This window comes from Bos grunniens, chromosome 13 (assembly GCF_055505025.1).
Source record: "Bos grunniens cultivar Pamir isolate PY7600 chromosome 13, Bosgru_T2T1.0, whole genome shotgun sequence".
NCBI classification, from domain to species: Eukaryota; Metazoa; Chordata; class Mammalia; order Artiodactyla; family Bovidae; genus Bos; species Bos grunniens.
The window spans coordinates 25917456-26200594 of record NC_141177.1 but is presented as its reverse complement, the minus strand read 5'-3'; the positions used below and the strand labels follow the sequence as shown (position 1 = coordinate 26200594).

At 46.7% G+C, this 283139-nt stretch overlaps 10 protein-coding genes and 2 long non-coding RNA genes across 104 annotated transcripts; 8 read left to right on the top strand and 4 right to left on the bottom strand.

The window, feature by feature from the left end:
* The first annotated feature begins 21103 nt into the window (after positions 1 to 21103).
* PRELID3B (PRELI domain containing 3B) lies at positions 21104 to 30910 on the top strand. Of its 3 annotated transcripts, none has more exons than XR_015139255.1 (7): positions 21104 to 21246; positions 25251 to 25419; positions 26536 to 26625; positions 27177 to 27247; positions 27360 to 27462; positions 28249 to 28376; positions 28946 to 30910. XR_015139255.1 is itself a non-coding variant. In XM_086332759.1 (7 exons), the coding sequence occupies exons 3-7, from the start codon at positions 25282 to 25284 to the stop codon at positions 29063 to 29065; spliced, it is 522 nt and encodes a 173-aa protein (XP_086188885.1). In that variant the 5' UTR covers positions 21104 to 21246; positions 25021 to 25144; positions 25251 to 25281; the 3' UTR covers positions 29066 to 30910. The 3 variants fall into 3 exon arrangements, 2 of the variants coding, with proteins under 2 accessions (XP_086188885.1, XP_086188884.1); XM_086332759.1 differs by lacking the exon at positions 28249 to 28376 and adding an exon at positions 25021 to 25144; XM_086332758.1 differs by lacking the exon at positions 28249 to 28376.
* Positions 30911 to 31506: 596 nt separating this feature from the next.
* Positions 31507 to 35029, top strand: ATP5F1E (ATP synthase F1 subunit epsilon). Its single transcript, XM_086332760.1, has 3 exons — positions 31507 to 31628; positions 33329 to 33455; positions 34872 to 35029. The coding sequence occupies exons 1-2, from the start codon at positions 31597 to 31599 to the stop codon at positions 33450 to 33452; spliced, it is 156 nt and encodes a 51-aa protein (XP_086188886.1). The 5' UTR covers positions 31507 to 31596; the 3' UTR covers positions 33453 to 33455; positions 34872 to 35029.
* Positions 35030 to 38661: 3632 nt separating this feature from the next.
* Positions 38662 to 44311, bottom strand: TUBB1 (tubulin beta 1 class VI). Of its 2 annotated transcripts, XM_086332756.1 has the most exons (4): positions 44155 to 44311; positions 41232 to 41340; positions 40477 to 40587; positions 38662 to 40340 (listed from the first exon to the last, which is right to left on the bottom strand). In XM_086332756.1, exons 1-4 carry the CDS (start codon positions 44209 to 44211, stop codon positions 39265 to 39267), a joined length of 1353 nt encoding a protein of 450 aa, XP_086188882.1. In that variant the 5' UTR covers positions 44212 to 44311; the 3' UTR covers positions 38662 to 39264. The 2 variants fall into 2 exon arrangements, with proteins under 2 accessions (XP_086188882.1, XP_086188881.1); XM_086332755.1 differs by lacking the exon at positions 44155 to 44311 and having other exon boundaries at positions 39125 to 40340; positions 41232 to 43536.
* A 10537-nt stretch (positions 44312 to 54848) lies between these two features.
* Positions 54849 to 64357, top strand: CTSZ (cathepsin Z). Of its 5 annotated transcripts, none has more exons than XM_086332750.1 (6): positions 54849 to 55065; positions 55522 to 55685; positions 59771 to 59950; positions 61679 to 61829; positions 62426 to 62588; positions 63803 to 64357. In XM_086332750.1, the coding sequence occupies exons 1-6, from the start codon at positions 54920 to 54922 to the stop codon at positions 63911 to 63913; spliced, it is 915 nt and encodes a 304-aa protein (XP_086188876.1). In that variant the 5' UTR covers positions 54849 to 54919; the 3' UTR covers positions 63914 to 64357. The 5 variants fall into 5 exon arrangements, with proteins under 5 accessions (XP_086188876.1, XP_086188877.1, XP_086188878.1 ...); XM_086332751.1 differs by having other exon boundaries at positions 62814 to 64357; XM_086332752.1 differs by lacking the exon at positions 59771 to 59950.
* A 1-nt stretch (position 64358) lies between these two features.
* NELFCD (negative elongation factor complex member C/D) lies at positions 64359 to 75154 on the bottom strand. 4 transcript variants are annotated; one of them, XM_086332745.1, is made up of 15 exons: positions 75042 to 75154; positions 71801 to 71913; positions 71468 to 71577; positions 69989 to 70098; positions 69500 to 69607; positions 68853 to 69005; positions 68514 to 68644; positions 67721 to 67886; positions 67301 to 67435; positions 66755 to 66894; positions 65991 to 66105; positions 65572 to 65667; positions 65358 to 65498; positions 64974 to 65118; positions 64359 to 64885 (listed from the first exon to the last, which is right to left on the bottom strand). In XM_086332745.1, the coding sequence occupies exons 1-15, from the start codon at positions 75126 to 75128 to the stop codon at positions 64851 to 64853; spliced, it is 1785 nt and encodes a 594-aa protein (XP_086188871.1). In that variant the 5' UTR covers positions 75129 to 75154; the 3' UTR covers positions 64359 to 64850. The 4 variants fall into 4 exon arrangements, with proteins under 4 accessions (XP_086188871.1, XP_086188872.1, XP_086188874.1 ...); XM_086332746.1 differs by having other exon boundaries at positions 64974 to 65103; XM_086332748.1 differs by lacking the exon at positions 71468 to 71577.
* A 25702-nt stretch (positions 75155 to 100856) lies between these two features.
* On the top strand, positions 100857 to 108414 carry LOC147360539 (uncharacterized). Its single transcript, XR_015139254.1, has 3 exons — positions 100857 to 101004; positions 101461 to 101542; positions 108279 to 108414. It is a non-coding gene; the product is annotated as an uncharacterized LOC147360539 (long non-coding RNA).
* A 1186-nt stretch (positions 108415 to 109600) lies between these two features.
* Positions 109601 to 113679, top strand: LOC147360538 (uncharacterized). The gene is made up of 2 exons (XR_015139253.1): positions 109601 to 109736; positions 113642 to 113679. It is a non-coding gene; the product is annotated as an uncharacterized LOC147360538 (long non-coding RNA).
* A 26285-nt stretch (positions 113680 to 139964) lies between these two features.
* On the bottom strand, positions 139965 to 207352 carry GNAS (GNAS complex locus). 39 transcript variants are annotated; one of them, XM_086332699.1, is made up of 15 exons: positions 192137 to 194120; positions 191791 to 191872; positions 186343 to 186410; positions 154580 to 154652; positions 151554 to 151598; positions 147101 to 147155; positions 146895 to 147014; positions 145034 to 145131; positions 141875 to 141929; positions 141670 to 141743; positions 141491 to 141549; positions 141262 to 141382; positions 140975 to 141105; positions 140692 to 140759; positions 139965 to 140467 (listed from the first exon to the last, which is right to left on the bottom strand). In XM_086332699.1, exons 1-15 carry the CDS (start codon positions 194103 to 194105, stop codon positions 140321 to 140323), a joined length of 3165 nt encoding a protein of 1054 aa, XP_086188825.1. In that variant the 5' UTR covers positions 194106 to 194120; the 3' UTR covers positions 139965 to 140320. The 39 variants fall into 39 exon arrangements, 32 of the variants coding, with proteins under 32 accessions (XP_086188825.1, XP_086188824.1, XP_086188846.1 ...); XM_086332698.1 differs by having other exon boundaries at positions 147101 to 147159; positions 151555 to 151598; XM_086332720.1 differs by lacking the exons at positions 186343 to 186410; positions 191791 to 191872; positions 192137 to 194120 and adding exons at positions 206228 to 206922; positions 207161 to 207352.
* On the bottom strand, positions 145036 to 207352 carry LOC147360536 (neuroendocrine secretory protein 55). Its single transcript, XM_086332732.1, has 6 exons — positions 206228 to 207352; positions 154580 to 154652; positions 151554 to 151598; positions 147101 to 147155; positions 146895 to 147014; positions 145036 to 145131 (listed from the first exon to the last, which is right to left on the bottom strand). The coding sequence occupies exon 1, from the start codon at positions 206993 to 206995 to the stop codon at positions 206270 to 206272; it is 726 nt and encodes a 241-aa protein (XP_086188858.1). The 5' UTR covers positions 206996 to 207352; the 3' UTR covers positions 145036 to 145131; positions 146895 to 147014; positions 147101 to 147155; positions 151554 to 151598; positions 154580 to 154652; positions 206228 to 206269.
* On the top strand, positions 161053 to 176798 carry LOC147360537 (uncharacterized). 2 transcript variants are annotated; one of them, XM_086332744.1, is made up of 3 exons: positions 161053 to 161446; positions 173265 to 173404; positions 175437 to 176798. In XM_086332744.1, the coding sequence occupies exons 1-3, from the start codon at positions 161053 to 161055 to the stop codon at positions 175557 to 175559; spliced, it is 657 nt and encodes a 218-aa protein (XP_086188870.1). In that variant the 3' UTR covers positions 175560 to 176798. The 2 variants fall into 2 exon arrangements, with proteins under 2 accessions (XP_086188870.1, XP_086188869.1); XM_086332743.1 differs by lacking the exons at positions 173265 to 173404; positions 175437 to 176798 and adding an exon at positions 163184 to 169108.
* LOC147360534 (uncharacterized) lies at positions 194448 to 226253 on the top strand. 42 transcript variants are annotated; one of them, XR_015139223.1, is made up of 12 exons: positions 196632 to 196892; positions 198461 to 198645; positions 204855 to 204978; positions 205264 to 205339; positions 208687 to 208820; positions 211382 to 211557; positions 223258 to 223355; positions 223500 to 223649; positions 223931 to 224087; positions 224180 to 224375; positions 224933 to 225099; positions 225939 to 226253. XR_015139223.1 is itself a non-coding variant. In XM_086332736.1 (5 exons), the coding sequence occupies exons 2-5, from the start codon at positions 198575 to 198577 to the stop codon at positions 223570 to 223572; spliced, it is 474 nt and encodes a 157-aa protein (XP_086188862.1). In that variant the 5' UTR covers positions 196632 to 196892; positions 198461 to 198574; the 3' UTR covers positions 223573 to 223701. The 42 variants fall into 42 exon arrangements, 6 of the variants coding, with proteins under 6 accessions (XP_086188861.1, XP_086188862.1, XP_086188863.1 ...); XR_015139226.1 differs by having other exon boundaries at positions 211374 to 211557; positions 223556 to 223649; positions 224180 to 224252; XR_015139224.1 differs by having other exon boundaries at positions 211374 to 211557; positions 223556 to 223649.
* A 39668-nt stretch (positions 226254 to 265921) lies between these two features.
* Positions 265922 to 276651, top strand: LOC147360533 (uncharacterized). 3 transcript variants are annotated; one of them, XM_086335169.1, is made up of 6 exons: positions 265923 to 266136; positions 271469 to 271617; positions 274134 to 274306; positions 275299 to 275331; positions 276112 to 276144; positions 276417 to 276651. In XM_086335169.1, exons 3-6 carry the CDS (start codon positions 274170 to 274172, stop codon positions 276631 to 276633), a joined length of 420 nt encoding a protein of 139 aa, XP_086191295.1. In that variant the 5' UTR covers positions 265923 to 266136; positions 271469 to 271617; positions 274134 to 274169; the 3' UTR covers positions 276634 to 276651. The 3 variants fall into 3 exon arrangements, with proteins under 3 accessions (XP_086191297.1, XP_086191295.1, XP_086191296.1); XM_086335171.1 differs by lacking the exon at positions 275299 to 275331 and having other exon boundaries at positions 265922 to 266136; XM_086335170.1 differs by lacking the exons at positions 265923 to 266136; positions 271469 to 271617 and having other exon boundaries at positions 272295 to 274306.
* Positions 276652 to 283139: the final 6488 nt, after the last annotated feature.

Genomic DNA, 283139 nt, shown 5'->3' with positions numbered 1-283139 from the left:
CTGTCTGAGGCCTTGCGACCCCATGGACCCTATAGCCTGTCAGACTCCTCTGTCCATGGGATTCTCCAGGCAAGAATACTGGAGGGGGTTGCCATGCCCTCCTCCAGGGGATCATCCCAACCCAAGGATCGAACCTGGGTCTCCTGCATTGTAGGCGGACTCCTTACCATCTGAGCCACCCGGGAAGCTTATAGGTAGATACCAAGTAAGCAGCCTGGACTATTCAAGTCTGGGTGTCTTATGTAACCCTAAAACAGACTCAGGTTCTTTCCTCTTTGGGGTTAACTTCAGCAATTAAGGCTTGTCATCCACACTCACTGATAACCCCATCCTGAATTCTCTCTCTTAAGGACCCAACAGAGGCATGCTATTTGTCCTAAAGCAGAAGCCAGTCATTCCACCCAAGCAGGTGACCCCAGGGGAAGGGGGAGTGAGAACAGAGTCAGGTATCTCTCTCTTCAAGACTCTCCAATCACCTTCACTTGTACAGAACACAGTAAGTTCACTCCAACTCTTTTTGTTAAGTTTCTGAATACTTACAGCATTTCTGAATCTACTTTGATGGGTAACTTTTGCTTGTCTGGAGGTCAAGCACAAATTACTTTCACGAAGCCACAAAACCTTGCATCGTCCATTTAGTTGTTGTTGTTGTTTTTCTTTTCCCCCATAGAATCATTTTGATTCACAGTGAATTTTCACTATTTTTAAAGCCCGGCTTCGGGCCTGACGTCAGGATTCCTGACCCGCGTTCATCCCCCGCGGTGCCAGAGCCCTTTTCATCCTCGCCCTCCTCCACACTCCCCCTACTCTCGGTGACTCACGCTGCCATCACGCAGCATCACTCAGCGCCCACGCGGACGCGGGGCCTTGCTCCGTCCCGCGCAGAGCTGCGCGCCTGTCTCCCGTCTCCTGGGAGGTTAGGATCTGCTCAAGCAATTTCAGAGGCCGTGCAGGGAGAGGAAGATAAAGCAGCCAAGCAACACTTCAGATAAATTACCCACCGAAAAGAAAACACTGTGAAATTACAGAAGGCGTCAGTGTTTGCGGTTGGGGAGTTAGGATGGCTGTGAGAGGAATATAGAAATGAGTATTCTCATCTTGCAAGGACGCCGCAGGGGAGGATGGGGGCAGAAAACAGGACAGGTTTAGGCTTCCGGTTTCCAACTTCCTTCTCAGTCTCTCCTCTTTTCCCAGTCCCCAGTTTGGGGCCGGGGGTTGGGCTATAGCATTTGAGGGTCATACTTCCAGTTGGATTTTCTGTGTGGCTTTGTTTATCCTGCTGGAAGGAAAACCTAGATTCTGCATCTGTTTTGAGGGAGTCAGATGCAGTACGTAAGATAATATGTACTTATGCATATTGTAGGCAATCATTCTAAAGGGATCTTCCTCCATTTGGGCCATTTAGTGTAGAAGGGAAGTCTGATCACATTGTTTTACCTTGGAAAAACTGTCAGCTTCTGACCTCCATCTGAAAATGGGCTTGAGAGTCTGTGCTCAGTTCACTCATTCTAACAGTTCATCTCCACATTAGGATAGTTTCTGCAAAATAATATCAACCACTAGTTTTCTGTCCACCCCACAGTACACACAAAAAAACATTTTCTCCTTTTTATGCCACCCACTGTTAGTGTTCTGTAAATGACCTGGGTGGAGATTAAACAGCTGTATACGTATGTAAAATAATACATATGTAAAAACACTTAAAAGCACTTTACTCTTTGTAAGTTTATACCTCAACCAAAAATTAAGTAAAATCACCCATTTTTTCCCCTCTCTGCACAGCAGCCGTTTTCTTTCTCAATGTTAGTAATTCTATTGCTAAAATAATATTTTCAAATAATTAAAAAAGAATTTTTAAAATCCACCAGTATCTCCTGACTATAATAGAAATGTTTGTTTTTCAGTATCTGCTGTCATTTTGGACCTATAGTTGTGACTGGGAAATAGATGTTATTTTGTATTCTGTTTTTGTTTCCTCTGTAATATTACATCAAATATTTTCCTGTCTTTCATGACCCTCATAATTTTCCATTTTAATGGCTGCAAACTCTTCTGCTAAGTGATTACAACATCATTTGCTTATCCACTTCTCTTGTTTTGGACATCTAGGTGACTCCAGATTATTCATTAAAACAAATTACCCTCCTGTAAACACATGCATGCATGCATGCATACATCCTCCCAATGGATGGAATATTAAGTGAAGCCCCTGTTCTTTTCAGAGGGTGCAAAAACGGAATGCAAATGTGAAATCCCCTCTAAGGAACCCTGAGTGTGGTCTGCACCTTGAAGCCAGAACTGCTAATTAATTACAGTGTGGTCGTGTCTGTTGAGAACTGCAGCATGGGGCAAAACTATCCCTGAACTCAGCTCCAGCTGGACACGGAATGGCCAATTGGGTATACTTGGTCCACCCCAGTGTGGACAGCACGAGTCAGCGCCCTGTAACTACTCAAGCCTGGCGGCTAAATGAATTAATGCATTTATCTGACCTCACTATCCCAACAAGCTTGTTGAGATAGGCATCATTACTCAACAGATAAGATAAGGAAACTGAGTCTCTTGGACAGAGGTACAAATTGTCACAAGAACACAGGGCTTTTAGCTGACGCGCACGATTGCATCGCTCAAACCCTTGGAAGAAATGGAGCATCAGAGAGAAATTAAACAGCTTTCCCAGGGTCACTCAGCCTTCAAGTATTAGAATCAGAAATCAGACCTAGAATTTCCAGCTCAAAATTCTGCATTCTCTTCTGATACTATGCTTTTTCTCAGATGTGGGATCATGGAGTTAGAAGGTAGAAGCATTTTTATTATTCTATTTTTAATATTGCAAATATTCCTTTTTAATATTGCAAATATTCCTTTTATTTCTGTTCAAAAGTATCACCTGTAACATATACAGTTTTCAGTATACTAGCAATAGGTATCATCTTTTTAAATATTTTTGCTAATATAATCTGTTTAAATAGCACCTATTGTACATTATTTAACATTTAATTCACATGGAAGCCCAGCACTTTTTCATATATCTGTTCTTCTGTACATTGTCTCCCTATGAACTTTGTCTTTTTGTTTATTGGACTCATCATTTCACTGATGTGTATTGAAGTGGCTTCTTTAGGTATTAACCCTTTGTCATATTTGTCTCCTACATTTTTTCCCAAATAGTTGTTTCCTTTTTTATTTGGTTGATTTTTATTTTATAAAAGTGGTCTAGCAGACTTTGTTGGTGGTCCAGTGATTGGGACTTTGCGCTTCCACTGCAGAGGGCATAGGTTCAATCTCTGGTTAGAGAGAATTATCATTCTTAGGAAATTTATTATTTTCCAGAACAGATTGCTCTATCTTCCATCATATCCCTTTATGTGCTGTGCAGTGCTAAGTCACTTCAGTCGTGTCTGACTCTTTGCGACCCTTTGGACTGTAGCCCACCAGACTCCTCTGTCCATGGGATTTTTCAGGCAAGAATACTGGAGTGGATTGCCATTTCCTCCTCCAGGGGATCTTCCTGACCCAAGGATTGAACCCACGTCTCCTGAACCCACGTCTCCTGTGTTGCAAGTGGATTCTTTACCCATTGAGCCATCAGGGAAACCCTTATCTCCCTTTATACTTTCCAGTACATTCTTTATTATTTTCATACATCTATCCCTTATTAAATGTATCCCTGAGTAATAGACTTGTAATTAATTTTCTTTTTATAATTTATTTCTTGTTATAATTAAAGAGATGTTAATGCTACTACACAAGAATATTATTGACTTTACACATTTCTTCTATATCTGGCAACTTTTTGCAGATTTATTTACATTTCTAGTCACCTGAAATTGAATATTTTGTTTTTATGGGCCCAATATGTATTATTCTTATGTTTTAATTTTATTGAAGAGAATAAAACAATATTAAACCAAGGCAGCACCTTAATTTAATTCTGCTTTTAAAGAACTATCTCTAGGATTGTCCATTGATTTAACATGGTGGCTCAGCTGGTAAAGACTCTGCCTGCAATGCAGGAGACCTTAGTTCGATCCCTGGGTTGGGAAGATCCTCTGGAGAAGGCAAAGGCTACCCACTCCAGTATTCTGGCCTGGAGAATTCCATGGACTGTATAGTCCGTGGGGTTGCAAAGAGTCGAACACGATTGGAAGACTTTCACTTCACTTCACTTGATTTAAAAAAAAAAAAAAAAGTTTCATAATATGTTTAGTCCTTTTAAGAAAATATGTGCTTGGAATGTGTATTGGATTTTTTCAGGTTATTTTTTAACTTCTATGGAAATGACCATATGTGAATTTTCATTTAACTCACTGATGTCTTCGATTTTGCAATTGAACCATCCTTGAATTCCAGGAGTACATTTTACTTTCTAATGCAATCCCCTTTTAAAGGGCTTTGTTTTTGACTTCCTCATCTATATTTATGACATTGGCTATTTGTTTGGAGTGCTTATCCTTATCAGTATTGTACTAAGTATTTCTAGTCAAGAGCACACTTAGTAACATAGTGTTATCTATTTTCTAAACATTTTAAAAATTCAGTCATATTCAGAGACTTTTTTATGAAATTGTAATTCTTCTTTGATGACTTCTGTGGTTTTCTCTTCTCTTATCAATCTGTAGAGGTTATCTTGCATCAACTTTAGAAATTTTTATTGTATATGGAATTTCTTTGAAAACTACAAATACAGTAGCATACTTTCAATATTTATTTCTTATGGTTTTTATTTCAATAGTTTCTTTTTCCTTTCTAATTTCTACTTTTCAGAGATTTTTCCATTTTTCTTAATTAGAGTTATCAGAATTTTTTTTTTAGAATTTTTTTTTTATATTATTAGACTTTCAAGGAATCAGCTCTTGTATCTGTTCACTCTGTCTTTTGCTTTCCAATTTATGACTTTATCTTTCATTTCTTTCATTGTGTGTTTTCTTCTCTGAGATATTAAGCTGAATAATTTATTTGCTTTATCTTTTTAATTTTAAAAGATAAACATTTAAAACAATAAAACATTTAAAACTATTATTGATGTTTTCTCTAAGCACTGATCTTGGTATGCAGGATATTATCACTATATTTTCTAAATTGTCTTTTATTGAGTTCTTGATTTCCCATTGTCCCAGTTGTTCTTTAAGAGATTATTTTAAAATATCAAAGTAATTTACGATTTTATTTTTTTTTTATTCTTAGGGCTTCTGATTTTAAGTTTTAGTTGTATTTTGGTTAGAATGTAGCCTATAAAACCTCTGGTGAATTTTATTCATTTAATTTTATGTAAACCACCAAGAGGTAAGATTGATAAGTATTCTTTGAGTAATTCTTTAAAGAATTATATCTTATTTATATATGACAGAATTTTGCTTACTTATTATAGTTTTGGTTATAAGGAATTTAATTCTTCCCTATAACTGAATTTTTGTTTCTACATGAAATTCTTACACTTCTTGCTTTGTGTGTTTTGTTGCTATGTTAGTTGGTGCATATGAATTCATAATAATTATACCTTTAAGTATGTACTATGTTTATCTCTGTATAACCACCCACTTATTTCACTTAATATATCTTATCTTAAATTATTTGAAATTATTATTCCAAGCTTTACTGTACTTATTATCATTGCTATATCTTTGCAGACACTTTTAATTTTAGGTTGTCTGCATTATTTTTTATATGTATGCTATTTGTGACAGGACAATGCCAAACTATTTTTTAGAATTCCTTCTGAGCATCTTTGCCTTTTAGTGAGGGTTCCACTTGATGTTTTTCTTTTTCTTTTAGTTTCATTCTTTTTCCTTCTAGAAAAGTTTTTAAACCTTTAATTGAATTTGATTCATCTGAGTGATCATTTTCATAGCTAATATTTTTCTTTGTTTTAAGTCACTTTATAAACATTTTGAAGGAACTGAAGGAGAGAAAATCCCTAGTGTTCCTTATATCATCATTTCAAAAGAGCACAGCATTGACTAATGAAATGTAGACATCTCCAAGTTTCCAAACTCCCCACCACCGCAAGTAGCTCTCTTTTTGTACTGAGTTGTGCTTTCTTAAATTCTATAATTGCTCATTTGTCTTCAAATGCTGATTCTTATTTCTTATGTTTTGATTTTGAGATGTATTATTCTGGTCTGATGGTTTTAGCTATCATCTTCAAATTTTAAATATGTCATTCGAGTTCCTTTCTGTACTAAAAATACTGTATATAAACCTCATTTTACTTTCTTCTTAACTCTTCTACACAACAGTTTTCTTTTTTTGTTTTTAAATTTCAGTATAAACCATAAAATTTTATTGTTTCATGAAAAACTTTGAGAAAAAAATGTCTCAAAAGCCAATTCCTTCTTTTTTAATGAATGCTTTATGAAATATTCTTTCTTTAGTGGTCACTATTATTCTTGTTCCAATTATAGTAATATTGTTCACATGGACCATTAAAATACCACCTCCATTTTTTCCTAGTACCTTCCCACCTATTCTTATGGAAAATTTGTCCTGAGTAAATGATAAACATAATTTAAACTCTTCTCCTTATGGCACTAATTTTTTTAAATCTTCCACTTACCTGTAACAACTATAATAAATAGCAATATTAAATTAGCTCTTTTTAAAACCCAGTTTTGTAACTGGTGGTTTTGACGCATTATTTATCTAATAGTTATGTACGTATGTGATAGAAAAATTGAGGGACACAGAGGGACACAGAGGAAATAGAGTGTAACCAGGATAAAGACCATAAGATTAACAAATAAGCATCTGTATTAATATTAGAATTTCCAGCATTGGTGCACCCCCTACTGACTGAAGTTCAAATAATTAATTTTAAAATATCACTTAGTGCATGTCATAAAAAAAAATCAATAGTTACTTAGGAGGAGTTTATCAATTTTCTTCCTAAGAAACTTTGCGGTATCTTTACTGTTGGTAGAGTAACACCACGACTCAATAACATGGAATTCAAAGTCACTCATCATCTGAAAGAAATTTATTTATAAATTAACAGACATTTCAGATCAGATCAGATCAGATCAGTCGCTCGGTCGTGTCCGACTCTTTGCGACCCCATGAATTGCAGCACACCAGGCCTCCCTGTCCATCACCAACTCCCGCAGTTCACTCAGACTCACGTCCATCGAGTCAGTGATACCATCCAGCCATCTCATCCTCTGTCGTCCCCTTCTCCTCTTGCCCCTAATCCCTCCCAACATCAGAGTCTTTTCCAATGAGTCAACTCTTCGCATGAGGTGGCCAAAGTACTAGAGTTTCAGCTCTAGCATCTTTCCTTCCAAAGAAATCCCAGGGCTGATCTCTTTCAGAATGAACTTGTTGGATCTCCTTGCAGTCCAAGGGACTCTCAAGAGTCTTCTCTAACACCACAGTTCAAAGGCATCAATTCTTTGGCTCTCAGCCTTCCTTCCCCACGGGGAGAGCAGAGAAAGTCAATTGTCTCAATCTACCTTCAGCTTCTCAACTGGGACTCTTCACAGTCCAACTCTCACATCCATACATGACCACAGGAAAAACCATAGCCTTGAATAAACGAACCTTTGTTGGCAAAGTAATGTCTCTGCTTTTGAATATGCTATCTAGGTTGGTCATAACTTTCCTTCCAAGGAGTAACTGTCTTTTAATTTCATGGCTGCAATCACCATCTGCAGTGATTTTGGAGCCCCCCAAAAATAAAGTCTGACACGGTTTCCACTGTTTCCCCGTCTATTTCCCATGAAGTGATGGGACTGGATGCCATGATCTTCGTTTTCTGAATGTTGAGCTTTAAGCCAGCTTTTTCACTCTCCATTTTCACTTTCATCAAGAGGCTTTTTAGTTCTTCTTCACTTCTGCCATAAGGGTGGTGTTATCTGCATATCTGAGGTTATTGATATTTCTTCCGGCAATCTTGATTCCAGCTTGTGTTTCTTCCAGTCCAGCGTTTCTCATGATGTACTCTGCATATAAATTAAATAAACAGGGTGACAATATACAGCCTTGACGTACTCCTTTTCCTATTTGGAACCAGTCTGTTGTTCCATGTCCAGTTCTAACTGTTGCTTCCTGACCTGCATACAAATTTCTCAAGAGGCAGGTCAGGTGGTCTGGTATTCCCATCTCTTTCAGAATTTTCCACAGTTTATTGTGATCCACACAGTCAAAGGCTTTGGTATAGTCAATAAAGCAGAAATAGATGTTTTTCTGGAACTCTCTTGCTTTTTCCATGATCCAGCGGATGGTGGCAATGTGATCTCTGGTTCCTCTGCCTTTTTAAAACCAGCTTGAACATCAGGAAGTTCGCGGTTCACATATTGCTGAAGCCTGGCTTGGAGAATTTTGAGCATTACTTTACTAGCATGTGAGATGAGTGCAATTGTGCAGTAGTTTAAGCATTCTTTGGCATTGCCTTTCTTTGGGATTGGAATGAAAACTGACCTTTTCCAGTCCTGTGGCCACTGCTGAGTTTTCCAAATTTGCTGGCATATTGAGTGCGGCACTTTCACAGCATCATCTTTCAGGATTTGGAATAGCTCAACTGGAATTCTGTCACCTCCACTAGCTTTGTTCGTAGTGATGCTTTCATTTATTAAGCACCTAATAGGAACTTGGGAGGACAGAAAGATGACTAACATAAAAAAAGAAAAAACGCTGGAAAGAAAAGGATGACCGACAGGGAATCCCTACATCTTAAGTTCTCGCAGGTAAGAGAATACTGGAATGAGTAGTCATTTCCTTCTCCAGGGGAATCTTCCTGAACCAGGGACTGAACTCAGGTCTTCTGCATTATAGGCAGATTCTTTACCACCTGAGCCACCAGGGAAACCCATGAGAGAGATAGGCAACTGCATAAGAGCTTCTGAACGTCACCCCTTCCTACCCCTCCACATGCCCCATGTGCGCCAGGACAGAGCCCATGACAGTCTCAAATTAACCATGCACTGAATTTTCACACACCCCTGACACCTCTTTTTTCTCCCTAGAATTCCACCCCTTCTCCTTCTTCCCTCCCCTTGAAAAGCTTGTGTTCTTTCCCAATCCAACCACGGAATAATTGCATGAACATTTAAGTTTTTCCAAATTTACATTATCACAAATAATTCTGTGATCTAGATAGATCTTTGTGCAGTCTTGGAATACTTCATCACAGTAGGTTCCTGCATTAGGAATCACGAAGAACAAAGAAGAACGTTTAAGTCTCTGAAGAGATGTTGCCAAATTGCTCTCCAGAGAGACTGTACCAATTTATACATTCAACAGAAGCAGATAAAAGTGCCTGCTTTGCTTCACACTCATTCACTTTCGTGCATTGGAGAAGGAACTGGCAACCCACTCCAGTGTTCTTGCCTGGGGAATCCCAGGGACGGGGGCGCCTGGTGGGCTGCCGTCTATGGGGTCGCACAGAGTCAGACACGACTGAAGCAACGCAGCAGCAGCAGCAGCAGCATCACCTCTGAATAAGAGCTATATTTTCATCATTGTTCATTTCATAGGCAAAAATAATAATAATAATAAAATTGTATACTGTCTTGGTTGCTATTTCTTCGATCACCAGTACAGTTGAGCATTTCTTCACATCTCGTCACTATTTTATTTTTCTACCAAGTGTCTGTTTGTGGTGTTTTTATTTTCCAAAAGATTTTAGTGGAGCTTTAATAGTTTATGTGAGTTTTTTGCATATTAAGAAAATTAATACTTAACCCACCATATTTGTAGTAAATATTTCCATACAATATTTTCCTTTCAGTTTTGTTTTTGATGATTTCTACTTTTATGAGTCTGTGCTGTTTGTACAGTTGAATAATTAGATTTTTAACATTTATCTCTTTAGTTAATTAAGAACTGATTTAGGTGTGTAGCCTGAGATAATATAACTTATTTTTCTGAATACTTAATTAACTGTCCCAGCACCATTTATGTACTAAGCTGTCCTTTCCCCTTGGGTTTGAAATGCTGATTTTAATCAAATGTTAGTACTTGCCAGCAGTCCAGTGGTTAGGACTCCATGCTTCTACTGCAAGAGGCACGGGTTCAATCCCTGGATCTCTGGTCAAGGAATTAAGATCTCACGTGCCACAGAGTTCAGCAAAAAAAAAAAAAAATCAAATGTTAAAATATCATATATACTAAGGTTAATTTCAAAGCTCTCCATTACTTCCCACCCATTTTTGCCCAGTATCATACTGTTTTGGCTTCTGTAACTAGATAAGATGTTGTACATCAAATTTTCCTGTTTGTATTTTCAAAATTTTCTTGGCAATTTTCAACTCTTTCTTCTTCCAAATGAGCATTAGAATCACTCTGTCAGGTTTCAAAAGCTTCCTGTTGGGCTTTTGATTGGAATTTCATTAAACTAATTTTGGGAGAATTGACTGTATCAAAACATTCAATCTTCCTGCCCAGAAGCATGGTAGCTCTTCCTCTATGCAAGTTTCCTATTATATTATTCTGAAAAACTTCATGATTCTCTCTGTATACATCCTATACATCTCATTAGGATTTCTTCCTAGGTATTTCATATTTGGTGTTATTTTGAATGGAAATTATTCCTTATACGTAATCATTACTGGTATAAAAGAAAGCTATTAATTTTTCTATTTTTTTTGATTAGTTATAAGTTAAATGTAAACAATTCCATATTAGCTTTTCAAATAAATCACAGTTACCTAAAGTACAATTTTAGGGGACCTACAACCAATTCTATGTGCTGATTGACACTGGTAAAAATGTAAACATCTGTATGTATTTGTACTGAGCACCAGGTCGGCTGATGGGAATAACTAAAGCTATATGAGGATCTTGCCTTATTCAGAGTTAGTCAATAAAGAAATGAGAAATCACTGAAATGACTTCTTACAGCAGGCTTTTTCTGCATTATTCTTTAGTGAACAGACACGTCAGGAAAGGAAGAAGCCTGGACATGCCGATATGGTCTTACTCGAGTGCATTCCAAAGATTCTCAACACAGGGGCTCTGGTGCCTCTGTGTCCCCGTCTGTTAGGTGTCTGATGCATCTGGAAGGAAGATCTATGTAAATGTAAGATTCCATCATGATTTATCAGTCTGCAGGCACTCATAAACATTTTAATCTTAACGTCAAGACACAATCTGTAAAAGGGCATGTTTTCTGCTGGAGTTGATGGTTCCTTCCTGCACCCCACCCAGCCCTTCAGAAACTGAGTTTCCCCTCTTCCCTGGTGGTTACAGTATGTGCATTTCTCAGACATTTCTTGATGAAAACTGGAAGTGGATGGAGTTGAGTAGGTTTTGGTGCAGTTTGACATTAAACTACCTCACAGCACACGAGTAAAGTAATTCACAGGGGCCAGCTGATTATTTTCTAATCAATCATTTGGGCACTTTTTCTGAGTGGGCTGGCACTGACTTAATAAGGACACATGGCTCAGCATTTTTCACCAACAGCTGTTCTCAAAAGACAGCAGATTGGGCTCCAGGCACATGCTTCCCTCCAGGCCTGCTTTGAGCACTGCCCCTGCTCCTCCCTGCTCCAGCCTCCAAGATCATGCTCCCGCAACTAACCCATCCTAGAGCACTGGGGAGCACTGCTCAGACTCAGGCACCTGCTGGTTCTCTCCCAGTTCCCTTGTGTTCTTTCTAGCTTTTTGCCTTCATTCTGTGCCTTGCAAGTTCCAAATTCTTGTAATTACCCAACTTCATAAAGCTGTCAACACTGTTACTGACATCCATTAATACAAGGGGCTTCCCTGGTGGCTCAGAGAGTAAAGCGTCTGGCTGCAATGTGGGAGACCCAAGTTCAATTCCCCAGGAAGGAAATGGCAACCCACTCCAGTACTCTTGCCTGGAAAATTCCAAGGACAGGGGAGACATTAATACATGAGGCATAGTGTCACCAAGGCAAGGGCTTGGCTTGCTTTCCATTAATTCTTCTATTCATTCAACCAATGCTTATTCAGCAGCTACTGTGTGCCTAGCACTGTGGGTAGGCACTGGGGACTTGGCTGTCAACAAGACAGACCACCTCTCTGGACTGTTCCATCTGTCCAAGTGGGTCCCTTGGAACTAAGAAGATCAAAACCCTGGTTCTTATAGGCTGCCAAGTCCCTCTGAGCCTAAATGCTGAGGTCTGGTTTGCCTCATAATCTAGAATACTATGAGTTTATCCTCCATAGAAAGATCTCTTGGCAAATTTCCCACATCATGCCGGAGCATCCAGATGTGAATAGACCCATTTTCTCAGTGGAGAAGCTCACATGAAGATAGGAAGGATACACTGTTTTGCTTTGTTTGGGAGGAGGCATGAGAACACAGTGTGGGAAAGGAAGCTGACATCTCGGTGCACTGTCTCTTCCTAGAGGTTTTCCAACCTGATGCCGGGGGCAGCAGGCTGAGCCCACACACTGCCAGGGAGGATGACCACCCAGTATCCTGGTTTCCATCTTGGCTGCCAATAATCCAACTTTGTTTTCCTTTCACTAACCAATTGAATCACCTAGTTTAGGGATCGTGTCAACATGAAAGCAACTGACTCCCACAGGTACCGGTTAGTATTCCTGATTCAGGGCCTTGGAAAAGAATCATCAAATAACTCCTCCTGGACCCATATTCCAGAACCTTCTACCCACATGCTGTGAAGCACCTCAGTGTGGCCCACAGTATCATGTGGTCCTTCTGTACTAGGGAGTTGAGTCTTGATGATAAAGTTATGTATTTTTTTTTTTTTTTCAAAAGACCCAGGGACTTCCCTAGAGGTCCAGTGGTTAAGAATCCAACTTGCAATGCAGGGGATGCAGGTTCAATCCCTGGTCAGGGAACAAAGATCCACATGCTATAGAGCGACTGAGCCTGCACACCACAACTAGAGAGTCCGTGTGAGACAACAAAAGATGCCACATGACATGAGGAAGATCTCATATGCCACAACTAGGACCCAACACAGTCAAATAAATAAATCTTGAAAAAAAGATCCACATCAGTCATTTCAAGATGTTTCATGACAATCCACTGACTTTCCTCCCATACTTCTGTGCTTGTTTTTCACACAATTTCTTGAGCATACATAAGATGTCACCTTTCTGCAGAAGGGACCTCTCAGGAAGACCATAAGAGCTGGCTCTACCCAAAATTCTGTGAATAGAATCCAGCCAATATTTATTGGACTTCCACTTATGTTCAGAACATTATAACACACCCACCTCCTCACCAAATGAACAGCAGTCACCAAGCAGGTCAGATTCTGGGATTTCACACCATCCAGCTCTGGGTGGCTGATCTTGCCACCTCCAACCTGGGAAACAAAGCAAGTACGTTGCACAAGTTCTGTGTTGAGTCGCCCCCTTGCCCTGCCCCCTTGGTCCCCACAACACAATCCGGTGAGAGGACAAGGCTGGCCAGTGGAAGGCACGTGTGATGGAAAAGGCACTGCCAACTCTTTTCTGGCTGTAAAGCAGGGAAAAGTCCCTACCTCCTTTCTTTACAAGATGTCACACTGACCAATGAGAGGATGTATGGGATGGCTCTAGCTGCCTTGGAGAAAGGCAAGGTATTTATTCAACCTAGAATTCTGCCCAAACACTCGTTACTGAATGGGTTGGACCCCAAAGGGTTGAAAGAGGTGCCAGCTTGATCCTTTGAAACTGTAGTCAGCTGGATCTCTTTCAGGAAGAGTATCGTGGCAGTAATTGCTTGTTCCCTCGGTGTTCATGCTGTCAACCACTGAAATGTTAGATCCAAAAGGTCATCCAGATAAAGTCAAGAGAGAATAGGCCACACAAAAAGAAGCTCTCTGAATCCCGGGGCCAGTATGTGGCTGCATTTGTAATTCCGTTTCCAAGGTCCCCTGTGGATGAGGAAAGGGAGTCCTGAACAAGGACCCTCTGCTTCTGACTTGCTTGGTCCATATGCCTCCAGCAAAGGTGAAGTGAAGTGTTAGTCGTTCAGTGGTATCCAACTCTGTAGCCTGCCAGGCTCCTCTGTCCATGGAATTCTCTAGGCAAGGGTACTAGAGTGGATCGCCATTCCCTTCCCAATCCAAGGATCGAACCCAGGTCTTCCACACTGCAGGGGAGTTCTTTACTGTCTGAGCCACCAGGGAAGCCCACCAGCAAAGAGGAAGAACTAATTTGCCTCCAGCAAAATGGAAGAGACTGCCAAGTTCGACAGCCAGCAAAGAAAACGCTCAGTCCTCTTTTTATTTTTTTAAATTGAGGTATAGCTGACCCCTTTTTTGTAAATCTAGTGACTCTTCTCACTAAGAGGTTGGATCTCAGTGCAGACTGTCACCCCCCACTCTTTAAAAGAATTTATTTATTTATTTTTGGCTGCACTGGATCTTCATTGCTTCTCACAGGCTTTCTCTAGTTGTAGCAAGCGTGGGCTACTCTCTGGTTGCAGTGCTCAGGTTTCTCATTGCAGTGGCTTCTCTTGCTGCAGAGTTTGGGCTCTAGGGCACACAGGCTCAGTAGCTATGGTGCACGGCCTTAGTTGCTCTGCAGCATTTGAGATCTTCCTGAAGCAGGGATCGAACCTGTGTCCCCTGTACTGGCAGGCAGGTTCTTAACCACTGGACCACCAGGAAAGTCCCACCCCCATCTCTTGATGGCACAGAGCTGAGTTATGTTGGCCATGGTCTTGCCATGTTGACCGTGATCCCCAAACAGCAGGTCATGGTCTGGGTGACTTCAAATAAAAATGTCCTTTATAAGAGACAAGAAAAATGGATAACACAGACCCTACCTACATGGAGGTAGACACTGCTATGAAACTTCTCTGGTCTTCAGACACTTGGCAATCAGTCAGGGCACCTCCTTCCACCTCTCCATCTCCTGATATGGTCGCAGGAACCAAAGTCCATTAAATGACCATGAAAGAAAGGTTGTTACAACTGTTTATCTCAGAGACATATATGATGGTGACATTTTTATTATCACAGGAAGGATTTCTGGCCAGGTCTATATGTCTTTGTGTGAGTGTAAGGGAGTCTTTTCAGAGTTAAAGCTTTCAGCATAGAAAGGGAATGAAGCTAATTTCGACATGGACTGCCCAGTTATGGGAAGATGGCTCATAAGACAAATTGATTTAGCTTGAAGAAATTATCCTTAATTTCTCAGGATGAGGAATTACTGGAATAGTCGAAGTCCTCCCAGGAGAAGGGATTCATTTCTTACGATAGGAACTTAGGGATAACTTGGTTAGGTACTTAGGTAAACAGAGAGTGGTGGCCAGGGGGAGGGAGAATCATATAGATAGGAAGCTCTGGACCCAAAATCTGCAATTACTAATGGGAGCAAAATTGAATTGGACTCAAGATACTTGTTGAATGAAAAGTAATGACAGATTCCTGAGATGAGGAAATGCCCTTTGTAGAGTCAAGCAGGTGGTCTCTGGGGTCTCCACAGGCCTCTGGGTCCCTCCCACTTTCTGGCCTCTCCTTCCTGGCCAGTGAAATCCCCAGGGAGCAGAGGCCATGGGATGGTGAAGTCCTGGGCTTGTTGTGCAGGTTGCTTCTCTCCCGCTTATTCCCTGGCCACACAGACCCTTCCTCTCCATTTGTAAAGGTGGTGGAAAGGTAAGAGTATGGCCTAGACATGCCTCAAACCCCTTCCCTTCCTTCCATCTCTGCTCCTACTCTTTCTCACCCAAACTATTGAATGCTTCTGCATTTTCCTCCTAAACCATCTCCCTGAGTGACCCCGAGAAGTCTCAGCTCTTGAGGTTTAAGGAAGCCCTCATTCTCAGCATCCATCTGGTATCCAGTCAACCCACTGAGTCCACTTACAGTCAACACCAATGCTTCATAGTAAAGAATGAACAGCAAAAAAGTGTGGCTAGGACTTCATCCTGGAAAATGAGACAGACACACACAGGCACATGTATACATATGCATATATGAAGTGATACATATATATTTAACACATGTTTATATATTGTATGAGACACATACATGCATGATTTAGGTTAAAATTGTAACTCTGTGCAAATTCTTCTACATAAGATGAATCAAGGGCTGGTTTTTGTCATCATTTTCCCCACCAAACTGGAAAAAGTGCTACACAATATGTTTGAATTTCACAGCCCAATTACAGGGATGAAGATGTTTGCAGAAATATTCAAAGACTTGATTAGTTTTCCCATGGGTCCCTCCTACTCCTTAGCTATTCAAAGCATTGCCTTATGACACACTTTTACTTTAGGAACCATCTCTCATCAATTTTCTCTTCTCAGTTGTGAGCTGCCTTGATTCTACAGGAAGTCATCTACCAGTGGGTTCACCTGTGATGGAGGAGGTCTTGAGGGTCACCTGCACAAACCTGATAAAATCCTGCATCTTTCCTCAGAATTGCCACTTTACTGTCCAGCCATGAGTGGTGTGCCTTCAGCCATGGACAAGTACTGAGAGACTAAGCAGAAGACAGCTGGGCTCAACAGAGTCTAGGCTAGTGTTTTCAGAGGGTGCTAAGTTTCTAAGTGTTTGGCTCAGGAGCAAATACGTTCATGTTTGGATGATTCTTGCTACCCAGTATGGCCACTTTAAAGTAAGGACTTGAAAAATGAAAAGCTGGACAAGGAGGCCCTCTCGTCCCTCTAACACAGAGGTTGCTATGGTCTGAATGTTTGTGTCCCATTCCTCCACCCCCCCCAAAAAAATTCATGTTGAAACCCCAATGTGCTGACATTAGAAGGTGGAGCCTTTAGGAGGTCCCCAAATGAATGAGATTGATACAAAAGAGGCACGAGAGAGCACCCTTGCCCCCGTATACGCCAAGAGGCTGCAACAAGAACTCAGCAACCCAACCTTGCAGGCATCCTGATCTTAGACTTCCATGGCGCCTCCAGAGCTGCAAGAAATACATTTCTGTGGTTTATAAGCCAAGCAGCCTATGGTATTTTGTTATATCAGCCTGAACTAATATACACCACCTTGTACTTTACATTGCAGTTGTGGACACATACACACACACACACACACACACACACACACACACACACACCGTGATCTTAAGGTCTATATTAAATGCCAACAGCACAGAAGAAGAAACAAAGCATTGGGCAGTGCAGAGGAGAGGCAGACGGGGTGTGGACGGGGCGCATTTGCAGCATCAAGACGGGAGCAAGACTCTTTAAAGCAAATAAGGGGAAAGTGCTTTCTGGGCAGAGAACACCGAGTACAGAGTTCAAGGGTGTGGCCTGTGTGGCCTATTGAGGGACAGCTAGTAATCGCTATGGGGCTCAAGCAACCTGGCGGCTGGAAGGACACAGATGGATGGAGTCCAAGGAAGTAGACTAAGAGTCTGTTAGACGCAGCTCAGCAGGACACTACTGACACTTACACTGGCACTTTTTAGACTTGGGGAGGGTGGTGCTGTCTCTGTCCTGTGTCCTGCAGGGTGTTAGCAGCATCCCAGATGCCAGGAGCACCCCCCTCCCTCACTGTAACAACCAAAAAGGTCTCCAGACATTGTTACGTGTCTCCTGGAGAAAATCACCGCTGACCATGAACCGCTGCTGTAGCATCAGCTCCATGAGTGTGGGGAGGACCTAGAATAGGTGACCTGTGGTTATTCATTGAATAAAAAAATGAAAGGAGCACAGGCAAAAGGTTGGGAAGAAAATGTCTGAATGCAGAGAAATTAAGAGTATTAATGAGATTATCATGGCACTAGTGCTAAAGAACCTGCCTGCCAATGCAGGAGATACATAGAGACGCAGGTTCAGTCTCTGGGTCAGGAAGATCCCCTGGAGGAAGGCATGGCAATCCAATCCAGTACTCTTGCCTGGAAAATCCCATAACCAGAGGAGCCTGGCAGGCTACAGTCCATGGGTCACAAAGAGTCAGACACGACTGAAGGGACTTAGCACAGCACGTATGCAATGAGATGACAAGACATTTTCAAGAGGAGGGGACACAAGTTGAAGAAGCTCTCAGTAAATTCAGAGACAGACATCACGGCTGAGAGGGTCAGAGGTCAAGGTGGGTTTGGAGTTTGAAGAGAACGGGTGAGAGTTGAAGAGCAGTTAAGAAGTTAGGGGGACTTCCCTGCCTTCCAGTAGTGGGGACTTCGCCATCCAGCACAGGGGGTGTAGGTTTGATCACTGGTTGGGGAGCTAAGATCCCATGTGCCTCTGGGCCATACAACTAATATGTAAAACAGAAACAATGTTGTAACAAGGTCCACATCAAAAAAAAAATCTTTTATAAAAAAGCAGCTTGGAAACTGACCCCAATGTGAGACACACCCACTCCTGGACTCTGTGAAAGATGGTGGGGAGCCCACAGACTTACTGTTTGGCTTTAATAGTTATGTGTTACGTGAAAACCAGGAGAAAAAAGAAAACAATTTTCTAGTGATGGTAGTTACATAAAGTTTCATTTAAAGTGTATTTGTAAGAATGCTGATATAAGAAACTTAATAATGGAACAGATGGTACGAAGACAGGGCACGTTGTGAAGATGGCATGAGAATGACTGAAGTCTGGGAATAAAAGGCGCTGGTGCCCAGCTGAAGTTGAGGCACGTGACTCCACCCACTTTTCCTGCGAGGTCTGTCTCTGAGCCCTACCTACAAAAGAACGAAGCGGGCTCTGCTGCCACCGGGGCTGGCTGCCGGCTGCCTCACTTCCCAGCCCCTGATCTGAGCCCAGGATGACAAGGCTCCACCCACCATCTCACAAGAAGAGCTATCTTCACAACCACGGGCCGCTGTTCTGAACACCTAAGCCCTGCACCCCCGCTTTAAATGCCCTCTACTTTTTAAAAAAATTATTGAAATATAACTGATTTACAATGTTGTGTTAGTTTCTGGCATACAGCAAGGATTCAGCTGTACCTATATTCTTTTTCAGATTTTTTTTCCATTATAGTTTATTATAAGAGGTTGACTATAGTTCCTGTGCTATACGAAAGCACCTTGTTGTTGATCTTCTAGCTATTTTCTGACTTGTGTTTTGGCTCAGCCAGGTGTGAAGCTTCTGGTTGGAAGGAATCCACCACCCCACCCCGGGCACAGGGAAGGGCACGAGGCTCTGGGCATTGTCACTCCAGTAATTAAGTGCCATAAGAGCAAGTCACCTACTGAACCTCCAATCAAATTAATGACCTACTAATGACTTCCCTGTTTCTGTGAGAGGCACGGTAAGTGACACAAGGCTTTCTTGTTGTTCAGTCATCGTGACGTGTCCAACTCTTTGCGACCCCATGGACTGCAGTACACCAGGCTCCTCTGTCCACTGTCTCCCAGAGTTGGGTCAAATTCATCATGTCCATTGAGTCGGTTTCCTCTGTGTGTTTCTGAGCGAGTCTCCAGCAGATAACCTATGTAAAGGTCCAGCTCTCCAAGTCCAAGTCCAAGGCAGTGTTACTTCCACACAGAAGAGACACTTGGACCTAGACTTCTAGTCTTCCTTTCACACTCCCACCCCCATCACTCCAGCTTTAGTGAGTAAAATCGATAGACTGATAGAGGGATAGGAGGGTAGGCATCATTTAATTTTCACGACTCAAGGGGTAGAATAACCTTCTCTAAAATAAACAGAATAGGGATCCTGGATGGTGAACAGCTTCAGGGATCTCCAGGAATAGCAGAGACAGACTGTTCTGTGCTGATGGGTCCCAAACCAGTATTTTAAACACCCAGCGACATTAACTTTGCATCTTAATGGAGGCTGAGGCACTCTGAGCAGCCAATAAAGTGTTACCTCACCAAGACTTCCCTCTAAGTACTGTAGGTTTTGTTTTTAAAGTCCTGGGTACCACAAATTACACTTAGCAACTACCCAACCATATTATTTCCTTCCTGTCTAATGCAATTTTTCTGTTTCTTTATATAAAGGACCTCGGCTATTTTAAAAAATTATCCTCACTCCTAAATTAACCTGACTTTTGTTTTCAGCAATCGAATGAGCTAAGAACAAGAATGAGGCAGTGTTTCTAGCTTCTAAGAAACTAGATGTAAAAAATTTCCTACAGAGCCATCATTTAAAACGGCAAATTGTTCTGTTAAGGGGTACAGGTTGTGGAGTGTGGTGGGGACCAGGAAGAAAGGACAAGCCACTGAAGGAGGCTCCTCTATGGATGAAACCGCATGGCATTCCTTCCCACCAGCTCACATCTTACTCAATCATTTATACAACAATGATTATGTAAGTGCAGTGGGATTGCTGGACAAGTCAGGCAAGGCCCTCCCCATTAGGAGCTCACAGTCTAGTGGAAGCCAAACAGGTAAACTAGACGATTCCAGTAATTCATTCATTCCACGAAGAATTTTCATTTTTTAATAAATAACCATTGAGTCTTTACCAAGAATCATTATTGAGCAAGACAGGCAAGATCCTTGCCCTCAAGGGCTTATGTTTGCGTGGAAGTTAAACAAACGATGATCTCAAAGAGTGAGAAGTGCTAAGAAAAATACAACAGGCTATGTAACAGAGGATCTAAGGCTAGAGGAACTGCCAAGCTGATGGAGGGCGATGAAGTATAAGGGCTCTCTGGGCGGGGGAATGGGATGACACTTGAGCTGAGATCCATCCTTTAAGCCAGGGCCAGGAGGCTTTCCATCTCTTCCATGAGCACTCGAGCTTCCTAATCTCCTAACCTAACACCCTCCTTCCACTGGACACTAAATGTGCTGCCTGATGTTAGCGTCTCCGGGTCTACCTTGCGTATCTGCTCCCCGCCCAGGGGCAAAATCTCCGGAAGGCAGGTGAAATGGGATAGGAGATAGGAGGAAGCTCTTAGTATGTCACCATGAACATTTGCTCAAACACACAGGCGCAGTCGGCGTAAGCGGCCGGACTGAACCAGTCAACAGGCCTCAGAACCCCAGGCAAGCACGGGCTGGGATGGGAAGAGGTGAGGCGACCTGCCTGTGAGCCGAAGAACCGGCTGGGCCGGGCCCAACTCTGCCCTGACGACAGCGCTCCTGCCTACGCCCTCGAGGGGGCGGGCCGTAAGCCCTGTGCCGCGCCTGCGCAGTACAACGCCCGCGCCTGCGGCCCCGAGCGCGGCCCTCGAACTGCGCCGGCGCGGTGCGACAGGCGCTAAGGGGCGGGGCTCCGTTGCGCCGCGCGCAAGGCTGGGGCAAAACCCGGGCCGGGATAGGGCGTGGGGCAGCGCGTCGGGACGTCCCTCGCGTCGGGCCCGACGGCGCGTGCGCACTGGATGGCCGGCTGGGCGGCTGAGGGGCGGGGCGGGGGCAAGAGTGGCCTCTTTGCCTCATTTGTGCCCTAACGCCGCCCGGACACCGTGCTGGCCGCCGACACCATGAAGATCTGGACTTCGGAGCACGTCTTTGAGTAAGTTTGGGGGTAGGAGCAGGTCGGCGGGGGTCACGGGGCAACTGGGGGTAGGAGGGTAGGTTGGGCCCGGAGTCGCGGCGAGGCCCCGGCGCACTTCAAGAAGCTTCTGGGCGTCGGGCCTAGTGTGGGGAGCTGGGCCCGAGCGCCTCGGAGCCCGGGGCGTGGGGTCCAAGGTCACGACCCTGGGGACACCCCAGAAATGGGCTCCCAGGGGACACGGCCGGACGGGAGGGGACTGGGGATGGGGCCCTTGCGGCCTTCCTCTGGGGGACGCCCCCTCGGGTGGCAGGGGCGGCGCCGAACACGAGGTCCTTGACAGCCCCGTAGGCCCGAGGATCCTGGAGAAAGGCGTGGACTGTCGAGATTCTGGTCGCCCCGCCACCTTCAGGTAGAGTTTCTTAACCTCGGAATGTGAATTGAGGGTGAGCTCAGGCGACCAGGAAGTGGAACTTTTTCCAGCAGCTTCGTGCCTTGAGGAATTGCAATTTATGGCCTTGGAATTGGAGTCCAAGGTACAGCCCTGACTCTGACAAGCTGTGTGACCTTGGGTTACCCATTTCCGTCGTCTGAGACATGGAAGATGACGGTGTTGTCAGGGCCTGACAGCACTGAGATGTCTCTGAGGCCATGTTCATTAACATCTCCTGGTTAGGGGGAAATGTTTACTAAGGAAAAAGGTCTTAAACCAGTTGGATGTTGAGAATTAAATTATTTGCTGCTTCCATGATTCATTGTGCAGAAGAACCATGCCTTGAATCCCCTGTATCGTTTTTGCCTGAACAAATTGTTGATCGATTATCTCATCACTGTTTATTGACTAATAATTTTTCCTCTCACCGGTTTGAAATGCTGCCTTCATCCTAAAACACTGCTGTGATTTATATTTTAATCCATTTCTGAGCTGTCTGCCCTATTTGACTGATCTTGCTATTGTTGCCACACTGTTTTAATTTTTATAGCTTTGGTAGTATGTTTTAGTGTAACCATTTGGTTTAAAAACAAAACGACTTTTCTGAAGGCAGTGTTAAAACATGTTGTAGACTGTTTACATTCTTATCAAATCAGACACATGCAGGAGTTCGCTGGATCCTAGAAAGCAGAGAATGTTAGAATCAGAGGGAAAGTTTCTTTTCTCCCTAATGTTTACTATTTTTTAGGGGGGAGACCCTGAATTTGTAGTCTTTTTAATATTCTTTAACCAGGTCACATTCTTCTACTCTGTTTGAACCATTAGAATCATGGGTGGTTTCTTCTTTGCAGTTTTCTTCTGGGTTTAAATGCTTAAGTTTTTTCCACTGTGTCTTATAACTTTCTTCCTTAACACTCTTCTCCCTAGGTTGTTCCCCACCCCTCCTCTTCACTCATTCTGCCCTTTTCTTTAATGTTTCCCTCTCTTTTTCCCCTTCAGTGTAAATGCTCAGTGAAATTCTGCTATTGGCCTTCTTGCATTTCATCAGAGATTCTTAATTTTTCTCTTGTTGCAGACTTCTCTGAAATTTGATGAAGGCTCTGAGACTCTGCTCCCAGAACATAGACATACTCACATAAATGCTCTGTATGTTCTGGGAGAAGCCCTGATTCTCCCCAGATAATCTGACTTCTTGATCAAGGTCCCAGCTGATACATACACATTTCCAGCAGCCAAATCTGTACCTAGGGCTCCAGCCTCTCTTGACCTTCAAATCCTTATTTTCAGGTTTCAGCAGCGTGTCTCTGCTCCAGTGTTCTGCGGGCTTTTCAAACTCAGCATCCCTGAAAATGAAGTTGTTTATCTCCGCTCTCAAATTTTACACTTTTCCTATGTTTCCCATCTTAAGGATGTTACTAACCAACATCTAAGTCATCTTAGATGACTTTCTGTGTCTTTCCCATCTTTGAGTTGCCAGACTTCCTTCTGAGGCCTAGCATGTAGTTGGTATCTAGTTGAAGTCATTCATTGATTCTTACACCAAATATGAAAGCCCACTAGGCACCAGGCGCTGTTCTTTGGATCGATTCCACTTTGGTAAATAATCAAGACATCATTGCTGCCTCAGTGAACAGTGTTCCCACATTTTATAGGTGAAACAATTGGACAGTTCACCAGGCCAGCACCAGTTCCACTTATTGACTGCCCTTTGGCACAATCTTTGAATGTCTTGCAGTGTGAAGTCTTTTCACATGATTACATTAATTCAGTTAAAATGAATTTCTGGAAGATTGTTTATTGTCATATATATCCTTTGTGATTTTTGAGCTAGACGTGTTTTATAAAGCTAAGTCAACATCAGTGTTTTCAGGTTGGCCCAGAGAGGAGAGAAGTACTGAATTACAAATAACATACAACCATCCTGAAACCTTGCAGTTGCTAATTTTTTTAGAGGAGGTGAGGAAGAGAATAAGTTCCAGGAAGCCAGCTATCCAGAGTCTCTGACTAGATGGAGACAGGGATGGGCTCACTCATCTGATTCTCATTTTAGTTAGTTGCCTTGGTAACAGTCAGAGTGCTTGTCCCCTATCACTTCTTTTTGTGGGGATTGTTTAGATTTGTGAAATAGATTCGCTTGTATACCTGCACTTAATGCTGAATAAGGCTTGAGATTAAAAATACAATGGGATTCATTTCTGAATAGCAAAAATGAAAGCTTTAAGAGTAATGGTGGAATGGGAGGGAGGTTCAAGAGAGAGGAGCAGGTATACCTATGGCTGATGTATGGCAGAAACCAGCACAATATTGTAAAGCAATTATCCTTCAATTAAAAGTAAATTAAAAAAAAAAAAAGGTTTTGGTTGTCCAGGGTTTTGCGAAGCGAGTGGGGTTGAGATTTTTCTTCTGTCCACAAAAAGTTATTAGGCTTAGTTCTCTGAAAAGTTAAAATAGATTAGTACCTACTTGTTTTGCTTTTAGAAAAATAAAAAGCCGTGCTGTGTCGTTTATCAGTAAGTGAAGTTTGAAACACCATCTCCAGATCTTGTCTTTCTTTCAGTGAAGATGTAGAATCAGTCACTTTTAATGCTCATTGTAATTAGTCAGAGGCTCACTTGAAAGGGGTATCTTTTGTATAAGTATATTGTTCAGGTAAACTGTGAAGAGAACAAATGCACATTATGTTGTAAATCACCCAAGTACACGTGTTTTTCCAGTAATATAAAGATGCTGCAAGTTCCATGATGCTGTTGCCATCTTAATCCTTCATAAGCAAAGGCTGATGAAGAGAGACTATTAGAAAATGGCACATTGCTGCTGCTGCTGCTGCTAAGTTGCTTCAGTCGTGTCCGACTCTGTGCAACCCCATAGACAGCAGCCCACCAGGCTCCCCCGTCCCTGGGATTCTCCAGGCAAGAACACTGGAGTGGGTTGCCAGTTCTTTCTCCAATGCATGAAAGTGAAAAGTGAAAGTGAAGTCACTCAGTCGTGTCGGACTCTTAACGACCCCATGGACTGTAGCCCAACAGGCTCCTCCATCCATGGGATTTCCAGGCAAGAGTACTGGAGTGGGGTGCCATTGCCTTCTCCAAAATGGCACATTAGGAGTATCTTAAAAAAAAAAAACAGTATATTGAGTGACCTTTTCAAAACAGATGTCAGAACCACTCCTTGGAGGAAAGTAAAGAATAAAAAGATTGGCTGGAGGGGTCACAATTATTTATTACATTATTAGAGGCAAGTACATGTTTAATATGAATCAGTGATTCTTAGAAACAAAATTTATGTGTGAGAGGATACTGGTGAGTGGAAAATATGACTCAGGAAACTACTGGAGTGTTCTATAGGTTATTTTAACCTTGCAGGCATCAGCTGTGACACATAGCCTGTGTACTGAAAAAAAGACTGAAATCTGTACACGTCCATAATGTAGACTGAGTCCCCTGAAATCATCTTCCGGTCAACATTTCAGAAAATAATCTTCCCTAGGTAAATTAAGTAAACTTTAAGTGTAAAGAATAATTTGATGAGTTATATAAATGGTTTAATTTATATGCATGTTGTTAAAGGTTTGATTTTTGATTCGTGTCTGCAGCCATCCATGGGAAACCGTTACAACAGCTGCAATGCAGAAATACCCAAATCCTATGAATCCGAGTGTGGTTGGAGTTGATGTACTGGACAGACACATAGATCCCTCTGGAAAGTTGCACAGCCATAGACTTCTCAGCACAGAGTGGGGACTGCCTTCCATTGTGAAGTCTGTAAGTGTGCCTTTGTTCCTGAAGCAGTGTGACTGCTGGAGAGAAGTTTTCTAGATCACATTATAATTTCAAATAGGTGGTGGGAGCCAATTTGGAATGTCATTTTTGCATCAGTTCAAATTGTATTATAATAAACTTGAGTTATGAGTGTATAATGAATTAGAAATATTATTACAGTCTTCATGAAGTCACCTGATAAAACCTTCTGAAGGAAGCCAGCTAATGCTCTGTGATCTGAAAGTTTTATTCTGCTTTTCCTACCTTGCCAACAGCTTGAGCTATGGCAGCTGGGATTTGGTGCTGGTGGTTAGTGGGCAGCTGCTGGGGTCATTGGTGCTGCGACGTTAAGTGAGGCATAATCTCAGTTTGCCGTGGCCAGGTTTGTTCCAAGATCTGGTGCTTCTGCCTATACATTGGAAAATGTAAATCTGTGCTCTTTCAAGGGAGCAGGTTTTAGGGATCCAGTCTATCATGATGGGAGAGAATCCTAGTATAAGTGGACCAAGTTATCTGTAGAAACCCTCTTCATAGAAGGTGGGCCCATGCAGAAAACGGAAGTACATGTTTTTCACCAGGAATGTGCTAACTGCTTCCTTTGTTCTAACTGCTGCACTAGATGATGAGGACAAAGAAGTGAGCAGGGTTGGGATGGGCTTGGGGTCAGCGTGGGAGTGCCCCTGCATGTGCTGTGTTACCTTCATTGTGAAGTGGCTGGTCTTCTGCCTGGAGAGCAGAGCCACCGCATCCTCCCCCTTGGACTGCACCAGGGAAGCCCTGACAGACACTCTGAAGCTCTCCTTTCTCTCCATCTATGTTTCCCGAATGTCAGGCTCACTGCTCCACAGCAACCTTGGCAGTTTCCGCATCCTGCCTTGTCTTGCGTACGTTTTCAGCTGGCTGGTGGCTAAATTGTCTCTGCGGAAGGTTTTTGTGTCTAGGAGTCTCATCTTCTCCCTTAAGTGGTCCTCCTTTCTGATCTTTGTCTCATTCCTTGTGTTTTTTATGAAAACACATTTTTGGTTCAAAATACTAACACATCTTTACCTACAAATAAAACATTGATAACACTAGTTAAGAAATCCTCCTCTGATCACTAATTCCAAATGTTTTACTTAGATTATTGGTGCGGCAAGAACCAAAACATATGTGCAAGAACATTCTGTAGTGGATCCTGTAGAGAAAACAATGGAACTTAAATCTACAAATGTAAGTAACTACCTGGCTTAGTTTTTTCTTCTTTTGTGGTGGTGGTGGTGGTTTAGTCACTAAGTCGTGTCCAACTCTTGCGACCCCATGGACCGTAGCCTGCCGGCTCCTCTGTCCATGGGATTCTCCAGGCAAGAATACTGGAGTGGGTTGCCACTCCCTCCTCCGTTCCCTCTTGTAGTTGATACACAAGTGGACGTACACTCTTCAGCCTGGTCTAAGAAATTCCTACTCAGATGCTGGACCGTCTCTGCCTGTTTGCAGCCTCAGTGCTCTAATGAGCCTGCCTGTTACTTCTAGGAGATAGCATTCAATAAAATGAATTTGGAATCACTGTATATTATTACTATTATGGTGCTTTTGTCAAATTTATTACTTTTTTAATAAAAAGTAAGCAATGAATATTGAAAAGTTCTATTTACATAGTAATATCAAAGTGGTTTATATGCTATTTTGCATATTTACCCAGCAGGATTTTGGTTTGTGAGTTAATTTAGGAAATGTTTTTAATCTTGATTCCCGACATTATTTGACTTTTTTTAATTCTGTAGATTTCATTTACAAATATGGTTTCAGTAGATGAGAGACTTATATACAAACCACATCCTCAAGACCCAGAAAAGTAAGTGAAAAGTATTTTAACAAGCTTATTTTACAATATATTTTTATTTTTCTTAAGTATGAAAAATGAAAATTAGGTCATCCTGAAGCTGTGCCAATGTGTTTTGTTCTAGAACTATTTTGACTCAAGAAGCCATAATTACTGTGAAAGGAGTCAGTCTCGGCAGTTACCTTGAAGGGCTGATGGCAAGTACGATATCATCAAATGCTAATAAAGTAAGTAAGGCTGCTCTCACTTAACGTGGGGGGGTGGGGTGCAGGCTTGTGGGATCTTAGTTCCCCAGGTCCGCTGCAGTGGAAGCACAGAGTCTTAACCGCTGGGTCACCTGGGAAGTCCCTCCCGCTTGCTGTTCTTCCTGGGTCATTTCTTAGAAGAGCTGTCCTTGTGAGCTGAGCCACTGCAACATGACGCCATGTGGGCTGTTACTGGGTCTAGTGTGTCTGAGTTCACATTCCACCTGTAATTTCCACCTGTAACTCTGACCAGCCTTTCATCTTGGGCAGTTAACTAAGTGAGCCTTTCTCTACCTCAGTTTCCTATCTGTGAAGTGAAGATTAATTAGCCACCTTACAGGGTTGGGTATGAAGAGTAAATGAGGTATCATGGGAAATCTGGCTGGGGGCCCAGCATTTGGGGGCAGGGGAAGGCGAAGATGTGTGTCACTGTTGAAAGCATAGATTCTCAGCCTGTTTCTCATTATCATCTCCCTTCACCCCCAGATCCACTGTAGATATTTTCTCCTAACTATCCCCACCCTGAGAAATTATTTAATGCCAAACATTATGTCTACAGATTCAGAGATATATGGGTCTGCGTCTGTGCTTTATATATTAAAAGAATGAGATTTTTCCCTACTACCCCCCAACTAATTTTTGCCCCATTGAAAATGTATGATTTAAAATAAAGTAAGTTTAGAGAAAGAGATGCCTAATGCACTGTTTTATAACGTGTAATATCATTCAGCAGTCAAAAGATATTCATAGATGCCTTCTCTATGTCAGGCAGAGTGCTAGGCTAGACTGGGGAGACAGCGGGGAGCAAAACAAACGTGGTGCCTGCCCTCGTGGAACTAAGAGGAAGGCGACATTAATCATACAACACGGCATTAGGAAAGGAAAAGTACAGAAAGGTACGAGAGTGCTTCATGAGTGCTGAGTAAGTGGTGTTGCTGCTGAGTTCTGAGCGAGGGGTGGGTAGGCCGTGAGGGGTCTGCTAGGGAGTGGTCCAGGTGGATCAGCTGCACATGCAAAGGCCCCAAGGCCAGAAGCAGTCAGTGCTCCTCTTTCTGTCCCTCAGGGAAGTACACAGAGTCCCACGAGAGAGGGGTTGGAGAGCAAGTTAGACCAGAGCCTCGGACAGCATTTTGGTGTAAAATATGGACATAAAAAGAGAAATGGAGTTTGACCTCACCATCAGAAGGGGGACCATTCTAATCATAAAGTAAAACATGACTATCATTTAATTGTAGATTCTTTTTAGAACATCTTTTGCAAACAAAAACCAGTTTTAGATCAAGCCAGTTTCTCAAAGCATTTGATATTTGGTAAATAACGTTAAAGAAGAAAATACAAAGAGAAAAACTGTCCTAGTGAGGTTTAGTTACGCTTGTTCCACCCATTGTGACTTCCTGATGTGCTATTCATGCATGCCTTTGCCCTCACTTGGTTATCAGTAAACATACTGGATTTTTTTTTTAAGGGCCGAGAAGCAATGGAGTGGGTAATACATAAATTAAATGCTGAAATTGAGGAACTGACAGCTTCAGCAAGAGGAAGCATACGGACACCAATGGCGGCAGCGGCATTTGTGGAGAAATGATAATGGAGGTTGATAGATGGCACCCAGTTCCCCAGCTCTCTACAAGCTGGCAGTATATTTATTTGTTATTTAAAAAATACAACTCTATTTTAGGTAGAATTTTTTTTTTAAATAAGCTGAAGAAAAGCTATGTGACTTGATCAAACAGAGGTGCAGGGTTTCTAAATAAAAGGGATCAGCTGAAATTAGTATTGTCTGAAATGACTGATTTTGAGGATTCCAGTATTTATGCAAAATTTTAAGCTTTTTGAAAAGTATGCTTGGAAATTGGTATTGGCTGAGGAAACCTCCTTAAGGTAGAATTTTAAAGCTTTTCATGCATTGGAACTCTTACCTGGCTTTGGACCAACCCCAGAACCAAGCAGAGCCCCTTCTGCGTACGCAAGACTGCCCTGCTGCAGTAAACTTGGAGAGCTTCCATGAGGGAACTCACTGTTAAAGGAGGAACTATCGTTTTAAAAAGACATTAATTGTATGAAATAATTTGCTATAAACCACCATTAAAAATCACAATGCTTTAATTTCATACTCAACATTTTTTGGAGTAAAAATTATCACGAAAGTAATAAATGACTCCAACAAAAGTACATTTTATTGTGTTATAAAGGGTACTGTACTGATTTGCCAAAGTTTTGTAACTTAGTAAAGGTATTACCTTCCTTGGATTTGTACTTTATGATTTAGTATGCTGTATCGTGGGCTGGTTATGTTAACTGAAGAAATAAAGTCATTACCAGAATTTTGCAGCACTCTTAAACTTAAACAGAAGAACAGCTGTTCACATCTTTTAGCATTTCACATTTGCTTAACTTAAATTGCCATGTGTCAAAATCACGGTTCTGTAATTGCTAAAGCATGATATGTCAGGTTATTTGAATATAATTACTTTGTGAAGTAATTATGACCACAAAACATCTTTGTTACATGAAGAGCTGTACATCATTTGAAATTACTCAAATGATGTCTTGATCTGAAGCATAAATCCCAGGGACTTCATGTTTTTAATAACATTGTGTCACTGCGGGGGATGGGGGTGGTGGAGAAGAAAAAAATAATAGGGTGGGAAAAAAAGGCATTGGCCTAAAGCACCCTGTGAGCTGTTTTGCAGCTTTTATTTATAGGAAATCCTTGCTTTGGATGAACAGTCCAATATGTGTATTTTGTAACAGGCAATTAATTATCAACCACTAAGTAAGAATATCTATGATCCTTGGAATTGTTGCATACAGAGTACTGTTATTAAAAGGTGATGAGCTCTTGCCTTTATTTCACAGTACTTAATGTATAAACTTCTAGTCAGTTTTCCTACAAAAGAAACCAGTTAATACAGGTATATAAACCACAAAAATCATATACCAATTTAAAAATCGGTGTTTTTCTACTTAAAGTACTGTTTAGCTTGAGGCTTCTTAGGACATTTGTAAAAGCACATTAAAGCCAATAAGGTTTTTTATTATTTTTATAACATTTTTTACAATTAGAATAGCATTTCAACTAAACAAAACATTGCTAAATATTGATATTTAATAAATTACCCTGTATAATTTCTGGAAATTATACTTGTTCTGGAAAGTGTCAGAATAGCCTAATGATAAAAAGATTTCTAAACAATGTTATCCTGACTTTTTTATTCTAATAATCTATAAATTTTCATTTTCCAGTGTAGTTACTTTTAGTAAAGTAGCTGGTAGTTAATGGCTTTTACCTGTTAAGCATTTGAGAGGACTGAAATACTGGTTTTCATGGGTTAGAATTAAGGCTCTCAGACTATGTAGCATATTTTTTAATATTAAAGGTGGATCTTAATTAAAAAACTTCCTGTTAATAAAAACTTCCTTTTAACTATGATGTTTTTCCTGATTATAATTTCTTTCTAATAACTGCAAGGAGTAAAAGTGTTTTATCCTTGGAAGAATTCGCCTAATGCCACGTGCTGGAGCCGGCTCAGCGCCCAAGATTTAGATTCTAGGTTGGATGCGCAGCGCTTCGGCCCTCCCTTCCTCCGATGTCCGGTCTGCTCCCCTGGCCGGGCTCTGCTGCCTGGTCTGGTTACCCACCCTGGGCTGGCCTGAAACCCCGGAACTGTCGAGGGTCGGCTTGCCATGGTTAATTGTTAACTCGGGACGGTAGTGCTGGCGCGTCGTCAAGGTCCAGACCCGGCCGTCGGGTCCCGGGGCGGGAAAGGGGTGGCGCGCCCAGAACACGGGCCTCGACGCGGTTCAAAGTCCCGCGCTACCAGAGCCAGGTGGTCACGCCTCCCCTCTAGCCCCGGCAAGGCTACTACGGAAACCCGCGAGGCACACCTGCACTGGCAACCACGGCACGGGTCGCGCGCCCCTATTGGCTCACGGCGCGGGGAGCATTCTGCGACGAGGCGGTGAGGCCGTCCGGGAAGGCGGGGCGGGACTGGCAGCCTCGGAGCCCCGCCCCTTCCGCTTCTCAGACCTGACCTTCCGGCAGCCGGGCCGCGCGCCGAGCCGACATTGACAGGTCTTCGCGATTCGGCCCGACGCGCCCCCTCTCGCGACATCATGGTGGCGTACTGGCGACAGGCTGGACTCAGGTAGGGCCAGGCCTCGGGAAAGGCGGACCTCTGGGGCACGGGGAGGTACGGGGCGGCCCGGGGTCGGAGGTCACGCCGGGCGCTTCGCGGATGGGGGTCGGCACGGCGAGTGAGGTCCCAAGATGGCGGCCTGCAGACGCTGGGCCAGGGTCACGGCCGCCGGGGCCCGAGCACCTGCCGGCACCTGCCGGGTGTCACCGAGCACCTGCGTGCTCCCAGGAGCGCCCTCGACAAGTGCCATGTCTTCTCAAGGACGGCGCTTCTCACCCGCGCGGCCTTTGGCCTTTGAATTGGACTCAGTTGAGGTTCTGAAAGTAACAGAGCTCGAGAGAGCGGAGGGATTCTCTGGGTGTAACCACGGTCACTGTAGCTGTTTCTTTCTAGCTTCATTAAAAATTAACTCCTGTTGTCAGGTTTATTGGTAAAACGGGTGAAAGCCCTTGACAAGGTGTAAAGAGCTCTGCCCCAGGTGAGTGGTGGCTCCTGGGAAGCCAGAATATGGAACACACTGGAGGCCACGGCTTCTGGTGAGATGGAGAAACCGTGGATCTAGGTGTCACACCTGGTTTCTTTGCCCGTACACCCGATTGAGCTGCTCACCTGGCTCAGGTTAACACACCTTGTTACTTGACTAGATTAAGTAGCACCTCCTAATGGTGACCTGTGGGTATATGACTGGGCAACCCAAGAGTTTGCTGATTTTCAAGGTCGAGGTAGAGTTCTGTAGGATTGGAGGCATGATGGTCCCCCTCAGAGGCAGCACCTACCACGTGATAGGTGGGGCAGACCTGCTCACCTCACTTGGTCTTTCATCCTCCCAGCCACCAGTGGGACAAATATTGTTATCCTTCTGCTTTGTGCTGTTGTTTTTACAGGTGAGCAAATTAGACAAAAAGATGCAAAGGTCACCAATTCCTAGGAATGGAAGCAAGAATCTGAACTCCTATCTCTAGTCCCCCAAAAAACAAACCTGAAAATATGAGAAAATAGTCAGCAGCAAACTCCCCTTCCTGTTTTCAAAGAGTGTTAAAAGTGAGCTTACATCTCCTGGAAAATAAGGTGTTGATGGGAGTCCCACGTAGCAAACAGGAAGCAGGCTGTCAGATATTTTGCTCGAATTGATGATGTTCTCTAAGGGCTTCTCAGTTTAACTTAGAAACTTTGATTGGGAAGTTATTTTCAATGGCAGACCTGTGAATCAGAATCCAGTATTCTGAGGAAAACCTTTAAATAATCAGAAGTAGAGCTCTTTTCATTCAAAATAGGTGTGTTTTTTTCCTCTTTTAATTATGTATGCTTTATCTTGTAAGAATAATAAAAGACAAAATGTTGAAATCAAATGGGAAAAAGTACAGTCATGTTATACCCTTTGTTAACATTTAGGACTGTGCTGTGGGTTTTTCCCTCTAATAAATCTATGCATCTTTTAGTTCAAATTCATATGTATTGAAGAGAAAACAGTGCAAAGAAAAATAAAAAATCTCCCATTCTAATACCAATGAAGGCTTTGATACATTTCTTTCTGGTCTTATTTCTCTTTGTATATATTCCTTTTGCGTCATTCATTTATTTTAAAGTTCAGTTCTACAATAATGTACAATGAAACCAAAAGTATAGGCAGGAAAACAAAAGCACAGTCACACAACCAGTCTGGCTGGATCATTGATTATTAGCTTTCTTGCTCTCTCATTTCCTCCCAGCTACATCCGATACTCCCAGATCTGTGCAAAAGCAGTCAGAGATGCACTGAAGACTGAATTCAAAGCAAACGCCATGAAGACTTCTGGCAGCACCATAAAAATTGTGAAAGTGAAAAAGGAATAATCTGTAAGTTACTGATACATTTAGAAAAAGAGTTGCACCGTAAGTTTTTAGAACGCTTTAAAAAATCGAATTTCAGCTCTCAAAAATAGCTGTCCATATTTGGTCAGTTGGTACATTTAGAGTTAGTGGGATGATAATTTGAGGCACACAGGTTGTAGAAGTCCCATGGTTTAATCAAAGAATGTCACTGGGAGGCCCTGACAAGCAGAAGTAATTGCCACATTGATTTTTAGTTCATTTAGCGAAGCTTAGGTAAAGAGCCATCGGCCATCTTATTTTAATTAAACCTGTTTCATTTGTCTACACAAAATCAAATATTTGGAGGATAAACTCCCAACTTTATAATTGTTATTGGAGTTATGTAACTACTTCAGAAGCTTGAAAAATTACTCTTCTTTAAGAGTTTATTTTCCCCACATCTGCTAGTGTTCTCAAGCATAAGGGCTGCCAGTACAGGCAAGGGTCCTGATTTCTTATCAAGCATTAAAATCATCAAGACCCTGCAGTGAATACTGTTTTGCTAAATTTATTATGCTTTCAGAGTTTGGTTCATTTCACCTCTGATGTTGGCATTGCAAAGTAAGACAGTTTCGTACAGTTGATAAGTTCAAACTACTAAAGTGATTTGATCTCTAAACCACTTTTTTTGACATTATTATTTCAAAGATAAAGTGAGGCAAATTACCAGAGGGATGTTTTTCAGATTTAATTTTCTTGTTTTGCTTTAAAAAAAAATTTTCAGCAGTAGCCAGGAAATGTGATAAATATTAATCCTTTGGCAGCTTGTGGTTATGAGCAGTTTTACTTATTGGAACTGTCTCCCCTAAGCATTCTTCATTTTCATTTTAAATTAGTAAATATTTTATTACAAGTCTGGAGATGCAGTGTTTTGAATTGAGCCCTGTTTCTGTTGGGGCTCTCTGTCTAATCTCATCATTCTGAGGGATGAGACCTTTAGGTTGGGTTGTTTTTGTTTTAACAGTGAGCTAACTGAGAAAAATCACCCCACTTCTGCCTGCAGCATGGCTGATCCAAACCCTGCTTCGATTGCCCTCAACCTTGCGATGTCCTTGGGGCCAGGAAGTAGGGTTTGGCTCCAGTAAACAGCACAGTGACCACTGTCTATACCTTGTACAGGGAATGAGTCCCCACTGCCTCAACGTCTTCTAAAGACAGAGTGTTTCTTAACTGTGGGGAGAGTGTTTGGCTTTATTTAGCAAGGAAGTGCCTCTTTGGCTAGGGCCTCTCAGGTGAACCCACACTTTTTACATCTGAGAGCCAAGGTTTATCACCAGCCAAGTGAACTGAAGCCGTAATCGTATTATACAGCTCGTTGTAAGGAAGTTATTTCCCCTGTTTGTGTTGGATTTTTAAGAAAACAAAAGGACCAGCAACTTGGATTTTCTCTTTTCCTTCTAGACCCTGAGTACAGCCTGAATGCTGCATGTTCAAGGTGAAGCTGTGGGCACATATTATAGCAGATTGGAAACCATCTCCCTTCATGGAAAAAAAACAAAATAATACCTGTCTTGTTCATAGATTGACAATGCCAGTGAATTAAAGTACAGTTCACTCTAGCTGTTGGTTTTTGATTTCTGTCAGACTTCTTCTTTATGGGAGCCATCTGCACGGCTGCAGGAATATGATAAAAGGAGAACAGAAACTTCTGTCCATCCAGTGGTTAGCACTCCAAGCTGCAGGGGGCATGGGTTCAATCCCTGGTTGGGGAACAAAGATCCCACAGCCGCCAAAAAAAAAAAAACCCAAAAAGTTAAAGGAAGAAGAGATGTCATATCTAGTGACCAAAGGGATCCAGGAGACATTTTGAAAATGTCTCAAAATAGTGCTCTTTTTCATGACATAAATTGACAGAATTGGGCTCTGTTATCAAAGCTGTCTTACTCCTTATCTTCAAATTGCAGACACCATGTCAGAGCTAGTGGCCAGGGGTGGGGGAGGGGAAGTGGGTTGTCTGCTGGCCTCATCCTCCTTTGCAGGCACCTGTCGTATCCACGTGGTGCCACTTAGCCAGTAGACTAAGTGAGAATGATTATTAAAACATAGATTAGGAAACAAAATACTAAATTGTGGTATTCATTTCTTATCATGCACTTAAAACCTATAGAGGAGTACTTTTAATGTTGAAATTATCAAGCACAAAATATCTTTTACTTTGTCTTATAAACGAACTTTTATATCCTGGGAGTGTTTCTCATAGGAAACTAGACAAAACCACTCATTAACTTGCTTACAGAGTTGATGGCTGAGCTGACATGAAAATCTAAGGCTCTGGACTGCAGGTCTCAGGCGTGCTTATGACAGCCGTCCAGTGTACTTTTTGGGGTAATTCATTTACCCTTTAAATACTTAGAGATAAGAATTTTTGCAAGTGCAGTGTTTCTCTTTCTTTGAAACTTGAAAGCACTTGGCTAAATAAAATCCCACTGCAGAGTTAGAACTGCTTGATTGTTAACCACTTCTGGAGGATGGAGAAATACAGCTGGACAGGAAATTTTGAAACACTTCAGCTTCTGCCCCAGGAACGGCTCTCACCTTGATACTTAAGCTCACTATATAATTTATCAGGGCCACTCAGCCACGCTGAGGACGAGCCCAAGAGAACGTTTTTGTTCTTGGCTTCTGGAGAGGACTTCCTGCCCCAGACTCTTGACCTGTATGTAAGTTTTATCTCATTCTCGGCACAGGGCGTGCAAAGAGGAGCGGGGGTGCTGAACAGAAGCAGCTTAGGAGCCCCTTGAGCCCTGTGCCTGAGGCTTTTGTCCTGAGCTTTTGAAGTCAGGGCCCCTCAGTTGTCATGCTTCAGTCCCCACAATTAAGGTACCAGGAGGCATCTTTCATTACTGGGACAGAAACAAATGACTCACAAGGCCATGGGGCCTCTGATACCAGACGAATAAAGTAACTGATAGGCAAAGGGCTGAATCATTTCCAGCCAAGTTAATTGGAGATAAGTCATTTTATTCAGGAGGCAGATGGAATAATTAGAGTCGAGACTTAGGGACAGGCCTTGTGATAAGGAAAGGATTAAAGTTAACTGAGTAAAGGACAGATTCACTGCTCAGTAGAGATTCTGTGCGGTTCTTTCTCCATGATTAAAAAAATCCTGAACTGTACCATGAGGCCTTGCGTCACGCCCCACTGGGTAGCTGGCAGGACCACTGTGTCCAGAATACCAGGGGGCCTGGTCAGATCAAGTTGTGGGTATTTCACTAACCACCTGCGTGACTTGTGAGGGATTCAGTCTCCTCATTCAAACAAGGTTCTTGTGTGTGAAGTGAAGGAATCAAACATGCTCTAAAATCCTGAGTCTACCATCTCGGTCTTGGAGAGACCAATGTTGCTGTAACCACTGTACAGCTAAAGGAAGAGGCCTTTCAAAATTGGGACAGATTTCTTTTGGTTTTAGTGTGTGTTGCTTTTTTTTTTTTTTTAATCTATATCTACTTAGCTCAGCTGATAAAGAAACTGCCTGCAGTGCAGGAGACCCCAGTTCAATTCCTGGGATGAGAAGATCCCCTGGAGAATAGATAGGCTACTGCACTGCAGTATTCTTAGACTTCCCTGGTGGCTCAGCTGGTAAAGAATCTGCCTGCAATAGGAGAGACCTGGGCTTGATCCCTGGGTTGGGAAGATCCCCTGGAGAAGGGAACAGCTACCCACTCCAGTATTCTGGCCTGGAAAATTCCATAGACATGGGGTCGCAAAGAGTCAGAAGTGAAAGTGAGCAACTTTCACTTCACCAGACAAGAGTAGGATAGTGGGATGCATTTTGAAATATTTTTAACTACTCAACATTAATAAGTCTGGGCAGTTAGGCTCCCAGAAAAGGAATTTACTTAGTCTGAAATAAAGCAATTTAGCCATTTAAAATTGAATTTCTTTGTACTTTAATGATTACTATTGAGCAAACAATCTTTACAGTAATATAAATCAGCAGGGTTTTTGTTGGTGTTTTTTAAACTTTAGATCTGTATCCTTTTCTGCATCTATTTAATTGCCTTTTTAGATTTGAGAAAGTGAAAAAAGTGCCAGAGGAAGCATGCGTATAAATTCTTATGTAATCACAGGTTATGTTTCTTTTTAGCATCTAAAGAAGTTATGAACTCTAAGTAATTCAGGTGCAGTTTCTTATTAAATCTGCTTTCGGTTTTAGTGCTTTTTGAACCACAAGTAGAAAGTGTTTAAAACTTTATTTTTTTTAATTCTGTAGATAAAAGGCATGTCACAATACAAACATCGAGAGAATTTTTCTCTTGGTGCATATTTTGGTTATTTCCTCGTGATACGCACGTGAAGAGAGTGAAGTTTCTCAAAATGAGCTACTATCACCCACCCACTGGCTGCCCTATTACTGCAGGTTACAAAGCAAATAGGAGATGAAAACCCAGTTGCCTGCAAGTAGATAGTTCCTCCCATCACTGGCTGCCCATGGATCCAATTGGATAACTCTGTGGTAATTCTAGAAAGCCATTAAAACCTTTCGTGGATGGGATGGCAGTGCAATATGTCAGAAATAGGTAAACTGTAATTAAGAAGTTATGGATGATTTGATTACGCTCTTGTGTATTTGGTCCGTTGTAATGTGAACAGATTAAAATTGTGTAATGGCTAAAGCTGTGTCATCATGCAAACATTTATGGCAACTTCTGCAAATTAATTTGAACTGTAAAAGTTCCCTAATGAGACAGTGTCCTCCATAACCTCGAAGGACACTACAGCCACCGCTGCTTAATTCCTCCATTTCAGTGGTCGCTGGGCCTGCATGTGCCCTTTCTAAAGAGCAGGGTGGCTGCAAAGCCCCTTCAGGAGGGTTTCTGCATTCAAGTGAAAAGGGCATTTCAAAATAGCCTTTACAAGAAGAACCAAAGATGATGAATGAATTCCCAGAATCAAACATTAATAAGAAACTTTAAAGTATCTACATATATGTTAAGAGCTAGTTATACAGGGCACTTCCCTGGTGGACCAGTGGTTAAGACTCTGAGCTCTCAGTGCAAGGCATGCAGGTTCAGTTCCTGGACTGGGAACTAAAGAGCGCACATGCTGCACAGCACAGCCAATTTAAAAATATTTTTAAAAGGTGGCTATTCAGACATAAAGATCAGAAGACTGGAGTTGTCATTTTGTGGGGCTTTTTGCCTGGGTATTTTTTCGGGAAGGACTCCCACTTTCCTTTCCTCCCTTTTCCTTTTTGCAGTTGGTACGCTGAAGTGTACACACAATCTCCACAATTTACTAGTGGTCACTGACTCCTGTTTTCCTGTGTGGCTCCCAAACATCAAGCAGTCACCTGACTTTCCTGGAGGTCAGCAGATGTGAACAAGTGGGCAGCAGGCCATGCATTGAGAGAGAACCTACAGTGAGAGCCTTAACAGTCCCAAGATCCCAACAAGTACAGATCCCCAGGCACTTACCAGGGTAGCTGATGCCTATATAACTTAACCTCGCCTGCAGGGGTTCCCCCACCCCATCCACACAGTCCATCTCCACACATAGCAAACAGCCAAATCAAATCTTTAAACAAAGGGAGCACTTTACAGTTAATTCACCTGCCTATTAAAAAGAATAAAATCAAGCTTGTGCATAGAATACCACACTCTTCAAGACCCTAGTGCCTGTCAGTACTTCCCCCCCACCCCCCCTCCGAAATCCCCCATCAAAGCTAAGGCTGAGTGGCTGCAGGTGGGTCTCTGTGTCGCAGTACAGAATCGGCCTGCCTTCCCAGGGGTGACTTGCTCATCCTAATAGAAAGCGCTCCGGAAGAGCCAGCCTCAGGCAGGGCCTCTCGCAGTTAATGTTCCTTATCTGCCGGTTCCACTTCTGCTTCCCCCCCGATCTCCTCCTCTTCCACATCTGCTCTGGCATCTTGAAACTGTTGGTATTCGGACACCAAATCCTGGATGTTACTCTCAGCTTCAGTAAACTCGTTGATGTCCATCCCCTCACCGGTGTACCAGTGCACGAAGGCCTTCCTCTTGAACATGGCCGAGAAATGCTCGGAAATCCTGCCGAACAGCTCCTGGATGGCTGTGTTGTTGCCGATGAAGGTGGCCGCCATGCTCAGCCCCCGGGGCGGGATGTCGCACACGGCCACCTTGACGTTGTTGGGGATCCACTCCACGAAGCAGCTGCTGTTCCTGGTCTGCACGTTGAGCAGCTGCTCGTCCACCTCCTTCGTGGACATCCGGCCCCGGAAGATGCAGGCCACGGTGAGGTAGCGGCCGCGGCGGGGGTCGCAGGCAGCCATGGTGTTGCGGGCGTCAAACATCTGCTGGGTGAGCTCGGCCACGGTCAGCGCGCGGTACTGCTGGCTGCCCTGGGCCGTGAGCGGCGCGAAGCCGGGCATGAAGAAGTGCAGGCGCGGGAAGGGCACCATGTTCACGGCCAGCTTACGCAGGTCAGCATTGAGCTGGCCCGGGAAGCGCAGAGAGGTAGTGATGCCGCTCATGGTGAGGGACACCAGGTGGTTGAGGTCCCCGTAGGTGGGCGTGCTGAGCCGCAGCGTGCGGAAGCAGATGTCGTAGAGCGCCTCGTTGTCGATGCAGAAGCAGGCGTCAGAGTTGAGCACAAGCTGGTGCAGCGCCAGCACGGCATTGTAGGGCTCCACCACAGTGTCCGACACCTTTGGTGAGGGCATCACGCTGAACGAGTTCAGGATGCGGTCGGGGTACTCCTCGCGGATCTTGCCCAGCAGCAGTGTGCCCATCCCTGACCCCGTGCCCCCACCCAGCGAATGCACTAGCTGGAAGCCCTGCAGGCAGTCGCAGCCCTCGGCCTCGGTGCGCACTGCGTCCAGCACTCTGTCCACCAGCTCGGCGCCCTCTGTGTAGTAGCCCTTCGCCCAGTTGTTACCGGCCCCAGAGTTACCTGTGGGCACAGGGGACTCGGTCACACCCCTCTCCACCCCCACCCCCCCAGGACCGGGCATGGGGGCTGGGGAGGATGCACACCTCCAGGAGGCACTCTTGCTCTCTCCCCGGTGGAACCTTCCAGAAAAACCTACCGTGGACAAAGCTGTCCGGTTGGAAGAGGGCCCCCACTCGGCTGGATCGGATGCTGTCCATGGTCCCGGGTTCCAGATCCACCAAGACTGCTCGGGGCACATACTTCTTACCTGCATAGAAAGATATGAAGTTAGCAAACTTATAACTTATTTTTCTGAAGGTTCATGTTTCATCAAAATAGAACCTGGGTGAGGGGGAAAAGGCCTTCTAGAAAGTGTCTTGGGTAGATAGACTGGCAGTGATAGCTTAGACCCCGACAACAATCACAGAAATCTGTAAAAAGCTTCAGAAATCACTTCTTCCACCATTGTCGATTTTGTTTGTTCTCTTGCCAGTGATGAGGATTTTGTTCCTATTGGAACTGACTCTACTTTGTATTTAAAAACCAGAAAGGGAAAGTTCTCTGGCTGTGCAGTGGTTAGGACTCTGCAGTCTCACTGCCCAGGGCCCAGGTTCAATCCCTGGACCGGAAACTGAGATCCCACAAGCCACACAGCATGGCAAAAAATAATAATAATAATAATAATTAAAAAATAAAAACCAGAAAAGGAAGATAAGGGAAAAAATAAAATAATAAAAACCAGAAAGGAAGGTCAGGGTCTAAACAGTCTGTGTTGGCAGCGTGGCCCTCCAGTGACCAGAGACAGCCTTGCCCGGGCTACCCTTTGTAGCTCTCAGAACATCACCCGCAGGCCCTCCTTTCTCTGCTGTGTCCCCGGGGCTGGTGACCGAGGCCAACAGTGCGGCGTCCTACCATGGGCCTCATTGTAGTACACGCTGATCCTCTCCAGCTGCAGAGCGCTGTCCCCGCAGTAGCTCCCGGCCCAGTCTATCCCATGCTCCTCTCCAATCACCTCCCAGAACTGAAAGCAGAAGGAGAGAAGGTCAGTGTGCAGAGGGATCCTGCTGAAGGCCACGTTGGAGCCGGCAGATTGAGCAGAAAGACAGGAAGCAAGGGCTCTGGGTCCGCTTTCCTCCCTGAGATTTATCACTGGGGCCCTTTTCCCACCTGCTCGCCCCTTCCTAAATTTATGCTTTGTCCCTGCTGCTAGCCATGAAGATGAAGACTGCATTTTATATCCACCTGAACTGCTTCAATACAACACATAAAATGTCAAATTGGATTTCGTTTTTGTGAAATTCAGGCCCTTGTATACATTAATGCTGTTCTTTTAGAATTTCACATCAGACAGTGTATCTCTACACTTGCATCCTTACAATGCATCCAGATAGCAGAGTATAGATCCCATTAAGTGAAAATAAACTGAATTCTTATCTGACTGCACAATAACATCTCATTCCACTTTGTGGATTTATTTTCATGCAGTTTTTCCCAAAAGCCCATCACGAGGACACCTATGCATGCTTTTAAACAGCGCGCATTTTGGATGATCAGATATGACCTCAATTCAAAATTATGCATAGCCATTTTCTGGTAACTATTTGAAACATATTATACCTTCAGTCACATACACATATTATTTATATAGATATGTGCCAGGCTTTTATGGATACAGTTACTGAAATGGCCCCTTTTCATTACCCTGGAGAAGCACAAATATACATGAAAATGTATTCGTTTATGTTCAATCCCCAAGGCTGTTTTTCTAACCACATTTATGAATGATAGCTCTGCTTGGCCTTGATCTTATTAATATAAGACTCTGTTTTATAGTAAATTATCAGCAGAAAAAAAAGAAAGTTCTCTGAAACCACAAATTAAATGTCTTGTTTATACTTATGGATGATTCACATTGCTGTATGGCAGAAACCAACACAACACTGTAAAGCAATTATCCTCCAATTAAAAGTTTTTTTAAATACCAAAAAATAAAATCAGGAGTGAGACTAAAAAAAAAAATGGCTTAAAAGTTCTTATGGCCCCAAATAATAAGTTTTTGCTGGGTCTTTAACCATTAGGCAGCACATTTCTGGACCCAGAGCTGAGACCCTGCCTAGACCCTTCACTCCCTGCCTGGATCCTATCTTCACCTTATCTTCCAAATTCAGAGCAGTAAGGGCCCATGCCTCCCTTCTCTGTGTGTTTTAATTTTGAACGTCTTATCACTCCATCAAGGAAGGATGACATCTTCCTTGTAAGCGGTCATTTTCTTTGCCCCGGGTTTTAAACACCTGTATTAAAAGACTTTCATTTTTTCCATAGCTGCGTTAGTTACAGTAGCCAAAATTTGGAAACAATCCAGCTGCCCATGGACAGATGACTGAATAAACAAATGTGATCTATCTATACAGCTGGATTGTTATTCAGCCTTAAAAAGGAAGGAAATTCTGACATGTGCTACAACAGGGATGGACCCTGAGGACACTATGCTATGTGAAACAGGCCACTCACAAAAGGCCAAATACTGTTATATGTTCATGAAATTCATAGAGACAGAAAGTAGAATAGCAGGTGCCAGGAGCAGGGGAGAGGAATGGGGAGGCAGTGTTTAATGGTGTGCACCAAGTTTCAGTTTTGCAAGAAAAAAGGATTTTAAATTCAGTTTATCAAGAAAAGCATTTTGGAGATTGGAGACATGACAGTGTGAATGTACTTAACACTACTGAAGTAGATACTTAAACATGGTTACAGATGGTAAATTTTACATCATCTTATCACATATAAACTTTCAAGTTGTAATGCAATAAAGTTTTTAATGTAATTCATACTAGTAGAAGTAATTTCAAAATAGTAAAGAGAATAATCAGACAGCTGTTTCATAGTAGAACCGATCACTTTAAAATTAGAGTTGAAGAGGGCTGCCCTGGCGGTCCAGTGGTTAAGAATCCACCTTGAAATGCAAGGAACACCGACTCGATCCCTAGTCTGAGAGGATCCCACATCCCATGGAGCAACTAAGCCTGTGAGCCGCAACTACTGAAGCCCAGGCTCCCAAGAGCCCATCCTCTGAAACGAGAGAAGCCACTGCAATGAGAAGCTTCCCCCATCCAGCCCTACTGCAATGAAGAGTGGCCACTGCTGGACACAACTAGAGAAAACCCATGTGCAGCAGCAAAGACCCACCACAGCCAAAAATAAATAAATAAATCTTTAAAAAAATAAATTTTTAAAACTTAGACTTGGAGGTATTGGGCTCTGGTATCTGTTTTTTAGCATTGGTCAATAGAACCAAGTACTTTTTAGAAAAATGTGATGGAGGAGGAGAAAAACTTATATCACAAAGGATATATTTTAATTATTTCTGCTGCTGAACCCCCAAAATTTTAGGTTTACCACTTTGATTTTTGGTTGCATTCAAAATAAAATAGTAGTTGATCTTTTTAAACTGGAACATAAATACAGGAGGGGAGGGAAAGCTATCTTAGTGATACAGTGGAAAAATTTTCCCAAGAAATTTTGGAAAACTATTTTGAGACAAAATTACTGGTTTTAGATATGAACGCAGAGGTGATCAAAGTAAAAATGATTGACAGGTGTTTTATACACACAGAACTGTCCACAGAATTAACAGGAGTTAGATTTACCCTTTAAGCCTTTTCCTATGCCTTCAGTCTCTTTAACCACTAAAGGCGTCATTTGACATCAGTAAGTCAGACACTGGACAAGTGCATGGATCTGCTGGGCTCAGGTCCTCCCTGCTACCTTAGAGGCTTTTCTGAGCTGGCTATGCTATGGATCATGGACAGGCCAACACTAGTAACTGGACATTCCTTACCTTGGCTCCAATCTGGTTGCCACACTGGCCAATCTGGATGTGTACAATCTCACGCATCCTTGCTCTGCACCCAAGGATCAGACCTGCCTGGAGCGAGTCCCCAGTCTGGGAGAGCTGCTGGTCACCGCCACAAGCCTTACACAACTCTGGTCATCGCAGTGACAGGACCCACTGACCAGGCTGCCTCCCGCAGTGACCCAAGGGTGTGTCCAGCCTGGAGGCCCAGCCCCTGCCCCTCTCTGCTCTGTCATCCTTGTGAAGGGGGAGTTCTTCCTCTCCCAGCACGGAATATTGCCCGATCATTTCCTAGAGTTCAAGACCAAAGGCTGCTGTTGTGTGCGCTGCCTACAAGACTGGCACCAGGCCTCGGCATTGCATGGTAGACTCTGGGCACCAGCACTGGCTCTGGGCCCCCAGTTGGTCAGACTCCTAGCTCACTGGGGCGACCAGGACCACCTCCAGAGACCTTTCCCACCCAAGCCAGTTGTATAATTAGAAATCCATTTGTCTAAATGCATCGCATGACAGATGAGTCCACAAATTCCAGAGTATGAAGTGGCTTCACTACAGCCATACATACAACCAATTAGACATCGCCCCATCCTCCCTCTAGACTTGCCATGGCTCCCTCGTCTTCAGCTGTGCTTTTTCTAAAAGCCACTGATGGTGCTGAGGTGGAACATAGATGGACAGTTCTTATTTTTATGTTGCATATTCTAATGTTAATAGAAAAAAAAAACTTGCTAAGTCATTCAGTCGTGTCCAATTCTTTGCAACGCTATGGACTGTAGGCCACCAGGATCCTCTGTCCATGACGATTCTCCAGGCAAGAATACTGGAGTGGGTTGCCATGCCCTTCTCCAGGGGATTTTCCCGACCCAGGGATCGAACCTAGTCTCTTATGTCTCCCAAGGTTCTTTACCACTAGCGCCACCTGGGAAGCCCAATAGTAGAATGATAATAAGAGAAAGTTTGCTTTTTCAGCTTGGCCAAATTTGTATGGGTGACATGTTCTTGGGAGTTTGGGAAACCAGAATGGAGACATAAGATCTAAACTCTCCAGCTTGCCATCAAGGCCTTTGCTAACCTGGCTCCAGGCTTCCATCTCAGCATCCCCTCGAGACTTTGGTCTTGCATGGTCAGGGTTCTGGAATATTCCCTCCTCCACACTGGGCCGTGGGGTTTTCAGCCCACGACTGCTGTCTCCCAGCACATTGTTCATACTGGCGGTCACTCGCCCCTCCCTGACATGACAAGGCCCCCTTTAACATAAAAGCCTGTGACTGCCCCACCCACCTTTCTGCCCAGGACACAGCCTGGCTGTGCCTTTGCACCGCCCCCCCAACTCTGCTCTGTTGCCCCTTTGCTCTCGTCATGGGGGTCTCAGTGACTTTGATTCCTTTACCAAACGATGAAGTCCCTCAGACCCAGAGTCCCAGCCACGTTTCCCTGACACCCAGTGAGGGCCAGCCACACAGGAGATGCTCAGCCCCATGTTCCCAGCAAACGAGGCTCACCACCAGCCCCCTGCCTATCACCTCTCACCCTGCAAGCCCCAGCCTGACCATCAGCTCCTAAACCACATGCCTTCCTACACATTGGGAAACCCCAATGTGAGGTCAGTGACATGAGCAGGGAAGTTATCCCCAGTGGACTTTCTGGGAAAAATAGTCTCCTGTCCTCCCAGGAGGAGTTCAACCACAGAGCGAAGAGCTGAGGCAAATGCTGGGAGGGAAACCCACAGGTAGGGAAGAAGGACTTTGTCCCATGGTGCCCGCCGCAGGCCCACTCCTGTCTGTTGTCCGGTGATCTCACACATCACGTGCAGACTAAAAGCTCCATGACCCTCGGTCAGGTCCTGGACCAGGGAAGAGTTGCTGTAAGGGACACGAAGGAGACACCTGTGGACGTTTGAGCACAGACTGTGTAGATAGGATAATAACATTGCAGCCACCTTCTATTTCCTGAACTTGATCTTGGCCTGGGGACTACGCACATGCAAGCCCTTATTTTCAGTAGACACTTTGAGGTATTCAAGGTCACCACGCAACTTTCTCTGAAACAGCAGGGCAACAATGACTGAGTAACACTTGGAGAGAGAGGTTAAGCAAACTGGGACGTGTTAAGAGTTAGTGAATCTTTCCAAACTTAGAAATGAGGACTCTTGAGACATGTCTCTTAGTTTGGAAAGTTCTTCCTGCTCCAAGTTGAATGACCACTTCATTCACACCTGCGTCTGCTCCAGACTTGGCTGCCCCCAAGGTAGAGAGGAGACAGTGTAAATCCAAGAGAAGAAATATGCATGTGCTTAGCAGTATTTTTCACAAAGTAAAAAATATACAGCAGGGAGGGATAAATTCAGAAGTTGAGTCTTCCTTTTTTTTTTTTTTTGGCTGTGCTGTGTCTTAGTTGCCGCGTATGAGATTTATTTCCCTGAGCAGAGAGTGAACTCAGGTCCCCCAGCACTGGGAGAGTGGAGTCTTAGCCACTGGACCACCAGGAAGGTCCCAGGGGGTTGGGATTAACAGATAAACACTACTATATATAAAATAAACAACCAAAAGGACCTACTGCACAGCACAGGGGACTCTACCCAATAGTTTGTAATAAACTTTATGGGAAAATAATCTGAAAAAGAATAGATATTTATTAAAAAAATAAAGAATCACTGTGCTAAACACCTGAAACTAACAGAATATAGTTAAATATATATTAAGAAATATATACACACACACACACAGAATGAGCCTTTCAGCTCCCATGGAGGTCACCCCACTCCCCTTTACTCCTTCCTCTTCCCTCGGTGCTGCCACCTGCCCTCCCCATCCTCCCCCGGCCTGGCAGGCCCCTGCGTCTCTGAGGCTGGAGCAGGAGACAGACCCTGGGGGGTCAGGGACACCCCCCATTCCGGTGGCCCCAGAGCTTTGGTGGCAGTTTCCAACGCTCAGCCTTGTTTGCTCATCACTTATATTCCTGCCTTATCTCCCCAACAGCCTGAGAGTTGCTGCATCGCTTCACCTTCGAGTCCCCAAAGTGCCTCAGTCAATGTTTGCTGAGTGCAGACCAACAGCTGGGCGAGGGTGAGCAGCCCCACTCAGAAGGGCAAGCTTCCCCACAGCCAATAATGTGTTTATTCAGCAGTGTGTTCTAACGGGCGGGGTGGGACTCTCTCTTCCTTCCCTAGGAGGTGATCCAGGCTGACCGTGTGAATGGTTCCGGGGAACAGGGACGGTACGTGGAGTCAGCACAGACCTACTTTGGAAAGTTACAGGAGGCGGAGGGGGGCAGAGCTGCTGGGAGGGTCTGGGGGTGTCCTCCACCTGCGTTTTCACTCTATGTCGGAGGAATGCAGTCCAGCAAGCTGGGCGCCCCCAGCCTCCACCCTGGAGCACCCTCCTTGGGTCACCTGAGTTTGTCAGAATTCCAGATGAGTGCTTAAAAGGTTTTTCTGTTAATGGTGGCAAAAAGGGGGAAGAAGAGGAACCCTGTTTGCTCTGATTCCGGTGGGGCCAGCGGTGTTTACTCAGCCTGGGCGGCATGAGCTGTCAGGGGTGGGGGCTAGTTGGGGGGGGGCGGATGCCAGGCAGGGAGGCTGGGATTGGGGGCCTACCTCCCTCAAACCTGGAAAGCCCAATAGTGGTCCCAAGGCCTAAGTCTGCGGTAAGAACTGAGCAGCCCTCAACCATTGCACAGGCAGTGTTTTTCGAGTCAGCTTCACATGATGGAAGGCAGCGATGCAACTGACTGTGTAGACGCCACTGTCTCCTGGGCCTGCGTCCTGAGTGCCTACTGTGTGTCTGGCCTGAGCTGCTGAGGGCGCAGGAGTTAGCATGTTGGGGAGCACCAAGAGGCAGGACACGCAGTGGGGCTGACACCAGCCCGTCTCTGCCCCTTTGTCCTTATTTATGAAGGTACCTGCTCCCCTGGGGAACACGCAGCCCTCTGGCTGCCGGGTCATCGAGAGCCAGTGAGGCGGTGGAGACACAGTGGCTTTCTCAGGCCCCTGGGAGTGCCCCCTTCCTGACTCACAGGTGAACAGGCCCCCCTGGGTGACCAAAGGTCTGCACTTCTGCCAGGCAGAAGGTGATCCCTTGCCCTGAAGCACAGCAAGGGATTTAAAGCGACCATCCGTGATGAGTGACAAAGCCATCTTCTCCCCCAAGAAGGGCTGTGACAAAGGCAGGTGACAGTGATAGGCCCTGAACTGAGCTCCGGGGGGCAGAGGGCAGGCGTCCCCTGCACGCCGGGGGCGACCCCACACACCCGAGGACCCTGGAGATGATTAAGCACCCTCAGGCCAGCCCTTCGTTGTGAGGAACAGCCCTCGACAAGATGCTGTGGCAGAAAGCCCCTTCCTGGATGACACTCGGGTCTATTATGGGAACAGGACCAAGATGATAAGGAAAACCAGTGTCATCAAGAAACCCCACATCAGCTGCTCCCAGACTTCCTGCAGAGGTGACTCCAGTGGTCAGACTGAGCTCTTCGCATCCTCCACTTGGCAAACGAACTTCAAGTAGGAGAAAAACAAAGTTCTCAGAGAATTCATTGATTTCATCCGCCCTGAGCTTCCACTTCTGAGCACATCAAAGTTCCTTGCATAACTTAGAGAAGACTGGTGAATTACAATGTTTGCTTCTGATTCACAGGCAGAAAAATTTCCAAATGTCTTAGTAAGAAAATGACATCTGAGGGGCCATTAGGAGTGACTCAGCGGATGTGGGCAGATCATCAGATGAACTGAGTTCCACTTGCTTGTACTCTCTTCCTCGTGCATTCTCCTACTGTAAAAGAAAGTTCTGGGAGAATGAATAAGTAACTGCAAGAAGAGAAAAAGTAACCAAGAAACTAGTTACTGTTTTTCTTTAAGCCAGGCTGCCCAGCTCCACGGAAGAGTTTGAGACCTTCTCTCCCTTGGGTGCCCCACGCCAATGGCTCCCCATCCCTCTCCAGCCTCAAGTCCAAAATGGGGATGACATGCCATCTCTTAGGTACATTGAGAATCAGCGTCCTGGGCTGTGGCACCTCTTATTTGCAGGAGGAAACACACACACGCTTCCCGTGAGCCATCATGATTCTGAGGTGTACGGAAACATTAACCTTCTCGTTCATATCTCTCCCATCTCCCAAGGTGTGCAGCTCCTGACAAGCCATGTTCAGTGGCAGAAAGAGAGATAAGCACAACACGGATGAAATCAAACAAAAATATATATTTCCTCAAGCCCAGTGTTTGTCCAAGCAACCTCTGCTGTACAAGCCTCAGAAATCTATTTGTTTAGCCAACAAATGTTGGCTGAATACTCTTTGAGGAACTCAGAAGAGCTTGAAGGACCTCAGAAATGTGGGAAATGTGGTTCCTGCTCTCCAGGGAGGAGAGACTCACGTGCCAAACCTCCCTTCCGTGCCCTTTACCAAGTGCTCTGCCACCACCTCTCTTGCTGCACCCACCTCCAGTCAAAGGTCCGTAGAGTCAAAGCTGTGGTTTTCCAGTAGTCATGTACGGATATCACAGTTGAACCATAAAGAAGGCTGAGTGCCAAAGAGTTGATGCTTTCAAGTTGTGGTGCTGGAGAAGACTCTTCAGAGTCCCTTGGACAGAAAGGAGATCAAACCAGTCAGCCCTAAAGGAAATCAACCCTGAATATTCGTTGGAAGGACTGATGCTGAAGCTCCAATACTTTGGCTACCTGATGCGAAGGGCCAACTCATTGGAAAAACCCCGGATGCTGGAAAAGATTGAGGGCAGGAGGGGAAGGGGGGTGTGGACAGAGGATGAGATGGTCAGAAGGCATCACCGACTCAATGGACGTGAATCTGAGCAAGTTCCTGGAGATAGTGAAGGACAGAGGAGCCTGGTGTGCTGCAGTCCATGGGGTCACAAAGAGTCGGACACAACTTAGTGACTGAACAAGTCAGGGGATGATTCTTTCATTTGGCGGAAGAGACTGAAGCTCAGAGAGGGACCTGACTGGTTGACACGTGTTCCAGGATGACACGGCAGAACCAGAGATGGTTCTAAAAAGATGATTCCGGGTGTGGAGAGGCAGGTCGGCCAGACAGCCTTTAGCCAGGCCTCCTCCTCACCTCTGGTCCATAACTGGGTCCTGCCAGCGCTGCCACCCATCTCAGCATCTCTCCAGCAGAATCAGTGACCCACCAGCAGCAGCAGCAGCTCTCCTGCCCACAACCGCAATAGCCTCTAACTGACCACCACCCCCCAGCCTTCCATCCTACCATCCTTCCTCCCAGAGGGAGCTCATAGAGCATAAAGACCTCACCACTGCTCCCCAGGAAACCAGCAGCCACCAGGGTAAAACCACCCCTCTCACCGCAGCTGATATATTGTTCCGATTGATGGGGAAACCCCTGGGGTGGGTGGGGAGCAGGGAGGGAGCCAAAGGAGGCGGAGACACAGGCCTGACCCAGGGAGGGAGGGACAAGGGAGGGCTGGGTGGGACCTGGTGGCGGAGGAGGAGCCTTGCACTTGAGGACAGTGGCCTTTGGGAAGCAGGAAGCTGGCCTTAGATCCCAGAGCAGGGCAGCTGAGAGGTGCGTTTACACCCAGGGACCTTGCCCAGCTCCTTCTTCTCCAGCCATCTCTGAGGCCACTTGGTCACACCTACCCAGAGTGTCCGCCTTTCAAGGTCCTTGCACATGCTTGAAAAGTCCAGCACTTTCCATCAGCTGCGTCCTCATCAGTCAACCCCAACTCGCAGGATGGCTAAGAGAACCACCCTGGAGCAAACTCCCAGAGGCCCCGTCTCTGGATCCAGCTCTTTCTACTTGGACACTCTTCCTGTTTCCACATGGCCCCTTACTAGAATGTTCACTCCTGGCAGGTGGGGACTGACACTCCTGTGTCCCCAGGGCTGGGACAATGACGTGGCGCATCCTAGGTTCTCAGCATGCTTGCCAACTTCCCTTCTGGGTCCCAGAAGACTGGATCCAGTGAACGAGGCAGGCCACGCTCCAAGGGCTCCTGGGCAGGCTCCTGGGTGGGCCTGATGGGACCTGCCGAGTGGACGGTGGGAGGCATGCTCTGAAGGTGAGACTGACAGGCCAGTCTCACAAATGTGACCCCCAGGAGGCGAGTCCCCTCCCAAGCCAGCCTGTGTGACCAGCAGAGGGTGTGGTGGCAATGGCTTTTGGGGACCACATTCACAGCACAGGGTCAACGTGAACATCTAACCGAGTGACTGTGTGGACAGAGGAGCAGCTGCCGAGGGACCCATGTTGCCCACGAGCCAGACATGCCTCCCAGCACGCCAGCACCCATCACAATAAAGGCAGTATCCAAAACCTGGCTCAGCCCAGGGAGGTGAGAGAATAGGAAGTGTCTTCCATCTGCCGGTGGAGGGCAGGCAGCGTGGCATGAGCCAAGAAGGAGGAGAGGGCTCGGAGGCAAGTCCACAGTAAATGAAAACTCACCTGTGTTCTCCTTGTGCAACTGGGGAGGCTGGGTCGGCCCCAGCCTGGCTGTAAAGTGTGAGAGATTTCTTTATCAGGACGAGGGGACAAGTCAGTCTTATTTTTAGAAATGAATAGGCTTTTGTGTCATGGCCTTGCATCACGTGTTTGCCAGGAAACTTTATGGGGCAATAAAAAAGAAGAACATCCCAGATTCAAACCTGCCACCCATGAACCTCAGTCTGAGTATAAGTCTCTCGTCCTCGCTGGAGCCTCAGTCTCCCCACCTGTAAAATGGGTGACGGCATTGGATTCCCACCTCACAGGCTTGTGCCAAGGATCAAAGGAGAGAAGACTTGCCCAGACAGGAGTTGTCTAGGCTGACTTTGTATCTGCCTTCGGGCACGGCTGAGCGGCAGGGAGGAATCAGTTACTCAGTTACAGGCCGGCTCCCTGAGCCTCTGTCCCAGGCAGATAAGACGAGTCATTATCCACAAAACACCCTCCCGGACATGCAGAGCAGTGGCAGCGTCAGGAAGAGACAGAGCTTTCATATCCGCAGGGTCCCCAAACCTGCAACTCAGGTGTACCTGCTCTGCGGAGAGAGGAGCAGGTGGGCGGGGCAGCCAGTCCAGCAGCTCCTTCCTCTCCGCAGTCCCAGGAGGTTTTGCATTTCATCCGTGCACCTTCAGAGAGCTCCTGGAGTCAAACGCCCTCCGCTCACAGCAGTGGCCAGAGCTAGGGCCCCTCCCTCAACAGACCGCAGCCCTGAGGGACTCCCAAAGTGATGCAGCCAGCTGTCCGCAGAGCTGGGAGCCAGGCAGACGTATATCTGTGGACCAGAGCCAACTTCAGGTGGAAGAAACGGCCCAGAGGCTTGACTCCACGTGGCGTACGCACCACAGGTGCTGAAGAGGCAGAGCGGGTCACAAGAGAACTCACTTGCTTCTTCTTGCCTTGAAAGTTGTGGTTTCAAATATCTGGCCTCCCTCCCCACTCCACCTGCTAGATTTTCCCATCATCCTCTGAGTCTGCATAGCTTCCAGGGCAGGGAAACCCTGGTACACCACCACCAGTCAGCCTGAGAATGTCACTGTCCCTCCCTTTAACCTGCCTTCTCCAGGGCCCAATGCATGGCCACTGCCCCACTCTGCCCCTTCCGCAGACCCTGGCCTATGGAGGTTGTGTCATCAGGCAGGCCCAGCTCCAGAATGTGCAGCTCAAAATGAAAATGGGGGGCCTTGACAGACCAGCATCTCACCAAGTGCTCAGGGCCCTGCTGAAGTCGGGCGTCACACGCCCACGACACTGGCCCTGACCATCATAATACCAACGCACGTGCACCTCCTACGAGAAGCCCAGGACACCTTCCGAGCATCCAGGTCCCCCAACACTGCAGGAACGGAAGAGCTTATAACCTGGCACATCTCCACCCAGCATCAGGGATGCACTCCAGACCTCATAGCACCCCCCTGAGGGGGGGCCGAGGGGCCATCTGCGCCCCGCGTTGCAGCTCTTGGGCCCTGACCATCTGGGCACTCGGGTGGTCCCCACAATATTCATCACCCTACAATAGGGGGACCACTGTGGTCATTCTTCAGCAACTATGAGCTTTTATGATTTTTTTTAATGTTTATTTATTTATTTTTGACTGTGCTGGGTCTTCGTGTCAGCTCAGGCTTTTCTCCAGTTGTGGCGAGCGGGGCCTACTCTCCAGCACGTGAGCTTCTTCTCACTTCTTCTCTTGTTGAGGAGCACGGGCTCTGGAGCACAGGCTCAGTAGTTGCCGCTCATGGGCTTAGTTGCCCCATGGCATGCAGGATCTTCCTAGGTCAGGGATCAAACCCAGGTCTTCCGCATTGTCAGGCAGATTCTTTAACACTGCACTACCTGAGAAGCTCATATTTTTCTTTAAAGGAGACCCAAAACCCACCTCTTAGGAAGACCCTACCTGGATGGTGGACGTCACCGGGGTCACCCAGGGACAACCCTGCTGGCTTGTTTCCTCCTATGGATGGAGGACCCATTGGCTGGTTCACCTTGGCTCTGGAGGAGAGAGGTGAGAGATGGGGAAACCCCGGCTGGAAACTCCCTTCCCACACCTGCTGCACCTGGGGAAAGGGAAAGGCTTTGGGACCAGGCCCAGGACACAGGCTGGGGCAAGCACCAAGGAACCAGCTTTCCAAGAAGATAAAGGACACCTCAGTGTATCGATAGAGGCCGTGTCTACATGTCACCTCAGAGACAGCCTCTTGGGAACTGGGACCAAGCCCTACTGGGATTCCATGGGCACCTCAGGGCTGCCAAGGGCAGCCACAGAAATGGCTGGAGGTCCGAAAGGCAGCTACTGTGATTTCTGTGTGCAGGCTTGGTGCCAGCAGAGCAAAAGACAGGGACCAGGGGGAGGTGTCCATGTGGTAAGAGCAGGGTCCCCACATCAGAGCACCCTATACCAACACTGGACCCTAGGACAAAAAGCCTGAACCCTTTTCTCCCAAGACCAGGGAGGCCATTCTGCGGCCAGCTCAGGTGACCACCAGTCACGAGGAGCCGGAGGAGGAGGGAACTCTTGAGTTATGAAACCCAGGCCCCTGGGGTCGCACTTCTGCTTTCGGTTGTTTGAAAACGAAATGCTTTGTTAGCAGAAACCTCCCCAGGCAGCTTTGGAAGTTGGCAGGGAGAAAGAAGATTCAGGCTCCAAGTGAGATTTTCCTTGAGGGGCCTTTTCTAGAAGGATTCAGTCTTCCTTCTCTATGTTGGGGCAACGTCTCTCCAGAAAGAGTCTCGGCCTCAGGGAAAGCTAGGGTGCTCAGGTGCTCGGTCATATCTGACTCTTTTGCAACCCCTGGGACTGTAGCCTGCCAAGCTCCTTTGTCAATGGGATTCTCCAGGGAAGAATACTGGAGTGGGTTGCCATGCCCTCCTCCATCAGGAAGCTAGAATAGGGTGCAGTTCTTCAGAGAGACCCCTGCCCATCATCCCTGGAGGCTGGACCCAGGCGGGATGCGGGGATCCGGGGCATCTCTCCGGACCAAAGGGTCCCAAGACGCCAAGGCTGGGGGTGGGGGGCCCTAAGAATGAATGAGGTCTGACAGATCAGAGGCAAGAGGCAAGTGGCGGGGTCGGGGCGGGGTCCGCCGAGGCCTGGCGCGTGACCCGAGTCCGGACGGGCCGGGCAGCCGGGCGGGGCGGGGCCGGGTCACCGGGGGCAGCAGCGCGCCCCGCCCCGGGGGAGTGTCCCGCCGGGCGCAGACACCTTAAGGGCCTGCGGGCCGGGGAGGAAGCCTGCGGAGGGGTGACCGGCGCGAGATCTGAGTTAGAATTCAAGTCGGGGTCTGATCGCACCGGCGAGGGAGCCATGGCGTCGTCCGGGCCGCTGGTGCCTCCGCTGCTGCTGCTGCTCGTGCTGCTGGCGGGCGCGGCGCGGGCCGGCCTCCACTTCCGCCCGGGCCGCGGCTGCTACCGGCCTCTGCGGGGAGACCGGCTCACCCAACTGGGGCGCAGGTCGGGGCGGCTGGGGTTGGGGGGGTCTGCCCATCTCCCGGGGCTGTGCGCGCTCTGCTGCCTGGGGAACCCTGCCGCCTCCTTGGGGTGCCAGCAACCAGGGCGCCCTGCTTCCCTTGACCTCTGCGGGTCAGGGCCAGCCCCTAGGCTTTGGAAGCGCCCGCTTTCACTTGTGTGGGGTTGGACGGGCCTCACCCGTGCTGGAAGCAAGCCAACCTCGCCGACTTGCATTTGGGGCGTTGCTGGCCGGAGCAGTCTGGTTCCTGCATTGGGGGTGGGGGTGGGGGGGTGCCCTGCCAGCTGAGTCTGAGAGGGCGGGGATCTCCCGGGGAGAGATGGGTCGCCCCCATTCCCTCTCACCCTCCCACTGGGGAAGATGTTTGGGCCCCCCCACCCCAACCCTGGGAAAGGGGAGAGGTGCCCAGTGCTGATTCTGTTGATGGTGTCTGTTCCTAGGACGTACCCCCGGCCTCATGAGTACCTGTCCCCGTCGGATCTCCCCAAGAGCTGGGACTGGCGCAATGTGAATGGGGTCAACTACGCCAGTGTCACCAGAAACCAGCACATCCCCCAGTACTGTGGCTCCTGCTGGGCGCATGGCAGCACCAGTGCCATGGCGGGTAGGTCAAGGGCCAGCGAGGCCCGTCCAGCTGCCTTCCTGTCAGCATGAGTGGCTGCAGCCCAGGGTCGCGGGGATTCAACCTGGGATGGGGAGGGGGGTGTCTGTGTCAGGCCTTGGGGAGCCGATCTGGGGCCTTGTGCGTGCCCAGCGGTCACAGAACTGAAGCCCAGTGACAAACGGCTCCAGGACCCTTATTTGTCTCAAAGCTTGTGACCTGAGCCACTGGGGCCCAAACCACAGACTCGCCCAACCCCCTGCTGGAGTTGGGCCTGTGAACGTGAAGCTGCTTTTCAGGGTAGTTAATATTTGAAATGAATGCTTGTTCTGGGCTGGGGCTATTGAGAAAGGCCAGCTTTCTTCTCGTCTGGACCTTAGCCACCTGGCCACAGTGAGGGCCGGAAGGCTTGAGGCCTGGAGGAAGGGGACATCAGAGGTTCACATCACTTGAGCAGGCTGCTGGGCCTGCCTGGGAGGGTGGGTTGCAGACTTCACCCCAGCCTGGGTCTTCTGGCAACCCAGGGGTTCCACACTGAAATCTATGAAACTCCTCCCCTGAGGCACTGTGCTAAGCAGACCGACCACAGTGTGGGTGCTGCCGCTGGCCAACATTCCGCGTATCATTGAAGTTCCTGACTGCCCTGTGATTGCTCCCACTTTGTAGATGAGGAAACCAAGGCTCCTGGCTGAGTGGTCAGGAGACTAGGCCTTTGTGTGAGTGTGAGTGACAGCCGGGACCTGAGCCCAGAAGCTGGGCTGCCTTGAGGGTGAGGAGTGGGGTGGAGGGGGTGGGATCTGGACCCCAGGGTCCACCACTGTAGCAGGAGCACCTGGTAGGTCTCCGCGGTGGCCCTGCCCCATCTCTCCTGGGGGCTGGGTGGTACTTCTGACCCTTCAGGAAGGAGGAGGGAAGGGGCTGGTAGGCTGAGCCCCATTTTTAGCTGGGGAGGCCCCTGCTGACTGGAATGGAGATGGACAGGGCCCCTGGAGAATGTGGAGCCAGAGGCTTAACCAAGGAGCCACTGGGAGACGTCTGGGCTGGGCAAGCAGGCAGGGTGTGGGCGGCCTTGAGCTCAAAGCTCATGGCAAAGGCCTGGCAAGAATGGCGCTCACTGGCCTAGAGGAACTGAGAGGGCCTTTGGGGGGGCCTTAGGGTGCGGTAGGGGAAGCTGAAAAGGTCACCAGGGGCCCTGCGGCCGGGGGAGGGGCCTGGCAGAAGCCTGAGGGATCTCAGGAGGGAGTCACAAGCCAAGGTTTGCATCTGTAAAGGAACACAGTGCCTGGAAGGTCTGTCTGGTCCATTGACCTTTCCCTGTTCGGAAGTCAACCCTCCACTGACTGGAGTGGATCCTCCTGGGCAGACAAACAATGGCTTCCCCCTCCCGACCCTTCGAATGTCCTCCCTAGCAGCAGACATCCTCTTCCTCTTTCGCTGAGAAAACAGAAGCCCCCGAAAGGGGACTTCCAGGGTGCCGGCCCAGCTGCTGCCTACCACAGCTGGTCATAGTTCTCCTGCCCTCCCATCCCTGGGTGTCTAGCATCTGAGCCCCTGGCCAAGGCCACCCCTGCCAATGCCCACCCCTGCCCATCGCTGAACCCCACTCCTCCTCCAGCTGCCACCCCATTTCTGGGCTCTCAGAGGTGCCTGCAGCCCCCACTTCCTCTCTTACCTCCTCAAACACCTCCAGCCGCACCTCCAGCTCCTTGCCAAGGTCTCCAGCATGGGGCTGCCATGGTCAGGCCAGGTGGTCACCGCCCGGCCTCGCCCTGCATGATTGTGCTTGATCTGTGACCCCCCCACCCCAATGCTTTCCTGGCTTTCAGTCACGGTGGGCCCCTGATCTCTGCCTCTCTGGCCCCTTCAGACCCTCTTATGGGCTCCTCATCCTCCCAACTTAACTTCTGAACGTTGGGTTCCCAGGACCCTACAGCTGGACTTGGCCTTCACTTCCACCTGATGCTCTCCGTCTCGCTTGGACGCCTGACACCTCAAACCTCACTTGCTCCTCCTTTCCACCACCACCCTCACCCCCAAACCAGTTCTTCCCCGACCTCCTGATCGCTCCAGGAGAACACCTTCCTTCCCTCACTCTGGCTGAAGCCCAGAAGCACATCGGCCACCTGTTTTTCACCTTCAGACAATCAGGCCATAGGGCTGGGCTCTCCCTTCAAGGTATATCGAGGATTCTGCTGGAACTGGGCCCTGGCCTTGCTGTTGGAGCTGCCTGACCGGTCCACCTGCTGCTCCCCTGCCGCCCCGCCTCAGGCCTCAAATAGCTCTGACCCAGGCTGTCCTGGGCCCCTTTCTGTCCTGCTTGAAACTGTTTTAAGACTTCAGGCAGATTAGCCAAAACCCTGACTTGCCTGCAGACCCTATGTTAGCTGACTCCTTATTTGGTGTTGGGACCCAGCTTGGATGTCAAGAGCTGAAGAACGGGAGGGTGCCCTCAGGCCCGGCCCTTGCCCCCTCCCATGGGTGCCCCCCACTGTCCGTAGGTACCCCCCCCCTCCCCTCTTTTCCTGGCAGCACTGCATCTACTGCTGCCGTGGCCCATCTCCCCGACCACATGGAGCTCACAGGGTGGGAGCTTTGTTTTGCTCACTAAACAGGGCCTGGCGCACATTAGGTGACGAGCTGGCCGTGGATGAGCGGGGCAGGTGAGGGGCGGAAAGGGGAAGTGCCAGGTGTAACCCTCCGGGGGTGGGTCAGGTGCAAACTGGTTGGGAAACAGCAGTGGGGGTGAAGGAGGCCCTCATCCCACCTCCAGGCCTTGCCCAGCGTGCAGCCAGGATGGAGAACCTCCACGTTCATGGCAAGGGGGCTTCCAGGGTGAGGCTGCAATCAGTAAAACCTCGGTGAGTTCATTTAGGTAGCTGGTATTTACTGAGCAGGCTTCCCAGGTGATGCAGTGGTAAAGAACCCCCCTGCCAGTGCAGCAGGCACAAGGGACGTAGGTTCGATCCCTGGGTCAGGAAGATCCCCTGGAGTAGGAAATGGCAACCCACTCCAGTATTCTTGCCTGGAGAATCCTGTAGACAGAGGAGCCTGGCAGGCTACAGTCCACGGGGTCGCAGAGTCGGACACGACTAAATGCATTTATTTACTGAGCACCAACGATGTGCCAGGCAGCTTAGGAGCTACGCTATGCCAGCACTGCGGGAAGGAGATGGTCCAGTAACAACGGGGCTAAGGGGTAGGGCTAATGGGCGAAATGATGTCAGCTGGAGGGTCAGCAAGGCTGGGGAGGGATCGTGAGGGTTGAGAGCAGACGGCTATGGGAGGCTGCTGAGAAGGGGCTTGGGGAGACCTGTCGGGGGGAGGGGTTGGCCACGAGAGGCTCTGTAGAGGTGTGTCTGCAGTAGGGCCCTGGGGGAGCGTGGTCCCGGCACTGGGGAAAGAGCTGGGGCACTGCTGGTGACTGGCTGTGGATTCCAAAAGGCCGAGGGCAGGTCACAGGGGCGGATGTAGAGCCCTGTGGGCCCAGAGCCTGGGAGGTGACCCCAGGGATGTAGGGGGGCATGGGACTGTGGGAGGGAAGGAAGGAAGCACCTGGAGGGGGCTGCTGGGGGGTGGAGGACCTGGCTGCTTGCTCACTGTAATCAGGGAAAGAACAGGCTTGGTGAGTTCCTACTTGGAGGTGGGATCTCAAGATGTGGGCCAGCATGGATGGTTGTGGGATCATCACCTCAGGAGGTGGCAAGTGAGGTGGCCGGCCAGGGTAGGACTGGCTGTAGGGTCCCCAGGACCCTGCATGTGCAGGGAAAGGGGCGTGGCCACCCTCAGCTGCCTGTGGGGTGTGTGGGCCTAGGCGCGTGGGGAATGAGAAGGGTCACCCCACCGGCCCCTGGTCTGGACTCTCCAGTGCCCTAGAGGCGGCTGGTCACTAGCAGCCTTCAGGCAGGACTCCCCTGGAGCTGTCCTGGTAGTTGGCAGTAGGGGCCAGCATCAGTGCTGAGAGGGGCATGAGGAGAGAGCAGAGGCCCCACGGGAGGAGGGGAGCGCCCTGCGGAGCGGGATGCAGGGCCCCCCCCCAGAACAGCATGAAAGGAGGCGGGTGCCGACCCATGTGGCTGCTGCCCCTGCAGACCGGATCAACATCAAGAGGAAGGGGGCGTGGCCGTCCACACTGCTGTCGGTGCAGCACGTGATCGACTGCGGCGACGCGGGCTCTTGTGAGGGGGGCAATGACCTACCGGTGTGGGAGTATGCCCACCGGCACGGCATCCCCGACGAGACCTGCAACAACTACCAGGCCAAGGACCAAGGTAGGCACTGCTCGCCCCCTGCCCCCAGACACACGCATACGGGCACACGCACGCCTCCCTCTTCCCAGGGCAGGTGTGGTCCGGAGCCCAGGCCCACACACTTCTCAGGTCCTGTGGCCGGCCCCGGGGGAGGATGGGACAGAGCCCCCTGGGTGGGGCTGGGGATCAGGAAATGGGGGCCTGGCGTCCTTGTTGAGAAAGGACTTGGGGCAGGGTTCTCCATCCTGCGCGCACTGTGGCCAGGCCGGGCCCTGGTGTTTGCATCTGGCATTTTAGTGGTGTCATGGCCTTTGTAAGGGGAACTTGGGTCCAGGGAAGAGTGTTTTCCAGGAGCCGGGTGGGGAGAGCCGGCAGGCAGCAGGAGGGCCTGGCCTGAGAGTCACGACCCTGGGCTGAGGGCACTGTATGGACCAGTGGGCACAAGCTGGCCTGCTTGTGCCTCCAGCCCCTGGAGCTGGCACGTTCCTTTCAACCTGCTCCCCTTCAAAACCAAAGGAGAGAAATAGTCCAAACCCCAGACCCACAGTGGGTAGTTTTAAGTCTCCTGTCTGGGCTCCCTCGTAACCAGAGCACAGAGCTGGGGCCAACTCAAAAGGCCTTCTGAGACAGGAAAGGGGAGGATGACTTTTCTGCTGCCCCCAACCCCATCTATAAAACGTGTGCTCCTGCTCCTGAGCCTTCTGAAGGCGCCATCCCACGCCCACGGGTGCCTCCGCCTTGCCTCCTGGCCATACTCCCAGCCAGAAAGCATCCCCCCAGACTGGTTGAGTGAGTCTTGTTGAAGTGGTAGATGCCACAGGGGTCAGAGGATCAGAGAGAGGTGCCCAGGGTGAAAAGGAGAAGGGGGGCCCCTGAGGGCTCAGAATTGGGGACCCAGGTGGTCTTGGGGCCCCGCTCTGTCCAGAACTGGTCATGTCCGTCCTCAGCCAGGCCCTCGAGCCCACCTAGAACAATAGGGCCAGATGGAATTCACCGGCCCCTGGTTGTTTGCAGTAAGTGGTCTGGTCTTTGTGTTAGCAAATGTGGCCACAGATCCACCATGTTTCAGGGTGTCCTGGGCATTTGGTGTCCAAGGGGTGAATTAAACCAACAGCTTAATCCTCAAAGAGTTTACTGTCCTGGGGGGAGGAATCTGGACAGATATGAAAATTATGGCAGAAATAGGTAACATGAAAGCAGTAAAGAGTGGGGGTGCAGGCTCAAGGCAGGATGGACCAGGTGAGAACACACGAGACAGTATGGAGTCTTCCAGATCTAACAGCTGCACTTTGTTTTGAACCCTAATTCAAAATGCTTACTTTCCCCCCAGATGTGTTGACCTATTCACTAGCCAACAATATAATCTTATTAAAAGGCTGCTCCCCTTGGAAATCAAAGGAAATTACTAAAAATTATTAAAAATTAAGAATTTAATTACTCTCTATTCTCAGCTATAGAGTATTATGCAAAGGCCTTTCTTCTGGCTTTCAGGAAAAGTCGAGCTTTTGAGCGCCTACTTTGTGCTAATTAGTGTTGTCTTTTTGCTGAGAGCTGGGGAAGGAATGGTTACCGTGACTCCTGTAGCTGAAGGAAGAGGGTAATTAAACACCTGAGCGCAAGGTGATTTCTGTTATTAGCTAGTGGATGGCGCACTCAGCTAGAAAAGTGAAGACTGGGGTCTGGGTGCGCTGCTTTGTTCGCGTCTTAACGAGGAGAAGGTCTCACGCTGCCTCTCCGTGCGGTCCCCAGAGTGTGACAAGTTTAACCAGTGTGGGACGTGCACTGAATTCAAAGAGTGCCATGTCATCAAGAACTACACCCTCTGGAAGGTCGGTGACTACGGCTCCCTTTCGGGGAGGGAGAAGATGATGGCAGAAATCTACACCAACGGCCCCATCAGGTATGAAGCTGAGACCCCTGCCCTAGGTGGGCACGCAGGCTTCAGGTCGAGGGGACCCAGGTCATTATCACCCCTTTTCTTCTGGCCAACTTGACCCGCAAGGCTAGAAACAGCTGCCACATGAGTTTTCTCAAAATTAAGCTCAGGGCTTTCCCAGTGGCTCAATGGTAACGAGCCTGCCTGCCAATGTAGGAGACACGGGTTTGATCCTTGGGCTGGGAGGATCCCCTGGAGAAGGAAATGGCAACCCATTCCAGTGTTCTTGCCTGGAAAATCCCATGGACAGAGGAGCCTGGCAGCCTACAGTCCACGGGGTCACAAAAGAGCCTGACACAACTTAGCAGCTAATCAAAAGTAAAGCTCAACAGTCTATGTGCCCCTGGTAGGATTATTGGGAAGGAGGCACACGTGTGTGGGAAGGTCCCAGGGCGCAGCCCATGCTGCGGGGCTGCCAGTACAGCAACCATAGCGGGGACGCCAGGTGAGTAACAGCAGAAGTTTGGACAGAACCATCAGGTGTGAGTTATGTGATTTGTTCCTAACCGTGGTGAACAGTGGCCGCTGAAAGTGTGCGTTCTCTCCCTGCTTGCTCTCAGCTGTGGCATAATGGCAACCGAAAAGATGTCTAACTACACTGGTGGCATCTACTCCGAATACAACGACCAGGCCTTCATAAACCACATCGTCTCCGTGGCCGGGTGGGGTGTCAGCGATGGCATGGAGTACTGGATTGTCCGGAACTCGTGGGGAGAACCATGGGTAAGACACATCTACTGGGACAGCTCTCACATGGATGGTCTGGGGGGGTTTGTAGCTGAGAACTGCAGCCCTGAGCAGTGGGGCTTCAGGCTCCAGATGTGGGGCTGGGGGGATTCTGTCCTGCGTGGTGGGGGCAGGAGGCTTGTCTTGGGCATCTCAATGTGTTCAGCAGCCTCTTTGCCCCTACCCATTTGATGCCAGATGCTCCTTCTCCCTATTTCCCAGCTGTGACAACCACAACATCCCCAGACATCTCATGGCGGTGGGGAAGACCCTGGCTGAGGAGCCCTACTTTAAAAGTTTCCATTTAGCTTGCTTTATTCCTTTACAACCATCTCATTCTTTCTCTTGTCATATTTTCTGGTCTCCTAAGTAACAACCGGGGTTTCCTCAAAAATACTTTAAAAAAAAAATTAATTTTGGCTGTGCTGGGTCTCTGTTGCTGCACGGGGTTTCTCTAGTTGCAGTGAGCAGGGGGTGCTCTTCACTGCAGTGACTTTTCTTTTGGAACCGGGTTCTAGGCACTTGGGCTTCAGAGTAGTGGCGCGTGGGCTCCGTAGTTGTAGCTCCCAGGCTCTAGAGCTGACTCAGTAGTCGTGGCACACAGGCCTAGTTGCTTTTCAGCGTGTGCAATCTTCCCAGACCAGGGATCGAACCTGCATCCTCTTCATTGGCAGGGGATCCGCTCTACCACCAGGGAAGTTCAAAACACTATTTGATTTGGGTTAAAAACCCAGGGGAGTTACAGCAACTACCAGAATTTTGATTTCTGAAACCTCGTATTAACGATTACAGCTTCAGACACTAATTCATTATGATGAAATCCAGGGAAGATGATTTATGTCAAAGTGATGAAACGTCAGTATTTTTTATTCAATGACTATAAATGGGGGTGTTAATAGGTAGTCCAGACATCTGGTTCACAAGAGTCAATATTTTAGCTACATTAATTAGCTCTTGGTATACAGACCCATGTACCCACTGTGTTAAGGATTAACCAAGTTTAAATATTTCACGAAAGCGCTATCTGAACGGGGTCCTAGGAAAGGGGAGAGGCAGCTGAGCGGGTGGCTTGGACACTGCAGGTGCCCTGAGCACGAGGTGAATTGAACAGGGAGGAGAGAGTCTGTGTGCTCTGAGAGCAGATAGGGGAGGTAGGAGATGCAAGGTGTGCGGGGGTCCCCAGTCCTCACGCACAGTCCCACTCCTCACAGGGCGAGCACGGCTGGATGCGGATCGTGACCAGCACCTACAAAGGTGGGGAGGGCGCCCGTTACAACCTGGCCATCGAGGAGAGCTGCACGTTTGGGGACCCCATTGTTTAAGGCAGAGCAGCTCTTACAGAAAGGATCTCGAGAGCCGGAACCAGAGGGGATCCCATTGTCACAGGCACCGGGGTGGCGCTGCCGTGGTTTGAAGGAACTGGGGGTTGACGTTCACGTGACAGCCAGTGATGGCCCTGAGCACCGAGGACAGGCACGGTGGAAATGCCACACAGGCTGACATGGGGGCGAGCCGGGGAGCCGCCGGCTCCGCGCCTGCACTGGATGGCTTCCTGCCGCGAGAGCAGCCGGGAGAAGCGGGATCCGAGGGGCAGTGAACGATGTGACCTCCGTAGCAGATGACTTGGCAGCTGTGGTCTGGGAGGAAAAACAGCTCGCACTCACCACCAGTTCCTTTGTCACCTTGAAACCAATGGGGCGCACAGGGGGGAGATGGTAATTTCGAGTTGCCCAAGTGATGAATAAAATGCACACTTCACACCAGAACTGAATCTGAATGCTTTATTTACACATAAGAACAACATGATATCGGGATCCACGCCTTCCCACCACAGAAAAGCTTTTATATGTTCTGGGAAAATAAAAGTAATCACAATAATATGAACTAACCAATCAAATCGTGTGCAAAAACAAAAGTCAACTTTGAAAACAGTTCATCTGAGTGTCTCAGTCTCTGAATTCTACCAGGGCTGACGGCTGGCTACATCCTAAGGGGTCTTGGGAGCCCAGTCCACTACCAGGAGAAGTGACTACTGTAGACGGGATCCAGGGGGCAGTCCTGGACTTACAAGGAGAGGGCCCACTCCCAAGTTTTCCCCTTACACTGCTAACATTTTCCTTTACACAGAAATCCTTCACCTCCTCCCATCAGAGCCCATTTCCCAGACGCTGACGGGGCCTCTTCAACAACGGCTTCTGCAAAGGGTTATTCCACAGGGGTCTCCCGGAGGGGCCGGCTCTACTCTGGGGATGCTCTGAGTCAGTTCACCAGGATGAAGTTAGACTTGCAGTGAGCTGTAAGAACAGAAGGGACCTGGGTTAGAAACAAGAGGGAAATGACGACATGAAAACTGCAGCCCAGAGATGCTCACGCCAGCCTTACCTATGAACTCCGTCACGGGGTCATGTTCACCTTCGGTTTTAATGGTGCCAGCAATGCTATCGTTTTCCAGGATGGGGAGGAAAAGCTGCACGAAGTCAGAGGTGTAGGGGGGCGCGATGACATCCAGCACCTGTGGGAGCACAGCCTGTGAGCTGGTCAGAGGGCAGCAGCGTGGAGGGACCCCACCCGTCCCCACGCCCACCCCTTCTTCCTGGAGGCCATCCCAACTCCAACATGAAGACGGGCAGGGCTCATAAAGGTCTAACAGCTCCTGCAGATAGGAGGTGCCTGACAGACCAGTATCCACATCACTGTCATCACCGTGACTATTGCTGGGTGCAAGGTGACAACATCAAGCCCAAAGGGCACTGCCAGGGCACTGACCTCGGTCACAAAGTGGCGAATGAGGGAAATGTCAGTGTCCAGCTTCTCCAGACACTTGCGGATGTAACTGACCACGGGAAGCACGTAGCCCCGGCTCAGCAGGTGCACCATCCTGTCCAGGAGGGTCTTCTTCAACTCAAGCTGCGGGTGTGGGGTGACAAGTTTGAGAAGGGCCATCTCCCCACTGCCCAGCTCACCCTAGGCCACCACTCACCTGCTCCATCACGTCCAGCTGCGAGTGCTCTGTCTCGAAGAGCTTCACCAGCAGCTGCAAGACCTGGGGATGCAGGAGCTGATGGCAAGTGCTGATCTAGAGAGGCCAGAGGGAGCCACCCTGAGCCACATGGCTGCGGCTCCGGGCTCCCCATAGGCCTCAGGGAAGCGCCACCAAACACAACTCGTGGCGGAAAACAGTGGTTCCTGGGGCCAGTCAACTTCTGTCCCGTTCCTCATCCTCTCAGGAACACTTGATAGAAACTGAGAAGTCTACAGAGTCAACGAAACTAATTCCTTAAACGGAAACTCCTCATTTGGAGTAGAAATAACTAGCTTTGAAAAGACTGTCCTCTGAAGGCAGGGAAGACACGTGGGAGGGGAGGACGCAGAGCTCTTCGAGCGCCTCGCAGCCCCTACCTCATCCAGCAGCGCCAGGTGCACTGGCGTGTGGTCAGTCTGCAGCTGGAAGTACCTCGGCTCCGACACAGTCCAGTCCACCCACTTCAGCACCCCCATGGCCACCACTGGAAACCTACGGGGAAACAAGGCAGAATGCAAACACCGAAACCAAACACCTCAGTCTAGCCTATCACTTCACTCTTCGACATGCTCTGCGAGGGAGACGCCATAAGTGCAAACAGGCTGATGAGAGTGGGGCACCAGAACCCGAAACCCACGCTCTACTGACTTTAGACCAACGTCGCTGGTTTAGAAGAAGAAAGCCATTAACGCAGCACTCTGAGAGCTTGGTGGACTGGGCTGAAGCAAGCTCTTAGTCTCTAGTACAAATTAACAGACAAAAATTCACATGCCTAAGAGGACAGCTGTGCGTAAGCTTTCCTAGTGAGTGCTCACACAACTGGCATAACACACATCTATCCAGGCAAAATTCTGTTGGTCTAACTTTTACTTTGAATAGACCCTCTTCTTCAAAGCAATTTTTTAATTCTGGTTGGTCTTCCTTCTTCTTAGTCTAATTTGTGAACAGATTTCTGGCAGGTAAATATCTGAAAATTACTCATACTGCTAAAACAAAATTCTCTCTATATATTTACAGAAGAGAAAACAAATTAAATGAATAAGTACCTCTGAATCTTTTGTGATATATTTTGAGCTGTTAATATGAAAATTCAAACCAGCTCCTCCCCAGATAATTACATCTAGAACCTTCATCTGCTCACCGGATGCACTGATAAAGGGTGCTCAGCTCAGCCACGAGCTCCGACGCCCCCTTGTTCTCGTTGCAACACAGGTTGTGAACAGTCTCAACAGCTTTTGACGTGGACTTCAGCTCGTCTTTATTGATGCTGACACGCTTGTTCTGAAAACACAGCAAGCTGGTGAATCCTGATGGCATCCGTGTCCTTGAAGTCGGGGTAACCCAGCCTCCACCCTTCCCTCTGCAAACCCCTGTTTCTGAAGTCAAGTGTCCCTGTCACACAGCGAACACACACTGCAGACCAGGGGGACCTGTGTCTGTCAGTGTCCTAGGGAATCAGTTTCATTTCTTTAGTCACACTTCAGATTACAGTTTGAATTAGGATCATAGATGCGATGCACATTTCCTTAAGACACTGAGCACGTTGGCTATTTTATGCAGAAACACCAGAAAAGACATTTCAGACAGTAGTTGGGCCTGTGACTCTACAGCCAAAATTCACACATAACACCAAACAGAGGTGGTTCATGTCTCCCTAAAGCCCGTGCGCTCTCAGCATAGACACTACCTTCTTCCAGGTCTCCACCACGCTCGCTGCATATGCCAAAATGTGGATATACTTGTGCTTGTGGTCCTGGTTGATCCTGGCCCCGGGTTTAAAGAGTGACTGCATGAACAGGTCCAGGAAGGCGGGTACCCGGATCTGAAAAGAAACACAACTCAGTGAAAACGAAAGCAGGAACGAGATGGGGGTGAGTCCACACACGCCCACGCAGGAGTGCCAGCTCAGGTCCTTCGCTGAGAGTGCTCCAGGGGGCTTGAGGACTGAGGACGTGATAAGCACCAGGCAAAGGACAGGAACATCTCAACAGGCACGTGCACTCCCTAACTTGAAAGAACTAAGAGGAGCACCAACGTTCCAAAAGAATATACTTCCAGTTGGCATTGAGGGTGTCCCACCTTATGGTTAAAATGAAAGGCCACTCACGAGTTCAACAGGGGGCGGGTCCATGCTCGTAAACATCTTGAACAGGACTGTGATGTCGGCCGGGTTCAGGGCTCCCTTGGACAGCATGGCCCCAAGGGCCTGGCACGCCCGGGGGTAGGAGGCAGCTGTGCCCAGTGCCAGTGTGATTTGACTGGCGTCGTGGCCTCTTGATGAAACAATATCACATATCCCGTCATCGATAAGGTGGCTCCCTGCCCGGCCCTCTCCTACCTTCTCTCCCTCCCGCCTTTCACATTTATGCTTTGAATTGTTGGAATCTCTTTGTTTTTTCATATTTCTCTCGTCCACTGGTATTTTTTTACCTACTGACCCATGAAAACATTTGGAGCTAACTGGGAAAAAAGGATCCAGTGCAGCTTACGGGCTTCCTAAAAGGAACCATGCACTTTTCAGTATCTTAAGACTCCATGAGTAGAAAATAAAGCTAATTAGTAAAAATAAACTTTTATTAGCTAATAAAGCTAATCATTCTGTTCTGTAAAAGATGGACCACAACCTAACAAGCGGACCACTGAAGAACTGTTTCAAGACTACTGTCATCTGCTACTGATGAGTCCCAATATATTGGGAATAAATAAATTCATAAATACAGTGAATTAAACTGTAAGTAAATCCTTTACAAAATATTCATCAAAGCAAAACTTTAGAACGCAAGCTCTTTCCCAGCTCTACGGGTAAGAGGAAGTTATATCAAAACAGGAGGACCTAGGGTTTTCAGTTGTGGAAACAGGGCAATGGTGTGGGGTGAGAGAGCAGAGACACCACCTCTCACCTCTCCTGGGCGAAGCGCTGAACCTCTTGTGCAATCCTGCGCACAGCCGAGCCCCCCTGCTCCTCCTGAGCCAGCACAGACATCAGGGCCTGTGCGAACAGGTACGTGTGCTCCCCGTGGCACACCATCTTCTGCAGAATGGAGAGAAGAGCGTGTTTGGGCTTTGTGACCACAGCAACAGCAAAGGCAGATGGGAGTCAGATGCCAACAGTTCAGCACCTTCTGGGGAGGTGACCTCTGACCCAGACATTCTCCAGAGTAAAGAGCATTTTGCTTTTGAAAACACATGACCCCAAATGGCCTACTTCTAATCTGAGCCACATAAAGTAAAGAACTTACTGCAAACTCGGGGAGATTTTTTTCAAGGTTTTCTTCTCCTCCATCCAAAATGGTAGCTAGAGAAGTACGGAGCACTCTAGAAAACACCTCCAGCTGCTGGCAGGCTGTGGACACACTGGTGATCTCCCCTTGGTATCCTGCGTCAGAAATAAGCTACAACACGGAAATAAGAAGCCAAACACATGAGCCATGGTCACAGGTCCACAGGAAGGTGGATGATGGCGGGCTCTGGGGTGAGAAGGGACGTGCACTGGTTTTGCATTTCCAACTTTTACTCGGGTGCCCACTCCACCACTAACTAGGCTGGTAGCCCCAGCCAACTCTCCACCCCCAACCCGTGACACTTAATCTGTGAGACAGAGGAGACTGACCCGACATTCGTAAAGGCTCCTCTCAGAACACATTGGGCTCTGTAACACATTCCTGCCAAACCCTAAAACACAGTCCATGTCGACCCCAAAATATACACATTCTGTGCTTTTCTTTCTCAACATTTAACAAGACTTACTAAAGTGAAACGATGAAGATCTTTACCAAAAAAGCACATAGGACCTTTTCAGAGGGAACAGACCACCAACCAACCAACTCAAAGTAACCCTCATTCATAAGTACCTTTATCTTTTCTCTGACTCCAGGATCCTTCCTACCTTAACAGTGAAGTTAAGCATCAAACAGTCTGGGTGGGCTTCAGCCAGCTTGTAAAAAAGGTCTCTCCAGGTGGTGTGTGCAATCATTTGTTCAAGCCAAGCAGGGGTCTGATAACAAACAAACAGCAAGGTAAGAGGCCTGGCTCTAGCTTAAGTGAAGATTACATTGTGCCAACAATCACAGAGGAGTCCCTGGGCTCCTGGCTTCAGCTGTGGTATCCTGTGCAGGAGGAAGCAGGCCCAGGGCTGGTGAGGTCATATGGGGCTGAGTGGTAGAGCCAGGGGATGCCCTCCCACCTCCACCCCAACTTTAGACGCTCCAGCCTCTCGCGCCCCAAGCAGGGGCATTTAGCAGGCGATTCAGAAGCTGGGCCTCCCAGCCTGACTGCAGCCCCCAGCTCTCTCATGACTGGCAATGCCAGGTGCCGGTGGGCATGTGGAGCCAGCAACGTGCGCCAGGAGCCGGGGTAGAGGGGGGACGTTCCTCACCTCTCCTTCTTCAGTAAAGATAGAGTCTGCTTTGCGGGGGTCGAAATGTTTGATCAGTAAACTCTTCAGGTGATTTTCCACAGTCTCCTGAACCTGCACTGGCTCAACACCTGGAAGAGAATGAAAGCAACGAGATAGAGAATGGCTACTTCTCAGTTCATGTTACTTCAGAGAAAGTAGATCAAAAGTCCATGTGCAAATCATATATTACAAAACTGCTTCTAACCATTTAGGATTTGGAGTTTCTTATTAAAATTAATATTACATGTATTTAACATATTGGCAAGACCCCAAAAGGAGACCAGGGCGAAACAGACACAGGTGCTCGTTTACGTGTAAAGCACGGTGACGTCTTCTGAGGTTGCAGGGAACAAGGACAGATTGCCAAAATAGGGAGGATGACAGAAGAACAGCCCCCACCACAGAACAGATGCCGGCCAAGAGGCCAGAACCATGACAGCAGCAAATCGACTTGCTTCTGGGCAGCACTTACCCCACAATATCATCCCTACTCAAAGGAGCCGATTTCCAGTAAGGCCCTACTTTGATCGTATTAGCTAAAAGCCATAATCATACCTGGTCCTCAATTACCCATCATCCACTGCTCGCTGTAACAGACTTCTTAAAAATGGTACACTGAACATACACCCTCTAATTCTCCAACATGGCAGGAAACAGCTCAATGAGAATTACATTCGCAAGCTCTCTGTAAACCTCAATTATTCAATCAAGCAAATGAAAATGGGTAAGAAGTTCAATTCTTACTTAGAGAAGTCTTTATTTATTTATTTATTTGTTGCACCGAATCTTAGTTGTAGCACATGACATCTTTTGTTGAGGCATGTGGGATCTAGTTCCTGGACCAAGGATTGAACCCAGGTCCTCTGCACTGGGAGCGTGGAATCTTAGCCACTGGACCACCAGGGAAGTCCCTCTTACTTACAGAAGTCTTAAAACCAGAAAAACAAACAAAAGCTTTCCCATTTATCAGCATTATAATGATCCATATTTGCAGCAACATGGATGGGCCTAGAGACTTGTCTACTGAGTGAACTAAGTCAGAGAAAGACAAGTATCATATGATATAGCTTATATGAGGAATCAAAAAATAAATGATACAAATGAACTTATTTACAAAGCAGACTCACAGACTTGAGAGAATGGGAAGGGCGGGAGAAGGGACAGTTAGGGAGTTTGGGATCAACATGTACACACTGTTATATTTAAAATGGATAACCAACAAGGACCTACTGTACAGCACAGGGAACTCTGCTCAATATTATGTAACAACCTAAATGGGAAAAAATTTGAAAAAGAAAAGATACATGTATAGGTATAAGTAAATCTGCTGTACACCTGAAAACAAGAGAACATTGTTAATCAACTATACTCCAATATAAAATAAAGTTAAAAAAAAACTGATCCAATTGGAAAGATGGGGGTGGGGAACAGGCAGGCCCTAGGCCCCCCACAAAGCACCTGTCTGGATGAGCCACTCGGCCAGCAGGTTGACGGTCTGTGCCACAGCCGTGTAGTTCTCTGACAAGAGCTGGATAACGTTTTCTGGAGATCCTCCTGCCTGAAAATACCTAGAAAAGTGACAGACAAGCTGTGGCACTCGAATGGACGCAGAGGGCATGCGGACAGACAGCAACAGCGAGGAGGGAGGAGGAAGATGGGTTGTTCATGCTTTTAAAGTGGGGGCCCCTGGAAGCCCTCCACTCATGCATCATGTCCCTCTGACTTTACATGTCATCTCTGGGTCTCTTATGCAGCTTTCTCCTCCCAACGCAGCCAGACTTTCTCATGTACCTCTTCAGAGTGTTAAAGATGGAGGGCTCCATTATGTAATCCCGGGTAGAAAACTTATGTAAGCACTCCTGCTGGACCTCGGCGTCATCTTCTCCCTCTCCATAGTCATCCTCCTGTGGTTGGCAGAAAGAGCCAGTTTACTTTTTCATTACCACAGACACCCTGAAATTTCACCTTAAGCCCATGTAACGCTATCCACGTCAAGCATTCCACATTTATCATTTCATTTAACTTTCAAGTAACAAGTGACCAAGAGAACGGAATTGAGAATCATAACCAAGTGGGCCTGCAGCATGACTCCACGCTTGCGTAACGTGTACGGGGGTCACAGAAGTTACTGCATCTCATGAGGACACCTTATCCAGTACCTGTTTCTCTTTTCCTGAACAAAGGTAAGAGCAGTGCCCTTGCCCACTGGGCTGCTGTGAGATCCCACGAGCTGATTTCTGGAAAAGCCATGCCTAGTACCTGACATTCAGTAAGAATTCAGCATATTTCAGCTACGATTACTGTCTCCACTATTACTCTCTCTTATGTGCCACGGAAAGCTTCCCAGCAAAGACTGATGAAGCGGTTCTGGAAGATACAACATCCATCTGCTGTTTGGACTCTAGTCCCCATTCTGCACAGAAGTTATTTTAGGCCATTCACTGAATCTAAGGGCAAAGCAGGATGAGGATGTGGAGGCGATGGACTCAATGACCCCAAGGTCTGTCCAGCTTTAACACTGTTATACCAACAAGCAGATGCTCTTTGAACATTCACTCTGTACTGAGCACTGTACTTGTCACTAGGAAAATTATTGTAGTTTACAAACTAGTAGGAGAGACCAACCTCAGTGCAACTGACCCTTACACATTGCGGTAAGAGATGGGCCAGGGATCATTAAACTGGCTGGCTTTCTCTCCCTCCTCCACAGTCATGGTTAGACTGAACGTGAAATGAACATCTAGTCCACCCTCCATCGTGGGAGCCTAGTGGGGCCAGATCAGGATCGTGCTTCAAGTTCCCCAAAGTAAGCGTCCCCTCACTTTGGGGAGGCTTCCACCAGACAACTAAGCACACAGGCCTCCTTTCAGGTCCTGGAAAACTGAGCCCACCTTTGCACCCCTGCACCCTGGCTTCTATGTCTTCTTATGCCCCACCTGCCTCTTTCAAGGGAGAACTGTGTTTTAGGGTTTGGCAGGAACGTGTTACAGAGCCCAATGTGTTCTCAGAGAAGCCTTTACAAATGTCTGGTCAGTCTCCTCTGTCTCACAGATTAAGTGTCACGGGTTGGGGGTGGGGAGTTGGCTGGGGCTACCAGCCTAGTTAGTGGTAAAGTGGGCATCTGAGTAAAAGTTTGAGACCCAAACCAGTGCATGTCCCTTCTCACCCCAGACCCCGCCGTCAGCCCCTGTCTGTGGGGTCTAGGCTTGGCTCTGCTATTCAAAACAGCATGAGCCCTCAGTTTATAAAATGAGGGCACTGACTAGACAGCCCTCAGACATGCCCCAGGTGTATCACTATGATTGGAAGCCTTAATGTGACAAATACTAGGGCATTTTGAACAAATGCTTGAACCACCCACCACTGAACTGACTGATACCCTACGTGTCTCTCTTCTGGATCACCTTGGTGGTCCAGCATCTGCTAGAGTGGTAATGGAGACAAAAGATGTAGGTGAGATCCCCTTCCTTCATGTATTACTTTTCTGACTATGGGCAGGACCAGGTCCTCCTGTCTCACTTTCTTCATTTACAAAATGAGCAGAGTAATACCCAACTCAGTATTTTGTCCGTGGAATGAGAAAATGCATGAAATCATCTGACCAGCCCAGATTTTAGGTTAGCTAAATCTGACTCTATCCTTCCACTCTAAGCCTCCAACACCATGGAATGAGCCAACACTCAAATCTTGGAGTGTCACTCCCTGCTCCAACTCTTGAACAAGTCATGCTTTTCAGCAGCTCTCAAAGGCCCTTTAGAACCCACTGCTTCCACCAGACATCTAAGCACACAGGCCTCCTTTCAGGTCCTGGAAAACAGTGCCCACCTTTGCACCCCTGCACCCTGGCTTCGATGTCTTCCTGTGCCCCACCTGCCTCTTTCAAGGGAGAACATGCCGCTGCAGGCTTTTTTCCTTTAAAACATAACTTCGATTGTCCCACACACATCTAACCTTGACTCCTGTTCAAAAGGTAGGTTCCACCCTAGAAACTAACACAACACTAAAAAAACTAGACCCCCTGCATTAAAAGTCACTTCAGTTGTGTCTGACTCTTTGTGACCCCATGGACTGTAGTCCCCAGGCTCCTCTGTCCATGGGATTACCCAAGCAAGAATACTGGACTGGGCAGCCATACCCCTCCAGGGGATCTTCTAGACCCAGGGATCCAATCTGCATCTCCTGCACTGAAGGCAGATTCTTTACCGCTGACCCACCATGGAGGCAACTATACTCCAATAAATGTTAAATAAACAGATAAACAAAAGGCAGGTTCCTCGCCTCCTGCCCTCTAAACCAACTGCTTTCCAGTCCCCAAGGGAGAAGCCTGAGAAGCTGGGATTCAAACATCACTTCGGCAGGGTCTTCGGATCAGAATCAGGTTGGGGTCCCCTGGCCGAGCGAGAGCGCCCAGTTTGGGACCTGCAGCCCTGACTTCAGAAGAGAAGCTTGTGACCGCCCCCTCACCATCCACAGCAAACTTTTGAAGGTCAAGGATGGACAATCCTTTTGTCATTACTTAGGCCAAGGACTGACTGAATCAGCCAGAACGCCAAGAGTGTGGTTTACAAACAGTAAAGCACGTGTGAGAAAGTCCAAAGTTGCACTTTTCCCCACTCCTGATGCTGAGTTGGATTTTTTTTTTTTTTTAAAGTATGACTACTTTTTAAACTGTCTGAGCCCCATCCTTCTCTTTGGAGCTTGTGTTCGCCCCGCCCAGGGGGCTAAGAATTCCCCGGACCCGCCTCCGAGGCCGCCCCACGGTGGTCGGAGGGTCAGCTCGGGTGACGACTGGGGGGCGGCGCCCGTGCCTGTCCCTGCGGGGACCAGGTCATCGCCCCACGCCCCCGCCCCCAGAGGCGGCGCGGTGGGTCCCCGTGGCGGCAACAAGAGGGGCGGGCTCGAGGCAGGGGCGAAGCGCGCGGCGGGAGGGGGCGGGGCGGGCTGTGCTTGGATCACGCGGCGGGGGCAGGGGCGGCCAGCCAGCGTCGGGGACCAACATTCCTCGTCGGGGGTGCCCGGTGCCCCCCCTCACCTGGCCGCCTTCCGCCTCGTCGCCCCACTCGGCCGCGTTCCCGAAGTAGTCCTCGTCCATGATGGCGCCCGGCGCGGCCCCCGCCATCCTCTCTCGCGAGCGCGCGCGAGAACACTGAGCATGCGCACGGTGAACCGGCGAGCGCACGCGCGGCCCCGAGGCCCCGCCCCCTGCGGACGCGCGCCTCGTCCCCAGGCGGGAAGCTCAGGATCCCGGCGGAGAGGCGGGGCCAGGTGGAGGGGCGTGGTCGGAGCGAAGGGGCGGGGTGCAGAGGGCGACCTATGCGTTGCAGAGGGAACCGCTGGAGTTGATCCCCCAAAGCAACCTGGCTGGGCCCCAGGGATGTTGGCTCTAGATAGGTAGAAGTTTCAAACTAGACTCACACAGGGCCTGGTTTCTGGTCCCATGTCTTTCTCACCAGGACTTTTGGTCCTCTGAGCATCACTTTCTTCACGTGACTCCTGGGCTCAAGAGAAGGGCAACAATGGTTTATGATATCACTTATATGTGGAATCTAAAATAATGATACAAATGGACTTACAAGGCAGATATAGACTCGCAGACATAAAAACCAAACATGGGGAAAGGGAGGGAACAAATCAGGAGTTTGGGATTAACATATACACATTGAGTTCAGTTCAGTTCAGTCGCTCGGTCATGTCCAACTCTGCAACCCCATGGACTGCAGCACACCAGGCTTCCCCGTACATCACCAACTCCTGGAGTTTGCTCAAACTCACGTCCATCGAGTCGGTGATGCTATCCAACCATCTCATCCTCCGTCATCCCCTCCTCCTCCCGCCTTCAATCTTTCCCAGCATCAGGGTCTTTTCCCATGAGTGAAGCTGAAGAGCCTTTGGAAAACGATCTGATTAGTTTGCTGCAAGTCACACACCCACAGCAGAGTGGTGGGTATCAGGGTCTTTTCCAATGAGTCAGCTCTTCGCATCAGTTGGCCAACGTATTGGAGCCTCAGCTTCAGCATCAGTCTTTCCAATGAATATTCAGGACTGATTTCCTTTAGGTTGGACTGGTTGGATCTCCTTCATGTCCAAGGGACTCTCAAAAGTCTTCTCCAACACCACAGTTCAAAAGTATCACTTCTTTGGCACTCAGCTTTCTTTATAGTCCAACTCTCACATCCATATATGACTACTGGAAAACCCATAGCCTTGACTAGATGGACCTTTGTTGGCAAAGTAATATCTCTGCTTTTTAATAAACTGTCTAGGTTGGTCATAGCTTTTCTTTCAAGGAGAAAGCATCTTTTAATTTCATGGCTGAAGTCACCATCTGCAGTGATTTTGGAGCCCCCCAAAATAAAGTCTGTCACTGTTTCCATTGTTTCCCCATCTATTTGCCGTGAAGTGATGAAATCAGATGCCATGATCCTAGTTTTCTGAATGTTGAGCTTTAAGCCAACTTTTTCACTCTCCTCTTTCACTTTTATCAAGAGGCTCTTTAGTTCTTCACTTTCTGTCATAAGGGTAGTGTCATCTGAATATCTGAGGTTATTGATGTTTCTTCCAGTAATCTTGATTCCAGCTTGTGCTTCCTCCAGCCCACCATTTCTCATGATGTACTCTGCATATAAGTTAAATAAGCAGGGTGACAATATACAGCCTTGACGTACGCCTTCCCCTGTTTGGAACCAGTCTGTTGTTCCATGTCCAGTTCTAACTGTTGCTTCCTGACCTGCATACAGATTTCCCAAGAGGCAAGTCAGGTGGTCTGGTATTCCCATCTCTTTCAGAATTTTCCATGATTTGTTGTGATCCACCCAGTCAAAGTCTTTGGCATAGGCAATAAAGCAGAAATAGATGTTTTTCTGGAATTCTCTTGCTTTTTCAATGATCCAGCAGATGTTGGCAATTTGGTCTCTGGTTCCTCTGCCTTTTCTAAAACCAGCTTGAACATCTGGAAGTTCACGGTTCACATATTGTTGAAGCCGGGCTTGGAGAATTTTGAGCATTACTTTGCTAGCATGTGAGATGAGTGAAATTGTGCGGTAGTTTGAACATTCTTTGGCATTGCCTTTCTTTGGGATTGGAATGAAAATAGACATTTTCCAGTCCTGTGGCCACTGCTGAGTCTTCCAAATTTGCTGGCATATTGAGTGCAGCACTTTCACAGCATCATCTTTTAGGATTTGAAATAGCTCAACTGGAATTCCATCACCTCCACTAGCTTTGTTCATAGTGATGCTTCCTAAGGCCCACTTGACTTCACGTTCCAGGATGTCTGGCTCTAGGTGAGTGATCACACCATTGTGATTATCTGGGTCGTGAAGACCTTTTTTGTATAGTTCTTCTGTGTATTCTTGCCACTTCTTCTTAATATCTTCTGCTTCTGTTAGGTCCATACCATTTCTGTCCTTTATTGAGCCCATCTTTGCATGAAATGTTCCCTTGATATCTCTAATTTTCTTGAAGAGATCTGTAGTCTTTTCCATTCTATTGTTTTCCTCTATTTCTTTGCACTGATCGCTGAGGAAGTCTTATCTCTCCTTGCTATTCTTTGGAACTCTGCATTCAAATTACACATTACACATTACTATATATAAAATATATAGCTCCAATATGAAGCTCCAATACTTTGGCTACCTGATGCAAAGAACTGACTCATTAGAAAAGACCCTGATGCTGGGAAAGATTGAGGGCAAAAGGAGAAGGGGGTGACAGAAGATGAGATGTTGGATGGCATCACCGACTTGATGGACGTGAGTTTGAGCAAGCTCCAGGAGTTGGTGATGGACAGGGAAGCCTGGCATGCTGCAGTCCATGAGGTCACAAAGAGTCGGACATGACTTAATTGCCGAACAATAACGATATATAAAAAATAGGTAAACGACAAGGACCTACTATATAGCACAGGGTTAAGTCCTGAGGACGCGGCAGCTTTGGAAATGGCCAAGGAGCCTGCCCAGGAGGATGCTGCTGAGACCTGCAGCCTTGTGCCAGGCATGGAGGACCACAGAGGTAGGGAGTCCAGGGTTTGTACAGGTTTTGCAGGGGACCCTCACGAGCCCAATACTGAGTTCAGATTGGGTCGTGCTGATTGGAGGTGCAGTCGGAACACTCATGCCTGGATGTCTTGCAGGCATCCAGAGCTGGGAGTGTGCAGTTCTTGATTCAGTGACTCAGCTCCAGCTTCTATTCACAAGATTAAAGCATATCAAGTTAACGAGTGTCCCTGCGGTTGGCTTGTTTCAGGGATTATTTTCATTTGCTTTCTGAAAATGTCACAAAGAATAGATGGCTGTTAAACTCCCACTACTTCTCCTGTTGTATTTTTTTTTAATAGTACCTGAGTTGAAAGCAGGCAAATTAATGTATGTATAACTAATTGCTTCTATGGAATCAGGGATTATTTAACTTACCTCTCTCTCAACCAAAAGATTACTTACTATTAAGCAGATTAACAAACAAGCCCTAATGAAAGCATTGCATTCAGACTATAAGTAGTGATGATTTAGAAAAATTGAGTCTGTAGGTTTTACCTCCTAAGATATTGTTGACCCGTTGTTTTTGAAAAGCCTCGTCTAAAATGTCCAAATTAGTTTACATTACTGAAAATAAGGGCTCTAAAGTCTTTTAAGAGATTTTCCTATTTCAGAAAAATTCTGGTGGAGAATGAGAATGTGGTTTCACTTAATCTATTAAAGAAATATTTACTGAGTGCCTACTCAGTGTCATGGACTGTGATGTAGCTATAATTGTGGAAACAGTTCATCTAATGCTAATGGTGGAAAAGAGAAAAGAAATGTCATTTCTGATGATAGAAGAAGTGTGGAGAGGAGAGGGCTTGACCTCATAGAGGTCAAGGGAAGCCTTTCTAGGGCAATGATGTCTAATCTGAGACTTCAGACTTGAACCTGGAGGACAAAGAGAGTAGGGCACAGTAGAGAAAATACAAGATGACAGTAAAAGAAAATGATCGAAGAGCAGAGATGAAATGGGAAGAGAGAGCCAGAGAAATACTGAGATCTAGGCAGGAGCCAGATGACCTAAAAACTTACAAGTGGCTTGGACTTTATCCCTGGGTCATGGGTAGCCATCAAAAGTGTCTAAACACAGGAGTGGCATGATCAAAGGTAGGGTCTTCAGAAGGTTCTTCTAGCCCCATAGAGAAAGGGCTTAAAGGGAGCAAAGTAGAGGCTGGGTATCAGTTAGGAGGTTGTGGATGAAATGTCCAGGTGAGGCTTGATGGCCATGGGGATGAAGTGAGTACACTTAGGAGAGGCTTAGGAAGCTGGACAGGTAGAGAGTGAATGGTCTTATCCAGTATATTAAACACCCCAATATTTAAGTTCTTCATATTCTGGTCATGCTTCAGCCCTCTCCTCTGTCTTCTCTTTTTTTAATGTGAGTTTTTATATTAATTATTAATTTGGCCATGTCAGTTCTTAGATGTGGTATGCTGGATCTTCCTTATGACACGCAGGATCTTTTGTTGCGGTGCACAGTCTCTAATTGTGCTGCACAGGCCTAGTTGTGCCACACAACTAGGCCTGTGGGATCTTAGTTCTCCAACTAGGGATCAAACTCTCATCCCCTGCATTGCGAGGCAGGTTCTTAACCACTGGACCACCAGGGAAGTCCCCTCTCTGTCTTCCCGTCTTCTTCATGCCACTGACCTACACCTGCCAATGGCAACCCTCCTTTCCCACCCAAAGAACACTTCTGAGACTTTATTGGTTTGATCTGTTGACAATAATTGGCACGGGCGGCTCTGACCTTGAAATGCTGTCTTTCCTCGGCTCTGGCGGCCCCTCGCTTTCCTGGTTTTCCTCCTCCTCCCCAGCCACTCTGTCTCAGACTTCCTCCCCTGGGGTCCCTCTACTAGTTCTCTAGGCACCATGGAGCCTCAGGACCCAGGCCTGGACTCTTTCCTTCCCCACTTTCCCCAAGGAGATCTTTTCCACCCCCAATCTTTGAAGCCATCTCTGCTGGGAACTCTCAAATTTGTACCTGCAGCCCTTGTGTCTTCGCTCATCTCAACTCATGTATCTACCCAACCAACTGCCCCCTGACTTCACCATTAGGCTTCCCCATGGGTACCTCAGCATCTCCATGAGCACCCCAAACCTGGTGCTTTTGCCTCCATCCCCTCTCAAGAAATGGAGCCACCAGCTCCAGTTACCAACCCTAAACACCTACAAGTCATCCTTAACTTCTTTCCCCTCCTCCATCCAATCCAAAGGTAAATCCTCTATCAGTCCCACTTTATTACTTTTTATTTGCTTGTTTATTTATGTTTGGCTGTGCTGGGTCTCTGTTGCTGTAAGGGCTTTCTTTGGTTTCAGCAAGCAGGGGCTACTCTTTGTTGTGGTATATGGGCTTCTCCTTGAGGTGGGTTCTCTTGTTGCAGAGCATGGGCTCTAGACAAGTGGGCTTCAATAGTGGTAGCACATAGGCTCAATGGTTGTGGACAAAGGGCTTAGTTGCTCCGCAGCACATGGGATCTTGGCAGACCAGGGATCAAACCCGTCTCCCCTGCATTGGCAGGAGGATTCTTAACCACTGCACCACCAGGGAAAGTCCCTCATTCCCACTTTAAAAATGCACTTCACATCTCTCGCTTCTGTCCATCTCCTCTGCCACCCACTGTCTAGGTTTCCACTCTCACCGAGATACTACAGGAGCCTCACTTAGTCTATTCTCCAAACATCCACAATGTTCTTCTTTTTAACTTTGCTGAATCACTTTACCATAAAGAAAAGAATCCAAAGATTGCAAGATGTTCATTTTTTCTTATAATTTGTGCCCTATGATGCAATTAAAATGAACAAATACTTACTGAACTTCTAGATGCAAGGTTACACACCACAGAGGAAGCAAGGTGACCAAGGTGACTATGACGCATGCCATCAAGAAGCTGAAAATCTACTAAGGAGAGAGATTATTTAAATATGAAGATAAAACTGACATTTTTTTGTGACAGAAGTGCTGATAAAGTTTTCTTGAAATTCAAAACAGGAATATTTTATTTATTTTTTTCTATGCTCATTTTTTTTTATTACAATTTTTTTTCATTTTGTATTGGAGTATAGTTGATTTAGGGCTTCCCTGATGACTCAGACAATAAAGAATCCACCTGCAATGCAGGAGACCTGGGTTCAATCCTTGGGTCAGGAAGATCCTCTGGAGGAGGAAATAGCAACCCTCTCCAGTATTCTTTCTTGCCTGGAGAATCCTATAAACAGAGGAGCCTGTCCACGGGGTCACAAAGAATCAGACACAACTGAGCAACTAACACACACACATACACCAAAGTTCAGGTAAGAACAGTATGAAAATCAGACTTTTTTTTTTTTTTTTTTTTTGCCTGAGAAGGCTTCTGTGCCCAAAAGCAACAAGGGGAATATGGTTCATGACTAACTTCTCATCAGAAACAATGGAGACCAAAGGCACCAGAATGACATACTCGAAATGCTGAAACAAAACACATTATCAAATAAGAATTCCCTGTTTAGCAAATATAAAGCATGAAGGTGAAATGAATACATTCTCAGATAAACAAAGACTGAGAGAATTTGTTGCTAGCAGACCTGCCTTATGAGAAATACTATAGGAAGTTCTTCAAGCGGAAATTGATGCTAGACCATAACTTGAATTCACAAGAAGAATGGAAGAAAACCAGGAATGGCAAATATAAAGGGTTCTTTAAATAGATTCCATTTCTTCTCTTGCCTTTAAAAAAATATATGATTGGACAAAGCACTATTTGTAACACTGTATGGCTGGGTTTGCAATAGCACAAAAGATAGAGGTTGAGACATAGTGAAGCAAAGTTTCCAGATTTTGCTGAAATGAAGTTAATATTATTTTGAAGCAGATTGTGCTAAATTAAGATGCAGGTTATAATCCCTCAGAGCAATCACTAAAAAAATAACTTTTAAAAAGTAGAAAAGAATGAAGTGATAAAGTAGTTCATGAAAACACATTTAATGTAAAATAAGGCAGTAAAGGAGAAGAAAAGAGACAAAAGACAAATAGAAAACAAAGAGCAAAATAATAGGCATAAATCCAATCATATCAGGAATGTCATTAAATGTGCAAAGACTAAAAACCTCTAAAGACAGAGACTGTGAGACTGAATGAAAAAGCAAGACTGTACCATGTGCTGTTTTTAACAGAAACACTCTGATTCAAAGACACAAGTAGGTTGAAGGTAAAAGGATAGAAAAAAGGTATACCAGGCAAACAGTAACCAAAGAGAGCTGGAGTTTTTTCTATCAGTATCAGATGAAGAGACTTTAAGTCTTACAGATAAATCATAATGATAAATGAGTCAATACAAGAGTTAGGTGTAACAATTATAAATATATATGTATGTGTCAACTTCTATCGGTTAACCCAAAGTAAATGAAGGAAAGACTGACTGAATTGAAAGGAAAAATAGAAAATTCAACAACAATCATTGGAAAATTTAGTATCTCACTCTTGACAATTGGTGGACAAGAGGACCAAAAAAAAAAAAAAAAAAGTCAGCAAGGGTAGCATTGTAAAGTGCAGCAACATCAAAGAATTAAAAATAGAATTAGCATATGATCCAGAAATTCCACTTCTGAGTATATATCTCAAAGAACTAAAAGAGATATTTGTACGCTCATGTTTGTAGCAACACGATTCACAATAGTGAAGAATAGAAGTGGATGCAGCCCGAGTGTCCACTGATGGATGACTGAATAAGCAAAACGTGGTCTATACAACAATGGGATATTACTCAGCCTTCACAAGGAAGGAGGTCTGATCACCTGCTATAACATAGATGAAACTTGAGGACGTTATGGCAGATTCTTTACCATCTGAGCTACCAGCGAAGCACTTACATGAACTAAGCCAGTCACAAAAAGACAAACAATAATTCCGCTTATAGGAGATAGCTAAAGTAATTGACAAATAGATGACAAAGGTCTGTCTAGTCAAAGCTATGGTTTTTCCAGTAGTCATGCATGGATGTGAGAGTTGTACCCTAAAGAAACATGAATGCCAAAGAATTGATGCTTTTGAACTGTGGAGTTGGAGAAGACTTTTGAGAGTCCCTTGGACTGCAAGGAGATCCAACCAGTCCATCCTAAAGGAAATCAGCCCTGAATATTCATTGGAAAGACTAATGCTGAAGCTGAGGCTCCAATACGTTGGCCACCTGATGCGAAGAGTTGACTCATTGGAAAAGACCCTGATGCTGGGAAAGATTGAGGGCAGGAGGAGAAGGGGATGACAGAGGATGAGATGGTTGGATGGCATCACCGACTCGATGGACATGAATTTGAGCAAACTCCAGAAGTTGGTGATGGACAGGGAAGCCTGGTGTGCTGCAGTCTATGGGGTTGCAGAGTCAGACACAACTGAGTGACTGAACTGAACTGAATCAAATCCTTTTCTGTTTTAGAAAATAAAGTTGGAAAGTTTTATTAATAAACATGCAATAAATATTGGAAAACAGCCATAGTTATTAATTTACATCTTGTCTATGGCTGCTTTCACAAACAACAGCAAATTTGAATAGTTGCAACAGACACTGTGTAGCCCACAAAGCTGAAAAGATATACAATGGTCATTGATAGAAAATACTTGACAACCCCTGGTCTAAAGCATAATTCATGAATTTTCACTGCTGAGGTCCTGAGAGCTGCTCTGGATGGACCTCTCTAAAGTCAGCTTGTCCACTTCTTGTCAACTTTGTGACCTCAGTAGTATTCCAATAACCCTCTTTTCCTTACTCCCTTTCTTGGCTTTGTTCAGCCAGAGTAGATTTCATATGGCACTTAAGGAGCCTTAACTAACACAGCAACCCTACGGATGTGTGTTATATAGCTTAACATTGCCGTAGGTTGAGTGGTGGTCCCTGAAAACCTAGGTCCATGTCGTAATCCCCAGAATCTGTGAATGTGACCTTATTTGCAAAAGAGGTCTTGCAGATACAACTAAGTTAAGGATCTTAACTTAATCCAGGAGATCATCCTGCATTAGCTGGGTGGGCCATAAATCCAATGACAAGTTTCCTTATCCACAGAGAAGAAGGCAGGGTGAAGACAGAAACAGAGATGGAGAGATTTGTTGGTAGACACAGCTGAGGAATACTGGAACCAGGCAAAGATGGAAGAGGAAAAAAAATCCCCTAGAGTCTTCAAAGGAGGCACAGGACCGCCCCTACCTTGATTTTGGACTTTTGTCCTTTAGAACTATGAGAGGACAAATTTCTCTTAAGTCCCTAGGTTGTGGTCGTTTGTTACAGAAGTCATAGGAAACTAACACAACATCCACCAGCCATTTTTTAATGTTCTAAGGATGAGATCTGGTCTCCTTAAATGTTGATAAGGCTTTTCCTGGGCCTGACCACTGACTAGCATTTTTTTTTTTAATCACTACCTTTTGATTTTAAATATAATTTATTCTTTAGTTTCCCAGCAAAATTGAATGGAAGACTTCCCTGGTGGTCCAATGGTTAAGAATCTGCATGTCAGTTAAGGGGACCCAGGTTCAATCCCTGGCTCAGGAAGAGTCCACACAGTGTGGAACAACTAGGCTTGTTTACCGCAACCATTGAGTCTACTGTAAAGCCTGGGAGCTATAACTAACTACTGAGGCCCGGGTGGCCTAGAGCGCATGCTCCGCAACAAGAGGAGCCACCACAGTGAGAAGCCCATGCACCACAACTAAAGAGTAGCCCCTCTCGCTGTGGCTAGAGAAAGCCCATGAGCAGCCAAAGGTTCATTCATTCATTCATTTTTAAAAATTGAATGGGAGGTACAGAGATTTCCCATTTCTCCTGGCTTCACCCGTGTGTAGACTCCCCCAATATCAATATCCTCCATTAACTGCTAAGTCTGCTGCTAAGTCACTTTAGTCATGTCCGACTCTGTGCGACCCCATAGACGGCAGCCCACCAGGCTCCCCCGTCCCTGGGATTCTCCAGGCAAGAACACTGGAGTGGGTTGCCATTTCCTTCTCCAATGCATGAAAGTGAAAAGTGAAAGTGAAGTCGCTCAGTCGTGTCTGACTCTTAGTGACCCCATGGAGTGCAGCTCCTCCATCCATGGGATTTTCCAGGCAAGAGTACTGGAGTGGGGTGCCATCGCCTTCTCCGATCCTCCATTAAAGTGGCACTTTATTAAAATTGATAATTCCATCCTGACACATCCTCATCATCTAAAGTCCATAATTCACCGTAGGCTGACCCTTGCTGTTGTATACTTTAGCGGTTTGAACAAATTTATACTTACATACCCACCTTTTCAATATTATGCACAGTAGTTTCACTGCCCTAAAAGTCATTTGTGCTTTTCTTACTTCTCTCTTCAGCTCCCTTTAGCCCTGATAGCTTCTGACCTTTATACTGTCTCCATGGGTTTGTGCGTGCTAAGTCACTTCAGTCGTGACCAACTCTTTGTGACCCTATGGACTGTCACAGAAGCCCACCAGGCTTCTCTGTCCATGGGATTCTCCAGGCAAGAATACTGGAGTAAGTTGCCATGCCCTCCTCTTAGTGTTTCCACAGTCTTATCCTTTTCCAGGATGTCATATATTTGGAATCATACAATACTTAGCCTTTTCAGACTGGCATCTTACACTTAGTAATATGCATTTAAATCTCTTCCATGTTTTTTCATGGCTAGATAGCTCATTTCTTTTTAGTACTGAATACATTCTGTTGTTGAAATATACTCCAGATTATTTATCCATGTGTCTACTGAAGGACATCTCGGTTGCTTCCAAGTTTTGGCAATTATTGATAAGGTTGCTTAAACAACTGTATGCAGGTTTTTGTGTATACATAAGTTTTCAACCTTTTTGGGTAAATAATAAGTAGTTTGATTGCTGACCCTGGAAATGGCAGCCCACTCCAGTATTCTTTCCTGGAAAACCCCATGGATGGAGGGGCCTGGCAGATTACAGTCCATGGGGTCACAAAGAGCTGGACACAACTCAGTAACTCTAACACTTGATTGCTGAAATGTATGGTAAGTGTATGTTTAGTTTTGTAAGAAACCACCAAACTCTCTTCTAAAGAAGCTGTATCATTTAATATCCCCCTCAGCAGTTAATGGGGCTTCCCATGTGGCTCAGTGGTAAAGAATCTGCCTGCTAATAAGGCAGGAGATGAGGGTTCAATCTCTGGGTCAGGAAGATCACCTGGAGAAGGAAATGGCCACCCGCTCCAGTATTCCTGCCTGGGAAATCCCATGGACAGAGGAGCTTGATGGGCTACAGTCCATGGGGTCACAAAGAGTCAGACAGGACTTAGCAACTCAGCATGCAGCAGTTAATGACAGTTTCTGTTGCTCCACATCCTCGCCGATAGTCGGCGATACCCGTGCGTGGAGCTGTGGCCTTTCTAACAGGCGTGTAGTGGGACCGCCTTTTGGTCTTAGTCTACATTTCTCTAATGACATACAATATGGAGCATCTTTCATATGTTGATTTGCCATCTTTACATTTCCTTTACTGGGAAGTTTGTTAAAGTCATTGTCCCAATTTATAACTGGGCTTTTTGCTTGTTTGTTTTCTTATTGTTGAGTTTTAAGAGTTCCTTCCATATTTTGGATAAGAGTCCTTATCAGATATGTCTTTTACAAAGATTTTCTACCAATCTGTGGCATGTCTTTTTATTCTCTTGACACCATCTATTGCAGAGCAGAAATCTTCATTTTAATAAAGTCCAGCTTATCGATGATTTCTTTCACATCACTGAACTCAACGTCATTTGGATTTTTTTTTTCTTTGCCACACTGTGCAGTATGTGGGATCTCAGTTCCCAGACAAAGGACTGAATTAGTATCCCCTGCATTGAGAGCACGAAATCCTAACCACTGGACCCACGAGGAAATCCCTGGACTTTCTCTTATGTTATCTTCTAGGAATTTTATAGTTTTGTGTTTTAAATCAAAGTCTATGACCCATTTTGGGTTAATTTTTGTGAAGGGTATAAAGGCTGTGTCTAGATTGGTTTTTTTTGTTTTTTTTTTTTGCATGTGGATGTCCAGTTGTTTCAGTACCAACCACTTGTTACAGGCATTCTCTTTTCTCCATTATATTGCTCTTCATCCTTTGTTAAAAATCAGGTGACACATTTATGTGGGTGTATTTCTGCTCTGTCTATTCATTTCCATCACCTTGTTTGTCTATTCTTTTGCCAATATCACACTGCATGATTATCATAGCTTTATTGTAAGTCTTAAAGTCGGCTAATGTCAGTCTTCTGACTTATTTATCTCCCTTAATATTGAGTTGCCTCTTCTGGGTCTTTTCTCTCTTTACATGAACTCTGGAGTCAGTTTGTCAGTATCTACAAACGGAATTATTGGGATTTTGATTGAAATCGCGATGAATCTTTCAAACAAGTTGGAGAGAATTGATATCTTGACCTTATTCAATCTTCCAATCCATAAAATGGAATATCTCTCCATATTTAATTCTTTGATTTTGATCATCATAGTCTTTAGTTTTCCTTATATAGATCTTGTACATATTTTTTTGTTGTTTGTTTTATACCAAAGCACATCTCTTTTTTTGGTCTTAATGCAAATGGTACTGTGTTTTTAATTTCTAAATCCATTCATTCATTGCTGGTATACAGGAAAGCAATTGCCTTTTGAACACTGAATTCTGCAATATTGCTATAATCACTTTTTATTAATAGTTTCAGGAGTTTTTTGTCGATTCTTTTGTAGACAATCATGTCATCTGCAAATAGTGACAGTTATTTTCTTTCCTTCACAATCTGTATACCTTTTTATTTTATATTTGTGTGTGATTACCTTAGCTAGGACTTGCGGATGTTGAAAAACAGAGGAGTTATCTTTGCCTAGAATCTGACCTTAGTGCTGTGCTCAATTGCTCAGTCATGTCCAACTCTTTGTGACTGGACTACAGCCCACCAGGCTCCTCTGTCCATGCAATTTTCCAGGCAAGAATACTGGAGTAGGTTGCCATTTCCTACTCCTGGGGATCTTCCCCACAGGGATCGAACCCACATCTCTTGTGTCTCCTGCATTTGCTGGCAGATTCTTTACCACTGTGCCACCTGGTTAGCCCTGATCTTAGCGAGAAAGTTTCAAGTTTCTCACCGTTAAGTATGATATTAGCTGTAGAGGGTTTTTTTTTTTTTTTTTGGTAGATATTCTTTGCCAAATTGAGGAAGCTTAATTTCTATTCTTAATTTACTGAAAGTTTTAATCATGGATGGGTTTTGGATTTTATCACCTGCTATCTCTGCATCTGTTGATATGGTCACATGACTTTTCTTTTTTAGCTTGTTGATGATGTTGTTTTTTCAGTCCGACTCTTTTTGACCCCCGTGGACTGCAGCACACTAGGCGTCCCTGTCCTTCACCACTGATACAGTGGAGTACATCCATTTTTGAATGTTGAACCAAAATTTGCAGACGTGGCATAATCTCACATGGTCATGATTCAGAATTCTCTTTATACATTGTTAGGTTTGATGTCTTAATGTTCTGTTGGTGACTTTTGCATCTATATTTATGGGAGATATAGATCTGTAGTTCTCTTTTTATTCTTTTGGCCATGTGGCATGCAGGGTCTTTGTTGCTGAACAGGGATTGAACTCATGTTCCCTGAAGTGGAAGCATAGAGTCTTAATCACTGAACCACCAGGGAAGTCCCTAGATGATTCATTTTAGATCTTTCTTCTCTTCAAATATATCTAGTCAATGCTGTAAGTTTTTCTCTAAGCTCTGCATTCATTTCATCCCACAAATTTTGAAAAGTTGTATTTCATTTAGGCCAAAATTAAAATTTTTTCTCTTAAGATTTTTTTCTTAGGTCCTAGTGTTATTTACCATCTGAACTACCAGGGTTGGGAAGATTCCCTGAAGGAGGCAATGGCAACCCATTCTAGTATTCTTGCCTGGGAAATCCCAGGGACAGAGGAGCCTGTTGGGCTATGGTCCATAGGATGCCAAATAGTTGAACATGACTGAAGCGACTTAGCACTAGCACTAACGTTCTCTTTATCTCTGGTAACCTTCCTTACTCTGAAGTCTGCCTTGTCTGAAATAAATATAGCTGCCCCCATTTTGTTAATTAGCATTAGCAGGCTATAGCTTTCTCTATTGATCTACTTTTTTAAAATATTTACTTGGCCATGTTAGGTCTTAGAGCATGCAGGATCCAGTTCCCTGAGTAAGGATCAGACCCAGGCCCCCTGCATTAGGAGCATGGAGTCTTAACCAACCATCAGAGAAGTCCCTCTAGCTACTTACTTTTAATCTATATGTCTTTATGTTTAAAATGGGCTTCTTGCAGACAACATGGAGGTAAGTAATTTTTTAATCCACTGTGACTAGTTCTTTCAATTGGCATAGTTAGACCATTGCTATTTAATGTGACTATTGATACTGTTGCATTAATTAAGGTCAATTGGATTAACCATTTGGATTCATTAGATCAATAAAAAATAAGAAAAATAAAAGTTTGGATTTTTCACCTTTACTTATTTATTCTCCAGTGCTGTTCCTTTCTATATGTCTGTCCAAGTTTCTGACCTATATTACTTTTCTTCTCTCTAAAGAACTCTTAACATTTCTTATGAGGCAGGTCTACTGGATCTACAAATATCTTCAATTTTTGTTTTTCTGAGAAAGTCTTCACTTCTCCTTCACTTCTGAAGGATCATTTCTGAGGGTACAGAATTCTAGGTGCGTGTTTCTTTTTCTCTAAACACACATATTTTATTCCACTCTCTTCTTGCTTGCATGGTTTCTGAGAAGAAGATGAATGGAAATCTTTGATCTTCTATAGATAATGTGGTTTCATTCCTCTGGCTTCTTTCCGATTTTTTTTTTTTTAATCTTTTTTTTGCCCTCAGCTTATGGGGTCTTATTTCCCCAACCAGAGACTGAACTCTGGCCCCAGGAGTGAAAGCGCCAAGCCCTAACTTCTGGACCACAGGGAATTCCCTTTTTCTTTATTTTTATTTTCTTAAGTTTCAATATGATATACCCAGGGTCGTCATGTTGTTGTTTGTATTGTGTTTGGTGGTCTCTGAGCTTCCTGGACCTGTGCTTTTTTGTCTCATATTAACTTGGGGAAATTGTCATCATCATTTTCTAAAGCATCTCTTCTGTTTCTTTCCTCTCCTTCTGGCTTTCCCATCAATGACTTTCCCAAAATGACCTTTCAAAGGTGTCTCACAGTTCATAGATACTCTGTTCTTTTTTTTTTTTTTTAAGTGTTTTTTCTTTGCTTGTCAGTTTTGGAAGTTTCTATTGTCATAACCCCAGGTTCAGAGAGTCTCTCCTCAGCTGTGTCCAGTGTACTAATGATTCCATCAAAAGCATTCTCCCTTTCTGTTGTGGGGTGTTTTTTTTTTTAATAATCGCCATCATTTCTCTTTTACTCTTTGAGTGTCCATCTCTCTGCTTATGCTATTCTTTTGTTCTTGCATGCTGTTTACTTTTTTCATTAAAGCCTTTAGCCTATTTTAAAATTTTAATATTTTTAAAAATTGAAATATAGTTCATTTACAATGTTGTTAGTTTCTACTGTACAGCAAAGTGATTCAGTTGTGCATATATATATGTTTTTAAATATCCTTTTTCTTTATGGTTTCTCACAGGATATTGGATATAGTTCTCTATGCTATATACTGTGTGTTAGTCCCTCAGTCATGTCTGACTCTTTGCAAGCCCATGAACTGTAGTCCCTCAGGGTCCTCCGTCTATGGGATTCTCCAGGTATACCTATATAGTAGGATTCTCCAAGGATACCTATATAGTAGCACCCTACTATAGGTACTATACATATATATACCCATATAGGTATATATATTACTATAGGTACTACAGGTATATACACTATATAGTAGGACCCTACTCGGAGAAGGCAGTGGCACCCCACTCCAGTACTCTTGCCTGGAAAATCCCATAGACGGAGGAGCCTGGTAGGCTGCAGTCCATGGGGTCACTAAGAGTCGGACACGACTGAGCGACTTCACTTTCATTTTTTACTTTCATGCATTGGAGAAGGAAATGGCAACCCACTCCAGTGTTCTTGCCTGGAGAATCCCAGGGACACGGGAGCCTGGTGGGCTGCCGTCCATGGGGTCGCACAGAGTCGAACATGACTAAAGCGACTCAGCAGCAGCAGCAGCAGGACCCTACTATGCTATATAGTAGGACCCTGTTGTTTATCTAGTCCATATATAATAGCTTATATCTGCTAATCCCAACCCTCCCCAACCCCCTCCCTGTTGGCAACCACAGATCTGTTCTCTATGCCCATGATTCTAATTCATAGACAGTTCATTTGCGTCATATTTTAGATTCCGCGTGTAAGTAATATCATATGGTATTTGTATTTGTCTTTCTGGCTTAGTACAATAATCTCTAGGTGCATCCGTGTTGCTGCAAATGACATTATTTAGTTCTTTTTTAATGAAAGCTCTTAGCAGATTAAAAAAAGAAAAAGAAAAAAACCTCCTGATATGATAATTCCAACCTCCCTGCCATCTCTCTGGTTCTGATGTCTACTCTGTTTCCTTAAATTGCATTTTTTACCTTTTAGTATGCCTTTTCATTTTTTGTTGAAAGCCAGCTTTCCAGGAACTTCCCTGTGGTTCAGTGGTTAAGACTCTACACTTTCAGTACATTGGGGTGTGTGTGGGTGTTTGATGCCTAGTCTGTGGGTTTGATTCCTGGTTCTTGAGCTAAGATCCCATGCTGCCTGGTGTGGTTAAAAAAAAAAAGTAAGTCAACTTTCAACATGCAGTCCTGGGTAAGGGACTTGCACTTCCTTCAGTAATGCTGAAGTATGACGTAGGTGTAAAGGAAGGATTCTCCAGTCCTAGGTCTGGTCTTGGTCTTTGGTGAGCCTCTGTCCCTGGTTTAAGAGCTCTACCACTGCCTCCAGCGCCACCCCCAACCCCGCCAGCTCTTAGGTGGGCTGGGAGGTCTGGAGGGGGCTGGAGTTGAGTATTTCCGCCCCCCGCCCCCTGCAGGCTACGCCTGGTAAAAGCCTAGAAAGTTGGGCTCTGCTAAAGTAGTTTCTCCTGAGGGCATGCCTTGTTAAGTACGGAATGCTCTGAAATATTTAAACCTGGCTACTTGCCTCCAGATGTTCAAGCTGGTTTTAGAAAAGGCAGAGGAACCAGAGATCAAATTGCCAACATCCGCTGGATCATTGAAAAAGCAACAGAGTTCCAGAAAAACATCGATTTCTGCTTTATTGACTGTGCCAAAGCCTTTGACTGTGTGGATCACAATAAACTGTGGAAAATTCTGAAAGAGATGGGAATACTAGACCACCTGACCTGCCTCTTGAGAAACCTATATGCAGGTCAGGAAGCAACAGTTAGAACTGGACATGTAAAAACAGGCTGGTTCCAAAAAGGAAAAGGAGTACATCAAGGCTATATATTGTCACCCTGCTTATTTAACTTATATGCAGAGTACATCATGAGAAACGCTGGGCTGGAAGAAGCACAAGCTGGACTCAAGATCGCCTGGAGAAATATCAATAACCTCAGATATGCAGATGACACCACCCTTATGGCAGAAAGTGAAGAGGAACTCAAAAGCCTCTTGATGAAAGTGAAAGAGGAGAGTGAAACAGTTGGCTTAAAGCTCAACATTCAGAAAACGAAGATCATGGCATCTGGTCCCATCACTTCATGGCAAATAGATGGAGAAAGAGTGGAAACAGTGTCAGACTTTATGTTGGGGGGCTCCAAAATCACTGCAGATGGTGATTGCAGCCATGAAATTAAAAGACAGTTACTCCTTGGAAGGAAAGTTATGACCAACCTAGATAGCATATTCAAAAGCAGAGACATTACTTTGCCAACAAAGGTCCGTCTAGTCAAGGCTATGGTTTTTCCTGTGGTCATGTATGGATGTGAGAGTTGGACTGTGAAGAAGGCTGAGTGCTGAAGAATTGATGCTTTTGAACTGTGGTGTTGGAGAAGACTCTTGAGAGTCCCTTGGACTGCAAGGAGATCCAAAAAGTCCATTCTGAAGGAAATCAGTCCTGGGTGTTCTTTGGAAGGAATGATGCTAAAGCTGAAACTCCAGTACTTTGGCCACCTCATGCGAAGAGTTGTCTCATTGGAAAAGACTCTGATGCTGGGAGGTATTGGGAACAGGAGGAGAAGGGGACGACAGAGAATGAGATGGCTGGATGGCATCACTGACTCGATGGACATCAGTCTGAGTGAACTCCGGGAGTTGGCGATGGACAGGGAGGCCTGGCGTGCTGCGATTCATGGAGTCACAAAGAGTTGGACATGACTGAGCAACTGAACTAAACTGAACTCACCTCCACCTGCGAGTGGAAGGCGGAGGAACTTTTCTCTGGTGGTCACTGTGAGGACCCCCTTGTGAAGCTCCTGGAGGCAAAACCAGGAAAGTTTGGGTGTTCTCATATCACTGGGTCTTCCTGAAGTCTTTAACTCTCAGAATTGTCTATACTGAGCCTCCAGCAATCTGTCCAAAAAAGTTGAGATTTTTCCGAACTTGACTTTACTTGCCTAGGTGCTGGTTTCCGTGGAGGTTTCAGCTCGAGTTATGTTGTGATTCTGTCAGCCTGTGTGTCTTTCTAAACTGGGAGCCAAGACTGGTTGATTTTTCAGTTTGTTCAGTTTTTTACTTGTTCAGGATGGAGTGGTGACTTCTAAGCTCTTACATGCCAGACAGGAAACCAGGAATCCCATATTTTTTCTTCAAAAAATTACTTTGGCACTTATAGTTCCTTTGCCTTTACCAAAAAAGTTTTAGAGTCAGCATATATATTCCTACAAAAATCATTCTAGGATTTTGCTTGGTATTTTATAGAATTTATAGATCAATTGTGGTGGAATTACATCTTAATAATATTGAGTCTTCCAACCCATGAAGGCAAAAAAATATCTCTTTGTTTACTTAGGTCTTATTTCTTTCATCAGTGTTTGGTATTTTTCAGCATGCAGGTCTTACACATATTTTGTTAGATTTCATGATTTTTTTGTGTGTCCTTGTAAATGGTACTTTTAAAATCTCCATTTTGTAATTGTTCATTGCTAGTGTCTAGAAATTTAATTGATTACATTGACCTTGTAATATTGTGGCCTTGCCAAATGCATTTATTAGTTCTAGAAAGTTTTTAAAAATAGAATCTTTATATTTTCCACATAGACAATCATGTAATCTGTAACTCAGTTTTATTTTTTATCACCAACCTACATGATCTTTATTTCTTGCTCTTACCTTATTCCACTGGCTGGGGCCTCCAAAATGATGTTGAATAGAGGTGATGAGAGTGAACATTTTTGCATGGTTTTTATTTTTAGGAGAGAAGCGTTAAATCTTTCACAGTTAAATATAACATTACCTGTTGGTTTTCTGTAATTGCCTTCAGTGGTTTAAGGAAATTCATTCTATTCCTAGTTTGTGGAAAGCTTTTTTTATGACAAATTAATGTTGGATTCTGTTAAATGTTTTAAACAGTTTTTTTTCACTTGCACTGAGATGTTCATATGGATTTTCTTCCTTGCTTTATTGAATTCCATATTAAATTAATCCATCTTTGAGTATGGAACCAACTTTGCATTCCCTGGGTAATCTAATCTCCTTTTCTTTTTCAGGATACATTATTCTTTTTATCTATTGATGGATTCAATTTGGTAATGTTTTGTTTACAACTTTTGTATTCGTGTTCATGAGGGATATGGTCTGAAGGTTATTTTTTCTTGTAATATTTATCTCAGGTTTTGACAGTAAGTAGGGCCCTCAGAAATAGTTAGAAAGCAATTTCTTCTCTTCCATCTTCTGAGAGGTTTTGTGAGAACGTATATTATTTCTCTCTTAAATGGTAGAATTCACCTCTGAATACATTTGGGCCTGGACTTCTGGTTTGGTTTGATTTAGGGTTTTGAGGGGAAGGTTTTAAACTACAATGCAATTTCTAGGTTATATATTGGACCATCTAGACCACCTGCTTCCTCTTTAGTGAGCTGAGGAAGTTTATATCTTTCAAAGAATCTGTCCATTTTATCTAATTATCAAATTTGTAGGTATAATGTTTAAAATACTTCCTTATCCTTTTAATGTCTAAGATCGATAGTGTAAGATCTTTCATTCTTTTTATTTTTTCATTCTTTATTATGTTGGTAATTTCTATCTTATCTCTGCCTTTTTATTTTCCTTAGGTAGGCTAGAGGTTTATAAATTGTATTGATCTAAAGAACTACTTTCTGGTTTAATTGACTTTATAATTTTTCTGTTTTCAATTTCATTGGTTTCTACTTTTATCTGTATTATTTGCTTGTTTCTACTTACTGTGTGTTTAAACTTACTCTTTTTATTGCTTCTTAAGGTGATAGATCACTGACTCTTTTTTCCTGATATAAGTATTTAACGCTATCATTTTTTTCTCGAGGCACTATTTAGCTTCATTCTACTTTTGATTAGTTGTGTGTTCATTCTCATTGAATTCAAAAAATATTTTCCATTGCTCTTGAGACTTTTGCTTGACTTGTGGGTTATTTAGAAGTGCATTATTTAATTTCCAAATATCTGAGGGTATTTAACACTTTTTGTTCTTGGTTTCTAGTTTAATTCCTTTGTGGCCAGAGAATACACTTTGTATGATTCCAGCTCTTCCAAATTTGTTGAGATTTGCTTTATTTCCCACGGTATGGTCTAGCTTGGTGAGTGTTCCACGTGTCCTTGAAATAAATGTGTTCTGCTCTTGTTGCGTAGTGTTCTATCAACACCCCTTAGTTTTTCTTCTTTCAAAAGCACGTTAGTTGGGTTTTCTGTGTATTGACACTTACAGTGTTCCTACCAATACAGAATTATGGTTGGCCTGAGTCACTTTCCAGTCCTGGTTAGAACTCAGAATGAGGTCCTCTGATTGGCACCCGTTTCACGCCACTGGATGGAGCTGGAGATAACTTCCCTAAAGGCATCAGGGTGCCTGGCCAAACCAGTAATTGCTGACTGCATCCACCTCTTAGCTTTCATGTGTGCATGTACACATGTGTGTTTGCATAGACACTTGCTCATAATCCCGTATAACATTTAAAATTCCTCCATGCCCATCTCCTAGATAATTCCAGAATCTTGCTTACTTTCCAAATGAAGATAATGCAAAGTCATAGCCAATTAAAACACAGCTGCAAGCCTGGGTTCTCTGGGTGAGAGACACACATGGTTTTTTGTTGTTGTTGTTGTTCAGTTACTCAGTCGTCTCTGACTCTGCAACTCCATGGACTGCAGCACGCCAGGCTTCCCTGTCCTCCGCTGTCTCCTGGAGTTTGCTCAAATTCACATCCATTGAGTCGGTAATGCCATCCAACCATCTCACCCTCTGTTGCCCCCTTCTCCTCCTACCCTCAATCTTTCCCAGCATCAGAGTTTTTTTTTCCCAGTGAGTTGGCTGTTCGAATCAAGTGGCCAAAGTATTGGAGCTTCAGCTTCAGCATCAGTCCTTCCAATGAATATTCATGATTGGTTCCTTTAGGACTGACTGGTTTGATCATGTCTGAATAATACTCGTCCTGCTGCAGAAACCAAGGTACTACGTGATGAATGAACATACTCCTGCCCCTCCAAGGATCTCTTGGTGCAGAAAAACCCTAAAGAAATTTTCATGGCAGCTGTTACTTCTTACCTTCCTTGTTTATCAAACACGAGGCCTTTGGAAATTCCCTGGAAGTCCAGGGGAATTTTCACTGCTGAGGGTGAGGGTTCAATCCCTGGTCAGGGAAATAAGATCCTGCAAGCCGCATGGGACAGTCAAAACAAACCAAAAAATGATGCTTTCAGTGTAACTGACCAGCTAGTGTAAGGTGTTTATTTAGTGGGACCAATTTAAGCCCTAGAGTGAGAGAGGGCTTTGAGGAAGGACTGTAAAGGAATTAAGAAAACATTTGCTAAATCAAAGTACACACCAGTTTCTAGACAACATTGTTGCTTTGGTCGGGTAAGGAGAATCCACTTGAAGTTTGTGTTAATTCACTGACATCTTATGTGATGGGCTGTGTGGATTCAGTGGGGATGTCAGTGAGAACCACCAAACATAGCCCTTTTAAATATTTGATGGTTATAACAATCCGTACTTTTTTATTCAAGAGGTGATACTGCTTTTTGACTGCTATTTTGAAAGGAAGGAGTTCCGGTGTTTTCTTCTTGACTCTGCATACCATAGTGACACTCCATGCCTTAGAAAGCCAGTCCAGGCTTTTCCCTGAGGCTGACAATCCATTTCAGCTGTTTCTGTTTGGACAGAAAATAGCCTTTGGATGAACTTGCCATAATGCAGGAGACTGGGTTTGATCCCTCAGTTAGGAAAATCTCCTGGAGAAGGAAATGGCAACCTACTCTAGAAGTCTTGCCTGGGAAATCCATGGGCAGAGGGGCCTGGTGGGCTATAGTCCATGGAGTTGCAAAGAGTCGGACAGGACTTAGCGACTGAACAACAACGAGCTTGCCATAGGTACACCTGGTCCATTTATCTCTAGATCCACATAGCCCGTACTCCAGAAGGCAGACAAGATCTATAGGATCCCAATGATTAGCATTAACTTGGAATAAGTATCCAGTAGACCAAAGATTTGAGTATGTTCATTCCTCTGGGGCACATTTCTCTTCAGGGAACATGAGGAAGCAGACTTATAATTTGCTATGATGCTTCGGTAGGTCTCAAGGCTACCTGACATCTACTTGAGTATAGATGGAGATTGAATCAGTGAAGATGCAGCATTACGAATTACGTAGAATTTGTTGGTTTTCTTAAGTTGGGCATAGTCCCATTAGACCTGGACTTATTTTATGGGGGAAAAAAATGAGTCATCTGTCACTTTAATTCCTGAGAACTTTATGATGAATTAATCACAGCTAAAGATTGCTGGGCACCACACCAATTCGTGAAGTTAAATAAACATACCTGTTCTGTTGCCAGTTACGATAACTAGGTCCACTTTACTTCTGGCAGGTAACACCTGGATCAGCCACCCTTGGTTCCACCCATCCCTGCTGCAATTGATCAGGAAGGCCCATTGCAGCACCCCCCCCCCCACCACCAGCCTTCCCTAGTTAGGAAAACAGTCAATTAAAGCCCATTTTAAAAGACTAACATCTTTCTCCCCAGACCATTCCTCAAGGTGATGGAACACGTGGTCTTTCCAGGTCTAATGGGAGACGGAGCGGGGGTGGGAGATGGGGGCACTGGGGGAGTTCATTCAAGTCTCATCGTTCCTCTCTCCTGAAGTCTTTGAATCCTTTTCTCTATCTGATGCCGAAGTGTTACTGGCCTCCCAGTGTCACTTTGCACAGAGGAGTGTCCAGAACATTAGTTAAAACAGCAAGCTGCAGAAGCAGCTGTCATGCCTTCCTAAAGAATGCACTCAAACCCCTAACCTCATTCCAATGGAAAAGAGAACCCCACCTTCCCTCTCCATGCACCCCAAGTCCATTCTCACCGGTGCCTCCAAGGTGTGTACCTCTCTGTGCTAGCCAGTTCCTGCCCCTCTTCCACAGTGGAATGCATTTTTCTTGTTCTGCATTTCGCTCCCATACCACCCTGGATTTGGATGCTATTTCCCAGCCAAGCAAACCTTGGAGAGAGGAGGATGGGGGATGGTGTCTTTCCTGGCAAGGGGAGGGTCTTAGGGAGAAGACCCTAAATAGTGAGGGGTGTTTCAGGGTGATGGGGTCTCAGGGAATCACAGACTATTCCTGCATGTTTTAATTTCATTTTCAGTTTGTTGGCCTTTCTCAACTACTGCTGTAACTTTCAGTTAAATGTACTGTAGACAGTGAACTCGACAAGCCACAGGATCCATCTGTGATGGTTTGGTTTTCAGTGGTGTTGGGCCTTCTTATAGTCAGTTCAAAGGTCTTTGAACATAGTAGAAAGGCTCTGGGATTCTATTCCCTTCCTCGAGATTTGGGCTACTGGTAATTTAAAATTTGCTGATGCCGAGAGAGGCAGCCACTCTATTTCCCAGCTTCTGCATTTCTCACCCCATTTAAATGGCCTCTGGATACTGTTGGGCTTCCCTCATGGCTCAACTAGTAAAGAATCTGCCTGCAATGAGGGAGACCAGGGTTTGATCCCTGGGTTAGGAAGATCCCCTGGAGAAGGGAACGGCTTCCCACTCCAGTATTCTGGCCTGGAGAGTCCCATGGACTGTGTAGTCCATGGGGTCGCACTGAATACTGTTAAGGGAAAAGGGTGTGTGTATAGGATGCTACCTTATTTTATGGAGAAATAATGCTCACGCCATATAATTCACCTTTTCAAAGTGTACGATTCAGTGGTTTTTAGTATATTCACAATGTTGTACCACCATCACCACTGTTTAGTTCCAGAATGTTCTCAGCCCCCCAAGAAGAAACCCTGTGACCATTAGCAGCCACTTCCTAGTCCTCCCGCCTCCCAGCCCCCAACAACCACTAACTTACTTTCTCTCTGGATTGTCCTTTTATGAACTTTTCCTGTAGATGGAATCATATAGTATGTGGCTTCTTTCAGTTACTGTGATATTTTCAAGGTTCAGCCATGTTGTATATCAGTACTTCATTTCCTTTTCATGATTAAAAGATATTTCATCATATGAATAGACCACATTTTGTTTATTCACTAGGTGATGGTTATTTGTTTCCACTTCGGGGCTATTATGAGTAATGCTGGTAAGAACATGCGTGTATAAATGTTTGTGTTAACATATTTTTATTTCTCTTGGGTCTACGTCCAGGGGCAAAATTTCTGGGTTGTCTATAAACTCTTTGTTTAACTTTTTTGAGGAATTGCCGATTTGTTTTCCAAAGCAACTGCAGCATTTGCCATTCCCACGAAAAATGTGTGAAGGTTTCAATTTCTCTGCATCCTTGTCAGCACTTGTTACTGTCCACCTTTGACTGTTGCCATGGCAGTGGGTGTGGAGTATGTTGCCTTTTATGTAAAGATGAAGAGGAAAGAAGAGTATAAACGTGTGTAATTACTTATTATTTTACAGAATAGCTCTGGGACATTACATGAGAAACTAGCAACCTTGATTTTCTTCCAGGGAGATCAGGAGCTGGTGGCCAAGGTGGAAGGGAGATGTTATACCCTCTGCCTTTCATGAACTTATTCCATTTTAGGTCATGTGAAAATAATTACCTATACAAATAATGAAAAAAAAATGAAATGAATTTTAAAAAATAAAAATTACATTTATTGACATATAGCAGGGGTTGGCTTGCCTGGAGAATCCCATGGACAGAGGAGCCTGGCAGGCTATAGTCCATAGGGTTGCAAAGAGTCAGACACAACTGAATGACTGAGCACAAGCAAGGGTTGGCAACTATGGCTTGTGAACCAAATCTGACCTGCCTATTTTTGTGTGACATCAGCTGAACAGTTCTTACATTAAAAAAAAAAAAAATGGAAGTATAGTCGGTTTACAATGTTGTGTTAATTTCTACTGTACAGCAAAGTGATTCAGTTATGTGTGTGTGTCTCTATATGTACACATTCTTTTTCATATTCTTTTCCATTATGGTTTATCACAGGATAATGAATATAGTTCCCTGTGCTATACAGTAGGATCTGAGTTGTTTATGCGTCCTATATATACAAGTTTGCATCCGTTAATCCCATCCATCCTTCCCCCAGCCCCTCCCCCATGGCCACCACTTTGTTCTCTGAGTCTGAATCTGTTTCTTTTCATAAGTAGGTGCATTTGTGTTGTATTTTAGAGTCCACGTAGATGTGATATGTGATCGTATGTTGTTTTCCTCTGACTGACTTCACTCAGTATGATAATCCTAGGTCCGTCGGTGTTGCTGCAAATGGCATTGTTTCATTCTGAACAGGTTTAAATGGTTGAAAACAATAAAAGAAGACTCTTTGGCAGCACATGAAAAGTATTTGAAACTCAGGTTTCAATGTCCATAGACTGTTAAGGATACACAGCCGTGCTCATTTGTTTACATACTTTCTGTGGGTGTTTTCCTGCTACTGAAGCAAAGGTGAGTAATTGTAGCAGAGACCGTGTGGTGCGCTTGCGGTTTTATGCCAGTGGTTGGAACAATGCAAATTGCAGTCACACAGTTAGAACTCGGCGGCACTTGGAGTACCACACATATTGCCATACTGTGATTAAACAAGAAGTTTCCAGTGCTCATCTTTATGTCAGAACAAGAAAAGAAGACCAAAGTGGACTGACCATCATGCTTGTACAGCATAATGGAGTGTGGGTTCTGTTGTTATTACATTACACGGCAAGATGTTGTGTTGTGTGATGACACTAGAGCTGTGTTTAAAAACTACAGCATACATTAGTGGGACCACAACCACACTAAGCATTCATCCAAATATTCCCAAATCAAAGGGGAGATTAGAAAGATTGGAAAATTTAAGATTGTCTTAAATTCTCTTGTGAGAGAAAATTCTATCTTGTGACAGAATTTCTCTTCAACACACAGGAAAAAATGAAAAAGAATCCGATACCAAAATTGGTTGTCAAGGGGCTCATTTCTTAGCCAAGAAAGAAGCCATTTATAAGTGGTAAGTTAATTAAATGGTGTTTGATTGCAACAGCTGAATAAATGGGTCCAGGAAACAAAATGTTTTTAAAGAATATTAGCCTCATACTGAGAATAGAAGCTTGAGGAATTTAGGACATTGGGAACAAGAACAACTTAAAAACAGGGCAGATGTTACTACTCAGTTGGTGTTTATTTAAGGAGTCAGTGCTTAGATAGAAGTGACGACAGAATTAGCTTCTTTAAATAGTCAGATTGAAAATAGTCTCACCTGTAGTTACTGAAAGACATGGTGAGGGCTAAATCACTCAGTCGTGGCTGACTCTTTTGTGACCCCATGTTCTGTAGCCCACCAGGCTCCTCCGTCCATGGGATTCTCCAGGCAAGAGTACTGGAATGGGTTGCGATGCCCTCCTCCAGGGGATATTCCCCGCCCAGGGTTCGAATAACCTGCGTCTCTTATGTCTCCTGCATTGATCGGCGGGTTCTTTACTACTGGGGCCACCTGGAAGCTCTCAAAGACATTAATAAAACACAAATTCAGCACAGCCTGAAGTAGAATCAACTAAGGTGTGTTACAACCAGAGGTGTTAAAATATATGTGCATCACACTGTATAGACTTCCAGTTATTTATAAGATGCGGAGTGCTGAAGGTGTGAGGCAAAGAGGACTAGAGCTAACAGTAATGCATGACATGCAGGGGAGGTGAGAGAGCAAATCCTAAGGGTTCTCATTACAAGGAGAGTTCCCCACTTCTTTCCTTTTTTTCTCCCTTTTTATTGTATCTGTATGAAAATATATTCTGTTAACTGAGTTACAGTGGTCATCATTTCACAATATCTGTAAATCAAATCATCATACTGTGTATGCCTTAAATTTGTACAGATTGTGTACCAATTATTTCTCAATAAAACGGGAAAAAAATATGGGTGAGACAGCAATTGACTTGGCTGGAAAACATGCAAAGCTTGTGAAAATGTAAGGTGTTTATGGTAACTCACTGTACTTCAAGGGAAATATCTGAATCTATCATGTATTACTGAATCAGTATCAATAGTGAACTACATTTCTTCTTGTGGACATGAACATCAGTTCTGTGACATTTTTGTCGGAACTGTAAGAGGGATATGCTGAACTCAGAATATTGTAACTTTGTTGTAACTCAAAAATTTGAAGGCTTATCATTAGCCAAGCTTTATCAAGATATTTTGAGCTCTGAGTCAAGACTAAAATTTTTCCGAATAAGAAGAACCTCTTTCCGTCAACCACTATTACAAATATTGAATGGCTTTGGAAACTGAATTTTGCTGTGGACTTGAAAAAAAATTTTATTAATGAATTCAAACTAATATTTAAAAGGCTATACAGAGTTTATATGTAAAATATACTGTGGTTTAGTCATTTCAGCTTTACTAACTAAAAGTGTTTGAATCACATGCAATGTCAAGTTGTTTTACCTCTCATGCTCCAAATTTGAAACAAGAGTGAAGCTCTCAAATCTCAAATGAACTCACAGTGTATTTAGTTTCTGAGTTCAAACTGCAGTTCAAGTAGTGTCTTTTAGACTTTGATGCAAACTCAAAGGAAATCTACATATTCAAAAATCGATTTAACTCTGTAACTGAGCAGCTTCTGCCCAACGTTCAATGGGAAGTGATTAACCTGTAATGCAATGACATGCTAAAGGGAAATGTCAGGAGAAGAACCTACTAGAATTCTTCGATTGCCTTGTATGTGATGAAGATGCTCGATTAAAATCACATGCTTGTGCACTGATGCCAGTTTGGGAAGTGCCTGTCTGTGTGAAAGGGCATTTTCAAAGATGGAAAACAAAACCACATCACAGATCAGCGTTCACAGATGAATATTTGCATTGGATTATAGGGGACACTAACTTTGATCACCAACTAAGCAACCATTATCCCCTCTGAAAGTACCCCATTCTTCTCATTAGCAGACCTATATAACAAAAATTAGTTATTATATTTTTAATTTCATCAATTAAAAACTTGTTTGTTTCTTCTCTTGTTATGTAAGTATGTACATCATTGAGTTTGGTCTTCCTCCACAGAACCTAAAATATTTACTATCAGATGCTTTCTTAAAAGTTTACATATTAGAGCACTGAAACTCAACTTACTACAGAGCTACAGTAAATCAAAACAGTGTTTGCTAACATTGTACTAGCATGGAGAGAGACCTATAGACCAATGAAATAGACTAAAAAGACCTGAAATAACCCACACGTGTATCATTAAATGATTTTTGACAAGACTATCAAGATCATTCAGTGAGGAAAAGGATAGTTTTTAACAAATGGCACTGGACCCTTACCTAACATCATACAAAAAATTAACTCAGAATGGATCAAAGATCTAATGTATGTAAGATATAAGAAGACCCAAAACTGTAAAAGTCTCGAAAAACATAGGGCAAAATTTCACAATGCTAGATTCAGCAATGATTTCTTGGACATGAACCAAAGACACAGCAAAGAAAGAAAATAGAAAAATTGGACTTCCTAAAAATCTTTTAAAATTTTGTGCATCAGAAGACAAAGTTCTAAAATATTTATTTTTCTAAAATATATAATCTACTATAGGTTGTAGGGAATGAGTATAATTTCTTCCTTAAAGTTTTAGTAGAATTTACCAGTTGGAGAAGGTAATGGCACCCCACTCCAGTACTCTTGCCTGGAAAATTCCATGGACGGAGGAGCCTGGTAGGCTGCAGTCCATGGGGTCGCTAAGAGTCGGACATGACTGAGCGACTTCACTTTGACTTTTCACTTTCATGAATTGGAGAAGGAAATGGCAACCCACTCCAGTGTTCTTGCCTGGAGAATCCCAGGGACGGGGGAGCCTGGTGGGCTGCCGTCTATGGGGTCGCACAGAGTCGGACATGACTGAAGTGACTTAGCAGCAGCAACAGCAGAATTTACCAGTGAGCCCCTCTCAGGCTCTTGTTTTCTGTTTTGGAAGATTATTAATTCAATTTCTTTAATATAGATAGGTTCGTGTAGATTGCCTATTTTTTTCAGGTTGTCTACTCTTGCATGTATTTTAGTAGATTTTATCTTATAAAGAATTGGCCCATTTCATCATTATCAAATAATACTATTCCTTTTTTATCATTTTGATGTCTATAGAATCTATAGTGAAGTCCTTATTGCCATAATGGATCTTTTCAAAGAACCAGCATTGGGTTCATGATTTTCCCTATAGATTTCCTGTTTTCAACTTCATTTATTTCTGCTCAAATTCTTCATTTTCTTCTGCTCAGTGTCATTTCTTTCTTTTTTTCTCTATTTTCCTAATTTGGAAGCTAAGATGATTGATTTTAGATCTTCTGTATTTGCTAATGTATGTATTCAATATTTTAAATTTCCCCCGAGCTCTGCTTTTGCTGCATCCCACAAATTTCGGTAAGCTGTGTTTTCATGTTCACATATTTCAAATTATCTGTTGAGATTTGTTCTTAGTCCCGTGTGTTATTTAGAAGTGTTTTGTTCAGTCACAGGGATTTTCCAGTCATCTTTCTGTTCTTGATGTCCAGTTTAATTCCATTGGGTTCTGAATGTCTTACTGTATGATTTCTCTTCAATTTGGGAAGATGTGTTTTATGTCCCACAATGGGGTCTCTCTTAATGAATGTTCCGTGAGAAATTGAGAAGGAACTACTGTTTTTGGATGATGTATGTAGTCTGAGGATGTCAGTTATATCCAGTTGATGGCTAGTGTTAAGTTCAGCTGTGTCTTTTCTGATTTTCTGTTGGCTGAATCTATTTCTCATACAGGGGTGTTAAGTCTCCAACTATGATAGTGGATTTATCTGTTTCTCTTTGTAGTTCTATTAGTTTTTTCCTCACATTGTTTGATGCTCTGTTGTTTGATACACATGTACATTGAGGACTGTTACATCTTCTTGGAGAATTGTATATCATTATGTAATACCCTTCTTTATCCCTGGTTTAGTTCAGTTCAGTTCAGTCACTCAGTCGTATCCGACTCTTTGCGACCCCATGAATTGCAGTACGCCAGGCCTCCCTGTCCATCACCCACTCCTGGAGTTCACTCAAACTCATGTCCATCAAGTCAGTGATGCCATGCAGCCATCTCATTCTCTGTCGTCCCCTTCTCCTCCTGCCCCCAATCCCTCCCAGCATCAGGGTCTTTTCCAATGAGTCAACTCTTCGCATGAGGTGGCCAAAGTATTGGAGTTTCAGCTTTAGCATCAGTCCTTCCAATGCACTCAGGACTGATCTCCTTTAGGATGGACTGGTTGGATCTCCTTGCAGTCCAACGGACTCTCAAGAGTCTTCTCCAATACCACACTTCAAAAGCATCAATTCTTCGGCGCTCAGCTTTCTTCATTGTCCAACTCTCACATCCATACATGACCATTGGAAAAACCATAGCCTTGACTAGATGGACCTTTGTTGGCAAAGTAATGTCTCTGCTTTTCAATATGCTGTCTAGGTTGGTCATAACCTTCCTTCCAAGGAGTAAGTGTCTTTTAATTTCATGGCTGCAATAACCATCTGCAGTGATTTTGGAGCCCAAAAAAAGTCTGACACTGTTTCCACTGTTTCCCCATCTATTTGCCATGAAGTGATGGGACCAGATGCCATGATCTTAGTTTTCTGAATGTTGAGCTTTAGGCCAACTTTTTCACTCTCCTCTTTCACTTTCATCAAGAGGCTTTTTAGTTCCTCTTCACTTTCTACCATAAAGCTTTCTTTAAAGTCAGCTCTGTCTAAAACAAATATAGCTATTCCTGCTTTCTTTTGTTTGGTGTTGCTGCTAAGTCGCTTCAGTCGTGTCCGACAATGTGCTACCCCATAGACGGCAGCCCACGGGGCGCCCCCATCCCTGGGATTTTCCAGGCAAGAACACTGGAGTGGGTTGCCATTTCCTTCTCCAATGCATGAAAGTGAAAAGTGAAAGTGAAGTCACTCAGTCGTTTCCAACTCTTTGCGACCCCATGGACTGCAGCCTACCAGGCTCCTCCGTCCATGGGATTTTCCAGGCAAGAGTACTGGAGTGGGTGCCAATGTTTAGTGTTAGCACAGTATATTTTCCTTCATCCATTTACAGTTGACCCTTGAACAACTTGGGTATAGGGGAGCTGACCTTCTGTGCAGTCAAAAATCCAGGTACAACTTTCCAATTGACTCACCATATCAATGAATTCGAACAGCCCTGGATCATGTAGTACTGTAGTATATACTTTGTGAAAGAAATCTGCATGTAGTGGACCCATGAAGTTCAAGCCCATGTTGTTCAAGGGTCAACTGTACTTTAAATCTGTGTCTCTATGTTTAAAGAGGATCTCCTGTAAGCAACATATACTTTGATCTGTTTGTTTGCTTTTACCCACTCTGACAATCTGTTTTTTATTGGTACAGTTAGACCACTAATGTTCAAAGTGATTACTGATATAATTGGATTAATATTTACTATATTCCTTAATGTCTTCTATTTGTTGCTTTTGTTTTTGTTCCTATTTTTGTGTGTCTTTTGTCAATTCAATTGAGTATTTAATTCCATTTTCTCTATTTTCTTAGCTTATCAATTGTACTTTTTTCCCCAACTGTTTTCTGTAGTGGTAATAGAGTTTGCAACATATGCAGGTTTGATCCCTGGGTCAGAAATATACCCTGGAGTAGGAAACGGCAACCCACTCCAGTATTCTTGCCTGGAAATTCCTGTGGACAGAGGGGCCTGGCAGGCTACAGTTACAACCAATCCAAATTATTTTTCAAATAACATCATACCACTTCACAGGTAGTACGAATGCCTTATAATAAGAAACTATTCATGATTTCTTCCTCCTAACCCTGTATTACTGCTATCATTCATTTTGCTTATACCTGATCACATATAAGCATATATGCACATTAACAGATATAATCAAATATATTGTTGCTATTATTATTTTGAACAAAGTATTATCTGTTAGCTATACTAAGAACATCAAAAATAGAAGTTTTGTAACTTCCATGGCAGTCCAGTAGTTAAGACCCCATTCTTCCAATGCAGGAGTTAGAGTTCAATTCCTGGTTAGGGAACTAAGATCCCACATGTCTCGAGGCCCAGCCAAGTTAAAAAAAATAGAAAGTATTTATTTTCACTATTTCTACTTCAGTGCCCTTCCTTACTTTATGTAGACTACTTTATTTTCCTTCTTTTCAAAGAACTTTTAATAATTCTTGCAAGACAGGTCTACTGGCAACAGAGTTCCTTACTTTTTTTGTTTGCTTGTTTCTCTGAGAAAATCTTTTATTTCTCCTTAATTTTTTAAGGATGACATCCCAGAATAAAGAATTATAGGTTAGTGGGGTTTTCTCTTAACCCTTTAAATAATTCATTTCACTCTCTTCTTGCTTGCATGAGAAGTGAAATATAATTCTTACCTTTTTTTCCCTCTTTAGTTAAGATGGGCTTCCCCGCCACCGCCCAACCCCTTACCCACCTCTGGCTTTTTCAGGATTTTCTATGCATCTTTGATTTTCTGTAGTTTGAAAATGATCTATGTTGGTATAGGGGTTATCCGGAGTTGGGGTGGGGAGGAGGGTTGGCATTTATCCTAATTGGTGTTCTGAGCTTCCTGGATGGGTGGCCTGCTGACATTAATTTGGGGAAATTCTTGAAAGTATCATTTCAAATATCTCTCTGCTCTTTTTTTTCCTTCTCCTGGTATTCCATGCACATTACACAACTACAGTCTTTGTTCTCTTTGCTTTTCGGGTTTTCAGGATTCTGCCTGTAAAAGAATCCACCAGCCAATGCAGGAGACACAGGTTTGATCCTTGAGTTGGGAAGATCCTATGGAGAAGGAAAGGGCAACCCACTCCAGTATTGTCACCTGGAAAAAAAACCCATGGACAGAGGAGACTCGTGGGCTACAGTCCAGGGGGTTGTGAAGAGTTGGACGTAACTTAGCCACTTAATACAACAAATTGGTACATCCTACAGCTCAGAGACTCTTCCTGGAATCATGTTGTCTTCCAGTGAGCCCATCATCAAAGGTATTCTTCATTTCTGTTACAGTTTTTTTTTTTTTTTAAACTCTAGCATTTCTTTTTAGTTCTTTCTTAAGATTTGCATCTCTCTGCTGACATCCATCTGTTCTTCCCTACTGTCTACGTTATCCATTAGAGCTCTTAGTATATTAATTGCTTTACATTCCTGGTCTGATAATTCCAACATCTCTGCCATGTTTAGTTCTGATGCTTGCTCCATCTCTTCAGATTGTGATTTTTGCTACTTGGTATGCCTTTTAAAATTTTCTTTGCTGCAGGTGTTTCTTTTCTTGATAGGCATATATGATGTACTAGGTAAAAAAGAAATGCTGTAAATAGCCCTTTAGTAACATGGTGGTGAGGAGTAGGGGAGGGGAAGGGTCCTGTAATTAAGTCTTTCCTGAGCTTGTGTCTCTGGACCGTGAAGTTCACCCGTGTTTCTCCACACTTGAGCTCAGTTCAGTCACTCAGTCCATGGGATCACTCTTTGCAACCCCATGGACTGCCACATGCCAGGCTTCCCTGTCCATCACCAACTCCGGGAGCTTGCTCAAATTCATGTCCATTGAGTCAGTGATGCCATCCAACCATCTCATCCTCTGCCATCCCCTTCTCCTGCCTTCTTATCCCAACATAAGGGTCTTTTCCAATGAGTCAGCTCTTCACATCAGATGGCCAAAGTATTGGAGTTTCAACTTCAGCATCAGTCCTTCCAGTAAACATTCAGGTCTGATTTCCTTTAGGATTGACTGGTTTGATCTCCTTACACTTAGGCGGAACCAAATGACTCCAATGGACTACAGTTGGGTGTTTCCCTTCCCCAGGTGCTGGTACTTGCTTCCCCTGAGGGTCAGGCCTTGTTAAGAAGAACAGATCGTTCTGAGTATTTAAAATGGTTCCTTCCCCCCTCTCCATGCTGGTAGCCTGAGGGGATTCTTCTCAGATACTTGTTAATACTAGGGGGAACTGGTGGAGCTACTGCTGGTAAACCTCATGATATTTGCCCCCCCCCACCACTGCTGAGCTCCTGCTGGTGAATCTCATGATATTTGGGGGTCCCTCTACCCCTGTGGTCTTAGGTTTTTAAGCTCAGAGTTATCCACACCGAGCCTCCAGCAGTCTTTCAATTACAGTTCAGCTTTTCTTGCCTGACATTGGTCCCCAGGGTTTTGACCTGTGAGTCTCACTCTGGTAAGTAGTGATTGCTGCATTTGCTTCTTGGTCTCTCCAGTCTCAAGGCAGAAGTTTGTTCTGTGTCCTCTTCCATCTTAGAGATCCAAGAAGAGTTGTTGGGTTTTCTTTGTTTTTAATAATCTGCCCAGCTTTTTACTTGTTAGGATGGAGTGACTGTTTCTAAGTTCTTTACATAGGGACTTGGAAACCAGAAGTGGTCCACATTTTCTCTTTTTTTCACAGTACTCTTTCTCTTTTTGGGTGGGGAAAGTGGGGTAACTGTGCATCTTGTGAGTAGGAAATGGTAACCCACTCCAGTATTCTTGCCTGGGAAATCTCATGGACAGAGGAGCCTGGTGGGGTATAGTCCATCTGGTTTCAAAGAGTTGAATACCACTGAAGTGACTGAGCATGGGCATCTTATGGGATCTTTGTTCCCCAAGCCGGGTTAGATCCAGGCCCACGGCAGTGAAAGCCCCAAGTCTTAACTGCTGGACACCCAGGCACAAAGTTCTTTTCCACATAAATTGTAGAAGTGGGAATGCTGAGTCAAAATGCCTCAGTTGCCCCAACCCGCCATAATTTCTGTACTTCTCCAGCCTAATTTTCATGCTGCATCATGTACAACCATTCTTTTGCTAAAGCCTTGAGTCCACTGCCCTGTTATCTTATCACATGAGCTTTCAGAACCTCAGCCCTGGGTGACTCCACCATGCCTGCACCTGGGTAGATAATTCCTATAGAGAAAAAAAGCACATACCAGGATCACCTGATTTCCTAGAGATTCCTAATCACCAGCATCAAGTAAGCCATCGGTCCTCATGTCCTGCTGCTTTGTCTGGTCAACATATCCTCCCCTTCTTTGCAGAGATATTTCCAACTTTATCCCCAAACCTCTGACTTCACCCTCCCCACTCACATCCTCACAGAGAATAGAGCGGCTATCCCACAATTGCCCCACCACCTTCTCCACGTTACAGGTATAGCCTTGTGAACACCTGGTTCTCTCCTACAGCACACCCTTCTTACACCTGATAACAAGGAAGTGGTCCCTCTTCACAGGTGGGCTAGCCCTCCACCTGTGTTTAGAACCGCCTCCACTCTACCGCATCAGGAACCTTACCTTATGGACACAGCCTCTTTCATCTGAATATTCAAGTCTCCTTTTAAAAAAAAAAGTATTTTATTTATGTGTCTGTGATGGGTCTCCATTGCAGCATATGAGATCTTTAGTTGTGACATGCGGGATCTAGTTCCCTGGCAGGGATCAAACCCAATCCATTGGAAAAACTTACCCATGGACTCGTCCTATTTCATTCGAATATTCAAGTCTCCTTTTTAAAAAATATGTTTGGCTGTGCTGGGTCTTAGTAGCAGCATGTAGGATCTTCAGTCTTCATTGCGGCCTGTGGGATCTAGTTCCCTCACCAGGAATTGAACCTGGGCCCCCCTACATTCAGAGCATGAAGTCTTAAGTCACTGACCACCAGAGAAGTCACTCAAGTCTCCTCCCATGGGTATTTCTTTCCCCTCAGTTGTAAAACATACTCAGATTGCTTCCAGCTTAAAGAAGCAAAACAAAGACCAGCTGTCCTTGACTTACCCTCCTTGGGTCACCCCCTTCCCCGAGTTTCCTCCTCTCCTTCACAAGAGAAACTGCTTGTAAGAATTACCTACTGTCCCAGTTACTGTGGCTACATAACAAATGACCCCCAAACTTAGTGACATGGATTATTCTCATGGTTTCTTTGGGTCAGGAATTCAGACTGAGCACAGTGGGGCTAGCTTGTTTCTGCTCCAGTGTCTGAACTTTGGCCAGTGGTCTCTGGAACAGGGGCTGGGGACCCAAGTGACCTCTTCATGAACTACTTCAGGCTTCTTCCCAGTAGGGCAGCTGGGTTCTGAGGATGAGCATACTAAAGAGAACCAGAGGTTGTTAAAGGCACAGACACAGAAAATCACATGGTGGTTGCCAGGAGCTAGGGAGCTGGGACAGTGCAGGGTTAGTGTTTAATGGGGTCCGAGTTTTAGTTTTGCAAATTGATAACAGCTCTGGAGATGGGTGCACCATAAAGTGGAAGGAGAGACACGCAAAGGGGCCCCAGGACCCCTCGTGCAGCAAGGCCGTAGTACCTTTTCCAGCTTCTCCACGTCACAGAAGGGACCTTCAATCACACCATGTCCCTGTCACTTCAGTTCATCAGAAGAAGCCAGACTTACACCCTAACAATCAATTTAATCAAGTCTCAGATGCATTTTTTTTTTTTTTACATTTTATCTGAAATCAGAACTATTCAGTCTGGGGCATAGTATAGCTGAATATCAATGCTTTTTTCTTCTTTCTTAGTGTTATCTGAAATAATGGTAAAGCTTCCAGTAGGTGGCACCTTGGATGATGTAAAATCTAGTCTTGACGCCACGTGTCTCCTCAACCCAGCCTGTCCCCAGAGCTCTGGACCTAGTCATCTGATTGCCTGCTTGGCATCCCTGCTTGGATGTCTCAAAGGCAATGAGCTCGATGTGTCTGTGGTCTCCTCTCCCCCCTCCCTCCCCACCTCCCACCAAAGCTGAATCTTTGTCCAGCTCCCTGTCCCAAAGACTGCACCACTGCCCACCAGTAACAGGTGCCAGAAGCCTAAAAAGTGACCCCTGATCCCTTGCTCTCTCCAACCCCATATAGCATCCATGACCATGTTTGTCTCTCCTCCTCACTTTTTCCTGTTTTTCCAATGTAAATTGCCATCATCTCTGTTTTGAATTATGACAGCACTCTCCCAACCCTTCCCTCTTCTTCCTTTCTAATGTCACACCCATTCACCCCCTTGAAGCCAGAAGGATCTTCTAAAAACCCGAATTTATTCCTGTCCTTCTCTTTACCAAGAGTCCTTTAGGAGGGCCTCCTGTTGCTCTTAGGATAATGTCCCTAATTCTAACCTGGCTCTCAAAAGCTCTGAATGATCCACCGCTTGAGCATCCAAGGGACCCGAAGCAAGAGTATAAACAGAGGTACCTGGGTCTGCACCTTCTTCCGTCCTTGTCTAGGTCCCACCCTGAAGGGACTGGACACACATGTGTCAACACCCCAGCCCACACCTCCAAGCTCTGTCCACCCCCTTGGCCACTCCTCGGGCTCAGAGTGTGCACACCAGGACTCCATCTGCTTTTGGAGGGTGGGCCTGAAGGAGGTCTGAGCACATTCGTATTTCTACCCAGAGTTGGCAATTTTTTTAAACTTTTATCTTTTTTCCTATCTTTCAGACAGCTTTTGCACTTGCACCATCACTTTCTGAATTAATTCATGTCATTTTCTCAGCTTTCCATGCGGCTGTCCACTTTGTCTGAATCTCTTAAGCACTCTTTGGCACATATGGGATCCCAATACTTTGACGTGTGGGTTATAAATGTTTTCCTCTCAGTTTGTCAATAGTCTCTTGATCTTGCCTATGGAGAGTCTGATTGTTTTGTGTTTGTGCTATGGAAGTTTAGAAGGCATCAGTCTTTGTCATCATAGTGTCTGATTTTAGTGTCTTGGTTGGAAGGGCATTTGCTGAGCCCCTAATTCTTTCAGTCACCAGTATTATATTCTCACTCTCCTGTGGTTTCTTCCCATTCGCCCCAGTCCTTGTCCATATGGAATGCATATTGATGTAAGGAATGAGGTAGAAATCTGGCCTGGATCTGGTACTTCTGGGTTCTGCTTGTCCAACATGTCATCTCTCTCCTTCTGGCACGAACTCTCTCCTTCTTTTCTATGGGGCACCCTCTCATTGTGTCTGAAGTGGCTTATCCATCATCTACCCTGACCCCATATCTGACCAATCAGGCAACGCCATCCCACTGGCCACAGTGATTGGTTTAGAAAAGGGTGTGTCTTTTAGGTTGGACCAATGAGAATTCCTCCCTATGATGTGTTTTTACCACAGAGATCAAGAAAAAACCACTTTATGCTGCTGCTGTTAAGGTTCTATGTGTGTCTGGCTGTTGGAGACAGCCTACCTTGGAGAGAGCTTATCAGAGAGATGGATTCAAAGACGGGGACTGAAGACATTATGGGAACACGTGGATCTAGCTGTCCCATCCACTGGACTTTCGAGTTACTTGAACCAGCACATCCCTTTTTTAAAGCTTAGTTTCAGTTGTTTCTGTCATTTGCAATCAAAAGGATCTTGATGGATGTATGGTCTTATTTTTTATATCAAATGCCGATCCAGGGATCATCTGTTGTTTTGTCTGCCCAAAAGAAGAGCATCCTTCCCTTCCTCTCCCCCTCAACCCTCCCCTTTATTCTGGGAAATTTTTTTTCTTCTGTTCAACTTTGTGGTTTAAATAGAAGTTGTCACTGTATAAGTCTCACCTTCTCAGCCCACTTCAATTGGCTCAGGTATGGCTTCTGATTCAAGCCTGTTCTATCTTCCTTTCTTTAATTTTTTTTCCCCGCAAAGTGTTGGGAGATGATAGGTGAGCCATTAAAATAATATGTAACTTTCTGGGGGGCAGAAGTATATTCACGTTGTTTAAATCCAAAAGATATTGAAGGCCATACAGTAAAAAATTTCTACCAGGAACTCTTGAAAATCAACAATAGAACTATAGTAACCCTAATAGGAAAAAAAAATAAGAAAAAGTTATGAACAAGCACTTTATAGAAGAAGGCATCTAAAAGGCTGAAAAGTATATGAAAAGATGCTTTAACTCATTAGAAACAAGAGACCACATTAAGAACAATAGTAGCTATCCCTTTATCCCTATTTGGCAAAATTTTGAAAGGTGGTTATTTCCTCCACATCAGAGGGATGTGGGGATAGACACACTTTTGTGCCTGCTTGTAGTTCGGACTGCGACAGCCGTCTGGAGAATCGCCTGGTACTCCTGAGGGAAATGAAATGTGTGCTGTGCTGCCCAGCAATCCCATGCCTGGGTGTATGCCTAAAACAGTGGCCATGGGCCTGTATGGAACAAGTACAGGTTTGTTTCACATGTTTATCATGCCATTGTTTGGGGGAACAGGGAGCTGAAGGCAGCCTGAGTGTCCCTGGTGGTCATTAGGACTGTCCACAAATATTCCAGCTTTCTCTTTCCATGACCACGTGATGGGACTGAACTTCCCTGCCGTGTAAGGTAGGTGGGACCATGTGAAATAAAAGTGAAAGGTCGTGAGAATGTGGGCAGAGTGGATGTCAGCTGCAAATGGAAGTCAAGGGTCGGTGTTTTTATCTGCAGTGGACGTGCAACATCTATGAGAAATAAGCCTTTGTGGTTCTAAACTATTACACAGATATACCTCAGATGCTGCACTTTCAGTTCTAAGCCACAGCAATAAGGCAAATCACATGAATTTTTTTGGTTTCAGGGCGCATATACAAATATGTTTATACTGTAGTCTATTAAATGTGTATCATTGTGTTTTAAAAAAGCAATGTACATACCTTAATTTTAAAATACTTTATTGCTAAAAAGCATTAACGCCATCTGACAAGACAGGGTTGCTACAAACTTTCAATTTGTTTATTTAAAAAATGCAGTATCTGCAAAACACAATTAAGCAAAGTGCAATTAAATAAGATATGCCTGTAATCTGGGGAGTATTTGTTACTGCAGTGTAATCTACTCTGACTGACTGATACAGTGTAACCTACTCTAACTCAGTGATACATGTACACAGTGGAAGCTGTGGACCAGGCACATACACAGCATTGGGGATAGATCTTAAAAACAGCTGTTCAGTCATTGTTCAGTCACTAAGTCATGTCCAGCTCTTTGCATGCCCATGAACTGCAGCATGCCAGGCTTCCCTGTCCTTCACTATACAGTCAAGACATGGAAACAGCTTGCATGTCCTTCGATAAGACGAATGGATAAAGCACACAAGAGTGTTCCGCACATATTCAAAAGAATGAAATACCATCTGCTGAAACATGGACTAGAGATCATACTGAATGAAGTCAGAAAGAGACAAATACCATATGATGTCACTTATATGTGGAATCTTAAAATCGGACATAAATGAACCTACCTATGAAGCAGAAACAGACTTATGCACAGAGAGAACAGACTTGTGCTTGCCAAGGGGGAAGTGGTTGGGGGGGAGGAATGGGTTGGGAGTTTGGGATTAGCAGATGCAAACTAGTATGCACAGAGTGGACAAACAACGAGGTTCTATATAGCACAAGGAACTATGCTCAATATTCTGTGATAAGCCACAGTGGGAAAGAACATGACAGAGAATGCATATATAGGTATGACTAAATCACTCCTATAAAGCAGAAATCAACAACATTGTAAATCAACTATTACTTCAGTAAAATACTTTTTTAAAAGTGTTGGATGAGATAAAAAACTGAAGGAGATCTGTACCATAACACCATTTATATAAATTAAACATAACATACCCCATGTTGCTTAGTGGGGTCAGAAGCAAGAATCAGCATCACATCCTCATGTCAATATGTCAAGGGCAGCTCAGGATAAAGGGAAGTTCAGACAGGGCAGTTCTGACAAGCTCCTGATGGAAAGATATTTGATAAACTATTCTTGGTCTGATGTGAAAGTTCTGTTGAAGGTTCCTGGAAATATGAAAAATGGAATTTGGATACTATAGCTGCTGCTTCTCAGCAGAGCAACCATCCTGTTTCTACAATGAGTAAAATTGAATGACTGAAGGGAGCAATATACCAGCACATATGCACTCAATACGTCAGCAAATTTGGAAAACTCAGCAGTGGCCACAGGACTGGAAAAGGTCAGTTTTCATTCCAATACCAAAGAAAGGCGATGCCAAAGAATGCTCAAACTACTACACAATTGCACTCATCTCACACGCTAGTAAAGCAATGCTCAAAATTCTCCAACCCAGGCTTCAACAGTACATGAACCATGAACTTCCAGATGTTCAAGTTGGATTTAGAAAAGGCAGAGGAACCAGAGATCAAATTGCCAACATCCGTTGGATCATCGAAAAAGCAAGAAAGTTCCATTAAAACATCTATTTCTGGTTTATTGACTATGACAAAGCCTTTGACTGTGTGGATCACAACAAACTGTGCAAAATTCTTCAAGAGATGGGAATGCCAGACCACCTGACCTGCCTCTTGAGAAATCTGTATGCAGGTCAGGAGGCAACAGTTAAAACTAGACATGTAGCAACAGACTGGTTCCAAATTGGGAAAGGAGTATGCCAAGGCTGTATAATGTCACCCTGCTTATTTAATTTATATGCATAGTACATCATGAGAAATGCTGGGCTGGATGAAGCACAGGCTGGAATCAAGGTTGGCGGGAGAAATATCAATAACCTCAAATATGCAGCTGATACCACCCTTATGGCAGAAAGCAAAGAATAACTAAAGAACTTTTTGATGAAAGTGAAAGAGCAGAGTGAAAAAGTTGGCCTAAAGCTCAATATTCAGAAAAGTGGGATCATGGCATCTGGTCCCATCACTTCGTGGCAAATAGATGGGGAAACAATGGAAACAGTGACAGACTTTATTTTGGGGGGCTCCAAAATCACTACAGATGGTGATTGTAGCCATGAAATTAAAAGATGATTACTCCTTGAAAGAAAAGTTATGACCAACCTAGACAGCATATTAAAAAAGCAGACACATTACTTTGCCTACAAAGGTCTGTGGTTTTTCTAGTAGTCATGTATAAATAGGAGAGTTGGACTATAAAGAAAGCTGAGCGCTGAAGAATTGATGCTTTTGAACTGTGATGTTGGAGAAGGCTCTTGAGAGTCCCTTGGACTGCAAGGAAATCCAACCAGTCCATCCTAAAGGAAATCAGTCCTGAATATTCACTGAAGGGCTGATGCTGAAGCTGAAACTCCAATATTTTGGCCATCTGATGCGAAGAGCTGACTCATTTGAAAAGACCGTGATGCTGGGAAAGATTGAAGGCAGGAAGAGAAGGGGATGACAGAGGATGAGATGGTTGGATACATCACCGACTCAATGGACATGAGTTTGGGTAAACTCTGGGAGTTGGTGATGGACAGGGAGGCCTGGCGTGCTGCAGTCCATGGGGTTGCAAAGAGTCGGACACGACTGAGCGACTGAACTGAACAGAACGAAGCTGCTGCTTCTCAGCAGAGCAACCATCCTATTTCTACAATGAGTAAAATTGAATGACTGAAGGGAGCAATACTCAATATTTTGTAATAACCTATAAGGGAAAAAAATCTAACTATATAAATATAAATAATGTATATTACTCTTTAGATTTGGATGCATATAACTGAATCACTGTTCTGCACACCCGAAACTAACACAATATTGTAAATCAACTATACCTCAAGAAAAATCTTAAAAACATTTGACCTATCCAACATGCATGCATGCTAAGTTGCTTCAGTCATATCCGACTTTTGGGAACTCTATGGACCATAACCTGCCAGGCGGCTCTATCCCTGGAATTGTCCAGGCAAGAATACTGGAATGGATTGCCATGCCCTCCTTCAGGGATTCTTCCCGACCCAGGGATCGGGAAGTTCTGTCTTCTGTCTCCCGCATTGGCAGGAGGGTTTTTTACCACGAGTGCCACCTGGGAAGCACCCAATCTATCCAAATCTTTTTTTTTTTTTTTTTTTTAATGAATGAAGATAGGCAAACAGAGCCTATTGGGATTATTGGAAACTGATGCACAGTGAACTGTGATCCCTGAAGGAGAATAAAAAAACCAGAATAGAAGATTAAAAGTGAAATCTGAAGGAATAATGAGTGGTGGGTGAAGTCTGTTATGTTTGTGGTTAGTTTGGTGGTTAATCTGAATCCAGATTTGTTGTTGCTGGTTGATCAGAGTACATGTTGCCATACACCATCTAATTTGGGGTGACTAATGAGATACCATAAGATAACTAGCATAGTAACTAACATATTTAATCCTAAAGACATCAACTTGTTTGATGTTGGCCTACATGTTTTCCACTTATTCTTAGAACGATCACATTTGTCAAATCCAAAGTTACAAACTCATTGGGAAGGAGAGGGTGGGATGAATTGAGGGAGTAGCACTGAAACACATGCGTGACCATATGTGGAATTAGAAGCCACTGGGAATTTACTGCCTGACGCAGGAAGCTCAAATCTGGTGCTCTGTGATAGCCTAGAGGGATGGGGTGGGGTGGGAGGGAGACTAAAGAGAGAGGGTACATATTGATATAGGCAGAAACCAATATAATATTGTAAACTGATTACCCTCCAATTAAAAATAAATTAAAAAAATGAAGTTACAAACTCACTGGACAAATGCAAACACTGAGCAAATGCATGTATTCTCTTCCAAATATTGCAGATATATCTATTAAGAAGCATGTTCAATACTAACATGCAAATTCAAGATAAATGGCTTCAAAGCCACAGCCAATCATTTATAAGAGTTTCATTTGGTGAAGGTGCATAAAATGCAGAATGGGTCCAAGTAAATGACATCTGATATGCTGCTTGCTGTGATTGCACTGTTTTAATATATAAACTTGCTTCATTTTTTAAAAAAATGTGCCCCCAGACAATTTACACATTTTCCCCAAGCACACACACACACCCCAAAGGGTTGGACATCTAACATCCTGGAATTGCTGGCAATGGTGGAAAGGGAAATTGCAGGTAAAAGGGAGCAAGTAGATCAATAAAACAAGATGCACCGGCACAGACCAGTGATAGCCAGGCTGTGACCTGGGGACCGTCCTTAACGCTTTTCCTGAGGCCCAGTGAAGGGAAAGTGATTCTCACCTTGCACCTGCTCCCCGGAGGCATCCAATACTTCCTGTTTACTATGCATCCTGCTGGAGTGGGCATAGTTTAAACATACGCAGATACACATGCTCCCCCAACACCACACGCACGCATGCTTTTCATGCAAATGGAAGCGTGTGTGAAGGTATGCCCTTGGTCTGTTGCTTGTTTCTTGTTTCTCAGTCAAGTTTTGATGGTGAGATTGGAAGAACTGGGCCATGGGACAGGGTTTTCACCATATGGGGAAAAAAAAACTGGGAGGATAAATCCAAGATGCAGATATCCGCCCTTGATCTTCCTGTAGTGTTACGAATCTCCATCCAATCCCTGCTTTGCTTCAGCTATTTCATGTTGAGTTTCTGTTAACATGTAACTGACGAATCCTGACCAATGCATTCAAATACTACTTGGATCATATATGAGATTTCCAAATACTTTAGTCTCTTCTCTGGACTTGTGTTTTGTTCTAATGCTCCTTCTCTTTATCACATGGTTGTAATATTTAGATTATTATTTATATCTAGTTGGCAAGTCTCCTGTCCATAACCTTCATTTTCAGAATTTTATCTGCTTTTCTTTTGTATGATACAATCTCCAGGGTGAGCTACATAGCATAATTTAGCTGCTTTCAAAAAATCAGAGTAGGGAAAAAAAAATCAGGGTAAGAAATTTCCTAGAGGTCCGGTGGTTAGGACTCTGCCCTTCCATGGCAGGGGCCATGGGTTGGATTCCTGGTTGAGGAACCAAGATCCCACAAGCCACATGGAGCGACAAAAAAAAAAAAAAAAAAAAGTACTCTGAGGTTGTGTTACATTTAGAGGTTGGTTTAGAGAGAATTGTCATCTTTCAATGTGGAATCCTCCTAGCCAAGCACAAGGAAGGTGTTTTTTTTTTTTTTTCCATTTATTCCAATTTTCTTTTCTGTATTTCAGTAAAGTTACAGTTTCATCTAATAAAAACCTGCGCTTGTTAAATTTGTTCTTAAATATTTTATAATTTTTCTTGTGGTGGTTTGTACCTTTTTCTGGTTTTACTTTCTAAGAGGTTAGTATTGGTGTTGATACATGTGCTATAAACTCTGAGTGCGATTACTCTGTCCCCAACCATCAGGTCGTTTTCAGGGTGGGTCTAATTATTGACGGTAAACAATCTGCCTGCAATGCAGGAGACCGTGGTTTGAGAAGATCCCCTGGAGAAGGGAATGGCACCCCACTCCAGTCTTCTTGGCTGGAAAATTCCATGGACTTCTATGTCCGTGGGATCGCAGAGTCGGGCACGACTGAGCGACTAACACACACAATTATTGCAAGAAATATGTGTGTGTGCCCTCAGTTGCTTCAGTCGTGTCTGTCTCCTTGCAACTGCAAGGACTATAGCCCACCAGGCTCCTCTGTCCGTGGAATTTTCCAGGCAAAAATACTGGAGTGGGTTGCCATGCCCTTCTCCAGGGAATCTTCCCAACCCAGGGACTGAACCTGTGTCTCTTAAATCTCCTGCACGGGCATGTGAGTTCTTTACTACTAGTGCCACCAAGAAATATAGACTCCCTGGAAGTAATCAAGGTGTGGGGGGGGGGAGGGGAGGAAATGGAGTGGTGGCTGAGGGGAATGCAGACCACCCACAGAGGCAAGGACCTGGGAGGCTGGTGAGAGCCCAGAAGCTGCCCACCAGACCTTTCTCCTGGGTGTCTCCTCTGCTTACCTGCTTATCAGCTCCATTTGCCCAGCTCGGCCACCTGGCTCCTCCCACCAGTTCCTGGTTACCATTTCAGCTCCAAAGTGGTCCAGCTGCCGCTCCCCCAACATGCTTCCTCTGCAGCATCTGTCACCAGTGGTTCTTTCCTCACAATCCTGAGGGAAGAAATCCAATGGCCTTGCCTCCCTTTCTGTGTCCTGCACGCGCCCTGCCTTTCCATATGTTCCTCCCACCTTCAGTACCGTGTAGCTGGGAGAATGGGGCCATTTGGAATTTTAAAATCACACATGACATGCTCATTGAGCTTTTGACCCTTGGCAGAAACATTAGGGCTTCCCTGGTGGCTGCTAAGGCACTTCAGTCGTGTCCGACTCTGTGCGACCCCACAGACGGCAGCCCACCAGGAAATGGTAAAGAATCCACCTGCCAATGCAGGAGATGCAAGAGTGTCTGTCCGTGCCTGTCTCTTTCCAGGCACAGAGCAGGTAGAGGTCCCCACAGTCAGTGGAGAGCTCAGCGGCGCCAGAGAGGGTGGCGGGGAGCGCACAGCTGAGGAGCAGGGGTTCTGGGGGCTTCCCTGTGGTCCGGTGGTTAGGACTAGGGCTGCCACTGCAGAGGGCACCAGCTGGATCACCAGTGTGGGAACTAAGATCCTGCATGCGCTGTGGCCCCCAGCGCAGCCAAAAATAAAGAGTGATTCTGGAGCCAGAGCAGAGTGGCATGGGAGTTCCAGGAGCCTCGCGACCTCAAATGAAGGATGCCTTCCTGTACCTCACTTTCCTCCTCCATAGATGGTGTGATTGAAAACATAATGTAGTATGATGTAGTTTAGTTATATATAACTTAATGTGTACAATTGTATCCATTATACACATGTAACTATGATATGAAATATATAACTATGTAGTAACGTAGCATATTGTTGTGTGTGCTCAGTCATATCTAACTCTTTGTGGCCCTATGGACTGTAGCCTGCCAGGCTCATCTGTTCATGGAATTTTCCAGGCGAGAATACTGGGGCGGGTTGCCATTCCCTTCTCCAGGGGACAGTCCCAATGCAGGGATCGAACCCGAGTCTCATGCATCTCCCGCTTTGGCACACAGGAGGCCCTAAATGTAACACACGAGTAGATATTAATCTATATAACAAAATATAGCATAATAAATTATATAATTGGTAATATATTACTTTATATATATGTAATTATAGCATGAGAAATGTTATATAAGTATGTACTAATGTAAAAATCTAACCATGACTAATTGGTAATAAAATTTATAATGCATAGTATAACACATTATATATAATTTAATAGATAATGTGTAAATTCACATATATGTATAATTATAAGCTATGTTATATATGTAGTAACAACACATTTTTAATCTATAATATCATATGACACAAACAGGATTTAAAGCCTCTTACAATTGTCAAACGTATTGAAGTATTTTGACAAGGCCTAGCCCATAATAAACACTCAGTAAGTATAAAATTTTATTGCTATAGTTGTATAGTTTATGAGTAGCAAAGAATTAAACAGTGCCTGGCCCAGGGTAACGACTCCATAGATGTTATCTTCTACTGGTATGTAGCAGGTGAGTACTAAAGCACTTAGTGCCCAGTGCTCGTATTAATTTCATACTGTAGTACACTCAGCAAGCTTTCTTTGGGATTTTCTTGCAAGCTTTCTTTGGGATTTTCTTGCAAGCTTTCTTTGGGATTTGCTTACGTCATACAATCATCTCATCCACACAAAATGAGAATGGTACCTTCCACTTTCTCGTGTATTTAATTCCATTTGTTATTATTGTTTTGTCTAATTGTTCTAGAAGTGCAGTTTTCAGAACAAAATTATATAACAGTGATGAGAACAGAAATTTGTTGTTCCTGACTTCAAGAAGGTTGAGTATTGCTGGCTGTCGGATCCATTCTCACTCCCAGTGATGTTAAGGAAGTGTCCTTTTATTACTATTCTGCCAAGGCCTTTAAAAAAAATGAACGAACCAGGAAGAGACCTAGTGCTCTCAAATGCCTCTTCAATCCCCAATGAGTTACTGAAGGCTCTTCTCCTTTGTTCTATTAACTAGAAAAACATACTGGCTGATTTGTGATGCTCATCCTTTGCCTTCTGTCCCTAAACCCCACGTTCTGTGGTCTGGATCTTGTTTACTACAATTCAGTTCATCTCTTCATTTGTAAAGAGGTGCATCAAGCATCAGGGTCTGGAAACAGGATCAGTATCATTTGGGGGAAGAACTAAATGAGGCAGAAGTAAGCCCAAGGTAATAAGATTCCTCAGATGGCACCAACTGGTGGAACCAGCTTTGATGAACCTAAAGCCACAATGGAATGCAGAGGAAAACTGGCAGAATTGCTTATTTTGAGGACAAGGGCAGAAACTGACTCCTGAAACTCACCTGAATTTAAAATCTTACAATAAAGGTTTGAGTTGCTGCAGATTTGCTGAATCAAGCCTGGAAAAACTCTTATCATGGTCATATGTGAGGGTGAGTTAATTCCATGTCTGAATTTAAAACTCCTAATTGGGGGGTAAAAAGTGACATAAGTTTAATTTTTCTCTTCAGTATGTAGATGTGAAACAAATCCTCTTTTATATAGAAAGAACAGTTTTACTTTGAAGACACGATGGATTTCATCAAGGGTTGAACCTTGATCGATTGAACTCATCACAGGCACATACCAGGGACCTCATTGTGTCTCTACTACTATTATTAATACTACTTAATAAAACTAAAAGCCATAAGGCAAAGGGTAAGCTACTACTACAACAACTTCGATTTATTGCTGAAACTATTATAAGAATATTTGAACCTCTATATGAAGAAAATGGAGATGTTTATAGTTGCAGAGAGAAGCAATTATGGAATTCTTTATGGGGTGATTTGTCAATGGATTGTATGATGAGTTATAATTTTATGGGTAAAGGTTTAATGCTTTGTTATCATGTACTATCATTTTGAATTTAACCTGGATTATCTACTGGTTTTTAGATTTCACAGTTACTAATTAAAGAAAGGTCCCTTCTCTTTTGCAATATGTATTCATTTCTGCAATATGTATTCATTGGATTCTGGTTCCTAGAGACGAATAAGAATTCTTCCAGCTACTTCAGTGACAATAATTCTTTTTTTTTTCTTTTGAGAAGGCGAGAAAACTTGAAATTCTCCTTAAAACTTTCTGCACCAGTTTGATTTCCCCCTCACCTTTTTACCATTTTTTTCTTTCAGTTCAGTTCACGCTCAGTCGTGTCCGACTCTTTGCGACCCCATGAACTGCAGCACGCCAGGCCTCCCTGTCTATCACCAACTCCCGGAGTTCACTCAAACTCATGTCCATCGAGTCAGTGATGCCATCCAGCCATCTCATCCTCTGTTGTCCCCTTCTCCTCCTGCCCCCAATTCTTCCCAGCATCAGGGTCTTTTCCAATGAGTCAACTCTTCGCATGAGGTGGCCAAAGTACTGGAGTTTCAGCTTCAGCATCAGTCCTTCCAATGAACACCCAGGACTGATCTCCTTTAGGATGGACTGGTTGGATCTCCTTGCAGTCCAAGGGACTCTCAAGAGTCTTCTCCAGCACCACAGTTCAAAAGCATCAATTCTTCGGCGCTCAGCTTTCTTCACAGTCCAACTCTCACATCCATACATGACTACTGGAAAAACGATAGCCTTGACTAGATGGACCTTTGTTGGCAAAGTAATGTCTCTGCTTTTGAATACGCTATCTAGGTTGGTCATAACTTTTTTCTTTAGGAGCTTCTCTTTCTCTGATCTACAGCTTTTTAGTGGCCAGTCTATTTGCAATCTGGTACTAAAAAAGTTTTTTTGGCTTGAAATTAAGGGGAAAATGCATCATCAAATCATCTGAATGAAACTACATTAAAGGGTTCATCAAACTTAAAGAACCTAAGGCATTAGAATCTTGAGAGCCATGAGAAAAATTTTGGTAGGTAGGGTCAGGGAGGTCTACATTCACATTTCTTTTATTGAAAGAGCCACCGTGATGATCTCATTAATTTCAAGAGATGATTCATGGAAAGGCCCTCCTGTTTCTCCAGGTATTTCATCTTCAAACTCTTCATGACTTTGAATGACAAGTGCTCTTCTGGGCTGTATGGTCAAGGCCGTTGATTCCAGATTCTTAGATGGAAGTATTTCTTTCTTTCACTCTTTTCCTAAACCTACTCCCAAGTGTGCCCTCCCAGCCAGAATCATGGCTCTCAGTTGGTATTTCTCACTTTAGAGAGGAAGAAATCTGGGATGCAAGGCTGGAGACCACCTACACAGCAAGACCCAAAGTCCCTAATTACAAAACCACATTTGTGTCTCAAAATATGTGCTCTAAAGACATGGAGGGCATCCAGACTTCCTTGGGGTTGTGCTCAGCAGCTTGAGCTCCTTGCACATCATTTGGTCCAGCACAGGTCCACAGAGTGAATCAGTAATGGGGAAAGGATTTCCTGGACGGCATGTTGACTTCCCAGGGGGAGCAGTGGTAAAGATTCCACCTGCTAATGCAGGAGAGGCAAGAGACTTGGGTTCAATCCCTAGGTCGGGGAGATCCCCCGGAGAAGGAAATGGCAACCCCACTCCAGTATTCTTGCCTGGAGAGTTCCATGGACAGAGGGGCCTGGCGGGCTGGGTCACATAGAGTTGGATGCGACTGAGTACAGTACAACACATATTGACTGTCTTTCAGCAACATCACTGATTTATCTCCAATCCAACAAATTTGGGTGTGGAATCAAGTGTCTTAGGTCAGAGTTTAAAATCACAGGCTCTGGAGCCTGATTATCTGGATTTGAATCCCAGTACTACCCCTTATGGCTGCTTGATTGTAGACCAAGGAAGTTGTTCAGCTGTCTGGTTGTCGGGTTCCTTGTTTGTGAAACACGGATGACAATAGCCCCTTGGGTTATTCCTTGTAAAGCACTAAACAAGGTCAAGCAGGTAGTGGGCACTGAGTAATACCGTAGCTCTCACTTTTGTCGTTAATTTACTTTGGCAAGTCTCTCATGGACCACTGATGTGATTACATGTAATTCTTTTTTTTTTTTCATAAACGTATTGATTTTTGGCTGCCCTGAGTCTTCCTTGCTGTGAGTTGGCCTTCTCAAGCGGCGGAGAATGGCTGCTACTCTCTAGCTGTGATGCATGGCTTCTCATTGCAGTGGCTTCTCTTGCTACTGGCTATGGGCCCTATCTAGAGCACACAGGCTCAGTTGTTGTGGCTCAAGGGTTTAGTTGCTCCACGGCATGTTGGATCTTTGTGGACCAGGGGTCGAATCCATGTCCCCTGCACTGGCAGGCAGATTTCTAACCACTGGACCATAAGGGAAGTCCTAATTCTTGTTTATAATTATTTGCAATGGCCACTCATTACCCTGGAAGTCTAAAAAAAAAAATAAAGTTTAATCTTGAGATTTAGGATTTTTCTTTCTTTTTTCTTGTTTTTAAAATTTTGATACAAAATGAGCATATACAGAATTAGATGGGGGTGTCATACAACACGATGACTATTATTAATAAGATTATTGTCTATTTGAAAGTTGCTGAGAGATCTTGAAAGTTCTCATCACAAAAAATTTTTAACTATGTGGTGATGGATGGCTGTTAAATTTATTGTGGTGATCATTGTGCAATAAATAAGTCAAATCATTACATTGCACACCTGAAGCAAATATAACATTGTATGTCAATTATGTCTCAATTTTTTAAATTAGAATAATTAATGAACCCTCAAGGACTCATCTTTCAGGTTCAACCAGGATGGACTCGAAGCTAATCTTGTTTGACCTCTGCCCGATACCAGTCATGTCCTGGAGCTGACTTGCTCTGCCTGCCAAGACCCAGTTCCATGTTCCGTTCCAAGACCCAAGATTCTCTTCCCAATTCTGTGTTCAATGACACACTGCTGGGAGTTTGCAGCCAACCATAGTGGGAGTATTTACATCATGGAAATTGGCAAGGGCTACAAATCAAGCCTTCTCCCCTGCTCCCACTGCTGTGCTGGAAGAGCCTGTTGTTAAGGAATTACCAGACTCCTGCTGCTACAACTCCCACCCCCAGCCCATTAGATTCCTTTGGAACGTCATATTATTTTGCTTTAATGTGTACACCTAAAATATTACAGCTCCTTTAAAAATAAAACCATAATTCCCTCGTCACATATTAAAAAGTTAACACTAATTTTTACAATATTGTCAAATATCCATGTGTTCAGATTTCCCTGATAATTTCATTACTTTTTATATTTCTATTTTTACTTTTTTCATAATTTTTGTTTTGTTCAAATAAGAATTCCAAATAGGTCTGAACTGCAGGGTGGCAAAATCTAAACTAGGGAAAACTCTAGAGGACAAATAACCCTTTTCCTTCAACAACTAAATAAATTGTAATAAGAGTTGTTTGAGAAAAAAAAAAAAGGAAGAGAGGGAGAAACCTATGAATTAGGCAAAATTTAATAGTTATGTACAAGGGAGAATGGATACATGTCTGTACGTGGCTGAGTCCCTTGCTGTCCAACTGAAACTACCACCATATTGTTAATTGGCTATGTGTGTGTGTGTGTTGCTCAGTCATGTCCAACCCTGTCCAGCCCCATGGACTGTAGCCCACCAGGCTTCTCTGTCCATGGGATTCTCCAGGTAAGAATACTGGAGTGGATCACCCTGCCTTCCTCCAGGGGATCTTCCCGACCCAGGGATCGAAACCAGGTCTCCTGCGTTGCAAGCAGACTATTTACCATCTGAACCACAAGGGAAGCCCTATGCTCCAATATAAAATTTAAAAAGTCATATAAATGAAATACAACTTGTGAGTCCTATCCAAGCAGTAGTTTCCCGTGTTTTCTCCTAAAAGCTTTGTTGTTTTACGTTTCACATGCTAATTGAATTTCCCCATTTTTACTGAGGTGTAATAGATAATGGAAGGACTTCCCTGGTAGCTCAGCTGGTAAAGAATCTGCCTACAATACAAGCAACTCTGGTTCAATTTCTGGGTTGGGAAGATCCTCTGGAGAAGTGATAGGCTACCCACTCCAGCATTCCTGGGCTTCCCTGGTTGCTCAGTTAGTAAAGAATCCGCCTGCAATGCAGGAGACCTGGGTTCAATCCCTGGGTTGGGGAGATTCTGCAACAGCTACCCACTCCAGTATTCTGGCTTGGAGAATTCCATGGACTATGGAAAATGTATGTATGTTTTGGTATATATATGCGTTGTGAGACTATCACCATAATCAAGTTCATTAACATATTCATCATCTCACATAGTTATGTTTTCTTTTCTGTTTTTTCTTTGTAGTGAGAACACTTAGGGTCCACTCTCCTAGCAAATTCAAAGCACAGTGCAGTATTAACTACAGTCATATTGTGTACGTCAGATCCCCAAACTTATTCATTTGCATAGCTGAAACTTTACCTCCTAAACTATCCCTCCCCTTCCCTGCATACCCCAACTCCTGGCAACCACAAATCCTAACCCTCTGCTTCTATGAGTTTAACTCTGTTAGATCCCACACATAAGGAAGATCTCCCAGTACTTGCCTTTTTGTGTAGCTTATTTCACTTGGCATAATGTCACCTAGGTTCATTCATATTATCATAAATGACAGGATTTACTTCTTTTTTTAAAGGTTGGATAATATTCCATTGCATATACAGTATTTTCTTTTATCTATTTGTCCATAGACAGCTGTACACCTGAAACCAGCACAACATTGCAAATTAACTATACTTCAATTTTAAAAATGGTAAAAAAAAAAAAAAAGTCAACTCAGAATAGATTAAAGACTTAAACATAAGACCTGAAGCCATAAAACTAATATAGGAAAACATAGGAAAAAAGCTTTTTATAATGGTCTGGGTGGTGATTCTTTGGATACTGAAAGCACAGGCAACAAAAGCAAAAATAGGTGAGTGAGACTGCATTTAAGCAAAAAGGTTGAGCACAGAAACACTCAACAGAGGGAAAAGACAGTGTAGGGAATAGAAGAATAGATGTGCATGAGTGGTTAATATGCAAAATTGGTAAGGAACTCATAAAACTCAAAAACAGGAATTGAATAACCTGAATATAAAATAGGCAAAGGACATGAATAGGTATTTCTCAAAAGTAGACACACACACAGCCAACAGTGTATGAAAACACATTCATTATCAATAATCATGTGGGAAATGCAAATCAAAACTACCATGAGATACTGCCTCACCCCTGTCTGAGTGACTATTATCGAAAAGGTAAAATGTAAGTGTTGGTGAGGATGTGGAGAATAGGGAACACTTACACACTAGAGTACTTTGGCCACCACATGTGAAGAGTTGACTCATTGGAAAAGACTCTGATGCTGGGAGGGATTGGGGGCAGGAGGAGAAGGGGACGACAGAGGATGAGATGGCTGGATGGCATCACCGACTCGATGGACGTGAGTCTGAGTGAACTCCTGGAGTTGGTGATGGACAGGGAGGCCTGGCGTGCTGCGATTCATGGGGTCGCAAAGAGTCGGACACGACTGAGCGACTGAACTGAACTGAACACGCTATTGATTGGGTGTAAATTGGGGTGGCCATTATGGAAAACAGTATGGAGGTTCTTTGAAAAATTAAAAATAGAGCTACCATATGGTCCGGTAGTCCTACTTCTGGGTACTTGCGGAAAGAAATCCAATCAGTGTCTTGAGATAACCCTCCCCCATTCACTGCAGCATTAGTCACAATAGCTAAGATATGGACACAATCTAAATTGATCTATTTACTGATGGATTTAAAAAAGATTGTATATGCAATGGAATATTATTCAGCTTAAAAAAAAAAGAAATAAATCCTGTTGTTTATGATAATGTGAATGAACCTGGATGACATTATGCTAAGTGAAATAAGCTAGACACAAAAAGACAAGTACTGGGTGATCTCCCTTATGTGTGGGATCAATCCAACAGAGTGAAACTCATAGAAGCATAACCATAGATATGAAATACATATAATGTAAAATAAACAGTTATGTTATATTATATGGGCATATATTATATAGTATATAAAAATAAAAGTATATACATTATATAATATATATCAAATAAGTATGTATTACATAATTACATATCTATTACATATCTATTACTGTTTTTATTACTGTAGCTTTGTAATGTGTTTTTTAGAATATTTATCTATTTGGCTGTGCAGGGTCTCAGTTGCAGCATGCAGGATCTTTGATCTTCTTGTTGCAGCTTGTGGGATTTAGTTCCCTGACCAGTGATCAAACTTAGGCCCCCTGCCTTAGGAGCACACAGTCTTACCACAGAGACCACCAGGAAGGTCCCTGCAGTGTATTTTTAAAAAGAAAGTGTGTTACCCCCGTTTTGTTGATCTTATTCAAATTGTTTTTGCTATTTGGGGGTCTTTTGTTCCATGTTAATTTTAGGATTTTTTTTTCTATTTCTGTAAAGAATGTCTTTGGGGTTTTGATAGTGAATGTGCTGAATCTAGGAGAAGGCAATGGCACCCCACTCCAGTGCTCTTGCCTGGGAAATCCCATGGATGGAGGAGCCTGGTAGGCTACAGTCCATGGGGTCGAAAAGAGTCTGACTCGACTGAGCGACTTCACTTTCACTTTTCACTTTCATGCACTGGAGAAGAAAATGGCAACCCACTCCAATATTGTTGCCTGGAGAATCCCAGGGACGGGAGCCTGGTGGGCTGCCATCTATGGGGTCGCACAGAGTCGGACACGACTGACGTGACTTAGCAGCAGTGCTGAATCTATAGATCCGTTTTGGGTAGTACGCGCATTTTAATAATATTCTTCTAGTCCATGAAAATAGGATGTCTTTCCACTCACCTATGTTTTCTTTAATTTCCTTCATCAGTGGTTTATAATTTTTAGTGTACCAGTCTTTCAACTCTTTGGTTTATTTCTAAGTTGTTGTTTTTTCCTTCTTGCTATTGTGATGGAATTGTTTTCTCTATTTCCTCGTAGGATAATGTGTTGCTTGTATAGAACTGAGACTCATTTTTAACATGTTTTTTATCTGGCAACTTTACTGAATTCATACTAGTTCTAACAGTTTTTTTGTTTTTTGTTGAGTTTTGAGAATTTTCTACATATACTATCATGTCATCTGCAAACACAATTAATTTTGCTTCCTCCCTTCCAGTCTGGATGACTTTTATTTCTTTTTCCTGTCCAATACTCTGGCCACAACTTCTAGTACTATGCTGAACAAAACAGATGAGAGTGGGCATCTTTGTTTTATACTGAATCTTAGAGGAAAAGCTTTCAGTTTTTCCCCATTTATTACGGTATTAGCTGTGTTTTCCTTGGTGGCCTCATTGTATTGAGGAAAGTTCTTTCTACACTGATTTTGTTGAGAGATTAAAAAAATATTTTTTATTTATCTATTTATGGCTGTACTGGGTCTCAGTTACTGCCCGGGCTTTTCTCTAGTTGCAATGAGCAGGGGCTACTCTTCACTGCAGTAGCCGGGCTTTCTTATTGCAGTTGTGTCTCTTTGCAGAGCACAGACGTGGGGCAGGTGGGCCTCCGTGGTTGTGGCACATGGGCTCAGTAGTTGTGGTTCTTGGGCTCTAGAGCGCAGGCTCAGCAGTTGTGGCACACAGGCTTAGTTGCTGTGAGGTATGTGGGATCTTCCCGGACAAGGGATTGAACCCACATCTCCTGCATTGGCAGGCGGATTCTTTAGCACTGAGCCACCAGGGAAGCCCCTGATGAGAGTTTTAAATCATGAATGGATGTTGACATTTGTCAAATGTTTTTCTGCCTTGATTGAGATGGTCATGTGATTTTTACTCTTCATGCTGAACTATCTTTATATCCCAGGGATAAATCCCACTGGTTCATGGTATATGATCTTTTTAATGCATTATTAAATTTGGTTCATTAGTGTTTTGAGGATTTTTGCATCTATGTTCATCAGGGATATTGGTCTGTAGTTTTGGCTATGCCATGTGGCTTACAGGATCTTAGTTCTCTGACTATGGATTGAACCCAGGCCCTAGCAGTGAAAGCAGAATCCTACACTGGGGCACGAGGGAATTCTCTCTTTTGGTGTCTTTATCTGGGTTTGGTATCAGGGTATCAGATGCTGGCCTCATAAAATGAGTTTGGAAGTGTTCCTTCTTCCTCTGTTATTTTGGAAGAGTTTAAGAAGAATCGGTATGAATTTCTCTATGAATGTTTAGTAGAATTCATCCATGACACCATCTAGCCCTGGGCTTTTCTTTGTTGGCAAGGATTTGATTACTAATTCAATCTGCTTGATTTGTTATTCGTCTGTTCAGAATTTCTGTCTCTTCTAGATTTAGTTTTGGCGGGTTGTATGTTTCTAAGAATTTATATATTTCATCTAAGTTATCCAGTTTACTGTCATATAATTGTTCATAATAATCCCTTACTATCTTTTTATTTTTAATAGCTGAGGCATCTGTTGTAATGGCTCCTCTTTCATTTCTGATTTTTAAAATTTGAGTCTTTTTTTCCTGTTAGTTTCACTAAGGGTTTGTTGGTTTTGTTTATATTTTCAAAAAACCAATTCCTAGTTTCCCCCCTTTTTTCTATTCTCTATTTGATTTGTGCCCTCTGTTTGATTTACTTCTGCTCTAATCATTATTGTATCTTTTCTTTTGGTAGCTTTCAGCTGAGTTTGTTCTTCCTCTAGTTCTTTGAGATGTGAAGTTCTGTTGTTTGTTTGAGGTCTCTCCTCTTTTTCAATGTTGGAATCCGTCATTATAAACACTCCTCTTGGTGCTGCTTTTACTGCATCCCGTAAGTTATGGCGTGTTATATTTTCATTTTTGTTTATCCCAACACAGTTTTAAAATTTCCTTTTAATTTTCTCTTTGACTCAATCATCGTTCAAGAATGTGTGTAGTGTCCACCTATTTGTGAATTTTCTCATTTTCTTACTGTTTTGATTTCTAGCTTCATTCCATTTTAGATGGAAAAGATACTTAGAATGATTTTAATGTTAAATTCATTGCGATATGTTTTATGACATGATTTATCCTGGAGAATATTTCATGTGCATTTGAGAATGATATTTATTCAGTGGCACATATCTGTTAAGTCTTAGTGTCTATGTGTTTGTTATGTTGTTCAAGTCAGCTGTTGGGTAGATCATTCAGAAGGAAAATCAAATTTGAAAGGCTATTGATTTTTACATGTTCATCTTAGAACTCTGTTCTTTGCTAAATTCTCAATTTTTAGAAATTATTTTTCTGTGAACCTTCTGGGGGAGTTAAGTTATTTAATTATATCATTTGTGTGTTACTTCTTTCCAATTCTCAGACCTCTAATTTTTTCTTGTGTCTAATTGAATTGGCTTATATGCTCAATAAAATGATATAGTATGGCAATGTGAGGCAAACTTGTCTTTTTTGATTCTTATTTCTGACATTGGTGGAAAAGTTTTAGATGTTCTTCATCAAGTAAATTGTTGAGTATTGGAGAAAAATATGTTTTATAGATGTATCATATATAATAATTTATCTATATATAACATTTATATAATATAATTAATGTTATGTATATGTTACATAAATTCATCATATTAAGGGGCATCCATTGATCACTATTTTATTGGATTATTAAAAAATATAAATAGGTATTAAATTCTGGCAAATATTACTGCTTTGCCAATATTGAACCAACTTTGAATTCAAAGAATAAATCTTACCTAGGCATGATGTTTTATTTTTTTAATCTAATAATATTAGATTGGATAATACTGGATTCAGCTTGCTTATATTTTAAAGTTTTATGATTGATATTCTTAAATGAGATTGGTCTGTAATTTTATTTTTGGATGCAATCTTTGGCATGTTTTAGAATCAGTGTTTTACTTTATAAAAATAATTTTGAAAATTTTCCTTTGGTTATATGCTTGAATAATTTAAGTAGCATTGGAATTATTTGAACTTTAAAGGTTTAGTAGAATTCCCCTATATAACTACCTGGGTCTGCCTTTTTCCATTTCCTCATTATATATAAAGAATCCTTTCTTCCCTTTCATCCTAGATTCTTTTTTTAAGTATACATTACTGAAAAAAAATCAAATCATAGGTAGATAGTTCTGTGAATTTTCTCAAATAGAATATGCTTGCTTAATCAGCATTTGTATCAAGAAACAGACACTGGCACCCCAGAAACCACTTTCATATTTTCTTGAACTCTCTAGCTTCCCACAAGAGCCTGAAGCCCTTTGGTCATAGTGTTCTCTAGGCTCTGTAATTTTTTTTTCTATGTTATATGGTCCACTTACGTCTTTTTTTTTGTTTATCTCCAGTCAATTTTGATTAACCAATGTTTTCTGGAAAATTATCTATTTCATCCAAGCTTTCAAACTGATTTACTGATTTATAATTATGCAAGTTAGTCCTTTATGATTTGAATGTTTTACCTGTTGTATTCCCTAATCCTTAAAAACAACAGGTTCTGGGTGGAGATATTCCATTAAGGTCCGTGCAACAAAAGATTACAAATCCGTGTGTGTGTGTGTGTGCATGAATGTGCAATAGTGTTATTGAACAGATACTTTTCTTGCTGGCTGGCTAGCTATTTATCTAGCCTTATAACCATCTTGCTATCCTGGTATCTGTACATTTCACATGGTAGAGAGAATGAAGGGCATCTACAAAGCATGTGCATTCCAGATGAAAAAGCTGATTGGGACGTCCTGCTCTCCTTTCTTCTTAAGGCTAAGATATACCATTTTGCAACCAGGAGAGAGAAGCCAAGAGAATTGTGGAGGCATTGGCTCTGCGGTTTGATGAGCTGCTAAGATAAAACCAGGAAACACCTACCTCCAGAATTCTTGGTGAGAGATGTAAGCCTGTTTGTTCCACTCCAAGTCAGGTTCCGTTATGTGTGGCTGAATACATTCCTAACTGATACAGAGAACAAGACAGGCAAAATCAGATAACTGTTTTGTTCATAGTACATAAATGTTGATACACAGAAAAATTATCGTAGAGACACTAAATTTCCCAACTCTCTGTTAGCAACCTGAGTAGCAGTTACACTAATTAAGTGAATATTGCATGACCTTTATAGTGTAACCAGTGTTAAAAGCATAGTTTGCATAAATTGTTCACAATGTTTTAGATATATTTTACCTTTTTTTTTTGTTCAGTGGGATAACAGATTGTGCACATCTTACATGGATGATAGGGTACATCCTCCTAGGGTTTCAAAATGATTAAGTGGAATAAACCCTATAAAGGGCCTAGGACACTGTCTGGCACATGAAGTGCCAGTAAAGTGCTCCATAAATGCTAATAATATTTTAATAATCAATATCGATAAAGAAGAGTGATGTTTGCTACTGGTAACTCATACTTAAATGACTAGCTCCTTCTTATCCTTTGTATTCCAGTAAGAAAAGCCTCCTCCTCCTAAAAGCCCTCCCTGGCTATTCTATCTGAAGTGGAATCCCTCCAACCGTTCCCATTCCCCATTTCCCCCAACCTGTTTACTAGCCCAGAGGCCTTGTCTTCATCTGTAATTCAATTATTTATTTGGTAAATGCATGTCTCCCCTGATAGACGTAAACCCCATGAGAGCTGAACTCCCAGTGGCTGCCATAGATTCTCTGCTCTCTATTTGTTGAATAAAAAGACCAAAAAATGTCCAAGAAACTATTATGATAAGAGAATACCATTTGACATAGAAGGGCTGTGCTGTGGTGGCCATTTCTTTGGGGATAATTTTGAAAGTGAAGATGGGTAAAAATTCTAGACCTTCAAACTAAAGCTTCATCAGGCCACTTAGTGGTTTATTATTAGTGGTAAAGAATCTGCCTGCAATGCAGGAGACATAGGAGATGCAGGATCAATCCCTGGGTTGGGGGCGTGTGTCCAGTGCCACTCTGAGGGAGGAGGGCACTCCTCCCTTCCACTCTGCTGCCTACTCACGAATCTCCCTACCCCCATCACCACCGGCTATGGAATCCAATGGAGACCATGGGTCATGGTCTCCCCACAACTGACATCTGGAAAGACTAGCAGGAGACCCTCTCTCTTTTCCTGTATCTTCTAGAACTGCAGGATATGATAGCAGCCAAGCAGTGGGCTTTGGCTACCTGAATTTGAAGCCCATCTTCCCTGCTTACTAATCTTTCTTGGGGCAAGTTACTTTGGCCTCTCTAGGCCGTGTTTAGTCATTGGTAAAAAAAAGTGGACCCTGCCTGGTTAGGCGCTGATGGGTGCCCGGTGGATGCTGGATAACTGTGACTTTTATTACCATCCTTCTGGACGTCATCATAGTCTCTGCCAGTTTTGATCAGCAGGGCCTGGGGTTCTGGGATTGCATTTTTCACATATACATGTTCTATAGCCTGAGAGTTTGTTTTCTAATTGTGATGGATATGTGGCCAGCGCTATAGCAACCTAATGTGGATTATTCCAAGAAGGTTCTAGAATCTCTGGATGGGTGGGGCCTCCGGCTGGCCATCTTGGAAGAGGGGCTTGGGAACTCTTCTCTGCCAGCACTTTACCTGGCTGGGTATTTTTATGGTTGGGCTGGTCCTGTAATTGTTGCCCAGGGTTTAGTGTTTATTTGGGGTACTTTGGAGGATTATGCAAATTTAAGGGGTGGGTCTTTGGCTGTATCTGGATAGCAAGCACTCATGTCGATTGTATGTTCATTTGGGCGGCTTTTGAGTGTCATTTTGTGATGAAATCTCGCTAGTAAGCACACAATTTGTATGTGGAATGAATGTTACATAGGAACTTTGGGAAGGTTAATGGATAGGGGGTGTTTGCTACTTTTCTTGCCCTCGGTGGCACACTCTTTGCTCACCTCTGCAGTACTGAGCTTAAGGATTAATTGGCTGGGATTAATTTGACCTGGAAAATAGAACAGGAAGTAGGGTTTGGGCCTGAGGTAGAGTCAACTTAACTGATGTCCCATTTGGCCTGTTTCAGAGGGTGCAATGGTTGATGCTGGGGGTGAGCTGGTCTCTCCCTCCCAACCTTCTAGGAAGCCACACCATGGGTGACCATGAGCTTAAGGGATGAGCCTGGGGATGAAGAACTGTAGGGAGCCCAAGAGGATCTCAGGTCCAAGTCATGACCCGTCAAGGATTCAGTGAGTTTGGTGTGCGACCTATTGAGTGCTGGTGCCCATTCCCTCCCCCAGCAATGGTGCAAGATTTTTATTTGTATTTCACTTCATTATGAGTAAAGTTGCATGGTTTCCCCAATGTCAGTTGTACCTTTTTAGAAAGTAAAATTGCTTGTTCCTGTACCTTGCCCATTTTTGTGATGGGCTTGTTTATTCTTAAGAACTCTTTGCTTATTAGGGAAATTAACCTGTTGTTACAGATGTTTACCCAGTCTCCATCCCCACCCCCATTCATATTTAAGTTTTGCATTCTGCTCAGCCAACCCCCCTTTATGGTTTTTAAATCTTATGTCATGCTTATTACCTTCTATAAACCAATATTTTATCTTTAAGGTAGCCATTTTAAAGATATATTTTTATATTTAAATATGTTTTAGACCCACATTGAGTCCATTTGTGTATGGAATGAGGGTAGGGATAGTTATTTGTACCTTTTTAAAAAGTAAAATTGCTTGTTCATATACCTTGCCCATTTTTGTGATTGCTTGCTTATTAATTCTTAGGGGTTCTTTGCTTGTTAGGAAAATTAATCCTTTCTTACGTATTTTTACCCAGTTCCACTCCCACCCCCATTCATATTTGATCTTACGTTTTATACAGCCCTTTCCTACCCCATCCCCGACCCCCACTATACGTTTTTTAAATTTTAGGTCATGCTTAGATGGGCCATAAGATTTCAGTTGTAAAAATCACCATTCTAAAAGTACATGTTTGTATTTAAACATATGTGTTTGACTAACACAGATTTCATTTGTGTATGGGATGATGTAGAGATAATTAGTTATTTGTACTTTTTTAAAAAGTAAAATTGCTTGTTCATGTATCTTGCCCATTTTTGTGATGGCTTATTAAATAAGAGCTCTTTGCTTATTAGGGAAATTAATCCTTTCTTACATATTTTTACCGTTTCCACCCCAACCCCGTTCTTATTTAAGTTTTGTATAGCCATCTCCCACCCCACCTCCCCACCCCCATTTTATATTTTTTTAATCTGAGATCATGCTTAGAGGGGCCTTCCATAAGATTTTAATTGTAAAAATTGCCATTTTAAAAGTACGTTTGTATTTAAACATGTGTTTGACCAACACTGGGTTCATTTGTGTGTGGGATGAGGTAGAGATAGTTATTTGTACCTTTTTTAAAAGTAAAATTGCTTGTTCATGTATCTTGCCCATTTTTATGATGGCTTATTAATTCTTAAGAGCTCTTTGCTAATTAGGATAATTAATCCTTTCTTACATATTGTTACCCAATTTCCACCCCTACCCCCTCCCTGATCCATATTTTATGTACAGTCCTCTCCCATCTCCCCACCCGCTTTATATTTTGTAAACTTAGGTCACGCTTAGAGAGGTCTTCTATAAACTAAGATTTTAATTGTAAAAATCACCATTTTTTAAATCACCATTTTTTTTAAAGTACATTTTTATATTTAAACATATGTGTTTGACCCACTGAGTTCATCTGTGTATGAGATGAGGTGTAGAGGTAATTAGTTATTTGTACCTTAAAACAGTAAAATTGCTTGTTCATGTACCTTGCCCATTTTTGTGATGGGCTTGCTTATTAATGCTTAAGAGCTCTTTGCCTGTTAGGAAAATGAATCCTTTCTTACTTTTTACCCAGTCCCCACCCCTGCCCCCACTCATATTTAATTTTTTTACAGTCCTCCCCCCATTTAAATTTTTTAAATCTTAGGTCACACTTAGAGAGGCCATCTATAAACCAAGATTTTAATTGTAAAGATAGCCATTTTTAAAGTAACTTTATGTATTTAAACATACATGTTTGCTGCACATTGAGTTCATTTACATGTGGAATGAGATAGGGATCCAGCCTAATTTTCCCCCAAATCACTACACCATTTATTTTTAACTATTTGATAGCTTTGTACCAGGTTTATTCCTTCCCACCCCCTACCTCCCACACCCCTCCCATCATTTTTACTGTTATAATTGACAAATTTTAATATAGTGTGTACAGTGTGATGATTTAATATACATTGTACACTATTTCTTGAGTAAATCCACTTGATTTGAACCTGCATTACTAAATTACTCCCACCCAATTGAGATGCTGGATGGACAGAGAGCTGAAAAGCAGACACCTATTTTGGGGAGAGTAGGTAAGTAGACACACCATGAGATAGTATATAAAGGTATAAATTGGTAGAATACTTGGATAGGGCAGCAATGATCAAAGTACAGAATTTTTTGATGGACCTTAGTGGTTTTCTTCAGGGCATGGGTTTGGGAGGAGGACAGGGTGAACATTTGATATTGTCTGAAAACCATTTTCAGAAACCCAAGATTAGGTCAACAAAAAGTATGGCAAGATTTTACACCCACTTATAACCTTGGGGCCTTGTCACCTAAATACAGGGGCCTCCTAACTTTTGATGTAGTCCAAACCCTGAACATGGGGTTGCGAAGAGTCGGACGTGATTGAGCGACTTCACTTTCACTTTTCCCTTTCATGCATTGGAGAAGGAAATGGCAACCCACTCCAGTGTTCTTGCCTGGAGAATCCCAGGGACGGGGGAGCCTGGTAGGCTGCTGTCTATGGGGTCGCACAGAGTCAGACACGACTGAAGTGACTTAGCAGTAGCAGCAAACCCTGAACAGTGTGTGTGTGTGCTTGAAACCGCAAATAATTCACAGGAGTCACATCTTTGCTCACATTTAATTTTTATTTTGATTTTTTTAATGCTGCACAACACGATATTTATTTCATTTGTTTCATTTATTTATTTCTGTTTGCTGCTATTATTGTAGTTACTTAAAGAGAGAAGGGAACATTTGTGGCCTTTTTTTCTTAATCTTAATCTATAGGCCGCCTTAAGCTTTCTAAATTTGGAATATTTAAGCAAGCTGTAAGGTGAAGGGGGTTTCGCAAAATCACTTGAGGGAAAGGAAAGGTTGCTTTGTTAATCATGCCCTATGGTGGGTGATCAACTGCGTGTACAATTATATCTTACTTTTAATTAATTGCGCTTAAGGCCTTAATTAAATCTGGAGGTTCCCTTCTTAGAGCAGCTCATACTGACGGAGGTGCATGCGCTGGATGATGTCACGGCAGTCGTTGAACACACGGCGGATGTTCTCGGTGTCCACAGCGCAGGTGAAGTGAGGGTAGCAGTAGTGGCGCCCGTCTCCACTAGCAGTGCTGATTCTCTGTGGGGACAAAGGAACCGTGGTGAGTGCCCCCTCGCCAGTAACTCACCAGTAGATGTCATCTACCAAGCTCTGCCCACCAGTTATTGACATCATGTTGAAACAATCCCCAACTGAAGGGCCCAAAGGCTAAGAGTCATGCTGGCTATCGGTGAAATAACATGGAGGAACTGGATGGTTTGATCCTCAGATTTAGAATTAAGTAAACAACAGTCTCTACTCACCAGAAATTCATCTCGAATGAAGTACTTGGCCCGGGTCACGCGTGGGTCCTCTCCGGGCTCGGGAGTCGCTGTAAAGAATATAAATATTTTGTTACTTAAGTAACAAGAATGAGATTCCTTTGTTCCCCCTATAGACCCCTTATAGTGTGGTGGTGGTGGCTGGGGAAGCAGAGTTCCATTCTTAGAGATCATTCATTTTTAAAATCAAGAACAGAAATCTTTAACATATGCAAGACCCTGTGGGACCAATGGGCACTAATCAACTGCAGAAGGCCATACGTACCATCCTCAGGAGTAGTGTAGCGAGCAAATTCTGGAAAGTAGTCCTCAATCTTCGATTTTCCAGCAAGGACTTTCTCAGCCAGCAGATCTTGCTTGTTGAGGAACAGAATCACAGAGATGGTGCGCAGCCATCTAAGAAAGAGGGAAGCGGGTTTATTGCCCAGGAAGAGAGTATTCTTTTTGCAAGTAGTTTGAGATGCTTGTACAAGAACTTGTACAAGATTCTTTTCTATTGACCTTGACATCAGTAGGGAGGAGATGGAGGTGGGCGGCGGGCACTGCACAAACCTGTTATTCCAGATGCTCTTGAAGAGGTTCAGAGCCTCCTGCAGGCGGTTGGTCTGGTTGTCCTCCCGAATGACCATGTTGTAGCTGCTGCTGGCAACCACGAAGATGATGGCAGTCACATCTTCAGCACAATAAAGCAAACATAACACATGTTAGCAGAGAAAGTGATCCTTAACAATTAGAAAAGCAAACTGTCCTTAGAGAGCAGAGAAGCCCATGGCTTCCGTACCATTGAAGCATTGGATCCATTTGCGGCGTTCATCGCGCTGGCCGCCCACGTCAAACATGCTGCAGGAGAGAAATGATACCTGGTCACTCCAAGGGCCAACACTGGTCCACCGCTCTCCCTACCAGAGGGAATGTCAAGATATCTTTTTTTTTTTTTTTTAAAGGGAACCGTTTACTTACTGGAAGTTGACTTTGTCCACCTGGAACTTGGTCTCAAAGATTCCAGAAGTCAGGACACGGCAGCGGAGCAGATCCTAAAACAGAATCTTGGGTCAAGGGATCTCACCGAAACCAACTAAAACTCATTTATAATTGCCAATCTGGAGTTGCCAATTAGTTGGGACAGAGGGCTCCGAGTCCTCTGCTTGTGAGAACGTGTGCATACCTGGTCGCTGGGCACGTAGTCATCCTGCTTGATGACATCAATCTTGTCCAGGAAGCTGGGAGGAAAAGATGCACCAGGGTGACCACGTGCTTATGCCACTCTGCCCACCCACTATCCCTGCCTCTCTGCAAAGACCAGCTGATGGAAATGACCACCCCACAGTTACATGGCATTAAGTCGGTGGGAATTTTCTGCGTTCATTAAGCTTATGATTCCAAGCTTATGCTTTAGAGAGGTTAAAGCAAAGAGAATACAAGATAAATGTACTTGGCTGAGCAGTAGTAGGTCTAGGAATCCAGAACTAGGAGTGGGCTCTCCTGGCCTTGTTTTAATTTTAAAAGGCTGGTTCTGTGCAGATCAATCAGCTGATTGATTTTGTGCCATTTGATAATGACTGAGTTAAATTCAAATTGTTTGGCTTTGATTAAAATGGCAAGTAGGATGAAAATTGTACCCTTCCTGTCATGCAGAGTTTTAAAAAATGGAAAAAAAAAAAATGGCACATTTAAGAGCAGCAAGGATTTTTTTCCCTCCCAAGAGACTAATGAAAATGAGATTGTCTGAGTTACTCAGAAAGGGTATCCCTTCCTTCTACTTTTAAGAAGGGGCCGGGCCCTTACCACACTGAACAGGAAACAGACACAACGTTCCCTTCCGTTCTACTTCGTCTATGAAATAGCACAGTCCAGATATTAAACTTTAGCGTTTTCAAAAACCCTCAGAGCCACCCAGGTTAGGGGCCCTTATTCAGGCTGGGAGCCTGCACAGTGGAGGGGTGGAGATCTTAGGGGCCATCCTTAACGATGAGAAAGCTTTATAGGGGAAAAGCAGTGTTTTATACCTCCCTTTCCACAGCTATACACTGTCCCCAAAGCAAAAAGTACCTTGCTTGTGTTGCCAGACTAGATAACACTGTTAGGAAAATAACTTTTAAAACACTAATTACTGTGTTAATGTTAAAACCAGCTTTTTTCTTTTTCCTCCTTGGGGGGAGGGGTCTGGAATTATTTTAAAGTGGGCTAATCAGAGAAGAAAAATCACAAAGAAGAGTCTATTTAAAGAAATTCTGTACCTTTTTTTTTTCTTCTTTCCTCCTTCCTTTTTACCAGTTTAAAGTTAGTCTGGCTTAGAGGATATACTAACTTGCCCAATCAGTCTTACATTACAGTACCAGTCCAGAAATAGCTCCCCAGCCGCCCTGGCCTCCAGCATGTTGCCATGGCAACAGAACCACAGTTCTAAAAATAGATCATCAGCACCAAATCTTGTGAGAGAGACATCTGGAGTGGGGCCAGCCAAACCCGGGCTCAACAAATAAAAACAGGCACCTTAAGAAATGGGCAAGATAGCAGTAGATCAACTTTTTAACATAAAGGCAGTGAAACCAGACACACACTGGTCACTGCAGGGCAGAGCTGCTTTCCAAGCATCGGGCTGGGGAAGACATTTTATAAAAGTTGAGCTGTGTTCTCTTTTTCTTAGAGTTGCCTTAAAACTTTCCATAAACTGCAAATGTTGCCTTTTTCAGATAAAGTTGCAGGAGTAATTGAGTGTTGCTTTAAAAAACAATAACAACAAAAAAAAACTTTTAAATGGTGTGAGATTAAAAAAAAAAAAAGCTGGCTAAACTGTTAATTAATGAAGTTGTTACACCCTCCCCCCTCCCAGAGCACTCCAAACTGGGGTGGTTAAATCCTTCTAATCTTGTACCTGTACTTCTGACTTGGATCCAAACTACAAAAGGCAAACAATTCCAGGATTTCCATTTGTTTTGCCTTACTATAATTAGCACTTCCAGCTTTAAGCACAAACTTTTGAGAAAATCAGAGACTTTGTTGAAGAGGGGGGTGGGGGTTGGGGGGGGGGGCGGTCACAGAGACTGGCCAAGATGGACTTTTTTTTTCTTACTTGTTGAAAAAATATACAGATTTGCTTGTATATGAAATCACAAAACAGCTATATGTGTGACAATTGAAAATAATCAAATGCACTTCCAATGGGAAAGCAGGGTCAGGGAGAGAGAAATTAATAGGCTTCACAGCCCCTAACATAAGCTCTTGTGATGTGTAGATACAAGAATCTGGGGCCCTTGCTTTGTGTTTGCAGTTGGAGTGCTGTCACCTCTTCCTCACTCCTGTTTATTCAAGTGGTTTTCATAAGTTCCTCAGGCGTGGGGCTCCTAAGTAATGCAATTTTAGCTTTTTGTGAGCCAGCCGGGTACCATGTTCCTGGTTACTTAATATTTTCAATAGCAAAATTGTGTGTTTCAGTTACTTACATGAGAGGCTGAAACATCACAAATATCTCTTGCCCTTCCCCCAGTCATAAAAGACAATCCAACTTGAGAATATATGATAACTGAGACCGCTGAGTACATTTGTGCAACATCAGCAAACAAACGATACCTTTAAAATATCTTTTATGGCTCTGAACATCACATATTTGCTATATTATGTACAGGATAAGGAAGGTCATAAACTATTTAAAAGGCAACTTTCCAGCTGTGTTTATCACATCCACTGGAAGAGAGCCCATGAAGGGACACAGCAAGGACCCCATGGGGGGAGCATCCTCAAATTAAGCCCAGTGTGAATGAATCAATAAGGATAGGAAATGGAATTCAACACAATACCCAACTCTAGATGAACTAGACACACTGGACTCTGGCAGCTACTACAGTCACGTCCCTGATAGAGGAAACAGCAAAGCAACGGACTGGCCATGAAGGAAGGGGGAGGCACATTTTTGCCACACTGTTCCTCTTTGTCATGTTTTAAATTACAGCAATAAAATATAATACTTCTACCTTATCCAAAGTGTGAAAGCTGTCCTATCTCCCCACATGCTTGGAGGTCAATTCAATTAATTACTTCAAGGTAATTAATTATGAACATCACTTTACTGCAGGTAATTATCATTTGCTCTACCAGGCATTACCTGTTTGTATAAAAATAATGTCACTGCACTAAAAAGTGCAATTAAGGGCTTTATAAAACCAGTGAATCAGACTAGAACTTTCAAACTGCAGGTGGGAACAACTGGCTGGCTTCTCTGAAAAGAAGTAACTTGAGCAGTGTGAGTTGTGGTTTTTAGGATGTTCTCTATGTGTTTTTGTGTGTGTGCACGATATGCACGCTGCTGTGGAGACCGTGTACTTACTACTGGGCGCAGTCAATCAGCTGGTACTCGTTGGAGCGCTCATAGCAGGCACGCACCCCTTCATCCTCCCAGAGAGCCTTGGCATGCTCGTAGAATTCCTGGAAGTGAACAAGAGAGGGAATGTTTAGACACGGGGGCTGCTCCCAGTGAGACCAGAGTTCACCCTGCCACCAACCCTGGGTGCAATTATTCCCTGTTTCGAGGCAAACTAAGGAGTGAGTGTTCATAAAGAACTTCAACGTGCTACACATACTTGGAAATTGAGACCAGCTGATCTCTTATTGTGGATTACTGGTCTTGGGTAGTTTTCATCCTATACTTTTTGGGAATGGGATGAAGGGCCAAACTAAACTACTGAATAAGTTTCTTTCTTCACCCAATTGCTTACCTAGGAGGAATACAAGCTAATTAGGAGACTTTGCCAATAAATGATTTGATGTCATGGAGATAAGACGTCTCATTTATGAAGATGTGGTGAGACCGCAATTTTCCTTCCAGGAAAATGCAAATTTTAGCAAAAATATTATAATTGGGAGCCGTTGGCAAATCTGACCTTGTCAGTCAATGCCTATCAATCAAAGGAGCAAATGACCTCTGCCTGGTTTTAAAACTGCAATAGGTCACAGTTCATATGTCATTTGAGTAAAAACATTTTTAATTATATGGGGGCAATCTCCCCTTACAAGGGAAGAAAAGGTTTTTCTGCAATGTGAATGCAGCAAGAAAAGGGTCAAAAGCTAAATGGGAGGACCCTTAAGGGTCACCATCGTAGTGCAATTTTAATTCGTTTTTTCTATTAGAGCTACAGAACCACAGAAAAGCCTGTGTTGGGCATTATGTATGCTGTGTTTACTGCTCGACTCTTCTTTTATTTTTTCCTATTTAAGAGAATTTACCTAGCCATACTTATTAATACTGCTTCCTGGATAGGAGAAGTTTGCAGCCAAACCCATTTAAAATATACAAACACAAATTCCCACGAAATCCTGACAAAAGGCGACAATAAGTCATTGTTTTTGCTGCAGACGAGTCTTTTCCTTCTGGACCTTATAAACTTGCCCATCTTTCCATTTTGTTTCCTGTTCCCCTCTTATAAACTATTCTTCCCTCACTAAGGGTCAAAACATATATGCTTAGGGCATGGGCAGTTCTCTGTTCCCTAAAAATAGTTCTTTATGGAGCCGACAAATCTGTGCAAAAAGCGTCCTGCACGTCAGCCAGGCAACACAGAAGACAATCCCTGTGTTATGACATTTAGGTGAGGGCCTTTTGTAATTTTTTTTTAAATTAATGAGAAAAGATTTCATTTAGCCCAAGGCAAGGACTGATTTTAGGAAAAATTAATAAAAGTTAAATGGCAAATTGTTTAAAATGAGAATATCTCCCATTTATAAAACTCAGAGCTGGCACTTCATCTCTCATTCCTTGGTATCTCAGAATAGTTTCAATCAGCTAGACGATTAGCATTTCTGTGCCATACTCAACATATAGTACTTTGTCACAAGATGTGTATAAGGGAGTAATTAAGGCTGCCACAAGTCATGACTTTTTCTTCTGTGAAAATTTACAGTCCAGTGCAGTGGGAATGGTGGTATTGAACTGGGATGTTTACTTGTGGAGAGGAGTGAGTCAAGACTTACACACGGGGTGACAGGACTCTGCTCCTCCATCTTGACTAAAGCCCTAATGCTTACTGCTAGCTGTTGCTGTCATTTTAAGAATAAGGATTCTTAATGGGTTAACTGTTTCCTAACAGTGTCAAAGAACTAGGTTTTGCTGGCAGTGTGCAAACTGAGTTTTGTGGCAGAGTAGCGGAGGGGGGTCCCTGGTGGTGTGGGGAGGGGGTGCAGGCTTGGCTTACGGGAGGGAAATCAAAGTCCGGCACGTTCATCACGCTCAGAATGTAATCCACTCTGAACTGGTTCTCTGGGTTGGCCAGCTCCACAGGGGGCACCAGGTTGCTCATGGCGGCCACGATGGTCTGAAAATGATGGAGCAAAGGTCAGGGGGAGAGCGCTGTCTGAAAGGGAGGCTAAAAGAAAGGACAGAAAAGGACCAGGCACGTACTTCAATGGCCTCTTTCAGGTTGTTTTTGATGTCCTGCACTTTGGTGGCCTTCTCACTACAGTGGGATTGAAAAGAAAAAAAAAAATCATATTGCATCACGTTGACTCACAGTGTCGTTTCAACCACGACTTTCCAACTAAAATAGTATTCTGTTCTTGAAGGAGTGGTGGGTTCAGATCTGGGCTGAGGTTGGAGGTTCCCGAATAATGGTGGTTTCAAATGATAACCACCCATTGTGTCCTGAGGACACGCCCAAGTGGGGCAGAACCCCAAGCATCTAGATAAGGATTGTGGCTACTGTACCAGAAGTGTGGACTGGTTATTTACTATTCAGAGGGGCTTCCACCCTCTTGTGGCCCCCACTGCATGCCAGCACTTCCTAAAAGTTCCTATTGGCCTTTATTAGCATCCCTATTGGAGGGTCAGTTGCTCAGTTGTGTCTGACTCTTTGCGACCCCATGGACTGCAGCACGCCAGGCATCCCTGTCCCGAAGCTTTTGGTGGGGGCGGGGAAGTGTTATTGTAGGGTTAAGGAGGTGGGGGAAGGTCATGGTGTGCCTTGCGGCTTCTTCAGTCACTGGATTAGCATAGGGACCAGCAGTGAATGAAACGAAGGTGGTAGTGTTAATTACAGACTTAAGGGCCCCGTTTTTATTTATTGGAATAGTCACTGTCCCTCGATGCGGCCAGCAGCAGTGGACAATATTTCTAGTTGATGTTAATATACATTGATCCCTCAATGTGAACAGAGTAAAATGGAATTCTGCCACCCCTCCCTGGAAGTCTTTAAGATCTGGGACTTATGGGGGGAAGGGGAGGGAGGCGGTGTGGCCTACGCCCCACAGTTAGGTAGATGTTAGTGCCTTCATCAGTTTTTAATTGATTTTAACTTGCACACCTGGGAGGGCAGGTGTGGTCTGTGTGGAACCAGCCACTTTCAGCGTCCCTGGGGACACAGGTAAAGGCCCTTTGACTCTGGGGAACCCTGTCATTGTGCTTATCCCCGTGTGTCTTCAGACACTGTCCATCATCAAACACAGCCAGGGAAGGTTCTTTGGGGCTGTGTTCTTGCCACAGTATTGCCCAGAGTGGGTCACCTGTGGGCTAGGGGATTGGACCACACCCACGACACACATACTGAGTATCAGGTCCTAGGAGGTGACAGTGGTGTCACAAAGATGGAAGGTGCTGTCCTCAGGGGAGGGGACGGAGGGTCCCGGTGACAGAGGCAGGAGGGGGACAGGGCTTATATTTTTCTTGCTGGGGGTTTTTTAAAGAAACCTCTGGAATCCAGTTGTTGATGTATTCACGGGGTTAATTCACCTAGAGTACTGGGATGGAGGTAATTTAAACACGTAGCCCCTCAGGGGCAGGACACGACAGGACATTAGCGTAGAGGACACGCGGGGAGGGGATGTTAACAAGAGCAGCTTAGCCCGGGAGGTCAGTGTGACATGGGGAGGGGGAGGCGGCTCCTGGGCCAGGGGTGGGGTGGGGTGGGGTGTGTGGCCATGTGATCACCTGCAAAGCCCCACCCCCTGGAGAACTTGGCCTTTCACCCTTTCAAAATAATCCTTTTGCATATTCGTTTGAGCGGTGGGCCCTCGTTTTCCAAATGATCTCATTTCATCCCTTCCCCAGGGTGCAACTGGCCTCCGAGACCCTGCCCGTCTCGTATCTGAATGGGGGGAGCTAGTTTAGAGGTACTGCCCTCATCAGGGGCTGAAGAGGTGTATGTTTTGCGGGTGCAAGTCTACAGATGGTACCAGGAACCAACCCCCTCATGGCTCTTTAATAAAAGTGCTGCAAGGCGGGAGAACTCCAGGAGAGCTGTGCCACCAACCAGGAGTGGGAGATTTGTGCCCCAAACCCGACTCTTAATGCAACCAGCATCAATATAAAGGGATCTCATCTTGAACCCCTCTGAGAGTTTGGTGAGTTTCTGAAATTCCTAATCGTGTCCCGACTTGGCGCTACGGCCTAAATCAGGTATTTAGATGTTGGAGTTTTAAACGGACTTGTGTTTGTTCCCAAGTTGCACACAGAAATTCAAAGTTAAAACCCCACAGGACAGTCCCATTCCCATTCATTAGAAAGAAGCTCCATTTCCATGGTAATGAGAGCCTTGGAGCTTTGGTTTTAAGGTCCCACAATAGTTAAAATTATTTATGTCTGGGTATTAATGCCCAAATGAGCCCAAAACAAGAGAAAAGTTATTTCCAGGAACCTGGTTCTTTCATTCAGTTTGATATTTTGGTCTAAGTAGTAGTATGGTAATTGGAAAACTTCCAGTCTTAAATACGGATATTCTGAGAATGTGCTCAGTATTCATCTACGTATGTGAATAGGTGTGGGAGTATATCAAGTATAAAACAGCTAAAATAGAAATCTAAAATCTAATTCGGGTGTGTAATACTAAAACAAAAATTCCTCCATTGAAGCAATTACTATGTAGATGGAGATATTATACTGGGGGTTGGCAGGTTTACTGTAATTTTACTATCGCTTAATGAATTTAACATTGATTGTGACATTCTCTGATCAAGTTCTTCGTATGTCTTTGACGTAATGAAAGCCAAAATGTATATCAACTACATACAGAATTCTGATGGATGCAAAGTGGGGGCTGGAAGAACCGTTTGGATTTTGTAACTGCCCCTCCCCTCCAACATGTATAAAGCCTGAGATCAGGGCTGCTTTATATGCTGGGTTCAAATTTTAAGAGATGGTCACCCCCTCCCCCGTGTGTTAGGGGAAGGCTATGTTGTATACTGACTTCTATATCTTTTATCTTTATGCTTTTTTTTTTTTGGTGGGCAGACAGACAAAAGAAGAAAGACAGAAGACAGACGCAAGATACAGGGATTGCTGAGACATGCAGAGAATTTTTATTTATCACATTTGTTAATACTTAAGTTTTACTTGTAGAACAGAGTCACAGATAGAAGAGCAGGCCTAATACTTAAGTTTTACTTGTAGAACAGAGTCACAGATAGAAGAGCAGGCCTAATACTTAAGTTTTACTTGTAGAACAGAGTCACAGATAGAAGAGCAGGCCTAATACTTAAGTTTTACTTGTAGAACAGAGTCACAGATAGAAGAGCAGGCCGTTAGTATTAGTAGGATTCAGTCAGGGATCTAGCATAGCATCTAGGAAGTATACAGGAGGTGGTTCAATAGGGAAGTGGGTTCAATAGAGAGGGGTCATAGCTCTCAAATGCCAACTTTTGGTACAGTAAGCTGTCAATCACTGTTTATGTAGATGCTTTGGGTGGTTGATACACTACATATTTGTCAATTAGGGTTACTTTTTTTGTTGCTTTTTGTTTGTTTTTTAAATTTTTTTTTTTTTTTCAGTTATCTTTAGAGGTTAGGTGTTGGGGCCCCATCCCCCCACCCCCCCACAACAGAATAGTATTCTTATTAGAAGTTCCTAAGACGGGCAATTCCAGCATGCAAAGTGTGATAGGACATAGCCGGGAAGATGAGAAATTGAAGCCATCATCTAGGGGTTATATAGTCTAAAAAAAACAGATGAACAAACATGTGTCAGTTACTTGGTCCCGACCCCCCAGTCTCCTTTGCCCCTCCCCTCCCGAGCCACAGAAGCTATTTTTGAGGTGCCCTAGGCTAGGTCAGTTGGCTCTTCATGTTCTCAGGACAAAGAGCTGCTCCCTCACTGCATGCTGAATACGAAGAGCAGTGTTTGGAGAGGGTTACCTGGCATGCGTGTATGTATGTGTGCATGAGTGTGATGGGCAGTGCGGATGCAGGAAGTGCAGAAAAAAAATAATTTGATAATGAGTGGAAAAAGATGGAGGCCATCACTAATTTCCTATCCACTGGATAAAATGACAGTTTTAAAAAGACCAGAGACTTTTCCAGATCATTCTCAACAATGACCTCCCTCCTCCTCAAGGTGCCAAGTATTTATCTCCCCCCGCCCAATTAAGGACGGTGCGGCACCACGTATTTTAATAGAGGTAAAAAAGATTTTTTTTTTTCCCCCAAAGAGGTCTGAAATTTTAACATCAGACCAGCCACACGGTAGACAGAATTTAGCAGGTTTAAAAACAAGTAGACAGTTTTTAAAACAAGTAGCCAATTCAAATGGAGAGCTGGGGGTGGGGGATAGAAACCATCAATTTTTGAAATCCTAAACTGACCGTCTTAATGCTGAAATCTATAGCTTTCCCCCAGCTGGATCTAATTATACTTTAAGGATGGCCAAAAAAACAAAAACAAAAAAAAAACCACCCTGTTTTGCACTTCACTTGCTCTAAAATGACAAGAAATTGTGTTGTTTTGCAGATGTATATACCAAGATGGCTGATGGCCCTTAAATGATTTTGGTTTTCTTCCCGGGTCTCTGTGTCCTGTTTCCCAGTATGAGCTTTGTGTGTGTCAGGTGTGTGTGTTAAAAAAAAGTTTTTCTGTTTTTGAATGTTCCTACCCATCGCTGTTGCTCCTTGCAGCCTGCGGGTCCTCTTCGCCGCCCCTTTTAAAGAGAGATTGAAAGCTCACCTAATCTGCAAGGCACCGCAATTTCACAAAAACCCCACACAGCCTCCCTACATTCCTACACAAACGGCCGCCATCCTCCCGTTAATTCTTAGGTCGCCTTCCTGGCTAAATTGGCACCTCTACTGAGACTGCAGGCCATGGAGGGAAGAATTCCACACCTTCACTGCAGCATTAGCAGAACCCTCTGGAGACTTCATCAGGTACAGGAGGGACGGATAATTATTTTCTTGTGCTTTCACTAAATGTACATGCATCAGGGAGCTAACACAGTGATTTATCTCACAGTTCTTTGGAGAATATAGCATCGCGTAAGGCCCCTGATGGTTCCAGACCTCAGTCGCCGTGTTGTACTGAACACACAAAAGGTCCATGATTTTTGGCCCGTGATTTTCTGGTGCGTTATTAATTTCCTCCCTTCTTGGACTTGGGCAGCTACCTATGTTTTTATTTCTATGTAATTGTTCCCCACAAACTGTCATCAATTAAAAGTGTGCCTGGACTGTGAGGCACACAGCAAAAAAAAAAAAAAAAAAAAAAGATTAAAAGAATAAAACCCACTACCACCAAGCCCCTCCCTCCCCAAACCCAATCTTCGTGATTGGCAGCAACTCCTCCTTAAAGGTGGGAGGGACAGGATGGCTTAAGCTGTCTACCAGGTTTTGTAATTGATTAGCTTATTAGCTCATCCAGTGTTAATGGCACTCCCCCCACCCCCAAATGTAACAGAGTTAGCTAGCATTGAGTTAGGAAAATCCGCATTTGACCTCTGTGTTTGTGAAGGTCAGATTAATATGCCATGGTTACTCTGCAGAGGTACTCGGCACAGCAGTCTGCGGACAGTTAAGGCAAATGTAATAGCTCAGCCCAGTCCTGACAAAGCGCACGTTTACGGAGCAAGGAGGCAGAGACCCTGAGCCACCACACAGAATCCCCTTGGGTGGACGGATGTCCTCACTTGGCAGGGAATTCCTAGTGGAGAAGGAAACCGCCTTTGTTGCAATACCGCAGCGAGGAAAAAGAAAAAAGGAGGCTCATTTGTATGAGATAAAAATAAGGTTTCTAGGCTCACATAAAGAATTCCCCTGTATGTCACTTTCACAGGCTAAATTTAACATCCTCAGAGATTACCTATGGTTTCCTCTACAAACAGGCAAACTGGGAATGTCTCTTCCTCTTTTGGGGGGGGGGGGCGGGGAGGACAAAAAAAAAAAAAAAACCCAGAAAAGAGAAGTGCTGGTTTAAATGCCTCGTCTGCATTACAGACAGACTCATTTAGGGGGGAGAAACTTTTCTCTAAAAATTAAAAAAATTTACGGCAATCCACAGAGTAATAAAACTTTAAGTGAATTATTTCAAGGATGTCCTATCTTCTATTGGACCTGAGCTAAGGTAAACAGTGGCTGCTGCATCCTTTTAAAAATGCAGGCCACATCCAGTTTTAATCAAAATATTTATCTAGAGGGTACATGGTCAAATTATTTTTGCTTAACAAGCCTCCTGAAGCAGCGCTCCCCGGAAAGTTGCTGGGGGGAAAATTATGCAAGGTTTTTCTTTAAATTACAAAATCACAGCAAAAAGCCTATTTCAGGCTTTTTGTTTTAATTGAAAGATAACAGTCTCTGGTGGCAGGGCTTTACTGAAAGGTGTGTCAAATTAAGAATTTCAGAATTTGTTTGTGACATGTTAACGTGACTTAATCAACATGTAGTTAGTTGCATACCGTTAACTCATCGGGAGAGCCATTCATAAAACTGGTAAAAGAGCTCATCCCTCTGAATTTTAAACTTAAAAAGCATCCTAAACTAAATGTCCATTTGTATGGATGATGTCATCCTTTTCTCTACCTTCCCCCTCCATGATTATTTGATCTAAGAAATTCTGGAACTTTCCATAAAGAGCTGCCTCCTGCAGTTTTTACTTCTAACAGGTGATAAAATTCATCTGTTTCCCCTTGTGTAGTGCATAGTAGGAGACAGTAACTGGTCTTTATTAGTTCACTGGAGGGAGCAGTTGGTGCATAACTGAATTAAAACTATGCCCCTCTGACTCAGCCTCCCCTTTGGAAACTAAAGGGGAATGCAATTTTAAATTGAACCCAGATTTAAGAAAAAGAATAGGACTGTTAACCAACTAGTTAACTACAAACTAGTGCCTGCAAGTGTTTGTAAGGTTAACTACCCTTACCAGCCCTCCCACCCTCGTGAAAGTAGAAGTGGGTCTGGGGAGACCTATGCCCCTTATTTGCATTCTTCTCCTATAGCTTACATCTTCATATATGCACTCTCTCTTTTCATCTTTATTCTCACTGCGGTATTGTCACATTGTCCTAAAGCAAGATGCCTTGAAGGACTTTTCAAAGGCAAAAGTGCCCCTAGGTCTGGCCAGAAGTACCTAACTCCCAGCCTTTCCATCATTTAAATATCTTTATCTTTTCTTTAGGCAAGATCATCGATTTTTAAAAAGGGCAATGATGATTTGCCCATGGTAATTCCAAGGGGGGGGGATGATGAATTACTAACAAGGGCTGACTCTTTCCACTTTGTTTTATGTGAGAATATTATTGAAACAATGTTTCCCGAATAGTTTAAAACATCCTGCACTGGTGCATTGCGCTGAAATGTGCTGGGGGTGGGGACCAGCTCTGCAGTGGTCAGCGTGGCTAGGCAAAGGGATGGCCAGGGCCGGTGTTAGCCACGTTGGAGACCCACTGCACCAAAACCTACCGCAGACCTGTCACGGGGCCAATGCAGGGGCTTTATAACTATTACTGTTTGTTGCTGCACCAAAGAGTAAAAAAGGAGGAAAACAGCCCCTAAAGAGCTCTTTCCTGATATGTAGGCTGAAAATATTAAGTGGACATTGGCTGCCCAGCCCCTAAAAGCTACCTAAACTTCCTAAAGGTTAGTATAAAATGTGGTACTCTGACCGTGCCCTTGGTACAGATTTGACACTTACTCTCCATTAAACCCATTAACATGCAGGATCCTCATTTGCTTCACAATGGTGCTTTTACCAGATTCTCCAGCACCTAGAAAATGAAAGTAAGTCTCAGGTTAAGAAAGAGACATTTTACACACTTTGGGCAAGGAGGAGAGAGAGGGGGGGAGAGAGAGAGAGAGAGAGAGAGACACTACTGCTGTTTTCTCCATAGAAGCAACACGCAAAACACAAGCAAAATACGAGACGTGCAAATTTCCTTGACATTTCGACGCAGAAAAAATGAAATAAACATCCAACTTTGTGTGTACCTGCAGTATTTCACCATCAGAACAACAAACAAGAATTAAAGGTTTTGGTTTGTTTAGGTGTTTTCTTTTAGTTGTTTTAAAATTTGTGGGGTGGGCACAGAGAGAATGATGCAATTTTGTCATGGTGGGGAGAGGTAGGAAAATTAGTTATAACTATGAAACTGGATCTTTGAACTACGAGCATTCACTGGTAAAAACGTACACCTTAATGTATATGGGCACATTAATTCATTGTTTGTCAGCTGTTTCGTGGTTAAAATACCCCAGGGTTCACAGACAATGCCCAGACCCCTGTGGTGCCCCCAGATCTAAACTGACGCAGCAGCTCTCCAACATTTTCTTAAAGTAGCTGTTTTGTCTGCAGGGTTCTTGTCCCCTGGGCTACTTAAAAATCACCCCCTTAGCCCCACAATATGCGGTTTGATCCACTTCTCCACACCCCTCCCCCCTTTTACTGCAAACTTTATTTTTCTAAGGTAAACTCTCTCTGGATATAACCACCATTTGGGGGTGGGGGCGGGGAGAGATGAAAGACCATCGATTTGCTGTCTTCTTGAAAAATATTTAAATACAGTGCTTGAGGACAACCCTATTAATAACATGTTAAAAAGGACAAGACTTTAATCATAAGGGAAAATATTCCTGAAAACGACTGAATTTTCTATGATTCCAAGCCCTTCACGACTAACAGAGCTAGAAAAAGGGCGTATGCCCCATTTGAAATCACCTTAAATTTGTAAAAACATGTTTTATGGAAAAAACATAGTTCCACCAAGCTAGGAGGAGGATTGCTAGTTTCTCGGACTCTGTAAATGGATCCTCTCTCCAACAAATAATCCTGAGTAGACAATTTTTGTCCCCCTCCCACACAAACCTATTTGGTTTTTTAGCCCCTCTTCACTTTTTATTGTTTTGTTTTACTGCCCAGAGAGCCAAGCATTCCTCCTTCTCTTGCCTTTTCACAAGGCTGTAATCAATATCTGTAAAAAGTTAAAATTAGTTTCCACAGAAACATTGATTTCAAAGCAAACATTCTATCTTAATGAGCCTAACTCTCACAAATTAAAATATTAATGGTACATAATATTAATCAGAATCTCCAATATTCTTCTTTTGTGTTAAAATTCGTAGCACCTCTCTTTTACATGCACACAGAGGTCCGTGCCTCAGTTTCCACATTTAGGAAATCAGAGAAACTGAAAAACTACTGCAAGATCTTTTGTGGCTCTGTAATTCAAATTTTATTCCATTAAATTAAAAAAGATGATCCTCTTTTATGAAAAAGGGCATCATCATGTTTCCTCTTTTTTTGGGTAAGGGGCATCACTCGGTGAGAATCACCATTTAAAGATGTAAAACGCATGGCACTGACCCGGGCTGCAGAGCCCCACGCCAGAGGCTTTCTATGATAATAGGACTAGGACACCTGGGGCAGGTTAGCTGAGTGATGCCAGGTGCATTCAGAGTCATCAGTCTCAAATTAAAGGGAGACTATGACCACTGTGCAAAGGTGTCAGAAATTTAAGGTACCATTCGCATCACACTTGTTTTAAATTATTCAGATAGCAAGAGTGTTCCTGGGGAAGATTCTAGACTTTTCTAGGCTTATACTTTGAAATCAAATTATCAAATTATACGCAATTAATATTCACACACCATAATTCCACTTTTAGAAGTTTTTGACAACAGCTCAACATATGTACCATTTAATTACTGTAATTGCAAATGCATAAACACCAAAGAGACTTATTTTCACTTAATTTTCTGCTTTACATAAATCTGAACCCCGGAGAACAAAGACATGACCCGTCCCCCAAAAGCAAAGGAGACACCACCACAACGGAAAAACAGCCCTTTACATTTTATTCTTTATAATCAAGCTGTTTTGTTGATACGTGACCCTGAACTAGGTCTTAACCTAGCAAATTCACTCAGATAGCCAAATTACTAAGGAAATGGAAAACTTCCATACTAATTAATGCTTGTGTAATTCTTCTGGTCATTTCAACAATTTCTTTTATGCTTCTTTTATTTATTTTTCCAAATCAGCACCTTTAAGAAAAATGGGGGAAAGGCCATCTCCTTAGAGTTAACAGCCCACCCCCACGCTTTTTTTTTTTTGCCAAAGAGGAAAAACCGCAATCAAAAGAGAAAACCCAAAACCAACCAACCAAATGTCACTTGACAAACAACTAATTCATGTATTCTCCTCTCCTTCCACCTGGAAAAAAAGTCTTTTCCTTCAAGTGCGCTGGATTCCCCCCCCCCACACCTTGAAAAGGACAAAAAAAAAAAAAAAACCACGCCATTTCCAGACCAAGAAGCCATTTACAGACAAATGTCATTTTCCAGTTTTGATTTGTGCATGTCTTTTTTTTTTTCCTTTTTTCACAAAGCGCTCTCAATGTGGCCGACTAACAGGAAAATGTGTGTGCTAATGGTTTATGGGGGGGGGGGGGGGACGCTGCTGCGGGGGGGTGGGCGGCAGCTGCTACAATTAATTCTCTTCTTTGCTTTTCAAAAAGCCTGCATATCTGGAAGGGGAAAAAAAGGTCATACTGTAAAATGACGTGTCATTTGGCTTCACTGGGCACTTCAGCGTACTAACTCCATTTTTTTTTTTTTCGGCCTTATTTTATTCGATTCTCCTTCGCTTCCTTCCACGGCCCGGCCCGGCCCGGGACACGTCTGCTCCGCGCACACAGAGTGTCCTGCCCCAAACGCACCAAGTCGCGCCCAGCGCCCGCCGCGCAGCCTCCTCCCGCCCCCCGCCCCCCCCTCGGCTCCGGCGCCACGACTCGCCCGCGCCCCCTCCCCCTCGCTGCACCACCTTTACCACCCGGAGCCCTTCCGAGGGGCTGATGTCACCCGCCCCCCCCGACTCTCCGCGGCCACTTCCCCCGCCGAACCTCCCCTCGACGATGCCCCCTCCGCCACCGCGGCGTTCCCCCCCACCCCGCTGGCTGGCTTTTTCCCTGTCCCTCTCCCGACAAATCACACACCCCACGGAGGCGGGTCCCCCTCCCGTGGCCCGCCACCCCATTTCCTGTCCCCGAAACCCTCTTTTTGTCGCAGTCTCCCGAGCCCTGTGGGACTCCCCCTCCCCCTCCCCAACACGCACCCGAAGCCCCGGCGCCGTGTAGGCCTCGCGGAGAGAGAAAGAGAGAGAGGGGAGGGCGCGGGGAGGACGGGAGAGCGACCGGGAGCGGGCAGACAGGGCAGAGAGCCCCGCGCCCGCGTCGCCACGGCCCCCCGCCCCATTTCAGGCCCCCGCCCGGCCGAATGGCGCCCCGGGGTCCCCCTTCCGGCCTCGCCCCCCGGAGGCTGAGCCCGCGGGCGGGCGGCGGGCTCGGGAGCGCGCGCCCGGGGCGGGGGACGGGCTCGGCGCGCGCGGCCTGCGGGGCGCCCCGAGGGGCCCCCCCGGGCCGGGCCGGGGCCGGCGCCCCCCGCCCCGCCCTTACCCAGCAGCAGCAGACGGTGCGTGGCCCGGTAGACCTGCTTGTCCTTCTGCAGCTGCTTCTCGATCTTCTTGTTGGCCTCGCGCTGCGCCTTCTCCTCGTTGCGCTGGTCCTCGGTCTTGCTGTTTCCGAGACAGCCCATGGCGGCGGCGGCGGCGGGGCCGGGCGCGGGCGGCCTCACGCGGGCCGAGAGGGCCGGGGCAGCGCCGGGCGGGCGGGCGGGCCGGGCGCGGACTCGGCTCCTCGGGGAGGAGCGCGCGGGGAGGGCGGTGTCGCTGTGCCTGAGCGGAGCGCGCAGCTCCCAGCCCCTCGAGCCTGAGCCCAAGGGTCTGATGGCCGCCACGGAGCGAGGCGGACCTTAGACGGAGCTGCGGGCGCTGCTGCCGCCGCTGCCGCCGCCGCCGCTCTTATTGCCTCGGCCGGAGCCCCGCCGCCGCCCCGACCCAGAGCTCCGCGGCGGGCGGGGGGAGGCGGGGGGAGGCGGAGGCGGCGGCGGCGAGGGGGGTGGAAGGAGGAGGAGGAGGAGGGATGAGGAGCGGCCGCGGCGGCGGGGAGGGCGGGAGCTGGCGGAGGGAGGCGCCCCCCCGGGTACCCGGGGAGGGGGGTCCCTCCGCCCGCGTCCGGCCCGGGACGGGACAGGCCCGGGAGACGCCCCCTCGCCCCCCCTGGCTTGGGCCCCAAGCGGGGCCGGCCTCCGGGGGGAGAGGGGGCGTCTCCGAGCCGGTGACGACCCCTCGCACGACGCCAACGCTCCACCCCCCGGGCCGCGTCGCCCTGCGGCCCCCGAGGCCGAGCGCCCCCCTCCCCTCCCGCGGGCGCCGCCGAGGGGCCGGGGTGGGCGGAAGGGGAGGGAGTGCGAGCCAGAGCCCGGACTTAGGAAAATTTTCGAAAAGAAGTGAGAGACATAGAGAGAGCTAGAGAGCAGGGAAGTGTGGAAAAAGCGAGGCGAGCACGAACCAAAGGACAGAGCAACCAAAAAGGAAAATGTGTCCAAACACACATACACAAATACTCAATAAAACTCCACACTACACAGCGATGGTGGTGTCTGGGGGAGGGGGAGGGGGTCCGACTTAGATGAGCCGCTCCTCGCGACCCCGGCGACGGGCGCCAGGGCGGGATCCGAAGGCACCCGAGGCCCCGGAGTGCCCTCGTTCTCTGCGCTTGGCCTTGGCCGGGCCGCCCACGAAGGAGAAGAAGGCGCAGCCCAGGAACATTCGGAAGCAGCAGGTCGCCCCAAAAAAGAAGCCGCAGCCGCGGCCCTCGTCCGGGCTTGGGTGCAGCAGAAAGTCCAGCACCCACGCGGGGTTGCGCACGGAGAAGACCAGGAAGGTCAGCAGCGGCAGGTGGGCGCTCAGCGCGCTCATCTCCAGCCGCCCGGACCCCCACACGGCGCTCCTGAAGCCTCGCAGGGCGTCGATCAAGTCGTCGTAGTCGTCGTCGTCCTCCTCGTCGTCGTAGTCGTCGTCCTCGTCACTCGAGTCCGTGTCCCACTCAATCCAGATCCTACTCGTGGCCCCGGCGCCGGCGCCCACGCCGACCCCGGCGGCGCCCTCCGCGGCGCCCTCGACGGCGGCGGCGGCGCCGGCTGCGGCGGCGACCTCCGGGCCTCGGGCCTCCTCCTGGGCTTCTAGCCCCTTCTTCTTCATCTTCTTCTGCATCTTCTCCAACTTCTTCCTCTCCTTCTCCTTCTTCTTCTCCTCTTTTCTTCTCTTCTCCAGCAGCTTCTTCTCCATCTTCCGCCTCTCTTTTTCGGTTAGCAACTTCTCGCCGGGCGCCTCTTGCTCCGACTTCTTCGGGGGCTTCTCGGCTACCCCTTTCTTCCGCGATGCGCGCTGCTCGGCCAGCGCTGCAGCCACCGCCGCAGCTTCGGCAGCCACCTCGGCCGCAGCCAACGCTGTCTTCCTCTCGCTCTCCAACGCTCGAGCTTTGAGTTTCATGGCCATCTTCAGCATGACGGCTCGGCCACCTCGGGGTGCCTGGCTCTCGCCTGGCCCGGGCGCCCTGTTTGCCCCCGGCCTCGGGCTGGCCGGACCCCGTGCGCCCCGTGTCGGGGGAGTCTGTTGCGATCCCCGCGGCTCTGTCCCGGGGGCCGCGGAGCGCGGCTGCTGGGTTTCGTCCGGGCTGCTGGGCTGGCTGCCTAAGAGTTAGCGCCAAAACGGATGAGCAAACGAAAAAGGGGTGAGAACAAACCAAAAAGCACCCAACAATACGAGAAATCAAAAAGCACCGAGAAATGTCAAACAACTCAAAAAAGAAAAAGTGCACAAGGCGCGATGGCACGAGTTTGCTGTTACCCTCAGGCGCTCCTTGGTTAGGCTCTTGGGCACGCCAATGGAGAAAAGAGAAGAGAAGAGAGAGAATTGGGGGGTGCCCCGAAGGCTCGGGCAGGGCGGTAGCGCCGAGGCGCCCCTGCCCTGTCCCGGCCCGGGTGGCTGTTGCCCCGCGCCGGGCGACTCGCACTTCCGCGGGAGACCACGGTGCCCCCGGACTTACATGTGAGTGAGGTGCACTCACACGCAAGGCAGTGCCTGCCTGCCTGCCTGCCGGCCGCCCGCCGCCGCCCCGTGCCGGGAGGCTTCGCTCCAGCCACGGCGCCGCCGCCCGGAGCCGGAGAGCCAGCTAGCGAGCAGCGCGCCGGGCCGGCCACCTGACGCAGCCCGCTCCGCGGTGCCGACGCGACTGAGCGTGCAGCCGGAGAGCAGCGCTCCTAAGCGGCCCGATGACGCCCCAGCCTCTCTTCAGAGGACGGACCCACCGCGGCGGCCCCTATAAACCGAAGGGGAAGCCGAAAAATCGGCCCGCCGGGGACGTGCCCAAACGGGCTGCCGCGCACCCCGGGGGTGCGGGCGGGTGCGGGGGGCCACACAGGTGTGGGCGCGGGGCGTGGGGGATGCGGCGCTGGGGGGCTTGGGGGCGCCCAAGGCGGTGGGCGCCGGACCCCGCCTCCCAGACCTGCCTCCCAATTTTCGGTGAGTGGTGTAGCCCTAGGCGGCGTGCAAAGTGTGCGACGGCGGCGCTCGCCCGGCTGCGCGCCTCCTTACCTCCCGCTTCCCGGTTAGCGTGCGCGGGGCCGGCCACCCAGCCCTCCCTCCCAGCGGCGCGCACCCGCGGAGGTAGGTGTCGGCACTAATTAATCGCGGCGCGTGATAGGCGATGTGCGGTGTGATATGAGCGCGGAACGAGCATCATCGCCAGGTGAAGACGGCGACGCGAGAGCCGAGCGTTGGTGGCCAGGTCACGGGGTCGGCGCCCTTGGAGTCCTCCCGGGTTGGCGAGGTGGTGGGCCAGGGTGTCCCAGTTATCCGTGGCTGGGCCCGCGGGCCGCGGTGGCTGGGGGTGTTCTGGAACAGATGGAAAAGTAGTTTATTGATCACGAATTTGTTTGAGAATTGTTTAAAAACTTTCAAGTGTTTCCCCCACCCCACCCCAGCACTGTCCCATTTAAGGATACTGCAGACCCGGCGCAGTGGGTTAAGGGCAGTGACACCGAGTCAGTCCTCAACGGCTGGGCGGTGGCTCACTTTTCCTGGGACCTTGGTTGAGTCGTTTGAAGTCAAGCGGGTGTCTGCTTGGGTACAATTCATTCATTCATTCAATAAAAGTTTGGTCCCAGCAGCCCACCTGGTACCCAGGTGAGTCAAGAGTAGCCAGGACGTCCAGTCTAAGACCTTGGCAACTGCCTTTGGTGGTTCACGGGTCACCTGCCAATCAACCCAAATTCACAAGTAGTCACGACTACTACTCTCTCCGTTCTTTAATTTTCTTTCACTTTGAAACAGTCATTAAAACTTTGGATAAAAGTTGGGAGGATAAAAAGAGGAAAACAGTCTATTTGTAAATGGAAACACAGCTAACATACCTAGGGGGTGGGGTGATTGATTGGTTGGGTCAGAGGCCTTGAGTAAATTGTCCCTATAGTTTTTCTTTGAAAATAGAAAGGCACTGTTAATCATTCAACGGGACTGTTGAAATTCCCCCCTTCCCCCAGTTTGCTCAACTCAAAATAAGAAAAAGTGTGACAGATGAAGGTGCCCCCTATTATTTGTTGTTGACCCCATCAGGTACACCTCCAAACCCCACGCCCACCCCCCTTCTACAAGGCCTCACTTCGTGAACCTGAGAGATGGCAGGGCAATTCAAAGTCAGCAGAGAACACTCGGAATTAAGAACAGGAAGCGAAATCTTCACTCCAGACTCTCATGGTCTATCTATATCTGCTACCTCTCCTGACAGCGGGGCCCAGACATTGTCGGACTCTGCAGAAAAGTTGCTGTGTTTGCCCTTCCACCCCCATTCCCAAATCAGCCAGGTTCTGATCACGCTCTGGATATGTCCTCTCTTTCCACACAAATATACACCTTCTGTCGACAGAAACCTCAAAGGAACTGTCATCCACCAAAACAAAAACGGATAAAAATATTCACCCTATAGACCAGAATGTTCTCATAAATAAATTCCACAGTAAGGCTGCCTGAAACTATGACTTAGTCATTCACCAGCTAGATTAGAGACTACCTAAAGATTGAGTTTTTATCTTTACCTATTAAATAAAAACTTCTTGCTTGAATTTGATTAATTGATCGACTGTCATTTTTAAAAACTGGTGAAGGCTTATGAGGAGGAGGAACAGGCCAGATTTTAGTTAAGCTCCATTTGTTCCAAAGCATCTTCCTTTCCTGCTTCTAATGTGGCTGAAGAGCAAATACATTGTATTTAAGAGGAACAAGGTAAATAGTAACCAATACAACCTTGATACTTATGCCAGGAGCTACACATTACTACAAAGAATATAATGAAAAGTCTTCTTATTTGGAAATCCCTGAGTTGGGTTACCATCTCCCCCCTTTTAGATAAATATGCCGCCTGAACTTTGAAAGGAGTGAAGCTGTCCCATGTCATATGCTGACACATATTCCAGGCAAGTACAATCAAGACTATTGTCCTAGAATGTATAAAGCAAGGTCAGGCTTCAGCCATTTCAACTTCTAACCTGGCAGGCCATTCTTGGAAAAAAAAAAATTTTTTTTTTCTTTTTTTTTAGTGTAGCTTTCACCTATATTATGACCAACCACTGATGAACAAATACAGCATTTACTTTGTAAATATATGACAGCAGGTGGAATCAATGGTTTACAGGTAAGCAAAGGCCACTAAGAGCTCTGAAACACAAGCTCGTTTGTGGTCTGTTCGGCTGTCTGTTTTCACCGGACACAAAGTGAAAGATGAGATTTTACTTAATTGGCATGGTGAGCTGATACTGTCTACAGTTTTCACTCTAGCAGTTGACCTACCCAGGGCCTTAAAAGTTTTAATTTAAAAAAAATTTTAAAAAGGCTTTCAGGTTCAGAGGCCACCATGCATGACCTTTTCATATGAATTAGTGATTTATTTTAATAGGTTGTTACCATTTTAAGTGCCTGGTTTATGCTTTGAGAGTGGAGCAATCCATTAGCATAATTCTTGGAACAGTCCAGACTGGAGAGTTTTCCAGTGGAAGGGGCCTCTTGTTTGGCTCAGGGAGAGATGGAAGTCGTGGAAATTTCAAGCTCTGAAGAGGGGCAAAGGGCCAGAATGTCCCGGGTGTAAAGTGCCTGGTTCAGGTGACCTGCTCCCTGCCAAAGCCAGCAAGTGGGGATAATAACACACCCGTAACCTAAACACTAGGTCACCCCCGGCTATGACTTTGTGAAACAGAGCGGGGGTCCCATGCTATACACACTGATCAACAGCTCCCTCCAGCAAAGCATACTTTACAACAATGGATGGATTGGCAAGGGGTTTCTTTTTCTTTTTTAGTGGTCTTGTAAACTTCATATTTATGGGTGGATGCTTTCCTTGGCTTTTTTGCATCTTCCTGTCTGAGAAAGAATGCCTCGTCTGCTTTTAGAAGCAATATACTCGCTATAGCTCAGAATCTTGAAAACGTTTTTACACTTAATGGTGTAATTAAGTTTTTGGACAAGCATGTGTTCTTCTTGGACTTTCATTAGATGGGTCATGTGAGGTTCCAGAGAAAATAAAATTATGATATTATTTTAATAGCCTAGGAAACAAATAGGTTTCCACCGAAACAGAAACCTTTTAGCTGTAAGTTTTTAATAATAATGTTTAGTACTTCAATGGTGCTTTCTGTCTTTTAAAGTACATTTTGCACTTTAACTAGAATGACTAGTTAGAAATTAGAACTAATTAGAAATTTGCAACAACTAGAAATTGTTGTTGCAAATGAATGTGACTTGAAACCTGTACTATACACATGATGAAGCAGGTATTGTAAAAAGCCTTCCTAGTTAATCCCTGATGAGAAGGTTCTATTACTTAATCCCATAAAGTTCTTAAAAATCTAATGTACTGCTTATCTAGGGCATTTTTTTCCTTGTCACACTCACCAGTTAACAGTGACAACCACAAGGTAACCCTAAACTTGCATTCAAAGCTAAACATGGTGTTCAAGTTAGCAAAACTTCCTTTCAAAAGCTGATATCAAGGAACTAACTACAGGGCCACATGAAATTCCCCAATTTGATTCCTATTAATTCTAAAATAATTTATTTTTAACTTAGAATACACTCTAATCAAAACAAAATATGGAGGCACATTGGCCAATGTGTTTGGACCCAATTTTTTGAGCCAGTGGCTTTGGGATACGGATCAAACATTTTAAAAGCACGGTTCACAAAATGAGGGAAATTGGGTCTTTAGTGTCTTGATGGATCTTTCCTGACTCTGATGGATGGACACCATCAAAGAGAGGAATGTCCTGGTCTCTATGATGCCCAGTTCCCAAGACCCTTAGTGCCTTTCTCATGACATTCCCAGGACTGGACTTTTAACAAAGTCACCAAACACTTTGAAAGAGGGACACAATAAAGTAGAGTCTACACTGTTCCTTTTAAAAACTGAAACCTTAATAATGATACACATGATAGCCCTGCAAAGATTCAAGGTACATAATTTGGATGAGGGGCTTACTGACATCAACCACAGATCAACGGACCCTCTTACTGGAGGTCCTAATTGAGGGGTGAGGTATGTAAAACTGTTACCACTCTATAGCAGAAGAGTTAATTTTCCTAAACCAAATTAACTTTTGTTAGGTAATGGGAAAGCCTGTTGCTTCAAACTTTTAATTTGGCCTTTAGGATAGAAATTCATCCAGGATGGAAAATAATGCAGGGAGGACTAGTTAACAATAGGTACCGGGTCAGCTCACTTGTGTCTTTGTTCACAAGATGTCTTAGTTAAATGGCATTTTGATTCAACATCTTATTAAACAAGTACCAACAGGAAAAAACAAAAAGCAAGTTGGTGCAATCAAGAGAGCCCTAAAGTCCTAATAAGATAACTTTCTAAAAAGAAATCCTTTAATTGTTCTGATTTTAAAGATTTTGGGATTTTTTTTTTTCCCATTGCATTCAATTCTTCAAGTTTAGCCCCATATAATTAAGTGTTTAGAGCGTTAAATACTCTGGATGAATCAGGTAATAAATTTCCTTTAATTAAGTGCTGTTTTGTGTATAAAGGAAATAACTGCTAAATACAACTTTTACCATCTTGGTGTTTTTACTGTATTTACCTACCAACCAAGTGTAGATGACTGTTTTCAAACAGGCTTGCAATTAGTTACTAGCCTCAGTTTGGGACAAGTAATATTCTGATGGGGCTGTGGGTGTTACTTGCCTTCGACGCCCCCCACCACCAAACCCACTTCCATCTGTTGTTGGTAAACCCAGAATTAAGCAATTAATGGGACATAATTAGTCACACATTTATCTAAAACTGTGGATGTATTTTCATCTTTCTGTGTTTGCCCACACATGTTGAAAATGAAATAGAAAAATGTGTAATTATAGTTTAGCTCCGCCTCCTTCCCTGGGTTTTTATTTTGAGGGGCACAAATGCTTGGTTCCCAGAGAAGCCCCAGCTTTGCCCCTCCCCCATCCATCTCTGTTTAGCCTCTGTTTGGTCACAACTCAGTATTTGCCCAGAGAGTGCCCTCGCCTCTGCCGGCGGTCCATGGAGGACTGGGCGGTGTGCACAGCCCTCTGTCTGATGAGCCAGGAGCTACTCAACTCGGCAAAGCCCAGATGCTACAGCAGCTCCTCAGGTCTTTGCCGACCTCTGGAAGTTATGAGGAAGAGAGAACTAGCCAGCTGAAACAACGGGCATTTGCAATCAGGCTGGAATCAGATGGAAAGGAGATGTTTTCACGAGCTACAGACCTCAGCTGTGCCCACAGCCACGTCCCAGGGTCTCTGCCTGCCGCCCAGAACTGGGAAGGCGGCCTCTGCCCGCTTTCTCGAACATTCCTGTTTCTTGGTCGCTGAAGTCTCTACTACCTTCTCAGATTACGGCTCCTTTTGTGCTAATTACACCGAAAAAATTGAAAGAATGTCGCTGACTTTACAAAGAACACAAAGCAGGCTTGCTTAAAAAACTAAATATAGCCATTTTCTTTCAGAAGGGGGACCACTCAGCCTTCAGAATGATTTGCACTGTTTGGATTAACTGCAGACGGACAATTCATTTATGAAGACCCAGGTGACAGAAAAGAGGAAACATTTAAAATGTGGGTCGCTCTGGGGGGCCGTTCACATGAAATCCCAAGATCTGATTAATGATGAACTGCCCCCCACCCCACCCCCCCACACACAGCGCTTAATTGTAAAATAAGACTTGCCAGTGATAGCAGGCTAATATAAGCTACCATGAAAAGAGGAAAGAAATGGAATGCCACTGTGTAGAAAGCTATGTACCACGCAGGTAAAAATATAAATGAGAGAAAAAGAAAGTCTAACTTCTCACCCCGGAAGGCTGCGCCTGCCACAAAGCAAGAGGATGCTGTTTTTGCAACTCCCTGTTCTCTATTATATAAGGAATGGTCTTTTAAAAGACAGAACTGGGAAGTGCATGTTGCTGGCCAAGAAGATTATGGATGGCATCCCCGTGCTCTTTCTATGAAATCCTCTAAGGGTTAATAGGTGAACAGTAGCCGCTTGGAATGATTTATTTTTCCAAGGAACATTAAATACTGAATTGCTCATGCTGAAATAATGCCACAGCTGTGACCCTTAGGGCTGCATTTTGGACACTGGTTCAAGTGACAGGTGTACTCGATGTATGCCCAGCTTGGCTGAAATTGTGAGGCCTAACTCAAGTTTTCCCCCTCGACTCGTTGGTGGCAACTCTGGAGCCAGCCAGGAAAGGGCCTTTTGCACATCGAAGACCACGTGTGCTCAGCCGTCAACAAGAACGCCAGCCTTGGGTGGGGAGGGGGTGGATGGGGCCCCTGCTCCCTGAATAGAAAACGAGAAAATCAAGACAGAAGACGGGGAAGAGGAAGTGGGAGCTGAGAAGTCTGATTTGAAATCCTTCTAGGTTTTAAAGCAAACAGATCTGTCCTTGGAGGATTTTAGCAAATGAAGCCAGCCTGGGATTCTAGGAAATGTGTCACCAAAATTGGTATTACTAGAGGAAGTGGCACAAAGCTGGAAATTCGGAGTCTAATCTGTAACATACTAACTATACCTATTTTTATCCCAGGGTTGCAGTGACCTAACACCAAGAAATGAAAACTAGCCCTTCATCGATAGAAGACATGAACACCTTGAGAGTGGGGTGGCAGGGCAAAGGTTTCACTAGGTCCCTTCATCTGACCAGGGGTTAGACATCAGCAGTCACTCATGAAGGCAGCTGATTTTTGAGGAAAGCCAGTGAAGGCTCCAGACCAAACCTTGGGAGCTCTGGTGTGAAGTGAGCAACTCTGCATTGTCAAAAGTCTGGCCTGAGCAAAATGCCTATAGGGTGTCCTAGTGGTTTGGAGAGGGCAAGAAGAAGGCTGGGTAGTCAAGAAGGAGCCCAGATGAAGCTTTCTTTCGTCTATGCCACCAGCCACAAAGGCATGGGGTCCCTATCTTTTGGCAAGATGGTGCCAGGTGGCTGATGAACAGAGAACCACCTCCAGAAGTTGACAAATGTCCCACTTTGGGGCCTGGTTCCAATAAGGATGCTTCTCATGAAGATGATGGTTGCAGCTGCTGCTCCCTTATTCTGAAAAGGTGAACCTCTACCTTCTGAGTACAGGATGCTTTCATAATTGGATTCCCTGGGAGCTGCTTCAAAAAGCTCGTGAAAGAATCTTTCAGAGGAAGCTGATATAAAACTTAGTTGGGATGCAGAGACATCTAATCTTCAAGCTAAATGGATACTGTTTACTCATAACCATTCAAAGCATCCTAAAGTCTAGAAAGACCTAACTCAAGTTCAGTTCAGTCGCTCAGTGGTGTGCGACCCCATGAACTGCAGCACGCCAGGTCTCCCTGTCCATCACCAACTCTCTGAGTTTACTCAAGACTGGGCACAAAGACCGACTAGTTAGCTGCAAATTCCTATCATGGTGTTATTATTAACCCAGACCTCAGGGGGGCGCTCCAGAGCAGGGGAACTGAAAGTCTTTCTCAGCCTTCAAAGTGAATTTCTTAAATAGTTTTGAGAAAAAATCAGTAATCAGCTTAAATACATTTCAGTGATCTGCCACAAGTTAGTTGAATGCAACAGGGGGAAAAAAAAACCCAAATTGTGAACTAACTAGGGTGATCCCCAAGGACACTTAATGTTTTCATCTCAGATATAAGATAACTTTATATTTCATTTGCCTTGCACATTCTTAAATGTGCTAAATAGATGTGTATTCCTCACCTTGGCATAACTATATATCCTCTAGATTTACTGAGGGTACAGAAGGCAGAGAAGGGAACTTTGTAAAAAAGAAGAAAGCTAAAGAATAGAACCCTACAACAAAAATTTAATTTCTAAAATGGATGCCAAAGTAGAAGAGATAGTGAGAGAAAACTATATGCGTTTTCAGTAAAACTACAAACACCAAAAAAGGTACTAGCAACATGAAAACCCCAGGGAAACAAACAAAATCACTCTATAGGTGAACCCTTGCTGTACCTTCCTCCCAACACCTGAGTTCTGTGAAACCACCCAGCTGTCACTTTTTTCCTCTTAGCAATGTGACATTGATTTGTCATTATTAGAATTCAGAGGTCTGCTTAATGAACTCTTAATAAATGAAAGTTATCAATTCTTGACCTTTTCCCCCTGGAATTCTCGGTATGTGGTTAAACTGCTAAAAAAGTATCTTCAAGGTTCTGTGACTATAAAATAAAAATAAAAGATTAAGGCTGGGTGGCTTGGGAAGTCTGAGCAGATTTGGGTTCTGCCCTGCCTGCACCCCAGAGGGAAAATGAGTAAGATCGATTGGAAACAGCATCTGGGGGTAATAGCAATGCTCTGCTTTGGCTGAGCTGTCTGCAAATAGAACTACTCTGCCTGAGACTGAAGTCCAGGAGGGAGGGGTGCCAAGGAGCCCTTCCCCCTTCCTCTGCCCCCGCTAGCATCCCCTTCCTACCCCACCTGCCTGGCTATTGAAAGAAACTGAAGCCCAGAGAGTCTGAATCAGCTAGCCAAATGAGAAAGAAAGAGAAGAGATTGACGATCAAGTCCTAGTTTTGGTGACTGAGAATAAAGGATTGGGGGGGGGTGGGGGGCACTTTTTCAAGAAACTGAATCATGACCAATTTTTTTTTTCCTATGAAAGCAATACTCCTCGTCCGTATTTTTCACTAGCTGCCCTGAGCTGGTGGTAATCTAAAACAAAATGAGGGCAGGTGGCTTCAGCCTCCTTTTCATGCTAAGGTGGCCACAGGCACCAGATAAATCTTGACCCTGACAATGGTGCTGCCAAGAGCCTAATCACAAAGACTGCCCTCTGTGTGCCTGCCTGTGAAGACTGGTGACCCTCTGCCCCTCTGCAGCATACTCCAGGTGGCCACTGCAGAGAAAGCACGAGGGTCTCACGTCTTATTCATGCCCCTTCTAGTTCCTCATTCCTCAAAGAGCAGGCTGGCTTTCTAGGTCTGTCTCCTCTGATCCCTAAAAATAAGTCTACTTGTGGGGCGGGAGCGGGGGAGGAATGTCAGGGGAGGGGGTCAGATGAGCTGATCCTCAAATATTCCACAAACTGGCTGTCTGGGGACAAAACATCCAGATGCTTTTTCACAACTGGACTTTTGACCAAATTGATTGGATGCTTCAGTGTCAAGAACACAAAAAGTCAGAAGGGTCACCAGAAGAGGAAGTTTGTGGGCGACAAGAAAAAACATACTATAGTAGGAAGCGTTACATTTTTCGAGCAAGGAAAATCCGAGTTTTCAGGTTGTGCTAAATGACTCAAAGTTTGCCAGAGCGAAGACAGGGCAAAAAGAATGGATGTTGTAAAAGGTTATCAATATAACCTTTTTATATGGTCCTATTTATTTGGCTCTGGTGCCGTCACAAAATGGCTTGACGCCCACCCCCCCACCACCACCACCACTTTTAAGCACTCTGTAAAATGCAAATGGTCTAAGTTAAGAAGCCATCTAATCTCAACCAATATTAATTTTGACATGAAAAATGAGACCAATTCTTCAGACAGGATTAAGATCACAGCCGCCTGGCATTAACCGATCACCCCCGTTTCTTAAAGAACAGGATATTTTCCTTTTCCAAAGTGCCTATTTATTTCTAAGAGAGACCCAAAATCCTCTCAGACGATTCTTATTCAGACACTGAAAAGGTACAATCTCCTAATGTGGCCTGCTTTGACCCCATAGACTCTGTATCTTATTTGTCTGTTTTTTTCCCCCTCCCAACTAAAATCCCTCTAAAATACCTACAGACCCCCAACACAGCGGAAGGTCAGGATGCTGCCCCTGTATCTTTCTCCATGCAGACCCAACTGCCAGCCCCTAATATTGTTTCCCAAGCAGAAAAGAGAAAACTGAGAAAAAGATTTGTTTTTCTCTCGTGTTTTCTCAACCGGTCCATTGAAATCAGCAGGATCACAGTTCCTCCATCTCTGCAGCAGGCAGAGTCGCCGAGCATCTAGATAAAGAATCTGCCTTTTGGCGGGGCTCAGATGGGGACACTGCAGTTGTTCTAGAAAAAGGAGGCGTCTCTGCACCCTGAGACCACTGCCACCTCCCGTGAGATCCTGCGGGTGTTGCACTTGGCTTGTGAATTCTCTCGGCGAAGTGCAAGAAATAAAGTGGCTTCACTGGGAAACGCCCATTATTCTCCTGCCATAGAGCCCTAGGTCCCTGCTGTCTCACTACCCTCTGCCTGGTAATTGTCATCACAACCGGAAGGGTCTGTATCAGCCTGACGGTTCACAGAGGGGCAGAAGGGACCCTGGAAAAGTCATGGACTGTTTGGAAGAACCTGCTGGCGTAGAGCACCCCACCCCCGAGGGCTGGGGGAACTACGGCCCTGAGTGTTTACCGCAGCCTCCGGGGTGCTCTGCCTGCGTGTGTAACAGACACTGGGTAATTCAGAGGCACAAAGTCAGGGTCACAGCACGTCTCCTGCTTTGTGTAGTTCTGTCCTAGAGGCTCTCCAGCAGCCAGTACCTGGTGTCTGCAGGACATGAAAAGGTTTTAAAACGGAGGAGGGGGCTGAAATAATGCCCCACCACCTCCCTCCATTCCTGGGCCCCATGGGCAGGATCCCCATGGATCCATGTTGCTCTCTTCCTCACATTCCCAAGCCCAGGAGCTAAGGCTCTTTTCAGCTGAGAGTGAGTCTGGAATTCACTTTTCTTTTTCTCTAAATACTGCCAGTCTGAATCCCAGGGCCACCTTCAGGGGCTGGGGGGGTGGGTGGGGGAGGAGTTCCTGAGAGCTCAAGGTCGAAGGTCAAGACAGGGTGGGTGGAAGGGGAAATGGGCCTTTTCCCTGATTCTTGCCAGAGCTGAAAGAAACTGATTAACATCTGCTTTCCACCTCTTTTCCCATTGCTACAGCTCGGGCCTCAGCCCTCAGACCTGCAGGGTTCTCTCTGGCCTCCTCTGCAGCTCCCAGGCCCTAGAACCTGACTTTAAAAAGAAAAAAAACAAAACAAAAAAAACCCCACCATTTTCAGCAATGAGATGTGTGACCACTGAAAACCCCTCAGCTGCTTTAAAAGCCAGTGGAGCAGAACACTAGCGAGACTCCCCCAGCTCGAGGTTAAAGTCACAGTTCACTCCACAGAGGGGAAAGGAGAAGCCAGCACTCAGGAGGCACTGGCTAAGGCCTGTCCTGTGGGCTCTTCCCAGGCCAGGCTCAGCCCTGGCTACAAACAGCCGGCCTGACCAGCACAACTGGGGCAGGGACCCGGGACCACGGGCAGGGGGCTTCCCTCCCTCCTTCGGCGTATCCATCACTGTGCAGTGACAGCCCGCTTGGCACTCCCCTCATATCTCTTCAGAGCCCCCTCCCTTCCCCCCAGCACAAGCCTCCTTGGTTTAAAAAAAAAAAAAAAAAAACAACCAAAACCCATCTTGTTCTTTCATCATAATTAAAGTGCTGTCAGGGAAAATGGCATGGCTGATTTTTGCCGCAGTTGAAATGACCCTCAGCTTTCCTCTCCTCTCATTTGCTAAAGTGGTCCTTTCTCTGCCTGAAATCAGGCCCTTTGGTGATGGAAATTTTAGCAGGAAGCGGAGAGTTCTAAGCAGAATCCTAACCTTGGGAGAGTGGGGAGAAAAATCGATGTTTTTGGAGCCGGCCTCTCTGCGGCAGCAGCAAAGGTGCTGTGAGGCCGTCTTCCCCGTCAGCAAGGGTGCCCTCAGCTCCATCATGCCGGCTCCCTCCCTCCCAGGCGTTGTCAGGGGGTCGCAATGTAGCCACACTTGGAGGTCGATTCTCCCTGTTGACTTATCTAAGGGGCAGAAGGAAGCTGCTTGGAACGAAGACAAAATCCGAGCGCCTTCCTCGCCCAGAGGGAAAGCGTGACTGCGTATTTAATATCCTTGCTGGCCTGCATGTTTGTGTTTGAAATAAAGCTATAACTTCCACGCATAATGAAATGCGCCCCCCTCCTCCTGCCTGCCGAGGGCTACAGAGCTCCGCCGGGTGACACTCCTGCCTGTCACAGCCACTGCAGTGCCCAGGGCCCTCTCTGGCAATCTCAGCTCCTCTCATTTTGTGAAGACGTCACCAGCCTGTGAGCTATCAGAGAACTTTCTGAAAAGGACATTTCAGGTGAGCAATGCAGTAACATTGGAGGGGGGGGGGGGGCAGAAAAAGGAAAGAAAGGAGATTAAAAAGAAAAGAAAAAAAAAGAAGGCAGAGTAAGCCAGGGCCCTGAGTAGTTCTGAGCTGCACCTTTGGAAAACCATGTGTGGAAGCCATGACATATATTCAAACACTTATCATGTGAGGAATTCATAATATTCAATCCTAGCCTTCAACTACCTAGATATTAAGGAAACATGTCAGGCGCTTTCACAATTAGCTTAATTTCCTTTTCCTAAATATCAGGCATCTTGGAAAGGCCCCTTCTGAGTTTCACTGGGGAGCTTAATTGGAAGGTTCCGGGTTTCTAGAAGGGTATGCTAATATGTGGCAAGTCAAAATGGCAATCCAGGCCTCCCTCGATTGAATCATTAGTTGTTAATGCACCTCTGAGTAACTCCAAGCTCAGGTGTGAAACTAGCCCAAGTGTCACTACAGCACAGCTTCTTCCCTGGGCTGCAGCAAAGGATGGTGGGGCTGTTTATGTAACACACCAGCAATAAGCTTGTTTTTGCGGCATCATTATTTGCCGGCCTAGTCTCCTGCCTCCTTGCTCCTTTCTCCCTCCCCACCCCCGACTTTTCTTTTTTCTTTTTAGAGAAAGCAAAGCAGCTGTATAGTACTCGAATCTTTTACTTCCTGACTATTCTGTGTGTCAGAGAAGTGGACGCTGGAGAAAAACATGGGGCTTGTTATTACCGGCCTGAGCCGGAATGAGTCAGGCACCTGAAGCTTCGATGTGGACCTGACTCTGCCACTTGGATGAGGCCCCCTCCTACATCCTCTGAGCTGTACCTGGAGAGCTGGTGGAGGGGTGGGGGGGGTGGTGCGGGGAGCAAGCCCTGGGGTCACGGGGCGGTGGGGGCAGGGAGCCAATTTGCTGAATTCACTGCTTGGGGGTGCACAGAGCTGGGGGTGGGGGAAGCATTCGGGTGTCAACTGCCCAAATGTTCCCTCCCCAGCCTCTTGTTAGAATTCTATTTCACTATTAAAAACGTGACTCTTTCAGCTCTCTGGCCTCAGAGAGCTCTTTATTAAAATGCAAATGTCCCTTAAGGGTAGCCCCGTAAGCCTTTGCTAGCTAATGGGATTAACTGAACAGAACACAACCACCTGCAGGGAGGTAAGGAGGCCTGGGGCCAGAAGCCCCCTTCTCCAATTTGCTACAGGCTCATCCCTGAGCAGGAAGGAAGCAAAATCCAGTCTTCTCAGCCTCAGCTGTCCAGATGTCTTTGAAAGGGGACTCTGCAGCCGGGGGCCCCCCGAGTCCCAGCAGTGGGACCATTTGCTCACTGCAGTTCTCGGCGCCCTGGTGGCCCCATCTCTTAACAATCAGTTCTCTCAGGATGGACAACGTTTTCAAGGTATCCTAGCAGAGTGGTCCGGATTCAAGAGAGCATCAGGCCGCGGTGGGGAAGTAATTGCACATAACTAATTCATTTACAGAGGCAGCCACTTGTAATAAAGGACGTTTTCAAAGTGACTTGGCAAACTGATTTTTTTTTTTTCCCCCTGAGCTGGTAAACAAGCTTCACATTATGCCCTGAAAATGGGTTTTCATTCACATTGATTTCGAAGTGTGCCTCTCAGGTGAAAAGTATGAAAATGTCACAAACAAGGAGAAGCCCAAACTTATTAATTCTGTAAATCTGAATTTGACTCCTGAAATAAAACCAGTCCCTGTTGTCTGGGGAGTTCCTTCAGTTCAATTGCCTTCACAAAAGCACTTCCCTCCTCTTATATCTGAAATAAGAATTCTCTATTTACCTACCTGTATACACACACACGTATTTTTATAAAAACCGCATATCCTATGCTGAGTATTACAAGAGCCCTATAGATAAAACAACTCTTCCAAGGCTCTGAAGAGATGACTGAAAAGTATTTGTGAGAGAAAAGCTGGAAATTAAATTCTGCAATTAACTCTGCACTTTTCTTTCCGCAAAGACTGGGGGTTAATTATACTAACCTGAATAATGAGTATCTCTATTTCCATTAGGAAAATAGGAAAAAGAGTCCCAGAGCCCAGAAGCTAAGATGGAAGACAGAAGCTAGGATGGAGGGCAGGCCAGGACCTAAGATGGTGGACTGGAGCAAAAATGGAGGGCAGGTGAGGACCTAAAATGGAGGACTGACTAAAACCAAAATGGAGGGGATCCCAGAAGCTAAGATGGAGGACCCAAGCTAAGATGAAAACACTTCACAGTACCTCAGGACCTCTGGATGCAAACTGTGAATGCTTTTTCACCCGACCCCTCAGAATACAAATCCTAGACATAAACAGAAGATTCTAAGCTTAGGTGGAAGAATTTAAGGCTATCCCTTAAGAGGATTTTCAGTCCCAGAAGATCCTGAAAGGCTCAGGCTCCAGACAAATCAGAGAAGAGAGAAGGAGCTGGCTAAAGGAGCTGGATGAAGAAGGAGCTTCACTATCCCAGGGTCAGGCCTCTGGAGTCCCTTCTGAAAGCAAGTCCACCCCTCAGTTCGCCCAGCAAACTCCCAGCAACACCTCCTAAAGAAAGGCCTGGTTCGGTAGCTTCTCTGAGACCCACACTGGGCCTCGAGAAGGTCCCACCCCTGCTGTTTACCTACAACTGTTCAGTCCTGGACTGATGTGGAAATCTGAACCGTGTGCCTGTCGAATCTACACATGGACATCTGTTTTGATCCTTCTGGGTTTTCTACAGTCTCATTATCAGGACTCAACATATTTTATGTGACCATTGATTTGCTTTGCTCAACTAGATTGAGGAAGGGTTGGAAGGCCACCAACATCTGTGTTTTTTGACAACCTTTCTATCTTTTCTTACCTGCCGTGTCTATTTCCTATTTAATCACCCAGCAGCAATGGTGCATGGTTAACTTCCTGGGATTGTTTTGATTGTTAAGACCAAAGAGAGCAGCAATGCCTTATACCTTTGTCTTCCCCATGGGGAAGGGCACATTATTAGTGTATATTGAGTGAATGAATGAATAAACAAAAATGCCCAAATGAAGGCAAACTCACCGACCCAGCAAGGATTTCATGCTTCTGAGAGGCCTGGCAGACACATGCTTGGCTACTGCAACTTAAGAGATGCTACTAGAAAGGCAAAAAGGAAACACAGCCATTTCGACATCTCATTTAACCCCCCAATTAGGCAGTGACTTATCAGTGAGAGAAAATGGGAGCATTTGCACTGAGAACTGGGCAGTATTCCATGCTCTTTGCCAAGTTGGACACAGTCTACATATGAGGTAAACCTCAGATCTGCCAATAGTCAAAAATTAATTCGTGACAACTGTTTTCACTTGGAACCATGATTTCCTTCAATTAGGTGTGTCATTTTATGCTAAATTCCCATTAAACATTTCCCAACAAGCTTTTCTTTTCTTTTTTTTTTTTTTGAACAGCCATGATGACCCTTTACCCCTAAGGATTCTTTTCTCTCCCACACCACCGCTCCCCCCCACCAAAGATTCTTAAAGGTCACAGAAGGCCCATTCGATAAGCATATTGGTGGTGAGGCTGCTTTCTGGGCTATTAGGCTAGCAATTACATTTCCCCCCCTCTCGCCCCTTAATCGGCCATTCTGCTGGGTTTCAAAGCAATGCAAATTTAGCTCCAATCAATTAGTAACACGTTTCTAACTTGGGGGCTTGGGAAAAGGGTGAACTTTTCCTGGTGGAGGGAAGTTAAAACCTTGAGAACAAACGAATCCTGTTCAACCTAGCAAAAGTCTTCTGCCTCTGTGGACTATGTTTTTTGGTTGTTGATTTTTGCTTTAGGCCGAAACTGGGGAGACTGGGGTCCTACCACAACAAATTAGGATAAGATTTTAATTTAATTTTATTTTTTTTGCTTGAGCTAATGAATCAAGCACAGGACACAGAGGCAGCTGACGGAATATTTTCCCCAGTAATGCCAGGAAGCTAAAATCAGCCTTTGTGTTTTGTTTTTTTTTTAATAGCCTGAGAGATTTGCATCTGGGTGTGATATGCTTGAGGGCCCCCCCCAGTCAAAGCAATCAATCTTGTCTCCTCTTGCAGAAGCCCCCTCCGCCTTCCTCACAGAACAGAATTGTCTCCTCTCTCTAATGAACATACCCAGGAGAATAAAACTTGTTTTTCAAAAGTGTGGGGAAGGAAGAAAGGAAGGAAGGGAGGAAGGAAGGAAAAAAAAAGCACACAATGCCTATACTGGGTCTGGCAGGAGCCAAGTTCTGGAGGACACTAACCTATAAACTTCTGAGGATTTCCTCAACGTCTGAGAGGTATACGTAATATACAGGGTGTTCACTTTCAACTTGAAAATTTACTTTGCTTTGTTTTGAGTAGTTATCAAATCAAAGAACTCATAAAGATTGGCTTTTTTTTTTTTTTTTTTTTAAGGTCAAAAAGGTCCAACGGGTGCCAGATTTCTTAAAAATCAAACCACTCAGTTGGGTAAGGCTTGTGAAAACACTCAGAAAATCAGGCTGTGCCAGAAGGGGGCTTATTACTAATTAAGGGGAAAAAAATAGAGGAATCATTTTAGGGTCAGGAGAATGTTCTAGCAAGTGAAAAAGGGCCAACTGTGGTAGAAAGAGTGGAGGTCACAGCTCAGGGGATGGTGGGGAAGGGAGGTAGGGGCATTGGTCTTGGCATTCGGCACCAGCCCCCAGTCCCTGTCCTACTGGGGGGGGTCCTGAAGGGTGGTGGGATGGGGAGGGAGCGATGTGTTGTGTCGTTCCCCACCCGCCCTTCGGATTCCTGGGCCTGCACCCCAGGCCTTCAGTCAAGGGCAGCCTGGCCCCTCAGCTGCGCTGGCCGTTCAGCCTGGACTGACAGCGCTCCATCCTCCACCTAGTGCAGCTTCCATTCCTTGTAACCAGACCCCTCTCCTCCTCCTCCTCCCAGATTCTAAGTTCCTAGAGGGCAGGGACTAGGGCTCCCGTTGAGAGCTACATTTCGCAAAAGTACTTTTTCTTTCTTTCTCTCTCCCCTCTTTCCTTCTCTTTCAAACTTTTAATTTCATCTCTATGTTGCTCTCTCTCTTTCCTTTTGTACCTTCTTTTTCTCTCTTTCCTCTAGAAAGAACTGGCTTGGAGGGGAGCTGGTTTTTCCACTTCTGAGTTCACAAAAGTTCAGAAAAGAAAGGAATTCAGATTCCTTCCCCCCTTGTCCCACCCCAGGGGAAAGCGCTGAGCAAGTAAAAGAACCCTGAAAAGACACAATGGAGAATGTGGGAAATGCGCTCAGGAAGTCAGTGAGTGTTGGGTGGGGGGGTGAGTTAAAGGTGAAGTTGTTTGCGCACCGCCATCAGTACCCTCTTTAGAAACATCCATATGTCTGGGTAGAGAACAGGAGGAGATAAGGAGATATAAAACCCTGACAGGATAAGGGCAGGGCGGGGGGTGGATTTCCTGTAATATTATAATGTCATTTTAACAATAAGTACAACTTCTGGAAGAAAAAGGGAAAGGGGTCAGAGAAAGTGTGGGGTGTGGATTCCCAGTCCTGTGGGCAGCGAAAGTGGGCAGTTTGGCCCGATGTGGGAGACTGGGTTCTAAGAGGACATGGCCCCCCAGAAGGTAAAGATGTGTGTGCTGTCCAGGGGGGGAAAACTGGTAGAGAAACCCACCAAATGAATGAACCTAAGCTCCCTGTCTCCCTAAAGTACAAAATGGCAGCACTGGTGTTAAAACTAAACTCCCAGGGACCCAGAACAGGATGAGACCCTAATCTGAGGTACCCACCCCCTAAAACCTGGGGCTTTTTTTCCGTAGGCCTTGCTACATTTCATCTAGAAAATTCTAAGTGATCCCACTTCCTGTGGGCATCCCAGTCATTCTGAGCTCTCTGCTGACCTCTGGTGGGGGAGAATTCTACTGGCCTGGAAAAGGTGTCTTTAACAGGGGAGCCCACCTGCCCTGCTTTCCAAGGGACCCCACATCCAGAGGAACCCCAACCTGGGGGAAGGGGAGAGCCTTGTTAACCTGCCTTGTCCAAAGTTCAGGGCTATGGATTGGAAGGTGGGGGCAGGAAAAAAAAAAACTTTAAAGGAGCCCCAGGAAATTGGGAGTTTAAGAGAAACTTGTTGGCGTAGAGTCTATTTTATTCAGTTTCATTTATTTTTTTTCAGCTATAAAGGGGAAGGGGAGAGGGTGTATTTAAGAATGGTGTGTGGAGGGTAGGTTTTGTTGAACAGAAATGAACTCCTGTGACAGGATTTGGTAGATCCTGGCATGGGAGGAAGTTCACGTGGCCCTTCTCAAATAGATGACCTCATGATTTTACAGCTGCTGCAGGGAGGGGAGAAGAGAAATGGAAGGGGTGCCCATTCTGTTGGAACCAAGGAAGTTGGCCCTGGACACCATCAGATCTCACTGTCTCTCCACGGGACTTGGCCTCATCATGACGGACGTGACCTTCCTTTAAGCCCAGGGTTGGGCCTGAGATGGAGGGTGGGGGTCCTCAGCTGGGGAAAACTCTTCTTAGTAAGAATGCCCCTGAAAGCTCAACAGGCTTGCAGCCCTGAGAGGCAGAGAAAGGTCATAAAGGGGAGAAAAGAAAAACTAGCCCTGAAATCTCAGAGACCCTCAAAAAGCCCAACCATTTTCTCGTGAATGGAAAAAACTGTAAGGATTTACCCTCAACCAGTATCTTCTCTATAAGACAGCTATCCCAAAATCTACTCCCTCATCTCCCAGCATCTTCCCATATTGTCTCAAATGCTAACTCCTCCAGGAACCTCCCAGGGTTTCTCTGATGGACAAAAGGACCTCTGCCACCTCTGAATTTCTTTTCTAGCCCTGGATTGGGGTGAGAAAGAATCCAACCCTCTTGTGCATCCTGCAGAAGTTCTCCCAATGACGGGTACCCAGAAATTATTAATTCGGTACCAAAGGGCAAAAGGCAGGCCTAATATTTCCTGTACAAGCTGCTATTTTGGAAAGGATGCTTTAAGAGAAAAGAGAGAAAGACGTGTGTGTGTGTGTGTGTGTGTGTGTGTGTGTGTGTGTGTGTGTGTGTGTGTGTGTGTGTGTGTGTGTGTGTGTAAGTGTGGTGGGGCAGGATGGTTATTTGGCATACCTGTCCTATTAAAACTTTTAAGAAGATAGTTAAAGAAGTTTAAAGTGAAAAGGACAGTCCTCTCCTTTTTCAGATGAGAAAAACTGGAACCCATAAGATAAGCAATTTGCCCAAGGTCTCAGAACTGGTTCCTGGAAGACCCAGGGCATGCAAAAGGGCTGGGAGGTTAGAGGTCATTGTGATAGTGTTTTTTTGCACGGGCCATGGTCTAACAGAACCACTAGTTAAAAGGGATATCTGTCCTTAGAGATCCATTGTTCCACTGGAAAACCTTAAAAAAAAAAAAGAAAATGATCCCTGGGCCTTGAGGGGCGGGGACTGTGACCCTGGAAAAGAGGATTAGGGGAGGGGGCTGCGGAATTCTGTCTTGGGCGCAAGCTCCCTATGAATTCTGGAAAGCCAGGCTCTCAATTGTAAAAGCCGAGCGCCATCTGCCAGCCAGATCTGAACAGCCTTGCTTTATTTTATTGTCTCCACTTCCCAGCCCTAAATAGTTGGTGTTCTGGCCCCTTTCCCTTAAAAAAAAGAAAGAAAAAAAAAGGTATTGCTTGCTCAGAAACCTCCCTAAAATAAGAATTTTTTTTTTTTAATTTCAAAAGAGAGGAAGGGAAAACGAGAAAGCAAAGAAAAAATGAGGGAATCTCTTAAGAGGCTGATTTCTGACCCCAGGTTTGAGCTGGGCAGACCTCCGGGGAGAATAGGACAGCTCCCCCCTTCCCCGCCCTTCTCCAATGAAGCAGTCCTGGTGGCCTTTCCCCGACCCTTACTTCCTGGCAGAATGAAAGGTCAGCGCCCAGCTTGGAGCCTGCCTTAATATGGGAAGTCAGACCCTATCTCTGGGGAATCAAGGTTTTAGGGTCAGAAAGAATAAAAAGCGAGACCTGTGCCACCTGTCAACTTAAATCTCAGGATAAGACGTCTGCAAGGGATTTGGCTTTGTCCCTTGGGTCATTACCTCTTTCTACATAAAGTTGAACACTGACAGATGCACCTCCTGGCTCTCTCTAGGACTGCCCACCAAGTTTAAGTATTTCCCCTGACCATGGCAGAATCTTCAGGACGAGGAAGCTTGTTGGTACTTTAAGAATCAAGTTTTGGCCTTTCCTGGCTGTCACTTGGCAAATTCATGGAATCCTTGAATAGAGCAGTGGAATCAACCAAGGTTCTGGAAATGAGAGCCTGCTAATGTTCACCCAGTGTACCCTTTCCATGATCCTGGGACCCTCCAGAGAAGCCAGGCCTTCTCTGCCCACCCCCTCCACAATCCGGGTAACTTGGGAGCATGGCAAAGGATGAACACAACAAGTCCACCCCGGACCAAACCTCCCAAGGATAAACATCCCGAGAGCCCTCTGGAATCAGGAAACCCTCCAACTGGAAAAGAGAACCCTCCGTCAAGTGTCCATCTTAAAACTAGCCATTTGTTTGCAAAACAAAATAATCTTAATATGCTTCCCTTTTAGCAGCTAAAAAGGAAGAAATGAAATCACCTAAGTGTGGAATTATAAACAGCTATTAGTTTTATGACAATCCAACTTTTAAAATTTTTCCCCTAATGTCTGGCATTTGTTTTGGGTTCTGCCCGGAGCCTTCTAAGCATTTCCTTGGAAAGATGTTGCACTTGGTCCCAGGCAAAAAGTCAAAATCAACATTCAAAAAAAAAACATGCCTTGGGTAATTTCGAGGATTCTGCAATAAGCAGATCTTAGTTAGAGAGCACTTTGCTTAACTAAACTTGGAACCTATTTTTTTTAAAAATGTCCAGTAGATAATTTATTAAACTACCAACCAGTTTTCACCCTTTATCCTAAAGTAATCTTAATAGTAAAAGCAAAAATCTAAGTTCTCATAGGTGTGTAGAATGGAGAGTAGGGTTTTTTTTTTCCCTTCTAGACTTTGCAATTAACTTAAGGGCCCCAAATTCCAAGTTTGCTAAGGAAAATGAAAAAAAAAAATCTTTAAAAATAATAAATCTCAAATGAATCTGTAATAGCTCTTTTGGAAGACCAGAAGGGGGCAAACATGTAAGTGTTTTAGGCTCAAAATAAAATAAAGAAGCAAAAAGTCTCCTTCCGTAAGGGTTAATTGGGCGGGGAGGGGGGCTGGTTAGGTGCAAGCTGGGGGTTGCTAGACCACTATTTAAAAATAAAATGACTTATTCAACTATACTTGAGTAAAAAAATAATCTGTAAAAAATTTTAAAAATCACTTAGTCCTGTTATGATTATTCCAAGATATTGGTTATAGAATCTGCCCTAGCAATGGGGGTATGGACGGGTGGGTGCATCTACCATCTTACCAAAAACCAAGTGCAACTCTTGAACAGGAAACGTCCTTGGGTTCTCACTTCTGTTGGCACAAGTATGTCTTATTTCTAAAAGATCTTATTTTACCTTCATCAGTACAGTCATTCAGAGGCATTCCTTCCACTGCCCCCTACCCACCCCTACAACTTCCTGCCTTGAAATCTCAAGTCCTAACGGTTAGGGGTCACCCCCATGCGGTGGGCTGGTTCCCATAGGGCTAGGACTACAGTGACCCAGCTAGCAGGGCTTACACCCTATGGCTGCAGTGCACACATTACCAATCACAGGCTCTGTTTGTGTTTTTTTTGTGGGACACACACAGGTGGGGCCCCAGCCACCTAGAGCTGTTATGTGACCAGCAGCCATCTGAGTACCAGTCCTTACTATCCTGACCATACTCCTGTCTGATGCAGAGTGAATCAATTTATGCACATCAGATAGGGAGAATCCCATCCCCTGCCTGCTTCAGACAGAAGCCCCTAAAGAACCCCTAAGTGGTAGATGAGATCACTGAAGGGTTAAAATCTATTTATGCCCTGATCTACTATTGATTAGCTACAGAATGACTTGCGTAATCAGCAATCTTAGACCGATTCATTATTTCCTTCCCTGGAATAATTTCCTTTTCTCTGCCATTTAGGGTCATCTAGTGAACCTCCGGAGGTCACCTTCTTCTCAGAGATTTTTTGGAAATCAGTTCTACCGGAGAATGTAGGATCACCCAGACTGGAATTAACATTTCTGAGTGGTTACTAGTAACTGAAGTTAGCAACTTTTTCTCTGAAGATAACAGCTTTCTTTTTAAGGTGGTCAGGTTATGATCTGTATGAGCTCTGCCTTTCCTAGGATTTGATGTTGATGTGAAGGCAGTGGTTCTCAACTGGGGGTGGTTTCTGCTCCCCTGCTTTCAGGGGACACTTGGCAATGATTGGAGGCAGTTCTGATTGTCACACTGTGTGTATGTGGTGGTGGTGGGTGGGGTGGGGGTGTGTGTGTGTGTGTCTGTGTGTGTGTCTGTAAATGTGTGTATGTTTGTGTGTATATGTATGTATGTGTGGGCTTCCCTGATAGCTCAGCGGTTAAAGCGTCTGCCTGCAATGTTGGAGACCCGGGTTCGATCCCTTGGTTGGGAAGATCCCCTGGAGAAGGTATATATGTTAGTGTATATATATATGTATGCATGTATGTATATGTGTGTGTTTGTGTGTATCTGTGTACATGTATATTGTGTGTATATGTGTGTACATTTGTTTGTATGTATATGTATGCATGTGTCTGTGTGCATGTTTGTATATGTGTACATTCATGTATGTTTGTGTGTATGTGTATATGTTTATGTGTATGTGTGTATGTTTATGTGTCTCTGTGTATGTGTGCATGTGTATTGTGTGTGTATGTGTATGTATTTTTGTGTATGTGTGTGTGTGTATTGTGTGTATGTGTGTATTGTGTGTATATGTGTGTTACTGGCATCTAGTAGGCAGAGGTTAGAGATGCTCCCACACATTCTACATTGCACAGGTTGGTCTCCATGGCAACATGTCAGTGGTCTGCCTATGGAGGACCCCTCTGTTATACAGAGTCCCCTGAAAATGCTAAAATCCCAGCAGAGAGCCAGCAAGGAGAAGTCACAGTTTAAGAATAAGAGACTAGGTTTGACCAAAGCTCCAGGGCCTTACCAACCAAAGGGGTTTTGACCAGAACCTGGGCTTTGTCCTGGGGTGGGGCTGCAGGGAATAGGGACCCTCCTCTGTCTTGGCTGGTTCTCCTCTTCCCCTCTTGCTGTCACTACAGATGCGACACCTTTCTTCTGCCTGTACCACCTCACCATCTAGTGGTCACCTGAAATACCAACTCACTCCCACCATCTCTTGGCCCTTCTAGAGTCAGTCAGTAAAAAAACAATTCATATTTGGGGGTGGGCAGTGGGTGGAAGGACCCCTGAATGACATATATGATTTTATGAATAAGTTAATGAAGTAGACTGTGGGCCTCCCAGACCTATCCAGAGAACACTGATTGAGAATTAACATGGACACTTTCTATAACTTCAGAAACTACAAAGGCCAAAAAGACTTAGGAGGTACCTTACGGAACCGCAGATAAACAAGCAGCATCTTCTTAAAACAGAGTGTCCATGTGCCCCAGCAATTTCAGTGGCTGTGTACCTCATAAGTGACACGGCCTATTTCAACAGGTTGGTTTGTTTTCTTTTTCAGATGGACCAGTTAGCTACTTGCATGGCTAAAGAAACAGAGGCCCAGGCCTGTGGTCCCCCAGGTCAGTGGGGCCTGGATGGAGACTTGCTGAGATGCAGGACCTCGCTCTGTATCCTTCAGCAGAGCCCTGGCAAGCAGCCTGTCTTGGCCATGGACTACATTACAGTGTGTGCTTTTAGTCTGTGTGCCTCATCACAGGAATTACTGTTTCTTTTAAAAAATCCCACAGCTATAAACTTACCTGAATGAAGGTTCCCTGTAAAAAAAAAAATGTATATATATATATATCTTCACAGTCATTTGCAAATTAGCAATCAGTTTGAGGCAAGGCAAAACTGCTCAGAGGAAAGAGAAGTGAGGTGCTCTGGTCTTCTGATCAAAGGGAAGAGGTGAAAGCTGGATAAATCAAGTTCTTTTTCCCTTAGAAGAATTGGCGCTGTGTGCTGATATGGAGGTTGGGAAAGCTTGTCTGTGGCACGCCTTCAAAAGTGAGTACGAGAGTTCCCTTCCCATTATCAACTCATTAAGGGAAGTTTAAGGTACTCACTCTGTCCTACACACCAAGTGTGTATGACAACTTCAGAAACATTGACTGACTCATAATAAATTTGGGATCCGATAACAATTTATGCCTTTATACCTCCCTCCTTGCCCCAATTTGAATCATTAAGAAACGTTCAGTAAGATCTCATGTTCAAGTTCTGTGGGCAGAACTCCACGAGTCAAAAGGCTTGAGAATTCTCCTGAGGTTTAACAAATTACCCTGCAGTGCATTCTTCCTCTAAGGCAGGATGGCAGCGCATGCTCCCTTACGTTCACTGCTCTGTCACAGATCAGTCCCCTACTGTCCTTCTCTGTTACAGCCCCCAGTTGCTGCCTGGGTGAAAGTACTCCAGGAATTCTGACTGGAGGGTGTTGCGCCTCTCAAGGGTTTGCTGTTTGTCAGAGACCAGAGCGTCTCAGGTCTCAGCTGAGCATGTCATCAACAACCAGGAAAAGTCAAACGTGGGTATTTTTGCGTGTTGTTCCCTACCTCATTCTCGGAGGGTCTTCTCATCTTCCATTCCCAGTGGCTGGCCGCCTTCTCCATCTGGCTGTCGGAAGGAAAACTAGAAACAATCTTTTTTTTTTTTTTTGCATGTGTAATAAGCACAGAGCAATCAGTGCTCAGGACCCCGGGCTCAACCACAGTAGTGATAGGATTTATAGATAAGGGCTAATAAAGAGGAGGAGGTGGGGTGGCGGCAGCGGGGGATCCAAGAGGGGAGTAGGTAATGCTTTCTCAGGACAGGTGAAAAATAAGCTCCCACCTCATCTTGTCACTCACCTAACAGTGACTCCACACCATCATAAATGTGTCGGTCTACTGCTTGGGTTGACTCTTGTTTATAAAACCTGTATAAAGAGTGTATTCGGAAATGTTGAGATGGGAAAGACAGGATGGGTGCCTAGGATTTTTAGAATTTTAAGTCTCACAGGGAATACCGTAAACAAAGAAAATAAGCAGTGACTTCCCTGGTGGCTCAGTGGTTAAGACTCTGCGTTGCCAATGCAGGGGGTGTGGATCCGATCCCCGGTAGGGGAACTAAGATCCCACAAGCCAAGAAAATATGAAGCAAACAAGCAAATAAAAACCCTCACTTGGACCAAGGAGAGAAAAACCCAGGAAGACAAGTAGACTCCTAAAAATAATGGCTGCCATTTATCGGACACTTATATGTGCCAAGCACTTAGTTAAAGGCTCCTCTCAGTTTTTAGTACCTGATGCCCATTTTAGACAATGAAGGAAAAGGACACATCCTTCTCTGATTCTTCTGGAAACACCCCTCCCCTCCCTTTTCACAGGCTCCTTGGCCTACGCCAATGGTCAGTTTGTATCTGGGGCTTCCCGTTAGCCTTCCCCAGTTCTACAAAGGCCACTTGGACTAGTTGACCCTTTAGAGGAATCCCAAAGAGAGACCCCGGCCCGACTTTCACCATCTTATGCCCCGCGTGACCATGGGCCAGAACAGGAATCTGATGGAACAAAGACTCTTTCAGTCTCATTCAATGAAATCTGTTGAGGTTGGTGTTAACAGGGCCAGAGTCTGAGTTCCTCTTCTTGGGGGGGCCACCAGGGCTGGACAGGGTTAATTAGGCTGACCAGTGCTTGCAGTTTCCTCCTCAACTAACTTTTTTCATTGTTAGTGGGGACCCTGTCACATCAATTGGCCCTGCCCTTTCTATTTTGAAAATCCCTACACTTTCAGAGGAATTAGATTTTGAAATGGACAATGGGCATGTTAATTTCACATTCCATTAGGAAGGCCAAGAGGCACAAGGTGAGCTGGGATGAACTCCACCTCTGACACAGGTTAAAGAACCCAAGAAGTGTAGAGGACAGTTTGCTTTTGCAATCTACACATCTTCCCAAAATCACTTCATGGGGAGGGATTTGGAGGGTCACAGTTCTGCTGGGGGTGAGAGGTACGTTTCATATGGTGGGGAAATCGACTCTAAAAAGATTCATGGTTGATATGGAGAATGTCAAATCTAGTCAGTTAGGTTACCTTCTCTAAAAAAGATTTCTTTTTTTCTTTTTTGCTTAATATCAACCTTCCTCCATAAAAGTCAAAGGTGATTTCTAAGATTATGCACTGACTCTCACTAAGAAGGAATTAACCCTGACTAAAAGGAAGGAATACTTTTTAAAAAATAATCACTATGAAGAATATTGAGCAAGAGTTATTTTAATAGGGTCATTAGATCCAGGCCAGGAGATTCTAAACAAGTCTATTACACTGGAACACTAAAAATGGAGGGGGCTAGGCATAAAAGCAACTATTTTTAAATGATGATGATGATGATATATATATATATATATTTTTTTTAATAGAAACCTGAGTAAAGAGAAAAACTTTAGACCTCGCTAACGAATACTTCTGGGGAATTTTTAAAAGACTTTAAGGAAAACCTGCTTTTAAAAAAAGAAGTCCAACAAACAAACTAAGGCAGTGGTGTTGGCAGATGGGTTACAACAAATGTGGAAACAAAATACCACCAGAACAGTGACAGGTATTCCAGAAATGGGGAGGCTCACGTTTCACGGACACACAGCGGACATTTATAAGCAGGGATCTGTCTGGTTCTGGCTATAATTCAGGAAGCAGAAGACTGCTGGACACCTGTCATCCGACAAGGGAATTAGGGAACACACAGCACACTTACAAAACGACGCCTTGTAGCGTATCACCGCATTCTGGGGACAAGCAGTGAATTAGAAACTTGAGACTCCCTCACTGATCTTGCAGAGTTGAGCAAAAGTACCTGACATTTAATCACTAGGCTTTTGGTTTATTTGCCTATGAAATGGGGTCCCATCACATTTTTATTGCCCAAGACTGTTGCAAAGGCATTTTAAAAATACAGTAAGAATGTGCTATCATTATGTGTAATCATTACTATTACAGGTTACTAATAACTTTGAAGGCAGTGAAGCTGTTCCTTTCAAGCTGGGGGTGGGGAAGTAAGGAGGTGGGAGGAATAAACAAAAAAGTAACAAACCTTATTTTTTTTTGCTTAATACCAGTTTTCCAAGGTATCTGTAATGTAGGCAAATGATAAAAATTAACATAGCTATATAGAAAAATGGTTTTATTTGAAGGAGAATCTGTAGGAAATTGGATTTTAAAAGGCAAGGAAGAGATTTTTGGCCTGATAAGCCATGACTTTCTCACTGCAGCAAATGACTCAGTGGAGGCATTTTGAATAAGGAAAAAAGGGCTGAACTGAAAAAGGAAAAAAAAAAAAAAAAAAAGGAAAGGGGTACTCTAGCAGGATGAGATGGAGCCCTCATTGTTGTGCTTGGTGGCATAAATGATCATACAATTGAGACTCACTGTATAAATAAAGTGTCATGGCAGAATAGCCATTATTATATATATAGCATTTACCTGCACAATTTTAATAAATGTAGTAGCTACTAAGAAATTCTAACCTAGCAGTCCCTTCAATTCTTAAAGGAAAATGACAGAATCACCCAAATTAGGTTTCCAAAAAAACATGTTTAAGCCACTGAAATTACTCAGAAAGGCAACAGAAACGTGGAAATAAACCTACCATTGGATAGTGTTGAGTAAGAAATGGGCTTCACTTTTTTTTAGCCATTCTAGAATTTCAGTCATGTTATCGACTATCTAACCATTTATCTTTTTAAGATTCTCTATAATGTGTTTAAGCTGTTTGGGCAATAAAAATGGGGAAGCTATATACACAGAATGCACACACATTGTTAAAGCAGCAGTTGAATCTGTATGTCACAAATTATCAAAAAGATGGTCATTTGGTCTGCATTTTCCGGGGTGGGCATGTACGGATGTCTTATGTGTTAGGATTTAAATATTAGTGAAAACATTTGTCCTACATGTACATGGGTCTTCACCCTGCCTTCTCTCCCCGTCCCCAATCAGTCATTCAGATCCAGTGGGGTACCTCTCTTGTCACTTCAGCAAAAAAACAAAACAAAACAAAATCTTATCAGATCGCAGCCTGGCTCAACAAGCCACATGGACACGGCAGGCAACCTGGCTTTCTGAATTCAGGTTTTCCTGATAGACAGGGCTCAAGGCTCACTGGACTACACTGCATGCAAAGGTGCTCGACCTGGGTGTAGGGCCAGGGTGATGCAGGTGAGCCCAGCTAATCTTCTTTATAAGGCAAATTTTCTCCCCTGCATCAAAATAAGAGTAAGCAAGGGAAACTTCTAATGTTCTTTAAGGCTCAGCCTCAGACATGGACTGTTTGCTGCAGGGTAGATGTTTGTATAACCTATGGCAGAAGCCTCCAGTCTTGATTTAAGTGGATGATGCTCCCCACCCTAAAGCCCCAGAATAGGGGATTCCGGGAATGGAGCAAAGGAGAATTTAGTGAAGATCTGCTTGAAAGATTTTTACAAATGAGGCAACTGAGGCTGCAGCATGTGAGGGACACTGCCAACTAGGCGACAAGTGCACACTGTGCCTTGGCTCTCCTGTCTGCCCCTAGTTATGGCCCCTCCCCATCACAGGTGTGCTACCCAGTGCTATGTTTGGAATGTTGACATGGAACTGTTGTGGCAAAATCAGCTGTCCGCAGGAGAAGAACACACTGTCGTTTGAGGCTCTGGGCCTTTAGTGCAGTTAGGGCATCTGAAGTGTAAAACTACCTCCCTCCTGGATGTTTTTGAGGGAAATGATGCTGTCCTTATTTCCCTGGGTGGGCAAGAATAAAATGACCATCACATTTAAAACTGTGACTTGTGAGAAGCACACATCACAATAGCACACAGTTATATGGCACATTACAAAATATTTAACAAATGTAGCACAGCCTGAAAAATTGTAACCTTTAAATTCCTTGAGAGGGCTTAGAGAATAAGCAAAATAAATTAGGATTGCGGAGTTTCACTTTTGAAATCTTCACTTAAGCCACACATTCAGATCTTTGCTAATTGCTGCTCTGATTAACTGTGGCACAGGAATCAAGACCCAGATTTGAGCTAAGGAGAATCTAGGGGAGGGGGAAGGAGGGAGGGGGACTGGGCGGGGCCAGGGAGGGACTGGGGAGATGCAGCAGAGGGTCTTGTTTCGGGGGGAGGAGGAGGCTGTTGGAAAGGTGAGGGGAGGAGGAGGGCGGAGGCCAGGGCCGTCAACGGTATCCTCCCAATGGAATTATTAACAGATCTTTTAATGTTTTTGTATCCCAAGCCCATATGCAGAGGGTCTTACCTTTGAGCCTCTCTGCCCCCAGCTAAAGCTGCTTGAAAAAATTCACATGTAAACATTTACATGTCTCACAGTTTTTTCACATTTTATCCACACACTTAAAATACACTGGAAGCATGTTTTAAAAAGTTTTATTTTAATTGCATTTCAAACACAAGATGGGCATTCAACTCCCAACGCATAACCTCTCTCTTAGAACCAAGCCCCTCCTACTGTATTTGGTAAACGGGTAAAGGATTGGCTTACCTCAGGTTCTTCCCTAGGTTAAAAAAAAAATGATTTCATAGTTCTTAAACATAGCCACGCCCATCCCCTGGAACCAGTCCCGGTGTGGTTTGTAGGGTTTTTTTGCCCCTCCTCCCTTCATCCCCCACCAGGTAAGCTGAATGGGTGCAGAATACCAAATTTTTGCGCGCAGCCCCAGATACCTGCGTGTCTGGTTTTCAACCGTAAAGGCGGGAGGGTTTGGCGAACGAATAAGAAGTGAGGAAACGCTTAGCGCAAAGGGGAAAAAAGAGAGAAAGACAGACAGAAAATAGGTTATGGAGGCCGCCCGGAGGCGGCCCCCGCCCCCAGCTCAGCCAGCGGCCCCACATCCTCCCAGGCATCTCCCGCTACTTTCTCAGGCTTTTCGCGCCGCCAGTTTCGCGCCGCCCGCTGCAGAGCGCCAGCGCCAGCACACAGGTACCGCCGGAGTGTTGTGTGTTCACGGAAAGTTTTTGCCCGCGCAATGGCGCAAAACACAAGACAGCCCATTCCCCGGTACAAGTACACAGTCGGCGGGTAATTTAGGGGGTGCCAGGGATGGGGGTTGGAGAACACTTGAGGATACCATGCACAGGCGGACACAATGTGGACACCAATGCACACCCACAACAAGCTGTCTGATACCAGGAAGCTGAGCTGGGCGAGGCAGGGACGCACGTTCTCCATCAACCCCCAACCCACCGATGGCCCCAGCCAGCTAGCATGAGCGACCCCTGAGCGCCCCACCCCCCAGACACCACCACCCCGCCCCGCAGTTCCTGGCTCACCTGAAGCCCCCGCCTTTCTTGCCGTCCCCCACCCCACGACTCGCCGACGTGGTCTTACGATCGCTGGCACTGGTTTGTCCAGCTGGAAACGACCCTCAAGTGTTGTATTGCGCCATGTTTATCTCCCAAAGGGCACACACTCCCCCACCCAAGCCCACCCAAGATCCCTCCCGCTGCCAGGGCAAAGTTAGGGCCCCATGCTGGAACTTTCTGGCAGGTTCTTCCCGCCTCGGCCCAGACACCCCCCTCCCGCCGCCAGGCCCGGAGGCCCATCGGGCAGCCCTGCCACCCGCTCCCGGGGTTCCAGGGTGGCCCTGCTCCCCACGGGCAAAGTCCGCCGCATTACCTAGAAACAGCATGCGCTGCGTATGCGAGTTGTCCATCTTCTTGTTCTGGAGTTGCTTGGTGAACTGGCTGTGTCTCTTCTCGGACCACTTCTGGCCACGCTTCCCCGCGTTTTCCTTGCGGTCCTGTCTGCGCTTCTCCGCCAAGGCAACCTTCTTGACCTTGGGGCTGAAGGAGCCTCTGAACTGGGGGCTCTCGGATCCGAAGACGCAGCCTCGGAAGGCCCTGACGAGGAAGTTGGGGAGCAAGTTGCTCCGGGGCTTTCGGTGGCGGCGGTTTCGCTTGGACGAAAACCAGCGGCGGCATCCGAAGGTCCCATCGTCGGATTCGTCTTCGCTGTCGCTGCTGACCGATATCTGATCGTTGTAGAGGTAGCAGCAGCTGGGCTCTGACCTGCCCCGCCAGGCAGATGCGCGCGGAGGCTGCGGAACAGGCGGATCGGCAGCCTGGATCTCCGGGCTGGGGGGTCTAAGGAAACTGATCTCGGGTCGCGCTCCCGAGGTGGGCTTTGCCCAGGTGATAGGAGTGGCCCGGGGGACGGAGGCTGCCCGGGGGACGGAGGCTGCCCGGGGGACAGTGGCTGCCCGGGGGACAGTGGCTGCCCGGGGGACAGGAGCCGCCCGGCCAACAGGGGCTCCCCTGGTGACAAGAGCGGCCGGGGCTGCCCCAGCGGCAGGAGCGGCTGGGGCGGCAGGGGCGGCAGGAGCGGCTGGGGCAGCAGGAGCGGCAGGGGCTGCTCCGGCGGCAGGGGGTTCTGGAGCAGCCGAGGCTGCCTCGGTGGCTGGAGCGGCCAGTGCTGCCTCGGCGGCGGCGGCAGGGGCTCCGTCCCCGGGATCGGGGACCTTGCCTCCCTCTGCGGCTGTGGTGGCTGAGCCTCCCTCCATCTCGGCTGCTTCTCCCTCGGCTGGGGGTCTCTCTCCCTCTGCTTGCTCTCTCTCAACGGGAGCTCCGGAGACCTCGATGCGCAGATCATCAAGCGCGACTGGGGGGCTGTCCATGTCGCCGGGAGCGTCATCGACCCCAACGGGGGCGCTGCCAACCTCGCGCGGGGGTCTGGAGACCTCCATCGGGGGGCTGTCTCCCGCGAAGTGTGGAAGAGGTCTGACAGCCTCTCGAGATGGGCTGCCGATGATGCCGGGGACCCAGAGGGGGGGCTCGTTCGCGGCGGGAGTGAGGAGGATCGCACTCGAGACCGCGACTGTCGTGATCTGGCTGCCCCCACCGCCGTCGATCTGTGGGATAGCTCGGGGGAGCCCAGGAGGTGGGCTGTCGTTCCCCAAGGCTGCTCCATCAAACTCGAATGGCAGATCCTCCTCGAGGGGAGGGCTGCATCCTCCTCTGATGCCTGCGTTTTCAGGTCTGATGGCTCGGGGCTCCTCGGGAGGAGCCCTGAAGACCACCGAACCTGGGCCTCCTGGAGCAAGGTCTGAGACCTGCAAGGGAGGTTGGTTCTCTCCCTGGTCTGGCTGCTCAAACTCAAAAGGCATAGCTTCTTCTGGTGGAGGGCTGTAGCTTCCCAGGCTTGGAACGGCCTCAGGGGAGGCTCCGGGCTCCATGACCGGTGGGCTGAAGGCCTCAAGGCCTGCACTGGTCCCAGTGGTGTCTCCAGGATGCTCCAGGGTAGGCCAGAAGCTTCCCAAGCTGGCCTGCTCGACCTCGAAGGGCATGGCTTCCTCGGGAGGTGGGCTGTACCCTCCATGGGCTCCAGCTTCCTTGATGGCCTGGCCGAGGTCCTGGAAGTTGGGTCTGGAGACCTCTGGGGGTCCACAGGCTTCGCCTTCAGTCTCGATGGGGATGGGCTCGCTGTGAGGCGGTGGGGTCTCCATCTCTTCGGCTGGGCCAGGCCCAGCACCGGGGGCAGCTGCCCCTGGGGCCTCCAAAGGTGGTTGCTCGGGCTGTTCCCCGAGTTCAGGGGGGTTATTGCGTTGTCCTGACATATTATTGCCGTCGAGGCAGTTGCGCACGCCCATAACACGGTGGCGGCTTCTTAAAATAAACTTGGGGCCCCGTGAGACGGAGCACCCAACCGAACTAGGGTGAAAAAAATATTTTCAAAAAATTTAAATCAAAGTACCAGCTGGAAAGTTCTCCGACCTCACTTTCCAACCCTAGTGAGGTCTAGGGGTTCAGGGGTTCAAGGCCTTGAACCCCAGACCATGGCAAAAACAAGTCTATTTTTGCTGGTTGAGTCTTGGCTCCTTTCTGATCACTTTTTCTCCCCTCAGGCTGCTCCTGCCCCCCCCCCCCCACCACCACCTTTGGCCTTACTTGTCCCCTTCTTTCTCTTTTGCTCAGTCCCAGGCCAGCCCCGCCTGCTTGGATCAGAGGAGCGCGCCGATTCGGTCCGAAAATCGCTCGTCGTGCTCTTTTTCGGCCACCAGAGGACGCAGGTTCAGTGTCGAGATGGCTCTGGGAGCCGGCGCCAGGCTCCGGGAGCCCCAGACTTTGGGTAAGGGGGCTGATGCGCGCAGGCCTCGCAGGGACGTTTTGGCTCCTTCCAGTCCTCTCCCTGACTGATTTGGAGTGTTTCTCCTCTCTTCTCCCCTGGTCAGAGAGAGCGCTCTCCTGCGTTGCAGGACACGTGACGCAAGACGTGGGCCCCGGGCTGCGGGAGCGCAGGAGCTGAACCCCTCCCTCCCAGACCCAACAGACTCTCCTCGGGGGGAGGGGGGACTGCAGGAGTGTTTCGTAACCCCAAACTACCCCTGAACCTCTGAGCCGCAGCCCCCAGCCCTGAGCATCCTCAGATTCTAAGTCCCGAGTCTGGAGCGCAAGGCTTCGGGCGCGTGCAAAGGGGGTGCAGGAGCGCGCGGGGATGCGACAGGTGGTCGTGAGCCCACCGGCGGAGCAGACAAGTGGCGAGGGCAAAGGGGCTGACGAGTGTGAGCATGCAATTTGTTTTTAAAATGTGTTGGGGGTACTTTACATCGCTTCTACGGCTTTTGTTTGCCGGTTGCCGAGGCTGGCTCCTATAAATTAGCACATCAATGTCCCCCATCCCCACCACATTCTGGGGTCTCTGCAGTGGCCTAGGGTGACGCAGGCAGGGTTCTTCCCCGTTCATGGGGACGACGATAAATACAAGGGAGTAAGAGGGTCTTGGGTATCTACTACCAAGACCCTCCCAAGCGGTAGCTGCCGCGGCACGGAACTGGGGGTTGCGGGACGCACACAGGGACCCCACAGACTGAAGGCCCCAGAGTTCCAGAGGTCCTGTTGTTCTGGGAAAGGGCTAAATGGAATTTCAGTTGAGATTTATGGCCGGTTTAAGGTGGTCTCGGAGACTGAAAAACCCCGTGCGCACCGAACCCAAAGATACAAACCGTGCCGTGCGGGCAGCTGCGACCGCTGTGCGCTTGTTCCCCGCTTCGGGCACCGGCTGTGGGGTTGATTAGTCAGCTCCTCTAGCCCCTCTCCAGCCCCCTTCAAGTTCTTCTCGTCTCGCTATGGGTCCCCTAGAACAGCTGCTTTACTTTTCGAATGCCTGAGCCCGCTGAGGCGGCACTAAGTCCGGCCACAAACCCGGCACTCGTCCGGCTTGAGCTCCCATCGCCGTCGCTGTAGTGCGTGGTGGGCTCAGAGCCGGCAGGGATAAATGCCAACACCACCTGGGTGGGCTTGGCGTGTGCATGGACACAGATCAAGGTTTGGGGGTCTGCGGAGGGATTTGAGCCCCAGGAAAAATTTGCTGCGTGTGGTTCATGTAAGACCCGGGACTCAAGCATATCTGTCTCGCCAGTGGGTGACATGGACCCATGAGCCACTTTTAGATGGAAGGTAGCTGGGCAAGAAGGAGGTGATCACTTGGCCTTAGGGCGTGGGGAGGGATGGCGGGGTACGTGCAAGGTGGGCTGCGGCAAGCGGGGCGCATCGCTTAGGTCGCATCGCCTGGATCGCTGTATCTACGAGCCACAGTCAGGCGAACCACGTACGCACACACACTGCCACCTCGCTAAACCTAACACATCCCTCTTTGAACGAGGGGGTCAGAGCCACCGCGCATCACTGCCCCCGGTAAACCACCACCCATGCGGATGAGCTGTGCCGAGGAAAACTGACAAAGTTGGACCCCGGGTAACGTTTGGAGCCCCCCACCCCCACCCCAAGGGCGTATAATCTCAGCTCTTCGGGTCAACACACTTCCAAGTACCAACACTGAACTTTGGTCCAAACTTTGGACAACTACCCCCACACGTAACGGCTCAACCTTTTGAGCATCCACGGAATGTGCCAACTGGGTCGCAACAGTCAACTCACTCCCCTCCGACCCCAGTGCTGGGTCAGCCATTGGGCTGGGGTCACGCCAATCAAGGCTGCCTAGCGAATGAGCGGGGGGCGTCAGACCGGAAACCGGATATGAGTGGGAGGTCCAATAGGGGGCGCCGCGTTGGAACGCCCTAAGAGGTTGTGCCGCTGGGGTGGTTAAGAGCGGTTGGTGGGCGGGCGTATGGCGGCCAGGCCTGGGCTGCCACGAGGCCGGCTGGCGCTGTGGGGTCACTTCCTGATGCCCCAGGTCACCGAGGCTGAAAGGGGAGGTGGGGTCTCTCAGGGAGCAGCCCTCGTTCTCGCTGATGGCGGTGGGCAAACCCCTAAGAGGGATCCGCTGCCAGGGCGAGGCGAGGAGGCAGCGAAGGGCCTGCAGGTAGAGGGCCAAGACCCTGAGGAGAGAGGGGGCTCACTGCCCCGATGCAGAGGAACAGCCCCAGATGGATAAGGAGTTGAGGTCGTGGGGATGCTGAGCCCTGCCGAAGTGGAAGGTCAGTAGGCGTCGCGGTTTGGAGCCTCAAGGAGGCCGCGATGGGGGCCCTAAAGGGACGGTTTACACTCGCCAGGCCTCGCGCGCAGCCCACGTCACCGAGGCTCTTTCCTACAGCACCGTTCAACAGGAATGGGTGCAGAGTGTCTGTTCTGCATCCCCAGGAGCCTGTAGCACCTGGATTATTTGCCAGGAGAGCACACGCACTGATGGGATGAGGATCAGGCCGACAGTATCTTCCTTCCTAGAGGCTAAGCAACATAAAAATGAAAGAAAAGACCCCTCAACTGGGGCGGGGGCGGGGGGGACTTTGATGGAGAAAATGGAGTTGCAGATGGGCCTCCACGAAGGGATGGATGGCTAGGCTGTGAGCAAAAGTGGGGGGATGGGAGACTTCGGCCTACCACGAACAAAGATCCAATAGTAAGAAACGTGGCACACGGCTAGATAAAGAGAACAGGTCACCCGGCCGGGCCTGGGGGAACAGTGGGAGAGAGAGGCAGGGAATACTGATAGTGTTTCTCTGAGGATGCCATGGAATAGCAGGGCAAGCAGTTTGGAGGCTTCTTTGGTAGGAAATGGAACAGATATTGAACTTTTTTTTTTTAATCCTCCAAGTGAGGATTTGAGCCTTGTTTTAGGGCGGGACTGGGGAAGTGTGGAGGATGGCCCTGACGAAGAGAACAAAGGAGGCCCTGGCCGGTCATGACCTTTAAGGGAGAGAGAAACAGGCACAGTGAAGGAGGCAAGAAGACTGGAGGAAGGGACTCAGAGGGATCCCAGAGGACCCTCCAGCAACTCCCCGGTGCAACATGCAAGGGGCAGGGGAGCCCAGGTCTGGCACCTGGGATGGAGAAGTCAGGACCTGGAGAAAAGCTGGCATGGTGCCTAGCCAGTCTGGTTTTGGACCTGACAGAGGGGAGAAGGAGGTACAGTCTGGGTGGAGATTTCTTTCAGCCTATTATTTAGGAGGACGGGACCAAAGTCAAGACAAGACCCCAAATTCAAAGTGACAGTTATCCTTATTAGGATATGAAATCACTCGATCAGATAAAATCTTCAAGGGGAGAAATAAATTTGGTGATAGACTCTCAAACACTTGGAGCACTGGAGAGAAAAAGGGGGGACATAACAGGAAAGAGTGTTGGGCCTAGGAAGGGCCGGGTGGGAGCCGCCAGAGGGAAGAATTTAAGAATTGGTCAGCATAGCTCGTCTAGATGGCGGTTTCTCTGCCTTTACACAAGTTGCCTTCTGGGGCCAGGGAGTTCTGTGCTGTGGGGACTGTCCTGGGCACTGGAGGATGTCTAGGAGCATCCCTGGCCTCTACCCACTAGATGCCAGTAGCATCCCCTTCGTTGTAGCAACCAAAAATGTCTCTAAATTTTGCCAAGTGTCTTCTGGGAGGCAAAACCACCCCCAGTTGAAACCACTGCTGTGGGCTGAGAAAGGACCCTTAGACTCAAGTAGCAATTACCTTAATTTGAAGGTAAATTAGGATCAGGAAGAAAAGATTGCGGCATTTAATTCCAGTGTCCCCCCCTTTGTCCACTCTTGTTTATTTCACTGTAGTGACTGGCTACCAGAATCTGAAAACCCCAAATCTCTTGGATGAGTGGGGATCAGAGCTGAAGCTTCATCACAAATCAGAAGTGGGACTTGAGAGACTAGCAGAAGGGTAGCCAGATGTTGGAAGAGCTGGCTAACCTGAAAGGCAGCTGGGTAGCCTCGCCACAGGGACCCAAGACACCCATATGGTAAGAGCTGGGGGTGATCAGCTGAGAGGGGCTAACTGGTGGCCACTCAGATTGGTGGGACTGTCTGGCGAGCCCATTCAGGGCTGGTGACCTTGTTGGCCAAGATAGAAACATGGCCTTGACCTGGATGGAGGTGGCCAGAGGGCACAGTTTTTAAGATCTGCCACTATGATTTTATAATTGCAAAGTATCACCTTAGGCATCGATTTCCAATTCTGAATGGATTTCTATCAGGGAAAAGGTAAATATTTTTAGAAATGAGCACGAAGGAGAAAGGAACATTAGTTAATGGGTTCATGTAGCCCAGAAGAGGAAGGCAGAGACTAGGGAGGGTGCCTGAAGAAAGACTGAACTGGGGTGAAGCTGCAGGCTGGGGTTTGGCGCCCACCCAGCAGGGCTTGTGCTAGGGTCTGCAGTGAAATGGTACTCTGAGAGGAGGAAAGCCTGGGCTGTCAGAAGCCAGCTGGAGGTTTCTTGAAAATTGTGTATCCTCAACTACTTAAAAAGAATAGGGTTTCTACACTTCATGCATTGAGAAAGGATGGGAAATACTACACATGTTTCAGTCAAACACTGCGTTTCTAAGGAAGTCAGTCTGTTCAGACCTGACAGCCCAGGTGCCACAGGAGTGATGAGCTGGCTTTTTGTAAAGAAGTAACCCCAAATGGAAAGACAGTATTTCTTCACTGTTGACTCTTAAACGGCACCAATGTCACCTGCAGGGACGTGGCCCCCTTCCTTGGCGGCCCCACATGACTCCCTGCCCGCCTGCCCACCAACTCCGTCTTCTGCTCTATTGACGCCTCCATGGCAGCACACGTCATAATCAGTGAACGATCGTCAGTGTACTTACGTCTGGAAGTTCTTATTCATTGCTAAAGCCTATCCAGACTGTAAGTAGCTGCCTATCAGCTTTCTGTTTTAGTTCATCCCTGTATCCAATAAAGAGAAAGCAAAGTGGAAAAGGGTCCCTTGAGAGGGAGGAGAGGTAGGCAAGAGAGAAGAGAGCAGAAACCAGGACAAATTAACGATCCCTCTTCCTCTGGTGGTGGCATTTCCTCCCGGAAGGTGGGGGGATGCTTGGCAGTGGGGCAGTTTGCAAAGCCTTCTCTGCAGCCCCCATGTGTCATTAGCTGGCAGTGGGTTACTGTCAGGTGAGGAAAGGAGAATCTTTTCACCAGTTGTGAGGAAAAGGCAAAGGCAGAAATGAAAGGACAAAGGGAAGAGAATTCAGGCAACGATTATGTTTCTCAGCCTCCCAGTGACAAATGTTTTCTGAGTGCTGACTGAGTAGCAATAAGACTTTGATGCTGTTCAATTAATTACTGTTCAATTAGGACTCGCTGTGCCCATCCTTTTACCTCCCAGCATCTCCTCTGCCAGCCTCAGCTGGTGGAGGCAGCAGCAGTCTACTGCTGTCTGCAGAAGGGTCTGCGTGACCAAGCTATTTCAGCAAATGCCAAGTGCAGGGAAAATGTCTCCAATGGATGAGGCTCAGGAGCAGGCGCAGAGCGGATGTTACAGACAATGGCAGCCAGAGGTGTGAAAAGACTTGATCTCAGATTAAAAAGCCCCAGGGACCAAGGGTTCCCACCAAGAATCCAGCCCTCTTCGTTCAGCTAGCCCCTTCGTTCAGCTAGCCCCTTCGTTCAGCTCATTAGCTGTCCTTGGTGGCCCTGATCTTGGAACGGCCACCCCATTCTGCAGCCAGACACGAGGCTGGCACCTGACCCCCTTGGGCTTGTAGGGTGGGTCCAGACATTCTTTACAGCCACCTGGACGGAGCTGTGGATTCCTCCTCTAGGCTGGCTGACGGTGCAGCTGAGAATTCCAGGGGAGGAAGTGGCTATTCCAGATTAGAGGAACAATGTCACCCTGGAACGGGGACTAAGAGGGGCAAAAGTTGGGGGTAGGAATGGTGGGAGGAAATCCCAGAAGACACATTTGGCTTTAGTGGAAGCTCTATTTGAAATTTCGGTAATTCTTGGTGGAAATTCCAGGCCCCGAGGGGCTTCTTGGCTGCATGACTTATTCCTCTTGACTTTGTAAGGGGAATGGTATATTTCACCTTTGTGCACAACCTCAATTACCCAGAGCAAAGTCTCCTAATGAAATCTAATTGAGACAGCAACATAAGCCAGGGCACTCAGAAGCCGGCTCTTGCCTGGGGGAGGAGAAATTTGTCTTCTTCAGCTTGGGGGTGGGTGGGGGGCAGTCTTGGACTCTGTGATCCTCACACCCCTCAAGTTTGAGATTCAGGGACTCTCCCTGATCCAGAATCCAGGACTTAGGATTTAAACCATATAAAGCAAGGTTTCCTAGGTTGTAAATCTTCCCATTTGATTGAAGCATTTGAGGTGTATATATGACAGCTCGACTGCATCTATGAAATTGAAATTTCTGGGCCAGGCCTGTAAGAGACTCTCAGGGGGACAGTGACTGTAGGGTGACTAACCCACCGTCACCCTCAGCTGTGAAAAACGCTCTTCCTAATACTAAGCTGATGTTGAAGACTGCCATGGAGGCTCCTCTAAACCTTTTCCTCCCCAAATCTCTTGCTTCAGCCTGTTCTTTCTAGCCGTAACACAGGTTTTGTGATCCCCATCTCCAAACCTCAGCCTCCTTTCTTCTCAGGTGTCTCATCTCCCTCCATCTTTCCTTTTTCCTTTGACTTCCCCTACACTTTCCTTTTGTAGTCCTCAAATCTCCCACTGAATTACAGCACTGCATGCCCTGGAATGGGGAGGTGGGGGTGCTGCAGTGCCAGCTCCTCTCAGGTGTCCTGCATTTATTGGCTGGGTGCTTTCAGCAGGTGACAGTGGCCCCGCACTGCATACTCTTGGCCTTGGAAGAACTAAGTCACTAGGCTGTTCACTTGGACTTCTCTGCCATGTGAATTCACTAGCACCAGTATCGGGGGTCTTGGGGGAAAAAACATGAGATTTAAAGAAAACAAACATCAGTAAAATTCATGTTATATATAGCCTTGTAATACGTAGCCCCCCCCCAACAAGGTTAAAATACAGAACAAAAATGGGATGTTAAATCACTTAATTTGACATAAATTAGTTTTTCTTAAACACTTTTAAAAAAACAATCTCATGCATTTGCAACAGAGTTAAGATTGGTTTGGGGGAGAGTGCAAAAAAACCTTAGCTATTCCAGGAGCCCACAGTAGAGAGGCAGATACATGGTGTATCTCTGAATCTGTGGTATTCACATTTCATGAATGAGGACTAATTCAGGAAAAAAAATGTCTGAAAAAGCTCCTGGGAGGGAACGATAATGAGGGGGGGGGGAAGGTTGAAAGAAAACTGGTTTATCCTAATTAGCTGCAGCCTCTGAGCCAATTTTTCAGGTCAGTCCTCATCAGGACACTTTTAAGTGTTACTAGAACATATACTCTGCACTTGTGGTCAGTTTGAGGTTGGGAGTATTTGTCTGCTCTCTCCCCAAACGGCGAGCATCTCCAGGCTGCCTGCCCCCACCCTGAAAAGCCTATCTTCTGACCCTGCGATGAAGGAGGGCAGATGAGCAACAGCACACCTACAACAGACAGTAACTCTTAAGCTTAACAGCTGCTCTTCAGAAGTCTAGGCACCCACCCCACCCCCCATCCTTGTTAGTAAGAGGTTGTGGTGGAATCCCGAATTCTCTAACCTGTCTGCCTGAATTCTCTAAATCCTATTTACGGATTTTTTTTTTTTTCTGACTTGCTTCTGCACCATTTTTGCCCCTAATGCAAAATCAGATTTGAGAAAATCAAATTAGACAAACACAAAAGAGAAAGAATTCTTCACAACTGGTGTTTTTATTTTATCAACCTTTCATTTGGGGGGGTGGGGCTCCTTTAGCATTAAAATCATTGATCTGAGTCAAACTGGGAAACTCTGGGCTTTACTTAGTCACCCTGCAGGTACTGGGAGCAGAAAGGGATGCTAGGACCCGCTCTTCAGCTCCTTCATGTTCCATATGAAGAAACTGAGGCAGAGACCACTGGGCCTGACCTCAGCCTGCAGGCAGGTGTGGTCGATGAGCCTGAGGTCTTAGACCCAGCTGTCCAGCTCTGGGGCATCAGAATTTAGAAAACAGCGACATTAATGGCAAACCCGAAGAACAGGATGAGGAATTCCAGCCCTCATTCTAAAACGGGATTAAAGATGTAATTTGAGAATCTCATCGCCTTTTTGCTGGACAATTTTTAAGGGAAGGGCAGTCCTTGCGTTGGCATATGACATCACTCTGGAAGTTTGATTTGATTCTAGTGATTTGTTTGTAATCTTTCTGTTAAGAGACATACTTTCCCAGCCACCAAGATTTTTGCTCAGTTTCCTCTCTGTAGCCTCCCTTTACCTGAAGCGCAGTGATAATATAGAAAAACTGAGTAAAATCCATGCATTTTTTTTAAAGCTCATTTCTTACCAACCTTGACGTTTCAGCTTTCTTCCTCATTAAACCTTCTATCAAAACTGCTAAAACTGAGGCTAAAGAGTAAAGGGGTGATAGCAGTTCCAGGGGAAAAGTTTCTAGTGCATTAAACAGACATTATCTTAAGACAATTCCAAACTTTAAAATTCCCAATTCCCGAATTCTGATAAACACAGATTAAATGTTTTCTTTGCCAAACCTCAGGGCATCAGATTGTTGACACCACACAGTATTTGAACACTGATGCATGATTTTCCAACTCAAGTTCACTTAAAAGAACACTTTTGTCCAAGAAAAAGCACATTTTTATTAAGCAAATGATTAATGTAGCAAAACAAAAAATCCTGAATATTGGAGCAGACCATTTAACCAGCTTTATTTTACTAGTTTTCCCTTCCTCTTCCTTTCTTCCTCTCCAGTTGAAACCTAGTAACTGGCTGGTAATTCACCCCTGTGGTCAACTCTAAGGGCTGCTTTTTGGGAGCCAATTTCCTAAGTTGCAAGGGCAAATAAGGCCATTCAAATGCTAATACCTCAGTGCTGCAGGGCAAGACAAAGGGCTAGTTGGGAGACGAGAGAGTGGGGAATGCTTGGAGAACTTGCCAGAAACGCTTCTGGCAGAGAAAGGCAGCTAAACACCAGTGCCGTAGGTAGAAAGAGGGCTTTTTGAATCCTGTGTGTAGCAAAAGCCCCTCTCCGTGGGGTGGGGGTCCTCCTCACAGGGGTTTGGTATGTTCCTCAGGTGTTCTGTATGTTCCTAATGACTCTTCCACCCTGGAATCAGGATGGAAGGAGGGAGGGGGTGGGGGAAGGGAACTGAGTGGGGGGAGGGTAACAGGTTTTCTCAATCAGGTAGTTCATGGAGGAATGTCTGAAAGATGGCCCACAGTGCGTTCCTGGAAGGGGGGACCCAGCCGCCCCAACTAACCTGGTAAAATGCCTACAGTTAAGAAAGTCACCCTCTCCCGCGCAAGCTTCTGTTTAAAAAACAGCCCGAGACTGGGGTGACAGGTGTGGGCGTTGCACTGAAGACTTTTTTTTCAACTTTTATATGCTAAAGCAACATGTTTCTCTAATGGAAAACCCAGCTCTGCAGGAAAACAGTTCCCCTAGACTCCAACCTGGGAGGGCAGCCCCCACACTGAAAAGCCAAGGGCATCCTGACCGCAGCCGCCTATTCACCAGAGACCTTTTACTGGGTGAGCTCAGGCTTCCAAGACATCAACAGAGAAAAAGCCAGCACGTCCAATGCCTCCAATAGGAACACTGCGCCGCCGTTTTTACACTAAGTAGAAACGTTAGCTTTGGGGACCCCCATTTCACCTAGGTAGTTTAATGCTTTCAAGCCAAAGACAGGGCATGCCGGACCCCCAAGTCCTAGGCAGCCTCCAGACTTCTGGACACTTACCCCGCTGCCCAAGGAAGCCCCCTCGCCGCTGTTTACTAGGTAAGACCAGGGCAGCATCCAAGAGCTATTAGTCAGCGCCGCAGCCCACCAGAGCTAAGTTTTGGGGCTGCGCGACGCCTTCCCCCGGGCGGAGACCTGGAAGGAAGACCCCTTAAGATATGTTCTAAATATACGCCGAAACCTTATTTTAGGAGTCTAAGAACCCGACCCGCCTTTTCAAGTTTCCAAACGCCTCACTTTCCCCCCAAATTCTTCTCATGTGAATAGCTCAAACCGGCACCAAACGAGACGAACGCGCACCAAGAAAAAGATCAATTTCCAAATCGGGGGAGGTTTTGTAAATACATTTTCACTAACCAGTCTCTCCCCCCAGGATTGGCGAGAAAGGCACACTTTACGCACCGAAGATGCGTTACCGGATTGCGGCCGTTTCCGTGCTCCAGCTTTGCCTTCAGGTTACAGATTCCAAACAGCCCCACCCGAGCCAAAAATGGCCGGTACGTGCCGCCTGCCCTCCCCTCCCTGAGGCTGCCGTAGCCTCTGGCCCTTTCCTTCTCTCAACTAACTGCCCAGGGACTTGCGGCGGCTCCTACACCTTTCCCCAGCTCGGCGGGTGCTGCGCTCTTTCGGAATGCGCTCTTTGGCTATGCGCTCTTTACGGGTGCGTTGTGGGGTTCCCTGATGATAGGCGCGACTCCGTCTCCAGCCTGTTCCTTGTTCCGCTTTACCTTTCGGCTCGTGACCACCTCGCTGACTTTTTAGCTACTATCTAACATCCCCAGGCAGCTGCGCAAAAAGCCCGGGACCTCTCCAGCCAAGATGTATCCAGCGTCGCCATCAGACCAGCTGCGCCAAAAGGTTGGCGATACCGCGACACGACTATGTCCGTGCCCCCAACCCTGGTAGCCCGTCGGGCACCTCCTGAGACTCCCGTACCTCCTCTGCTTGCCCTCCAAGCACAGGTGATTCGTGGGAAACCGCCGGCTGGCTCGGAGAGGTCGGCTACGAGGCGCACAGGCAGGTGCGCACGCTCTTTGCAGCGGTCTCTGGCCCCGCGAGCGCCCGGGGACGGGCTGTGGCGGCCAGGACTGGCGCACAGCCGCGAGGGGCACTGGCGCTGAGGTCCCGCGGCTCCAAATTGGCAGCAACGGGTCCTGGGCTCCAGGCTCCAAGTGCCTTAACCGCCGCGCGCGCGAGAGACTTTCCGGGAGCAGGCAACTCTCCGGAGTTCTCACCCAATCCCTGCCTGATTACTTTTCGCACATTGCAACAGTGTCGCTACAGCGCAGCGGCCCTGCTTTCCGAAAGTTGGCGCGAGCACTTCCGAACCACGTTTTTGGCACCCGCCATGGCCAACTGGTTTGAGACTAGTTTCTCTAGGAGGGAAAAATGCACGTAAAATAAGTGACTTACCCGTGCCTTCTGGGTGTGCAGCTCGAAACCTGGGGTGCGCCCGGGATTCAGTCGCGCGTCCTGGACACCAGCTCAGAGACCTCTGGCTGTTTCCAGAGGGGCGCAAAGACGCCCCACCGTCCAACAAGCGTTTAGCCACCTGGGCGCCCACCGGCACCCTGGGGGAGGTCTGGGGAGCCCTTCCCAGTTGGCCCTGTGCCCCTGCCCCTCCCGGGCTGGCTCACTGAGCCCGCTCTCTTCCCGCTTTCCCTCTAACCTGCCTTTCCTCCCTCCCTTCCTCCCGCCGGTCCTGCACCGACCCCAGACTCGCCAGTTTAACGGTGGGCAACCAACCTGGGTCAAAGAACACAAGGAGAATCCGGGGCGCGTCTTCCATTAGTGACGCCGGATGGGGATTGCCCCCCTTTTGGAAGGGGACTCTGGGGATGGGTCGCGGCGGGTGGGCTTCTTGGGCTTGCAGCGGTGCTGCTGCTGCTTCTCCTCCTCCTTGGGCTCCTCTGACTCTTCGGGGTCCCTCGGATCCTTGTCCTCGGGCTCCTCCCCTTGTCTGGGGCTCTCAGACTCCTGAGTACTGGGCGGCGCACGACTCGGGGAGGCGTCGGGGCTCCGCAGCCTCAGGGCGCTGAGACGCTCGGTGAGAGACTGGTGGAAGGTGGGGCGCTTGGGCACCACGGGGCCCGGCTCGTCCTCGGGCTCGGTCTCCGGCTCAGTGGTGGGGGCGGTGTCAGACTCGGTCTCGAATTCGGTCTCGGACTCGATTTCAGACTCGGACTCGGTCTCGGATTCGTAGTCGAACTCTTCTTCCTGGTACTCTGGGCACTCGGGAAGGGAGGGCTCGAAATCTGTGTCCTCGTGGTCAGATTCAGGGGGCTCGGGGAATACCTGGGCTGCAGAGCGGTGGTGGGCGTTCAGGAAGGTCCGGCGCTGGGCAGCCGCGCGCTGCTGGGCGCGGGTGCTGGAGGTGGCAAGGGCGCGGAGGAGCGCGATGGAGCAGGAGAGCCAGAGGAGCGCGGTGGCTGCCCGGCGGCCTATGGGTGGGCACAGATCGTTGTAATTGTGGCGAGCTCGGCGCCCTAGCTGAGGTCGGGATCTACGATCCATCCTCACGCACACTCGGCGAATCCGACCCACCCTCTGGCTCTGCAGAGAGCAGCTCCGAAGCGCATCGGCCGCTAGAGCCGAAAAAGGTGCCCCTCGCGAGGGAAGAAGCTGGGTCCGGCGGTCCCAGCCCCACCTCGGCTCGAGGGGAAAAAGGGAAGCACCTACCTTCCTGACCACTCAACTTTCTAAAGCTCCGCGCCTCTGCTTGCCTCTCTGGGCATAAAGAAGGGATGGGAAAAGGGGTGGGAAAGTCCGTCTCCTCCGGGGCCCCTCTCTCTAAGTCTTAGACTCTGCAGCCTAAGACTCCGGAGAGGTGTCTCCGCTGGTCCTCTCGCCTGGGAGAGGAAAGAGGAGACTGAGGCGAAGACAGACGGGGCTGAGAGGTTCTGCAAAGTTGCGCGCCCGGACTTCTGCCGGGCATGTGCAGTAGGGAGGCGGGGGCGGGTCCCCGCGCGTTGCGCGGTGGCGCGGAGCCTCGGCTCAGACCCTAGTGGACCGGCAGGTGGCAGGAGGGAACCTTGTTTGAAAGGTTTTGGACGATGCGAGCGGCGGGGGGACCAGGCGGGTGCCATGGAGCAAGCGAGCCAGCCAGCCAGCGAGCCACAGGTTAGAGTGTGTGCGCAGCGGGGCATGGGTTCTTCATGGTGTCCGGACCCCTCCCCAGCTTCTCCAGGGTTATTGATAAATTGAACAAAGCCTGAAGCAGCTAAAAAATTTGCCGATATTCTGTCTTCTGGAGGAATGAGCGTCTGTACGTCACTATTAACTATCCAGTCCAGGGCATTTTCCAAGGGCTTAATATTATAGTTGGAAAAGGGTAATCTCAGGCAATCATTAATCGTGAGACACCTTTGGCAGATCTGGTCTAGAAACTGTAATTTGAGACGTTTCCAGATCCTTCCCCAATGCGGTCTGAAGCGACTAATTAATTACGGAATGGTTAGATAAGCACCTTCGCTAAGAAGGACGCCCACAGACAGACGAGGTGATGGTTTACACGTCCCCGAACCCGTTGGTGGGCCACCCTGAGCTCTAGCGCAGAACGAGGGCTGAAAGTCTCTCTCTGCCCAGAACATCCCTCAAGGAAGATCTGTGCTGATGGTTCAGTACGTGCAAACCAGTTCGCCGACCCTGGAGGGCGCTGCAGGGCGTTCGGCTATCAAGGAAACCGCAGGGTACCGTTCACAGCTCTTTTCATAAACAGGTTTTCAACAAAGTGCAGTCATTCAACAAATATTGAATGCCTAGCTCTTGCCAACCTCTGTTCTAGGTGCTGAAGGTGGTAGAGTAGGAAGAAGAGGAAAGGAAAGGCAATCTCATATTAAGGAGAGAATCTTTAGGACTAATCTTATGTTAATCAGAGCATTAAACCACTCAGGACTCACTCCTTACCCATCAGCATTGTTTGATTCAGTATGCATTCTACATATGAGAAAATTTATTGGGTCAACCAGAGTATTAGGGCTACGGGACAGCTAGACCCCCTAGGTCATATCGTTGAACCCCAAAGGAGATGAGACCATCTCTTGGCCCTGGAAAATCAAACGAGGTCCATGTTCTCCTGGAGGGGGTCCCTGGAGTGGTCCTTGCTTAGGAAAGGGTAGTACTTTGGAAGCTCAGGGGTTCCAGTTGCAACTTGACTGCTGCTTCTGCCCACCTTATTCAAATACAGAGCATCCCTTTTGCCCTAGTGACAGGTCCACCCGTGGTACAACTCAGCAAAACCATCTTCCTCAAGTCTGCAAGTACCAACAAGCTTCCAAGTGGCACAGGTGGTTTTTCTTGTCTTTGAGTCAACGTGGCAGAGACTTCAAGAGTCCATGAGGTAATTCTTTTTCTTTTCTTTCTTTCTTTATGGCTCTGCTGGGTCTTTATTCCTGCACTTGGACTTTCTCTAGTTGTGGGAAGCGGGGGCTACTCTTTGTTATGGTGCTTGGGCGTCTCATTGAGGTGACTTCTGTTGCTCAGTGGTTGTAGCACACAGGCTTAGTTCCTCCATGCCACGTGGGATCTTCCCAAACCAGGGACTGAACCCGTGTCCCCTACATTGGCAGGCGGATTCTTAACCACGGGACCATCAGGGTGGTCCCTCCTCTATGAGGTGATTCTGCTTTACCTTTTGTGGTAGTCCACAGTAGAGTGCCCTGCATCCACAGTGGTTCCTCAGCATGGTGGGGCACACACCCCTTTCCTTCCATGTTCGCCTTAGAGCTGTGAAGCCCAGAGTTAAGACCTTAGTGAGATCCTAGCCACTGTTTTGGACATGTGAAGGTTTTATATCTGCGTCTTGGCTGTGAATGGTCTTGAATGTTCCTGACCTGGCTTCTCAGCAGTGCCTGTCTTGTGTCTTGAGTTCATTGAGTTCATTTGTAGCATTAAAATACTGATCAGTCTAATAAAGTGGAATCGATTTGCAAACCTCGTCAAAGGGCACATGTCTGCATTCTTGTCGTGCTCTCTTCCTCCTCCTTGGTCCAGAGCGACCGAAAGGGGTTTACTGTCACAGATGCCTGGATGGCACCAATCACATATGGATGTTATTACAGGACAGGGGACAGGGTCCTTTGGAGCTATAGATCTCAAATCCTGATCTCTCAGCCCCACCCTGAGACATTTCCAAAGGTTCTGCTCACGTTGACCCATCTGCTTTCTTTCTTTCAATCAGTGCAGCCCCCCTGACAGTGAGTGGAACATAAAGACATCACTCAAGTGGTTCTCAGGGCACATTGGGAAAAAATCAGGCAGATGTGGGTGCTGCTGAATGCCCTTTCAATGGAGACAAATGCCAGCTGTCAGCAATGAGGGGGATTATGATTCTTTAGTGGACATAAGAAAGTACTTCGTTTTGCAGGAGTGCTTTCTGCCTGTAATGGAGATGGCAGCTCAGAGCTGATCCACTAATACAGATACACGAGATTGCCTGCATTATTAAAAAATGTGCATTACATAATACATAGTTTTGGACTACAGTCTGCATTAGAAATGCACTTTCTTTGCAAGATGCATTTTAATCAACAAACGAACATTTAACAAAGCACCGCATTTAGAGCCCCAGTCATGTATAGTTACAGGTACGTTTCTGGCGTTCATTTGACACGGGCTCCGAGAGCAGGAGGACCACACTAAAATACTGTTCCATCTCGCACTTAGTGCCGAGGCCAAGCAAATGGCTCCGTGCAGAAAACGCTCTTTAAAATGCATTACGTGTATGACTTTAAAAGTGCTTGCTGCAGGATGAATTTCAAAAAGGAGCAAGTGGTGATGAACGACCTCGGGTTGTTACCAGGCTAAGGAGCGAGGGGCTGTCTGTCTGTGGTAAATAAAGTGTGGATGTATGTCACCTGCGGGGCTCGGCCGGAGGGTGGCCCCTGAGCCCATGGGATAGGGAAGTGCAGTTCCCAGTTCATTCTGAAGAGTATTGTCTCCAGCCCTTTACAGGATCATCCTGGGGAAGAGGCACTAAGATGTCTTTTATGTGGCTTGGGAGGGTAGAATTAGAACCTACGGAACATAGTTCCAGCAGGCTATGTCAGCTCAGCCCAAGGAAGAGTATTCAAACAATTAGGACTGTGAAATGCAACGGCTGTCAGGAGGTGGTTGGCTCTTTGTCAGGAGCAGCATTAAATCAAAAGACAGAGGACCACATATTGGAGATGTTTTCCCCAGGACTCCTGAGCCGGGTGGATTAGAACCCCACGCTCACTGAGTTCTTTTCAAGTCAGAATCTGATTTCATGAAAGGGGTCTGGAGGCCCTGGGAGAGGAGCTGAGGGCTCTATCAATGGACGTGTTCTTCCAACTCGGCTTCTATTTCAGAGGCATATGAAACTGCAGGTGGTTCAATGGCAGGAAGGAATGTCTGGGTGGCAGTTTTAGGACACAAGCAAACAGGTGTTAACTGGGAAGCCTCAGCCAGTGGTGGGTGGGCCTTTTGTAACCAAGGTGGGACTCTGTGGCTCTCTGCTCCACAACTCACTGGCAGAGAAATTAGCCGTCTGTCTATTCATTATATTGGGCCTCTTTGCCTCCCTGCCCTGAGCTGTCTCAGAAATTAAAAATGAAATTAGCTGTATAGCAATTGCACATTGAGTCACTTCTATGACCAGGACAGTCTTCCAGGCCTGTGGGGAGATGGAGGTGATTGAGAGGGGACCAAGCCCTGCCATTTGACAACATGCACGTCAGTGGGAAATGCCCCCAATTATTAGTGGATTGCCAACAGGTGGCAAATCCTCAATCCTTCCCAGATGGGCAAACCAGGGAGGGAAGCCAGCGGGCAGTGGTTATGTCAGGGAGTGTCCATCTGGTGGGTTTCTGCAGGAGGTGGGGTCTTCCCTCGTCTGACTTTGAGGCTTTCTTTTCTTTTCTTTTGTTTGGAGCCCATTAGAAGGCTTTCAACCCACGTGCCTACTGTGTGCAAAGCCCTGCTCTGGTACCTCTTGGGAGACAGATGACTCACAGGAATTCTCAGAAGGCTTGCTGGGGCATTGTCACAGGTCCCCTCAACACCAGTACATTTTCCAAGATGAGACGGAAGATAAAAGATCGGTTCTGCTCCTCCAGGCAAGTGGGTACAATCACTCTTGAACATATTTTTTGGACAATCATTCGAAAAGGTTATTTTTGAAGATGGAGAGCTTTTCAAACTTTCCTTTGGGTAGAAATGAATTCAGGGAGTTTGAAGTGCTACTCGCCCCTGACTGTGGCAATCAGCCAGAAGGCTCAACCCCTCCAGCCCTGGGAATTTGGCGTCAGCCCTCCTGCCTGCCCCCTACAGAGGTCTGGGTTTGTCTCGCTTCTCTGGGCACCATGTAACTTACTCAAGCAGTACCGGCATTGATTGGCTCTCACCAGTAGAAAGGGCCACAGGTCCAGGCCCCTGATTTTGTGATTTTGGGAGCACTCCCATCCAGAGCAGAAGCAGACAACAGGAGGAAGTCATCATCTTTTTGACCTGGCTGGCTTCTGTTGTTGGGATTGCGATTCTCTATTGTGTGTCCCCGTGCAGCGCTGCTGGTGTTGTCCTCTCACGAGTGGCCTTCCTTCGCCTTAGCTTTGTGCTCTCTCGAGGTTCTCCCACCAACCCTGCATCCACCCGCCTGCCCACCTGGTCCTGTCATGGGCGGAGCAATTTCTAGGCTACTGATCGAACAGAAAGTGTCTGGAAGGCCCTTCCCCCAGGCAGGGTGTAAGCTTGGGTGGCCAGGGCCTCCTGAGGCGGGACGCCTCCCTTTCTCTGTCTTGACTCTGGCTCTTAGCTTTCGTGTGGTGTGGTCCCAGGTTCACATTGGACTCTGGCTCTCTGCCTACTCTGTCCTGGAGAAATGAGGACTGGGCTCGGTCACCTGCCCTGCCCCAGCCTGCCTGGTGCTTTTCCATGGCCAGTGCTGCCCACGGCCCAGGTGATGTAGTGTGAGCTGCACCCTTTGCCCTCCGTGGCAGCCCCTCGTGGGGATGGTGGGCGGTGGGTGAAAGCGCTACTGATGGCAGAGGACGCTCAGCCGTCAGGAGTGTCCTCGGCACGCCGCTTTGCTTTTGTTCAGCTCACCCTGACTCCCACCTTGTCCCCTGGCCACTGGCATTAACAGAGAGCCTCCACGTTGTTTTTCTCTGCTCTGCTGAGGGTCTGACTCACCTCTCCAGGCTTGGTCCTGGCTGGGGGCGGGGTGAGGCAGTGGCGCGCCAGAGGGAGGGAGAGAGTCTGCTGGTGTCATGGTTCAGGCTGGCGCTCGGAGCCATCATTTGAGCCCAAGCTCTTCAAGATGTGATTAGACCAATTTTACACGCCTAGTCACTGAGGCTTGGGTAGATTGGGACTGTTTCTATATGGGCAAAGTGAAGTGGAGAATTGAGGCAATTATCTTCAGGCAAATGACGCTGGGCTCTGTAATCAGTCCGTTCTGATAACTAGGGAATCAGCCTCATTCATGGTGGTGGTGCTTGAGTTGAGGAGGATTCTAAGGTATTTGTTTGTTATTTGCACTTGGCTTTGTTTTTCCCCAAGGCAGTCAGGGGAGGGCCATCCTACTGACACAGATGCGAGTGTCTGTAGGCTGTGGGACCTGTCAGCCAGGCAGGGGTGGCAGGTGCTCTGGACCTGCCACCCCTATGAGCCACCCTATGAGCAGGTCCCCGGCCTGCTGGGGTCCGCCCTCTGCTTCCTGCTTCTGGTGGATACCTGCCTGCCCTTCTTCCCTTGTGCCTGCTCGTCCTGAGATGTTGGGCCAGAGGATGGACAAGGTCACTTCCAGGGCCAGGATTATACAGGTCTCAGCAGGCCCACAGTTAGACACGAACTTCTGGGGTTAATGAAAATGTCCCAGAACTGGAAGAATGAGAGAGCAGGTCTTCTTAGATCAGAAGTGAAAGCTCACTCTTGACTGGTGATGACTTCTGGACCCTCTCACTTCCATCTGTTTTTTGTTTTGGGGTTTTTTTTTTTTTTGAGGGGGAAGCCTAAAATCATTGTAAATTGGGAGGTTTTCCCTTTGCTGGTCTAGAAATTTCTTCCTGAAAGAGCTGACATTTCCCTCCCAGCTCTTCACTGGTGAGAGAAGGAAAAACAAGACTTGTTTTCCAAATGGCTGAGTTTGATTGGTTTGTCGCAAGTGAGGACTTGGAGAATTCCTGTTTACTTTCTGGAACAATCTGTGCAGCTGGGAAGTTGAGGGCTGCGTGGGGCCTGCTGGATGCCAGGCAGGTGGGCCAGGGACCCTGACTAAAGAACTTGGAAAATTCTCTGGCGCCCGGTGCCAGCACCTCTGCCACCCCATCCTCACACTCACAGAGAACAAGATGAATGTAATGAATTTCAAATTGTGATTTGGACAGCCTAGGAATGAGGAGGTAGGGCTTGAGATGACCCTAGGGAAACACACAGGAATTCAAAAGGGTTTTTTTTAGATTGCCAAGAAATCTTCATCTTTGTCACTTTGAAATTTTCTGGTATTGCTTGGTTTGGTTTAGTCGCTAAGTCGTGTCCGACTCTTGCGACCTCATGGACCGTGTAGCCTGCCAGGCTCCTCTGTCCATGGATTCTCCAGGCAAGAATACTTAGAAACTCTAAAATGTCCTGTTCCAAATTGAGACAAGAAGGTTTTGAAAACTATCACTCTATCTTCAGACTACGGGGACAGTAGTGGGGCCCGTGTATTTTTCTATTGGTAACGAATTTGATTCTGCTGTATTAAGTTGTGGTGTCTTTTCCCAGTGTTTTAGTTGGTTTATAGCCTTAACAATCATCATTTCATACTATAGTTCAGGATCTTCTGGGACAAGAATCTTCTGTGTGCTCTCAGAATCCTCTGATTGTTTTGCCCATTTATTTCTCTATAGAATTCAAGAATCATTCTTACCAAATTCTGTAATGACCTTGGTGATGCCTTGACTGGATTTTGAGTCAATCTATAAATTAAGTTGGGAAATAGCCTTGTTAAGCCTTCAGCCAGAAGTTTGGTCTCTTCTTCGTTTGAGTTTCTATTTCATACATTAAGGATTTGTGTTTTCTTTATATAATTCTAATATATCCTTTGTGGAGTTTGATATATGAATATGTATCAAGTATTTCCCAAGCATTTGATATGTTTGTTGCTATTGTGAGCAGAATCTGCTTTATCATTATATTCAGGCTGTTGATTATTGTTTATAGAAATGGTATTGATTTTTGTGCATCTTTCTCTTGTTTTGCTCCCTTTACAATTGCTTGGTTTATGAGGCATCCAGGAGCTGCTCCAGCAAACGCTGAGAGGTGGCTGTGGGAAGGTTTGTAGAAGAGAATCCCGTACATAGGAGAGAGTCCTGCTAAGTCACTGGTTGCCAGATGCCAACGCACAGTGGAGTGAGAGAAATCAAGATGATGTCGTGGGGTTTCCGTCAGGTTAAGCGTATTCCGGGAAGGGGCTGTCCTTGAGATGGAGGCTGCAGAAGCTTCCTACCTTTCGGTATTTCAGTGTCATTTCTTTTTGGGTGACAATTGATAGCAACTTGGGGCTTTTTGTTGGAAGATATTAGAGGACTTTTTAGAAGTTTATTTAAAATTTGGTTTTTATTTAGTTTTTTAAATGACAGCATATTAAAAAAAAAACCTCGTTGGCAACCTAGGTTGGCATTCCATAGTAATTTGAACATTTTAGCGTTTTCTGAAATGTCAAAATCAGGAACTTCAACTCATGTTCTTTTGGACTTCACAGTTCTGTGTTATTTGGTAATTCTGGGCTTTCTTTTTAATTTAAAAATAAATTTTGGTTTATCCTTTTGTCTTCTTCTAGTTAGTCTTGTCATGTAGTTAGATTCATGTTTTTATTTCTTCCTTCCTCTTTTCCTGGCTTCTTCACCCTTCCTTTGTGTGTTGGCATGTTCCTGAGACTATGTGAGAGACAGGAGTCATTGCTCCTTTTCTAGAGGAGATGGGTGCAGTGGGGCATCCTCACTGTGCTTCTTTGTTTAAAGGGATTTTCTCAATGTCTTTTGTCTGAAGCTACTTAGGTGGGTTTTAAAAGGAAACAGGGACTTCCCTGGTGGTCTAGCGGTTAAGACTCTGAGCTTCCAATGCATCCCTGTTCAGGGAATTAAGAGCCCACATGCCGTGTGGCATGACCAAAAGTGTACAAAAATAATAATAAAATAAAAGGAAATAAGATGGTATCCTGTGAGAGGAACTCAACAGAAAGGCTAGGATGAGAGACAAGAAGCTGGATTGGAAACAGCTGGGGCTGGAGATACATCTTGCCTCCTGCTTCATAGCTAACCAGTGGCACTACCTGTCCCATCTTCTGCCTCCACAGTTGCAAAATAAGGTCCTTCTAGGGTCCAAAGAAACCTACCCTCCAGAGTTGTGAAGGTGATGAAATGAGGAAAGGAATTAGCAAGCGAACTGGTATTGAGCTGCTGAAATGATAGCTTAATTGACTGCAGCTCAGTTGGTGGTGGTGGTCAAGGTCAAGAAGCCAAGAAGGCGATTGTGCTCCCCCCAGAGAGGCAAGAAGAACCTAATGTAAAGTTGGGGCAGCCAGTCAAGTTGGGTCTTGTGTCTTAGTGGCCTCTTATGTACTGTATCTTTATCCATTCATCTCTTGAAGGAAACTTAGATTGCTTCCATGTCTTGGCTATTGTAAATAGTGTAACATGTATCTTTCCGAATTGGACTTCTTGTCTTTTCCTGATGTATGGCCAGGAGTGGGATTGCTGGGTCATATGGTGACTCTGTTTTCAGTGTTTTGAGGACACTTCATACTGTTATCCATAAGTGGCTGCATCAATGCACATTCCCACCAGCAGTGCAGTAAGAGGGTTCCCTTTTCTCCACATCCTCTCCGCATTTGTCATTTGTAGACTCTTTGGTGTGAGATGGTACTTCATTGTAGTTTTGTTTTGCATTTTCCTAACAGTGATGTTCAGAGAAGGCAATGGCACCCCACTCCAGTACTCTTGCCTGGAAAATCCCATGGCCGGAGGAGCCTGGTGGGCTGCAGTCCATGGGGTCACGAAGAGTCGGGCATGACTAAGTGACTTCACTTTCACTTTTCACTTTCATGCATTGGAGAAGGAAATGGCAACCCACTCCAGTGTTCTTGCCTGGAGAATCCCAGGGACGGGGGAGCCTGGTGGGCTGCCGTCTATGGGGTCACACAGAGTCGGACACGACTGAAGAGACTTAGCAGCAACAGTGATATTGGGTATCTTTTCATGTGCCTTGAGAGATGAAATCTTAGCTCCTTGGCAGTATAGGTTGGGAGACTTGAGGCTCAGAGGTGGGACCTGCTTGGAATGGCAAAGCCATCTCTTAGATGAGAACTTTTGTGATTCAGGTTTAGTTTATTGTTCATTCCGACAAGTGAGGCATCTTCCCTGAGAAGTGGACTGTAAGCTGAGGGCTCGGATGTCAGCCCCTTGATATCAGATCTACTTTCTGTGAGCATCCAAATGGACAGTTCCCAGCTTCGCATTCTTTTCTTGATCACTGTAGAACTGACATTCTGCCGGCTTTTTGTTAAAGAAAGAGCAGAGCAGGAACTGACCAGAAGTGGTTTGGAAGCTAGAAATAGAACTATACCTGCCCTTAGTAATCAAGCCTGGCAGAGTCCACCCAGCAGCCAGGAAAGGCTTGGGCAAGGTTAAAGTGAAGATAATTTGGTGACACTTATTTCTGCCGGTGGTTCAAAAATTCACCCAACTCCAAAAGCACCTGTTAACTACTTAAAGCTTGTCCCCCAAATATGGAAGTTAGGTACAAGAAAGACAAGTCAGTTTTCTCAAGATGTCTGCTTCATGAAACCTGTGACATAGCAGCAGCTCCTCTCTGGCATTACTTTGAAATATTTAATGTTTAATTACAAGTAGAATATATGAACTAGTACATTACATAAGAAGTTTAAAATACTAACTAGAGCTAAAGGCCAAAGTCTGCCTTAATAACCCTCAACTTGTGACTGTCTCCATAACCCACCTCTCGAATGCCCCTGAGGTTACCAACTTCACATACTGGCCAGTTTCCACAGAAAAATTGCTTTAAAAAAAACAATGGAAGTAATGTCTATGCCACTTTGTGGCTTTTCACTTGGCCCTGTATCTTGGAGACCCTTGGCTGGGTCACAGAAGCTGCCTGGCTCTTAGATTGTCAGTCATCATCTCTGTCTGAAGAGAACATGCTGATAGTTCCACCCCACCCCCACCCCCGACCCCATGCACTTGGTCCCTGTTAGAAGACCATCGCCCCTGTCCTTTCAATCTGCTCCTATGTATGTGTTCACAGGGGCTTCTCTAGGGTTGCGACTGCTGAGGTAGATCTAACTGTCTACCTGGGTTACAGGTAGACATGGGGCCTTGGCTCAGCCGCCCTTCAATACAAGGCCACCAGTTTGATCCCCAGCAGCACATGTGACTCCCCTCTCCACACCACCCTGTTCTTCTGGCTTGGAAAGCCCAGACCTCCCCAGGGTGGGAGTGAGGGCTTAGGGCTGGGTCTGTGGGGTTGTGACCTGGCCTTCATTATTCTTGTCTCTAATGGATCAAGAAAAAACACTGAATTTCAGTGAAGTTTATTTCAGAGTCTGCCACGAAGACAGAGGGTAGAAAAACCTCAATAAAAGATCTGAGAAGAGAGAGGCCGTGTATTCTGCGGTCAGGGCCACTTTTAGTTCTTCTTGAAGGTAACTGAGCTCCTGTAGAAATAGCACTGTTCACTCCGCTACCACGTGGCAGCTGATAGTTTTGAACCCAGGCGGTAGACCTCTTTTCCTAATCCTGGATCTGGACAGTTTAAGTTCGGAATGGCCGCAATTTAAACAATGCTCTTCGGCCTTTTGAATCTCTGTCCTCCCCCTGCTCCTACCCAGCCACTCATTGCAGGCATAGACAAGTTCGTCATGGAGCACAACTAGGGTGACTGTGTCACTGTCATCCAAATGGGACATACTTAAGTGTGGAAGGCAGTGCTAATGAGGAGAAGGGTGCTGAGATGACAGGTGACCCCTGGCTTTCCCTTAATAGTATTAATAATGTGGCACTAAAATGCATAAGGGAGGTAATACAATTAATAATATAATTACTTTTAACGATGTTTAAAAGAAGTCATTCCCATCTCAAAGTATTTTTCAAATAGGCTTGTGTGTGATGAGAGAGGGTCTGTGGTTGAGAGCACTTGTGGAGTTGGGTGAACTGCCTGCATGAAGAGTAATGTGCTTGTCTGTTTCTTTCTGAAGTCACTATGGAAACTTGGGGCAAAGAGCAAACTCAGGAGAGAAAAACGGGAGCTTTCCAAGAGGTTCCTTGGGGCTCCTGACCAAGAGCTGAGCCCTGTTGTTGAGGGCTTCCTTCAGCAGCAGCTTTGGTGGGCGGTGGGCTCTGTGCTGGCAGAGCTGTGGAAATGCTCCAAAGCACAGGACGGGGAGCCGAGGAGGCTCAGTCCAGCCAGGTAGCTGCCTATTGTGTGGAATGGCCACTTCTAAGCAGATAACATAGTCAGAACTTTCTGAGCTCAGTAGCAGCTTAGAAATTAGAGAAGCTTTTGCAGTCTCTTAGAAGTGTCGAGATCATTTGTGCTCAAACTTGTTGCTCTTGTAGCTTCATGATTTTGCCATATTGCCACACTCTAGCCATGGAATGGTTTTCTTTAGGTTCACTTGCTTTCTTTACATAAATGAGTTTGGTTTTAAAGGACAGTTATACCACCATCACTTAGCTCCTGGCTGAGTGTTTCTTAAATACATATATAATATGCCAAGATCAATGCATAGCTCTTAAAACAGATAGCGGTGGTCCTCGTCTCTGGAAATCAGCCCAGACGCTGCCTACATCCAGTCCAGCACCCTCCTTTCCCTGATAGATACTCATGTGGAACCCAGAGGGGTTATGAAGACAGGTGGTCTTCCTGTATCCCTCACCATCAAAGGGGACAGGTTAGATTTGACGCCAGAACCAGGGAAGGCCTCTCCTGGTGGACATGTGGTAAGAAGAGTTCTCCCACACTGCAGCGCCCTGTGGAGTCTCACCGGGACCCAGTGGCTGGGGCGGGTCTGCTTTCAGTGACACTTGCCTTCTCGTAATACATCGACAGACGCAGTTGTCTTGCTCTGCTTTTACCATGACATTTGCTGTCACTTCACATACTTCAGTTCCGTTTGCAGACACAGCCAAGAATGAGGCTTAACAGGGGGCTTCACCCCATGCCCTTGGCCTCAGCAGAGCTGCCTCACAAGCAGAGGGCTGTGGCTGCCCTTCTCACTCAGGGGTTTAGTGGGGGAGCGGGTCTTCCATTGCGCTTTCTGTTTTTGACCGACTGCCAGAAAATGCCAGGAAAGAGAGCCTGTGCCTGAAAGGCCGTATTCAGACATAGTGAAGTTCAAAAGCAAGCAGTCTATGCATGATAAAGGCGAAGTGCTGTACATGAGCAGCACATGGTCAACCCAGATCAACTCGCGTGACATCTTCACTGCCTCCATAAGAAGGTGGGCAGGGGAACAGGGGGTCCAGTTGATCAGGTTACCGCCTGTGCTTTCTTGGGTCAGCTGGAGGGTTACAAGGCTCATTGTGGTATTTTTAAACACTGAATTTAAAAGGTATGCGCCAGTGGAATGGGACATCTGACACCAATCCAGGGCACGCGAGGAGGGGACCCGATGTTCCGTCACCTGCCAGGCCTCACTCCCTTCTCTGCCAGAGAGTACCAGCACACACTAGGCCCTCAGCAAACTTCTGTTGAATACTTTTTTGACGTGTATATTTTTAAACTTGTTATGGAAGTTTCCAAGCACCCCGAGGCAGAGAGGGGGCCAGGGCCCCAGCACGTCTGCATGGCCATCAGCCCCGCTGCCCTGCTTCCCTCGATTGCCTCTACCTTTTCTCTGAGTGGACTTTAAAGGATCTCAATTCCAGAAATCATCTCATTTCACCCCTACTCTTTTTGAGTTCTTTTGGGGGCTGTTGAGGCCACCCTCTTCCTCCATTCCCCGGGGGTGAGCATGTCAGGTCATGAACCTGCTTTCCCTTCTTCTTCCCCACAAGATGTGTAACCACGGCACAGACCGAGGGGACCTGGCCTGAGGAGCAGACCTCACTCCTGCGAGCCCGAGTCTCCCAAAGCCACCACCCAACATCTGAGTTCCCTCTTAAAGGCCCCCAGTTGCTCACTGGAAATGTCCTCTGTTTCGCCAGCGAAGTGGACGCATTTCCAGTGAGCAGGCAGGTTGCAGCTGTGGTCTTTCCAAAAGAATGCACACATGGAGCCTACGGGGCCCAAATCAGCGTGATGTCAGTTGTCACCGTCCGTGTGGAAAGATTTTGCCCCCGCCAGCTGCCGGGCCCCCTTGTGCTCTATTAATCCCAGGGCTGTGGGGCCCGTCGGGGTCGGCAGCCAGGCAGAGGGACAGCTGTGGTGGATACCGCACCACACTCCAGGCATGTGCTCTGTGTCCCGGGCACACAGATGGCGCAGAGGCCCCCAGCCTGCGCCTGTCTTCTCCTTGTAGGGTCGGGAATGGGCTGGGCTGACAATACCCTTGACACAGGAGCCAAGTTAAGAGCTGTGAGATGGAGTGGAGGGCTTGGCCACCGCGTTCCAGGTCAGCTGACGTTTATTGGAAGCGGTGGCGTGTGCCGGCCAGTGAGGCCCTGTATTCCAACAGCTGGGGGCACTGGGCTTTTATGTGCCAAGGCTGCACAGATATTTTTAATGTCCCAGGACACACGGAAGCCCAGTCATGGCAGGGTAGAGGGGCAGCAGGGTTTGGAGGCCGCCGCCTCACCATGGCCAGATATGGTCAGGAGAGCAGGGCAGGATTAGGTCTGGGAAGCAGCCCAGCATGTGAAGAGGTAGCGAGAAGGTCATGTGAGTGAGCTAAATGTCCTGGCAAGCGGAGGAGGGGCAGGTGAGGACTCTGAGCGGGTGCTGGAGACAGGGGACCGGCCCACAAGGGACAGGTCTGGAGGTGGGAGGTCAGCAGGACCCAACCCCCAGCTCAGAGGGGAGTGGGGATACAGCTTTGGTTCAGGCCCTGGTTTTGGCTGTAGAACAGACCTGAGCACCTGCCTCAGTGCCCCACCAGTGCCCCCTGGGCAGCTGTTCCTCTGCCTAGGACCTTTCTCCCTTCCCGCACAGGCCCCGAAGTGCCACCGCTGTTATTAACAGCAGAAATTCATCTGTGGATGCCCACCACCCCAGAGGGGAGCTGGACGCTGCCCCCAGGCCTGAACCCACCCAGGATGTGTTTCATCCGCACAGATTTTTTTAAAGTCTGACTTCTGTTCGCCGCGAACGTTTCGATCATAGGAGATTTTCCCAAAAGCTTTGGAGATTTGACTTTTCTGGGCCTAAGGGAGCCTTTGGGTGTCTGGGGCCCACTGTCCACAGGCCCTGAAGCTGAGGGGCGGCCGCCCCCTGTCGGTGAGCCACAGACCCGCCACCACCTGGCCCCATCAGTCAAGGCTGAGCAGGCCTGGCCTCTGTAGGCATCTGCACTTGCCTCCTGCAGTAAAGTGGAGCTATTATTATCTCGGGAGGAATGAGGGCCATCAGAATTAGCCTCTGAGCGGCTGCCCAGGGCCTCCTTGACTTTGCCTTGACATTGGGCCAGGAGACCTGGGCTCATGGACCTGCCTGGAGTGGCCTGGCTTGGCGAAGAGGCAGTGGAAGAAGGGGGCAGTGAGCCCTCCCTGGGCCTTTGCTGAGCCCATGGGGCCAGCAAGGTGGCCTGGTTTTCTCCAGTGGCCGCTTAGCAGTCTGAACAGACTCCACAGGGCCAGGGTAGTGACCACAGCTACACCAACATCTGTGCAGCTCTGGGCCTCTCAGCTGTGGTTAGGAAGGCACCAAGGAGGCTGGGGCAAGGCTGAAGTCTGGGTGTGGCTCAAGGCACAGGGGAGGGAGAGGAGGAGGGCGCTGTGCTGGAGGGGGTCTCTTGGGGCCTTCAGGGCCTTGGCTGTGGGCAGCTCTCGAGTAATTCCTATTCCTGTGCAGAATTTACTCCTGGTCCTCTGTGGTTCCGACTTCACTATTGCTTGTCCAGGCCCCTGGGAAGAGCCACGGCAGCTGTGACTACTGCTAGGCCTTCAGGGACACCTTCCTGGGGGATTGGGAGGTCCTCTTTCCTTGAGGAGCTTGGTCTAGGGAAGCTCTCCTCCTGCCTTGTTTGTTCCCCTCTGATGAGTCTTTTCTCTGGTGGCTCAGCGGGTATAAGAATCTGCCTGCAATGCAGAAGACACGGGTCCAATCCCTGAGTCGGGAAGATCCCCTGGAGGAGGAAATGGCTACCCACTCCAGTATTCCTGCCTGAAAAATCCCATGGACAGAGGAGCCTGGCGGGCTCCAGTCCATGGGTGTCCCAGAGTCGGACACAAGTGAGCACACGCAACGAGTGGGGCCTTCTCCGTCCCAGGAGAATACGTTCATTCGTTCAATCTTCACAGTAGTCTCAGAGGGAAGCTGAGGCACAGAGAGGTCAAATAACTTTCCTGAGGCCACACAGGAGGAAAGTGGGGGAGCCCAGATTTGAACTCAGGTGGTGGGTCAGGCTGGAGCTGGGGTGGCTTCCAGAAGCCAGTGTCTGGGAGGCTTTCCCTTTGAGACCTTCTGTGGACTGTGTAGTAGAGGGTCTCTGCTGCTTCCGGGCCCTTCCTCAGCTCTTGGGGCTCAGTCTGTCCTGAGCTGGTTCCTTGGGGCCTGGAGCCCACATGGTGGGGAGGGTACCCCGCTGGCCTTACGGACACCAGCAGTGCCTCCCCTCCTCTGGCCCCCTTTGAGGAGGCTGCTCATCCTCATCTTCCAAACAGGGTGATACAGATTTTCCCGGGTTTTCTGACCAGTGAGGAAAGTGATCCTAGAGAGACATCAGTACGAGCGCCACCTCTAGTCCCAATGGGAACAGCAGGTACCTGGGGGTTAGCTGGGTGGGGGGCGGGGTGGGTGGGTGCCTGGTGCAGTGTGTCCATTATGATGGGGGCTCCTGGACACCCCCATGATCTCGCTGGAGCCCCACCCATAGTACTGATCTCTGGGTGATTGACCTTGCCAGGGTTACAGCCTTGGCACAAAGTGCCCCAGGCCTAACAGGTGGTGCCGCTTTCTTAGGAGACTCTCCAAGGTAGATTCCTAGGCCCACCCACACTCTCCCACCCTGGACACTTCTTGGACCTGCTCTGGACCTGTGGCCCTGTGGTCTCAGGTAGGTGACGTGACCCATGTGGGTTTCCTTGTCTGCATGATGGTTGGGTGACGACGCATCATGGGTTCCACCAGCTTTTTCCCTCCCATTGTGAAGGAGGCCACGCCATACAGCTCCCCACCCCACCCCTGCTCTATAGCATCAGCAGGGCCTCACGACTCTGACTCCTTTCTCTGGCCAAGTAGAAGGCTAAGGCCCGCAGGAGTTAACTTCACACAGGTGATCTGTCTGAGATCATGTTGGAGGCCTGGGAGAGCTCCACTCGGCCCATTTCATTACAGCCTGCTCGCGTTCACCTGAGAAAGGGGCCCGTTTTCAAAATCATGGCTACTTCTCTAAATCAGCAGACAGCAGCCTGAAGATCACCCGTAAATGTCTGCTGCACTGAGGGCTGTTTTGGCTAATGGAAAAAGGACACCAAGTTGAAGATCCATCCAGGTGTGACCTTGGGGGCTGTGGGCATGTTGTGGTGTGTGAGGGGGTTGCTTATCGTGTTAACCTTTTGCCCCCTTATCTCTCTCTCCCCCAAGCCTTTCTGCTTTCAGTGTCCTTGGAGCCATCAGCAGCTGTGTCCCCCACAAAGCCCTGACACTACTCTGTGTGGTACTACTGAGCCTCCTTAATGTCCCTCCTTGCTGTGAAATCTTAGTGCTTCAGCCTCTTCTTGATGGGTATCTCACCTTGCCCTTGAAGGAGAGCTTTGCTCAGAAAATAGAGTCCTGGGAGGTAAGGTGTGGTCTTCACCCTCCAATAGAACCCACCTATACTTAAGGGTCTCCATGTTGCAGGGTCTGCAGATATCAGTTAGACTGGGGTCCTGTCTGGGCCAGCAACGGGCCTCTTAGAAATACCTTATCACAGCTGACCTTAGGTTCACGACTGGGCTTCTCTAAGAGGCCTGATTAATTCATGGTGCCCCGTCGCCCATAGCCACCCCGAGACACAAGGATTTACTGTACCAGTTTATTGCCAAGCTGTATTAGTTGATAAGCAGGAAACTCCAGACCATCTGTTTAAAAATAAAAAGTTAACAGCGGCACAGCCCTAGAGCTCACACTTTGTACTGCTGCATAGTAAACGAGCCCACTGGGTGCAGTGACCTCGGCTGAGGTGGCCACAGGCTTGTCCTCCACCCCTCTCACCCGGGGCGCCAGATTTGTGGAGGACAGAGCACCACCACACACCCCTTGCCACCCTGCCACAGCCAGCATCACTCGTCCTGGCTGCTCCCAGGCCCCTCGTCCAGGTCTGGCTGCGTTTGAGGGTTTCTAACTCTTCTTTAGACCCCAGAGACTGTTCCCAGCAGGATGTCCATCCCATCAGCTGAGAGTCCTCATGGTCAGTCTCATGGACCTGTCACGGAGGCCAGCCTGCAGGGCAGGACACAGGAGCACAGGCCGAAGAGGGCTTCCTGTGACTGCTAAGGACAAGCCTTTTGCTTGGCACCTGGGTGAGCTGCCAGCCCCGTTTTCATTTGCAGCTTTTGTTGGATTCTGGGCAGGGTCTCTGTCCATCGCCATGGCACTGGGTGGTAGGGTGGGGGTTGGGCATGGCCATGGCCCTCTCTCTGGGGCCCCCTGTGCAGGACGACATTGTTAACACCACCCGTCATTCAGACCAAGGCAGTGCCAGAACCTTCCCAGAAAAGCCTTTGGAAGTGAAATGTTGAGGCCATGGCAGAGCCACGGTCAAGTTCTTCTGCTTCCCATGGTGCCCTGAGCCTGCTGCCAAGCCCACGTTCAAAGGCTGTTTCTTCAAAGTTAATGGTGCCGCCTTTGAGCTGGGAAGGGAAGCGGGCAGTTGGGAGGCCCGTTTCCATGTGCATGTTTGAAGGGGTGGTAGGGGTTCTTTGGTTTATGATGGTGTGAAAACTTGGGCTGGGGAGAGGGGTCCATGTCCACCTGGGCACTACCTGGCCCCACGTGGGCAGGGCTGGGAAGGGGCGTCAGGCACCGCCTTGTGGAAAGTGACCATGAAGGACCCTTCCGGAGGGCCCCCCCCAATCCTGTTGTGCTTGGTTCAGAGGGTTGGGCGGAGGCTTTCCTGAAGGGTCTGAGAGAGCAGCACCCACAGGCTGTGTACTCAGGAGCTAGGACGTGGGGGGTTGGATGAGGGGAAGGCCAGCCCGGCCTGGCCGCGTGTCTGCCTGCTTCCCTGATGGAGGCCCGACCTGGTCAACTGCCCTGTGGCGGCCAGTGAGCATCAAGATGAAAACCCAGGAGCGCAGGCCCCTGACCCCAGCCTTGGCCTTGAGCACCCACAGCTCCCTATTCTCCTCACATTCTTTAGCCTGCAGCTGTCGGCCGGTCTGCACCTGCCTGTGCACCCGCTTTTGGGGTCTTTCTCCCTCACCCCAACTGGACCCCTGGCCTGGCCAGCCCTCCCCACCCTTGGGAAGCCTCTCACCGTCCAGCCCTCCTTGGACATCACATCCCTTTCGTCTGATCTCTCTGGGGAAGCCTATTTGCTGTCCATGGCTTCTAGTTCTTCTGGATGAGCACCCAGGGGATGGCCAGAGCTGCTGTGCCGACTGAATGGCCCTCCAGCTTCTTTCTCCACACGTGGCACTCAGTAGGTGCCTAATAAACCTGTTTAGAATGAGTAGATGGGTCTCTTTCTCTTTGTTCGTTGTGCATGGAGCGCAGCTCCACACATGGGAGCCCTGCAAGACCGCGTGCACACAGATCCTGGTCTGCCCTCCCGCAGGCGCTCCTGACTCGTGGAGCCTAACACTACATCCCAGAGCACACTTAGAGCAGAGTAGGCATTGAGGTGATGGTTGGATGAGGGGATGGGTGGGCAGATGAATGGAGGCACAGAACACAGACTCAGACACTTGAGGATGTGCAAGAGGCAGCGAAGTTGAAAAGTGCAGAGTGGCCTCCCAACAGCTGATGGGACGCTCTGGGCAGGGGCAGGAGGTGTGGGGGTGAGCGGTGGCCCAGGATGCAGCGATCTGAGCAGAGGCAGGAGGAGGACACCCTGTTCCCAGTATAGCAGATTAATTCCTCTGAGAAACTGACCGCTCCCCACCCCCCCACCCAATCACAACAGCAATTAGAGTTGATGTACAATTCCTGGGGCCCAGTGCCCATTCACAAACCTTGCTGGGTGTGGCCTGGCTCCACAGGCTGGGAAGGGGAGCTGAGGAGGAACTGTAGGAACAGTGCCAGGCCTCCAGTCACCTCATGTTGGGGGTTTGCCTGGGAGATGGCTGTCCCTCTTCTGCTCCAGCAGTTAATACCAACCAGGCTCAAGTGCCCCCACAGCAGGGTACCAGGCAGAAAGGCACTTGGGTGGACAGGACAGGGAGACCAGGGGTTCTGGGGCAGGTCAAGAGTAAGACTGAAGATAAGCCTCATTAGAAACTGATAAATTCTGCAGAAAAGTGAAGCAGCCTAAAAGAAACAAGAAAACAAGGTATGCAGAAACAAAATGAAAAGAAAACCTATAGACCAAGACAAAATATTTGCAAATGAGGCAACTGACAAGAGCTTAAATTCCAAATATACAGCTCAGGCAACTCAATATCATAAAAACAAAAACCCAATCAAAAAATGGGCAAAAGCCCTAAATCAGCATTTCTTCCAAATGTCTGTATGGAACACTTATTCCATACAGATGGTCAATAGGCACATGAAAAGATGCTCCACATGGCTAATTCTGGAGAATGCGAATCACAACTACAGTGAAGTAACACCTCCCACGGGTCAAAATGGCCACCATTGAAAAGTCTACAAACAATAAATGCTGGATCGTGTGGAGAAAGGGGAAATGTTCTCCTGTTGGTGGGAATGTAAGTTGGTGCAGCCACTATGGAGAACAGGATGGAAGTTCCTTAGAAAACCAGAAATAGAGCTACCATATGACCCTGAAATCCCACACGTGAGCATATATCCAGAGAAAAACATGATCCAAAAGGATACATGCACCCCAATGTTTGTAGCAGCACTACTTACAATAGCCAAGACATGGGAGTATCCTAAATGACCACCAACAGATGAACAGATAAGGAAGATGTGGTACATGTGTACAGTGGAGTATTAGCCATATAAAGGAATGAAATAATACCATTTACAGCAACATGGATGGACCTAGAGAGATCTTATTAAGTGAAGTCAGGAAAAGACAAATGTTATCACTTATATATGGAATCTAAAAAGAAGTGATACAGATGGGCTTATTTATAAACCGGAAACAGACTCAAAGATGTAGAAAAAAAATTAATGGTTACCAAAGGGGATGGGTAGGGGAAGGGACAAAAGGAGGTTGGGATTAATATATACACTAGTGGTAAAGAATCCACCTGCAATGCAGGAGCTGTAGGTTCTATCACTGGGTCGAGAAGATCTCCAGGAGAAAGGAATGGCTACCCACTCCAGTATACTTGCCTGGAGAATCCCAGGGACAGGAGCCTGGCAGCCTACAGTCCATGGGGTCGCAAAGAGTTGGACATGACTGAAGTGACTTAGCATGCATGCATGTATAAAATAATCAACGAGGGCCCACCGTATAGCACAGGGAACTCTACTCAAAACTATGAAATAACCTATATGGGAAAAGAATCTGAAAAGAAAGGATATATGTATAACTGAATCGCTTTGCTGTACCCTTGAAACTAAAACAACATTGTAAATCAACTATACTACAATATAATATAAAATGTTTTTTAAAAAGCAAAAAAATGCACTCCAACGTTCACAGCAGCATCATTTACAATAACTAAGACACAGAAGCAACCTAAATGTCCACTGACAGATGAACAGATAAAGACGTGGTACATGTATATAATGGAATATTTTTGAACCATAAAGATGAAATAATGCCATCTGCAGCACCATAGATGGATTGTCATATTAACTGAAGAAAGACAACTATCACATGATATCATATGCGAGATGTAAAAAAAAAAGACAGAATTACAGAACAGAAACAAATTCCCAGACATAGAAAAGCACAGAAAACAAACTTAGGGTTACCAAAGGGGATAGTGGGACTGGGGGCAGGGGATAAATAGGAGTTTGGAATTAACATATACACAGTAGTATACAAAAATAGGTAAACAGCAAGGACTCTAGAGCACAGGGAACTATACTCACTATCTTGTAATAACCTATAAGGGAAAAGAATCTGAAAAATGTATAATTTACAATGTAGTGCTAGTTTCAAGTGTACAGCAAAGTAATTCATATATACATGAATTAACAAATTTAAAAAGTTTTTTTAAATATCACAAAAAAACACCCAATCAAAAAATGGGCAGAAGACTTAAATAGTTCTTCCAAATATGGTCTATATAGACCACATTGTCCATACACATAACCAAGAGACACATGAAAAGATGCTCCACTTTGCTAATTATTGGAGAAATGCAAATCAAAGCTACAATGAGGTATCGCTTCACACTGATTAGAATGGCCATCATCAAAAAGCCTACAAATAATAAATGCTGGAGAGTATAGAGAAAAGGGAACCCTCCTACACTGTTGGTGGGAATATAAACTGATGCAGCCGCTATGGAGGACAGTATGGAGGTTCCTTAAAAAACTAAAAGAGCTACAAGGGAAAGGCTACCCACTCCAGTGTTCTTGCCTGGAGAATTCCATGGCGAGAGGAGCCTCCAAAGAGTCAGACACGACTGAGCAACTAACACAACACGCATATGACCCTGCAGTCCCACACCTGAGCGTATATCCAGAGAAAAACATTATCCAAAAGGATACATGCACCCTAATGTTTGTAGCAGTACTACTTACAATAGCTAAGACATGGGAGTATCCTAAATGTCCACTAACAGATGAACAGATAAGGAAGATGTGGTACATGTGTACAGTGGAGTATTAGCCATAAAAAGGAATGAAATAATACCATTTACAGCAAATGGATGGACCTAGAGATGATCATACTAACTGAAGTCAGAAAAAGACAAATGTTTATCACTTACATGTGGAATCTAAAAAGAAATGATACAAATGGACTTATTTACAAACCAGAAACAGACTCAAAGACCTACGTAGGCCTACTCAAAGACCAAACCAAAAAAATTTATGGATACCAAAGGGGATGGGTAGGGGAAGGGACAAAAGGAGGTTGGGATTAATATATATATACTAGAGGGATTGGGGGCAGGAGGAGAAGGGGACGACAGAGGATGAGATGGCTGGATGGCATCACCGACTCGATGGACGTGAGTTTGAGTGAACTCCAGGAGTTCGTGGTGGACAGGGAGGCCTGGCGTGCTGTGATTCATGGGGTTGCAAAGAGTCGAACACGACTGAGCGACTGAACTGAACTGAAGTGGTAAAGAATCCACCTGCAATGCAGGAGCTGTAGGTTTGATCACTGGGTTGAGAAGATCTCCTGAAGGAAGGCATGGCTACCTACTCCAGTGTTCTTGCCTGGAGAATCCCATGGACAGAGGAGCTTGGTGGGCTAGACAGTCCACGGGGTCAAAAAAGTCAGACATGACTGAAGTAACTTAGCATGCAGGCGTATATAAAACAGATAATCAACAAGGACCTATTGTATAGCACAGGGAGCGCTACTCTGAAATAACCTGTATGGGAGAAGAATCTGAAAAAGAATGGATATATGTGTAACTGAATCGCTTTGCTGTACACCCGAAACTAAAACAACATTGTAAATCAGCTATATTGTTGGGGTTTAGTTGCTAAGTCATGTCCAACTCTTCTGCAACCTCAGGAACTGTAAGCCTTTCAGGCTCCTCTCTCCATGGGCTTTCCCAGGCAAGAATAGTGGAGTGGGTTACCATTTCCTGCTCCAAAATAAACTATGAAAGTGAAGGTGTTAGTTGCTCAGTCATGTCTGACTCTTTGCGACCCCATGGACTGTAGCCTGCCAGGCTCCTCTGTCCATGGGATTCTCCAGGCAAGCATACTGAGTGGGTAGCCATGCCCTCCTCCAGAGGATCTTTCTGATCCAGGGATCGAACCCGGGTCTCCTGCATTGTAGGCGGATTCTTTAGCATCTAAGCCACCAGGGAATTTCAAAATAAACTATACTACAATATAAATTTTTTTAAGTGAAAAAAAAAAAAACAAACCATGCACTCCAATGTTCAAAGCACCATAGTTCACAATAGCTAAGACGTGGAGGCAACCTAAATGTCCACTGACAGATGAATGGATATAGAAGATATATTGCATATTTATATATATGTGTGTGTGTGTGTATATATATATAATGGAATACTTTTAAGCCATAAAAAATGAAATAATGTCACTTGCAGTAACACAGATGGACCTAGGGATTATCATATTAAGTGAAAAAAGTCAGACAACTATCATATGATATCATACATGGAATCTAAAAAAAGGATTGAAATGAAATTATTTACAGAGCAGAAATAGACTCACAGCCATAGAAAAAAAACTGACAGTTACCAAAGGGGGTAGCGGGGCTGGGGGTGGGGGGTAAACAGGAGTTTAGAATTAACATATACACACTTTTGTTGTTCAGTCGCTCAGTCATGTCCCACTCTTTCAAACCCATGGACGGCAGCATGCCAGGCTTCTCTGTTCTTCACCATCACCCGAAGCTTGCTCAAACTCACGTCCATTGAGTTAGTGATGCCATCCAACCATCTCATCCTCTGTCATCCCCTTTTCCTCCTGCCTTCAATCTTTCCCAGCATCAGAATCTTTTCCAGTGATTTGGCTCATTGCATCAGGTAGCCAAAGTATTGGAGCTTCAGTTTCAGCGTCAATCCTTTCAATGAATATTCAGGGTTGATTTCCTTTAGGATTGACTGGTTTGATCTTCCTTCTGGCCAAGGAACTCTCAAGAGTCTTCTCCAGGACCACAATTCAAAAGCATTGATTCTTCAGCGGTCAGCTTTCTTTATGATCCAACTCTCACATCCATACCTGACCACTGGAAAAACCATAGCTTTGACTACACACAGTTCAGTTCAGTTCAGTCGCTCAGTCATGTCTGACTCTTTGCAACCCCATGAATCACAGGAGGCCAGGCCTCCCTGTCCATCACCAACTCCTGGAGTTCACCCAAACTCACGTCCATTGAGTTAGTGATGCCATCCAGCCATCTCATCCTCTGTCATCCCCTTCTCCTCCTGCCCCCAATCCCTCCTAGCATCAGGGTCTTTTCCAATGAGTCAACTCTTTGCATCAGGTAGCCAAAGTATTGGAGTTTCAGCCTCAACATCAGTCCTTCCAATGAACACCCAGGACTGGTCTCCTTTAGGATGGACTGGTTGGATCTCCTTGCAGTCCAAGGGACTCTCAAGAGTCTTCTCCAGAACCACAGTTCAAAAGCATCCATTCTTCGGCGCTCAGCTTTCTTCACAGTCCAACTCTCACATCCATACATGACCACTGGAAAAACCATAGCCTTGACTAGATGGACCTTTGTTGGCAAAGTAATATCTCTGCTTTTTAATATGCTACCTAGGTCAGTCATAACTTTCCTTCCAAGGAGTAAGTGTCTTTTAATTTCATGGCTGCAATTGCCATCTGCAGTGATTTTGGAGCCCAAAAAAATAAAGTCTGACACTATTTCTACTGTTTCCCCGTCTATTTCCCATGATTACGCACACTACTATATAAAAATAGGTAAACAGCAAGAGCCCACTGTGGACCATAGGGAACTATATTCAATATCTTGTAATAACCTATAAGGGAAAAGAGTCTGAAAAAATGTATATGTATAATTGATTTACAATGTAGTGCTAGTTTCAAGTATATAATAAAGTGATATATATATATGAATTTAAATTTTTTAAAAAGTTTTTTAAAATATAAAAAACAAGCCAATGAAAAAAATGGGCAGAAGGCCTAAACTGACATTTCTTCCAAATATAGTCTGTATGGAACACACAGTCCATACAGATCATCAACAGGCACATGAAAAGATGCTCCACGTTGTTAATTATTAGAGAAATGCAAATCAAAACTACAATAAGGTATCACCTCACACTGGTCCGAAAGGCCATCATCAAAAAGTCTACGAACAGTAAATGCTGGAGAGGGTGGAGGAAAGAGAAGCCTCTACACTGTTGGTACGGATGTAAATTGGTGTAGCCGCTCTGGAAAACCGTATGGAGTTTGCTTAAGAAACTAAAAATGGGGCTACCGTATAATCCAGCCTTCCCACTCGTGGGTATACATCCAAAAGGAGAAAACATTAGTTTGAACAGATACATGCACCCCACTGTTCACAGCAGCATTGTTTACAACAGCCAAGAAAAGGAAGCAACCTAAGTGTCCATCACCAGATGAATGCACAAGGAAGATGGTTATATATGTGTGTATGTAGGTAATGGAGTATTAGTCATAACACTGAAAGAATTCTTGCCACTAGCTGCAACATGGATGGACCTAATGAAGTTAGAGAAAGATAAATATTATGCATCACATATTGTGGAATCTAAAAAAGTAATATAATCAACTTATTTACAAATCAGAAACTGACCTACAGACATAGAAAATGAATTTATGGGTGAAAAGGGGGAGAGAGATAAATTATGAGTTTAGGATTAACAGCTACACACCACTGTATATAAAACAGATAACTCTAGGCCTTAGTGTCATCTTCTGAGAAACCTCCACGCCAAGAGGGTGAAGTGGAGGAAGAAGAGGATGTGCAGGCTGAAGCGCCAAAGAAGAAAGATGAGACAGAGGTCCAGGTACACTGATACACCCACGGGAGTCACAGAAGCGGAAACAGGGAGGTCAGAGGCCAGGGACACGGTACAAATTGCTGGACTGCGTACCTACTGTCTAGAACTTGTCTCAATGGGTCTGGAACATTTACGGCCATTCTGATCACCTCAACCACCTCTGCGAGATCCACCTGGCTTTGCCTTGGACCTGTGACAGTCCCATTCTTGACTAGTTCTCTTCTCAGTTGTGGTTGAATGTATATATACTATATGTATGTAATAAATCATCTCTCTCTGCAGTCTTAGTTAAAGAAAAAAATAGATAATAAGGGTTTACTGTATAGCAGAGGGAACTATATTCAATATCTTGTATTAACCTATAATGGAAAAGAATCTGAAAAAGAATATATAATTAATTTACAACGTGGTGTTATTTTCAAGTGTACAGCAAAGTGATTCATGTATCTATGTGAATAAAATTTTTTTAATGTTTTAAAAAATATCATAAAGACAGCCCAATCAAAAAATGGGCAGAAGACCTAAACAGACATTTCTCCAAAGAAGACATGCAGATGGCCAATAGGCACATGAAAAGATGCTCAGCATTACCACTTATGAGAGGCATGGCAAGCAAAACTACAGTGATGGGACTCCCTAGTGGTCTGGCAGTTAAGACTCAGTGCTCCACTGCAGAGGGCCCGGGTTTGACCTGGGTCAGGGGACTAGGTTCTGCGTGCTGCAACTAAGACCCGGCTCAAACAAATAAATGAACAAAACAAAACTACAGCGAGGTATCCCTGCACACTGGTCAGAGTGCCCATTATTAAAAAGTACAAATAAAAAATGCTGGAGAGGGTTTGGAGAAAAAAGAACCCTTCTACACTATTGGTGGGAATGTAAACTGGTACAGCCAGTGTGGAGAACAGTATGGAAATTCTTTAAGAAACTAAAAATAGAGCTACCCTATGATCCTGCAATCCCACTCCTGGGCATATATCCGGAGAAAAACTAGCAGTATTATTTACAATAGTCAAGACATGGGAGTAACCGAAATGTCTACTAACAGATGAATAGATAGGGAAGATGTGGTACATGTACACAATGGAGTATTAGTCATAAAAAGGAATGAAATAATACCATTTACAGCAACATGGACGGACCTAGAGATGGCCATTCTAAGTGAAGTCGGAGGAAGACAAATCATATCACTTACATCAGAATCTAAAAAGAAATGATACAAATGGACTTATTTACAAACCAGAAGAAGACTCACAGACTTAGAAAAGAAATTTATGGCTACCAAAGGGGATAGTTTTTTTTTGGGGGGGGGACAAATAAGGAGGTTAGGATTAGCATATTTGTTGTTGTTTAGTTGCTAAGTCACGTCAGACTCCTTTGCAACCCCATGCACTGCATTCACAGGCAGATTCTTTACCACGGAACCACCAGGGAACCCCTGGGATTAACATACATGCACTATGATTTATAAATAGATAATCAAGAAGGACCTATTGCATAGCCCAGGGAACTGTATTCAATACTCTGAAATAACCTATATGGGAAAAGACTCTGAAAAAATGGATGTATGTATATGTATAAATGAATCACTTTGCTGTACAAGTTTGTGTGTGCTCAGCCATGTCGTCAACTCTTTGCAACCTCATGGACTGTAGCCCGCCAGGCTCCTCTGTCCATGGGATTCTCCAGCCAATAACACTGGAGTGGGTTGCCATTTCCTTCTCCAGGGGATCTTCCCGACCCAGGGATTGAACCCACGGCTCTCGAGTCTGCTGCGTTGGCACTCAGGTTCTGGCCAGTACACCTGAAACTAAAACAACTTTGTAAACCAATTATACTATAATATAAAATAATTTTTTTAAAAAAAGCAAAAACAAAAATGCACTTCAATGTTCATGGAAGTGAAAGTGCCATTCACTCAGTCATGTGCCACTCTTTGCCACCCCCATGGACTGTAACCTGCCAGGCTCTTCTGAATATGGAATTCTTCAGGCAAGAATACTGGAGTGGGTAGCCATTCCCTTTTCCAGGGGATCTTCTGGATCCAGGGATCGAACCCAGGTCTTCTGCATTACAGGCAGATTCTTTACCAATGCAGAATAATTTACAATAGCTAAGACATGGAAGCAACCTAAATGTCCACTGACAGATGAATGGATAAAGAAGAAGATGTGGTACATGTATACAATGGAATATTTCTGAGCCATAAAAATTGAAATAATGCCATTTTTAGTAATGTGGATGGACCTAGAGATTATTATATTAAGTGAAGAAAGTCAGAAAGACAACTATTACTATCATATTATATGTGGAATCTAAAAAAATGATTGAAATGAAATTATTAACAGAACAGAAATAGACTCACAGACACAGAAAACAAACTTGTGGTTACCGAAGTGGGTGGGGTGGGGTGGGGTGGGAGATAAATAGGACTTTGAAATTAACACAGACACACTACTATATAAAAGTCGATAAAGAGCAGGACCTACTGTAGAACATAGGGAACTACATTCGGTATCTTGTAATAACATACAAGGGAAAAGAATCTGAAAAACATATAAGTTATTTACAATGTGCTAGTTTCAAGCGTACAGCAAAGTGATTCATATATATACAAATTTAAAAATTTTTTAAGTTTAAAAAAGTCATAAAAAACAACCCAATCGAAAGATGGGCAGAAGACCTAAATCGACATTTCTTCCAAATGTGGTTTGTATGGACCACATAGTTCATACAGATGGTCAACAGGCACATGAAAAGATGCTCCACATTGCTAATTATTGGAGAACGCAAATCACAACTACAGTGAGGTTATCACCTCACACTGGTCAGAAAGGCCATCATCAATATGTCTACGAACAATAAATGCTGGAGAGTGTGGAGAAAAGGGAACTCTCCTACACTGTTAGTGGGAATGTAAATTGGTGCAGCCACTACAGAAAACAGTATGGAATTTCTTTAAGAAACTAAAAATAGAGCTACCATATGATCCAGGATTCCCACTCCTGGGTATATACCCAGAAGAAGAAAACATGAGTTTGAAAAGATATACTCACTCCAATGTTCATCAGTTCAGTTATTCAGTTCAGTTCAGTTCAGTTGATCAGTCGTGTCTGACTCTTTGCAACCCCATGAATCACAGCACGCCAGGCCTCCCTGTCCATCACCAACTCCCGGAGTTCACCCAGACTCACGTCCATCGAGTCAGTGATGCCATCCAGCCATCTCATCCTCTGTCGTCCCCTTCTCCTCCTGCCCCCATTCCCTCCCAGCATCAGAGTCTTTTCCAATGAGTCAACTCTTCGCATGAGGTGGCCAAAGTACTGGAGTTTCAGCTTTAGCATCATTCCTTCCAAAGAAATCCCAGGGCTGATCTCCTTCAGAATGGACTGGTTGGATCTCCTTGCAGTCCAAGGGACTCTCAAGAGTCTTCTCCAACACCACAGTTTAAAAGCATCAATTCTTCGGCTATACCCCAATACAAAATAAAAAGTTGAAAAAAAATGCCCTTCAAGGGTCCTGATGATTGAGGATGTTTAGCTGAATGTAGAGACTGATGGATGAAGAGATGGTCCCAGAACAGTGTGTCTATAGGGGCTGGTGTGTCAACACAAGCTAGGGTACAAACACAGGTTTCCCAGCTCTATCCAGGACTCTGAGAAGTAATGACACCCAGCAGCAACAACCACACCCTACATTCAGATTTTGGCTTCTAATACCATTTTCCAGTAAAAGGAACCAGGCACCTTGCAAAAAAGGGCTTATTCCTGGGCTGGGACCAGGACTGCAGGACAAGTGTGGAACCCAGACTAGGACCATCTGACTAGCCAAGTAGAACTGAGTCATAACCCAGTGTATAAAACCAACATCTACAAGGCCACACGGATGTTAGTAACACCAGAGAATTCATGCAGATGCCCCTTCAACTCCCCAGCCCTGAAGTCTGGGCAGGACAAGGGGACTTGCTCCCAGAGTCCATTGTAGAAAGGACGGGGAGGACCGTCACGATCCAAGCCGAGCCCCCCATCAGTGGCAGGGCTGCATTGGGAGCCTGGAACTGACGGGATACGATGAAAAGGCCTCCATACGATGAAAAGGCCTCCCCCAAACCCTTGGCCCAGATGTCAGGGGTACCCTACACAACCTCTGCCAGCACCCCTGAAATGGTCATCAAAAACTAGGAAAATGCAAGAAAGTATCTCAGTCACGAGGAACCTAAGGAGACGCGACGGCTGAGTGTCATGTAGGGTCCCCCAGGAGATTCTGGAGCAGAAAAGGGGCATGAGTGAAAAACTAGTGAGATCAGAATAATGGGTGGAGTTCAGTTAATAATAATGTATCAGTATTGGCTCATTGTGTGTGTGTGTGTGTGTGTGTGTGTGTGTGTGTGTGTATGCGCGCGCGCATGCACGCGCTCACTCCAGTTGTGTCCGACTCTTCGTGACCCCATGGACTGTAGTTCTTCGGGCTCCTCTGTCCATGGGATTCTCCAGGCAAGAATACTGGCGCGGGATGCCATGCCCTCCTCCAGGGGATCTTCTCAATCCAGGGATCGGACCCGCATCTCTCATGTCTCCTGCATTGGCAGGCGGGTTCTTTACCACTAGTGGGCAGCCCCACTGGCTCATTAGTTGTGATGAATTATTAACACCTTGGCACGTGACAGTGCAGAGCACACGCAGTGGCAGTTTCTCTGTAAGTCTAAAACTTTAGGTGTACGGGGAGCTCCCTAGTGGTCTGGTGATTAGGATTCTGGCCTTTCACTGTCACGGTCCTGGGTCAATCTCTGGTCCAGGAACTAAGATTCTGCAAACTGCACAGTGCAGTCAAATAAGATAAAATACAAGTGTACAGAAAACTACTAAACATTGAATGGATAAACAATAAGGTCCTACCGTAGAGTACAGGGACTATATCCAATATCCTGTGATAAACCATAATGGAAAAGAATATACATACACATACATTCTTTTTCATATTCTTTTCCATTATATATCTATGTCTGAATAGCTTTGTTATATGGCAAAAATTAACACAACATTGTAAATCAACTACGATAGAGAAAAAAAGAAATATAGAGAGGCATGGATAAAGATGATGTGGTGAATATATACAATATATTCTGTGCTACAGCCTTTGACTATGTGGACCACAACAAACTGTGGAAAACTCTTAAAGAGATGGGAATACCAGACTACCTTATCTGCCTCCTGAGAAACCTGTATGCAGTTCCAAGAAGCAACAGTTAGAACCAGACATGGAACAACAGGGTGGTTCCAAATTAGGAAAGAAGATGTTAAGGCTGTATATTTGTCACCCTGTTTGTTTCTCTTATACGCAGAGTACATCATGCAAAATGCCGGACTGGATGAATCACAAGCTGGAATCAAGACTGCAGGGAGAAATATCAGTAACCTCAGATATGCAGATGATAACACCCTAATGGGAGAAAGCGAAGAGGAACTAAAGAGCCTCTTGATGAAAGTGAAAGAGGAGAGTGAAAAGAGTGAAAAAAGTTGACTTAAAACTCAACATTCAAAAAACCAAGACCATGGTATCTGGTCCCATCACTTCATAGCAAGTAGATGAGGAAAAAGTGGAAAGAATGACACTTTCTTGGGCTCCAAAATTACTGTGGACTGTGACTGCAGCCATGAAATTAAAAGACACTTGTTCCTTGGAAGAAAAGCTATGACAAACCTAGACAGTATATTAAAAAGCAGAGACATCACTTTGCCAACAAAGGTCTGTAAAATCAAAGCTATGGGTTTTCCAAGTATCATGTACAGATGTAGATGAAGAAGGCTGAGCTCCGAAGAAGTGATGTTTTCAAACTATGGTGTTGGAGAAGACTCTTGAGAGTCCTTTGGACAGCCAGGAGACAAAACCACTCAGTCATAAAGGAAATCAACCCTGAATATATTCATTGAAAGGACTGATGCTGAAGCTGAAGCTCCAATACTTTAGCCACCTGATACAAAGAGCTGACTCGCTAGAGAAGACCCTGATGCTGGGAAAGATTGGGGGCATGAGGAGAAGTGGACAACAGAGGATGAGATGGTTGGATGGCGTAACTGACTCAATGGACATGAGTTTGAGCAGACTCCGGGAGTTGGTGATAGACAGGGAAGCCTGGTGTGCTGCAGTCCATGGGGTCATAAAGAGTCAGATATGACTTAGTGATTAAAAAAACAACAACAAATATATGTACCATGGAATACTACTTGGCCATAAAAAGAACGAAATAATACCGTTTGCAGCAACATGAATGAACCTAGAGATGATCATATTAAGGGAAGTAAGCCAGACAGAGAAATGCAAATAGCATATGATATCACTCATGTAGAATCTAATTTTTAAAAAATGATACAAATGAACTTATTTACAAAACTGAAACAGACTTATAGGTATCGAAAACAAACTTCCCCAAAGGCAGAGGGACAAATCAGGAGCTTGGGATGAACACACACACACTACTATATATAAGGTAGATAAGCAACAAGGACCTGCTGTGGAGCACAGGGAACTCTACTCATGATTCTGTGATAACCTACATGAGAAAAGATTCTGCAAAAGAATGAACAGATATATGCATCTAACTGAATGACTTTGCTGTGTACCTGGAACTAACACAACATTGTAAATCAATTATACTGTAATAAAACTTTAAGAAAAGATAAAGGCACTTCAAAATGTAAAAAAAAAAGAAAAGCAATACAGAAATAAAGATAGATGACACCATAATTTACATACATCCATATATATATATGGATATACATATAATATATATGGATATATATACATATGGAGATAATTTTGGGCCCAGCCTCATGAGAAAGAGTGATAAAGGACCAGGCCTTCCTGGACGGAGCCAGGCGCTGCAGAGAGAACCACCCGAGGCCCTCCGCCCACCCCCACTCCAATCAGCTCCTGCTGCTCTGTCTCTGCATCACACTTCAAAGTTCGCCTGTTTACAGGGCTTGGGGGTCCTTTTCCGCCAGGATGCAGGCTGCACGGTGGGGCTCAGCCCTGCTCGGCCCAAGTCCTAGGTGTACCGCCACCCAGCAGGTGCACAGCCGACATCCAGGTAGAAGAGGCGAGGGAGACAGTCCTTTACGAGGGGGTTTCTGTGGGTGAGAGTGGGAAGTCAGGGTACAGGAGGCACCTGGGGCTTCAGCACCAAAGACAGGCAGCGAGCAAATGAGGAGTGGTTGTTGGTTCTGTGTTTAAGGCACAGGACAGGTGTGGTGGGATCTTGCACCCTGGCAGCTTCCAGGTGCCCCCAACATGCCCACCAGGACAGCCTGGGGGAAAGGCCACAACCTCACTGGGCCAGAACCACTAGTTGCAGAGCCTTCCTGGTCAGCTCCCTGGCAAAGCCTGCCCCATAGCCAGGACTCCATAGGGCCAGGCTTCCTGGCAGCTGGTCGGAGTTTCCACAAGATGAACAAAACTCAGAGCACACGCTTGGAAAAGGAAATTAGGAGAGGCCCTGTCTGCCTCCAACATCCCCCTTCCCCAAATTTTTCCCTTTCTCAAGAGGCAGGATGTTTTCATCACTGACTTGGGACTAATGACATCTGATAAAAAGAGGACGTGCCCCTGTCCTGGGCACTCGCACCCACCTGCGGAAGTGGTCATCTGTGACCTATTCCTTCACATCTAAGCGGGATGTGAGGAAGGCTGGGGGGAAGGGTGTGGTGTGCTGCCAGGTGGAGGGGCTGTGATGGCAGGGCAGGGGGTGTCCATGTGAGCAAAGGCACCCCTCAACTTTCCTGAGAACCAGCTCCCTTCTGGGCAGAAGAAGAAGAGCGGGGTTGCCCAGCACCATCACCAGCTCTCTGTGGCCAATCACTACCCACCTCTCCCTGCAGACAGTGTGAAAAGACATAAGCACACCCACTGCAAGCCAGGCTCTGACTTGGGCCCCAGGGACACAGGGGAGGACAAGTTGGACACCAGCCTGTTCTCATGGAGGGTAGAGCCCAGGTGTGACACAGACCCTGGCCATGGTATAGCAGGGTCTTGGCCAGGAGAAAGCAAGGAGGGCTTCTTGAAGGAGGTGGCATGTACCTGAGATGAGGAGGTAGCCAGATGACTAGGTAGAAGGGAAGTGTGCCCATGGGGGAGAGGGCAGCGAGTGGAAGGGCCTTGACCTTGCAAAGCCGCTCCCTCTCCAAGTCCCACCCCAAGCTTGGATTAGACTGAGCGGGCAGGGAAGAAAGAACTACCCAAGTGCTTCAGACAAATGACAACCCATTTGCATTTTGGAAAGTTCCTTCTAGAAGGCCATTTCAGGCCAGAGGGGAAGCCGGGACACAAGTGGGGGGAGGAGCTGTTGGAGCTGCCCCTTGAGAGGTGGCAGCATCCAGCCAGGAGAAGGGGAGAGGAATGCAGAGACAGCACTGGGTGCAGGAGGCCCTGATGGTGGGGACTGCTGAGAGGGACCACCCAGGAGACAGCAGGGATGGGCGAGGTCGGGAAGGGTGCTTTGGGGCCAGACATCTGACAAGTTAAGAGTCTCCCTCTGGTCTTCGAGTCCTCACCTGTCAAATAGGGAGCTGGAAAGGCTACTGGCCACGTCCCCTCCGAGTCCAGGAGCCCGGGGATGGTGCTGATGTGCGGCTGTGGTCACCGAAAGGGGCTCGAGTCCCTCCCCCCTCCCCCCAAACTTTAGGTACCAGGCAGCACAGTCTCTCCTTCCTCTGATTAAACATCCAGCCGTCCTCACCCGCAGCCCACGTCCACAGCCGCCGGTGCCCTTTCTGCATGGGTGACTCACTAGAATTAATGTTCATTTGATTTTTACTATAAATTACGCCTCACATAATTTCTCCATTACTGGCTAGGACGGCTCCCCGGGAAGGCGGGCGGCGGCGTGGACACCCGAGCCGGGAAGCGCTGAGTCATCGCTCCGCCCACGCGCCGGCTGGCGGCCGCCGGCCCTCGCAGGTGGCTTAATGGATGCGGCTCCCCATCACTAATGGGAGACGCTCACCTCGGGCCCAGGAGCCCTGGGGCACGGTGAGAGCTTATGTTACAAGTCCCACTTGAATGTGGAAAAGTGAGATGTTGAGGGTAAAAAAGAAAAATCTCTCTTTCAAAGATGCGAGGGTCACTTTCCCTCCTTCCAACTGTATTTACTGACTGTGCCCTGCATCGTGTGAAACGCTGGTGATGCCACAGAGAACAAAACTAGACGGGGAGGGGGGCGGTGCTTGTGTCCGAACCAGAGACAGACTAGTTGATCACAGAAGCACCTACCAAACTGCTGCACATGTGGGTGCATGCCAGGATGGTCCCCCAGACCCCACCCCACGAGGTGATTCGAGGCTGGGATCTGGGATGCTCCGCCTGCAGAGCTGTGTGACAGCAGGTGCAAAGGCCCCTTGAGGGAGAACCCGGGGGCAGGCAGGGCTCACGGACAGCCAGGTGAGCTGGCAGAACAGTGGGCAGGGCTCAGAGTTCAAGGCTCTGGAGCCCCTGGAGAGGATGAGCTTAGTGTTCTGAAGGTAGAGGGTGCACTGATGCTAGAGGGAGTGGGTGGGCCACAATCAGGTCTGTCTGCGGGATCATTTTATGGACAAGGGAGGGGACACTAGTGTTAAGGAACCTGCCTGTCAACACAGGAGACATAAGAGACGCGGGCTCGATCCCTCGGTTGGGAAGATCCCCTGGAGGAGGGCATGGCATCCCACTACACTATTCTTGCCTGGAGAATCTCATGGACAGTGGAGCCTAGTAGGCTATGGTCCATAGGGTAGCAAGGAGTTGGACACGACTGAAGGGACTTAGCACAACCATAGACCAGAGCAAGCAGAGGCCCAGCCAAGACCACTTGGGGTCGTGAAAGGAGGGTCCCGAAGGGCCCATGGGCTCAGGGCCTGATTTGCTGGCCCATAGGAGGCTGCAGGCCTCGTCTTCCTCATCAGCATGGAAACCATGCACTTCTTGGTAGGAATCCGACAAGTCTAGGATAGTGACTCATCCAGCCCAATTCCCCCGGCAGTGAAATAAACCAATTTGCTTAAACCTCCACTGATCTAGTACATTTGTCTTTTTTTTTTTTAATATCTGAAGCTCAAAAGAAACCAAAGTTTACACGAAAAGAAAAAAACCTAGTATACTAGATTGAAGCAGACGTGCACTTATCTGTTTTCCAAAAGAATTGAATTAAAAAACAAAGCCCACAAACAGAACCTCACGACGCCGTCTGCGCCAGGCCCCTCACTGCTCCCCTCGCCTAGGTGCCTGCAATAAATCACCCTTCAGCCTGCCTCCCTCTCCTGGCCAGGGGCCAGCCTCCTTCTGGTCCTGGGGTCCCTGCGGCAGGAAGTGCAGGGAGAGGCATACACGGGACCAATCTGGGTGAGGTCTGTGGATGGGCCCCTCGAGATCACTCCTGGCACAATGTCCTATCCCTGTCCCAGTCTGCAGACCGGAAACTGAGGCTCAGAGAAGCCAGCTCATTTCCTAGAGCTCTTACCTCGTAAATACCAGAGCTGGACTTTGATGCCCAATTCTGACGCTAATGCCAAAGGACACGGAAGTCATAAACTTCACCATTTTCTCTCTCCCAACATTGTGTGTATGCCAAGTATCCCAACGCTTGGCATGGGATTCCACTGATATCCATGGTTTTTGACTCAGGGCAGTCTGGCTCCTTCTTGCCCCCGGGACATTTGATAATGTCTAGGGACAGTTCTGAGCTTCCCTGGTGGCTCAGATAGTAGAGAATCTGCCTGCAATGCGGAAGACCTGGGTTCCATTCCTGGATTGGGAAGAGCCCCTGGAGAAGGACATGGCAACCCACTCCAGTATTCTTGCCTGGAGAATTCCATGGACAGAGGAGCCTGGCAGGCTACAGTCCATGGGGTCAAAAAGAATCAGACAACTGAGTGACTAACACTTTAACTTTCAGGGACAGATTTGGTTGTCACTGCTCAGGGGTAGGGAGATGCCATTAGCATCTGGTGACCAGGGATGTTGTTAAACATCCTACGATGTAGAGGACACCTCACAGCAGAGAATTATCCAGCCCAGAATGGCAGCAGCATCCAGGTGGGGAAACCCTGATGTGGGTAAAACAGTAAAAATATATGCCTATGCTCAGGCTCAGAGAAAGGGCTGGAAAGATAAGCACTAGAATGTCTACATTTGTTTATCTCTTGGTGAACAGGTTTGGGTAATTTTTTATTTTTCTTCCTCGTGTTTTTGGTACTGTCTGAGTTTTGTAAGGAACAAGGTGCATGTATCATTTTAATAATCCGAGAAGAACTGTTTTCATTTTGTTAAAAAAAAAAAAAAAAGGAAAAAGGGATCCAGGACTTATCGATTCTGATCCGGTTGCCTCACTAACTAGCTGTCAGGAACAGCTCTCTGGAAAATATGTCTATCTGGAAACTGAGAAGAACAATCCTTCCTGAGTGATATTGTAGGAATATAAAGTAACAGTGTCCTGGAAAGAGGCTCTCTGAGCTCAGAGGAGAAGAATTGTTGAGAGTGTTGAGTTATTGCTTTTCCCATGTATCCATCTTCCCTCTGATGTAATGTGTACATTTTTGCAGCCTAGAAATTCAGGAGACTGGCATTCAGGGAGGGTCTTCTATGTGCCCAGAACTGGGAACTAGAGTGGGGTCCATAATCTCTTATGCTCAGGGTGGGCAGAACTGGGGCTTCCACCTTCCCAAGGTAGCATTTAGCACTCAGATCATTTTGATTTCATCTCAAGGCCAGGCTAAGAGCTGGATTTCTCCACTGGGGCACTGTTGATGTTCAGGTGGGATATTCCCTGCTCTGAGGATGGAGGGGGCAGGCAGAGACACTGTTGGGTGTCTAGGAGCACCTGCAACCCCAGACTCTGCCCATGATGTACTAATAGCACCCACCCCTCCTTCCCCCAAGTCCGTGACAGATAGAAATGTCTCTAGCCAAGGCCAAACGGTGCAGTGGGGGAGCTGAAGATCACGCTGGTGCAGAGCCACTGGGCTGGCTAGGCATGCCTGGTGTTTTAACGAGAAGGCCTCAGAGCAGTGGTACAGGCTCCTGGCTCAGGAGGCTCGTCTGCTGCATTTCTGAGTCACTGCTTGTGTTTTCCATCTTCAAAAGTCTTCCCTTTGTGGCTATCCAATCTGAGACACAGCCCCTCACCCAAGCAGGGAACTCCCGATGGTCTGCGAGCCCCGGAGTCCCCTGGATGAGCCTCACCAGCAGGTGGTGAGGACTGGGGCTCCACTTTCTCAAAAAATAATGACAGGCGGGCAGGCTGTGCTCCAGCTGAGTGACCACAGGGCAAACCGGTGTTTGCTGGCCCTGCAAACAAAGCCCCCGACTAACTGGGACAGGGCTGGGATACATGCCTCTGTGGCCACTTGGCACGCCAACACCTACACAAGAATCAGGAGATGAACTTTAAATTGAGTAAGATAAAACCAGTTTGGAAATTCAATATCTCACCTCCCTTTCTGTCTTTTTAAAAATCCATAATTCATAGAGAACCTAGTCAGGGGGTGTGCAGTTCAAATTGAATTATCCTTTCTTTTTTTTTTTTCCTCCAAAGACCTTGGCTGGGAGAGACAATTTCTTGAAATGGAGAAAATAAAAAGCAACTCTTGGGCCCTCATGTCCCCTGGTCTTGACCTCCCTGGCCCAGGTCTCCAATCCGCGGGGACGGAACATTACAAACACCTGCAAAACAGTGTTCTGAAACACATGCTAATTGCACTGCCAGGAATTTGTTCTGCCGCTGTCCTCTCGCTCGGGCTGGCGGTGATGAATAAACAGGTTTGTTCATTGAGGATCGGTTGGTAATAGCAACAGACTGGAAACCACGTAGATGCCCGCCATAGAGAACCAGTTAAAATAACCCCATTCCTCCCCTGCCCATGGAATTACCATGTTGCGCTAAAAACAGACCCGGAGATGCATTGCACAGTGAGAGGAGATGCGTCATCATGGCCACATTGTTGAGGCCCGGTGGGGAGCAGTGTTTATAGTGTGCTACCATCTGTGTTTATAAAGAAAGGAAAAAATATGCACGTGTGCGTTGGCTTGTGTACACCTAGTCTGTATAGACCAGTGGACCGGGCTGGCTGGGTCCCAGGAGGGGAAGGGGGAGGCCAGGAGGAGAGAGCCCACAGGACGTGCTGCCCGCACAGCCTTTTCTGTGTTTTGATTTTTTTGAACCAGAAATAAGTGCTCAGAAATAAATACATAAAATTAAGTTTCCTTTAAAAAGAGAAAACAACCACACACCATGCTAATTTGTTCTGAAAAACATATCACGCGGAAAGGATGATGAATTCCTATGAAACCGACTCCAGTGTATCGCCTTGGGCAAACCTGGGCCCCTCTCCGCATCTTGGAATTTTTCATTTTGCAGTTGTTTTCTAAGACACTTTGCTTTGCTAATATGCTGTGATCTTTGGTTGTCTTCAAATTACAACGTGTTGATGACAGCCTCTAGTCGTGGGTGGTGACTTGTTCTAGAACTCTTAAACCCCTTTAACCTGCTTCTGGCTGCTGTGTTATGGCTAGGTTATTAGGCTGATATCTGGCTAGGTTATTAGGCTGATAAGCATGGACTTGTTTTTATGGATATTTCCTATGTGTGGCAAGTGGTATAGATTTTTCCATCCACTATGGGAGTGTCAAAGTTCCCTTTCAAATAATTTAAGTAACGCAAGAGCAAAACAGTATTGAGTGAACAATAGCACAGCTAAGCCTGCAGATAAGCACAAAGCACAGAGCTAGATCCCTGGGCACTGAAGCTGGGGACACACAGCTCTGTACAACACGGCCCCTTCTCCTCTGCAAATCTGTTTGACGTTTGATGACCTGGTCTCCTGGACTCTCATGCAATCGGATCAAGAAAGAAGGAAATAAACGGGCCTTTGTAGTGAGATTTTAATTACTGTGCTGAGGAGAAAATCCAGGTGTCTTGTGCTTAGGTGGGTGGGGCAGGCGCCCCAAAGTACACTGTGCTCTTTGGCTGGGTCTGTCCACCTCTGTTCAGAGACGATGACCCTCAGTTTCTATTCTGTTTTAGAAGGTACTTTCCATTCTGTCCTAGAACGTATTGTCCACTCTGATGTCTAAGTGCTGCAAATCTCCAGCTGATAAGGTAAGTCTATTGAACCTGCAGCATTCAGCTGGATCAACATTTGGTTGCAGCTCATTCTCAGAGACCATGCAGACAGCTAGGGTCAGACATGGGTCCTGAGACAAAGCTCCCCTCAGAAGATCTAAAAACTGGTTAACCAGTGAGATGGCAATACTGTTTTATAGGATCCTTAGATGCAAGTGAGCTCTAAATCACACTGTGGAAACACATGGAGGGCTCCAAGGGAGAAGGTCCTAAGGGTTTTTCCCGATTGGAATTTCAGCAGGGCGGGCTGAAAGTGCCAAGTGGAATTACTGCTTGGTGCATGTAAGCAGCGTCTCACAGGATCCCAGTCCACTGTCTACCTTCAGGATACCCCAAGTGCCCGCTCACTTGGAGCTGGTTACAGCATGGACCTTGTGCATGAGCTCATGGTCATCTCCTCACTGGTTGGTTATTTTCTTCTATCGAAAGCCTAGTTAATCCAATTGTGGTTCTAGAGGACTCTTGAGAGTCCCTTGGACAGCAAGGAGATCAAACCAGTCAATCCTGAAGGAAATAAACCCTGAATATTCATTGGAAGGACTGATGCTGAAGCTGAAGCTCCAGTACTTTGGCCACCTGATATGAAGAGTGGACCTATTGGAGAAGACCCTGGTGCCGGGAAAGATTGAGGGCCTAAGGAGAAGGGGGTAACGGAGGGTGAGCTGGTTGGATGTCATCACTGAGTCAATGCACATAAGTTTGAGCAAGCTCTGGGAGATAGTAAAAGACAATGAAGCCTGGTGTGCTGCAGTCCATGGGGTCACAAAGAGCCGGACACAACTTAGAGACTGAATAACAAAGAAAAGAACTTTGATATAGGTTTGAATTTAGGAAAGTCAGGTGCCTGGGGAGCTAGATTATCTGGCTGGTTTGTGGAGAAGTTTCTGGTAGGTCTTTGAGGTTTTAGATAGTGTTGGAAGCTACTGGGCATAGATGGCCACGAGTGGAGTGTGTCCAGGGGTTTCCAGCTCATCCCTGGAAACAGTGAATAAGCCCAGCTGGCACCATGGTGAGCATGGACCACCGACGTGCACACATCACCCCACTGGATCTCACGAGGAAGGTGCTCAAATGATCCTCTTTCACAGACAGGCAGACAGAGGCTCAGAGAAGGTGGGCAGCTTGCTCCTGGCCACACAGACCAAGATCACAGGGACAGAACTCAAATCCAGATCTGACTCCAGAGTCAGAGGAGCAGGGACCACCCCGAGAGGCAAGACAAGGGAAAGGGGCCAGGCCAGGCACGGTTGTCCTGAGAGGGCACCCGAGGAGAGCCAAGGCTGGGGACCAGTGGGCTGGTAGCTGGCCTCATGGGTCAAAAACTACCGAATACTGGAAGCCGCACATGTCATCACCGACTAGACAGCTTTCCTTGATTCCCTGCTGAAGTCCACTCATTAGAACAGTGCCCACCACAAAGTAGGTGTTTGATAAATGCTGGTGAGTGAGTGTATACAGGTGGCTGTTTCAGCATCGAGAACATTGATCCCTGGGCTGTCGGCCCCAGAGGCAGACCCCTCCAGACTCTGAAGGTACTCTGGCTGCCTCTTGGGGTTGGGGGAGCAGCTGCCCGTAACTATGGAATGTTTCCACACCCATTCCCAGGCGGGCAGGGTGCTGAGGAAAGGACAGGCAGGACGCCCTGCAAAGATGCAGGTGTCGCAGGGCAGCCCAGAGCCCATGGCTTCAGAGGTGATGTCCAGGCTTCTCCTCGGGTCCTGCTGCCGTGTTCCCTGCTCTCAGGTAAGATGGCTTGGTTGTTTCTGAGGGAGGAAGGGACATCCCACTGGTTAATGTCTGCCGCCCTGAGCTCCCGGTAGCTCAAGCTGCCTCGGTGGTCCTCCTCCCTTGATTCTCACAACCTGGCCGTCCATTTTGGCAAAGCTGCAGGGGGAAGATAAGGCTGACCTTGACCCCTGAGGGGGCTTGGGCTGGGAACTCCACCACCATGTGCCACCAGCCCCCTCCCCATTTTCTGGAAGGCAGGACAACGATGGCGTACCAACCCAGTGTGGTTAGGGAGCCATGCAGGCTGCAAACACAAGTTGTTTCCATAGTCTACCTCGCTCCCCCCCAACCCCTGCCATTTCTTGGAGATCTAAATTGCAACTGAGTTTGGGCTGTGAGAGGGGAAAATCTATCTTCTCAGCCTTCAGCTTCAGCCTTGGGTCTACAGATTGCCCTTGAAAGGCAGCAGACAAGTGAGCTTGTCTAACTGAGCGTTTTCTTCTTGCTCTCGCTGTGTGTGTGAGTGCAGAGGCAGGAAGGGGTTATTGACCACTCTGCTAGGTGGATCTTTAGAAATACATGTTTCCAGGCCCCGCCCCAGACCTGCCGGTTCTGAGTTTCCAGGCATGGGGTCCAGCGCCTGGATTCTGATTAACCTCTTCTCATTTCCCCACCAAGCCAGCCTTGGAAACCCTGATCAAACGATAATTTCAAAATGGATTCTTCATTGCAGAAGGATTCAGGGGAGAGTTGAGATTGAGTGGTGAGCAACCAGCTTGATTTGCATGAGGGTAGGAGGGCCAGATAAGTTTCCCTCCACCTGGAGACTTGCTCTCTGAACAACTTGAGGCTGTAATTATACATGCAAAGTGAAGCTAAAATTTCAGAGAAGTATCTGGAGAATTCAAGTCAGAAAAAGCAGGTTCATCTGAAATACCTAGATAATTAAAGAAAAAAATATATTCATTGTATAAATCGCTCATTAATTCACCCCTCCATGGGGGCACACAGTTTAAAAGCTGGCGCTTTGATTAATCCAAGCTATATTAAATCCTCAAGATGTTTTTTTTTTTCTCCTTGTGCCTGGATCTTCATATTTCCTTCCTCTAAAAGAAAATTCGTAAATAAAGTTGTCCCTTTGCAAAAATGCATTTCAGATTTGGCTTGGCAGAAAAAGCACCATAGTTGGTAGAATCAATTTGGGTGCTCTTTTTCTTTTTTTTTAAGTACACATTTTGAAATCAGATGCATTCTTTCCAGTTCACTGAAAATGCTAATTTTTTTTCCATCACATTTCAAAGTTACATTGTGTGTGGCTGAACGAATTGCGCCTGGCACAATAGCACTTAAGAAAGACTGAGGGGGGACAAGATCCCAATCAGAAGGAGAGCCAGAGAAATGGTTAATTTCAAAGGCAGGCAGCTGATTGGGGAGAAGAATCTATAGAATTATTTATTTTCTTAAAAAAAAAACAAAAACCCAAGAATTCAAAAAACCACTTGGAAAGAACAAGCACCTAATCCTGGCAGGTTGATTTTTAAGACCCTCTTAATGAGATTTCAGCACATCTGTTCCCTGCTCACTCTCCTGTTTGTCTTCATTTCCACTGCGGGGCTCTCAGGGTACCTTAGACCCAGCTCACTTCCTCCCCCCCGTCCTTCAGCTGTTTTATCCAGGTACAATGGCTTCTCAGTGGTCTACCTGGTGTTTCTTCTGCTCAGCCCACTGCTGCAGGCACCTTTGGCTGGTTGCATGAGAGGTAGGGCGACCCCGATGGCAAGCAGGTGGATTGGGAAGGGGAGGTGAACAAAATCACATGCCATACTTGTGGACTCTGTCATCCAGCCTTTAAAAAAATAGCCTTTTAATGTGTCTTGGCTGCAGCCAGAGAACTTCCTCAGTATCTTCCCAGGGATCAACGTCAAACACTCTTCGATACCTTGTTTTACAAAGCTGGCGGAGGGACCGAAGCATCTGTGTCATAAAGTCCTTCGGAGGTGATGGGAGCGATGGATGAATATAGAATATTCCCAGGGCCCTAGGGATCCTCGTTTCCCAGTAAACGAACACACTGGGAGCTTGTTCTTACTCTTCACTTAAGGCACCAATCCCTACATTTGGGATTTTATAGTCCCGTTAAAAAAAAAGTTTAGAGGGGACAGTGCCATTTTTTATTTCATCAGGAAAGGCCATTAAGGAGCAGTTACCTTCTCAGGCCACATCTTGTAAAAAAAATAGTATTTGGGCTCCCCGAGGGCGACCTGAACAAGAAGGACTGAATCTCAGGCCTGATTAAATAATGTACTCGCTCGACCAGTGTTCTCTGGGCACCTCCCAGGTGCTCAGGACTCAGGCCAAGCCAGGTCCCGCTGCCTGCGAAGACCACCCTTCAAACCGAGGATGGCCAGCCTCTGGAAAAGCTCACTGTTGCCACTGGGCTCATGTCCCTGAGGAGTGGGACTGACCTTGGGAGAGGCTTTGCTGTGCTCACCAGCAAGTCTGTGCCCTCCCCCTCAACACCTGCACAGGGAAGTCACGTGTCTCTAGGTGGTGATGTGCACGGCCACAAATCCAATATGGCCCCACACTTGGGTCCAGTGGAGCTGGGCTGGATGCTGAGTGCCTGTGAGTCCTACAGCTCAGGAGACGGGGTGATAGGAAATAGGAGGGGCGGCCCACTTCATTTTTCCTCAACACCCCAGTTAAGCCACCACCTGCTTGGCGATGCATCACCAGGGATCCAGTGAGAGCTGAGGGCAGAGCCTGGCATCAGAAAGGGAGCTGCATGGGCCTTCCCAGGCTGCCTGGCACCCTTGTCCTGTATTCCCCTACTCCTCTTCTCTTCCAGGGAGCACCAAGCTCTTCCTGCGAGCCGTGTGGGCCACCAGTGTCCTCTTCCTACTGCTGCAGGGCGCCCTACAGGTTGCCTTTATCTCCCTGGGACCCGAAGGTAAAGACCACTTTCCCATTTGCCCCCCAGCAGCTTGGATGCAAGGACTCCGAGGCTGTGGACCCACGAGTGATTTAATCATTAGAAAGATCACACTGGTACCAGCTCTTATTCCGTCCATGACAACTGTCTCCCTAAAAGCCCTCCCTGCCACTTCTGAAAGATCTTGCGCTTCATGGGGGCATCATGCGTGCCCTCTCCATTCATGGGGCACCAGGGCTGCAGCAGGACACAGAGGGCATGGGAGCCAAGGAGGGAGTCAGCTGGGGGCTCTAGACCCAGGGTGGGCAAACCATGGCCCCAGGGTCAAGTCCCAAGCAGGATTTTTACATTTTTAAATGGTTGGGAAGAAGAAAAAAAAGAAAAACCACATCAAAAGTAGAATATTTTTCTTGACCCAAGGAAATTATTTACGGGAACTGAAATTTGAAATTCCCATAAAGTTTTATCGGTTCGTGGCCACACCCGGCGGGGTACACGTATTGTGCGTCGCTGCTTTTGTTGAAGATTTTTACTATCGGGTGCTTTTATAGAATAAGTTTCCTGAGTCCTGGTCCAAACCAATGGATGGGTTTGCACAGGGTTCTGTCAACTCCCTGGAATTGTTTGCAAAGTGGGGGCTGGGCATTTGTTCAGAGGAAGGCGCACAGTTCTCATCACGTCCTCCCAGAGCCCAGGTTCCCAAGTCACAGGGTCACCGGAGTTAGAACATGTAAACACAGGACACCCAGTTACATCAGAATTTCAGATAAACAAGAAAGACACTTTTATATGAGGATGTCCCACATATTTCCTGGGACAGACACGTACTGGAACTTATCCATTGTTCATCTGAAATTCCAGCGTGATTTGGTGGGACATGTGGATCACCACCAGGATGGGAAGAGACAGGGGACTGGCCCCCTATGCATCTGGTTCTCACAGCCCCTCCCTTACCACCAAGCTGGTGCCTCCGTCTCTCCTGTTTCCTCCCACCCACCCACCCCCAGTGCTTCCTGAGTCACGTGGTGGTCTAGTCAAAATAGGACGTTACATTTGTTTCCCCTGAATTGATTTTTATAAATCTTTATGGCATAAGCTCTGTTCTGATTCCACAGAAATCCACACTTACTGTAAAAAATTTAAACCCTGGATGAAATGGATAAGACATGAAGGGCAAGCGTCCATGATCTGGCCGCTTGGGAACCACCTGGTCCTCCCGGGCTGTGTGGGTCAGACCCTCTGTGTTTTCCCATGCTTGTGCCTAGGCATGAGGTCACTAAGTCCACCAGGCTCTGGGAAGTGAGGCACTGGAGACAACTTTCCAGCTCAGTAGATCCGATTTACCTCGTTCTTTTTAACGGCCTAGAATGCTCAACTGATGGTCTCATCAGCCTGTAAGTAATGACCCTCAGATGCAGTTGATGTGACCTGCTTGCGTATCTCAGCATCTCAGAACCTCTTACTCCCATCACGTGAAGTCTAGCACAGCTCTAGCTCTTTCTTTTTATCAAAGTAATACACATGCATAATTGAAAAGCTGAAGAGTTCCATTTGCTCCTCATGAAAGAGATGGTCCTTTATCCCACCCTTTGGTCCCTAATCTGTGCTTTTAGCCCTTTCTTCCTACATTTCTAAAGAGCATGCTCCTGGGGCCATTTCTGACTTCCTGTCTGGGACAGCATCCACGGGGGTGACACTTGGCTTCTGGGACCCCACCACTTCCCAGGTGATTCCCCACCCTTCTCTGCAGGATTCAGTCCGGAGATGCCCCTGCCTGCCTCCACTTCAGACCCCTCCCAACTAGCCCTCCTGGGTCCCCTTCTGGCCCTGGGTGATGCCTGAGTCTGTGTTTGACTGTCAGCAAGAACCAGCCAGTCGTGGGCAGAGATGAGGGCATGATGCTCCCCTACCTGCCCGTAGCACCAGGAGGAAATGTGGACAAGACCATCCCCATCCTCTTGGGAGGGCCGAGGTCCCTAAGTGTCCTGAGGTGGCCAGGGGAGAGGCCAGCCCTGCCTGGGCTGCCCAGTGTCCAGAGCACCTTGGAGGCTGGAGCCTGAGCCACTGTGTCTTCCGCAGGTGCTGTTTGGGAAGAGGCCGTCCAGCATCTGGGGATCGTTAGGTGAGGGGGGCTCGGGCACGAGGGTGGGCTGCAGGGGGGAAACTCAGACCACTGACCCCTGTTGATTGAGAAGTGTCTAGATGCCCAGACCCAAGCAAGTATTCAGAGACAGACAGCAGAATATGGCTGGTTTCTTCCCCAGAGGACCTGAGTCCTGGGGGGAAGCAAGCCCCATACCTGAGGAAGATAACCAAGTGACAGGGAGATCCAGAAAGGGCTGGGGGTTGGCAAGAGGCAAAGGGAAGCCTCCTAGGATAGGTGGGACACAGTCAGCCTTCTTGGAAGAGGGGCAAAACTGATGGGTGGGGGTTGTGGGTGGGAGGGGGCAGGGAACCAGGCTAGACCCTCTCTCAGCCCCTCACCTCCAACTCAGGTTCAGCTGGGTGGATGCGAAGGACGTTGTGCGCCTCCTGGCCCCAGACATTGGGATGGCACGTGTGGGCCTGGTCACCTCCAAGCTGGGCCATGAGCTGGTGAGGCCTCCTGGGACCACAGCACCTTCCCCTTTCGATACCATGGACCACGAGGAGGACAAGACGGCGGGAGAGAGACATAGCATGGAGGTAAGTAGGAGAAGGGGTGCCAGGAGGTGGCTGGGGCCACGCGCCCCACAAGATGCTGAGTGGCCTTCACAACAGACAATGCTGAGTTCCTCAAAAAGGGTCAGCCCTGCAGGCCTTATCAGCACTTCCCACAAAAAAGGAGAAATGCAGAGTTCCTCAAAGTTAAAAATGGTCCACCCTGCAGGCCTCGTCAGCACTTCTGAGGCAGATAGGCACCCTGACCCTCCCGGAAGGATGTGGCTCCCCCGGCGGCAGCTTGTCCACTGAGCTCTGTGTCCCAGTACCTGGGCAAAGCAGGCCTGGACCAGCTGCCCAGTAAGTAGCAGAGGAGGAGCAGCATCCACTGGAAGTGAGGCTGGAACTGGCAGCAGAGAACCAGCCTGGGGGGGCTCCCTTGCCGCCTGAAATGCCCACTTTATGGGGCATGGTCCTTAGGGTGGGGGCTGGGAAGGATACCTCCTGAGCTGGTGAAGTTCCCTGACTCTCCCCATACCACTGAAGTTCCACTGTTAGGGATTCATTCTTTCAGCTGAAATATGAGTGCACACACACAGGGGATTTAAGGGCAGATATCCCTGGAAGTGGCGCTAGTGGTAAAGAACTTGCCTGCCAATGCAGGAAACATAAGAGACGTGGGTTTGATGCCTGGGTTGGGAAGATCCCCTGGAGAAGAAAAATGGCAACCCACTCCAGTATTCTTGCCTGGAAAATCCCATGGACGGAGGAGCCTGGTGGGCTGGGGTCACAGAGTTGGACATGACTGAGTGACTGAGCATGTGTTTCTGGAAGGACTGGGAGACTTTTTGGCTTTTATTCCTCACTTTGGGGTAGTAACGGAGAAGGCAATGGCACCCCACTCCAGTACTCTTGCCTGGAAAATCCCGTGGATGGCAGAGCCTGGTAGGCTGCAGTCCATGGGGTCGCTAAGAGTCGGACACGACAGCGACTTCCCTTTCCCTTTGGGGTAGTAACAGAGGCCCAGGTGGAAGATGGACTTGGGTGAGGTCACGACACCTCTTGAAATCCCCCAAGGCCACCCTCAGGTTTAGGAATTTGCTAGAAGTCCTCTCAGCAAGGCTTTGTCCTCACAGTCAGGTTATCACCATGAGAGGGCGAAGAGGAAGGCAAAGAGCAGAGTGCAGGTTGTGCTGAGACTGGCTCCCAGGGGCATGGCTTGCATCCCAGTGTGAACCTGCTGTGTGGCCATCAGCAAGTCATTCCCCATCTCTGGGCCGCTTACACCGCAGATGCTTGATCCAAACCCTTCCAGGTCAGAGAGCCGCTCATCTGTCAGGCAGGGAAGGACCCCATGGTTCTTTCTGGCTTCTCCTTTGACTTTTCCAGCATTGTGAGAGCGATATTGAGGGCAATGTCATCAGCTGGTGCTCTGACCTTCGTGGCGAGAAGGCTACGGAGGCCAAGGGGACAAGGGAGGAGTGGGTCCTAAAAGTTGCTGCCTTCACATCAAGCTTGAAGGGTGTCTTGGAGCCCTTCTTCCCCACCACGTGGAAGGTCCTGGTGACCCTTCTACCGGGTGCAGCAGGTGGCAAGAGGTCCCCGTGGGAGGGGGACAGACCCTGGGGTGGCTGGGGGGCTGGGGGCATTCAGGGGACGGGGCCATAGCTGTTGAGAGAAAGGGGACACAGAGGCCCAGCTGAGGACTGGACTGTGGGTCTCCAGGGCAGAAGAGAGATGGAGAGCCACAGCCCTGGGCTCCGTGGAATGTCCATGGGGGTGTGGCCTATCAACTCCCACTGCTGATCAGATACAAGAGCTTGAGCCACCCCAGGGAAACCCAAACTTGGGGGTCTACAGCATCCCCCCTTCTCTCTGGGGCCTGTGGTTGTGGTGGCCAGTCTAGGCCTCAGTCATGGCCTAGACTGACATAGTTGGGGCTCCAGGCTAGGCAAGGCTGCCCATCATGTGGGTGGGGGTTGTCTCCCCACGGATGATCTCCCCTTCCATGACCTCTGCCGTGTACTTTGGGGCCTTCCTGGGCCTGGGCTCCTGGTGGGCGTGCGGCCGGGCTTTGAGCACCGTGGCCTTTAGCACCCTGTGCGTCTTCATGGCCATCTTCACTGCCGGCCACCTGGGGGGCCTGTACCTCTACCAGCTACCCTTCTTCCAGAACTGCGTGCCTCCCGACGACATTTACGCCAGGTACTGACCAGACTGTCCCTACCATGGATGGCAGAGGGTCCAGCCTCCCTTGAGGAGTGGGTACTGCCCTTTAAATGGCCATGGCTGCATTTTCCTTTTCCTAAAAAGGACCGGCTTCAGGCGAGCAAAGCCTTCTTCTACTGGTATCTTCTTGACCACATGAGAGAGAGTGAGAACAGGAGGTGTCCATCAGCTTCCTTGTCCTGAAGGCTGATGCTAAGACCGTGGTCAGCTTGGGAGGACGCCACGCCTGGGTGGGAATCTGTGGTCTGTGCCCACAGTCGCCTCTATTCAGAAGGAGAGCAGCCCCACCTACCTCCATTTTGGCTGTCTGCTGTCAATCATTCATTCCACAAGCCTCATCAAGTCCTATAGCGTCCCAGGTGCTGGCCCAGGTGATACAGAGACAAGCAAGAGAGATGTGGCCTTGTGGAGGTTTTTCACCTACAGACAGGCTTCTAGTGCCCTCCAGGAGGATGGAGACTGACAAGCAAGGCAGATGGCTCTCACCATCTGACGGGGGAGGCAGATGAGCAGCTGGACAATGTGACGAGTCCCACAGTTGGGGAGGGGGCTGAGGGAACACACAAGGGGCACTCCTGGTGTGGCCCTTGGGGCACAGTGGGGAGGAAAGGCCATCTAAGCAGGTTTGCTGCAAGGCAGCCAGGGCCCCATGGAGTGCCCTATTTCACCCTCCACCCTGAGTCTGATCATCCCCCCACCCCCAGGGAAAGGACTCCAGAGGGCAGAGAAGGCTAAGGTGTAGGTGCTTCCCAGAAGGGGTGCCCAACCAGGGAGGTCCATGGCAGCACCTGGTGGCTCTGTGCATGCAGGCTGCTGGGGATGACCGCCCTCATCAGGACCAACCACACAGGGTTCTGGAAGCTCCACCTCCATCCCGGTCTCAGCTGGCCAGAAATTGTAAACCCCCTGATTCTGTTGCTGTCCTACTACACACTGATCCTCCTGCTGCAACAGCAGGCCCTGCAGCCTGAGGTAAGTTGTCCTGAGAGAACTGGGACCATTTATTCACCTGCCAGACACAGAGGAAAGCAAGCAGATGAGCACATTCTCACTAGGGTGTGAATGACTGATAGCTGCTCACTGGTTTCTCCTCCCATGGTCCTAAACAGACAAGCTGTAAGGAGATGTGATAGTTGCCTTCGAAGGTTTAAAGGGCTATTGTGCAGCTGAGACAACTTGGCTCCACTCAGCTCCAGGGAGCAGAAGGAAGGTGGGAGGGTGTAAGTTACAAAGAGGCATCTTTCAGTTTAACGCACAAAAGGACTGCAAAAAGTTACAGCTGCTCATTGATGGAGGCACAGGCCACTGTGAATCACCTGTACAAGCCCTGTCTTTCTTTTTGAAAAAATATTTATCTATTTGGCTGCACCAGGTCTTAATTGCTACGCTCGAGATTTTTGATCTTTTTGGCAGAATGTGGGATCTTTCATTGTGGATGACCGCTCTAGTTGTAGCGCTAAAGTTAGTTGCTCTGCGGTACACAGGATCTTAGTTCCCTGACCAGGGATCAAACTCACGCCGTCTGACAGATTCTTAACCACAGGACCACCAGGGAGGTCCCAAGCTTTCCTATCTTATGACTTGTTCACAGAAATTCTTGGAGACCTTGCTGGCCCTGACTAGAAGAGGGCAGGAGCCCTGGGGAAATGGGGGAGGGGTGGATGGCTTTCCTAGGAGGCAGGGCTGGAGCAGGATGCATGGGTGTCCCCCAAGCATCATTACTCCGAGCCTGGCCTGTGAACCTGGCCAGGAGCTTGTCAGTGATGGGGACTCTCAGCAGCCACCCCCCACCTGCCCGTCAGGGTCTGCATTTTCCCTGGGGCCCTCAGGGCATTGATGTAGAGCAGGGCTGTCCAGTAAACAGAGCTTTCTATGATGATGGAGAGAACTCTCTCCATCAGCACCGTCAAGCCCACCAGCTGCCACCAGCCACGTGTGGCTTCTGAGCACTTCAATCGTGGCTCCTGCGACCGGGTAAGCAGATGTTTCATTTTGCTTAATTAAAATGAAAATTTAAAAACTAACACTCGACTCGGTTATTGGGAAACTTGAAATTTGTTTGGAACAACTTGGGTGCGTGGATCTGTGTTTTCCACTTTACATTTTATGAAATCTAAATACAGATCGAGTACTTCTGACGAAAATTTAGCATCCAAATTGCAATATGCTAGAAGAGCAAAACATGCATCAAATTGGGGAAAAACTTGATACGGCAAAAGGAGTGTCAGCTCTCGCTGCTTACCACTCACCTGTGGAGAGTAGTGTTCGTGTGTTTCAAACAGCACCTGGCTCATGCCCACCCCCCGCCATGGTGGAGAGCAGCCCCTGCCCCAAGCATTGAGTAGAGTGGGGGGATCATGGGAAGGGCTTCTTTGGTGGCTCAGATGGTAAAGAATCTGCCTGCAATGTGGGAGATGTGGGTTCAATTCCTGGGTCGGGAAGAATTCTCCAGGGAATTCCCTGGAGAAGGGAATGGCAACCCACTCCAGTATTCTTGCCTGAAGAATCCCATGGACAGAGGAGCCTGATGGGGTACAGTCCATGGGGTTTCAGAGTCAGACATGATTGAGCAACTAACACTTCAGCTCCTACCCAATGGTCTTGGAGACCTCAGGAAGAGGGAAAGTCTGGGGAAAGTCTCAGTTTTGAACAACCCTCCCACCCCCACCCCCATCCCTGCCCATTGAGGCCTCTTCTTCCTGTGGGGGGAGGGCATCTTAGGTACCCAGCAGTCTCATATATGGGATTTAGCCAATGGCTGGGGATTTGAAAGCTGCGTTTTCTCCCAGAAGCCGGGAGAGAGGGAGGCAGTCCCTACAAGGTCGCCAAGCAGAGGTGAACAACAGGAGCTGCTGCGCTCTGTTCTGTGGACCTCAGGCAGCGAGGAGGAGCAGATAAGACCCTTCCCTGCGCCATTCTGGGGCACCAACTGAGGCAGCCTCATTGCATGGAAAGATAACAGTAACAGCTACAATAAGAAGGGAAGTTATTAGGATTTCCTCTATGTCCAGTGCCATTTCTTTCTTTTTAAATGTTAACTTTATTTACTTATTTTTTGGCTGCACAGCCTCTTCCTTGCAATGTGCTGGCTTTTCTAGTGGGCTTAGGTGTCCTGTGGCACATGAGATCTAGTTTCCTGACCAGGGATTGAACCCTCATCCCCTCCATTGGAAGATTTTCAACTGCTGGATCACCAGGGCCATCCCTCTGGTGCCATATCAAGTGCTTTACATTGTCCTCATCCTCATGGTATAGACAGGGAAACTGAGACAGAGGGGGCGTCACTCCCTATGCTGGTATTAGGTGGTAAAACTGGAATTTGAACCGGGCAGTACAACACCAGAGCTTCTGTCTTAATGTAAAAAGGTGACAAAGTTGCGTTAAACCACCAGGAAAATCCCAAGCTCAGCAAACCAAGATGGTGCCAATGCGCAGCACAGCCAGAAATCCTGCCTTGGCCTGCAAACACCGAGTGGTGAGTGTTGCTCGCCCAGGGGAGCTAAGCAAGGGGCTAGCCCATCTGCATGGGATGAAGCATGACACTCATGCATCATTCATCGTTTTGAGTAACAGACATGGGTAGGAATACTGCAGTAGCAGGCGTGGTGAGGGTTCACCGGGCACTGGTTGGCATATGCGTCTCGTCTGCAGATAGGGTGCGGGGTGAGGGATCCCAGAAGCAAATAACTTGCCCAAGGTCATCAACCCAGCCTCCTCATCCCCGATGAGAAGCTGTCTGTCTTTGCAGAAGTAGTCTGTATGAATAATTGCCCGCATCACTTGCTTCAGGGTGATTAGACTTACGCTCACCTTGGCAGGATGGGCTCATCCTTTATCTCAGTTCTGTGTCTGTGTGCAGCCCCGTGACAACTCCGAGTTCCCTGGGGCCCAGAGGAACCTCGGGGACAGATTTGTAATTCAGAAAGAAAGAAACCTGTGAACAGCCAGCTGTAGTCCCTGAAGCAAGAGCAAATCTCCCGATTCTGCCTCGTCACTTGCGGACCAAGCTCCTTCCTGAGTTCATCTTCTCAGGTCGAGCCTGTCACTTTGGACTTGGGGCTGTGCAGCTTCATAGTAACACGTGTGTACAGACCCCCTGACACCCTTCCTCCTCACCCCACCGTGCCTAACCCAATGTTCCAGATGCAGAGCGTGGTGGATAGCAGATGCTCACAGCTCGCGCTGGTTTAGTCTCTCAGAGCTCCAGCAGGTGGGGAAACTGAAGGATGGTATTAATATCCTATAGATGAACTCTTATTCCCCACCCCCACACTAAGCGAGGCTAGGTTAAAACTGGCTTAAAGTGTGAAAGTGTTAGTCGGTCAGTCATGTCTGATTCTTTGTGACCCCCATGGACTGTACCCACCAGGCTCCTCTGTTGATGGGATTCTCCAGGCAAGCATACTGGAGTGGGTTGCCATTCCCTCCTCCAGAGGATCTTCCTGACTCAGGGATTGAACCCTGGTCTTCCCATAGTGCAGGCAGATTCTTTATCATCTAAGCCACCAGGGAAGCCCTTAGACCCATCTCACAGCACTGTCCTGGATGGGAAAGTTTAAACATAGACTCTAGTTGAAAGGCAAAAAAAAACAAAAAGCAATCACCGTTTGTCCATGCTTTGAGGCAGCCTCCCAGAAGTTCCTCTCTACATAGGAGTATGAAGCTGAGACCCTGCCTCCTCCCATGGTGGGTGAGGGGACCCCACCATCACCACTGTGACTCCTTTCATGATTCATCCAAAATGAGAGCCTCATTGTGTGATGCTCAAATGAACTGGGAACCTCGCTTCCCTGTCCAACAGGCTCTCCCTCCAGCAGGGCTCCATAGGTGATATATGTCCACACTTTATTTACCACAGACAGACAGAGCCCCTCGCTCCTTAGCCTGGTAGGAAGCCAAGGCCATTCATCACCCACTTGCTCCTTTTTGAAATTCACCGAGCAGCGGGCATCTCTTTAAACCCCTGTACGTAATGCATTCTAAACAGCATTTTCTACACGGAGGCATTTGCTTGACCTCGGCTCTGCGCACAGGATGGAATGGTGCCCTAGGAAGCACCTTCCGCAGCCTATTTGGAACGCACTCCTTGAGATGGCTCTGTGGCTGTCTACTGCCAAGGCTGTGAGGGGACCCCAGGCATGGGGGTGTGGAGGCTATGGAGACCACAAGGCTGGGTTTCCGTTCTCCAGAACCCACCACCCAGGAAGGGCACCGAGGCATGCGTGTGACTAGCTGGAATGCAGGGCGAGGAGAAGCAAGCTTGGAACCCTCTCTGGAGAGGGAGGCGATACTTGTTGGCTGTGATCTTGGAAGACAGTAGCTGGGCCTCCCTGGGACTTCAACATAGCCTCAACCAGGGGCTGGGGTAGGAGACAGAAGAGCTCAGCTGGAAGTGTGGGTTGGGTCTCTATAGAGGGAAGTGGTGGTGAGCTCATTGCTGGTTAGGGGACTATCCCAGGTGAAGCCTACATATTTTGGTGGGAAATAAATATCAATTATAAAATTAAAAGATACTTGCTCTTTGGAAGAAAAGCTATGGTAAACCCAGACAGCATATTAAAAAGCAGAGATATCACTTTGCTGACAAAGGTCCATGTAGTCAAAGCTATGGTTTTTCCAGTAATCATGTACGGATGGGAGAGTTAGACCATAAAGAAGGCTGAGTGCCAAAGAACTGATGCTTTCAAACTGTCGTGTTGGAGAAGACTCTTGAGAATCCCTTGGACAGTAAGGAGACCAAATGAGTTAATCCTAAAGGAATTCAACCCTGAATATTCATTGGAAGGACTGATGCTGAAGCTGAAGCTCCAGTATTTTGGTGACCCGATGCAAAGAGCCTACTCATTGGAAAAGACCCTGATGCTGGGAAGGATTGAAAGCAAGAGGAGAAGGGGGTGAAAGAGGATGAGATGATTTGATGGCATCACTGACTCAATGGACAGGAGTGAAAGACGCTCATGTCCACTGAGTGTGCCATAGTGATGGTGAGGGACATGGAAACCTGGCGTATGCAATCCATTGGGTTGCAAAGAGTTGGACACAACTGAGCAACTAAACAGCAAAAGTGTGACTAGCTCTCTGATTGAGAAGAGCTTGGGCTAAAAGGGAGAAGAATGTCCTCAAAGCCTTCAAACCTTGCCTGCCCCAAACAAGGCTCAGGGCACCTTGCCTGATCTGGTCTCCATTGGGAACATCCTGCTTTGAAGAACAGTACTTCTGTCCATCCAAATTCTGCAAGCAAGTCTCTTCCCTACTCTCAACCCATATTGAATGCACCAAAAAGGTGCTTCTGCATTGTCCCAAGTTACTCCAAACTCATTCATTTCCCACTTCAGATCAGCTCACCACACCAGTGCATTGTCCCCTGCTCTCCTCAGACCCAGGCAGTGCCCCCCTGGGTCTGCCATGCGCACCTGTCCCCTATAGTCTATTCACTGCATGGCAGCTGGAGATATTCTTTCCAGTGAATCTAACCTTCTGCCCTGCCCGCCTCTCTAGCCCTCAGTGTCTTCCCACCACTCTTGCAATAAACACCAAGGCACTTGGCCAGGCCTTTGGGATCCTGAGTGACCTCTCAGGTCTTCCAGCTTTCTGGGCTCCAGCCCTCCAGGATCCTTCCTCAAGACCATCCTCCTCTACACAGGGTTCATTTTGGCTCATTCATGAGCTCATGTTCGGGCTCATTCTGGCTGCCTTCCCCCCACCTCAGTGATTCCCTTGTTCCTTCCTTCCTCCGAAGCCACCCAGGCTGCTCTGACCATGGTGTGCCTCTGCTGTGACCCTGACACAGCTGTCATTTTACATGTGAGGGTCTCTGCTGTCGCTACCCTCACACTGGACAAAGTGTGGGTGTGGGAACGGGGTGGTTTTGCTCACTGTGCCTGTGATGCGTCACGGGTTCTGGAAAGGATGGATGCATGAGGCCTGGCTGAGGCCCAGAGTTTAAACAGTGCCATACAGACACAGGGTGGGGAGTGCATGGTGGGCTGGGGGCTGTCGGTGCCAAGGGTGGGCTTGCTGGGGAGGAGTGATGTAAAGCAGACACTCTGGGACTCTTTCCCCAGAGGCTCAGGGAAGAGCAGGTGAGACCAGAGACCAGGTCAGGAGCATCGAAAGCAGTGAAGAGGTCGCTGCCATCCTTCAGGTCAGATCAAGCTCAGGAGTCTGAGGGAAAGTGGGGAGGAGGTTCTGGGTCTGAAACAGGCTTTCAGAAACCCCAACTCTGACTCGAGTGCCTCAGGTAACCCACGTGCCTCGGAGTCTCACCTGGCTTTTATACAAATCGTCGCCAGGAAGTTAACTGAAAACTGGCCTTCATGCTGTCTCCTCTGGGCTCACCTGGGGCCTTCAGAGAGTGCTGGGGTGCCTATGACCTCCAGCTTTCCATCCAGGAACTCCCCTAAGCAGCCCTCCCTCCTTTGCCAGGTGACGCCCCTCCCAGGAGGGAGCTGGCAGGACCTCCCCCTTCTGCGTGGAGCCCCAGGACAATGCCTGGCCTGGACCCACCAGTGTCCTTTGTGCCAGAAAAGAGTCAGACAAGCTCAGGTAAGAGACCCACAGCCCAAAGGAGGGCCTGCCAACCCCCCAGCACCCCAGGTCCTAGATACATCGTAGCAAAGCCTATCATCTCCCAGACAACATAGAAACAGGAGGCCTCCTCAGTGGTGGCAGTCAGATGGGAGCCTTCACCCTGGAGATGGGCTGTTCACCCACCTGGCTTACAAACCATTGAGTTCAGACGGGATGCAGGAGACACTACGTCATGCCTCACACTTGCTAAGGGAACGTTCTTTGGGCAGAAAAAACTGGGCAGGATGGACCTAAAAACTGCCAGACTTGAACAGAAACAAATCTGGCAGTTTTTAAGTCCATCATCATGACGAGAACGGCAACTTTTTTGATGTGTGAGCCAAGCCCGGGGCCCTGGATGCTCAGCCCCTCTTTCCGTCTTTGCTGGATGGAAGGGGCCTCATAAACTGGTTTTACTGTCTAGCTCACTTTATCGAGAAGGAAATAGGGGATCATAGCGCTTAAGTCCCCGGCCCACAGGAAACCATGTCCGGCTGACTTAAAAGGCCTGCTCTTAACCTAATCCTAACTTAATCCAGGCGAGAGCTGGTTCTTCTCCACCTCAGCACCAGCAACATTTTGGGTGGGATTCTTCTTTGTAGGAGGCCGTTCTGTCCATGTGGGATGTTGAGCAGCCTCCCTGGCCTCCACCCACTAGACGCCAGCATCATCCCCTCTCCCCTCATGCCAGCATGTCTCTAGACCCTGCCAAGTGTCCCCTGCGGGGGACAGATAAAGCCACCCTTGGTTGAGAACTCTAGAATGTCCTTCACAAGGCTGTGATGACCTGAGTCATGAGTGCAGTTAGGTTCCCCTCTCCTGTCCTCACCTCCTTTTGGGAAAGAGGTTCCCAGCAGCACAGACAGATTTGCTACCAAGAGCCACCTTCCCTGGTCCTCCAACGAGTTCCCAGGACCTTCTGTCCAACTCGGTTTTAACTCCTTGGAGGATGGGGGCTGATGCTGCTTAGCGAACCCTGCGGTGCCCAGCACAGGCTGGGCATAAAGAAGGCGCCTAATAATAGCTTCCTGAGTGATAGCATACCATGGACCACATAGAGAGAAGCCCTAACCCTGCACTGGGCTGCTGCAGTGGAGACATTCATCTTGTTCCCTTATTCTGGAAACATCCACTGAGAACCAACCGACGGCCAGCTCCTCAGGGGCTCTAGGAGTAGCGCTCACGCCTGCCACGTTGGCTTCAGGGTGTTGGCAAAGGTGCTGTTGGGCTCATGGATAGGTTCAGGCAGGACTCAAAGGGTGTGCTCTCTGTTTTGAGGGAAGCTGTGGGTGGGTGGTGGGGCTGATGCTGGCCAGGCTGCTCTTGTGTGGGCACAGGAGCTGTGAGGTGTTCTGATCCCTCCCTGCTCTGAGGACAGACCCTCTGACAGGCCCCCGCAGGTTACAGGCTTGGGTGTGCCCATCTTGCCACAGCCCCGCCCCGCCACCTGAAGCCTGTCGGTGCCCTTTGCTTGCAGGACACGCTGCCACCGCCACCCCACACAGAGTCAGGGCTGAGCTGCACCTCGGTCTTGGGCTACCTCGCCACAAGGCATAGCCATGTCCCTGCACTGATCACCATGATGGTGAGTCCTGGGGAGGTAGGCTGAGCATGCACGCACACACCAACAGATAATTTATAATGTTGTGTTAGTTTCAGATGTATGGCAAAGGGATTCAGTGATACACATATATATTTCAGATTATTTTCCATTACAGATTATTATAAGATATCGATTATTGTTCCTTGTGTTATATAGTATATCCTTGTTGCTTATCTGTTTTATATACAGTAGTTTGAATCTATTAATCCCAATTTATTGAATTGAATTTATTAATCCCTAATTTATCCTTCCCCTGCTTCCCTTTCCTCTTTGGTAACCATGTTTGTTTTCTATGTCTGTGAGTCTATTTCTGTCTTGTATATAGATTCACCTGTATCGTTCTTTTTAGATTCCACATATAAGTGATATTATATTATACTTGTTTTGCTTTGTCTGACTTACTTCACTTAGTATGATAATCTCTAGGTCCGTCCCTGTTGCTGCAGATGGCATTATTTCATTCTTTGCTATGGCTGAGAAATATTCCATTATACATACATGTATATATGTATATATTATATATATATGTGTGTATATATATATATATATAGAGAGAGAGAGAGAGAGAGAGAGACCTTCCCTGGTGGCTCAATGGCAAAGAATCCACCTGTAGTGCAGGAGCCACAGCAGACTTGGTTTTGATCCTCAGGTCGGCAAGATCCCTGGAGGAGGGCATGGCAACCCACTCCAGTATTCTTGCCTGGAGAATCCCATGGACAGAGAAGTCTGGGGGGCTACAGTCCACGGGGTCGTGAAGTGTCAGACACAACTGAAGTGACTAAGCACATACATATATATACACACACACCACACCTTCTTTATCCATCCATCTGTTGATGGACATTTGGGCTTCCAAGTCTTGGCTGTTGAAAACAGTGCTGCTGTGAACACTGGGGTGCATGCGTGTTTTTGAATTAGAGTTTTCATCTTTTCCAGATATATGTCCATGAGTGGGATTACAGGATCAAACGGTAGTTCTATATTTAGTTATTTAAGGAGTCTCCATATTGTTCTCCATAGTGACTGCACTAATTTACATTTCTGCCAATGTAGGAGGGTTACCTTTTCTCCACATCCTCTCTAGCATTTCTTATTTGTAGACATTTTGGTGCTGGGCATTTTGACCACTGTGAAATGATACCTCATTGTAGTTTTGATTTGCATTCTCTAATAATTAGTGATGCTGAGCATCATTTCATGTGCCTGTTGGCCATCTGCGTGCTCTTTGGAGAAATGTCTACTTAGGTCTTCTGCCCATTTTTTGATTGAGTTGTTTTTTTTTGATATTGAGCTGCATGAGCTGTGTATTTTGGAAATTTAGCCCTTGTTGGCTGCGTCACTTGCAAATATTTTCTCCCATTCTGTAGGTTGTTTTTGTTTTGTTGATGGTCTCCTTTGCTGTGCAAAAGCTTTTAAGTTTGATTAGGTCCCATTTGTTTGTTTTTGCTCTTATTTCTTTTGCCTTGGGAGACTGATCTAAGAAAATGTTGCTACGATTTATGTCTGAAAGTGTTTTGCCTGTGTTTCTTCTGGGAGTTTTATGGTGTCATGTTTTACATTTAGATCTTTAAACTGTTTTGAGTTTTTGTATACGGTGTGAGGGAGTGTTCTAATTTCATTGATTTACATGAGGCTGTCCAGCTTTCCCAACACCACTTACTGAAGGGACTGTCTTTTCTCCATCGTATATTTGTGGGTCCTGGCACTTGCAGTGAAGCTCAGAGAGCTGGAAAGCACTTGGCATACTTGATGAAAGATCCCATGCGAGCTGGGGGTGTCCTGACCGGGGCCTGAGGGCAGGAAGGGTTGGCCTGGAGGCCCATGTGTCCTTCTCAGAGAGGCTTTTTTGTGTGTGTGGTAAAATGCTTCTGCTTGTCCTTATCACTGGGATGGCCAAGCTTGTATCACCATTACAAGGGAAGGAAGCACCTCTTGTAAGGGACAAGTCTCCTGGTTATAGAGGGTCTCTGGGGAGGGCTGGGCTGTACCAGCCATCCTGTCTTGCTGGGATGTAACTCCCCACAGCGGCTCTGAGATGGGGAGTAGGGCTGGAAACCCTGAGTCCCCCACTACCCTGCTCAAAAGGGAACTTTGGCTGTTGATCAAATGCATTTATCCGAAGTTTTACATCCAAAGTGGATTTGAGAGAGGGACCATACTAATGGCTGCTGCACAGGAGAAGCCCTGCTTATCTGTCCAAATAATGGGGGCTCCTGCTGGGTGTAGGGGATGGGGCTAGATTTGGAAATGAAGTTGTATTTTTTTTTTAACATTTATCTATTTATTTAATTTTGGCTGTGCTGGGTCTTTTTTGTTGCATGCAGGCTTTCTCTAGTTGCAGCACACAGGGTCTACTCTCCTGTTGTGGAGCACCGGCTCTAGGTGACCAGGCTTCAGTGGTTGCCACGCGTGGGCTCGAGGTTGCAGCTCCCCGGCTCTAGAGCACTGGCTCAGTAGTTGTGGCATGTGGGCTTAGCTGCTCCTCGGCATGTAGGGTCTTCCCAGACCAGGGATCGAACCTGTGGCCCTGGCATTGCAAGGCAGATTCTTAACCACTGGACCACTAGGGAAGCACTGGAAATGAAGTTTTAAGAAGGCTCGGAGCCCCTGGGCCTTGAGACGTGCTCTGAGAGGAGCTGCCTCTCTGCAGGTGTGGAGCATCTGCTTCACAGGCTGGCCAGGCTGCTTGCTGCTGCTCTGGGCCTGTGTCATCTGGATGGCCCGGGACCCCTGCTGCCTGGCCCTGAGAAGTATACCCTTCCTGGTCGGCTACGCCAGCCTCCTGATCATCCTCAGTTTCATGGTGGGCCTCCATGTGTCCCGAGAGGAGCTGTTCCCTGGGGTCCCGGGCTGGCTCCTCACCAACCTGGACCTGAAACCCTACCTGCAGCCATGTCTCCACCTGGGTGCCAAGATGCGCTCTGGGGATGGGATTTAACATTACAGAAAAGACCACAGCTGAGGGCTGGGGACAGTGGGGCATGGGGGCGGAGGAGGAGGCAGGGCTGGGGGTCCACCTTGGCTCAGTGCCCGGCTCCTGGAGACCCTGTGTGCCTTTGTCTTCACTCCACAAGATGCAGGGGGAACATCATGAGCACCTCCACTCTGACCCCCATTGTCTCCGAGGGGCGGGTGATGTGAGCCCAGGGTGCACCAGGCAGTTGGGGGGACACGTTCCAGCTGGCCCCCGACTCCCCCTTCCACGGAGCTGCTGTGGCTCTTGCACCCTAGACGACAGGGCTCTGAGAGACAGAAGCCTGTTTCCAGCCCCAGCCCCTGTGGCGGGAGGGAGACCCATGGCTTGTTTTCCGGGAGATCCAGGGTGAGCCGTAAAGGAAGTGTGTGTTTCCACTGCAGAGTCTCTATGCATCCGTGTTCTGGCTGCTGCTGTGGCAGCGGGTCTCCAAGAGCCGGAGGCTGGTGGAGGAGGAGGCCTGGAGAGGGGACCCCGGGGATGTGAGCGGTGAGGACGCTGGATGGACTGGCTCCTGCCCTTTCTCAGGCCATTTATGTGCATGTTTGAAGTTAACCGTTTCCCCCAGGAATCCCAGAATCTTAGGGTTAAAGGAGCCTCCAGGCCCTTGTTTCTGGTCTGCCTTTAGCTGGTTCCTTGCTGGCTCTCCAAGGACACACAGCGAGTGGTCCCAGGTGACCTGGGTCACACCTGGAAACTCAGAGCCGGGTGCAGGGGCAGCCTGTGGTCCAGGAGGTGCCCGGCAACACAGCTTTGCTCTTCAAAAATTCAGATCTAGAACTTTCTGGCCCCAGATGGGATATGAGCCACAGCCCCTTCCTGAGCAAAGTGAGGCCCCGGATGGGAGGGGCCTTTGGGGGAGGCTTTCTGAGCCCTCATGGTTCAGAGTCCAGTGTCCCAGCCCTGGAGACACCACCTCCCCAACCTGTCTCCTGTCAGAAGGGAACGGGGAAGCACTGTGGCCAGTGTCCCAGAAATCTGAGTGCTCCCCTGCCTCTCCCCCTGCACAGGGCCCGGCAGCATCCTCAAGTCTCCTAGTCGAGTACCGGCTCTACCTTGGTGCCGCCCTGTGCTTTGCTGTCAGCTTTGCCAGCAAGGTGGTGGTATACAGGGTCGTCTACGTCCTCCTCTTCCTGTTCTGGGTGACCTGGCACCAGGTAAACCCCGGTGGGACCCCAAGCCCCCAGTCCCTGCCCTGCTTCTCTGCCCCAGGCTGCTTCCTCCTTCTGCTTTCTGACTTCTGGCCCTGCCATGTGTGGTTGCCTCGGGGCTGGCACTCTCCTCATGGAGAGGGGACCACGCAGCTCACAGGCTTCACACCCGCAGCTGCTCTGCCAAGCCTCTGACCCGGGTGCCCATTCACATTTATCAACAAGTCCACACAGCCTGCTCCACGACCAGACGCACCAAACCTGCCTCCAGATACGTGAGCGTTCCAACACATGGGTGGAGAGAGAGTGCATGGAACACGGGAGCCACAGACAGAGGAAGAGATCAATTTCCAGTACCACCTGGACTGCTCAATATACAGACAGAACTCCCAATGCCTCAGCTTTCTGGCTGTCCGGGGGCGGCAGGTTGGGCAGGGGGTTACCCTTCCCAATGCTGAGATTTGCTTTTCTGCAGGAAACTTAACTGAAGGCCTGGACCCCTGACTTCACTTTGCATGTCTTGTTAAAACTTATCTAGACCCTCATATAAGAATAAGCTTGGGGACTTCCCTGATGGTCCAGTGGTTAAGACTCCACACTCACAATGCAGGGGGGCTGGGTTCGATCCCTGGTCAGGGAACTAAATCCTGCATGCCACAACTGAAGATCCCATACCTCACAACTAAGACCCGATGCAGCCAAATAAATGTACATATATATGTGTGTGTGTATATATGTGAGTGTGTGCATATATGTGTGTGTGTATATATATATATATGAAAGTGAAAATGTTAGTTGTGCAATCATATCCAAATCTTTGCAACCCTATGGACTGTAGCCTGCCAGGCTCCTCCGTTCTTGGAATTCTCCAGGCAAGAATACTGGGGTGGGTAAATATTCCCTTCTCCAGGGGATCTTCCTGACCCAGGGACCAAACCTGGGTCTCCTGCATTGCAGGCGGATTCTTCACCATCTGAGTCACCAGGAAAGCCCATATGTGTATGTGTATGTGTATATATAAGGAATGAGCTTGGGCTCCAAGCAGCAAAGATTTCTGCTGGAAAGAACAGTTTTGCACAGGGAGCTGGTCCCGTACACTCCCCTGCAGCCCTTCTGGTCATGGCCGCCCCTGCCCTGCTCACCTCTCTAAACCTGCCTCGCCTTCATCAGGACTGTGTCTGAATTACAGATACACCATAATTCCTGGAGAAGGAGCTCCAAGTGCTTCTGGATGGTCATGGTCTCCTAATCCATGGTGGTCCTTTCCGCTGTCTACACTTTCCAGTTTCAAGCTGTTTCTGAATTTTTCAGTGAAACCCTAGGACTGTCTGAAGAGGGGTAAGAATGCCTTAGGCCCTGGGCTGATGAATGGGGAGGGGGCTTTTCTAGTTGGTTCTGTGCTCCCTGGGCATCTCTGTAAAGCTCCCGAGCCCCTCCAGGTCTGGGGAGACGCCTCTGGCAGCTCCAAGTTTCAAGATCAGAGCCCAGGAAGAGGAGCCCCTGGAGATTTTGCTGCCAGGTCCCTCCTGTTCTATCGGGGTCTCAGGACCCATGGACTTGAAACCCCAGCGTGTTCCCACCTTGGGCTCTCACCAGACTCAGGCAAACCCCGGCCTCAGCTCGCAGCCTGAGTTTTAGCTGTGAGTCTCTTTATGCGGAGAGCACACATGCCAGAGGTTCCCGCAAGGGCCCTGGGCTTCTCCAGGTCATGTGAGCCCACCTTTCACAGAACTGTGGCCCAGAGCCGGATTCTAGGGCTAGCGCCCTGTTTTCTCCCTACTGAATCCCCTCAGGGTGCATCTTAGAGTGGGTGTGGGGAAGGTGGCTGCCGTGACTGAAACTTGATGACCCCAGCATCCTGTTTCCTGGTGTGGCAAGTGAGTTCTTTGTCCACAGCGCCTCCTCTCGGTCATAAATGCAACCAACGTCTGGGAAGCATTTCCTGACCAATTTTGTCCCAGGGCGCTGGGAAGTCTCCTTCCTAGATCGGACAAAGATTCTGTGGATAGGCCACGCGATGTTTTCATTTTAAGATTCACGGCCCCTGCTGACAATCTAAAATTCTCTGGATTACCTGTCTCACATATCTATCGTAATCCAGAAGTTTTGTCCTACTGCTTCTCCCCATACCCAGAGTCGCACTATTACAATTATTTCGTGTGGGGTTAGCGAGTTCTTTGTCCACAGCGCCTCCTCTCGGTCATAAACGCAACCAACGTCTGGGAGGCATTTCAGGACCAGTTTTGTCCCAGGGCCCTGGGAAGTCTCCTTCCTAGATCAGACAACGATTCTGTGGATAGCCCAACTGCCTCAGGACTTTAGCCATCATTAACTCTCCTGGGAGACAGTGAAGGACAGGGGAGCCTGGCGTGCTGCAGTCCATGGGGTTGCAAAGAGTTGGACACTACTTAGTGGACCGAACAACAACAAGGCTCCAGGACCCCTCACAATCAAATATCACTTGCTTATCCAGACCCTGCTTATTTAACTTATACACAGAGTACATCATGTGAAATGCCGGGCTGGATGAAGCACAAGCTGGAATCAAGATTGCCAGGAGAAATATTAATAACCTCAGATACACAGATGATACCACCCTTATAGCAGAAAGCGAAGAAAAACTAAAGAGCCTCTTGATGAAAGTGAAAGAGGAGAGTGAACATGTTGGCTTAAAACTCAACATTCAGAAAACTAAGATCATGGCATCCAGTCCCATCACTTCATGGCAAATATATGGAGAAACAATGGAAACGGTGAGAGACTTTATTTTGGAGGGAGCTCCAAAATCACTGCAGATGGTGACAGCAGCCATGAAATTAAAAGATAATTGCTCTTTGGAAGAAAAGCTATGACCAACCTAGACAGCATATTAAAAAGCAGACATTACTTTGCCAAGAAAGGTCCGTCTAGTCGAAGTTACAGTTTCTCCAGTAGTCATGTATGGATGTGAGAGTTGGACCATTACGAAAGCTGAGTGCAGAAGTGATGCTTTTGAACTGTAATGTTGGAGAAGACTCTTGAGAGTCCCTTGGACTGCAAGGAGATCAAACCAGTCAATCCTTTAGGAAATCAGTCCTGAATATTCACTGAAGGACTGATGCTGAAGCTGAAGCGCCAATACTTTGGCCATCCTTATGTGAAGAACTGACTCATTGGAAAAACCCCCGATGTTCAGAAAGATTGAAGGCAGGAGGAGAAGGGGATGACAGAGGATGAGATGGTTGGATGGCATTATCGACTCAATGGACATGACTTTGAGCAAGCTCCAGGAGTTGCTGATGGACAGGGAAGCCTGGCGTGCTGTGGTTCATGGGGTCACAAAGAGTTGGACGCGACTGAGCGACTGAACTGAATTGATCAAGACAAAGTGCAGTGGAGGGACTTTGCTGGTGGTCCAGTGGCTAAGCCTCCACACTCCCCATGTACGAAGTCTGAGTTCGATCCCTGGTCAGGGAACCAGATCCCACATGGCACAAATAAGATCCTGCGTGCCACAGTTAAGACCCAGTGCAGACAAGTAAATCAATAGAAAGAAGTAGAAAGAGTTAGTCTCTCAGTTATGTCCAACTCTTTGCAATCCCATGGACTATATAGCTCACGAGGCTCCTCTGTCCATGGAATTCTCCAGGCAAGAATACAGGAGTGGGTAGCCATTCCTTCTCCAGGGGATCTTCCTGACCTAGGGATCAAACCTAGGTCTATTGCATTGCAGGCAGATTCTTTACTGTCTGAGTCACTAGGGAAGCCTCCCAAGTAAATAAATATGTCTTTTAAAAGAGAGAAAGGGCAGGCGGGCCCCTCAAGGAAGGCAGGACCCAGGGAACAGCAGCCTCTCGACCTTGATCCGTTCCAAGCTCCGAGACCTGGGCCTGCAGCGGTTCCATGCGGCCATGCTGTTTGCTGAGCTCCTGTTGCCCACTGCGCTCCTGCTGGCAGGCATCCTCCAGTGTCGTTACCGTAATGAAGACCTCAGGAAGACCACTGGCCTGCGTAATAGCCCCATTACATGGAAGGGCTCGTCTGACAGGTACCACTGTCCCGGGGCAGCCTTTGGAGATTTTGCTAATGGCAGGCTCAGAGTCAGGCCTGTGCACTGAATCAACCATCTGTAGGTGTTCTGTAGACATTGGTGGGGAAAGTTAGACCCTGTGTGTCTCTGGAGGGTCTACGGACCAGGCCAGGGGCTTCTGGGCGGGAATGTGCACTTGGCTTTTGCTGCGACTCTCTGGGTCAGCGCTGTCTGCCTGTCGGATGGTCTGTGGGCCTGAGGGTCTGTTTTATTTTCGTTTTTACTGTTTTGGCCTCTAACTAAATTAAGACATTGGCTGTGAAACTTGGCTTTTAAAGACTTTCTAAAATTTGAGTCACTAATAGGATAGGATAGTTTGCAGAATTCTTATTTTAGAAGGCGGTGCGTCACCAGAGCAATTTGCTTCTTACTCAAAAGTTAGGCGGGAGGCTGTGGCCTTCTCAAGCCTCAAGACCTGCATCTGTTTTTTGGATCAAACTTTGCCACGCTCCTAACATGTTTTGTGAAAAAGTACACAAAATACCACGGCTTGATTCTTTTTCTCCCCAGGGGTTGTCAAATACTCTTTTTTGTCAACATCGTGCGGTTTGATTTTGGTTTTTACTCGGCTTTGTTTGTATCCAAGGTGGGATGTGAAAGCTTTAGAGAAAAGGAAGGGTGCTGGGAGCCAGTTGGTCCCTGGGTGAGGTTGGGAGGCCCTGCCTGTGAGCAGGGTGCTCTTTCCTCCACTGCACCCTGCCCTCCATCCCCGAAATTATGTGTAATTCGGAAAGGATGCCTGCTGTGGAGAGAGAACACTTGGGGAGAAAAGTTCTCTTTTGAGGCTCCCAGGCCTCCCTGGGTCAACTGGGATGGTGTGAAGGGGTGAGGGTTTTCAGAGGTGGCTGATGATGTTTGGGGACCGGGTTGCCATGGCAACATAATACGAGCTCCAGCCCCCGCTGTACTTCCAACCTAAGCACCCTGTGATCTGTCTCCCCCGGCAACAGGAAGGAAACCGACGTGCATCTCCCACCAGACGTGTGAGTGCCTCTCTTTAAAATTCCTCCTGCAAGGCGTGCCCTCCCCAGGGAACATGCCCTGCGTCAGGTGCACCAGACGAGCTGCCCCTGGCTCAGCTGCCCTGTTCCCTGAGCATTCAGGTGTTGATCTCATTCTTTACAAAAATTCCAGCAGAGAATCAATGCCCATCCCTAGGGGACTGACTAAGCAAATGACGGTGTGTCTCAGAATCTAGGATGCTCTGAGAGGAGAAGGAGGAGGAGGAGGAGGAGGAGGAGGAGGAGGAGGAGGCAGCCCCATGTGTGCTGATCTGGAGTGAGACTGAAGCTAGATGACCAAGTGGCAAAAGCAAGGGGCAGAACACTGTGTATAGAATGTGCCCCCATTTGTCCAAGGAGAAGATATCTGCACACACAGGCCTATATGAATATGTGAAGTACGCGTCTTTTGAAGAATGCACGAGAGATCTGTCATGGTGCTTGCCTTGGGGAGGGAGACAGAGGTGTGAAGGAGAGTTGCTTTCACTGTGTACCCTTTGTGCCCTTTGAATTACTTTTTTAAACTACTGACTCAATAAACATGAATCTGAGCAAACTCCAGGAGGGAAGCCTAGCGTGCTGCAGTCCATGGGGTCGCAAAGAGTCAGACACAACTTAACAACTAAGCAACAATGGTGCTTTGTCCAGTCAATATAACAAATGAGTAAATGCATAAAAGTTTATTAGAGTTTGCTGTTTAAATAACTCCAATAAGAAAGGAATACTTTTATAAATAGAGCTCTCTCTGTGTATCTCTTTCAGGCTTAAGGTTATACCTGGGAAACTTCAGAAGAGGTAAGAACTAAAGAGTCAGAGAAAAATGCACTCTTTTCCAGAAATTGATTTCTGGAGTCAGTTGTGCCCCGAGCAAAGCATAAATGTGATTCCTGATGGTGCAGGTCAAACACAACTTTCCCCTTATGGTCAAGTCCTTGATTCTATTCCCTACCCGTGTCTGCTCGTGGCATGGACCCATTGCGCTTATGGGCTTTGATAACACAGGCTAATAAGTTGGTACCCAGTCCCCCTGCTTGAAAGTCCCTCAGTTCTCTGCCTTTGGTTTTCAGATTACGACACAGTGGGGAAGAGGAGGCCACTCAGAACTGTGCCGACAAGGCCAGCACTTCCAAGTGGAAGGCAGAGGAGTCTGGAAGGCTGGGGAGGAAGGTGCCAGCAGGTGGGAGATGCCGCTTTCCCCTAGAAGCCCTGCATGACGCTGCCCGGGGGCTCCTCTCCAGAGCTGCCAAGAATTCTGGGCACCCAGGCAAACGGTTGATTCATTAAAACAAAAAAAATAATCCACCCAGATTGTTGACCTGGTTCCCTGATGCAACATGGTCTCAGCATACTGTCTTCACATTTTATTTTGGGGGCAGGCCAAGTGTCCCAGGTGTGAGGGGGCTGGGATATCATGGCCCTGCGCCATCTGCCTGTTTCCTCCTACCCACGTTCATTCCCATGCCCGATGGGGAGCCCATTCGCATCAGTTGGTCCTGCAGATTCTGACAGCAGCTGGGCAGACGGCTGACATTTTATTTTCAATTAAGACACAGTATTTGAGTTACAAGCGACTGAGGTTCCCAGGGTCTGTTTTGCTTACCTGGGGAGCCACTGCTTACAAGGAATTGGGGGCCATGCTTGTTGTTGATTCCGCTTGTGGTTTGGACAGAAACAAGAAACGAATGGGAGGGCATTTAGCATGGCGCCTGACATATTCTGAGCGCTCAACACATGCTGGTGTCTTTCATTTTGTCAAAGTACACACTTAAACACCCCTTGGGAAGTTTGTTTTTTATTCATTCATGCTCCATGGCTCTGAGCATTTGGTATGGGGATGGCGGTGGGTGGGGGGGTGCTTTGTGTGCCAGACAAGGTGCTGAGCATTGAAGGGACAGAGGGAAATAATTGGTGCCCCTCCCCTTAAGGAACTCACAGCCTGAAGCCCAGTCAGCAAACTGTGGCCCCAGGGCCAAATCTGACCCTCCTGACTTTGCAGATAAGGCCACACCCATCTACATATGGCCTGTAGGTGCTTTAGTGCTGCAAGAGTATGTGGCCCAGACACTATGACCTGAGTCTGAAATATTTACGATGTGGGGTTTCCCAGGTAGCTCAGTGGTAAAGAATTCACCTGCCAATGCAGGAGCCACAGGAGGAGGAGATGGCAACGTATTCCACTATTCTTGCCTGGGAAGTCCCATGGACAGAGATGCCTGGTTGGCTACATCCTATGGAGTCGCAAAGAGTCAGACATGACTGAGCACACACGTGCATTGATCTTTGTAGAAACAGCCCTAGTGTAGAGGGGAAACAGGAGTGTTTACCAGCCCCTGGGATGTGGACAGAGGGCCATGCAGGCAGCTCCAGCAGCAGAGAGGAGGGAAGCCAGAGTGGGGACGAAGGGCCTGATCACAGGCACTCAGTGTTATTGGAAAACAGCTTTCTTTAGAAAAAAAAGCACTGTCTTCCTAGTTTTCTCTGCTTTGTTCTGGTTTCCTTCGAGATGCAGACTTCTTCCCATTGTTTTCAACAACAAAGCCAGACCCCACGGCATCACCAGGGACATCTGGTCAAAGCCTTTCTCTTCCCCCAGAGGAGGAAACGAGTGATCTGGACTTGGCAGTTGACAAGCTGACTGCTGGCTTTCAGAAGTTTCTAGAAAATGGTGAATGGGACTCAAGCATTCTTGTGTGCTGGAAACACATAGCATTAAGCTTGTAGCCCCCGTGGTTGTCTGGCTCACCCTGCAGGAGGTCGGTGGTTTTCAGGAGGACCACTGCCCTCAGGTTCTAAGACCCTTCTGTTTCTTCTGCATGGTGTTGACCTCTTATGGAAGGTCCAGTTGGTGTATTTTTAACTCCCATTTCCCCCTAATTTGAGCTGCTCCGATCACAGGCAGGGAATAAGAGCCAAGCCAAGGTGCTCACAGACTTCAATACTTTCCTTGTAGGTTTCCTTGATGAACTCTGTGTTTTACATCCTCTGGGTGTTGTCCCTGCCCTATTCCACATCACGTCCCTTCGCATCCCGTGTTTCCGCAGTCTGGGCGTGTGTGATAGTGGTCTGCAAAGTGATGTACCAACTGAAGTGGGTCGTACCCTCCGCCTGTGCTTCAAACTGCACACAGGTGAGCTCTGTTGGAGCCAGAGCTTCTTCCTGGCCAGACAGGAGGGCTCCAGGCAATGGCAGGGACTGAATTCTCACCTCTCCAGCATCTGCCTTCCTCTCTCTAAGGACAGTTATCAGAGGAACCATCAAAACACAATGTTGTTGTGTCTGGGAAAAGCCAGCTAGTGCAATCTCGGCCATCTCAAGGAGACAGTTGAGGCCCATTTGGGAAGGTTGTGAATGACTCACCTAAGAGCCATACTATGTCCATTTAATCATTCAACACACACTGATAGCAAGCCTGCTCTGCACCAGGCGCTGTGCTGGGGGCGAGTGCTCGGGAGATGCTGCAGATGAGATTCCAAGGGGACAGATGAACACGTGCAAGGACATAGACACCCTGGGGCTGGAGGTGGTGGGAGGAGGGTGGAAAGGACACTGCTAAGTCTGGGAAGGGGGTGCGGCAGGCACAGCGAGGGGACCGGGCAGGTAGGAGAGCCCCCACCACCACCCCGTGCCCAGCCTATGGACAGTGCGTCAAGAGGTAAGGTAAGAAGCCACCTGCCTGGTGGCCAGGACCTCTGGGCCCAGAGGGAGCTGATGCCCAGCCACCCTTCTGTATTTGGGGAGTGTGAGGGGGGAAGCCCAGTGGAGGTGCCAGAAGGGCTGTCTGGTCCATCTGGCTCTTTTACAGATGGGGAAACTGAGGCACAGGGCCTTGCTTGGGGTCTTTCAGCTGAAGTCCTTCCCAGGCAGCCCTGTAGCTGAGTTGCTTCTGGGGTCCACATACCCCGTGCCCCGTCATTGTTTCTGCATCCCCCTGAGGTGTGGCAAGCAAACAGAACACGCCCACCAGCCCCGCTCGCCAGAGGACTGATGGTCTTACTACAGCCTGTGGACCCGGCAGAGTGGCTCGGAGCATCAAGGAAGTGTGATGGCAGAGCACTGCCTTGTCTGAAGGTAGGGATGACATCACGCCCGTGATTAGCGGGAGCAGACAAACGGGGATGTCAGGGCAGCGTGAACCTCCGGGGTCTGAGTGCCAGGGAGGACGGGACAAGATGGAGAAGCTGGCCAGGCCAGGCATGCAGTGGGCACCCTCTCCATAAACTTAGCGTCCCCTTCCTTCCCAGGGAACATTACATTAAGTAATTGCTTTGGTGGCCAAGTTATATATTACCGCAATGAACCTGGCTCCGACTTATCATTCTCTTTTACTGTTTTGCCTAGAGAGGTTTCCGTGGCGGCTTGGAAAGCCAGGAATGAATAAGGACAGAGGTGACATTAAAGGCAGGCTGTTAGCAGAAGTGAAAATTAAACAACTCAGCCAAAATCGAAGTCTGGTCGCGCCTTGCCTGTGTAGGTGGGGAGATTAATTGCTCCCCTTCTGGGGCCTCTTCCAATGTGCTGGGAGTTTGCAAGGGATTCGCTTGTGATCCTCACTCTTTCAGCTCAGCCTTGTGACTGGGGGGCCCTACTTCCAATGACTCTGAGGCTCAGAGAGGCTGAAGCACTTGTCTGTGGTCACACAGAGCAGTAACAGCGTGGCAGGAATGAGAGCCAGCTCAGGGTCACCTGCTGGCTGGAACAGGCCATCCTGCAGGGTCACACCTGAGAAGCAGGAAGTGGGGGTGTCCCCCCAAAGCAGTAGGAGACCAGGTAGCAACTGCAGGAGCATGGAGGGAGGTGGACACATATGCCCCCTCTCTCCGGCTGGTCCAGGGTTCCCAGGCCTCAGTCTAGAACAAAGAGGACTTAGGTAGCGAATGAAAGCAGGTTGCTGTCCAAGCAGGTGGGGACCCAAAGTGCTGGAATGTCTCTAGTCAGAAGTTGGGGTGCTGATGGTAACCAGCTGAGCCTGGGGCCCTGTCCCTGGCATCCTCCCAGGACAACCCTGCTTCTGCTTCTGGGTTCTGCCCCTTGCCCTCCACCAAGGGCACTTCTCAGAGGAGGCCTGGGATCCAGAGGGCTCGGGTCACCCCTCTAGCTCCCCAGAAGGAGGAAGCCATGTTGGTCCAGCTCTAGAGCTTGTTCCCAGAAGGAGACCATGGGCGAGGGACGCCATGACCTGGCTGCACTCCACGTGGCAGGGGAGGGCACCCTTGGTCCTCAAAGAGGAAGGCGTGGCATTAAGTGCACAGTGTTAGGAAGGCAGGGAAGAGCAGAACTGGTTTATTTTAACAAGCTACCCGAGAAGATTGACAACAAGGCTCTGCTGTCCTCCGAGTCACCGCAGGCAGCCCCCCCTGACCTCATCCATTTCCTGGGAACGCGGGGAGCAGAGGTTCATTGTCAGACACTTTATTTTAAGACGTGTCAGCCTCTGCTGGTTACCACGCAACTCCAGACATTGCCCCCAGAAGCTCCTGGAAAAGGACCAGCCAGCCGTCCAAGCCGTCAAACAGAAGTCCTATTTAGTCCGCATCTCCTAATTTGCACTGGGGTCTCCGCACAGCCACGGGAGGCTGCTTGGAACAGAGAATCTCTATGAAGGGCATGAAAGGCGGCGAGGAGGCCGGCCACATCTGCATAGGAACCGGGACGCACTCGGACCGTCTGGGGCTCCGAACAGACCTCTCTCTTCATCTGGAATAATTGGTCAGTCTCTCGCAAGTGGCCTCGTGTTACAGCACACAGGGCATACTTATGGATAAATATGATCTAATAAGGTAATCCTTTTCACTTCCGTGTCACATGATCGATAGGGAAAATACAGCATATTTATAACCAACAATTAGGCTTTCACTGCATCTTCCCCCCATCGCTCATCAACAAACACCCTCTTATAAACCCCGCATCTGAGTGGTTCTTCCTCCATCCATCAAGTCATCCTGGGTGCAGGAAAGATTCCTTAGAATGGCCATTGCATTGAAAAAAAAAAAAAAAAAGATGCAGCCGGCTAAGGAAGATCTTTAAATTCGCACCTCATGCCACAAGATGAATTTCAGCACAAACCAGCAGCGTTGTGAAGAGCCGGCAGCTACGAGAGGGAGTCGTCCTTGGAAGCGGGTGTTGGTGTACACCTTGTGTTATAAAGTAACACAATCAACCAAAGTAAATGAACTCATTATGATTGGCTTTTTATTCCCAGCTTGTCAAGAATCATAACTGTATGAAGCTTTCTCCACCTCGATCAATTGGAAAATCAATACCTCTGTATTTGCAGAGAGCATCTTTGATGGGGAGAAATGAGAGGAAATGTTTGAGAGACAGGGAGGGGATGTTATCTACTCCTTCTGACAGGTTGAGTGAAGAAGCAGGCCCCCCTCCCTTCATAAGAGTTGGTGCTGAAACCAGCATTTTCTGTTGGGAGTGGGCAGCCTGGCAGGCTGATGACCCAAACCATAGTGCTGCTGGAGAATGGCAGGTGGGGGGTCTGGGTGTCCAGCGAAGTGGTCTGCCTAGTGGGCAGCCCCGGGAAACTGGGCTTCTGCCCCAGACGGCGCTGATGTGGGTTTTCTGTGCTTGGCAAAATCAGCTGGCTGTCCTGGCTCTGACGACTCTGGAGGTGACAGTGAGCCAATGCCAGAGCGTCCACCGACTTCGGGAAGGACTGCTGGGGCACCTCGCCAGTGCCACCTCGGACACCATCACCCGGGCGCACCTGGACCACGGGCTGCTGAGCGCCTTGTAGTATTTCGTCCACTTGGGATTTTACAAGTTTGGGCTTGAGGTGACCTCTCTGCTTTTGCTTCCATTTATCAATACCTTGTTTTTTATTTCTTTAAACAAGAGAAACATCTGGCATATACAAAAGTAGAGAGAGCCATATCATCAGCTGCCATGCATCCTTCAGCATCTTTAGCAATGATCAACTCGCGGCTCACCTGTACCCTTCTGTTCCCTCTCCGGGATGTGTGTGTGTCTTAGCCACTCAGTTGTGTCCAACTCTTTGCAACCCCATGAACGATAGCCCGCCAAGCTCATTTGTCTGTGGGATTTCTCAGGCTAGAATACTGGAGTGGGTAGTCATTTCCTTCTCCAGGGGATCTTGCCGACCTAGGGATCTATCCCAGGTCTCCTGCATTATAGGTGTTCTTTACCAGCTGAGCCACCAGGGAAGCCTCTGCTGGGACCCAGGCATTATTTTGAAGTAAAGGCCATACTTCATGAATACTTCCGTGTTTATCTCTCAAAGATGCAAAGTCTCCAAAATAGAAAAACAAGACCGTTACCCGCCCATGAAAAATGAACCATTTCTCAAAATCAAACATTAAATCTGTGTCCAGATTTTCCGTATTGGCTCATAACTTGAAAATTTGTCCCAGTCAGGATCCAAATAGACTCCACACACTTGGTTGATACATCCTTTGAGCTCTTCACTTAGAGATTGTCTTTCTATCCCTGCAATTTGTGTAATCAAGGAAATTGATCAAAGGCTGTGGGGTTTTTCATTGTCTGGACTTTGCTGATTGCGTCCCCATGGTTTCCTGTGAGATGGGGGTGTTCTGGGTCCATCATGAGCTCCTTGTTCCTTAACTAAAGACTTCTATGAAGACAGACATCCTCTCCCCAACTATTCGATTTTCCTGAGATACAGTTCTTTTTTTTTTTTTTAAGTCGATAACAATGCTTAAATTTTTCAAATGTGGGAGTTGGTTTTGTAGGACCCTTCCAAGAAGCCCAATGAGTTTCCAGCATTTTAATCCATTTACTCTTGTCCCAATACTGCTCAGATTGCC

Coding starts and splice junctions, on each gene's coding strand:
- LOC147360537 (XM_086332744.1), top strand. CDS start 161,053: ATGACGCCCCAGCCTCTCTTCAGAGGACGGACCCACCGCGGCGGCCCC. Junction 161,447..173,264: donor AGCGGCGCGCACCCGCGGAG/GTAGGTGTCGGC, acceptor CGAGGGCTACAG/AGCTCCGCCGGGTGACACTC. Junction 173,405..175,436: donor TTCTGAAAAGGACATTTCAG/GTGAGCAATGCA, acceptor TATTTCCATTAG/GAAAATAGGAAAAAGAGTCC.
- PRELID3B (XM_086332758.1), top strand. CDS start 21,215: ATGAAGATCTGGACTTCGGAGCACGTCTTTGA. Junction 25,420..26,535: donor TGCCTTCCATTGTGAAGTCT/GTAAGTGTGCCT, acceptor TGTTTTACTTAG/ATTATTGGTGCGGCAAGAAC. Junction 27,463..28,945: donor TATCATCAAATGCTAATAAA/GTAAGTAAGGCT, acceptor TTTTTTTTTAAG/GGCCGAGAAGCAATGGAGTG.
- LOC147360536 (XM_086332732.1), bottom strand. CDS start 206,995: ATGGATCGTAGATCCCGACCTCAGCTAGGGCGCCGAGCTCGCCACAAT.
- TUBB1 (XM_086332755.1), bottom strand. CDS start 41,550: ATGCAGTCTTCATCTTCATGGCTAGCAGCAGGGACAAAGCATAAATTT. Junction 40,588..41,231: donor GTACTACAATGAGGCCCATG/GTAGGACGCCGC, acceptor CTTTCTATGCAG/GTAAGAAGTATGTGCCCCGA. Junction 40,341..40,476: donor ACCGGACAGCTTTGTCCACG/GTAGGTTTTTCT, acceptor CTGTGCCCACAG/GTAACTCTGGGGCCGGTAAC.
- LOC147360534 (XM_086332735.1), top strand. CDS start 198,575: ATGTTGGAAGAGCTGGCTAACCTGAAAGGCAGCTGGGTAGCCTCGCCA. Junction 198,646..204,854: donor GGACCCAAGACACCCATATG/GTAAGAGCTGGG, acceptor CTCTCCCCCCAG/GATTGGCGAGAAAGGCACAC. Junction 204,979..205,263: donor ACCCGAGCCAAAAATGGCCG/GTACGTGCCGCC, acceptor TAACATCCCCAG/GCAGCTGCGCAAAAAGCCCG.
- LOC147360533 (XM_086335169.1), top strand. CDS start 274,170: ATGCTGTTTGCTGAGCTCCTGTTGCCCACTGCGCTCCTGCTGGCAGGC. Junction 274,307..275,298: donor TGGAAGGGCTCGTCTGACAG/GTACCACTGTCC, acceptor CCCCGGCAACAG/GAAGGAAACCGACGTGCATC. Junction 275,332..276,111: donor GTGCATCTCCCACCAGACGT/GTGAGTGCCTCT, acceptor TATCTCTTTCAG/GCTTAAGGTTATACCTGGGA.
- NELFCD (XM_086332745.1), bottom strand. CDS start 75,128: ATGGCGGGGGCCGCGCCGGGCGCCATCATGGACGAGGACTACTTCGGG. Junction 70,099..71,467: donor CGAGTGGCTCATCCAGACAG/GTGCTTTGTGGG, acceptor ATTCTCTTCCAG/GTGTTGAGCCAGTGCAGGTT. Junction 66,895..67,300: donor TGGTGGAGACCTGGAAGAAG/GTAGTGTCTATG, acceptor CTGTGTTTTCAG/AACAAGCGTGTCAGCATCAA.
- CTSZ (XM_086332750.1), top strand. CDS start 54,920: ATGGCGTCGTCCGGGCCGCTGGTGCCTCCGCTGCTGCTGCTGCTCGTG. Junction 55,686..59,770: donor CAGCACCAGTGCCATGGCGG/GTAGGTCAAGGG, acceptor CTGCCCCTGCAG/ACCGGATCAACATCAAGAGG. Junction 62,589..63,802: donor ACTCGTGGGGAGAACCATGG/GTAAGACACATC, acceptor CACTCCTCACAG/GGCGAGCACGGCTGGATGCG.
- ATP5F1E (XM_086332760.1), top strand. CDS start 31,597: ATGGTGGCGTACTGGCGACAGGCTGGACTCAG. Junction 31,629..33,328: donor TGGCGACAGGCTGGACTCAG/GTAGGGCCAGGC, acceptor ATTTCCTCCCAG/CTACATCCGATACTCCCAGA.
- GNAS (XM_086332698.1), bottom strand. CDS start 194,105: ATGGGCGTGCGCAACTGCCTCGACGGCAATAATATGTCAGGACAACGC. Junction 154,653..186,342: donor TGGTGTGGAGTCACTGTTAG/GTGAGTGACAAG, acceptor TTCATTTTCTAG/GTGCTGGAGAATCTGGTAAA. Junction 147,160..151,554: donor TGCAAGGAGCAACAGCGATG/GGTAGGAACATT, acceptor TTCAATCCCACT/GTAGTGAGAAGGCCACCAAA.